Here is a 288358-nt window from a genome sequence, read left to right as displayed (position 1 = left end):
ATTTTTTGCATCTTCTTGGAGCTCCCCAAGATTGCACCACTAAATCATGGCAATTCAATTGTTTTGCTGTGTTTACTGTTACTCTCTCAGTCCTGCCCTCTCATAGACTGCAGAGTCTAATCTTGTCTTTCCAACCATAAGCCCATTTTAGTCTTTGCTAAAAAAGAAATAATCAAAAAGTAGTGTTGCCTTTGCTCCAATGCAAGCTTTCCTACCACTGCTTGTCCAGCCAGGGCAGAAAGCTTCACATAAGCTTATGGAACTACCAAGGGGTGAACTTGGTGGAACTACAAATGATACTGAGTAGAATGTTTTTTATCCATAGGCAGGATATATAGGAAGGATCCAAATATAATTGTAATACCGTTATCTGTATAAAACTTTCATTTATTCAACCCAAATAATGCTTATTTTGAAATTCTGCTACTGAAGAGGATTTATTTTTTTTAACAGTCCTCTCCTGCCTACTCCTCTTGACACTACACTGCTTTGTACTTTTCCTGATATTTCTTTGAAGTTCCAAGATTTGGTATTGCAAAGGATAGAATATGGTTTTTTTCATCTTTTACATTGCCCTCAGATTTCCCTCCCTCTCTCCATTTATAGACAGATTCATAAGTCTGTGCATCTCAAGCCATATGTCTCTGGACTCATATTGGACGAGTTTGGCTTACTGCTTAGAATTCTAGGGGAGAAGTACTCAAAGATCTTGTTCCCTGTGTGAGTTATCTTTCTTGCTGATGTAATCTCAGTGCAATCACTTCAGCCATTAAGCTGCAAACCACTATCAAATGGCATGAAGCCAAAAACATCAGCAGTAATGGAATAAATAGGCACACTTCTGCTTTTTCTCTTTCTAGCATTCTCTGCTTTGCCTGCTGAAGTACCTAATGTCCTGGATAGCAGATTTTCTATCCCTTTTTTTGCCCCAAACTTTAAGACTGTTGACAAGCAAAATAATAAACTCTCCATTCTTCATGCCAATAGCAACCATCTCGCCATCTGGACTGTAGGCAGCACATCTTGCAGCATGGCCCAAATTAACTTTATTCAGAAGTTTCTGCAGAATAGAAATGATGATATTAGGTTACAGTGATTCACATTATTTATGATTTATATTCTTTTGTTTTAGGATTAAAAGTGTTCTGACCCGGCTCCCAAACACGACAAGCCCTTTGCAGTTAATAAAACGTTCCTTTTATTAGGAGCGCCAGCAGCCGCTCTCTCACAGCAGGCTACAAAGTCTCTAAGTCCTATGGAAAGTGACGCTCACTTCCTTTCCCCCTGAAATGGCCCAACACACCAGGAGTCTCTCTCTCTCTCTCTTCCCACCCTTGTAAAGAAAGTTCTGGAAGTTGTGCTTGCTTTCTTCCAGCAGCAGAGACACAGACACACATGCTCAGAAGGTGCTGCAGATTCCAAGAAGAATTCTGATCGTTTCCAGACAGGAGTCGGAAGTGCAGGCTATAAATGGCAGACCGGCAGGGAGATGAATAGTTGTCTGCCACACCTAGTAATCTCTGCCCCCTGCCTTTTATCCCTAGAGCTAGGGTGGGGCTTCTCTAGTTCTTCTATCCCAAGGACCGGCCCATAGATTTCCACTGCTCTCTTCTCTGCCTTTTGCGCATTCGTGTGTTAGGCACTGGACCCAGCTGTTCCTCCTCTTCCTCATCAGCCACCTCCAGACCTGAGAGCTGTTGATTCTCCCTCTAAGGGCTGATGGACAGCCCAGGCTCTGCCGCTGTCTATCTCTGACAGCTCCATTCCCTCTTCCCCCTCTGAGCTCTCAGATTGCCTTGATGCTGGCCCTGATTCTCATACCTCCTCCTCATCTGATTCGGCTGCTGAAGGGGCCTGCGGCTGAGAGGCCACAACAAAAATCTCTCATAGCATTCTCTCTCTCTCACACACACACACAGAGAGGGAGAGAAAGAAGCTAAATGCAAGGAGTTTCGTTCCCTACATTTAGCTCAGAGACGCAGAGAAGATTTTAGCTCTATACTCCTCCCCAATCCTGTCTAGTGGTTTCATAAAGTTCTCAAACATTTATTAGCTTTAGTGATAAATTCAGTCTGGAATTCAGAGATGTGGCAAATGCACTGATGACACAAGTTGATTGAGTCATTGAAAATGCAGTTTGCCCAGAATGCAGCTATGTAGGCAAGCCATTTTGCTCCCAGGTTCAAACAGTTGTTGCTTACTGTTTTAAGGTACTTTCAATGGTTTATGAAGTGCTTTATAATGGTACTTTTTCATTGTTACAGAGGTGGTGGTAAGGCCCCTCCTCAAGAAGCCTTCCCTGGACCCGGCAGTATTGGCTAATTATCGTCCAGTCTCCAACCTTTGCTTCGTTGTGAAGGTTGTTGAGAGTGTGGTTGCGCGACAGCTTCCCCAGTACCTGGATGAAGCGTCGTATCTGGATCCGTTCCAGTTGGGCTTCAGGTCTGGGTACAGCATGGAAACGGCATTGGTCGCGTTGGTTGATGATCTCTGGAGGGCTCGGGACAGGGGTTGTTCCTCTGTCCTGGTCCTGTTAGATCTCTCAGCGGTTTTTGATACCATCAACCATGGTATCATGCTGCACCGGCTGGAAGGGTTGGGGGTGGGAGGCACCGTTTTACGGTGGTTCTCCTCCTTTCTCTCTGACTGGTCGCAGTCTGTGTTGACAGGGGGGCAGAGATCGACCCCGAGGCCCCTTATATGTGGGGTGCCGCAGGGATCGGTTCTCTTGCCCCTTTTGTTCAACATTTATGTGAAGCCGCTGGGCGAGATAATCCGTGGTTTCGGGGTGAAGTACCATCAGTATGCTGACGACACCCAGCTGTACATCTCCACCCCAGACCACCCCAACGATGCCCTTGAAGTGATGTCCCAGTGCCTGGAGGCCGTACGGATCTGGATGGGGAGAAACGGGCTCAGGCTCAACCCATCCAAGACCGAGTGGCTGTGGTTTCCGATGTCCCGATATAGTCAGCTGGCGCCATCGCTGGCTATTGGGGGCGAATCATTGGCCCCCACGGAAGGGCTCGTAACTTGGGCATCCTCCTGGATTCACGGCTGTCTTTAGAAGAGCACTTGACGGCTGTGACCGGGAGGATTTTTCATCAGGTTCGCCTGATTCGCCAGTTGCGTCCCTTTCTAGATCGGGACTCGCTACGCACAGTCACTCATGCCCTCGTCACCTCTCGTCTGGACTATTGTAACGCTCTCTACATAGGGCTCCCCTTGAGGTGCAGCCGGAGGCTCCAACTGGCGCAGAGTGCGGCCATGCGGGTGGTTATGGGAGCGGCGTGGAGCTCCCATGTAACACCTCTCCTGCGCGAGCTGCACTGGCTCCCGATGGTCTTCCGGGTGCGCTTCAAGGTTCTGGTTACCATCTTCAAAGTGCTCCATGGCTTAGGACCTGGTTACTTACGGGACCGCCTACTACCATCAATAGCCTCCCACCGACCAGTACGCTCCCACAGAGCGGGGCTCCTCCAGGTGCCGTCGGCCAAACAATGTCGGCTGTCGGCCCCTAGGGGGAGAGCCTTCTCTGTGGGGGCACCGACGATCTGGAACGAGCTCCCCGCAGAGATACGGAGGATTCCGGATCTGCGCACCTTCCGCCGCGAGCTGAAGACTCTTTTATTTTATCAAGCTGGCCTCGCCTAAATTTTTCTCCCTTTTAAGTGCAAATTTTAAATTTTAATGTGTTTTAAAATATGGGTATTTTAAATTATGGGTATTAATTCAGCCAAATTTATTTAATTCATTTTATTCAATTTTAAATTTTGTATATGTATGTGTTTTATTTCATGGCTGTGCACCGCCCTGAGTCCTTCGGGAGTTGGGCGGTATAGAAATTCAATAAAATAAATAAAATAAAAAATAAATATTAAATTGTAATTTTAATTTTAGATTTTGTAAGTTATCCAGAACCTATTCATGGAATAACATATAAAGTCTTTCCCCTCTAAGGTAAAATTGGATATAATGAATTTTCATAAAGAGCACATCCAATTTTCTCAATATTGAAAGCATGGTTGACAAAAGAATCATTTTTAATTGACATGTCATTAATATTAATAATGTTCAATTACATGCTTTTAATACACTATTTATAATGTGCTTGAAGTATTTTTACATATACTATGTAACTAATCATTATTAGCTGCAATAACAGATATGGAGGAACTATTTTGGATTTATACACTTAATAAATTTCACTACAAATAGAAAAACCTATGAAGTATCATGGACACTGAAGTTGAAATCCTATGCAAAATTACAGTGAACATATTCTGAGTATGCATACATAAAATTCTTCTGGGAATGTGCCAAGTGTAGCAGCAGCCAAGAATTCTGACAGATTGAAAGCTTATTCTGTATTTTGGATCAAGCACTTCTTACTTTATCACAAAGGTCCCAGATCCTTGCAGTTCCATCATTACTAGCAGATATGAAGATATCTTTGGATGGATGAGTTGCCAGGCCCCAAATTTCTCCTTCCATGTGGCTATCAATTAGAAGATTAGAAGCACCATTTTTTTCTCCAACTTCAAGGATTTCTCCATCTTTGGTCCCCACTAAAATTTTACCCTGTAGACAATTCAAAGGCATGTGGGATTAGAAAAACAACACACACACAACAAATATTATTCAATATTTATGTTGTTCAATTAAAAATGGGGAGAATAGGAAGGAAGAAGCAAAAGAATACAAGGACAGCAGTTTGGAATAGAAATTACTGTGAACTGGATTTTCTGACACAATTTACAAATGTTTTGAGTCATAATTTTTTTCCTTAAAAATATTAAAAATCATATCCCTCATTCTATGACCACGTAACATTAGGTAAATTTATCCTATATAATTCTAATGGTGTTGTATCAGTTTATCCCAAAGATGATATGAAATCTTTTCCTCAAAAATATTTTCCAGCATTCTGGAATGGGAAAGGGAATTACATTGCAATAGATGTTTCTATTATAAAGAAACATATAATAAAGATGCATAACATAATGGCCAGAGGGTTAAAAGTCTTCTAAAAATTGCTGCCAAATTTTAATATCACTGAATGGGAGAATATTAACTATAGTAAGGTGTAATGAAATTGCATATATATGTAACTATATAGAAAATTGTCTTGGTCCTGCCTGCTAATTTTTGGAGTGCTATTTTGCCCTCATTATGCCAGTCAAAAGGTGGGACTAGAAAAAGCTGTGTACCCTGCACAGAATTATTGTGATTAACAAGATTTACTGTACAAGATCTATTCAGGAGAGAGGCTTTTTTCAGGGGCTGTCCCAGCTCTATGGAACATTTTAGCACAAGGCCAAAACGATCACCATCTTGTTATTATTCTAGGAAAGAATATAAAATTACTGTATCTCTTCCACTAGGATTTTGAAGAATAGCTTGTGCAATCTGAGGGCTATTATATATTGTATTCTTTCAGTACTTGTGATTTAAGGTTGTCAGCTTTATGGTTATATCTGGAACATTAAGTTTATATGATTATGTATTTTAAATTTTTTATTGTAAGCTGCCTGGAAATTATGATTGGGATAGCATATGCATTTCGGGAAATAAACAAAAAAACCCTAATTAAATGATGGGCTTACTTCTTGTACCAAATTCCCCTGCTCCAGGAGAATGGACACAATACAAGAATACATTTTGGGGCCAATGGTTAACATATGTGGATACTGTAAGATTAATGTTCTTCTCTTGCTATTTTTCTTATATGCAACCATCTGAAGCTAACTGGGCATAAATATTCACTCTGAATTACCAGGTATTCCACCAAGACTTCAGTATATCTGGTATTGAAATAATAATATGACAACACTGGGACAGAAAATTGCAGAGATGAACCTTCACATTTTGTTTGAAATATACTTGCTTGATTGACATTTGTAAGTCTCTTTCTCGCATTTCTGCTTGTCTCTATCCACTGTAGCTATTCAGCCTCTCTTTAAGTGACCTGACTGAAATCACCTGTTCAATCTCTTTAGGTTCATTTACACTCAATATTAACATAAGACTCTGGTAAGGAGAGGAGCAGGCAATACATTTTGGGTGTTTCAAGTACCTTTCCTCGACACACTGAGCGCACACATTCCACAATCTGTCCCGTCTCAAGTTGAAAGGCTCGGCAGCGCTTCATCTCTTGATCCCATAGTTTTACAGCCCCTCCTTCTTTCGTTCTGAAAATAGAAGAAATACGTAAGAAATATTCCATTCGCCTCAAATTTTTATGATCCTGTAATACATTGACCATATGGTTTCCCTTACATCTAGATGTCTGGTACTAAGTGGTAAATAAGGAATTTACTCTAGGTTTTCAGATGGAGGTAGCAAATACAGATGACCTATGGCGGAAATGCCTGATTGTAAATAGATAACGTATACAGCATACAGCCCTTGGAAATGATAGTTTCAAATAGATGGATGCCAGCATTTTTTTAATATAAAAAATTAAACATAGCCATTTGTGAAAGGAAGCTCTCACTTCTATTCTGGCGGGCATTCAAAATAGTTCTCAGTGTGAAAAAAGAGGATGAGATATCTTCATATATCCTTCTAATCTCTATATGTTTAATATATACATAAATATATCTATTTTTATCCCAATCACTTCATTCTATTCTTCCTATCTTATTTTCATTCCCCCCCCATATGGTCAGTCTGAATGTTCATTTCAGGTATTATTCTTTTGCTTATCTAAGTTGTTGAACCTGAATCATGTGAGGTTGCCATTTTGGCTACAGAAGCATTGGCTTTTAGACAGCTGGATCATAATTAGAATCCAATACGGAACTCCCAAAACATATTCCTAGTCTGTTTTTCTCAGCCCAACTACTGTTTTTTGTAGCCCATACTTGGACTGCTCAGGAAGTGAAGCAGGGGTGAAATGCTCCTGGTTCGGACCGGATTACCTGATCCGGTAGTGATGGAGGCAAGTGGTTCGGAGAACCAGTAGCAAAAATCCCTCCCTCCCCCATTGGTCAGCTGAGCTGCGCAATCATCAGAGGCTTTTTTTTAATTTTTAAAAGCATTTTTTCTACAACCTCTTTGGCCGAATAGAATGCTTTTAAAAGTAAAAAAAAGCCTCTGATGATTGCGCAGCTCAACTGGGATCATCAGAGGCTTTTAAAAGCATTTTTTCTACAACCTCTTCGGCCGAAGAGGTTATAGAAAAAATGTTTTTAAAGGGAAAAAAAGCTTCTCCTCTGACACCCCTCCTGTGCGAGCTGCACTGGCTCCCAGTGGTCTTCCGGGTGCGATTCAAGGTGTTGGTCATCACCTATAAAGCGCTCCATGGCACAGGACCCGGGTACCTTCAAGACCGACTTCTGCCACCAATAGCCTCCCACCGGCCAGTTCGCTCCCACAGAGAGGGTCTCCTCAGGGTGCCATCAGCCAAGTTATGCCTTCTCTGTGGGAGCCCCAGCCCTGTGGAATGAACTGCCCCTGGAAATACGTAAGATCTCCGACCTCCGGGTGTTTCGCTGTGCACTGAAGACCCTGTTGTTCCGCAGGCTGGGCTATCAACATAATAATTTTAAATTGGGGTATTTTAAATTTTCAGGGTTTTAAACCGGGCGAAATCTATTTAATTATTTTAATTTTTAATTATTGTTTTGTCTTGTGTTTTTAAATTGGCTGTACACCGCCCTGAGTCCTTCGGGAGAAGGGCGGTATAGAAATAAAATTATTATTATTATTATTATTATTATTATTATTATTATTATTATTATTATTATTATTATTATTATTATTATTATTATTATTATTATTATTATTATGCCAATCAAGCAAGTCAGCTGGGATCATCAGAGGCTTTAAAAGCATTTTTTTGACAACCTCTTCAGCCGAAGAGGTTGTAGAAAAAATGGTTTTAAAAGTTAAAAAAAAAAAGTTGGCCATGCCCACTCAGTCATATTACCCCCCCCACCAAGCCACGCCCACAGAACCAGTAGTAACAAATTTTACATTTCACCACTGAAGTGAATGGTACATATAGTTTTTTTTCCCCAGTCTGCCATAAACCCTCACGCTCCTTATTCTTATTTGGACTTCCTTCTGAAGGATACTTGGTTATATAAGTAACTGCACATAGAAAAGAATTATAATTCCTTACGGTCTCTCTTTCCCTCCAGTAACTATGAGCCCATCGCGAAGAGTGGTATACATCGTAAAGACTGGGCCAGTGTGAGCTTTTGCCACAAGTCGAATTAGAAAGTGATCTTTCCATACATAAACATCTCCATTGATGGCACCAGTGAAAGTGAGATTATTCTGAAAGAAACCACAATAATTTGCTTTGTAGATGCTATGAATTATTGAGTTTTACTACCTTTTGACATAATATGAATTATTTGCTTCAGTATCCAGTTTGTAAAATAGAGATGGCTCTGCAGAACTAGCATGATTGTCATCCAAGCTTCTGTATCGAAACAGACATATTCTAGCAATAAAGACTTTGTACTGTACCTAGGATGAATACTCCCCCCCCCCATGGATACTGGTTTTGTTAGCATTATTCTGTAAAGAAAACATTGTATTATCTCTCTTTATGTTCAATTACATTTACTCAACAGTAAACATATTGACAAATAAAATCCTTTCTCATGAAACTGGTTTAAGTTTTTTCTGCACAAATCACACAAAACAAGAAGGAAGGGGATGAAGACTACTTACTGCTCCAAATGCCACTGAAAGCATGGTTTGCATTTTGGCATCATCCAACGAACCTATCACTCCTTTTTTATACAACAAAGCACTTCCAGCAAGAGTCCAGAACTTCATGTGTTTTACTCCAACAGAAACAAACTGGGTATCAGAATCTGGACGAAACTCTACAACAAAGATCCTCTCTAGGTGACCTCCTCTGCTTGCAATTTTAGCACCTATAGAAATCAGAGAAGACATTTTAATGTTTCACAAACATAAGTAGGTCACAATTGCAATCTGCCATCATTGTAGTCCTTGGGATCTCATTCTTACGGTGCATATGGCTATCGGGGGAAATTTGACTTTAAAAATGGTCCTGCCAATAGCTACTTGCCATCCCAGTTACGGTGGTTCTATATTCATTCCAGCTTCAGAAGAGTCATCTTTTCAAAATCAACTGCTGGGACGTAAGTGGGAAGGGCTTTCCACTCCTCTTATAGGCAGGTGACAAGTGCTAGAAAATACTGCTCAGTTGGAGTCTTCCTTCCCTTCCCCATCATGTCATTACCACACACATTGGCGGATGAAGAAGATTCTAGAAATTTAAAACTTTTTTTTTTGCCCTTTAGCTAAATCAAACGTAGTGTATATACTGTAGTATTTTTCTTTAAAATACTTTACATTGTTATAAGAAGTTTCAAAAATATTGTTATTCTGAAAAGTGCATAGATAAATAAATTTCTTGGGCAACTAAATGGGAAAGAATACTCGTAGGATTGTGGAATCACGGGCCTTTTATATGACCCAGCACAACTCTTATATTCTTATCTCTTTGTGATATTTCAGAAAATGTGCATAGTGATTTTATTCTTTGATAGTCAATCTTCTATGCTACAATATTTTTTTTAAATATTATGTGGGACATGGTTGTATCCTCATTGTTATGACATCCTCCTCACAGATAATTGATGATCCAAAATACTATCAATAAAGTAAAAATATATCTAGCTAGATATATATATATCAATACAATGCATTTAATCCTTAATTAATATTAGGTAGTAATAAGATAGAGGGGAAAGTACAAAAACAGAAATAAAATATTTTTTTTTTCAAATGAAAACCAAACAATTATGCTATCATGTATTTAATGTGCAATTTGGATATAAAATTAATAAGAATGAAGATTGGAAACATACCTTCATGCCATCTCCATACTGTGATTGTATGCTCTGGATCAACTCCTAGAGACACCAGAAGTTTGCCAGTTGCACTGAAGTTAACATAGTTCACTCCTTTAGAATGGAAGCAACGCAGCATAGAAAGTGTCTGCTTAGTCATTGCATCCCATATGTGAATAGACGGTGTAGTACCTGATCGTTTTTAATCAGGGGGAATTAAGAAAACATTATTTAAGTTTATAACTCTTCCAATAAAAGTACATCTTCTTAAAATAAGGCAATTATGCAGTACTGTCAGGCCCCGAAAATCAAGAAAGACAGGTAGGTTTCTTTATTGTACCATATCCCAAAGGTGCTTTTCAAAAGGCAACTGGACTTCCTTTGTTTTTCCTTGAAGACGTTTTGCTTCTCATCCAAGAAGTTTCTTCAGTTCTGACTGAATGGTGGCGAATTAAAGTATTTATATTCCTTGCAGTTATCTCATTGTTAGCACTCTCTCTGAGAGTCGCTGAGGCCACTTGGAAGTTTATCTGTTATCCTCAAGGTCACCTGAATAGTGCAAATGGGTGTGGAACCTTCTTGGAACTGCTGAACAGACTGTGTTGTAAACAGGAGACAGGTGGAGTCTTATCTATCCTTTCAGTAGTTCCAAGAAGGTTCCACACTTATTTAAGAATCTCCACAGACTTTATTGTTCCATACTTATAGACAAAATCCTCACAAACTGAAGCATCCTATTATCTACATCAAACATATATTTTGAGGGTATTGTGGAGGAGCTATCTTCACCTTCTTTCTCTCAGACTAACTATCTGAACTGAGTTGCCTCTTACTCTCTGGAATGCATCACCCTCTTGGGAATCTGGCCCACTAAATTCCAGAAATAGAAATATATACAAAACAACAAAGCTACCCCAGAACTGTAACAATAGCATGGGACCTAAGGTTAGACAGAGTTATTAGATTCCATGAAATGATAAACTCTAAGATAAAATGAAATATTTATGGAAAAATACACAAAGAAAGAGTTGATTTGTTGATGTTCACCTTGTATCTCTAAGTGACACAGATACAACAAATGAGCATGAGAATGGTAACAGTATTGACAAGAACTCAGAAAGGAGAAATCCTTACCTGGAAATTCTGCCATATTACCTGCATGATGAGGGTAATGACAAATATGGAAGCATCAGGGAAAAACAATAGCTGAAATAAGTTTAGGTTTCTAATGCTGAAGTTCTCAACATTAGCACCAGAAAAAAATATTGAAGTTTAAAAAAAACATTAGCAACAACATGAGTATGGATATAAAAACAAGCAAAAATATTGTTGAATTATGTGTCTAATATAATGCCTGTTATAGAAAAAAAAAAAACAAGGTTTGTTCTGATGTTGTATCCTATTATGCAAATAAGAAGTCCAACGGTGATACATATGGAAGTGTTTACCACTTCTATCTGCTCAAGAATTAAGGACAGAGATGGTTCCTTCCACTACCTCTTTTCTTAGCAATCAATTCCATTACTTTACTTAATCGCAATAAGAGAAAACATTGGCACTCCTCTTAATGGTGGTCATGCCAACCAGGGTTCCTATTTAACTGAAATGTTTCCTACATTGTAAGAGTTTAATGAGAACAACTATTTGAGAAAAATCTAGCACAGGAGATCTTATTAAGAGCTACCCAGAGTTTCAGATAGACATGATCACAAAGCCTTTCCTGAATAATAGCTTAGAAACAGAGCCGGCTTCTTAATATTGTCAACATTTATACCCATATTAATTATCACCGCTCAAATTAGTTAACAATTTTAGCAAAATTGCTTCCTGAAATATTAGAAAAAGGCTATATTTCAATGTAGATGCTTTTGCTTTATGTAATTTTCTTATATTGATTTATAATAAATTTGTACTTCATTTGTTTCTTGCAGAAGAAGATGTTCCATTGCCCAATTTCACATTCCAACATGCAAACAGAAAATCTGTGCAATTATTTAAAATCTTTTAGTTTAACTATGGACCTACCAATCTGGCTGGTGGCTACAATATTTTTATATTTTGGGTGTTGATTGACTGTTAGGCAGAGGATGTCATCTGTATGTTCCAGGTAGAAACTTTGACTTCCTGTGCAGTTCAAAATAAAAAAGGGATTCATTTTTAAATATCCAATAAACAGAAACTATAAAAGCAGTACATTTTCAGATCAGTCTATTTCAGAAAACCAATTTATCTAAGAGTAGTAATAGTAAATCCCATTTTTACAAAGTAGCTGAAATGTAATGTAAAGACAGTGTGAGATTCTTAAAATAAAAAAAGTGCTTGAGGTTTTGCTAATTATTTGTTCATGCCAGACACCAATACACATCCATTATTTCCTTAACAATTCAGTTCCAAAGCGAGATTGTGCTATGTATTCATGAGGATTTCAGGCAAATAACCACCAACGACTTCATAGATATTGTCACTGAGATGTGACAGTACTAAACCACAATGGATCAATAATATCATCCAACATGATAGCAGATGAAAAGGAACATATACCAATAGTCCTCAAATTACAGTCACAATTGGAACCAGAATTTCCATTACTAAGCAAGGCGGATATTAAGTGAGTTATGCCTAATTTTATGACCTATTTTTTGCCAACATTGTTAAACCAAATTGTTAAGTGAATCATACGGTCATGAAATGAATTTGGTTTCCTCCATTGACTTTGCTTGTCAGAAGCTGGTTGGGAAGGTAGCAAATGACTATCATATGACGCTGGGACATTGCCAAGTCCCCCAATTTTAATCAATTGACTGTGGGGATGCTGTGACAGACTTAAGTGTGAGGATTCATTGTAAGACACCATTTTCAGTGCTGTTGTATCTTTGAATCAGGGGTGGGTTCTAAAATTTTTTACTACTGGTTCTGTGAGCGTGGCTTATTTTGTGGGCGTGGCTTGATGGTCATGTGACTGGGTAGGCATGGCCAGCTCAATGTCACTCACGTCAAGGGGAGTCATAGTTTTTTGACCACGCCCCTTGTTCCTTCCTCTCAGGCCCAGTTTCGACTCAGTTGGCCTGAGAGAAACATCTCTAGCAGATCTGGCTTTCAGCCATTGTCTGTTCGATTATCTCAGAGTCACTGTGAGTTTTTTGACCAAACAATTCTTTAGGATTTAGCAGAGGTACTGGTCTACCAGGCTTTTAACTGCTTGCAGAGCCATACCAGTCTACCCATTTGTTTTTGGAGCGCACTTGTCTACCACCACACTGCCTTTTACCAATCAGCTGTAGGGCGGCCCTTTGAAGTGCAGGGACGAGAGTTTAAACAGTTTTTTGCCACTCTGCCACCACCGAGAGCATCGGAAACCTCTTTCAGGCAGCTTGGCCTCAATTGCCAATCTACCACCACCAAGCAGTTTACGAGAAGAGGATCGGTTCTAGCCGATCAGTTGGGAGGCTTCTTGGCTTCTCAATTTAAAACTATGGTGTCTACGGTGTCTCTTCTTTGTCAAGTGAGCCCTGATTTTTTCCTTCTAGCCGATCAGTTGGGACTCGGGAGGCAGCGAATAGATTGGGGGCAGGGCCAGGCAGAGGTGGTATTTACCAGTTCTCCGAACTACTCAAAATTTCCACTACCGGTTCGCAAGAACTGGGGAGAACCGGTAGCAACCCACCACTGCTTTGAATGGTCCCTAAGTGAAAGGTTGTAAGTTGAGAACTGCCTGTATCTCTCTTGATTTTTATTCTGATCCCATAACTGATGCCTGGTGCTTGCAGACCATTCTGTTTGGTTCCATTACAAATATATACAATGCTGAAGAAAACAGTGAAGACTATTCTTACAAATGCTTTACATATCCAAAGGAATAAACACAGTGCTTTCATTTGAACACCTTGGCATCTAGTACCTAACCTGCTTGTTTTTCCAACCAAGACAACTGTCAATTTTTTAAATTTTAATTACCTGTTGAGAGATTTTGAACTATGCATGCTGCTGCAGTATGAAAAATAATATCAGCACCATCATTGAGGTAATGAAGGTTATTGCGGCAATCAAATCCACGATATCCAAAGACATGATCTAAACACAGTTCCTGGAAATAAAAGGAAGGAAGGAAGGAAGGAAGGAAGGAAGGAAGGAAGGAAGGTTGTAAACACATTTAAGTGTACTCATTTTTGCAGATGAAGCAAGCCATTGCTTAATAAAAAAAGTTAAATTCTAAACAGTTTTGATGCAATGTGTGTGTGTGTAGAATGTGAACATGGTAATTTGAATCAGTGAACAAAGAAAGACAAAGGCTATACTTAAAAATCCAACCTAAAGATATAAAGTTTTAAAGCGTTAATTTCAAATATTCTCTTATGAAGTATATTTATATCACAATACAGGTAGTAGAATATCAGAAAATATGGATAGTTTAGATGACAATACTACATCAATTTATTACAGAATTTACCCTTCTGAAAATAAATTATTCCTTGGTTGTATCATTCTGGTTACTTCTTATATACTTATACTTATATAATTTATCTATATTTACTTTTACAATATATACCTACATTTAATCCGAAGTACCAGATATGGGATTCAATTTAATCCCATGTACGAGGCAACACAATTAACAGGCTGTGCCAATTAACAGATTTGGGTAGCTTGTTAACACACCAACATGCATTAAAACTGATAAAGTTTTAAAAACTATAAAATTGGTAAAGATTGGATCAATAAGCATCAAATGAATTATTTGTAAAAATAATAAAGCAGGATATAAATAAATAAATGAATTAAAAATAAACCCATATTAGGAGTATTAAAATATCAAAGTATTAAACCTGACCTCAACCACTTTCTTTTTTTTGTTGATATTATTCTTTTGCAGTTTCTCAGGTTGAGGAGCAGCTCTGCTGACTGGTGGCCTGAAAAATAGCATAACAAAATAATGGATAATCGCCTGTGAATGGAAAGAATTGCCTTTCATGGGCCATTCATTGTTTCTGAGTTGCTCTACCCATCCTTGAATCTGCCGGAAAATGTCCCAGCATGAAATATGTTCCTAGCATGTCCCCACTGTGGTCTCCCATCCTGCCTTAACTGATTCTTTCCTCCAGGAAATGAGAAATGTAAGATGCCTTCAGATGGTGTTAGCATAATTAGGAAAACACTATTTTAATTTAGGGCTGCTAAGGATGATTTAAACCTGTTTTACTCATGGGTTGAGAATGAGATGATGTCATGGGGACACAAGAGAAAAAGAATGCTAACACTGCAGGCTTGTGGTCAGTGTTAAATGTAAATATAAATAATTCCTAAATAGTAATTGGAGAATATTAAAAAGGTACATCCTTGGTGGCATGAGCATTTGTGCCCGTATTGTTGTTGTCAAACATTTAGCATAGAATAACAGGATCACTGAATCTGAAATAAATGTTCAAGCTATTCCAAATATTCAAAAACAGATCATGCCAGAAAAATCTTATTTCATTCTTTTACAATGTGACAAAATTAGTGGACCAGAGAAATGCTATGGATATAATTTACTTGGACTTCAGTAAGGCATTTGATAAAGTAGACCACAACCTACTGTTTTATCAGATAGAAACAAATTTTGCTTAAAAACAGGTTTCTCCATGGATTTAGTCCTAAATTTCACTTTGCTGCTACCACTTTATTTTAAAATTAAAGCCATGAAAATACTGATTAAGGATGGCAGGTCATGTCTTCTGTAGTCATCCAACAACCAGTGTGCTACTGCAACATTAAAGAGCATGAGCTTCATATCACCCCAACAGTGGCTGGATGATGCCAGAAGACATTAGAAGTCTGACCTAGGCTACTTAGAAGCAAGAGGCTTTTACTTCAGAGTGAATTTAATATATTCAGTTCAACAAAGACACCATTTTTTTCCTGACTTTGCTCGTCAGAAGCTGGTGGAGAAGGTTACTAATGGTGATCACATGACCTTGGGACAGTGCAACAGTCATAAATACCTGCCAGTTGCCAAGTGCCCAAATTTGATCATGTGATAATGGGGATGCTGCAACAGAAGTTAGTGTGAAAATCAGGTATAAGTTACTTTTTTTAGTGTCATAGTTACTTCAGTCAGTGAATGAACAATTGTAAATAGAAGACTATCTGTATATTAGTTAAACAGGTTATTGCAAATAGTATAACCCATATCAAAACTGCAACAAGCTGGGCAAGTTATGAATTCTCCTGTACCCCTTTGCTGACATTTTGAGTTGTCCAGATTTTTGCATCTGAGATCTGGCAGCCTTCATATGCTTGGCTAGGTAAATGTCATAGTTTATGGCTACAGCCTCTAGAGATAACATTTTAAAAAAATAATAAATGTGTATAGAGAAGCTAGTTTTGAAAATCCAAAACTAATGTAAACCTCAATTGTAAATAGGACAGGTAATATTTTTATGTTAGTTAATTACTAAAAGTGCAATAATAGTATACCAAAAATAATAGCAAACCAAACAATAAAAACTCGGGCAAGATAAACATATTCACTTTAAGCATTAGCAAAATACTTCAACACTGAAAGAATTACCTTGATCCCCTTGTAAGCAGCAAATAAAGCCAAGTAAGAAACTTAGTATAGTTCAGAAAAACAGAACGAGACCATTAGAGCAATTCATGCACAAGCTTCTTTTGAACTGACTGTTCATTCCTTGTAACACACAGCCATGCTGTTGAAGCATGCCAGCAAAAACTAAAACAAAAATTAAAAGAATGCACCAATCCATAAACTCAGAAAGGTCATACCCTGACATCTTGGGGCAAAGTCTGCACTAAGGATCCAATAGGGCAGGGAGAAGGAAAAAGAAAAAGGAAAGGAAAGGAAAAGGAAAAGAAAGGAAGCTTCATCAATGCTTCCCACATACTTCTAGTATATTACATAAATAATAAAGTTTATAGAAATGATTCCAAATATATCAAAATTTGCTTTCTTTTCTAAAATCATTTCACATATTAGATAGAGGGAAACCTAAACAGGCAGTAGGCAAGGTAATGAAGCAAATCATAACTCATGGAGAATATATGAAACAAGCATTTTCAAACATACATTTTCCACAACTGTTTTTGAGAAATTCAGGAGAAGCTTAAGACATTATGGCTGGATGTTAAATAAGGAATGGAAGAAATGATCTTTAAGGAATGTTAAATTCAATGCAATGGAACAGAACAGGAATATTTTTCCAATGTATTGCTTCAGGTGATGTCTATGAAGGTGTTTTTTAAAGCGAATAGTAGAAGAAAGCATATCTCCCATCATATATGGTCTCTACTGTCCATTACCTTGCATTGTTTTAAGAAATCAGTTTCATAAAACAAAGAAAATGGTGATTTATGCTCAATCCCAAAACCACCAATTCCTCATAAAATGTCATACATTGAGCAAGAGTGCTTATTCAATAAGCCTTATAGTTCCTGAAGGCTATGTTTATATTATGGTTTCATTCATAATTCCAAATGAATAAAAAATTTATTACAAGCACTTATGGCAAGGCTGTCAAACTCGCGGCCTGTGGGCTGGATGCATCCCGTGCTGGCCACGCCCATGCACGGTTTAGCGAAGGGGGAAAAAGTTGTGATACGTCACGTGATGCCACCGTGACGCCGCGAGTTTGACACCCCTGACTTATGGTTTACTGAATAAAATTCCCAGGATTATTTTTCCTTTGACCAGAAAATTGTCCTGTGTGAAAAGTGACTGAGGTCTTATAGAAGTTACTCAGATTTATGTCTGAATAAATGTGTATAGGACACTGCTGTTAACTTATTAATAGCATCAAGAAAGTCATTTTTAACTGTCATGGTGTACTGCCTTTCTCAATTCAGTGCCTTTCAGATGGTTCACACTATGTCTTTCATCCCAAAAGGATTATCCAGGATCTTTTGTCTTCAACTATAATTTTCTTCCTTCATTGACATCAGGCTCACTAACTGTACAAAATGTACTATGTTAGTGTATTCTAAGCTACTGTTCTGATATAATTCTTCTGACTTTATTCTTTTTTATTTCCCATCTTCTATTATTTCGCCCCATACATTTGTTTTCTGTGTGCAGTTAAATTTCATATGTTCCAATGGTTTTAGAATTATTGTCCTCTTGCAAATTTTATCCTACCCACTTCTTATCTCAAGTAGGGGGAAAGGAAAATGGTTCACAAGAAATATATAAATGTTAGAAGGCTTCCGTGCACATTTACAGAAGTGTGTATGAAATTATGAAAAACTAAATTTATGTTTAAAAAGAAACTTCATTTTCACAGCTAACCATGGGCGAATGCAGTCACCAGACTTCATAGTTACAGTTACTGTCACAATCTGGCTCATATTTCTTTTATCTTCATTTTGTAAAATCCACCAACTGTCTATGCTTTTAAATGCTAAACAAATTATATTCCTTTACTACCATAAAACGTCAGGTCCATTTGTCTGTTTAATTCCAATATTTTCAAAAATATTTTCACCAAAATTTAATCTTTCAAAATTACTCTGCACTTTACAAGAAGTGCTCAAGTGATTGCCTCACATAACAATCACAATCTCTGCTCCTTTTGTTACGATTGTTAAATTAAGCAAGGGGTGTCTCAGGGATTGGAGAGGGCCCTGGGAGGCCTGCTCAGCACTGGGCCTTCACTGTAGTATCTCTCCAGTTTACACATGACCTGCCCTGGGCCTCCTAGGGCTTTTCCCACCATGTGCTTTGCTCTCCGCCCCCTGGGTCCCTTCAGTCCACTTATATTTTTCGAGATCGCCTTTGGGAAACAGAAGTGGATGATCTGCCATGCATGCTTCCTATACAGAGGCTGTTTTGTGCCATCTTCCAAAGTGGCAGCTACTTCTCAGAGGGCACCATGCATCTGGATCAACTGCTTTTCTTTCCCAAAGAACAAAAGAGTACATCAGAAAATAATTTAATAATTAATATTATAGCAGATTTTTGCTCACTCAGATATGATTTATACTTACTTGACAATTCCCTGCCTCCAAAGGAAAGCAAGTTAAAACATAATAGAATTATTAATGTTTCCTTTCAGTAATGCATAAAAATGTTGGAATGTAACATGTTATTCAAAGAAAAATGAAAGCATAAAAATATTACAAATGGGATACAATGCTTTGCTTAAGCACTTCAAAAGAAAGGACATTATTGGCATAAACTTTATGCTATAGCACCACTTAATGTAAGTTAAGTCATCAACTAGAAGAACCAAATCATCTAGACTAACTAGCTGTCCCTTGATTCAACAAAGGATTGAATCAAAGCACTACACCAGTTGCTTCAGACTTAGTTTCTTACACTCCCTTCTCCCTTTCACTGTTTTTTGGAATCAGATTATATTCCTGACCTTGAACCCTGTTGCTATGGAACCTACCTGGAGTCTGATTTAACTATATACCTGACTTTGGTTCTCCTGACTTTTGTTTATTGCTCACTATCTGAACTACATTCTGATTTTTACTTGTCTCTTGTCCTTCCAAATGACACTTGGGAAGTCCTACAAGGTCACAAGATGAGACAATCAATAGCCAATGATCATGAGATCACAATGAAACTTTAATTGTAATATTTCAGATCATAGCTCTGAAAACACAAGCAAATGCACTCTTCATATAAAGCTCCTATCGTATCAATGCTTGTTGTTAACAACATCACTTGAAATCATCAATATAACTCTTTCCAGCTACAGCATTAAGCACAAATATCAGGAATGTCACTGTTTTCTGATTTGCTGCTCATACTGGCTACCTGTGTGATGATGATTTGTTATGTTCAGCTTATATTCATTTTTATTTGAACAACATTTGTGCCTCCCTATGCCTAGCATATAGAACAGGAGTGTCAAACTTGTGGCATCAGTGGCGTCACAGTGGCGTCACATGACATATGACTTTTTTCCTTCGCTAAACTGGGCGTGGCCAGCGTGTGACGCATCTGACCCGCAGGCTGTGGGTTTGACAACCCTGATATAGAAGCAGAATGGTAAAAAAAAACCTTAGCATACACACTGCTCCAGCTGAGCCAGGATCACTATAGTTCCACTCAGCTGTAAAGATGAGAGTTATCAGGATGAACACTGCAGTGATACAAATTATAAGAGAACTTTATTCCATTAATTTCTTTCAAATACTATGTGTACAAAAATACCACTCAAAATGATAAAGGATCTTCTTTAAGCTATTTCATTCTCTATATGCTAGAGATAATAATTTGTGAATAAACATCACAGGAGAAGCCAGCCTGGACCATATTACAAACCTGCCTATTTCTGCAATTTTTTTTTCTTAAAGTAGCAAACCAAATTTCTTTGGAAATTCCACAAAGGAGGACATATATTTAACAATGAGTTCCTGGTTGTTTCCCTAGCAACTAAAATTCAGATGGATGCTTGCTACTGAATCTGATACTGGAGGAAATATACTTCCTAACCATTGTAACTATGTGATTAATCTTGTTTCAAATAAGCCATCCTGGTGGCAATCATTCAATTTAACAGGAAATAAAAAGATATAATGAAATTAATGTATACTGATATTACCCTGTTTCCCCCGAAAATAAGATTCAACCGGAAAATAAGTCCTGGCATGATTTTTCAGGATGCTCATAATATAAGCCCCACCCCAAAAATAAACCCCAGTTAAGATTGTCAGCCAGATGGGTACATTTCAGTGGTGGGTTGCCAATTCGTCATGGGACAATTCACTGTGGGACAAGAGTTTCACTCTTATCAAAGAAATGGTGGAATAGAATCATTAAAGAAAGGATGCAAAAGGAGGGACAGAATGAAATATGAATGACAAAAATTAAAATATTTTATTTATTTTAAATAATTAAAATGAATCATTAAATTGTCTCATGGCGAGTTGGGCGTGGCAAGTTGACCCGTGGCAAACTGGCTGTTCCGAGTTGGCCGTGGTGAGTCGGCCATGATGAGTTGGCCGCAGCGAGTTGTCTATGGCAAGTTGTCCCATTCCACACCAGATAAAGTCCTTGTTACCCATCAGGCTCCCTGTTCCACTTGTTTTAGAGACTTTTCTAATTAAAAATAATAAATTAGTAGAAAATTTGAAAGCTGCAGACCTAAACAATACTCTGTAGTATCATATTTATTTGCAGAAATGCATTTGCAGGAATGATTGACTGCATACTTGGAACTAGCTTATATTTATTAAATCACTGTTCAGCAATTATGTCTAATATGGCAGCCATTTTGTGAATAGGCAGGTCTCTTATGGCAGTTACTCTGGAAATGTGCTTATCACATGCTCCCAAAATTCCAAACCTACTGTCAGCCAAAAATGTTGTGTTTGACATAATTTTCAAACAGTGTGGTCTGACCAGTGCAGTATTGAGTGAAACAATCACTTCCCACGAATGTTCCAAATTGTGTTATATCCAGAAAAGAAAGGAGCTGCGAAAATCTGTAACTGAGCTTGAGATGGCATCTCTCACATACTGTATGGGGATGTAGATTCAGGGTTTGCAATCAGTGAATACAGTATATAGTCTATGACTGGCATGAGGGCCTGACAAATTATTATGAGTGCAAGATGGGAAGATCATATCTCCTTATAATCTCCTAGGGGAGTGACTTTATTAGACAAGGACAGAACATGAAATAACATTCTAATCAAGTCATCTAAATAGAACCAAACCCCAAATTCTATCATCCTAATTACTGCGGACTGTGATTATTTTTCTTGTATACTACCATTTAAAATATTTTTAGGAAGATTTTAAAGAAAAGAAACATTTTTAATGGAGAAGATGCTTTCTGAATTCATCTACAAAATATGTTATTACTTAACATCTATTATCTATCATATGAATATGTCTTGCTTTTCCAGATGACAAAACAGAATGTTTGCATGTAATTTAAATATGATTCTACTGTACACTTTTCAGATTCTCCATATTGACCCAGGTTATAAAACTGCAATTAAATTAATACTTTCCTGGCTTCAGTAAAAGTATAATGGTTTTGAAAATCAATTTGATCAAACAAACTGTTCATCTGTCTGTCTCTCAATTTGACTTGTTTGCCACACATTTGTTTATCCTTTTACAATTATCTAAGAATCTACCAACTGTCCTTTAGAGATTTTGTCGTCCTTCCTGTTATGAGAAATATCCTCAGTGCTCTCAATATCTATACACTGAATGGTGAGACTGAAAGGTCTTCCTCTGCCTGGTGTTTATTCCATATGTCAAAGGGAGTGTATATTCAATGCATATAAAAATGAAGTTAAACAGACAAAAGACAAACATTCTGTGACCTGCAGCTTGATGCATCTTACTCTTTCTAGCAATAGAATGGGGAAAGTTAATATAACATGGATTCTTTTAGGGGACATGGCAGGAAAAGGCTATGCCCAAAGTTTGTACCTACAGTAGATTAAAATTCCTTTCTAGAAAGTAACAAGTGAGCAGGCCCATATTGCTGCACTGTAAATCAGGATATTCACAGAGGAAAATAGCTGGCAAATATTTGTTTTGGAGTGGAATTCTCTCTGCAGTGCAGATTCATTTCAAAAAGGGTAGACAATGTGAATATCTACAAAGTAGATTAGTCTGGAAACATGGAAAAAATAAGTTCTCCATGAAAGCATCTTCTGCATGTAGAATTCATATGCAAAAGAAACAAGTCTGCACAGTTCAGTCCATCCACAGCATTTGAGCTGTGAGGCAAAGATATATAACAGGAGCCACTCTGAGAGATCAGCCAATAAATTAGGGGTTAGGATCAGAAACAGCAGAAAAGATATCAAAAAGTGGGATAGTCCTCTTAACTTCAGGCAGCATAACAGGGTTATAATAATGTAAGGCATTGTATAGTTTCTGATGATAACATAATTACTGTGCATTTTACAAGTGAACTAAATACAGAGAATCTGGGCTGCTCCTGAAATGAAACAGGAAGATTTAGGAGCTGGCAATGGAAATATACCAATGCACTTGTGTGCTTCTCAAAATGCCTGGCTTCCTAGCACAATTGGTTAGAGGCAAAACTATGTTGCCATAGCACTGACAGTAGAGTTACATATATTCTGAGAGGTACAGATTTACGGCACACTTGCCAAAAATAAAAATTCACTGCAGTCATGCTGTTAGGGAGATGGAAGAAAACGACTTGTATTTTGCTTATAAATTCAACATTCTGTTTAAAATGATAAATTCCTTATTATATTAACTATGATACAAATCACTAATCCATTCAGTCATGCAGATCAAACAAACAGATGCTGCAAGCATAGCATATAATTCAAGTGTTAGTAAAAGACAAAATGCAGGCATCTGCAATGTTCACATTTTAATAATATGAAACAGCTATAGACACCAGAAGCATTATCACCATTCTAGCGTTCTTGGGCTAAAGGAACTGAAGTTCAGTGCAAAACACTGCTTCTCATCCAAGACCCAAATCATTCAAATTTGCCAAATATAAGATTATATGGCTTACAATTGTCCTGAATTCTCTGGGACAGTCCCACCACTGATCAAATTACCCCACAGTGTGGGAGCACTTTTCTTAGGACTCCCACACCACAAAATTGTTCCTGTGGCTCCTTTGATAAGTGCCCTGTTCCTAAATTACATGGAAAAGCAAGGGGAAGAGAACCAATAAGAACAAAAAAGAAAAAAGAAAAGAAAGGAGAAACAGAAAATATAGAGAATGGAGATACGGGCCAAAGAAAGAGGGAGAGGAAAAAGAACAACAAAGATGGGGAAAGGAGAGAAAAACAGCTGTTAATTATCTTAAATAAATGTACATTATTTAACAGCTTACAAGACTTTCAATCTGTGGTTAGATGCAGCCTGACAATATGTGTGTCATATGTATGTAATAAAGGATATAAGGAATTTTTATTGTAGGAGGACATCCTAAACAGAAAAAAGTATGAAACATTTGGATACATATTGACAAAGAAATAAGAAACCATCCAACTACACTGTGGTTTATAAGATGTGGGAATCAGACTGAAGAAAGCTGGAGTACTAGTCACAGTGCTGTATCTGAATGAAAAAATTTTGAATACAAATTTCTGCTGAACCATTATGCTTATTGAACTTTTGCCTCAGTTACAATCATTTTAGGATACACCACTTGCTTGATGTATCTTTTGAAAAAAACATTTTTATAATTCAGCTAGCATTCAGGTTGTTTGGCATACTTGATATCTCCTTTACTTCAGTCTTTCCAATCTTTGGACTTTACTTCTAGAGGAGGTAAAGTTGAAATACATTTATGCCATAAGCAACAATGATATTGTGTGGAATTAATCTGTAATCTCAGTTGGGGCACACAACAACATATCATGCAAATATGTTTAAATCAGCATGTACAGCCTGTAATAAAGTCTCAGAAATGTGTTGTTCCATGCTAAGTGTAAATGGTGTATGTTTGTGCATACCGCAAAGAGGGGGCTGCGGGGTTTTTTAAAATTGCCCTTGTTTAAACTTTTAAGGGGTTCTGGGAGGGGGGAGGGGGGTGGGATTGGAATTAGGGTTGTGGGTTTGGGGGATAACCCACTAGGGGGAGAGTTGGGCTTGGCCAGGATGTTCGGCGGGGGTGGTGGGGGATCCGGAGGGGGTCGAGCTGGTCCAGACTGTGTTTTTACCATCGGTACTGTGTGTGGGAGAGGTAGATATGGCGGGAGCAGGGGGCCATATCATGTTAAGGGAGCACGCACCCGCTGTCTTCAAGCGATAGAGTGCTCCGGCCCCCAAGGCTCCACCCGTTCTCCAGGTAGTACAGACCTTCAGGGCCCGGGCCTTCGCCTGATGTTGTGCAACGCCAGGTCTGTAGTAGATAAAGCCCCCCTCATCTGTGATCTTGTTTACGAGGGGGGAGCGGACCTGGCGGGTATTACGGAGACCTGGTTGGGCCCAGAGGGAGGGGTCCCTCTGGTAGAAATGTGCCCACCAGGTTTCCACGCATTCCATCAGCCAAGGTCACAGGGGAGGTGAGGGGGAGTAGCGGTTATTATTAGAGAAGGCCTTAAGCCGAGGGAGACCACTGTACCTCAGACAGCTGGTTGTGAGTCCCTCCTTGTGAAGTGGGGCCACGGGGTTCAGATGGGTTTGCTGATCACGTACCTGGCTCCCTGCCACATGGCGGCAGCCCTGCCCGAGCTACTCAACGTTATTGCCGCGGTGGCGGTTGATACCCCCAGACTTATGGTCATGGGGGATTTCAACCTGCCATCTGTGGGTGAGGCGTCTGAGGTGGCTCGGGAGTTCATGGCTTCCATGGAGGCCGTACGGATCTGGATGGGGAGAAACGGGCTCAGGCTCAACCCATCCAAGACCGAGTGGCTGTGGTTTCCGACGTCCCGATATAGTCAGCTGGCGCCATCGCTGGCTATTGGGGGCGAATCATTGGCCCCCACGGAAAGGGCTCGTAACTTGGGCGTCCTCCTGGACTCACGGCTGTCTTTAGAAGAGCACTTGACGGCCGTGACCGGGAGGATTTTTCATCAGGTTCGCCTGATTCGCCAGTTGTGTCCCTTTCTAGATCGGGACTCGTTACGCACAGTCACTCATGCCCTTGTCACCTCTCGTCTGGACTATTGTAATGCTCTCTACATGGGGCTCCCCTTGAGGTGCACCCGGAGGCTCCAACTGGCGCAGAGTGCGGCCGCGCGGGTGGTTATGGGAGCAACATGGAGCTCCCATGTAACACCTCTCCTGCGCGAGCTGCACTGGCTCCCGGTGGTCTTCCGGGTGCGCTTCAAGGTTCTGGTTACCTTTAAAGCGCTCCATGGCTTAGGACCTGGTTACTTACGGGACCGCCTACTACCATCAACAGCCGCCCACCGACCAGTACGCTCCCACAGAGAGGGGCTCCTCCAGGTGCCGTCGGCCAAACAATGTTGGCTGTCGGCCCCTAGGGGGAGAGCCTTCTCTGTGGGGGCACCGACGATCTGGAATGAGCTCCCCCCAGAGATACGGAGGATTCCGGATCTGTGCACTTTCCGCCGCGAGTTGAAGACGCTTTTATTTCATCAAGCTGGCCTCGCCTAAATCTTCTCCCTTTTAAGTGTAAATTTTAAATTTTTAATGTATTTTAAAATTATGGGTATTTTAAATTATGGGTATTAATTCAGCCAAATTTATTTAATTCATTTTATTCGATTTTAAATTTTGTATATCTATGTGTTTTATTTCATGGCTGTGCACCGCCCTGAGTCCTTCGGGAGTAGGGTGGTATAGAAATTCAATAAAATAAATAAATAAATAAATAAAATACATCTCCTACAACTTAGAGAGCACAAAACATTACATCAAAATTCAGAATTAAACAATTCAAATACATTTTCAATAAAAACTCAATCCATAAAAATGTGTTTTTACTTGACACTGGGATGAATGACTATTTTGCAAAAACAATCATGGAGAAAACAAAAGTCTATAAAGTATCCAGAATACAGAAAACTACAACTTCAAAATTCTGGAACTAAATATACACAGATTAGCTGTTTACATTTGACTATAAAATGACTTGGTACCCTTGCAAGGAGCTGACCGCATTTAACACTTTTGCCTTGAATGTTAATAAAATTTTGAACTCTGGACAAAGACTTTTAGTGTTTTTGACCTGAGCAAAAAACAAACAATAGTGAAGAAATTCTTCTAACAGCAGCCATATCAAATTGAATAAATTCAATTTAATTAAATATTTACCTTTGGCTTTTTTTAATCATTGTTTCTTGAGCGAGCATGCATGAAACAGCCTCTGTTTGCATATACCAGAAGTAAAATGGCTTCCTTCCTTTGCCTTGCCTTGTCTGCCTTGACAGACAATTATTGTGAAATGATGTTTATCAGGTAACAAAGAATCAAAAGAAATTGAAGAATAAATTGCTGTATTTTAATGCACTGGTAGCACCAGGTCGCCATTATTTTTGGCTGGAATGCAGATTTGGAGTTATGAGAACATGAAATGAGCACTCTTGGTAACTGTTTGCCATAATGAGTATGGCCAATCACTAAACATTTATCAGAAGGAAAACACGTCTATTGTATGATCACCTTTAGCCACATTATGCAAATACCATAAAAAGTAGGCAATAGTAAACAAAAAAATTAAAAACATGAACTAAAAAAAGAAAATATCACTAAATTTATGTAAAAATTCATCATAATTCTCTATGACTTTTGAATTTTACAAAGCATCCTTGCTTCTACATGTTTAGTAGAAGAAAGCCAGTTGTTGTAGTGGCTGTGTTGGTGGGCAGAAATCAGGTGACTGTGTATTCTAGGTTTCCCTTAAGCCTGAAAGCCATCTGGATGCCTTTGGACTAATCCCTTTTTCAGCCCAAGCCACTTTACAAGATTGTTGTTGTGGGGAAAATGGGAGTATGCTGCCTTGAGTTGACTAAAAATAAGATGGGATAAAGATCTAGTAATAAATAAATGTCCGTGTATTGCTTCATACTTCATACTTTTTCCTTTTGTTCTTTAAAATTTTCACCTATCTTTTGTTGAGGATTTCTTCAACTCCACCCCACGATGATTTTCTCGCTCTTCCTTTTCCTCCCAACCCATTTACTCTTCCTTCATATGTTTCTTTTATAATTTGATCTCTATTCACTCTCCCTATCTGACAGACCACAAGTCAACATACTTATTTTGTACCAGTCACTCACTTTTGTATTCAAGCCACCTTCATTCCACTCCCATTCTTCACTGTTCACCGTATCGCTCCTTGATGTACCACACACACTTAGAATATAGAATCACAGGGCTGGAAGAGACTCAGAGATCCAACTTCCTGCTCAAAGCAGGAGACCTTATACCATTTTGAACAAATTGTTCTCCAAGTCTATTTTTGAAAACCTCCAGTAATGAAGCACCTACAACTGAGTAGCAAGTTATTCCATAGATTAATTGTTCTGTTAAATATTTCTCTTTCTAGGTTGAATCTCTCTTTAACAAGTTTCCACTGATTACTTCTTGCCCTGCCCCCCCTGGTGTTTTGAAGAATAAGTCAATCCCCTCTTCTTAAACTATCAATTTCTAGTGTGTTTATGTTTTTCCTAAGATATGCAATTTTCACTAAATTTCCATTTAACAAAGTGGGCACTTTCCCATTTTCAGTTTTTTCAGCAAACACCCATTCTTTGTCAAGGACCACATCCTTTCTTTCTGACAGTATTTGCATATCTTAAATTTTCTTCATCCATTTCCCCATGTTTAAGAAAATATCTACCAAAGTACATAAATTCACATACTTGCTCTGTTTTCTCACCATTTATGAATGACTTGCAATTATTCATTGCATTATCATTGTCAAGCACAACTACCTTGATTTTTGATGCAATAATTTTCTGATCTCTACTCCTCATTGAAAAATACAATCTGACATTCGCTGCAAATTAATCAGGATCTAAACCAATAAATGGCATTGTCTACATAGCAAAGGATATGCATTTTAATAATTCCAAACAATATATGTATAATATTATTACAAGTATTCCTTTTACATTTGTCTATGAATACATTAAATAAGTAAGGGGACACATAAAGGTAATCCTCATTTAGCTACCATAATTAGGACTGGCAACTTAGTTATTAAGGAAAGCAATTGCTAAATGAATCTGCAACTCTGCTTACAATTTTACTTTAGCTTTCATTTGCTTTAAAGACCTAGAAAGTTGTAAATGCAAGGATTGGTTGTAAAGATATTTTTTCAGTATTATAATGCGAGCAGTCTCTAAACAAGGTGGTTGCTAAACAAGGACCGTATATCTTTGTCCTACCTCCTACTCAATATTCAATCATCTGTGAAACAATTAGTCTCACAGTAGCTTCACTTCAATCATGTATTTATTTCAGTGGTGGGTTTTGACCGGTTCGCACCAGTTTGAGTGAACCGGTAGCGGTAATTTGGCCTGTGTCACCGAACTGGTAGCGACCGGTGGCTGACCACACCGCCAAACCGGTAGCCCGGTCGCCGCTTGCTTGCCCCGCCTGCCCGCCCGCCTGTACAACTGCCAGGAAGCGGCTGGCAAAGAGGCGACGGCTGGGAGGCTTCTTGCAGATACATTGAAAAAGAAAAAGCTGCCGAAAACTACTGGAGGTTGCCAAAAAAGCCACTGCCGTCGGCACCCTGTTCTTCGCGCGGCCGTGCATGTGCATCCCATTACCTGCTACGTTGCGCTCGGACTGGCGCAACGCAGCAGGCAATGGGATGCGATGACAGCAGCTTTTTTGGTGACCTCTGGTATTTTTTGGCGGCTTTTTCTTTTTTGATGCGACTACAAAAAGCCTCCCAGCAAAATGCCACCGAAAACTACCAGAGGTCAGCTTGCCTTCCAGACTCCAGACCAGCCACCACATGAGGAAGGTAAGCAGCCCGAAGAAAGAGGCGGAAGTGGGGGAGGAAGTGGGGCTAGGGCCATGGCCACTGAAGGAAGGGAAACGGGGTGACGTGTGCGACCAGCGAAGGGAGGGTGGGGCGGCATGCAGGAGGAGACCTTTGATAGATTAGGCCAGGCTGGGCAGAAAATAAGTAGATAGCTAGAAATTCAAATTGACGGTGAGAAATGCCATGGAGAAACGCAGTGGAGATGAGCTGAGGTGACAGCACACGTGCCCAGAGAGTGCTCTGTGTGCCACCTCTGGCATGCGTGCCATAGGTTCGCCATCATGGTTATAGGGGCTAGTCTAGGCATTTGTTCAACACTGACTCAAAGTGTGTATCTTTTTCCCAAATGCACTTGTTGACTCATTCTATCCAAGGAGACATTCCCCATAACATACCTTTCTTCTACTGAAATTTCCTTTAATTGTTGGTGTGGCTTTGTGCCTTCCATCTCTCGGATGCTCACTGCATAGATTTTTGTAGTGTAATCAATTGCTTTTTCACGTGCAACATCACTGTCATAACCTTGGATACATGTGAAATAGATCATAATACTTGTTTAAGAACTTCCAATTTTTCAGTGTGGAAATTATATGCGAACCACTTAAATATAGGTTATGGTATCCGGAGTCAGTGTTTTTACAGCTTTAAAATATTATGTTTGCAGAAAAAAATGATTTCTTAAAAAAACCCTTGTTTCATAGATTTATTTTGTGTAGATTATCTATATAGTAAAAGTTAGTTTTGTATATATATATATCTTTTTTCCTTAATTTGCAGTTAGTTTCCATGATCTTATTTGCTTTTAAGATGAGATTCTTTTACTTTACATTTCCAGCATCAAGTAATATGTAAATATTTTTAAAGAAATCAGAAAATTCATTACTTATGTAAGGCAACTGAAAAATTATTTAAATTATTTTGAAATAACCTGGCATATTCCCAAATATATTGAAATTTGGAGGAAAATAATATGCTCCTTATAATAAGATCTTCTGTATTCTCCTTTGCCAACTTTGTGGTGCTGAGATAGGCAATATTTCATCTGCTGATATCACCAGAACCTCAGTTATGTTTCTTTGTACTTGCCAGCTCTCTAGATGTCACTCATTTAAAAACATGTATTTCATAAAGAAAATTCAATATGAATATCTGAAAGCATTGGTCTATAACATAATATTTATTTGTAGGAGTATCTTTGGGCTGCACAAAGGTTTTCCTAAAATAGTAGAAAAGCATGCTAATCGACTTACAAGTAAGACAATGTTTTTTGATGTCATGCACATGATGTTTGTAGCAGCCATTTATAAATAGGACTATAGCTACTACTAATCAATTACTGTTAAATGTTTGCAGATGAATATAATGTTGTTATATTCCTCATATATGAGAAAACATTAGAAAAACTGGATTCTTTCATGTGTTGTATGAATCAGTTCAAATAGTATTAATATAATTTTGCCTAAGGTACAAAAATGCCCTAGTTATTCAGCAGGCCTCCTGAATAAAATGACTTTTATAGACAAAAGCAAGGGTCTTTACCTCCGTCTTCTTCTGCATCAGTATCTGATTCCTCACTGTCAACTAGCTTGCTTTCCTGGGTTCCGACAAATTCTCGAGTCCAGATCATCAAGGCAGTGTCAGCACCACCCACTGTCAACAGCACAGAATCATTATGTAACCACCGGACATTGGTGACATGTGAACTGTGACCCACATACTTCTTAAACTTGGCATGCTGACCCTGTAACACAGGTAAATCATGTGGTCAGTGCAGGGGTGAAATGCTCCCAATTCGGACTGGATCACCCGATCTGGTAGCGATGGTTCAGAGAACCGGTAGCAAAAATCCCTGCCCCCCCCATTGCCCAGCTGAGCTGCGCAATCATCAGAGGCTTTTTATTTTATTTTTAAAAGCATTTTTTCTACAACCTCTTTGGCCAAAAAAATGCTTTTAAAAGTAAAAAAAAAAAAGCATCTGATGATCACTCGGCCGAAGAGGTTATAGAAAAAATGTTTTTAAAAGGAAAAAAAGGCACTGCTGATCAGGCAAGTCAGCTGGGATCGTCAGAGGCTTTTAAAAAAAAAGAAAGCCTCTGCCGATCAGGCAAGTCAGCTGGGATCGTCAGAAGCTTTTAAAAACATTTTTTTTCTACATTTTTCTACAACCACTTCAGCCGAAGAGGTTGTAGAAAAATGGTTTTAAAAGTAAAAAAAAAAAATTTTGGCCATGCCCACTCAGTCATATTACCTCCCCCACCAAGCCACGCCCACAGAACCGGTAGTAACAAATTTTACATTTCACCACTGGGTCAGTGGTCTCTTTTTCTTGATATGGACCATGCATTCTGTTTCTAAAAAATTTCAGAGGCTGCCGAAATCCAAGTACAGTATGTATGAAGCTGAAATCCTTCAAGAGAAGTCTTCTCAGCAGGCAGCACCAGCTTGCAGCCAAACCCTGCTGGCTTCCCTACTGACTTTCTTTCTGGGAAAGATAGCAAAGAATATTGCAAATGTTCATAATGATCATAATACACTTGTGTGAGCAGGTTGCCAAGCCTCCAGATTGTAATCACATGTCCACAGGATGGTGGCGGTGTGAAATTTTGTGACTGTCAGACATGCTTTACAGGCCACTAAGCACCCTTTCTAAAGCTGTCAGTAATTTGAAACATTAAGCAAATGGTTGTAAACTGATTACTATATATAATGCTGTAGAAATTCCTGCAAAAATCCAAATCAGTTATTTGCCTTCTTTTTAGTCTCAGCCGGCCACGCCAGTTATAGTTGGGCAACATTAAACCAAATAAATAAATATAGGCCAAACTGATTTTTTTATACTCATGGAGATCCTCTCACACATTTTTGACTATCAAATGAAGAAACAAACCCTTCACCCAACTCTTACGGAAAACATGTTACCAGAATGTTTCTGCCATTAAACTGCCTTCTCTTAAATTTTGTCTTGGAGTACTTGTACACTGACAGCTCTTCCTTACAAATACTTTAGATAAAAGCCATCAAGCTTAATTGATCAATCCCCAAATGTATACAATTCCTATTTTCTATTTTGCCTTGCTATACATAATTCTTCCATTGGCATTTTTGAAAAATATTTCAATTACCTTTACTGGATATCTGAAGAGTTTTATGAACCCAAAGTCATCTCCTGTAGCTAAGAGAGTGCTATCTTTAGTAAGGGAAGCTGCATTGATAACAGTGACATCACTATGTATTGGCCAAATTCCTTCGCAAGTAGGACCAAGAACACATGTCCAGGTATCCCATTCAATCTTTTCAATCTGCAAGCAAACATTTTTTTACATAATCCAACATTATAAACTGTAAGCACATTTTTATGGAATTATTTTTTTCAGTATCTTGTCAACTGCACAAGCTAACAGTTATGTTCTCTTTATTTCTCGAGTTAAAAAAAATAATTGGTACAGTAAAATCAAGTGTTGAACTTCAGTATGATTTTATAATAATGCCTTAGCATGCTTTCAATATTCAAGTGCACGTACCATTCCAAAATACTACCTATGCCTTGAATGATAATTACAGATTACTGCAATTATGCTTAGCAGGAAGAAAGTCATGTTGATATAAAATGAATGCATTATGGTTAAAAAAGGAAGAGTTCTTTAGCCCATCTCTACAAAACCTATACAGTATTTATGTACATATCTTGAGTTATTGCATGAAACAGAGCCTTTAGAAAGTATACCAAGCAGAAAACAAACTGCACATTAGATCACTCTTTTTCTAACAGATAGTAGTGAAATAACATATAAAATAAAGAAATTCATTTCATTTTTCCTTACCTCTGTGGATCTTATTATATGCCTCTTTCCTCTTGGAGCTTCAAAGAAGATTTGTTCTTTGGCACCAGAATTGACTTGTAGTAGCTTCCCTTGAACATGAAGAAGTTTAGAGAAATCAGACTCAACAGATTTTCTGACACAGAAGGTGAACTTTTATTTACTTTTGGCTACCAGCTATCTACTGAAGGCTTATAAAGACTGTCAGCAAGAAAGGACAATGGTAAGACCAAATGTAATATCTTTAGAACAATGGACAATGCTCCCTGCTTCATTCTACTTTTTAAAGGAAAACTGGAAGGAGAGGGAGTACTGCAAAATTTATAGCAGAAGATATATTATTTGATTTCTATAGCTGTCCATCTCAGCAAACAACTCTGATAATTGCTGTCCTGTTGAGCCCTAAAGAATCTGCTCTCCATATTTCAGAGCAATTTTTCATTTTCAAGATTTTCCTTATTAATAAGGATAAAATAATTGCCCATGTGCCATATAGTTGGAAAAAAATTATAAGCCTGATAAAACAGGGTATTCAAAAGTTGACTAATACAGTATTAACTGGCAAAGCCAAGCCGATTTCATACTTTTGGAAAATAACGAGTACACTTTTTATCTTGTATTATTTTAATAAATACACATCCATTTTTTAAATTAATTATAGGCTTTTTTTAGAATAGACAATCCAAAGAATTCTATCCTGATTACTATAAGATGAAATATAGATGAGCATTTTTACAGTTTTAGACTTTAAAACTGTCATAGAACTACTCTTTTCTATTTCTCATCACAAATCAAGGAAAATACACAACCTTCTACAATGTTTTGAAGCCTTATAAGAGCTCTTCAAAGAGACCTGTGATAAATAAAAGGTTTTGTTTTGCTCTGTTTTACCTCTCGAATCCCAATCTATGTGTGTGATATAGCTAGATGCCCCTTTGCAGATTCCAACTCTTTTGCTGGTAAGTACATTGTAAATATCTACAAAGTTATCATGGGAAGCCACCGCCAGGTATTTTCCTGAATCTGAAAAATATATTTAAATAGATTCAGATATTTGCATCAAAGCATCTCTATGGAATTGAGATCAGTTATTATGTAAAAAGCAGCAAGCAGATGGAGAGACTCCAATAGATCAGTTTAGTACCATTGAAATGGTAGAATCAGGGACACCCACATTTCTTGCTCTAGAGACTAAGCTATAAGATTCATTGCTGCTATTATGTCTTCCTTATAACATTATAACAGCTTGTAGTCTATATACTAAAGGAACCAATGAGATTTTTTTACTGTTCAAGTTTTATTATATAGCTCTCAGTTTCTCTCAGGTCTGCCAATATTTATTTACTTATGAGACAGATATGGACATTCATCTCATGTGCCATAACTCTGGGCTGTTCACAGCAGTGCTGATGAACCTACAAAGCAATAAAAACCAACATCCAAAAGAAACTACTTCTGCCCCAAAACAACCCTTTCTGATACATAGAAAAAATCACAATCACTGGGCTGCAAACTCACCCTATCCCAAAACCTGGGGGAGAGCCAGCTTTCTAAGGCCTTCTGGAAAGTTAAAAGAGGGGGGCCTCCCAGATCTCAGGTGGAGGGTCTTTATAGATAGGGGCTGGTGCAGAAAAAAGGAAATAATTCTTTTTTTTTATGTGCGGTGATGTTATGATAGAAATGTGATAAAAATCAGTGATGTTGTAGAAAGAACTTCATTTGAAGAATGGGTATGTTATTGGTGTGTAGAAAGTAGGCTTTGTGCATGGTGCTGAATTACAATTCCCAGCATCCTTCAGCCTTAGCTCTGCTGCGGTGACAAAAGATGATGTTTAACAACATCTGGAGGTCCATAAATTGCCTGAAAATAGTTTAAGAGATAGAAACAACTGCAGCAGGTCTTGTTCTTTCTTTTTCTCACTTGAGAGCTCATTTTATTTTATTTTTTCAAAAAAACCCAGTATTTTAGACCTATGGGTGATACAAGGGGCATGTTTGATACTGTTTAAACGTTCAGGTCAAGGTGAGCAGTTTCAAGTACAGAATGACTGCAGGGTTTTAACATACCTGTTTTGCCACACTATCGTGTCAGGTTGCTACATTACACTGCTACCAAATTTTGGTACTATAATCTATGGATACTTTGGGACTATGGAATAGGAGTTGATTGCCCTCATGCTAATAGACTAAGAGATGGAAGTTTAAGCTTGCTTAGTTTTTCCATTTCATGAAATAATATCTTATCATAGGTTGACATATCTTTTAAAAAGCAAATTTAACTATATATATATATATATATATATATATATATATATATATATATATATATATATATATATATATATATATATATATATATATATTCTTACTTCTTCGTAGGGTTTATGTGTGTTTTTCCTCTAGCCAGGTTTTCCTTACGTAACCAAGGTTTTTCTGCAGCCCCAGCTCAGTAGAATCACATCAGACATCAGGAGTCATAAAATAAGGGTGTGGCTAACTCAAGAGGCCTTATAAGGCCAAAATAGATCTATCTTAGTCTCCCTTAAGTCTCACAGCAGACAACACAAAATGTCTGATAAAGCCTGGAAAGTGGTGATTTGAGATGTCACCCAACTATGGCAATACAAACATCTTGATTTACGTAGGAAAAACCCTGGCTAGAACAGTAATGAACATATAAACCTACGAATAAAAGAAATATATATATATATATGTTTTTCTTTCTTTTTCATAGGTTTTATGTGTATTTCTCTCTAGCCAGGTTCCACCTACGTAAACTAAGATAGAGGTTTGGCTAGAGAGAAATATAGAGATTTGGTTAGAGAGAAATATATATATGTTTTCTGAGGTTTTCGTGGGTCTTTGTATGTAAGTCTTTGGTTATTCGGGTTTTCTCCCGTGTAAAATTGGAGGTTTCTTGGCAACGTTTCGACGAAGTCTCATTCGTCATCTTCAGGCTGGTGTCTTCGGCTTCGTGCTTCTAGGAGCAATGTGTGTGATCACAGCTGTTTCTTCCTTGATTGGGTGGGAGCTTGGCTGTGTTCTGATTGGGTGGAGGTGTGTTCTGATTGGTTGGGGGTTTGGCTGTGCTCTGATTGGATGAATGTTTATATATTATTGGATGCTGTTTATATATATAAATTATATATATGACATCCGAGATCTGAATGGATGAAATAGACTTATTAAATACTTTGTTTGTTACATACAGTAGTTTTGTGTTTCCTTTAGTTGTTTGAGCAGTGTATAAACTACTGTATGTAAATAACAAAGTATTTAATAAGGCTATTTCATTCATTCAGATCTCGGATGTCTTCTGCTTGTGTTCCCTTTATTTATATATATATTATATGTGGTATATTAATGTTTATAAATATCCCTTGCCTCTTCAACAGGATTTTAAAATAATAATAAAAAAGTTCACTTTGACCTCGAGAAAATTTGATGTCAGAGATCATTTCTTTTCTGTGATGGAAAGAAAGCATATCTTCCAAAGTATCAGCATTCACAACCAGAAAGCTTCCATCATTCAATCCAACTGCCAAGGCTTTCCCATCAGGGGAGAAGGCACAGCATCGTCCACCTAAAAAAGTTCAGAGAAAGTTTGTGCCTAAATCTTAGAGACCAGGGAATGAAATTTTGAGGCAACAAAGAGCTCCTCAATCACACAATCAAACAAATGGTGGTGGAGGTGGACTCAGAGCCAAGTTCCCATGCCAAAGAGAAGGGGGACATTTTAAAAAAAAGATAATTGTCATTAAGAATTTTAATTACAATAGTAAAAACTAATACAAACTAAATTAGAGAAAGAGAAAAAATAAAACAAGATTTAAAAGTGCAGGAGAAAAAAGAAAATAAAGAAAGAATAAAGAACAATTTTAAAAAATGATTTCCAAAGTTCATCACAAGTATAAAAAAATTAATAACTTTTCACCCCCTATAAAGTTAAACAGATATCTCTTCATCCATATCCCATTTCTTACTCATAAGCAAACCCATAAAACATCAACTTTTCAATCCTGGTGTCAACTGGTTCCGCGAGGCGGGATGAGTATAAAAAGTGATTTATATGAAAGAATTTTTTTCCATAAGGAATAATGCAGTGAGTCACAAGGTTGCCAACAAGCCAATAGCTTGTGCATTGAGTACCAAATAAACTATGAGTACTGGAACTATTTTTTTGTGTCAAAATGTGTTGAGAACCAAATTCGATGAGTTTCAAAGCAGTTGAGTACCAGAGTATCACTGTAGTGTCTAGTAGCTATACTGAAAACAGAAAAAAACAGAATAACAGAGTTGGGAGGGACCTTGGAGATCTTCTAGTCCAACCCCTGCTTAGGCAGGAAACCTTACACCACTTTAGACAAATGATTATCTAATATCTTCTTAAAAACTTCCAGTGTTGGAGCATTCACAACTTCTGGAGGCAAGTTGTTCCACTGATTAATTGTTCTAACTGTCAAGAAATTTCTCCTTAGTTGTAGGTTGCTTCTCTCCTTGATTAGTTTCCATCCATTACTTCTTGTCCTACCCTCAGGTGCTTTGGAGAATAGCTTGACTCCCTCTTCTTTGTGGCAGCCCCTGAGATATTGGAACACTGCTATCATGTCACCTTCTTTTCGTTAAACTAGACATATCCAGTTCCTGCAGCTGTTCTTCATATATTTTAGCCTTCAGTCCCCTAATCATCTTTGTTGCTCTTCTCTGCACTCTTTCTAGAGTCTCCACATCTTTTTTACATCATGGCTACCAAAACTGAATATAGTTTTGGCCTTACCAAGGCATTATAAAGTGGTATTAACACTTCACGTGATCTTAATTCTATCCCCCTGTTTATGCAGCCTAGAACTGTGTTGGCTTTTTTGGCAGCTGCTGCAAACTGCTGGCTCATATTTAAATACTTGTCCACTAGGACTAGGATCAAACTAGGATATTGTTCACAATGCAATATTCTAGTTTTCTGATTATCTCCCTTAATTTAGACAGACTCCCTTAATTTGGATTAAGATAGTCTCCCTTAATTTGGATAGTCAAGACAAACATTTGATAAGGAAAAATAGTAACTGGTGATGTAATTCAGACGTTTTATATCTGTTGGTTTCAAATACTGTAAATATTACAATTCCTATCTTTACAGTCATAAGCAATGGTCATTCATGCTGAGTATGATAGGAATTATACTTGAATACAGTGTTCAATGAGTAATTAACAATCCAGATGTATGACAGGAACATGTCTCCATCTTCACATTTTGAAGGAGATGTTTAATAACAATTAGGTTTATTACTGGTTTCAAGTGAAATCCTTCTTACTGTGATTCATACAAATTCCAGAAGTTTGCATAAATTTGAACTATTAAGCCACATATAACTTTCCAGGCATGTACAAGAATATAAATCTATACAATAAAATCAGGAGGTCAGCTATATTTCTGGTGGACATTCTAAACATGCAAATAGTTATATTTGGCTTAACTGATCAAAGATAATATATACCTGATATAAAAAATCCTTCATAAACAAGATACTAAACTACAAAAGATGGTTACCTGACTTTGTATAAAAAGAACACCGCTTGGGGAGGGAGGGGCAAAAGCCCTACTAAGCAGGTATATACAAAGGTATGAAGGTTATTGCTTAACGCATTGTAAGCTGGCCTGAGTCTCCGGAGAAGGGCGGCATATAAATCGAACCAATAAATAAATACAATAAATAAATAAAATACCTTTTTTAAGTTTTCGCACTGCCAGCATACGATGTTGGGAGGAAAGCTCCCAGATCCTTAGAGTTTTATCATCGCTCACTGTTGCACAGATAGGCAAGAGGGGATGTGCTGCTAGGCCCCAGACTTCTCCTTCCATATGGCCCTGTTTAGTCATAGGGAAAATATACTTTAAAAAAAAAACAGATACTGTGCAACTGTTTCTAATTCCAAGGTAAGACTGATTTCTAAACAGCATTTTGTTACTCTTAAAAAATCCATACACCTACAATGTGGTATCCACTGCATATATATATACTTGTATTTGTACATTCTTTAAGGGTATCATAATTCATACACCTATTTTCTATATTTCTACACTGGTTCTGATTTTCCTCTGCATTTTTGACACAGCAATTAATTAGTCCACACAGGCACCTTTATTAAACTAATTGCAATCTTGTAGTGAGTATTCATGAAGAAGCATAAACCTGATGGACTTCATAACTTAAAAGTTTGGAAATCTATTTGTCAATATATGTAAACAATATCCAATTCAATAACATCCTGAATAACTTCTTTATTAAATTAACTAAATTGCAAAAAAGTACAGAGGGCTACAGTGAAATAAAATAGGAAATGAATGAAATTACGAGCAAATGTAGAAATGCTGGTTATGCTCTTTGATATAGCTCTTGGTACATAAAATAAGCAATTATACCTGCACAAGTAGAGTCATGGGACCAGTTTTATCAATTTCAAGAATCTCTCCATTTTTTGTTCCCACCAGTATATGCCCATGTCCTAAAGTGATAGCGCGAATTGATGGATTATCTTCCAGCAGCAACCCTGAAAGAAAGAAAAATAAATAAACCTAATTTCATTTAATTTTCTTAATTTTGATAGAGCTTCCCATTTGCTAGATTTAGATTATCTCTTGTTAAACATTTTAAAATCAATTCATATAGTAACATATATACATTATATGTACATATATACATATACATTTTAATTACTGTGTATTGTATGTATTGAGGAATGTCTTCTGAATGTTCAGAAACTTCAGATAGCACAAAATATGGCAGCTGGCCTATTTATTAGAACTGGGCATTGTGATCATATTATGTTAGCATTACTTCTTACTGACTCTATTTCGTTCCAGGCTTAGTTCTAAGTCCTGTACCAATTTGTAAAACTTTCCATGGCTTGAATCTGAAGTACCTGAAGGAATACACTGCATACATTTCTACTTGAACCCTATGGTCATTTTGGGAGCTCGATTCCAGATAGTACAAAAAAATATTTGCAGGACCACTTTTCTCTGTGGGTATCTGCTTGCTATACCAAGTCCAACAGGGTGGATATGCTCCAGGTTCCTTTCCTTAAATGTTGCCGTCTAGCAAGATTGAAGTAGTGTGCCTTTTCGGTAGTGGCCCCTGCCCTTTGGAACACCCTTCCTCCTGAGATCTGGCAGGCCCCTAACTTGCTAAATTTCTGAAAAGCCTTGAAGACCACAAGTATTGGGGTAGTTTGTGGTTGGAGTTTAGAAAAGTTGCTTGTTTGATGCAAGGAATATCTTGCTTTTGGGAGGGGGGACAACCAGGATTTTTTTATGCTGGTTTCCATGTTTTTTATTGTTTATATTAGCTATATACATAAAATAAGTCAATACATTTAAAAAACAATTATTGTATTTAGAGTCCAGGTTTTCTTAGTGGTAGCTCCAGGGGACACAATAGGCTTCCCCTTATTTTATCCCCACAATAACTTATGGATTTAAATTGACCTGAAAGATATTGCCAGACTCAAAGCCATCACATAGCACCATGGTCAAATGGGAATGGTGTTTCTGTCTGTTTCAGGAGTTCATACAATGTGGAACTACATGCCTTATTTTTTCCAGGCACATTAATGTCCAACATTTAAGTTTGAGCATAAATTATCAGTAATATATTAAACTGAAGGCCTTAATATATTATACAGCAATGAATTGCCATCTGATAGTATGAATTTCTTTGATTGTATTGCTGCAATTTTTCACTACAAGTTATCCTCATGAAAGTTTACATAAAATGAATAATATATTGCATACTTACATAAATACTCATTATGCTATTGCCTTTCACGATAAGCATCAATATGAAAAGGGCGGAAAAAGGGTAAGAAATAGTAAGCCACAATATTTAAAGGGATAAGAAAGAAAAGAGAAAAGGAAATATGGCTAAATCTAATTTATACCAATATCATTCACTGTATTTCCTCATATGTTTCTAACATGCAAATTATCCTTGTTTCTACAATGTTCAGATACTGGTTTGAATACTGGGTTGTTGTTTTTTTCAACTTTTCAACAGTCTTTTTTTTTCAACATTCTTTTCAACACTCCTTAACTCCATCCAACTCCATGAGTTTTTGGTCCTCCTCTTTCTATTCATTTTTCATATATTTTTTTTTGTTATAAACAGGACAAATATACTAGTCACCACTATATTACAGAATGTTCATATCCCAAAACAATAAATCTTATATTTCAAGAAAGTGTGCTAATTACTAATTAAATAATTTTAAAAACAGTATCGTGGTCTATTGCCTTAGTCAAAAAACTAACATATAAACCAAAATCAACTGAAGAAAATAAATGAGAAAATGATTGTGTATGACATGATTTTATAAATTTTCATCCAGTCTTCCTCATCTCCTTTTGCAACCATAGAGGATCCTGAGGGAAATTGATTATCTGGACCCTTTTCAGTCAGGTTTCAGGCCTGGATACAGAACCAAAACTGCATTGGTTGCCCTTGTAGATAATCTCTGGCAGGAATAGGATGGAAGTGGTGCATCCATCCTTGGTCTTCTTGACCTCTCAGCAGATTTCCATACCATTGACCATGGTCTCCTTAGGGATATGGGGGTGGATGGCACAGTTTGGTACTGATTCACCTCTTTTCCCTAAGACAGGTCCTAATTGATGTTTATAAGGAAAGATCCAGCTCACAGCCCCTGTGTCAGGGTTCCAACAGATGCCCTAATTAAACCATGAATCTCTAGCCCTTGTGTGGTGCCACAGGGTTCAGTGTTCTTTCCTCTCCTTTTTAACATCTACATGTCACTATGGATGAGATATCACCAGTACGCTTATGATACAGAGTTATATACTATATTTCCATCCTGGTTGAAGTGTGATGCAGTAGATGGAGGCTGTGGGACATGGATAAGGAAGAACAGGCTTCAACTGAACCTTGGCAAAATGGAGTGGCTGTGGGTGGACCCCTCTGTATCCAAGAGTTTATCATCTTTGATCTTGGATGGGATGCACTACCCCAGACAGACCAAGTGCATTGGAGGTCCTCTTGGACTCATGGCTCCAACCCAAAGAGCAAGGGGCAGCTGTGGCTATGTGAAATGCTACTGTTTGTATAATTATTATATCAATGTAATAATATGGAAGGAGAAAAAAATAAACAATTGCTTTGAGATTTGATCCATATTCATTTTTTCAATGTCACCAAACCACTCAGTATACTTATTTTGTCCTAGTAGCTCACTTTTGTATGAAATTCAGGTTCAATACTCATTCAATCTTCACTCTTATCTCTTTTTGTTTCCCATCTGCATTTCTTAAATATCTCATTCTGTGTTCAATTTATTTTATGTTGATATATCTAACTCAAACTTTATATAAGTAGACAAAAACATATTTCATACACAGCAATTTTTTTTTTTGCTTTAATTTATATGCCGCCCTTCTCCGGAGACTCAGGGCGGTTTACAATGCGTTATGCAATAGCCTTCATACTTTTGTATATTTATACAAAGTCAGCTTATTGCCCCCACAATCTGGGTCCTCATTTCACCTACCTTTGAAAGGATGGAAGGCTGAGTCAACCTGAGCCTGGTGAGATTTGAACTTGCAGTAATTGCAAGCAGCAGATGTTAATAACAGTGTGCTTTAGTCCACTGTACTACAGGCTCTTTTATACTTTTAACATTTATTTTTTACATCAAACCACCTTGTACTCACTATCTTTCTACCAATAGTTATGTTTTAAATTTCCTCAATCATTTCCCCATTTTTAATAAGCCTTTACATTATTAAGTAAATAGTTAAGTACATTAATTCACCTAGTGACTGTAACTTGCAATTATTTATTCTATTTTCTATGTCAGGCAAAACAACCTTTGTCTTTGATACTTCAATTTTCAGATCTATATTTCTCGTTACCTCATCAATCTAACATTTTAAACATATTTATTTATGATTTTATCACCAAAGATAAAATACAAAAAAAAAAAGGAAAGGAAAAAAGAAAACAAACAGCCTAACAAATATTCACTAGCAACAAAAAGAAAAATCCATCTATCTAACTTTCTTTGCAAATCATGAGAACTATTTAGGTTTTCATCTAACAATGTGGAAATCATCTAAACAAAAGTCCCTACATATTGATATCTGTAACTAACACACCTCTAATGTCACTACAAACATTCCTTAAACATTTATATGTACAGTAACTACATTAAACATCACATAAACTTGTCTTAGTCCCTACTCAGTTTTGACCCATTTGCTAAGCATTGTGCTGATTCTCACACATGCTTTAGTTTAATTATATATCACTGGTATCATATATATATATACATACAAAATATTCCACAATTCCACAAAAAACCCTAACTCACTATCTTGTATACTGGTAGTCTTCTATGTATGACCATAATTGAGCCCAAAATTTCTGTTGTTAAGTGAGCTTTGCCCCATTTTACGACCCTTCTTGCCACCATTGTTAAGTGAATCACTGCAGTTGATAAGTTAGTAACCCAGTTGTTAAGTGAGTCTGGCTTCCCCATTGACTGGGCTTGTCAGAAGGTGGCATATGATCCTGGGATACTGCAACAGTCATATATATGAACCAGTTGCCAAGCATCTGAATTTTATTCACATGATCATGGGGATGCTGTAGAGGTCGTAACTGTGAAAAAATCATATTTTTCAGAGCTATTGTAACTTTGAACAATCACTAAATGAGCTGTTGTAAATCAAAGACTATCTGTATTATCTAAATCAATAAACACATAGTACATTTTCTTTCTCACATTCATATATATTTTAACACCCTGTTGAGAATCAAAAATCTGGTCATTACATCCCCAAGTTAGCTAAAATTCTTGTATCCTTTCAATCAGAATTCTGCCAAACACTGTTCCAGACAAAAAAGAAGAGATTGTTTCAAGAATAAATGAATTCTTAATAAACATTGATTGAACAAAAAATGAAAGACCATTGCAAAAATAAGTACGTTCAGGTTTTTTGATTTTATAGTGAGAATGAATGAGGACTAAATTGTAAAACAAATATATGAAAAATGAATGGTTCAAGAGGAAGAAGAAGGCTAAGAAAGTTGTTGGAAGAAGCTGATGAGGTTCTCATAATGTGTAAAGAAAATAATTCAGTATATGTATGCAGAGGAAGCAGATATATAATTTACAAGAATAGAAAGGTATGGAGAGGTATAATAGTGTTGCTATAAATTAGATTTAATTAAATTTCTTTTCTCTCACCTCCTGTCTTTGATTCCTTATTACCTCTCGCTCTTTATTTTCATGACACTACTTATGCCAAAAAGCTATAGCATAATTTCCATGAACTTCATACCTTTCAGTCTTCGCATAATTAGGTGATTATTCATAATGGCTGTGGCATAAATTATTGGTAATCACTCCCAAACTTAAGCAAATCAGCCATCTGCCAGTAACCTCCAGATTCACTTTATAGAACAATGCAGAACTGGTGGCCTTGGAAGAGGTTATTACAGATTTACTAGGATTTTGCAATGTCTCTTCATATGTTTTATTATAAGCAGTCTTTATTCCTGCCTATTGTAACTTAGTTTAGTTATACCTTTAGACCCAGGAGAGAGTGCTGCTCTTTTGATGGCATATGTCTTCAAGCACCTCTCAAATGTATCATCCCAAAGTGCCACAACGCCATCCTTCCCACCTGTCACAAAACCCTGAACAGAAACAGATTTATAGATCTGCTTAATACATTGACAATATAAAGTTAGGTGATAAAAAATTAATGTCACTGAATTACAAAATGAAATACATTCATTCATACGCTTCTGTCTCCCCAAGCTTGCTGATGTTTCCCTCTTATCTATGAATGATGCTCTTTTGGCTATGGTACTTAATCTGAACATCAAATATTGAAAGAATAATTGCAAAAAACCATAAATACACTGAGGCTACATTAATTAAGATTACTATTTTCATGTTCAAAGGAGCATTTATTTAGCTCCAAATACTGCAAAAAGTATCCCATCTATCCTTAAATTGGCTTACTGGAAACAGGGATGAGAAATTTACAGTACTTATCCAGTTCAAATACTATTCTGGGGGTATTTAAAGTCAAAATTTACCCAAACTATGTATGCATACTTAAGCTCAGTGGCACTTCAGTTTTGTAGGTAAAAATGTGCTTTAGAACATACAGAATACCTGTTGGCAATTCCTTAAACCAAATATTTTGTTTCCTGAACTAACAATGCAGTGGCTAGAAATAGCTGCATAATCCCATGAAAAGATGCAGCTGATTACAGAATTGCATGACGAGACAATTTTTACCTTATCTAAAGCATGCATAGCAAATACAGGCCCATCGTGAGCTTTTACTGTCTTAACCAACAAAACATCTTTCCAGATGTAAATATCTCCAGTTGCAGATCCAGAGAAAACGAGATCCTCTATCCGTCCATAGGAAATACTCATCATGGTTTCCTGTTTCCCAATATTTCCAAATATGCCACGTTTTGAGGTAAAACCACCACCTGAATAGTTATGATAGACCAATAAGGATTATTATAAATGACTGTATACATTTCAATTATCTATTACTAAAAACCAATAGGGGAGGACAAAAGTTATGTTGGGGGTGGAGACAAAGAAAGAAAATTCTAGCTTTTCTTGAATTGCATATCTTGAAGGAAACAATGTTATAAATTGGTAGGCAGAATACGAAGGAAACAGCCAAGTATAATTATACCATCCATTACATATTGGGTAACTTTTTGCTAGGGGGAGGCATTATTTATTTTTTTACAATGTTTTTGATTTCTGAGCTGCAGAGGATATAACAATAATATGATCACATCTTCAAAATGAAGAATGATTTATGGTTTGGGGTAACTGGATTTTTCCAAAGACAAAACAAAATAAATCTTGTTACAGTGCTCTTATTTTTTGGAGGGAAAAAAAATCTACACCACAGGCTGCCAAAATCTGATATCATGATTCCAAGGCATTTTAGGATCCATATAAAATGGGACAGGTAGATGCCTAGAATCCTTTCACTTAGTGCTAATTGCAGAGCCCAACTTTATTTTATTTATTTATTTGTTTGCTTGTTTATTTATTTATATCCCAAATTTATGATTTTTATGTATAATTCAAGGTGGCAAATATATTCAGCACAATTTCTTCCTTCTGTTTTTTTCCACAACAACTTTTTGAGGTGGGTTGGGCTGACAGAGAGTAATTGGCTCAAAGTCATCTAGCTGTCCTTCATAGCTAAAGCTGGGCTTGAACTCATGGTCTCCTGCTTTCAAGCCTGGTGTCTTGACCACTAGACCAAACTGGTTCTCCAATTCTCTGTCTGTCTGTCTGTCTGTCTGTCTGTCTGTCTGTCTGTCTGTCTGTCTGTCTGTCTGTCCATATATTAATTTAAATTATAAATAAACGTATTAATATTATTATCAAATTTATTTGCCATCCATCTCATTTCAAAGTAATTGAATGGGTTTACTAACTCTAACCCTAACTTTACCATTGGATTACCAGAATCCAGTCCTCCAATAGGAATAGAACCAAGGGCTGGCTGGCTATTTATTTTATTATTTTATTTTATTTTATTTTATTTTATTTTATTTTATTTTATTTTATTTTATTTTATTTTATTATTTTATTTTATTTTATTTTATTTTATTTTATTTTATTTTATTTTATTATTTTATTTTATTTTATTTTATTTTATTTTATTTTATTTTATTATTTATTTTATTTCTACACCGCCCTTCTCCCGAAGGACTCAGGGCGGTGTACAGCCTAATTAAAAACACAAAGACAGACAATATTTAAAAATAATTAAAATTATTAAATAGTAGGCCCAATTTATAAAACCCCGAATTTAAAAACCCAATTTAAAACCAATTAAAATCTTTATATTAATAGCCCAGCCTGGCGGAACAACATGGTTTTGAGGGCACAGCGAAATACACGGAGATCAGAGATTTTGCGAATTTCTGGGGGGAGTTCATTCCAAAGGGCAGGGGCTCCCACAGAGAAGGCCATCCCCCTGGGTGTCGCCAGCTGACATAATTTGGCTGATGGCACCCTGAGGAGACCCTCTCTGTGGGAGCGGACTGGCCGGTGGGAGGCTACTGGTGGCAGAAGACGGTCTCGAAGGTACCCAGGTCCAATGCCATGGAGCGCTTTAAAGGTGGTAACCAACACCTTGAATCGCACCCGGAAGACCACTGGGAGCCAGTGCAGCTCACGCAGGAGGGGTGTCACGTAGGCACAATGAGTTGCGCCCATAACCACCCGTGCGGCTGCATTCTGGACCAGCTGGAGCCTCCGGGTGCTTTTCAAGGGGAGCCTCATGTAGAGAGCATTGCAGTAGTCCAGTCGGGAGGTGACAAGGGTGTGAGTGACTATGCGCAAGGCATCACGGTCCAGAAAGGGCTGCAACTGGCGGATCAGGAGAACCTGATAAAAAGCCCCCCTGGCCACGGCCACATGTTCTTCTAAAGACAGCCATGCATCCAGGAGGACGCCCAGATTTTGGGCCCTCTCTGTGGGGGGTAAGGACTCACCCCCAATAGTCAGCGATGGTACCAGCTGACTATATTGCGGCGCCGGAAACCACAGCCACTCGGTCTTGGGGGGGTTGAGTCTGAGCCTATTTCTCCCCATCCAGACCCGCATGGCCTCCAGGCAGCGAGACATCACACCAAGGGCATCGTTGGAGTGGTCTGGGGTGGAGATGTACAGCTGAGTATCATCAGCGTACAGATGGACTCTCACCCCAAAACCACGGATGATCTTACCCAGCGGCTTCACATAAATGTTGAACAGAAGGGGCGAGAGGACTGACCCCTGCAGCACTCCCCATGCAAGGCACCTCGAAGTCGACCTCTGCCCCCCTGTCAACACGAACTGGGAGCGGTCGGAGAGGAAGGAGGAGAACCACTGCAAAACGGTGCCCCCTATTCCTAACCCCCTCAACCGCTGCAGCATGATACCATGGTCGATGGTATCAAAAGCCGCTGAGAGATCTAACAGGACCAGGACAGAGGAGCAGCCCCTGTCCCGAGCCCTCCAGAGATCATCCACCAACGCGACCAATGCCGTTTCTGTGCTGTACCCCTGCCTGAAGCCCGACTGGTACAGATCCAGATAGATAGCTTCATCCAGGTGCCTGGGCAATTGTCATGCCACCACACTCTCAACAACCTTCGCCACAAAACGAAGGTTGGAGACCGGATGGTAGTTGGCTAATTCAGCCGGGTCCAGGGAAGGCTTCTTGAGGAGGGGCCTCACCACCGCCTCTTTCAAGGCAGCGGGAAAGGCACCCTCACTCAGAGAAGCATTTATAATCCCCTGGAGCCAGCCTCGTGTAACCTCCCGGGAGGCCAGTACCAACCAGGAGGGACACGGGTCCAATAAACATGTGGCGGCACTAATCCTACCCAGAACCCTGTCCACATCCTCGGGAGCCACAGGATCAAACTCCTCCCAGGTAATATTCTCAAGACCTGCCCTCGTCTCCTCCCCTGGACTCACCCAGTCGGAGTCCAAGCCTTCCCGAATCCGAACGACTTTATCATGCAGGAATTGCACAAAATCCTCAGCTCGACCCTGCAAGGGATCTTCCCGCACTCCCCCCCGAAGAAGGGAGTGGGTCACCCTAAACAAAGCGGCTGGGCGGTTCTCTGCAGATGCGATAAGAGTGGAAAAATAGTTAGATTTCGCCGCTTTTATCGCCACTAGGTAGGTCTTGATATAAGACCTCACCAGTGTCCAGTCGGAATCGGATTGACTAGTCCTCCAAATGCTCTCTAGGCGTCTTTTCCGACGCTTCATCTCTCTCAGCTCCTCGGAGAACCAAGGAGCCAATTGAGGTCGGCATCGGGTCAGAGGCCACAAAGGCATGACGCGGTCCAAAGCCCCGGCGGCTGCCATCTCCCAGGCGGCCACCAGGTCTTCAGTCAAGTCGTGTGCCAAGGTCTCAGGAAATGGCCCAAGCTCCATCAGGAACCTTTTGGGATCCATCAGGCACCTGGGACGGAACCATTTAACTGGTTCCGTCTCCCTGCGGAGGGGGGAAACGGCAGGAAAGTCCAAGCGAAGAAGAGAATGATCTGTCCATGACAAGGGTTTAATGTCTAAGTCCCCTCTACCAAGATCATTCAACCACTGACCAGAGACAAAAATCAAGTCCAGTGTGTGTCCCCCTGTGTGAGTAGGGCCTTGAACTAATTGGGTCAGGTCCATGGCCGCCATGGAAGCCATGACCTCCCGAGCCACTTCTGACGCCTCACCTGCAGATGGCACCCCGGCAATAACGTCGAGCAGCTAGGGCAGGGTCGCCGCCATGTGGCAGGGAGCCAGGTATGTAGTCAGCAAACCCATCTGCCTCCCACGGCCCCACTTCACGAGGAGGGACTCACATCCGGCTATCTGAAGAACAGTGGTCTCCCTTGGACTAAGACTTTCCCGAATAATCGCCGCCACTCCCCCACCCCTCCCCTGGGCCCTTGGCTGGTAAAATGCACAGAAACCTGGTGGGCACATTTCAACGAGGGGAAGTCCATGCCTCCTCGCCTCAGCTTCTTCTCTTCACCCTCAGCAAGCTACCATTGCAGCATTCTGCGGCAGACGCCATCAGCGGCGCCAGTGCCACCCCCCCACCCCAGCACCATAAACATCTGTGTGGGGGGGCAACCAATGCCGCTAACTAGCCTCCATTGCCAGCACCGCCTTGGCTCTGTTGCTTTGAGTGTGGGGGGGGGGAGGAGGGGAAAATAAAAAATTTCCTTCATATCCCACTAATTTTTCCATCCCCCCCCCTTTTTTTGCTCCCGACAGATTCAAGCCCTCACCATAAATCAAGACATCAACAACACATATAGCTGTATATCAAGTATGTACATCCTCAAACAAGATTGGTAACAAACAGAATAGTCACAGGAAAATTTTGCTGTGTCTGTAATAGGAAACCAAATTATCTGAATCAAGTTTTTGGTGAAGAAATAAGATAAATTCTACTACCTGTTTGTTGCCAAAATTTGATGTGCTTTATTCCAACAGTCACCAGTTTATCAGCATGATGAGGGTTGCACTTTACTACAAAGAGCTTATCTTTGTGACCCCTGCAAAACATTAAAAAATAAATAATAAATGAATAGATTTTTGTACTATCGTGACAGTAACATCCTATTTTTAAAAAGAGGACGTGGCACTTTAACAGTAGTGAACATGTCTTACAGCACTATTGCTGGACAAAATAGAAGAGACATTTAGCATGTATTTTCACCTGTATATTATTTTGATACAGGAGGATTTTAAAACTCCAAATTAAAAGTTATTCTGACTAATTGTGGGGGTAAAAAAGTTCAAATGGTTCTAGCACCATTAGAACTTTTCACAAACAATAGAATTAATAGAGATTTCTCTTAATATGATCAATATAATACAGGTAGTCCTCGAGTTACAACCACAATTAATTCCAAAATTTATGTTGCTAAGTGAAACATTTGTTAAGTGAGTTTGCCCCATTTTACGACTTTTCTTGCCACTATTGTTAAGTGAATCATTGCATTTGTTAAGTTAGTAACAAGGTTGTTAAGTGAATCTGGATTCCCCATTGACTTTGCTTGTCAGAAGGTCACAAAATCGGATCACGTGACCCCAGGACACTGCAACCATCATAAACATGAACCAGTTGCCAAGCATCTGAATTTTGATCCTGTGACCATGGAGATGCTGAAAAATGGTCACAAGTCACTTTTTTCAGTGCCGTTGGACTACCTGTAAATGACATCGTATTCCTTGTTGAATCCAGTTTATACAATAAGATTCTCCTACAAACAAATCAGTTTTATTTTAATTGTAGCTTCTCACTTCCAAAATAGTTGTCTTAGTCAATAGTAAATCTCTGAAGGTATCATTCCTTAGTTAAATCTATCCAGTCTTGTTATTTTTATTTAAATAATAGAATTAGTCAATGGGAAGGTACATGGTTACATACTGATGTATTAGTAGAGATACGGTTCAGTAAAGGACTGCTCAATTGCAATTCATGCTCTCATATCCAATTAATTTTAACAAAATCTTAATCTGCATGTTGAACAGGAATTAGGAAACTAATTAGGAACTGTTTCATCAAAATTCTTTTGAATAATTTATTGCTTATTTGGGAGGAGATCCAGGGGTGAAATGCTCCCGGTTCGGACCGGATCGCCTGGCAGGTGGTTCGGAGAACCGGTAGCAAAAATCCCTACCCACCCCCCCATGCTCAGCTGAGCCGTGCAATCATCAGAGGCTTTTTTTTTAATTTTTAAAAGCATTTTTTCTACAACCTCTTCGGCTGAAAAAATGCTTTTAAAAGTAAAAAAAAAAAGCCTCGATGATCGTGCGGCTCAGCTGGGATCGTCAGAGGCTTTTAAAAGCATTTTTTTTACAACCTCTTCGGCCGAAGAAGTTGTAGAAAAAATGTTTTAAAAGAAAAAAAAGCCTCTGCCGATCAGGCAACTCAGCTAGGATCGTCAGAGGCTTTTAAAAGCGTTTTTTTTACAACCTCTTCAGCTGAAGAGGTTGTAGAAAAAATGGTTTTAAAAGTTAAAAAAAAAAAGTTGGCCACGCCTACCCAGTCACATTACCCCTCCCACCAAGCCACGCCCACAAAACCGGTACTAACAAATTTTATATTTCATTACTGAGGAGATCCAATTACATAACTCATTACATAAATTGGATTTTATAAAGATTTAATCCAGTCCATCGTAATATAATTGAAGGTATATTCAATACATTCTTATAGAAGCATCCAAACATTAGAGAAATGCATTCAAACATTAGAGAAATATAGATTCCCAAATAAGTAAAAACTTAGGGAATCCAATTTTATATAGCATACCAACAGCAGAAATCCACTAATAAATAACTTGTAAGGACAGATATACAGCAGCCCTATTTGAATAATGTCAAGACATATTATCAGAAAAGTGACATAGGTGACATTGCTTAAGAGAGCTAAATGTGTATCACTTTTAATCCATCAGGCAACAAATAAGAAACTATTACAAATTTAAGCAATCTCAGATTAAAGATAGCCTCCTACACTGCATATTAGAATAGAATAAAAAGAACAGAAACTGCCGCAGACTCATATAAAAAAGAAAAATGCTACTTCCTAAAAAGAGAACACATCCATTAGAAAACCAACGAAATACATGACCCAGTTTTTCCCTAATGCTTTGTTCATGCATGCAATTACTAAGTAAAATTATTAACCTTCCAAAAGTGAATGAAATCCAAGAATGCCAAGGAAACATTTATTCAAGATGAGGATGAAAAAAAGATAAGCCTGGGGCACAACAGTGATTTAATAGAAAGAAAAAAATGATTTGCAGATCCATTTATATCACAAAAACCGCATGGCAAATATTTTCAGAGAATAGTCTTCCCTTTTAATACAGCACTGAATTCAACAAAAGAAGAAATGTAGAATAGTTTGATTTAAATGATTTTGACTCAAGAAACAGCAAAGTAATTTTTGAATGCCACAATAATTTGGAAGCCATGTTGTAGTTGTATACTATAAGAAAGGGCACAATGATTTTTATTATGTCTCAGTTTGCATTCTCCTTGTACTGTGACTTAGATTCTTTCAAATAGTCCTCCAAACAGTGGGGGAAGATTTCAATGAGATGCATAAGGAAGGGAGCCACAGTATATCACAGATCAGTTCCATAATCACACAAAGCTTTAAACACCCTATAATTTCTGACACACTGCTATTCTGGTATTTTTCCCTTTACAATTATTGCTGAAAACCTATTAATGAATGCAGTGTTGTTAGATACTATTTATTACACAATTCAATACTCCATAGAAAATGGACAGTAAACAATTGCAAAGTTGTTCATCATTTACATTTCTAATACTGTATGTGCAAATGGTGTATGCTACCTATAGTACAGTCACTGTGGGACATCTGGGAGAATAGGTGGCCATTTCCAGTTGCTAGAATTCAAAGTGCTTTGTGATTCAGTTCAGTCTCCCAAAATCTAACCATTTGAGACTATTTTTTAAAAAATAATTGATACCTGGATGGACACGCATTTCTAATGCTATAGGTCAGTGATGGTTAACCTTTGTGCCATCGCGTGCCAAAAGTGGGGGTTGTGCGGGGGGGGGTCGCATGCATGCGTGCCCACACCCATAATTCAACATCCCCCCCGCCCCCCGCTTTTGGCACACGACGGCAAAACAGTTATCGGTGGGTCTGGTAGGCCCGTTTCTTCACCCTCCCCAGGCTCTAGAGGATTTCATGGAGCCTGGGAAGGGCGAAAACAGCTTTCCCCACCTTCCAGAGGCCCTCTGGAGGCGGGAAATGACCTGTTTCCCGACTTCCGGTGGGCCCAGAAGGCCCGAAAATCAGCTGGCCGGCACACACATGCACGCTGGAGCTGAGCTAGGGCAATGCTCGCGTGCCCACCGATATGCCTCCATGTGCCACTTGTGGCATGCATGCCATTGGTTCGCCATCACAGCTATAGGTTAAACACTGATTAAGAGTTATGGTAAATTGAAGCACAACATGGACAGTAACAGCACAGGAAAACTACAACCATTTGAAAAGTTGTCATAAATGTTTCTTGGCTATATGAACAAGTGCATTTTGTTTTCTTGACAACTGTAGAGGGTAAAGGGAATGGTTTTGAAGGATGAGAGGAAGAACTGCTATCAAGGCAATGTTCAAATGAAAATGACCTTAGCCAGGCCAGGAATGTTGTCCTTGTTCAGTGACCACAATTCAGGTAGGCAACTCTATCATTGAGTAAAGTAATTGCTAAGTCGGAAATCATATGACTGCAACAATTCTTTCCTGTTCCCCACTCCTCCATCCTTTGGAATGTTCATCTTGGAACTGAGATAATTAGCAAGAAGGAATTAATGTTTGTGTTTTATTTATTGGAGAGAAGACATTACAAGAGAGAAATCAGGCATACAATGAAGAATACACACTGAAAATAAGCCATAATCATGCTACACAAGCAGTGTAAGGAGGAGGGGAGTGATTTCTGTAGGCAATTTCTCCTGTGCTAAATCTATTTTCCTTTCTCATAGAATGGAGAGATTGGAGAATGAAGCCTTACAAGAAAGTATGCAGGCACATAATGAGGGATACAGAGGACTATTGTGTAGCATGCTTGCAGCTGCTGGCATCAGTGCTTTGCTTTTGATGTGTGCCTTGCTTCCCTTGTGTGCCTGTTTACTTTCTTGTAATCCCTTCCTCTGCAATCTTTCTGCTCTGTAAGGGGGAAAACAAGAAAGACAATAGGTCAAGCACAGGACAATGCATACTGACTGCAATAGAAATCACAAGATCAAGGATTACCTGTAATGTAAGTAAATGCCTTTTACACAAAGATAAAGGAGGGAGAGGTAAGCAAATTTAGACTTGTAAGATTCTGTTATTACAGCTTTATAATAAAAGTAATGCTGACCTGTATAGTATTGCTTTTCTAGACTGGTCTACTTTGAAGGCTGGCATTATAAATGTAGTTTTTAAAAAGCCATGAAAATTACAGGAAAATTAGAGCGAGAACAGTTTGAAGAATTAAATAAGCAGAATTCATACAGATGGGAACAGTATATTATTTTGCAATAATACATTGCAAAAATAGTTCTGTTCTTATCCTCAAAATATATGGACAGAAATTGAGTGTCTGATGCTGTTTCCTGCCGTTTCGTGTTCATCTTATATATCTGCCAGTATGTCTAGGGCCATAAATTGATGATTCCTGATACAGCATATGAATGGAGGTCTCATACAAGAATGTGGGATAATTGATGTGGTCATTATCTCTCTTTCTATATTGGTCAACATTTTTTTTTTTTTTAAAAAAACTCCTGGAACAGCAACAAAGAATACTTGTATTATATAAAATATATACAACTATGGATGCAACATGATAGTAATCTTACCTGGTCACTGCCATCTTTTCTCCTTTTTTCCAGTCCCACAGTACAATAGTATGATTGTCGTCTAATCCAATTGAAGCTAAGCATTTTCCATCAGCTGTACAAAACCAATTCATAGTTCATCATGAGATATCATGAAATGAAATGTGACAAATGTAATATTCATTGCAAATTTCTATATTATGGTGCCAGGAATAAGGAATTTGGATGTTCTACAATAATCAAACTTTCACAATGACTTAATTTGTACTTATTTCTTCCTCCTTCTCCTAACTAAAATTATTCTAGAAAAGGACTTAACAGTTCCCAAATTTTTCATAGTTCAAGAGCCAGTTTGAAACCATTATTGCTGCCATTGGCAGTTCTGCCCATTCATAAAATGGCTGTGATGGAGATATAACCAGTTTACACAGACACACACAAGGTTTAGGTAAGAAATCAAGTCAAGGAATAGTGCCCACAAATATGAAGTTAAGAACTCCACAGTAGTAAACTTGATATGTTCGAAAGTGATGGTGTTGTTATGTTTTGTGACAGAGGCTTAACCCAACTCAATAGAACTGAAAAGGCTAGCTATTGCTTGTTTGATGCTTCTATGTATGCTTCTTATAAGTGAAAATCAGGAAAAGAACCAAGAGTTTTAAACTTAAAAATGTGACCTCTGGACAGGTCCCAACAAGCCTTGTTGCATGGTTACTAGGTAGAATTTGTCTAGGAAGCTACAGTAGCTTCATGCACCTGAAGAAAAAGACGAGATTCTGCTTGGTATTCCAGAAAAAAAGTTTAACTTTGAATAGTTTGAAATGCTATCTTGGAAGAGGAGAGGAGGAGGGTATGATCTTTTACAGACAAAAATTATTTGAGTTACCATATAACTAAACAACATCATTTCCCATTCTAAAGCAGTGTTCATTACATAGCAGCTCACCTGAAAAGTCAAGTGCACATATTCCTCTTTGGTGCTGGCCTCTTAGCAGTGACAAACATCTGAGCACCTGTATATCCCAAATATGAATAGCAGGATCTCTCCCAACCTAAATAAGAGCAATTATTTTAGTTGCCATTTAATAAAAACCCAATGCAATGAATACTTTCAGTCAAAAGAGCTTTTGTTCATAAGCAGAGGTCTAAAATCATTCTGAAAAAAGGCAATTCATATCTTTTGAAATGTGGGGGGCTCTAAGAATGAAAATTAGAGTTGGAGATTTGCTGTTTAATTTCTCAACCTTAATTTCATCTAAAAAAGCAGAGAAAAAGTGCTTGACATCACCAATTCTACTGAAGGTACTATCCGAATTTTTGCCCATCTTTCTATAACCAAACAAAATTGAGTATATATATCTGGCCAGCAATGGATTTTAGGATTCTCTGAACTGCATTACTGTATTTTATTTCAAAAATTTCCTATTTTTTCATTTATTGAAACCACAGAATTTATATTTTCCCTATTATATGGTTGAATTGACTCACTATCACAAAAATATCTAAAACATTTTTAATTCATTTTAATCAGAACAGCTACTAAATAATTTGAACATTTCTTAAACATATGTCATAGCTATGTTACCTCTGACAAAACAAAGTTAGTCCTGGGGTATAAAACAGTAAGAAAATCCTAGCGCTATAGCCTAGACTAAGAAATAATGCCAAATCACACCTGCATTCTTGTTAAAAAATAAGCATAAAATCACTTGCAATTGAATGTGATTGAAAAGAACCTTTATATATTGACTCCTAAAAATTTTATGAAACCTGTTTTGAACAAGTTTAGTTTCCTCATATATTATTTTAACAACCTCACAATATTTAAATATTAATATGCTTATGACAATAGACAATAGACAATAGAAACTATAAAATCCACAGTCTATCTGGCTATGTAGAGATTCAAACTGGAAAATTTAATTGAGGCATTCTTTAGATTCAGGATGCATTCACTCCAGAGAGGAATAGGGAAGAGGGCAAAATTGGTAGCTACAAATTATCTACAACACAGCACAGCCAGAAAATAAGACAATGCAATTTGTGGATACTGTTTTATATTTCTGCATTCTGTATTTTTGGCATTCATTATTCTTCAATCTTTGTTTACAACCCATTCCAAGGTTAAGTGAATTGCTTGTAAACCACTATTAATCTAGCTAATTGAACTACAGTCCACAAAATTTGGATTGTTATAAATTTGTGCCAAACATTCCATTTCCTGGATTGTTTTTCACCTACTCACCCTCTGCTTTTTGGCAGTTGAGATGCTAGGCTTCCTTTTTATCTAATTGGTATTAATATTATAATACACTTTAACACCCCTTTGAGATGAAGAGAACATTCTATAATATTTTACTGTAGAACCATTCATAAAGCACTGAGATATATTATTCTTAAATAAGTACATTTTTTAATTTGAAAAAAAAATGCTAGAATGAATACTGTGAGAAAATCTGTAATTTTTAACATTGATTTGCCATTGATCATGTTTCTTGCATACTCACCTGTCCAGTAGCAACATAATCTTTCATAGGATGGATAGCAAGGCTGAGAATGTCATCATCATGACCAAGATATAGTCTTTGAGTGTGGTGCTGTCTATTATACACCACAGCAACAGCAGCAATATGATAGACCACTTCTCCAGTTTGTGTGTAGAATAAATTATTTCGACAATCATAGCCTCTATAACTGAAATCAATAGGGAAAAAAATCAACAGGTAAATAAGTTAACAAGACTCCTAATAGTCGAGGGAACAAATGATCATGTACCATGATCCTAGTGTTATCATTTATACTGAGTCATATTTTGCTGAAATTAATAGGGCTTATTTCTAATCAATATTTATTTATTTATCAAGAAATTAGATGGCCAAGTCACTCACGGTGACTCCAAGCAGCTTTCAGAAGTATTTCAAATACAAAAACCAATAAACCCTCATCCCCTTGGTGACCACAATCAAACAAACCACTTGATGCACTCTGTATCACCCTGGGATTCCCAGGCCTGCTGGCAAAACCATGCCTTCAGTGCCTTTCAAAAGAGTACCCCTTTTACCTTTGCAGGGATGATGCTCCATATATTAGGACTGTGATGGCGAACCTATGGCACATGTGCCCAAAGTGGCATGTGAAGCCATGTCGCCCGGCACACGTGGGCTTGCCTGTTTGTCTTCTGGGTTTCTGGTGCGCATGCGTGTGCGATGATCAGTTGTCCTTCATGTGCGCGGCTATGCCAAAAACCAGTATGTACATGTGCACCGGACAGCTGTGTCGGGTGCACATGCGTACCAGAACTTGAAAGTTTGGCTTTTCAGGAGCGTGATCCCTTTACGTACATGGCAAGGCCAAAAAACAGCCTGCGCATGTGCGCTGGCTGGCTGGACATTGGGCACGCATACATGCTAGAACCCGGAAGTTCGGCTTTTCCGGAGCACGGCCCCGATGAGTATGTGCGAACACCCGATGTTTCCGTGCAATGTTTTCGGCACTCGGGGCCGAAAAGTTTCACATCAGTGTATTAGGATATAAACTATTATATATTTTGATATTATCTCTAAGATAGCAGAATAACATACTTGGTGTTTGAATACTGATTATATATTATATATTATATTGATTTAAATATAAACTGAATTTATTTCACTTTCTATTTAAATCAATAATTCAACAAAGTTAATATGGTTTGTATTATTTGTATAAATAAATCCCAGAAATAAAATAAAAGAATAAGAGAAATAAAGAAATAGTGATCAATGACCAAAATAACAATGACTTTGTACGGAGATTAGTACCATCCTTATGCATATGGGAAATGGGAAGACTTGGAAGGATTATAATATTTAAAGACTATAATGGCAAAGATGTATAATAATTTTATTAAAATTGAGGAAGCAAATCTTAATGGGATGGGGAGAACCTGTTGTGGCCTGCCAGCGACCTGCGCGGATCGTGGCTGATCCCGACAACAAGGAGGCTGGTGTGGGGTTGCGCCAGCAACCTGCGCAGCCGGCGCTCGCATCGGACAGCGAGGAGGCTGAAGAGGATGTGGTGCCAGAGGCAGAGACTCAGCCAGGGCCTTCAGAACCTCCAGAGGCTCCTTCAAGTGGAGAGAGTGAAGTGGAGGAGCCTCTCCTCAATGCTCGAGCATGCAGGACTGCCAAAAGGCAGGAGTGGCTACTCAGGAGGAGGAGGTCTCCTTGAGAATAAGGCTTGAGGATAATTGGCCACTCCCTTAGCCTATTTAAGTCGCACGCAGTTAGTAATTTCTTGCTAGAAACAACTTGTAATTATCATCAGAGCATTTTTGGAAAAGACTTATCATATCTTGTTTTCTGGGCTGCTTGCCAACCTTTGCTGGACTTTGGTTTATTCTTGCTACTTAATAAATTTGATAAGGACCATTGGTGTGTGTCAATATCCTCGGGAATCCGGAGCTGGGGCAGAACAGAACCTCAAATATAGCTTAGTAAAAAAAAAAAGAACATTCTAAGGAAATGTAGAATATTGGGTGGCTACTGCTGGACAGTGAACAAAGAGGATTTGGAGAAAATATGTAGCTGGCTGATACCACAACAGATGAACACCTTGTTAACAGATTAACTCTGTGTTAACAGATGGCAGAGAATATGAAAAGAAAAATCAGTGTTCCTTGGTTTATAATAATCAACAAGGTTTTATACCAGGCTTAATTTATACATCTTTCTCTCAGCCCTGCATTCTCAAGCAGGCACAAAAATTAGAGAAGTAACTTTATCGTAGAGAATTAGGAAGCCATGTTCACAATGATGATTTGCATGTATCAGCATGCAGAAAACTTGCCTGATTTACAGGACTCTGTAGGTTCAAATCCTGCAACTCTTCCTCCCTCCTTTTTGAGTTAATCGATTTTTGGCTGCTCTGTTTTCAGCTCTGAAGCTCTCTGTCATCTATCCTTTGATCACTAAATAGCTTTCTCCAATGTAAGAATCAGAGTGTCTCACTTTACCCATTTCAATTCTTAATTCCATGCATAGACTTTAAATTTAAAGGCTATTTTTGTTTAAGAATGGATTATCTTTTTCTGTGATTAAAGTACTGAAAGAGTTACTGTTGAAAGTGTATTATACCCATGTATAAATTGCAGCTTTAAACTGTCATCAGGGGCTCTCTCTCTCTTAAGGAAGGGCACTGAGTGGCTTTTCTCTTTACGTTGTTGTTTCAGTTGAGGTAGATCTTCTTTGTAAACCTGCAAAAAACAAAAAAGAAAAATTTTAATTATAAACTTTTAATCAAATAATTCCAGTTGCTTCTTTTTGTTTGCTTATTGTTAGCATAAAGTATTTGGTAATTTGAAAGATCTATGTCATTGTCCTATATCATATCTTCTTCTACTCTAATGATTGAAAAGTATTAGATTACAATTTTCATAATTCTCATCCTGTATTGTGTTGTAGTCTAATATTTCTAGGGTAGAATTTCCCCAAATTGGGGAAGATTGCTATACTACTAAACAAAATCAACTTGTTTGAAAAAAATAATTCTATAATTTTATAATTGGAAATCCTTAGAATTCTAGAGAAGGGGAACTGGATCAAGAAATACTAAGACCAACAAAAGGTTTTTAGGGATGGACAGCTTTTGGGGAATAGCATCATTGTATACCAAAGAAGTCCTCTTCCAAGAGAGAACACTCTGACTTCCAAAGGGTCATAAACATGTGTTAAATTCCTATTAATATTTCCAAAACCAATTTCCAAAAGCAATTGATGTCTGAATCTATTTAATGAAACTTGTAATCAAAATGTTTAACTAAACAGAAAAAACAATAAAAAGAAGTTTGAAGTTGTTGTCATGTATTCCAAGCACTTAGATATAAACGAAGACATCTGTTTTTTTCTTACTTTTTATTTTATGCGAAACATTAAAATACAAACTCCAAAAAAGGAACAAAATGCAAAAACAAAAAAAGCTAGACAAAACTCCATACAAAAAGTGCATGAAAATAAAAAACAAAACAGATACATAAATTGTCCCCCCAGTGGAATACTGATACAAAGATAATAAGTTCTGCCCCATTGTGAAGCAGGCACACAATTTATGAATTTCTACTATCCTGTTTACCCAACCCATCTAGCCAGACATCTATCTACTGTATGGAACAGTAGATAGTTAACATGTAAAAAAAATGTTACTTATTTAGCTAAACCGCAGAAATTTTTATGGAGGTTCTCTGAATTATCAGGAAACATTCTGGGGAGGGAAGAAGTTGAAAGAAGAATATGGAAGAAAAATATTTCTTCTGAAATAGAAAGTAATTTTATACTTTTTGCTCTAAATCATGATATCCACAGCCCAACTCAGCAGCTAAAGTATATTGGGTGTGGCGATAGCTAGGGACTGAATTGGTTTACTTTAAAATTAATCAGTAGGGATAAACAGTATATATTTTCTTATATCCTTTTACATAAAATATGTAGCAAGGGATGTTCAAACAATATAGAATAGAATAGAATAGAATAGAATAGAATAGAATAGAATAGAATAGAATAGAATAGAATAGAATAGAATAGAATAGAATAGAATTCTTTCATTGGCCAAGTATGATTGGACACACAAGGAATTTGTCTTGGTGCATATGCTCTCAGTGTACATAAAAGAAAAGATACATTCGTCAAGAATCATAAGGTACAACACTTAATGATAGTCACAGGGTACAAATAAGCAATCGAATCATATTAGGAAGCAGTCAATATAAATCGTAAGGATATCAGCAACAAGGTTACAATCATACAGTCATAAGTGGGAGGAGACGAGTGATAGGAATGATATATTTCTAGTTTCACCAAATATACTGGAAAAAAAGCATTTAGAATCATTGGATCATAATTAACATTATGATCACATCTGCTTCCTTCTAGGAACTTTGTGCAAATAATTTGAGTCTTTCACTGATAATGAACCATGATTCCTATCTGATTACTTGGAATTGATGATACATGTTTGTCTTTTATTTATATTAAAAAGATGGTCCAACAATTAATTAACACAAATATGTTGCAATAGTCATTATACAAATAATTTAATTATTTAAATTACATGGACTGTATTTATTTAACATATTTCTCTGCCCATTGACAAAGCTGAACAAATGTGCACTGCAGGGAGCAGAATAAATCTGCCTTGTAACCACAGGACTAAGCAGTGTGGGTATATGTGTAAAAACGATGGAAACAAGTTGGAGGATGTAGCATTATAACCAAAGCCCTGTATTTTTTGCATGGATGATACATACATGTAAAAAGGACAAGGCCTGAGTTACAATATTGTAAATGCTATTTTGGCTATTCTATCTTCCCCACAGATGCCACTGAACCAACAAGTGTATTTTTTCCAGATATTCATTTTAAGTATGATGCAATGGTATTTCAACTGTTCCTGATCTAATGATCAGATATTGCAATGTTACTCACCTGTCGAACGTAATTGATTTGAGCTTCTTGCTCAATATCTGAATCTAATTCTGGCACATCTGATAAATCAGAATCTGATTCTTCACTGTATGAATCTATGCCACATTCTGCAGAAGGGATGGAATAATATTAATCAGTTAGTGATACTTTAAAAATAAAGTATCAGTTCCCGTGTCAGGAAAGATATGTAAAATCTCAGTTCTGACATGTTAAAACATTGGCAAAATTTCTTGGACATACTGAACATTTCTGACTTGACAGTAAAATATATAGAACTATCTAAGCCAGAAATGAAAACAAAGGATAACATTAAATAAGCATATTCTCTTTTCAGTGATCCTTTCCATAAATTTCCAAGTTGAGAATAGAGATTAAAATAAAAGGGAATGTATGTGTTAGATTTCAGTACAGGTAGTCCTCGATTTACAACAGTTCATTTAATAACTGTTCAAAGTTACAACGGCACTGAAAAAGTGACTTATGACCGTTTATCATACTTATGACCATTGCAGCACCATGTGATCAAAATTCAGACAGTTGGCAACTGATTCATATTTATGACAGTTGCTGTGCGTGCATCAGGCGCCTGCATCAGGCAATCACCATGTGTGACCTTCTGACAAGTAAAGTCAAAGGGGGAGCCAGAGTTGCTTAACAATCATGCTACTAACTTAAAAACTGCAGTGACTCACTTAACAATTGTGATAAAAAAGGTCATAAAGTGGGAAAAAACCCACTTAATAACTGTCTCACTTAGCAATACAAATTGCAGATTCAATTATGGTCGTAAGTCAAGGACTACCTGTATTCTGGAGGATTAATGATTAAAATTTACATTTAAGTCATTAGGACCTTTTAGTTCAATTGTATTTCAACCTTCTGAAAGTCTTACCAATACGGGCTGCTTCAAGGATTTCAGTTGTTACACCTTCTGGAATAAACCGCCATTGAAAAACAGAATGATCTGCACCTCCCGTACTAATTACCCATTGGAAGTCATGTGACCAGCGGACATTTGTAACGTGAGCAGAATGGCCAACATATTTTCTGAATTTTGCACCTAAAATTAAAAAAATAAAGATAATTGAAACTAAATCTAACTTAAAAGACACCATAAAGAAGCAAGACATACATGCAACACATACACAAATGTGTGTGAAAGTTATTGCAAATTTTATAAAATCACTTTTTACTGTACTCTGCATGAAATTTCAAAACATGATGCAAATGATCCATATATACAGAAATGTTCTTTATTTCCAAATGGTTAGTTTTTTTGGTCACCTTTGTTACTTAATCCTTCTTCATCTGTTGAACAATAGATTTAAAACAATACTAATTTAAAAACACTATGTGGATCATTATTACTATTCTATAGGTCCATGATGGCGAACCTATGGCACAGGTGGCACAGGTGGCACGCGTAGCCATAACAGTGGGCATGGCAGCTCAGCTCTGGCGCGCATGCGCATGCTGGCCAGCTGATTTTCGGGCCTTCTGGGCCCACCAAGTAGGGAAACAAGCTGTTTCCTGCCTCCGGAGGGCCTGGGGGGATGGGGAAGGCCCGTTTTTCTTTCTCATCTGGCTCCAGATCCTCTCTATGCATCTGGGGAGGGTGAAAACAGCCTTCCCCACTCCCTTGGAGGCCCTCCGGAGGCCTGAAATGGCCCATTTCCCAACTCCTGGTGGGACAGGAAGTGACTTTTTTGCTTTCCCCAGCCTCCAGAGATTCCTAGAGAGGCGAACCTCCACCGCCCCTCCCCTCATGGCACGTGATGGCAAAAAAGTTAGCCATCACTGCCATAGGTAGTCCTTGCTTAGCAACCACAATTGGGACTGGCCACTCTATCTCTAAGCACCATAATTGTTAAATGGAAAAATCACATGTCCATAACCTATAAGTTCTCCATTAAAGTATGCAAATGGTGATCATATCATCATGGGAGGCTGTGACAGTCGTAACTGCAAGCTTTGGTTACAAAGCTGTTCTACATTGTCATAACTTTAAATGGTTGCTACATGAGGCAGTCAGTAATCAAGGATACTTGTACTATTAATACAAAACTCTTATTTCAGCCTTGCATTTCTGGTTCATTAGATCAAGGACTTGTACAATATTTTCCTAGGATGCTATATACCAGGGATATCAAACTCAAGATCCAGGAAGCAGATTTGGCCTGCTGGGTGCTTAGATCTGGCCCACGGGGCTGCCCTGGAAACAGCAAAGGACCGGCCCTCGGTGCCTCTGCCAGCGATAACAGAGCTCGCAAGGGCTGCGTGCAGCCCTCCTGGGCTCCATTTTAGATGGCAGAGGGTTGCAGGAGGCCATCACAGCCGAAAACAGAGCTCAAGAGCCCATTTTCACTGCCAGAGTGCTCGTATCACCAAAGGCACCCCCGACATGAGTGACATCAAGTTGACTACGCCACCCTCAGACCACCACCACCCCAAGGTCAAAAAACAACCCTGATGCGGTCCTCAATGAAATTGAGTTTGACACCCCTGCTATATACCATCTTAGTATGAATATGAAAATTATATTTTCATATAAATTTCCACATCCTGTTATTTGTAAAATAATTGATTTCCTGTTCCTCAGCTGCAACTTCTATTTTTTACTGCAACAGACCCACTAAGGCATGTGGTGAACTAACCCAATGCCTAAAAAGGCAGAATTATGGTTCTTTCCCAAAAAAAGCCTCTCACTATTATCCTTTTCATAGAATTATATAACCAGTAATAACTAGTCAACATCTTTGTCATTCAAATAATGGGTCATTAAAAAGATCTGTCCAAATTATTTATTTTGATTTTTGATACTTATTACACTTGCTTCCTTTATTATTGAATATTCAATTTCATATATAGCCGTGATGGCAAACCTATGGCATGCGTGCCAGAAGTGGCATGCAAAGCCATCTCTCCGTGCATCCATTGCTCCTTCAGGTTCCAGAGCTCCAGTCAGCTGGTCTTCATGTGCATGGGAGCGCCAGAAACTGGAAGAGCAGCCGCCCGGTGCGATGTGTGTGCTGGGTGGCTGTTCTTCTGGTTTCCGGCACGTGCATGCGCACCGGCCACCTGGTCTTCCGGTTTCTGGCGTGCATGCATGTGCGAAGACCAGTTGGCTGGTGTGCATGCACGGGCTGGAAACTGGAATATCATCTTCCCAGCATGTGCATCCGCACCAGGCAGCTGCTCTTCCGGTTTCTGGCATGCACCCACACATGCACACTCCCGTTTTGGCATTCGGTGCTGAAAAGTTTCGCCAACACTGATATATAGCATTAATTTAATTACCTCAATTTTTTGCTTAGTTTTATATAGCTTGCAAGTTTTTCTACTTCACTTCTTTTTTATTTTTCTGGAATGTGCTTCTAAATATTTACTCACCTTTTTAAAATGAAAAAGAAAGATAGGTCCATTTGTCTGGTAATTTTCTGCCTGCACTTACTTGTAATATTAGAGATTGAGCATTTTTATTTGTTATCTCGTCTTCATTATTTTCATAAATAATTTAAATAGATTAAAGTAATACATCTCAGCCACTGAAAAAATATCAAATAATCCATAATACAAATAAAGGAAGACATTATATATACACGGCACAATGTCTTACCTTTTTTAAGACATGGAAATCTGAATAATTTAACTAATCCAAAATCATCTCCAGTCACTAAAATTGCATTATTATAATTCCCATCTACCGAGTTAATATCTGTAACATCACTGTACTTTGGCCAGATCCCATTTACTTCTGATCCTATCACACAGGTCCATGAGGCCCAACAAATTCCTTTGATCTCATCTTTGTTTGCCAAATGTTTTCCAGCTGAAATAAATTTAAATTAATAAGTTATTTAATTATATTGTTTTGGGAGCAGCTGAACACAAAATTTAATGCTTTTCCAACTTCTTACCTTGGGCCTTTTCCCATTGCTGAGTTGGAGTGCTATCCACTCATCTTTAAATGCACAACAAATCCACAGAAATTTGTTGAACCTATTGCTGATCCCTTTCACAAGTGATTGTTTCAAGCTACTACAAATAAAGATAATACCTGACTTCCCTCCAAGATAATCGGTGACAAGGTTAACAAATTTTATATACTTTAACACGGGGGTGAAATGCTCCCGGTTTGGACCGGATTGCCCGATCCAGTAGCAATGGCGGTGGGTGGTTCGGAGAACCGGTAGCAAAAATCCCTGCGCCCCACCACATGCCCAGCTGAGACGCGCGATCACCAGAGGCTTTTTAAAAAACTTTTAAAAGCATTTTTTCTACAACCTCTTCGGCCAAAGAGGTTGTTAAAAAAATGCTTTTAAAAGCCTCTGACAACTCAGCTGGGATCGTCAGAGGCTTTTAAAAGCATTTTTTTTTACAACCTCTTTGGCCAAAGAGATTGTAGAAAAAATGCTTTTAAAAGTAAAAAGAAAAAAAGTTGGCCACGCCCACCCAGTCACATTACCACCACCACCACCAAGCCATGCCCACAGAACCGGTAGTAACAAATTTTACATTTCACCACTGCTTTAACACCTGTACCATTGGACAATGAAAAAATAAAAGGTAGAGACAGAGTAAATGTTGAGAAAAATGAGCTGAATCATTATCTGAATAGAATAGAATAGAATAGAATAACAGAGTTGGAAGGGATCTTGGAGGTCTTCTAGTCCAACCCCCTGCTCAGGCAGGAAGCCCTGTACTATTTCACAGAAATGGTTATCCAATCTCTTCTTTTTTAAAAAAAAAATTTGTATCAAGAAGTCTGCAAGAAAGCAGATAAAAGTCCAACTACAGTGAATTGGGTCAAAGTCTCTAAGAGAGAAAAACCTCTGTCATAGCAATCATGAGACAATGAGAACTTTTTGGTAACCACTATTACTATTGTGAGAAAAAAAACCCGCTCTATCAAAAATCTTATACAAACTCTCTTTGGTATATAAATAAAACCCAGAATGGGGATTAGGTTACAATTTTGTTTTGTAGATGAGTTTTGATTTAAAAATATCTCAATGAGTCTGGAAAAGGAATTTGATCTCTAACTTCATTAGGTATTTATACATTTCATCATCAGATGAATTCTCTCCCATCTTTCCCCCTTATAGTATTTGTAACAACAAATCATTTGATTTACAATACAATAAAATTAATTTTTTACAATACATTAATTTTAATTCATTTATGTATGTTGTTTTGATGTCCAACATTTATTTTTACAGATCTTTTAAGTTTTGCCTCATAAATCCTTATTTCCCTGTCCAATAACATACAATCCATGGGGGAAAGTTTAAATATGACGGCTCTTTTCTTGACTGAAAATGATACACTTTATCATTTCTCCCTCTCCCTCCCCTCCTTCAAGGTTTGTATATATTTTTAGTTTTAAATATCTCTATTTCTAATGCTGATTTTTTCTAATTTTAAATGTGTATATACACACACATACACTGTACAATACCAGTCACCCGTAGTACCAGAGATGGGAAGTGATATAAATTTGATAAATAAATAAATACATTTTATTTGTAGTAGTTGCAGTGGTTCATCTCCTTCCTCAATGGTCAGTCCCAGTGCATGTTGACAAGAGGGAGGAGATTGCATCTACTCATGTGGAGTACCTCAGTGTTTAATGCTTTTACACACACCCTTTTTAACATCTACATGAAACTGCTGGGTGAAGTTAGTTCAGGGTTCAGTATTATTAATAATCAATTGTGCATTTCAGTCTTGGGCTCCATAAGTGAAGCTGGAGACCTGGATAGGAAGAAACACTTCAGCTAGGATCCCAAGAAGATTGAGTTGTAAGTCTGTTTGGGGCCTCTGGGCTGAGAATGTTGTCATCTTTGGACTGGGATGGGGTTGCATTTCCCCATTTAAGACTAGTGTGCAACTTGGAGGTTCTACTGGACTCACAGTTATTGTTTGAAGAGCAGATGATAGCTGTGGTCAGGAGGGTCTTGTGTGTCAGTTGTGTCCTCTTTTCACCCACGAGGTTCTTCAGATGATTGCTTATCTGCTAGTCACCTCACAATTGAACTATGACAATACATTCTACATGGGGTTGCTCTTGAATGCCATCTAGCTACAGTTGGTTTAAAAAGCAAGGGTACAGGCAGAAACAGTTACTCCTCACTATGCTCATGAGTCATTGTTGCTACACAAACTGCATTAGTTATTGGTTGACTTCTGGCTGAAATTCAAGATGCTGATCCAAATTTATAAAGTCTTTAATGGCCTAGTGCCTAGTTATTTGAGGAATTGTCTGTTTCCCATTATTCCTGCTCATCGGGCCAAGTTAGTGCACTCCGTGTCCCTTCTACAAAAATTGTCATCTTGTGCAACTGAGGAAGTGTGCCTTTTCTGTCATGGCCTTTTTTTCTCTAACACAACATCCAACCAGAGATACATGTATAACTCCATTATATCAAATGTAATTCAGATGAGGCAGTTACATTTATGTTAATTTTATCATAATTTTATGATATGCTAATTTCTCTTACTGGTGTAATGAAACATTAAGGAAAATTACAGAAATTGCCATTTGCTTAATGATATCATTGCACAACTGATAAATGGTGCTTTAAAATGAGATTTCATTGTAGTGTATTATTACATTGCATTAAAAATGTAATACTATTACTTGATATTGTTATTCTAAATTCTAATAAATTCTAATATTAGCTAATCCAGTTTTCATAGTCAAATCTATTTTCCGTTGTTATGCCCAACAGTTCCAATACATTTCAAAAACAAGGAACTCAGTAATTATTTCTAACTTTAGTAATAGTGTTATATTTCTTTACATCAACATGCAACAATGTAAACTTTAGCATAATTTTAAACATATAATTTAAAATTTTTAAATTTTAAATTTTAATTTTAAACATAATAATGTACAACTTTAAAATTAAGAAAATTCATATACAGGGGTGAAACTGATGATTTTTAGCTAATCTATTTTGGCTAATTTTTGCATTCACACACACACACACACACACACACACACACACACACACACACACACACACACTACTGTTTATCTATGGAGGTTAAAGGGATATATATGGTTTTATTTATTTATTTATTAAATTTATATACCGCCCCATTATGTTCCCCTATGCTCTGGTATAAGTTCCTTCGCTAGCTAGATAATAGATGACAGATAGATAGATGACAGATAGATGATAGTTAGATAGATGATAGATGATAGATAGATAGATAGATAGATAGATAGATAGATAGATAGATAGATAGATAGATAGATAGATAGAGGTAGAGACGAGAGAGATAGGTTAGTGGGGAATAGTGCTTATTTCAAGTAATCACACAGTCCTAACTCTGAAGTATATTGATTAAACATTTTATGTACTGCTCATTAAAATTAAATGCATGTAATGAAGAAATATTTGCTTACACGGCATCCTGTAGAAGAAGTGTGCTCCTGCACCATCATTTGTTTGCAAGAATTTACTGTCTAGAGACCAGTCAATATGAGTGATAAAACTAGAAGACTTGCTGCATTCTCCAGTTTTCTTATACCGCTGAGCAACTGCATAGATATCAACCTGACCATCGTTAGAACCCACTGCAAGATAGCAGCCATCTGGTGAAAACTTCATTTCATGAATTACTTCTTTCCGATCTTTGATATGAACAACTTCTGTCATATCTCTGCAAAGAATGTTGAAAACATTGTTAGCAGTGGGTGTGCAAATGAAAAATGATAAGATGGTGGTATGCAGTCTTATTATCTAGACATATTCTATGTTGCGCAAACATGCTCTTAAAGGGCAATCCAATACATATGTAGTTAAGAGGTCCTATTAACCTCAACAGAATTTGTTCTTCAAAAGTAGTATATAGAATAATAGCTTTGTAGCTGAATATTATCATTTAGTTTAGGTACTGCTAACAAATCGGATCTGGTTAGAAAACTATGATTTAATAAGCCAGAATTAAAGCCTCTAAGCTAGGGATGCAAAAAGATATACAGATATATAGATTAGGTCTACTCATCATGGTAGTTCGGTTTTGTTCTAATTTAAAATTAAGTTATAATTTAGAAAAATCGCATTGCCTTACCATAAACTCTAAGTGATGAATACTGGTATATAGATCACAATTACTAGTTTTATATATTGTGCTTGACCCATGTAAATTTTTTCAGAAAACTTATCCTCAAGCTTTCAAAATACATTTTATCAGACTATTGTGTCTTATTCAGGCCAACAACATATAAAACTATTCTCAAAAATTGCATTAATACATTTCAGATTTGGTCTGAATTATTTTTTTAAAGGCAGGAGTCAAGCCTACCTTACTCTCAGAACAATAAAAGAGCCATCTTTCATTCCCAGAGCCAGCTGAGATCCATCAGGGCTGAAAGAGACACTCCGTACAGCTTCTTCCATATTGCATCGGGCAATCAAAGCATGATCAGCAAGACTCCATAAGCTTCACAAGAAAGGTAAATTGAAAGAAGTCTGTTAATCGCTACAATGTGGCATTTATGTATTGCTTTTTTGGCCGGAGAGACATTACTCCAAACTTTATGACCATCTCTCCCATTCTATTTTCTGCTTATCTGGTTCACAGAACAGATTAAAGTTAAAAGGGATTGAGTAGTTTGTAGTTCAACATGCAAATGAAATGAGAAATCATCTCATCACCATGTGATTCTATTCTCCATTATTTTTATTAATAACTGGATTAATAATAAAGAGGTACAGGGAATGTTTATCAGATTTGAAAATGGCACTAAACTGTACAGGTATCTTAAATATTAATCACAGTAATATTAATCACATAATTACTGTATTTGTATTTATTTGTTGATTTATATCCCACCTTTGTTCAGGATTTCAAGGCAACATAAAGAATGCTACCTCCAATTTTCCTCACAACAGCAATTGTGTGAGGTAGGTTTGGAAGAGAAAGAGAGTGAGATAAAATAATTTTCACAGCTATCACATATTTTAACACTACTTGGGTTTTCTTTTAGCTAACACATTTATTAAAAATACTTGCACTTTAAATACCTATTCTTTGGCTAATAAACTGGAATATCAATGCTGTAATAAATAATATATAACTAAATAAATAAATAAAATATCTAGTTGAATATTGCTTAAATTTTCTTCTTCCAATTAAATGATCACCAGCATTGTGATCTTCAAAGCCATGAGGATTTCCCAACACAACTGTGGTGAAACATTAGGGATACATGCTGTTGCCTTACCGCACAGATCGATCATCACTGCCAGTAACAACTAATGGCTTTTTGGGATGGACTGCCAGAGCCCAGAGCTCGCCTTCACAGTGACCTTGCATTATAAGCATTGGCTTATCTCTTTCTCTCACAATAATTTCAAATATTTCACTGTCCTGTGTTCCTGCTAGAAGCCGATCTCCTTTCCAACACACACTTCTGATAGATAAACCTGAGAAAGGACAGAATAATCTTTGTAAACTAATGAATAATTATTTGTAGTCTGGAATCCAATTTAGCTTAAGCATTGTGAAGCCCTATTACTTTTCAATAGAAGACTTAAATATGTATGCAACTTGTCTTCTTTGGATTGCAATAGGAAATAAAATGCTTCACTTTTGGAGAATCATGTCTTTAGCAAATTTCTGTCCAATAAAAAAGAAGCAGACACCCTGTGAGCTCCTGAACTTAAAATTTTAAAATTTTAAGTTCCGGAGCTCATAAGATTGAGAGCATCTTGGCAACGTTTTGGCAGAATCTCATCTGCCAACACACCCCAGCCAGCCACAAAGATGAAGCCCTGCCACCTGGTGGAGAACAACCAATCATACACCCGAAGCCAAGCCAATAGACACAGACTGGGACTCCCAACCAATCAGGATGAAGAGGTGGGGCCATCCCAACAAAGCACGCTGCCAGCACCAGATTTGAAACAGTAACGGCTGTTGCTGCTGAAGAACCCTTGCACAGGCCTGATGATGGCAGATGAGATTCTGCCAAAACGTTGCCAAGATACTCTCAATCTTACATGGGAAAAGACCCGAATACACCAAGACTTACACACACACACACACACACACACACACACCAAAATCAATACACGAACTGGGTATCATTTCTTTGAATACAAGTGGTAGTGATAATATTAATATTATTTGTTATTTAAGTCATACTTATATAATTGTAATGTTATTATACATATTTATGCTAAAATATAGGCCTTCATTATTTAATTGTTCAACATTTTAATCCCCCATGATAATAACAATAGCAATATCATTAAGACATAGTGTCACCATCTTTCACCAGCTAATCTTTATATCTAGCTATTATTTTTAATATATTATGTAAAATATGCATAATATTATTCCCTCTATTTCTTGTGTCTGCTTCTATTCTAGCTCTTAATAATGCCAATCTTGTGTTACAAAACATTTCCTCTATCCACCATCTCTTGCCTGTTTTAATAGTTCAATTCTTATTCATTTTTTGACTTGCCTCCTAAATTCCTTCCTTGGGTCTTCTTCTCTATCTACAACTTTCCTGTTTAACTTAAGTATTTCTTCCATCTCTACTATCTTTCGCTGCCAAGCCTCCAGAGGATCTGCCCAACTTTCAAAAATATGTTTCTGTTTATCCAAAATAATTTTTGGGTCTTTTAGCATATACTTTCCCTGAATTGCTTCATTAATTTTTATTACTTTCGCCTTCTTTTCTTCTTCTTTTGTTTCTTGATTTGTCCATTTTATCTTTTCCCCTGGTCTCTCTAGTATCTCCTCTATTTCCTGGGCTTTTTGATCATTATTCATTATCCCTTGTGAAGCACTTTCTAGCTTCCCATTTATATTATTCTTTTTATATTTTATTTTATATTTTATATTATATTATGTTATTCTTCCCATTTATATTATTCTTATATATATTATATTCTTTATATTATTATATTAAATCCATTATCTCCCTGTGATTCCTTATCATAGAATCATAAATGCTTTGGAACATTACCACCAATTATTTTGCAACCCGCTTATTTCCCCCTGCTGAAACATCTTGCCTTTTTTGATAAATCCAAATATCGCTCAATAGTCTGTCAATGGTCTATCACTGCCCCATAGTCTCAATTATCTTTGCCCTCAGACAGTCGATCTGGAAACCATTTACTCAGTCCTGTTGTTGCTCCTCTGGGATTACAGTAATATAGTTTTTTGTATCCCACAGATAGTCAATTTAGCTCTTTTTAGGTAATCCAGGAAAATTTCCAAATGTCTTCTTAAATCCCTATAAATTCAATCCTAACTCCTGATATTTGAAAGTCACTTTACTTAGACGTCTTCCGTATTTTCACCATTTGAGCTCCAGTAGTCATGGAGTAGTTAAGTATAAAACAATAGATAGCACAGCAGTCCTCCAGGTGGTTGTTTCCACTTTCCCTTCTGTCTTATCAGTATTTTCCCAGGGTTAAAGGAGTATAATGTATTCCATTCACCAGTAGATGGTGCTTTCCACTTAACTTCAACATTGCATAAATTCTAACAAGTTCCATTGTGTTTATTCAAACAAATAATCCAAATTCTAACAGGTAGTTCTAGCATTTTAAAATGCCTTGTTGCCAATAAAAGTTAGTGATCCAATCTTTCTAAGTTTTTAAAGGTTTTGCGCTCTCTTCTTAATATCCTTTTCTTTCGGGTCTATGATTTTTCTCTCTGTAATTGTTCGCCACTTAAACAAACTCTTCAGAGTCCCTTTTCCAGAGTTCATTTTCTTTAGGGTTGGTTTTAGATAATAAAAAAGTTCCCTCACCCAGTTCCAGTCACTGTTCACACACCTCTCCAGCACAGTCTTTGTTTCTTCGGCTGCCCCAGCATCATGGCAGCCATAATGGCTGCCATTCCTCTTTGTTGTCAGCTGAGAGGGAATTAGCCCTGGATCAATCAGGAGAGCCGCTGCTCTCTGCGACCTGTAGGGCATCCCTTCACTCTTCATCACCCCTACAGGGTGACTTTAGCCCCTTATGGCCCCCTCCAATGAAGGGATTCGGTGCAAGTTCGCAGAGCCCCGCTCTTCGCGTCTGATAGTGTCACGACGTCAATTGGAAGTCAGAATTGTTTGTTTATTGATAGGGATTAGAAAGAACAGTGGGTCCATCTCTAGGAGCAGACAGACAGTCATGGAACAGCAGAGGCTTAATTCTAAGGACTCTTCAGAGAGAAACAGCCAGCAGATGTGAACTCTAGAATGGTCTTTTGATCATGATACTTCACTCTACAGTTTTTCAGGGAATTGATATCAGGGCAGCCAGGCATGCAGCAGTATCTACAGAGGACTGCCAAAATCTGCAAGAAGGTAGGCATATAACGTGATTTCAGTACCTTGCAATGGACCCACCATCTCACAAAATTTTGACATTCACAATGGATCCTGTTGTTCTACTTTTTGAAGCATGGGATTTTATGAAAGTTGGTAGCAGGAAGAATAGGATAGTAAACAGTCTTTCCAACTCAAGTCCTCTTGAACAACTTGTTCAAAGCAAACATTACTCATGACATGCTAACTCAAGTCCATTCTTGCTTGTTTTTTTTTTAAATTTTTATTTATTTATTTATTTAAAACAATACATCAAAAAAAAGAAATAGTCAAACAAATGATCGCGACAGGAACTTTACATGATATTTACATTTTCTACGGTATGTAGGCTTCAGTCAGATTTAACATATATTAAACATAATCCTGGTTATACTTGACTTTTTGGGCGTCTGTTGTTCAACCAAACGTACCATTTGTCCCAACATTGGAAATATACGGAGTCCTTTTGATCTCTCAATGCTTTAGTCAGTCTGTCGGCTTCTGCATAATCCAAAATTTTCTCCAAAATCAAATCTTCAGCCGGCAGGTCTTTCCCCTTCCAATGTTGGGCGAAACATATTCTTGCTGACGTGGTGATAAATACACACAGACACCATATATTTGTGCCTATGTTGTCTGGCCTGATGTTCAGTAGATAGTACTCTGGTCTCAGAATTAGGTTATAACCTGTGATTTCCATGATCCATGCCTGTATAATTTTCCAGAATTCAGTCGTCCTGGAGCAAGTCCACCACATGTGGAAATAGGTGCCAATCTCCCCACACTTCCAACAGTTTGATGAGAGATTTGAATACATTTTAGAAAGACGAGCAGGTGGAAGGTGCCATCTATACAGCATCTTGTACACATTTTCTTTGTATGATGTTGCCCACAGGAATTTCATATGTTTAAGCCAGATTTCTTCCCATTTTGTCAAATCAATTGGATAGCCAATATTTCTCCCACAGGCAATCATAGTCTTTAACTATTTCATCCCCTAACCAATAGTCTATTAAAAGTTTATATATCCTTGATAACATTTTGTTCTCTTTTCCTAGAATGATATTGTCCAGATCATGCTGATTCAAATTAATACCATCTTGTTCCCTATCTTTTTTAAATTTCGAGCAAATTTGGGCATAAGCCCACCAATCCAGTTGTCTTCCCTGCAACTCCAACTCATTTCTTGATTTCAGACTACCATGGGGGTCCAAAAGTTCCCAGTAAGAGAGATGATTTTCTTTGTTATATAGAGGCCTATACGTTATAGCTTCGAGTGGGACCAGCCAAGAGGGGATTGAAGAGTAAATTTTACCCTTAATTTTCCTCCAGGACTCAATTAGAATATTCCTCACATAATGTCCTGCAAGGCACCTGTGCTTTGGGATTCTGTTTTGCCAAAGAAAATAATGCCAACCTTGATGTAGCACCTCCCCTTCCAAGATCAACAACCTCCTTCTTCTCAACAATATCCAATCCCTGATCCAGACTAAATTTGCGGCCTGATAGTAGTATTCCCATTTTGGAACACCAAATCCTCCTCTTTCTTTAAGCTCTTGAAGCATTTTAAGTTTGATTCTGGGTTTTTTATTTTGCCAAATGAATTTAAGGACATAGTAATTTAGTTTTTTAAAAAAATTATTATCCAATCTAGCTGGTGCTATTCCATTCTTGCTTGTTTATATATGTGCATGTACTGTATTATCTTACACTTTTAAAGTCAGTAATAGAGAGATTTTGGTAACAACATTTTAAATGTAATAAATGAGTTCAGTGACTGCTGAAACAGTTACACATTTTTCTAACATTAATAATGAGGTACCCAGGAAACTATTATAACTCAGAGTAGACATGTATCATTTACTCTGACTAATAACCAATTTCCAGGTTCAAGGCTTTTCCATTAGTTGCTACTTGATCCTTTAAATCTGGGGTGTTTTATATCCAAAGCATGAATTCTGCCATGCAAATTGAATAAGATTATTTCCCCAAAGTCCAACATAATCCATCAAGTTTGTTTTTTAACACCAGACATCTATAAAATAGAAAGACTGAAGGGCTCTCAGACACTACCCAAATGGACAAAATCAAAACTATGTTTGATTTTGCGGATAACAAACTGGATAAACTGGCATAGACAATACCTAATGCTAATTTTCTGATTCAATATGATTTGCCTATTAGTATGCTTTAATATGCAGTTGTCTATACTTTTTCACAATATTTTTCAATCTCCAGTTTCTATAGCAGCAAATACTTATATACACATCAGTAACATTTTTCCCCTGAAGGACTATAACTGATTATCTCTATGTAATAGTGAAGCAGATGCTCATTTCTGTATCTTGGTTACAGTATTAACTATGTTAACAGTGCATATGGAGAAGTACTACACAACTATTAATTCTTATTGCTGGCAGGTTTGCAATCTGTTTCATCATATCAAGCTCCCTCCTAAAATATATTAAACATATGTTATATAGACATACAAAACAGGCAAAAGCTCTCAATTTTTATATCATATTTTAATAAAACTATATGTTTTTGTATTCCATGGAGAATTAGTTAGCAGTAGGAGTTAATTGTAATTTTAAGTTCAAATTCTAATAAAGACTTCTCAGAAAAAGACAGAGGACACATAAGAAAAACACAACTTGGAGCAATCCTGAAGTGTAGCTATCAATATTCTGATTCTCATAGTTGCAAATTAGATACTTCCAGAGTGGTCACAAGTGTAATAAGAGTTGGTAGTGCATTTGTTTCTTAACTTAGGCCTAAAGACAATGTTTCTGTTCCATGGATTGAGAACCAAGTGCATGTACAAGCATGGATTCATGTGTGTGCATGGGTATACATGAACACACACACACACCTTGTACCACATAAGAATATATGGACGTGTGAAAGACAGAGTACATAACACCCATTAAAATTATGCCGTAAAACCAACAGATTATGACCTAGGAGTTATCTGCTAATGCAACATATGAAAAAAATAATTCCAGAATGAAGATTTCCAAGACTCAAGAGTTGGTTCTGAAAATACAAAGTAGTTCTCAAATCAGGGATAATTCCCCTATAAACTGAAAGGGCATGGGTAATCACGTAGGGAAATATAGATGACATGAGAAGACCACCCTGGAGTTGGCCAAGCTTTGCTGAAGAGATGGAGGAGAACTGCAAAATTTTAGAGCCATAATAAAGATTGAGGTACTTTGCATAGTGGTGATCTGCCCAAATATTGAAAATGAAGGATAACAGTTAAAATTCCACTTTTACATTTAAAAGAGATCAAATAAGTTGGCTGTTTTCTATCACTGTTTTGTAAATCACTTAATATTTCTTAAATAGAATATTTTAATATTGCTATATTTTATTAATTGTTTCTGTGCTCTGGGGAATGTATTATTAAAAACAATGAAATGATGGGGAATTGAATAAGAATATTATAAATAAATCAATAAAAATCTGCCTTCGTTGATATTTCTGCACAGCACTTATAAATTACATGGTTAATGGTTTCCTTTAATTATATTACTAACAATCTAGGCCGTATGTGCAAATCATGTGAGCCATACACCAATATATCATTAATATGCTCCAGCTGGTGATGTGCTAGACATAGCTCATGTCAGTTTACAAAAGCCAAATGTTACATTTTCTGGAATTTTACAAGACGCTTGAGAGCAGTCCACCTAGCATGCCAAACAATTGTTTGGTAGTTTGTGATGCAGTACAGTGGCAGCAATGAAGCTGGCAGAGCCGGTTGTTACACATTTATCAACACACTATTGATGACTGGACATACTGGACAATTACATTACTTTTTAGGCACTAGATGGCAGACCCATACTTAGATAGAGACACCACCTAATCTGAAACATATATTTACAAGCAACAAGATACAACAGGACAATAATATTAACATATGCAATAAATCTAGATGTCTCCTTTGCCCCCACATTTATACCAACAGTACCATCATAGGCTCCAACAACTTCTCATAAAGGCACTTTCATATATTCTTCTTCTAAAGTGATATATAACATAATCTGCCTGCAACATCCCCTCTGGATTCTACATTAGACAAATGGAATAAACTTTGCACAATAAATTGACATAAGGACTCAAAAGAAGGACAAGGTAATATGGGAGCATTGCAACTTTCCAGGGCACTTCATTATGAGTACCCATTTTGGTGAAACAAGCAAACAAGCTTTGTCAGCGCAATGGAGTGAGAAGCTGCTAAATTCATAGTGTTCGTGAAAAGGCTTCAAGCTATTATAGAAGACCTCAGCAAACAGAATGGATTTTGAATATATTACAATTGTTATTTGATAATGTTCCTGTCATCTATCTCACTTGCAACCTGCATCTGCACAAAACCTTATCTTTCTCTTCCTTTCCCTCCCATCTAATTTCCAATTTAAATCCAACATTGATTTAGCCATTGATGAAGTGAGCTGTAGCTCACAAAAGCTTATATTATGGCTTTTAATAATATTGGTTAGAATGAAAAAGTGCTACCAGAATTTCAGAAAAAAATGATTTGATCTAGCAGCAGAAAAGCAGAAAAACTAGGAATATGGATTACACAATTATGTCTATGTATACACAATATATGTGTGTAGACAACTACACTTATAATCCAAAGAATATGTGGGGATGGAACAGATGAATTCAGAAGTTGGGAGGTGAAGATTTCTTCCTTCCCACTTAATTCCCTTTTTTGATACCAAAAAAAACCCAACAACAACCCACACAAAGAGTTTTAATACAATATACTCCACAAATATAATCCTGTTTAATTTGTCAATTTTAATAAATGGTTTATAGGTTTTGTATCTCCATGTTTCTTTGAATATCTGTTTTTTGGCATTCTTTATATAGAGCTGTAGCACCAATAAATGGCATTGATTTAATAAATCTCATAATAATTTCCTTTTTAAATTAACTTCCACTATCTTTAAAACAGGAATCCATTTCAGATGCCCTTTGGGAAGATATGCTATTGTACAGACACACTAGGTGTTATTGACATTCATAAATAAATGATGAAAATCTAATCTGTTTAGCTTTCTGAAGGAACAAGAAGGTATTTCTATATAACATGTCGATTTTTTCTCACTCTCCTGACCACGTCAGGATATATATAACATGAAACCCTTGCAGCATCTCTATCTCTTAATTAACAAACACATGCTGTGACTAAATTTTGATCCAGATACTGAACATTAGATACTAATCAAATATTTGTCTCAATAAAGCACATCAGAAAGCAAATGAGTGAATGTCAGATAAGCAGATACATATGTTGGTCTTTGCTGCCATGGAGCAAATACAGTAGATGGCCACATGTGATTTTTGGTGCCTTGCTGCCTCCCCAGGATACTTGGCCTGTGGAGGCGTGATTCTTTGGGTTGTTCAGATCTATATGGGAAGTCCTAAGAGTTATTTCTGAAATGGAGCTGGAGACTATTGGGCTATGCCTGGCTATTTGGGGTTGAAAGGTATTCTGTTAGTTTTCTGGTCACCACTTACAATTTGTGGGTTCTTCTTTTCTCCCTGAATGGGTATGTCTGACTGGGGTCCTGCTTGAGCCTGGGAAGATTGTATTTCCTTGGCCTTCTTCACCTTTGGAGGGGTGAGACATCCCCCATTTTGGAAAGTAAGTGAGCTATGAGGCCTGGTGTTCCTTCTCTGCAGAGACCTGCCTTCCCTAGAGTTTATGGAATACTTGGGAAAGTGTGTCCAAGAAGGTGGCAGAGTTCCTTGTGGGGTAGAGTGAATTATTGGGGCAATGGATTGAGTGTGTGGACTGAGTGTATGGGTAAGATGATTGGTTAGGTTGTACCATGGTCTGGGAGGAAGGAACAAAGGGTAGGATTGGACTGGAGAGGGGAGCAAGAGGACAGGCAGGAACATTGAGATGAGTTTAAATTAAATTGTTAGCAAAAGAAGATATGGCAAGGACTGGGGTTGCACTTGAGGATGTTATCCTTATCTCTGTAGCCTATTTTTATCTAATCTCTATATTTTTTTAAAAAAAATTCTTCAATATTTCAGAATGATCCACTGTCTTGCTTTATATTAGTATCAAAGAATATATCCAAAATATTATTGAAAATAAAGAAAACATCAGCTCTTCATTTAGCACCCTTCTTTCTACTAGCTTCCAAGTATGGTTCATTTTAAATAAGAAATCCTTCTTTTAATAATAAGACAAGCTAAAATCTTGAAGGACATTAATGGAAGGGTCTACAGCCATACTGGTGCCTACTGGCTTTGATTGAGGGCCCTCAAGACATATGGGAAAGAAACTCTTACAATCTTCTAATTCTTTGTGACAATGCAATTGCACAGAAACTCTTAAACGCTAGCTGAGAGTGTATGCTTCAGATATTTATCTTAATTCATATTACTAGCAGTCCCCTCAAATACATGTAACTTACAACAAATACCCTACGCTGCACCAATATTATCCAGTAGCCTTGCTCAGTGTTCCCTGGAAGCTTTAAAACATAAAGTTTCTTCACATCTCAGTTTTTGCAAAAATGGGGGCTACAGCCACGATTATGTTTCAATTGTCTCAAGTTGTCAGATTTTACCAAATCAAATTCTGAAAGATATGTGAATAGAAGACAACACATCCTTATGTGATAGAAAATGCAGGGGAGACTAATTTGGGATTTTTTATTTTTGTTCTTTTGGTTTTGTTAATCTTTGTTGGAATAACAAAGCCCTCTCCTCTTATTTTTATGTCTGTGTATCTATCTATATCTATCTATCTCTTGCATTATCTCATTGACAGTTCATTATTTCATTCTAAGAACACTTGAAACTTAATGGTACTCCTCCACTTGAGAAGGCACATCTATACTAATATTAGTCTCCAGAACTATTTTATTTATTTATTTATTTATTTTATTAGATTTTTATACCACCCTTCTCCCACAGGACTCAGGGCGGTGAACAGCCAAGAATAAAAACATCACATACAAAATTTAAAATTTAAAAAAGAATTAAACAAATTTTGGCCCAATAAGTGTAAAACACCCCAACTAAAATCAATTTATAATTAAAAATATCTAAGGGGGGGGTATATCTTGTATATCCAGATATGCATTCATGTTACCTCCAATTCTACAGTAGTAATATTCAACAAATAAACTGCTTTTGTAACATAATTGTAATGTAATAGCAAAGTGCCATAATACTATAGCAAATGGACAAATTGAAATCCTCATTCACTCTGGCATACTACACTCATTCAGCCATTCATCGAATAAAAGCAAAATTCCACATTCACCCAATCCACCTATCCCAGATTTAACAGATTTAACAGATTAACAGAGTTGGAAGGAACCTTATAGGTCATCTAGTCCAACCCCCCGCTCAAGCAGGAGACGCTACACCATTTCTGGCAAATGGCAGTCCAATCTTTTCTTGAAAGTCTCAAGTGATGAAGCTCCCACAACTTCTGAAGGCAAGCTGTTCCATTGGTTGATTGTTCTCACTGTCAGAAAGTTCCTCCTCATTTCTAGGTTGAATCTCTCCTTGATCAGTTTCCATTGACTGCAAGACCCCAAGATTCAAAAGAGTGGTGGAAGGAAGAAAATTGTTTGCTTTACCCAAAGAGTTCCCCTCAATTCCATCCTTGCTGGCAAAAGCGTCTTGAGACAAAAAAGAAGTTGGGCATTAAAGCTTTCCCTTTCCCCAGGAAAATGAATGATAGTATCAGGAAGTACTATTTAACACATAGTCTGAAGTTGTGCCAAGGCGGGAAGAAGTTGTGGCCTAAGGGCACAGATAGGAGGGTCAAGGTCCCTTCTATCACTGGCCCGCGATGTGCCCCTCCATCGACCAATCTCTACAAGTATTGTGAATTGCATTTAAATGAAATGGTTTCAGTGATTCCAAAACATGAATTGGTTCTGTTAATTCCTTATGGTCATAGTAACAAAATTCTGAAAGCATAAAAACATTTTTCTAAATGCTAAAATAGCATACCTATTTTATACCAAACAATTTATAAATAAAATGTTTGTACAGCAAAATCTTTATAAAAAATAGTATTACCTTTATATCCTTGCTCAGTCTCCCTGAGATCAATTTTAGTTATTGGCTTGAAATCAATATCCCACAGTCGAATGCAGCCATCTCTCCCACCAGTTGCAAAACCTTCTTCACAACCATACATACTAAAAATTCCAGCCTGCACAATAAAATAATCAAGTTTAAAATTTGTTTCATACGACAATGCTGTTTGCAAAGTGTTAAAATGTAATGCTTGTCAAACAGAATTACATCATAATGTTTTTCGTATGAGATTCCAAATATTTATATAATCAGATGATTTAGTCATTCCATCATACACAAACAAGCAAAATGAGACCAGCCTACTAGAAATATATTTTTCCTTGCCAAGAAATATTAAGCAGCAAAACCAGATTAGGCATACAGTCATTTGTGCACTACTGATTAAAAGAATAATATTGTGTGACAATTCTATAATTTGAGTTCATGTCTATCATTCTAACACTCTTAACTTGATCAGCCTATTTCTATGATGGATACACTTCATATTTTTACTTGTTGTTTCTAAGATCTAAGTCAGTTGCAACAGTTTTCATGATGGATAAGGGAATTTGGTTCTTCATGTTTCCTAAATAGTAGCTTCCTTCTTCCTATTTTGTCACACAGAGATTCTCTTGTGATATCTGTGATTCTTACAAAAACAGTTTGTAACATGATGTATAATCTATGTTTTTCCCATTTAAAAGATAAAATTGTGACTCTGTGTATGTATACATAATACATATACCTATATAGCCTAATCTTGTGTAAAGATAAAACAGACCTTGGCTTAGATATTTAGATACAATTAACATAAAGATACAAGCATATTATAGTTTATCAACAGTGTACATACGTTGAACAAATTGAATAAGCAGAATAGAATAGAATAGAATAGAATAGAATAGAATAGAATAGAATAGAATAGAATAGAATAGAATAGTTGGAAGGGATCTTGGAGGTCTTCTAGTCCAACCCCCTGCTTAGGCAGGAAATCCTACACCACTTCAGACATATGGCTATCCAACATCTTCTTAAAAACTTCCAGTATTGGGGCATTTATGATTAAAATAGTTATGGTGCTCGTTGCATAAATGAGCAACTGAATCAATTTCGCACTAACCACAGTAAACTAATTGAAGAGACAAAATAATTGCCAAGGTAATCAAGGCAATATTAAAGTCATTTCATCAGCATAGATGAAAATGAAAAAAGATTCATCTTTGGAACAAGCCATAAATATTTGTTAATCATAAAGTTCTATATTGAACATTTCCTATTACAAATGTTAGAATGCCAAATATTTACACCTTACTAAGAAATGCTCATTGCACTGTATGAATATCCTCTAACCACGTTAGTGACTGTTCAAAGTTAAAATAGTGCAAAATGAGGGGATTCACAACTACTTCTTGTATTTATACCCTTCACAGCAACCCTATAATCATGTGATCACAATTCAGGGACTTGGAAACTGGCTTACAATTGCAACAGTCACAGCATCCTGCAGTCAGCTGATCACTCTTTATGAGTTCATTGTCGGCTCCAACAGGCAAAGTCAATGGGGAAGCAAGACGAGATTGCAAATGGAGATCATGTGACCATAGATTGCTGCAGCCACGTGTGATTGACTTAACAATCGCACTGGAGCTATTGCAACTGCCATGGTAAAGACACAGGATTTTGTGCTTTATAACTGTATCGCTTAGCAAAAAGAATTGCAGGTCCCAATTATTGTAGTTAGGCAATTAGTTGTATTCATGGCATTTGCATCTTAAATAATGTAATTATGAAATTAATTGATTCAAGTATTGTTGCAGAGAGCTTATATGATATAATATGATATAGTGATAACATGAGTATCACCATGCTTATTCATGTTACCTGAACTATTTCTCATATTAAATTGTTTTAATGAAACTCACAAGTTCAACTTCCACCAAACAATAACACTAACTAAATCACATATCCTGCTTCACTAGAATTTAAGATTACAGTACAGTACAAGAATATTTTTCTGTTCACAAAATTGTTATGATAGAGCATAGTCTTGAATCAAATGAATTAAAACTTGATGAATTGTTTTTCCCCTGAATATTTTATACCTGCCAAGATGTTACTGAGATCAGCAAAATCAATAACAAAAAAATTGCTTCTGCAAATATGCCAGAGTTTATTTCGTTATTATTTATATGCCGAACAAATTTGTGTAGCTGACCAAGTCACACTTTAGGCAAGTCCAGTAATCAATCAGCATAAAAATCAATTGAGACTTGGTTGAGTGTCCAAAAGCAAAACAGGAAACATACCTGTTTTAAGAATCTAGTTTTTGTACAGTAGCATATAAGTAGTTAACTTACACCATGAGCTCCTTGGATTGTGCGGACTAGGGTGAGCCCTTTCCAGACATAGACGTCTCCATTTAAAGCACCAGAGAACGTAACATCATCTTTCGCACAAGACAAACAGAGGATAGTTTGCAAGTCTCCTGTTTTGCCAAATATTCCTCTTTTGGCTGTCAAGGCATTTCCGCACAGTGTCCAAAACTACAAAATGACAAACAAGAGTGTCTTCAGCATTTGCAATATGTGTCTGAATCATACCTTTTAAGATGTATGAAAAACCCCTAGCAGTTTACATAGTTTAGGTCCCTGTTTATGGTATCTACATCTAACTACTTAAATGAATTAACAGGATAGTTTACATTATTGAAAAATTCAAAAGCATTTAAAATGTGTAGAACAAGTACTCAGGATATATGATGATAACATAAAATCATATGGTAAAAGTGTTAAATTAAAAGTTTTTTATTCCTTTTAAAATAACTAAAAAGAAAAGTAAATAAATCAAAATAATGATTAATAATAAAAATAGTTTGTTTTTACAAGTAACAGTGAAGGTATAAATTTACACAAGACCTTAGGATATTAGTAATCCTTTATTCCTCCTGTAATCCTAGTACCGAATGAAGTCTTTCCAACTGCAATCCACAGTGCCTGAAAGGATCAATGTATTTTAATAAATCCTTTATTTGTTATAAAATCTACAGCACATGCCCTTTGATCAGAATCAGGCCCACAGCTGGAGACAAAGGATTACAAATTCTTGATTCTTCACTATACTCAGCAGTTTTAATTTGGGGTTTTAAATTTTGGCCAAAACTGTTTAATTGATTTTAATTACTTTTAATGATGATGTCTGTATATTTATGTTTTTAAATTGGCTGTACACCGCCCCGAGTCCTTCGGGAGAAGGGCGGTATATAAATAAAATTAACATTAACATTAACATTAACAGTTGATATAAACCATATATAAGGTACTTTGAGGCCAGCATACTGCATTGTAAATAACATGTAGACCCTTTCCAGTAGGCTTCTAACACTAACTACTGTCAATCTAAGAGATGTAACCTCTTTTGGGATGATCTGTCTATATCCTTATTATAAATATCCTTATTTATTATGGTTTCCCCTCTACTTCTGAGGCAGCTAACAGAAATACACAATTCATAGAGATATTTTGGAAAGCCCTATTTCAGTTATTAGATGTTAAACTCCTCTTATCCTCTATTCATCATCTGCAATTGGATGTTAAATAAAAGACAAATGCCATTCTGGAGCAATACCCTTTCATGTTATATTAAATGTGTCTATGTCAATAACTGAGATGTAAGTGTTTCAGGTCAACTACATTTACCACCCATTCCTGTAGCTACATGCTTCCCAGTTCTCCCCCATTCCAGAGGCACCCAGCATTCTCTAAAATCAAGGATTATCTGGCTCCTGCCAAGGCCTCATGCCAGCACTGTGGAGATCAAGCCCTATCTCTTTGCAGTTGAAGATATTTAGTTTTCTATCAAATCTTCCTCCTCTACATAAGCTGCCTAAAAAAATTGAACACCCAAGTTTAGTGGACCATTTTCCATAGTTGCATAGATCATCCCTTTGCTTTCATCAAGAGTTTCCAATCACAGTGAAAACAGATGTCGTTTCATTGTACCTTAATGGTCCTGGAATGTCTTCCTGGCCCTGGAATGTCTTCCTGGCCCCGGAATGTCTTCCTGGCCCCTTGCACAACTTTGTTCCACTACCTTCAGTGTCAGTGAAGTAATAATTTGAGGTTGAATATCTTTTTGGGCTCTCGGCACAGAAGAAACAGACTTAGCTCTTTGATTTGCTAATGTGGTTGCCCAAATATCAAACAGCGAGAGAAATATCAAATGATACACATATGTCTCCCCTCCTTTGACAGCACCAATTGCTCCCAAAGCCAAAGGTCACTGTGGATGATATTTAGAGACTCCTTTGATTATTTTCTGTAATTGATAAGTTAGTGGCTATAATTGCACTTGCTTTAATACTATTCTAGAATTCTAGAGTTAGAAGGCACCTTGGAAGTCTTCCAGTCCAAATCCCTACTCAAGGTACAGATCCTTATACAATCTCAAATGGCTGTCTAGCTTTTTGCTTGAAAACATCAATACATTTAGATTTAGGGTGACAAGATTTAATGTTTTAAATTTTATTAAATGATACATCAATCTCTAAAATCAGCATTGTATCATCACAATACAAACTCCATTCATTTTTAAGTGTGCAATGTCATATATACACAATAGAAAGAGCTTGTGGTGCAAAGCTTCTTTTGTGATGTACCTCTCCTGTGGACACCTCTGCTTGTATAGCTACTTTATTTTAAATAGGTAGAAATAAATTTATCACTTTTAGTTAGATGTGTCTATGGAGATTCTCAGTCATCCTGTTCATGGTTGTCCCAAACATGCTGTTTCAAAAGGCAACTGGACTTTGTTTTTCCTTGAAGATATTTCTCATCCAAGAAGCTTCTTCAGTTCTGACTGAATGGTGGAGTACGGAAGGATTTAGGGTATATTCCTTGTGGTCATCTGGTTATTAGCACTCTTTCTGAGTCATTGAGGCTACTTGGAAGTTTATCTGTGCTCTCAGGGTCACCTGAATAATGCAAGGGTATGGAACCTTCTTGGAACTGCTGAAAGGACTGTGTTGTAAACAGGAAATAGGTGGTGTGGTATTTGTCCTCCCTCTGTTGAAAGAGAACTGTTGGCCTCTTTGACCCCTTTTTCAAATCAGCAGTCCTCTCTGTCCAAGGATGAGAAGGAAAAACAAAGTCCGTATTTCTCTCTCTCTCCCTCCCTCCCTCCCTCCCTCTTTCTCTCTCTCTCTCTCCCTCCCTCCCTCCCTCCCTTCTCCCGGATAGCAATGACAAATATAGCCAATTAATATCAAACAGGGGAAAGCCAACAAGGAAACCCCTACACTAAGTTTAACTCAGTGTTCCTAAAACTAGGCAATTTTAAGATGTATGGACTGGCTGAGGAATTCTAGGAAGTGAAGTCCACACATTTTAAAGTTGCCCAGTTTGAGAAACACCGCTTTAATGTCTATTAATCTTGATAGCCAAGAAGTTAAGAAGATGCAATAATTGATTTTCCAACAATGTTTTTCAAATACCTGGAGATTTCTTACAAAATGTTCTTTTGTTAGCTTTGCTTTTCATAATTTCATTAATAAACAAAACCAGGTCTATTAAAAGGTGTTAAACTTCAGCTCAGTGTATGTTTTCAGTGATTTTACTCTGTAAAAGATTAATTTGCTAGTTTTTTGTTGTATTTTTCTGACTCAAATATTTTGCAAATGTGGAGTCCTTGGTGCTCTCTGAACTTGACTGCTTATTCTTCTACTATTTTTGCAAATCTTCCAATGAAAGCCACCTTGACCATAATTTCATTGATTTCATTTATTCAATATATTTGGCCAGTTATTAAGAGTAGCCTATATAAAAGAAATAGTGAAATTTCTTTCCCAATCTAATGAGCAAAGCCTTTCCCAACAGAAAAATAGGCATTTTTTTTCAATATTGAAAAAGGCTTGGAAATGTTTATAAGCACACAAACAAACATATATAAAGTGTTAGACATTGGCAAATTTATTGAACTTTTAAAAAATCATGTCATATATCTAGAGGTAAATATCTTCAGAACTAAAAAGAAACTGTTGAGTGAAGAGCCAACTGACAGATTTATTTATATATTTTAGTATATAACACATTCTGGATTTTTTTAACTAAATAAAAAGAATGCCAAAACTAAACAGCAGTTTTTAATTTAAATGTTCTTTAATTTAAAAATAATTTAATTTAAAAAGGAAAGTATACAGAGAACAAAATCAAATGGAAAAGGACATTTGGATGTATATATATGGGTCAGTCTTTATAAATTGTCTTCTTACGATCTTGTCATCTATTTATACCTATTTAAGATCTTATATCTCTTTATCAGTCTACATGAATATGTATGAGCATTTTATTTCTGACATGCATATTAAATACTTATTAGCAAAATAAATTTATTTTGTTACAGTTATTATAGAACTAATTATTTAATCAAGGCAATTTTCCTCATTTTAAAATGTCATTAATTCAGAAGAAGATATAAGGCTTTAGGTATCCAAAATTATGTAGTAACCAATTTAGCAACTAGCAATAACTGAACCGTATATTACATCAATATATATGCTTTGAAGTTTATTAAAAATATTTAAATGATTAAAAGTGAACAGAAAAATTTATGAAAATGTCTATAAATACCCATTAATTACATGAATGATGTGATTTTTTCAAGCTGCTCATCTCTTTTTTCTGTAATCAGATGAGTACAGAATAATTCAATAAATTAGGATCAAATTTAATTCTGAGTTAAAATGTAGCAACAAGTTGCAGTTAATGACTTGACTCACATAAATACCATTTTTTTCAACCATAATTTGTTAACAAGTTACAATTTGATTAACAAAGAATTCATAGTGGTTAGAACAGTAGTAGAATTCACACATGCTCAAATGACATTACAGTCAGAAATAAAATCCATCTGAGATTCACAAACTGTCAGGCACAAACAACCAGGTCCACATGCAAAGGGTTCAAAAGTATGGATTTACTGCTCAAGCCTATGTAAAGGAATCTTTGGGGACTAACACCAGGGTAAAACTAGCACCTGGGTAAAAATAGATAAAGATTCAAAGGCATTCAGGGGGAAAAAGTGTACTTCGTCCTCTTGTGACTACATAGAGGCTCTAAATCTCACTTAACTCCTCCAGTTTAGTCTAGTTGGAATTGGATATAGGAACACTGAGTTAGTGTGATCAAACTAAACCAAAAGAGTTTTTTTCTAAATAAGCATGCATAGAATTACACTGTTTAAATGGATGGAGGCATTGGAAACACTTTAAAATAGGTGGAAAAGACCAGAAAAATATATTAGTTTTAAAATCTTTCTTCAAAAATAAATAATTATTTAAAGTAAAAATTTTAATCTTGCATTAGAATAATTAATTAATTAATTAATTAATCCAGGGTGTCAAACTGGATTTCTTTGAGGGACAGATCAGCATTGTAATTCTCCTCCGCGGGCCAGCCAGGGGGGCAGGGAGGGGGAGGGAGATGGGATGGACACCTCCTGCAGCACCCTGCCAGCCAAAACAGTGGCCATGTGGGTGCCCCACATGGCACCCAGCGCCCCATTTTCTGCTTGGATGCCTTCCTGCAGCACTTTGCTGGCCAAAGTGGGGCGCAAGGTCCTTTGATATTTCCAGGCACCCCGTTTGGACTGGCAGAGGCACCGCGGCTCGATCCTTTGATCTTTCCAGGCAGGCCCCATGGGCCAGATCTAAACACCCCGTGGGCCGGATCTGGCCTGCAGGCCTGAGTTTGACACCCCTGTTCTTTAGTGTTTAATTATGAAAAAATAATATTGGCGCACATTTGTTATATCTTGGCATTCACTAAAATAAACTAGAGATGAGGGCTTGTCAAAAAGATGATGTATCCTGAAAGAAAATGAAATTTATTGATAGTTTATAACAACCCCTCATCTCTACTGTGGACACAAGGAAAAGTACAAGTTAGAAATATCTGGACATAAAAATATAATCCAGTTATAATACTCACAGTCTGTTACTAATTGAAATATTATGACAATGAAGTGCAGGATGAAAGAACTAAACAAGAATTCTAATAAGATATGGAACTTTTTATTTTTGTTTTTAATCCATAATGTACATATTACATTTAAGAGTCTAATTTAGGAAATCTTTATTCTAAATAAGGAGTTTATAGCTTGACACCAAATTATAATTCCCAATAGCATAGTTAGCATGTACTGTACTTCAGCAACTTTTACTTGTTTTCCTCCATTCTAAATAAATCTATTCTGATTCAAAACATGGGGGGGGGGGACCTTACATACTTGAAACTATATGTATTTGAAACTCACATCATATGTCCTTTCTACTTATCCTGATAACCTATTTTTCTCTGCAACAACTCTATGTGTTAGGAATTTGCCTACTATCTTGCACTGGCTATGTAATATTTATATCTTAAAAGAAGTTAGTAAGAGAAAATGTGTCAGGTAAATATAACATTTTTCTCCACTGATAATGCAAAGCATCAAAACCAATTTACCTTGATATGTTATGTTACCTTGATATGTTTCACTCCACAGCTAGCCACTCGGTTAGGTTGATATGGATCCCAGGAAATATCAAAAATCTGTCAAAACACATTCAAAACTGCTACACTAAATTAAAAACCAAATGCATTAAATCCTAGAAATGTCTATTTCTCTCACATAATTTCAACAAAATTCTATGGCTCTATTAGCAAGGTTGTTAATAGTTACATCATATCTCATAACTTTTTTTATAGAAAACAAGTGCATTTGAAAATTAGTCAGCAAAACAAACATCTTACAAGGTTAATTATAAATGTTTGCCCTTAATTTACAGATTTGTATATATAATAGGAATGTTTACAATTATAGGAAAAAAACTGAAACATTAATAAATACCGAATTGTAGAGACCTAAAGAAAATAGGTGTTTAGTTATTACTAAACAGTAATAACTGTTTAAAATAAACAGTTTTGTTATAAAAGATTGTATTTATTAGAACTATATATATATAATATATATATATATATATATCTTGAAAAAACTGATTTTACACTATTTTTCTTACATACCTATTACTATTTAATTGCTCTACCTAGAAAATTATGCAAATATTTGTACTCTGCATAATTTAAATCATTCAATATTGATTACAACTTTAGCCCGTAACATTCTCAAACAGTTGCTGGGGACTGCTTCAAAATTCCATTTTAATTTCCTAAAATAATCACCACAGAAAACCAAAGAGCCAATGAGATATTGGGAGTCTCATAAAAGGAATTTTTGCAAAGAGCTTCTTCAGCATTATATACAGGAAGAAACCAATAGTGACAGACAAGCTGACTTTCAGAAAATTATGAATCAGTAAATCTTTTCAAATAGGCATGCCCCTTTTGCAATAGCACAGATGCAATTACAAAAACAAGTTAAATCTCTCAAGCAGTTCAAAACTGGTAAGATTTTTGCAACCTCACCCTCATAAACCTCACACATTAATGCATAAAAACGTGTGTGATATTAAATACTCAACCCTTACAATGTATTTTTTATTTCCATTCAATCGTGATTGATTCTCATTGGCTACCCAAGTTTTTCAGAAATGGTTGGGCTTACAGAAAGTGACTGGCCCAAGATTACCCCATTGGCTTTGTATCCAAGGTTGGAATAGAATTCAGTCTCCTGGTTTCTAGCCTGTTATTTTCCCAACTACGCCAAACTAGCTCTCAAGTTTTCTCTTTCTGTTCTAAGTGACATTTTATGTGAAGTATGTTGGATATGACAACATACATCCATAAAATATACATTTTTAATCACCATTTATGGAATAGATATATTCCATGAGTAAAATTTTTCACAGCTATTTCATTATTGTTGCGATCATCCTCCAGTTCAAACAGCTACAAGGTCAAAGAAAAGGGGGAAGTTTAACTTTCTCTATTCTGTTTACTTGATACAACATTCCAAGTTTCTTTTAAGTCCATGGAGCAAAAAAGAGAAGGTAGAATCCATATATCCATATCATAGATTATATTTTTCTTCAATAGGCTGGTAACGACTTGGAAGTAAAATATATGAAACTAAAAAGTGAATCAAACTAAAATAGGATGGGACATTAACCTTTTACAATCAAATTAGTAGCCTAGCCAACTGCTTTCAATAAAATAACAGAAGCAGCAGCAGCAACAAATCACTCCCAAATTATATTTGGTTATCAGTGACACGAGCCAGGCAAAAGTCCTAATTGTTAAATTACCCCTCCATTATATGAAATAACACCATTTCCCATAAAGAATTTTACAAGCTAATTTGTATTCTTGATACAAACAAAAGATACTCTCATGCAATATTACAAGAGAAATATATGGCAAATTCATTAGCTGATTACCCTATCTGAGTGGCCAGTAGCTGATGCCAGTAGTTTTCCTTTCTTCCAATCCCAAATGCAGACTGTGTTTTTGGCATCCAACCCCACTGAAGATAAACGCTTAGGAAAAATAACACACAACAGTTTTTAAATGAAGATCAGTTCAGGAGTAATTTACTACAATACATCAATGCATAAAGGGGTTGAAAAGGGATGCTGAAAGCGTTGTATAGAGAATGATAAAAGATTCAAATGCAGTATAGGTTTCACTATTCAGCATAGTCAAATAATCCTTCCTCCCAAATAAGCTTGTAAATTGAATTTAATGTGTTTCAGAACAATCTATAGCATCTTCCTTTTGTTAATTTCATATTTTAGAAACACGTGGTAAATGCCTTAAAATAAGACATCCACCCAAGCAAACAGAATCTGGATATGAAATGTACCACAACTTTGTGAACAAAAAGCAACAACAACTGAGAGACAACTGGTTTTCCCATGCAGGAAAATAATTTCTCTTTTCTAAAAAAATGGATAATTGAATATGTCACCTGCCTCTTGGGAAAGTATTTCTGGTAGAAGATTCTTTAGCTGAATCAAACCACTGGTCTAACTAGCTCAGTAATGTTAGAATGTCAGGGCTTCAAAGAGCAAATGTGTTTTATTTCTGAAATGTGACATCAAGTAAATCACATGATTATACCCTTTGGCGCTAAGATTTACACTAATAGTATATTGGAAAAAATAAATTCATCATATTTTACATCTAATCTGTAGTACAAGCTTCTTTTTATGTTCTTAACCCCTCTTCTCAGGAAAATAATTTAAATGTAGATTACTCTAGGTTATCTTGTTGTTACTGCATAAGTTTAAGTAAGCCGTAACACAAACATTTTATAAATATTACTCTTCCCAAAGGATTATCAGGAAATTGTAACACTCTCATTTTATAAGAGGAGAATGCTTCAAAAACAGGGAAATGGATATTTTGGTTCCACTCTACTAGATCATTAAGTACAACAGAAATATAAATTCAATAAATACACACCTGGCCATCTGAATCAAAAGCCAAGCAGGCAACTCCATGGGTATGTGCATCTTTTAGGACAGAGACAGCCTGTACATTGTAGGAATCCCAGATGCAGATATAAGGATCCTTGCCAACTTGCCCTGTAGCAACAAGGGTTTTATCAGGATGCAAAGCTAGGCTGGAATAGAATCCAAAAAGTAGAGTTTGTTATCACGTTTTTTGTTATTACACAGAGCACATATTAATGTACAGATGTTCAGTGATGTTTTTACAACTATTCTGCTACTATATAAACTCATTTTCTGTTCATATGCATACAAAACATTACATTTTTTTTGTCTTCTTATGAACATGTTCCAACTGACATTTCATTGGAAAAGATTACTGTAACTTGGACTTTCTAAGTGCAAACTGGGTTCTGGTCTGGTTTGCACTCTACCTCTACTTATTTATAATAAGTGGAATATATGTCTCCACATGACTTATATGATTGAGGTATTTAATATGATCTTGTAATTCCCAAAGTTCTATTCAAGCTTCTATTTTCCATCATTTAATAATCTTTGACTGCTTCATACATGTTTTTCAAAGGATGTTTAATAACACCAAGGATGTATCTACTCTATATGGTTTTTATACAATGACATTTCTGAACTGGTATACTGTAGAAAACAAAAGTAATGTTCAGGTACACTTCCTTATATTTTTATTCTCACAATAAATTACAAAATAAAAAATGGATGTAAATGTGTGTTTATTATACATAGAAGTTCTTCAAAATGTCAAAGCTTATTGAATAATGCTACTGAATGTCATAGGTTTTGAAAATTATGCTTGTAAAGTTATGTTGAAAGTGAAATTTATGGAAATTTTAAACAATGTCTTATAGAGTAGACGCAATTGACAGCAGGAGGAAAAAAATTCAAAAGCATTTCTTATGAATAGAAATATTTGAGTCTATTAATTTTCTATTTCCTTATGTTACTTACAAAGAGCTGTATATGAAAACACAATTCATATTTCATTGAGAAAAGTAATGCTCTTTTCCTAAAAATAACATTGATCTTTTGTTTATTTTAAATGAAAAAACAACAGTAATCAATTTATCATGAATAATCTATCATTTAAAATGTCCTTCCTCAACATATATTTCCATCAAAAGGAAGGCATAATCTCACATTATATTTATTATATTCATCTGAACAACACTGAGTTGTCACCTATTAAAATAGTTATTTATTGAGAATATGTGAGACTCTAAGTATTAAAATTAAATCAATTAAATTCTTTCCCCTCAAGAGTCCAGGCTAGTTTTATGAAGGCAGCAAGAATGCAAAATTATTTTGAAATTTGATAGTTAACAATTCTATATTCCAATGTTACATAGCAAAATATGATGCTGCAATACAGGTCAATTATATTCATGCAATTTCATGTCATTTCCATACTAGTGATTGCTAGTATCTTCATAGCAACACTCAGCTATTGTTTAAGCGATATAAAATAATGGTTGGGTGACTCTAGAAGGTGATATAAATTGCCAGTGAAAAAAATCACCTCAGATTGAAACCTCATATATCCATATATCATGCATCGAGTTTATGCAATGTTCAGGAAAATGAAGATCTTTCTTTCGCTATGTCTATGAAGAAATTAAGATGAAATGAGATTGAAATTTACTATTTAATTAATAAATTAAAAATTAATGTTCGCTGCAAAGTAGAGGGGTTAATCAACTAAACTGTTACTTATATTATTAACAAAAGGAGAGATAATAGCTTTTTAGCAGTCCAAATGAAAAAAAAAAAGGTAAGGATGGTACATTAAATTAATGTACATTGATGTGGATTGTTGGGGAAAATGCATTAATTTTGGAATTCTGGGAATTGTATAAGACTGAAAGAAAATAAAAATGATAAGTGGTAACTTTGTGCTTAACGTATTATGCAAATGCCACTTTTGAGTACTGTCCCATGACAAATTTGATGAAGAACATCATGTTTACTTACTGCCTATCATGTTTACTTCTCTAAAATAGCTTACATATATTGATAATAATATAATTAATATAATGTAACATTTAAAAGCAGTATATGAGACAAAAGTTTAAATAATTATAAAGGCTATAATAATAAGCCAATAGCATGTTTATTTCTTTATTTTTTCATTCAGGCTTCTAAGCAACCAGACTTTGAGTGGATTAGTATTCCTTTTCCATCAATTAAGCTGCAAGCCTAAATCATAACAATTGTGAAATCCAGTTCTCAGATTGATAAACCTACCAGCTTTTTCTCAAACAACCAAGAGGGACAGTTTGTCCTGTTTCTGTATGGCCGGGGGTGGACTTCAAATGTTCATACATTTAACAACTCAAGTCCTGACATTGCCTAATAAACACTTAGGCTTATTTATGGTATAGTGATTTGTAAACATAATTTGCTGCTAGAGAAGTTCTTAAATTTGACTAAGGTTGCTATAAATCTGTTTGATTAGGGCCACTTTAAATCAGATTTTGATCTCTGACTTAGAGATTGTTCTTCAGATCCTTATATTCTCAAAGTTACAAACAAAACCACATATTCTTACTGACCTGGAAAAATATCCTTATCAGAACTTTCTCCATATTTTGATGGCAACAATTCAATCAGTTTTTATTACACAGTAAGTAAGCAAGTTATTTTGAAAGTATGGAAAATGTCAACCTCCTGAACTGTATTCTTCTTACCTTCTTTTGCAACTTCTAAGACTTTCAGCAATTTGTAACTTCCCAATCTCTATCAGCTATGAGGGGGTAAACTATGTCTTATTGCATCATTTAGCTAACATGACAGTTACAAGCTCACAACAGTCATTAAATGCACTTTTCTTCTTCTGCACTTCTCCTGGGTAGTACCCTTGAATGGTTTGGGAGTCTTCCCTTGGTCTCATTCATCATCCTGCAAATCCTATTTTTATAAACTGCTAATTTTCTTTTAGAATTACCAGCCAATCTTACTTTGGATATGGAATAGACAAGACAATTGGTCCTTTTTCATCACACACTGGAGCTATCTAATCCATTTTAGCCATTATAACATTTTTAGCTGCCAGCTAATGGATTTGCTAATTCTTAATTTATTTAATTACAGTCAATGGCCAACATGTGAGGACAATCTGCTTGTGACATCTGTCACCTGTATACATGAGAAAGGAGGAGGGAAAAGATGCTGTCTAGAGAATTATCACATAAAGGGAACTTGCGGCTGAATAAAGGGGAGGGAAAGAAACTTACAAAGGATCCGCCTTAACTCATCAGGCAGTAAAAAGAGACAATAAGAGATTTGTACTTTTGGACTTGCAAGATTCTAATAATATAACCCTACAATAAAGTAGAATTAGCTCATTTTGTTGTGTTTCCTGACACTCCATTGATTATTAGGATTGAGTTGCTATATCACTAGGCCATCATCCACACAGTTCTAAAAAGTATGTGTTTGGGGATTGGGTTAAAACATCCACTCCAAACTAATGCAACTCTTCCATTTTCCTATTAAAAATATTTCAGGAGTTAGACGTTTGGGGCTTAGAAAAAAGGTAGGTATAGGGAGACTTAGCACAGATATGTAAAACAACATGGAAAATATGAACTTTTTTTTCTTCCTTCACACAATGTTAGGTGGGCTGCTAGGCATAGCTGCTAATTGGTAGGTGGGCAGGAACTAGGCATAGACTAGTGCTCGTCTCATTGTGTGATGTGTGCTTGGGTCTTGAACCTGGGCTATCGGCTTTCCAGCCAAGCCCGGCATCTTAATTACTAAGCCATTGTGCGGTTATGGAAAATAGGATGTTGATTAAATCATCCTGATCCAGAAAAAGTTTTCTTACACCTTTTTAAAGCCAAGCTCAAAATGTATCTCTTCAATATAGACAGACACTTTGTTAGCATTAATCCATCATATGCTTTCAAAGTGATACAAATAAAAAGTTTTGGATATATTGCATGGACTAGAAGATTCCCCCTATGAAATAACTATATAAATGAACTCATAGTACTAGATTCCTGTTGTGCAGCACATAAGGTCATTAAAAATGTTGGATGCTTAGGTACCATCTTAAGAAGGGCAGGATATATAAATGTACCTTTCAATGTTGCATTTTTCAGAACTGGAAAATACTAATAAATTGAATTGGAGACTTTGATTTTTTACATATGAAACATGTCTAATGGAATACAGGTTGAAAAACATTCTTGATAATTTTAGACCATGCATTTTCTATTATTCTGTGAGTCCAGAAATATTTCTTTGGTTTATTTATTTGCAAAAAATTCTTTAGTTGACAGAGGTATAGGAAAGGAAGGAAGAGATTATTTATATTGGATTTAGTTCAGAATTAGTTCCGTTAGAAATAGAGTTGGTCAAAAGAGTGATAAATGATCTGCCAGCAATTTAAATCCTTTAATTAGTCTGCAACCTTAAAGGCTGAAGACAAGCATTTCCTTTCCCTGGTTTCCTTCTGATTGCCAATAAACACAAAAATACTATACTGGTGAGCATATCCACACTCAGTTCCCTCAAAGAAAGTATGATATCTAGCAAAGCCCGCTTATGAATGTTACCCATCCAGATCTGTCAAAACATGAGATATTAAGGTACATTGTTCATCATATCTGGAAGGCATCACTTTGGAGAGATCTATTTTAGGAAGTACATAAGTCAATTTGACAAGCTTGCCAGGAAGGTACACTAGATTATGAAAGGTTTAAAAGTCTCCAAAGAAAAACACAACAATGATATGATATTATTAGGTGGAAGCAACTTATGGAGCTTTGCGAAGAAAACAGAAAGGATGCAATGGAACATTATGGTGATTAATCTTCCCTTGCTAAGTAGGCAGCATTAGTTCATTGACAAAAACCTATTTATAACCATGTGCATCTGTGTTTAGTAAAATTTTCTCAGGAAAATACATGTATAATTATTTAACTTTCTATTATTGAGAAAGCTATCCATTGCAATCTATTTTACATAACAAGGTTCTATAGAAGAAAAGAACAGTCTGATGTGTAGAAACGGTATGTCCTTTTGTAAAAGCAGATGTTCTCTTTAAACCCTTTACTATTATCCAGAGCACAATATCACTCAGTGAATAAACAGATTCTAGTAGTAATTGAAAAGCAATTTTAATACCATAAAGGAATGCAAAATGAATGTAACATTATTCTACGGAAAGACAGCTGATGGGATATCTCTAAGGCCATTGAGGAGGTTTTCAAAACACATTTGGCCTACTTAAGCCCAGGGTCTTTTAGCAATATGAAACCACTTTTCATTTCCTTCTTTCCTTTTTCACATATTAAGATGGGAGCACCTACAACTGAAAGTGCTGAGGAGAATTTGTGTGAGAAAAATAAATGTCTTATATTAAATAAAGTTTTTATTTCAGATAATACCAGCTGTAAACAACCGATGCACTATTTAAACAATAGCAAAAGGATATACCTAAAATTGCATGGCAGGAAAAAACTTGAATTAAATACAATGAAAGGTGTTACAAGATGTAAAGGAAAGAGAAGCAGTGGGTCTATCTGATTTGAAATTGACAATGTGTGTGCTGAAAAAAAATGCATGTTTCCAATAAATCGATCAGGTAATAATAGCACTTGGCAGAAAGAAATATAGTTGCACAATGTTTTTAGACAGGACAGCATATATCCAGAAAACAATCTATATCACACTTGCATTGTTGCAAGAATATTATAAATTGTGAGAAACAGACACTTTAAAAAAGATAAAAGCATAATTCACAGATTTAACATCTGAAAAATTTCACTATTCATCTTTTCAAAATGTGTGCTACACCATATCTTAAAGCTATGTTTCTTCTTCAGTAATAAATTATAACTGACACAGTGACATTTGTCATGATGTCACCCTTATGTACATTCAGGAATGTCACTAGAATTCAGTTTTTATTTAATGAATGAAATAAAGTAGAAAAGACTTTGGAAAGGTGTAACTAATGGAGCAGATCACATTAACGCCCACACATTAATGGAGCACAGAAGAGTCCAATGTGAGGAAATTCACATGTACCATGTTTTAAAAATATCGTATCTCATGATGGGAACATCAGAATATTATGAAAATAATCTAAATAGTACACTGCAGAAGTCCCTTACAAAGCTGGAATGCAGGGCTGCATATATATATATATATATATATATATATATATATATATATATATATATATATATATATATATTCCTCAAGAAGCCCTCCCTGGACCCAGCTGTGTTAGCAAATTATCGTCCTGTCTCCAACCTTCGCTTTGTTGCGAAGGTTGTTGAGAGTGTGGTTGCATGACAACTGCCTCAGTACCTGGATGAATCGAATTATCTAGATCCGTTCCAGTCAGACTTCAGGCCCGGGTACAGCACAGAGACAGCATCGGTCGCATTGGTTGATGATCTCTGGAAGGCTCGGGACAGGGGTTGCTCCTCTGTCCTGGTCCTACTAGACCTCTCAGCGGCTTTTGATACCATCGATCATGATATCATGCTGCACCGGTTGGAAGGGTTGGGGGTGGGGGGCACTGTTCTACAATGGTTCTCTTCCTTTCTCTCTGACCGGTCGCAGTCTGTGTTGACAGGGGGGCAGAGGTCAACCCCGAGGCCCCTTATATGTGGGGTGCCACAAGGATCGGTCCTCTCGCCCCTTCTATTCAACATTTATGTGAAGCCGCTGGGTGAGATCATCCGTGGTTTTGGGGTGAAGTACCATCAGTACGCTGATGACACCCAGCTGTACATCTCCACCCCAGACCACCCCAATGATGCCCTCGAGGTGATGTCCCGGTGCCTGGAGGCCGTACGGATCTGGATGGGGAGGAACACACTCAGACTCAACCCATCCAAGACCGAGTGGCTGTGGTTTCCGTCGTCCCGATATAGTCAGTTGGCGCCATCTCTGACTATTGGGGGCGAGTCGTTGGCCCCCACAGATGGGGTTCGCAACTTGGGCATCCTCCTGGACTCGCGGCTGTCTTTAGAAGAGCATATGACGGCCGTGGCCAGGAGGACTTTTTATCAGGTTCGCCTGATTCGCCAATTACGTCCCTTTCTGGATCGGGACTCATTACACACGGTCACTCACGCCCTTGTCACCTCATGCCTGGATTACTGTAATGCTCTCTACATGGGGCTCCCCTTGAGAAGCACCCGGAGGCTCCAGCTGGTCCAGAATGCGGCCGCGCGGGTGGTGATGGGAGCAATGTGGCGCTCTCATGTAACCCCCCTCCTGCGCGAGCTGCACTGGCTCCCAGTGGTCTTCCGGGTGCGCTTCAAGGTTTTGGTTACTATCTTTAGAGCGCTCCATGGCTCAGGACCAGGGTACTTACGAGACCACCTCCTGCCACCAATAGCCTCTCACCGACCAGTTCGCTCCCATAGAGAGGGACTCCTCAGGGTGCCGTTGGCCAAACAATGTCGACTGACGGCCCCCAGGGGGAGAGCCTTTTCTGTGGGGGCACCTACCATCTGGAACGGGCTTCCCCCGGAGTTACGAAACATCCAAGACTTACGCATTTTCCGCCGTGCCCTGAAAACGTTTCTATTCCAACAAGCTCGTCTGGCCTAACTCTCCCTTTTTAAATTGGCTTTTAAATTGGCTTTTAAATCGGGTTTTAGACCTCTTTTAGATAAATCTGGATGTTTTAATCTTTGAGCCAAATTACTTAATCTGTTTTTTAATAGTTTTTAACTTCTATATGTATTTGTATTTATTATGGCTCTTCACCGCCCTGAGTCCTTCGGGAGTAGGGCGGTATACAAATATAAATAAATAAATAAATAAATAAATAAATAAATAAATAAATAAATAAAATATAATATTTCTAAGTATATATCATTCTAGCAGAGAGTTATGCACATTTTTGTATTTGAGGGAAGGCAAATATCATTGCATGTGGAATAATGGAAAAAGGCAACGGTGAAATGCACTTACCTTCACTACTGGTTCAGGAATGTGAGCACACGCGCGCCTCTTCTGTGCATGCACAGAGGGTCAAAAATGGGACATAATGACATTCTGGTGGGTGGGCGGAGTTTCTGAGGAATAGTAGTGATGTTATACTCTGGCAATGTATCAAAAACAATGCCAAGATTCTCATTTTGCAGTAGTGGATGAAGTATGCCTGTGAACAGACATCAGTCCCAGAGTGAAAGTTATGCGTTTCTCACAAATCTCAGTCTTTTAACTCCTTTTGGTTGTTTTATATATCTACCGGTTTGCACGAGCTGGATAGATCCGGCCGGATTTCACCACTGGAAAAAAGAGACTGTGGCATACACAGAATCGGATTTTTCTGGGTTCAGGAGGAAAGATTTGGGGAGGCAAGCTAAAGTATGTTAAGCCTATTTTAAGGATTGTACTACATCTTTATTATTTCTTTATATCCCATCTTTATTATTTTTACAAATAAGTCAAAATGACACATTCAACACATCTTTCTCCTCCTTTTTTCCCCAAAACCAAAACTCAAGTTACCAAAGAAGAAAAAACAAGAATCATCTATAATAAACTGTACAAGGTAAGGGTTATTAATAGAGACCATGTAGGATAAACAGAAGACTGGCAGACTGCATTCATGAACACCAACTGTTACTCAGAATATATGATGAAAACTCCTTACTCTCACAACCACGGACAAACTCACCCACAGTTTCAGCTGGAAAACTTAATAATTTAGGTCAAGTCAAATTCAAAAATTCTAGGGAATTTTAATAAGCTGGAAATTCAGAAAAGTCAGCCATTAATAGATAAAGACAGAGATAAAACCTACTTATACATAATTTAAAAGTTATAATCAAAAGCCCAGGAAGAAAACAAATAGCCTAGAACACATCCACTTGGCAACTAACATTCAGATAAATAAGGAACCTATTAGATAAGCAGGAAAAAAAGAAATGGTTTCTCATAATGGTTTCTCATAAAGAAACCATTGAGGAGGAAGCCACTCTCCAACCAAGACTTACAAGTTTATACATACATATATGCATACAATAGCACTTATTGTATTTGCACACTTCTCCCTTTCATATCATTCCATTCGCACTCTAGGAAAATCTGCTGTCTGGTTTCTATTCTGTGTTGGCATTGGGCCAAAAGTTCACTTTCCAACTTGACAACAATCTTAAGCACACAATCAAGACAACATAGGAGTGGCTTAGGGACAACTCTGTGAATGTCCTAGAGTGGCCCAGCCAGAGCCCTGACTTGAATCCTATCGTACATCTCTGGAGGAATCTGAAAATGGCTGTCCATTGACAGTTGCCATCCAACCTGACAGAGCTTGAGAGGATTTGCAAAGAAGAATGGCAGAAAATCCCCCAATCCAGGTGAGCAAAGCTTGTTGCATCATACCCAAAAAGACTCAAGGCTGTAATTGCTGCCAAAGGTGATTCAGCAGAGTGAAGGGTCTGAATACTCATGTCAATGTGATATTCCAGGGTTTTTCTTTTTCATAAATTTATAGACATTTCTAAAATTCTGTTTTCACTTTGTCATTATGGGGTACTGAGTGTAGATTAATGAGCAAAAAATGAATTTCAACAACTGTAGAATCAGGCAGCAGCATAAAAAATTGACAAAAGTGAAGGAGGTCTGAATACTTTCTGAATGCAACTGTACATGATAGAAAGCTAGCTAAACATCCATAGACTATACTTTCCTTCTGCATAATTTTATGGGTCTTAGCACCTGAATAGGGAGCAGACGAAAGCATATTTATTTACTTTTGAAAAGCCATTACAGGTAATTCTCAACCTATTCTGTAACTGAGTCTGCAATTACAGTCGTTAACAATTAAGTCATCATATGACTGTGTCTAATTTTATGACTTTTGTGGTGATAGTTAAGCAAATACAGCTTCATTAAGTAAACCCATCGTTCATAAAGAGTGATTTTTGCCAGAAACTGAAGGAAAATGTCATAAATCCAGCAAAAATGTCATAAATCATGGTCAAAGATGTTGCAAATGGCCGTAAATGCTGACTGGTTACCAAGTGCCCAAAATGCAATTATCTGATCATGGGGGGAGGGGGGGAAGCAATCACCTGACCATTAAACATAAATACAATTATGCACTATGAAGAAAAAGGAGTTAAAATGTACCAGTATTTTTATTTAGCCAACATGAAAAGCCATGATGCATTATTACAGAAGTAGTATAGGTAACTTCAGATTTGTGCACTACCCATTCCCTTTTGGTAAGGCACAAATAACTACTTAAGAATAAACTAATTTAGACTAATTGCAATTAGATTCCATTTTTTGGCTGAAAAAAAATCAAACCTGATGTGGCTTAACTGAATATATATATAAAACCTACATCCAAATAAATATCCTGAGGATTGAATTACAAATAATAAACATGACATATAAAGATAGGAGAAACTGTTTTTGAACAATAAAAAATATTACTCCACGGTGAGAACAAAGGCACAGAAAGTATCATTTTCCCCAATAAGATTTTCAGCATTTGAAGTTATATTTTACCAAACTTAGGTAAACCATATTAAGGAAAAAATATATGTTGCAAATAAAATCATGTCATACACATGTTTTTATGAATTAAATATTATATGATAGATTTGCAGAGAGCCTGTAACATACAGGTTTTGAAGACAGGATATTAATTTTAATCAAAAATTAAAGTAAAATTAGAACTATTTCTGGTGGACAGGAATCAATATAAAACTTAGTCAAGAAGGCACAACTGAACAATTTTCCCAAATTAAAAGTAGAAATCAGATTCCAAATTAATTACACCAATCAACCCTAGTATTCACAATTTTGGCTGCACAGAATACACCCTAGCTGAATGCGCAAGTGAATTAAAAAGAATACAGAATGATCCAAAGGACAGATCCAAATTATAATAGTATTTTCTTGGGCAAGACGCATAGAAAAGATTTACTGGATAGAACAAACAGCTACTATATAATATTTAAACATCATAAATTAGCAAATTGAGAAAGAATGATCCTGTTTTTGATATTACTTTTATAAAACACAGCAGCCAGTTTCAGAATAATTTCTATTTCAAAATAAAGGAAAAGTATCATAAAAATTGCTGTTTCAGACAGAAAACAGGTAATCTGGAAATGTCACTTTTGTGTATATTTCTTCTTTAAATAAACAAACAAGCAGGTATGTTATGCTCCTGCTGTCTGATATCGTGGCTATAATACTGTACTTTCTTGGAAGTAAATTCCACTGAACCCAATAGGATTCACTTCTCAGTCAATATGTATAGCATCACATTATAAGTTCCTCTTCCATTCAAAATGCAACTGATATCAGAATCATGAACATATAGTACATAACTGTAAACAAGTGGTACTTTGTAGCAAACATAATCAGTACAGAACATAAACACTATACCCATAGTGAAATTATAGGATCAGAGTAAAAACTGCTTTGATTGGAATACCAGATGTTACAGCTACTGTATATAATATGTAACCTACATCTTCCATACATACACCGTTTAAATTTTAACTATTACAATTGGGATGATAATGAAGATAACAATGAGCTATCTGAAAAACTGCCTTTTCAAAGAATGAGCTCCAGATATGAGATTTAGGATACAATTTCTTTCAAAATCTTGGGTCATAAATGCACAAAAATAAAAAACTAAGTAGGATCCTAGTGCATTTAGCACTCCTGTATACCCATTGACATACTCATTTTTTTAAAAAATGCAAGAGGTATGCTAAATTGTGTGAAGTTGGGGAGAGCTGTTTAATCAAACATTCCCTCCTCACTGCAGCCATTTCTTACCTGATAATGTCATCATTGTGCCCCAGGAAAAATTTCTGTGTATGCTCTCTGGTATTATAAACCACGCCGACTCCAGCCACAAAGTAAACCACTTCTTTGCCTGCTGTGTAGTACAGGTTGTTGCGACACTGATGACCCCTATACCCATATACCCACTCCAGATGGAGCTGGCATCTAGGAGCTGTCCGATCTGCCATGATAATAACCCCCCTCCCTAGAAGCACAGGAAAAAATGGAGCTATTGCCCCCAGCCCCACGTTCCTGCTTTTCCTGTTTCCTTCTTACAAATGATCTCAATTTTTGCTCAGCTGCCAAATCATTCAGCTGCCCTTCCTGATGCTGAGGATTTTTAGTGAAAATACATCCCGAGTCTTGCTCTGCTGCTGCTGGATTCCTAGTGCTGAGCCGCCACCATAATCTTCTACTGCCAAAGATGAGCAGCCGTTGCTGCTTCCCCAGTTTTGCAAGCCAGATAACTTGGAGGGGGGAGCACACGCATTGAGGCAAATTCCAAGTCAAATACAGAGGAAGGCATGAGCCTCTCTGCATCAAGGGCAGAACGCTGGTGCTGTGGATATCATTATGCCTTTTAAGTTTCTTGAAAAGAGTAAGTCACTGCCTTTCAAACATGGTTATAGTTCTTAACTGTAGAAAAAGTGCAGCTTACATGAAAAAAAAAATCTCAGTACATTCTGTGACTGGGTAATGAAGAAAGTAGTCTTCTACAGATTTGCAACTGAGTGTAAAGACAAAATATTTCTGTAAGGAAAAAGAAATATGTTTACATATATATATATATATATGATATCTACATACTTTTATATTATAGTTTACTATTTTAAAAATACTGTAGTCTGAAAGGTAACAGTTTGAACTAATTTGGTGTAATGGCTGAAATGCTGGATTAGAAACTGGGAACTGTAAATTTTAGTCTTCCCTTAGGCATGGAATTGGAAAAGATTTACCTATTGGTTGCTAGGAGTTGAAAATAACTCGTTGGCACATAATCAATCAATCATAGGCATGAAAGCTGAGACTTTTTGCCACTGAGTTTCTCTCAGACCAATGCACTTTACAGGGTTGTTGTTCTGGAGAAAATAGGAGGCAGAAGCAGTGCCTTGAATTGTACAAAATAAAGGCACTCCACCAAAGTACATAAATATAATAATAGAAAGTATTAAAGAATGATTTAAAAGCAATGAAATGGTTACTTTTCAAATAAAGGTAGTATATTAACCTTTGCAAGGTTATGCATTATAAATCAAAGCAGTATATTATTTTGCTTTTCCCATTCCCTTCACAACAGGAGGTAATTTTATTCTCTCTCCTCATTTTACTGTGCTTTCCATACATCCACTCTACCAATAAAATTATAACTCACAAACTCATTATTTGTATCAAAGGAGAAAAGGAGAGGGATATTTGGGGGGGGGGGTGAATCCAGGCAAGCATACACAATTCTGCATGGGCATCTCTGTAAGATGCGCTGCCTATTACAAATTTTCACCAACTGCGTCACTGTTGCCCTCTGCACTTTTGGTTCTCTATTCCAGTGCAAAGATAAATAATAAATAATAAATAATAATAATAAAAAAAAGGACAGCCCAGAGTGTGAATCCTACTTTTCTTTTGAAATAAGAAAAGACTTTGTTCACTTTAATATATAACTTTTAATTAATGGTCTGTAATGAATATCAAACATCTTTAACAGAGGTTAGCTATAAATTATACAACAAAGAAGCAACCAATTAAACTCCCATAGAGAAGAAACTTGAGTCACCAAATCTGAGAAACACAGGATCACTTATTTAACATTGGGCAGGCATACCAGAGTAATAGGCAGTTGGAAGAGAACCCTCTCTTAAATATTTTTTTTAACCACAGGCGGAAAAAAAAGACCTTAATAACTTCCTGCTTTTAGAGGCAAGTCAAGGTAATTTGATTGAATTTCACAGTGAAATGAACAATCCCTTTGGGAGTTTCTGAGGAATAGTAGTGATGTTATACTCTGGCAATGTATCAAAAACAATGCCAAGATTCTCATTTTGCAGTAGTGGATGAAGTATGCCTGTGAACAGACATCAGTCCCAGAGTGAAAGTTATGAGTTTCTCACAAATCTCAGTCTTTTAACTCCTTTTGGTTGTTTTATATATCTTAATGCAATGATATAAGTGCCATGAGTCAAACACATGTAGGATACATTTTTATACAAAGGATGAAAATTAGGATACTTTTTGACTTAGGTTGCAACCTATAAATGTTGGGGTAAGTTCTAGTGAGTTCAACAAGACTTCCTTTTCAGTCTTGTACACATTTTCAATAAATGTGTACAAATGCTGTTAGACAGATTTACAGGCTGAATATACATTTCAGAGAACTGCCATATAGTTCTATGATATATTTTATGTTCTGGATAATTGCAAAATAGACTACAACAATGCATAATTAAACTCAGCTCTTGGGCTCCCAAGATAAAATATAGTATAGGATTCCTCTTTAGATTGTAATAAATTGTTATAGGAGGGAGATAAACTCAACTCTTCAATAATGCAATTCAAATTTTTATTGCTTAAAGTACCTTGTCAGTCTTCCCTTTTACTGCTTGAAATCTTTCCATGTAGAAAAGTGAGACAAATTGCAACAGGAAAATACAGTGATAATGAGCAGATAGTCTGCATATGCTCAGAGGCTTTTGTCTTTATTATTGATAGTCAACACAATCCTATACTAAATAAATCAATTTGGATTAATGGGTTTTGTTTTATGAATAGGATGAAGGTCCAAGTAGCATGGTTTCCAGTAAAATTATTTGCAAAACAAAGTGTTCCATTCAAATATAATTTTAATCATGAAATTATCCAATGGCCTTAGGAGAGCAATGTTCCTTCACAGCTTTCTTTACATCAATCTAGGAAAAACAGTACTGAATGTCTTTACAAAACTGATGAAATAAATTTGATAAACTAATGCATGTGAAATAATTTTAAAGGTCTCTGAATTGTACTATGGTTTTACTGCCATAGTCTGAGGACTGAACTCTAATACTGTAATTGAAGCTTGAGAGGAATCAATAAATATTGGGTGAATTTAATGTGAAATTGTTTAGTCTGACTATATTCTAACATAACCCTGTCTAGAGGGTAAGGCTCCTGATAAGGGGGCGGGGGGACACTTAAATTTTGAGCAGAAATTCAATTTGTAAAAAAGAGGTGGGTTTTTTTCTCAATCTTTTGTCAATTCCTGAATCAACTACTTGCCCACTAAAATTGAATAAATGGCAAAACCTAGGCATCCGTGAAACTGGAATACCCACAGATAAAGATTACTCCATACTTATCCTGGTCAAATCCTTGCTCAAAATCCTTTTTTCCCCTCCTTTGTATTAAATCTAACAGAACACCACAGGCAGCATCTCTCCTCAGCTTTGCAGGGGGGGGGGAGGCTACTGGTTTCATGCTCTCCAGGAAGCCCAGAAGCAGAGCAGGAAAGCAAATAGCTCTTCCCAGCTGCAGCTCTCTAGTATCTGGTCCGATTAAAAACAAAACAAAAAAACCTTCATTATGGAGAAGAGTAATCTTCTCTGAAAGCTGTCTAAGCTAGTGACCATAATCATTTTTTTTTTCCAGTTTCACAAACTAAATGCGGTATGAAGGGGTTTTTTTTAGAATTGGTCTATGCCAGATATTATGAAAAGGAGAGAAAATGTCTGTCAAATTCCTCATTCCATACTAAGTTTTTGTATATGGATGCTCCGTCTTCCTCCCGTTATATATTTGCTGGAGAGTAAGATTCACTAAACTGAGAGGGGCTTGGGAGTCAACCTTTTGCAACCTCATGCAGAATAGCAAAGCAAATAATACCCTTCCCCCATCACTATCCGCATCACCCTTGGCTGTCAAGGAGCTAGCATCTCTCCACTTTCCCTAGCAATAAAAATAGTGATAATAAATTCATATTCCCGATGATTTGCTGACAAATACTCCCCACCCCCCATTTCTGACTCACCAAATTAGCTCCCCGGGTATGGCCACTTCTCTCCCTGTATTGAATATTTAGTTCTGAATAATCTAGAATTGCTTTTAAAACGACAGAGTAGGGAAAAGGACTTCGAGCAATTCTGTACGATTGCTGTGCAGAGCAAACCTTTATGCCGATAGTAACATGGCAGATTAATTACCCCTGCCACTATTATTAACATTATCAACCCGAGGCGGGTTCCCCCGAGCAACCACCCCCACAGACCGTGATTTGACAGTCACCTGTCAAGAGCAGGAGCAACGGCTATGAACCAGGAATCCTGAAAAGGAGGAGGGAGGGAGGCAGGCAGGCAGGCAGGCAAGCGGGCAGGCAGGCAGGCAAGCAAGCGGCTGCACCAGAAGGCGAGTGAGCCGTACTCCCACCACCTCCTCCTTCTCCTCAACTTCTCCCCAGCCCATTGCTGTTCTTCCCCGCCCTGCTCGCAGCGGCACGTCTCCTAGGCAGCCTTAGCATGAAACCGCCTCATCATTCGACGGGATGGGCGAAGAAAGCAAAGCTGCGTCATCCCTCCCCCAGCATCTGGTAAATTCCCTTGGAAACCCCGCGACTTGAAGGTCCCGCCTCCTTCAAATCGATTAGGGTAGAGGCTCATGGGAATGGTAGTTTAATTCGCTTGTTTTAAGGCGCCTCAGAGGAACTTCTTGGTCCGTCCCCCGTCCCCCGTCCCCCGTCCCCCCCCCCCGCGTGTGATGCGCGCCCAGCTGGCTCTTAGCCGCCTTCTTTCCGCTGTTGCTTCGGAGACGCTCTTTGAAGGGGGCTTCAGGCGCTTCTCGTGAGAATGACTTGGTCATCAGCGAGAGATTCGAAAGCTCAAAGATTCAAAGGCCGAGCGGATACGAGCGCACAAATCTGGACAACTATTAAATTGCAGCACGACCGGTTTCGGTATCGCTCTGCTGCCATCTAATGTTTGACCTGAATTTTGCAACCAGGTTGTCTTAACCCAGGGGTCTGCAACCTTAAGCACTCAAAGAGCCATTTGGACCCGTTCCCCACAGAAAAGAAAGCACCAGGAGCCACAAAACCTGGGTGGGTGTGGCCAACTCAACATCACTCACTTCCACCAGTTACATGACCCCCCCTAGCCACCCCTACCCAGCCGGTCATTAGGGCAGAGAACCAGTTGTTAAAAAACATTGGGAACCACAAAACCCTTTTCACATCCCTCCCCCCCTCTCTCCCCCCCTCTCTCTCTGTATCTCCCTGTCTCTCTCTCTCTCTCTCTCCCCCTCTCTCTGTATTTCTCTGTCACTGCCCCAGCCACTTCTCCATCACCCACTGTTGCCCTTACCTTCTCAGGCCAGGCAAGGAATGACTGGGAGGGGAGGGCAAGGGGCAGGGCTAGCCAGTGGTGGGATCACCTGACAGGGAGCCACAGCAGAGGGCCCAAAGAGCTGCATGTGGCTCCGGAGCTGCAGGTTGCTGACACCTGTCTTAGCCTTTAATAAAATTATAACCAGGTGTCATATAAGCTGCAAGCAAGACCACAGAACATAGAGTAACAGGGTCGAAAGGGACTTTGGAGCAGTGGTGAAATCCAATTTTTTTTACTACAGGTTCTGTGGGCGTGGCTTGGTGGGCTTGGCAGGGGAAGGATATTACAAAATCTCCATTCCCACCCCACTTTGGGGCCAGCCAGAGGTGGTATTTGCTGGTTCTCTGAACTACTCAAAATTTTCGCTACTGGTTCTCCAGAACCTATCAGAACCTGCTGGATTTCACCCCTACTTTGGAGGTCTTCTAGTCTAATCCACTGGTTGAACAGGAGACTTTATACTATTCTAGACTCTCTCTTCTTGAAAATCTCCAGTGTTGGAGCACCCACAATTTTTGGAAGCAGGTGTCTACTCAGGTGACCTGACAAACAGATAAACCTCCAGGTTGCCTTAACGACAAGCTAAAAGAATGCAGATGATCAGCTGTCTGCAAGAAGTATAAATCCTTTCATTCCTCACCATCCAGTCAGAGCTGAAGAAGCTTCTTGAATGAGAAGTGAAATGTCTTCAAAGAAAAACCAGATAGTCCAACTGCCTCTTGAAAAAGCACCTTTGGGACATACATTCTGGAGGCAAACCATTCCTCTGATTGTTCTCACTGTAAGGAAATTTCTCCTTGGTTCTAGGTTGGCTCTTTCTTTAATGATTTTCCACCCTTTTTGTCCTTCCTTCAGGTGTTTTGGAGAATAGGTTGACTGCCCTCTTCTCTGTGACACCCTCAAGTACTGGAACAATGCTATCATGTCACCCTTAGTTCTTCTCTTCATTAGACTAGACATATCTAGTTCCCTCAACCGTTCATCTCTCATTTGGGGGGAAATCTACCATCAAACTTTGCTTACATTTGTCATTTATTACTGGATTATTAATTGAATCCTTACAAAACCAATATGCATTTCCTCTGCATTTTCCCAGTTTGATAATTATAGGCAGAGATTTGCAACAAAACAAAACAAATCAAACCCACTGTCTCTCCTATTTCTTTTGTAAGCAAGAATAGTTTTCTGTTTTATATCATCTTCCTATATATGCCGCAACTAGAAACGTTTGAGTTTCCTTTACAAGAAGATATCCTTGTTTAGAGACCTGTTTTGCAGTTCTTTCTGTAAATAAAGAATTTATTTAAAGGTTCCATGGTGTTTTGTATTTAATATAGTTGTTCAGTGAAACTTACTACCAATAAATAACCTTTAGATTGCAGCAGATTTATGGTGAAATCCTACGCCTATCAATTTAACAGGCATTTAATCTCAGTTTAGTGCATACAAAACTGCAGCCTTAATTCCTGTCACTTTGTGAGTGCTTTGAGCTTGTTCAACTAAGACTTTTAGCATAGATACACAAAAATACAGTTCTTTATGTGCCCAGTGACTGATGTTTGTGCTATGTATCAGACATAAATATATTCAAATCTGAGTAAAAAGAATGCTGTTTCCGCATATAGTACCAGATATACCAAGTATGAACTTTTTTAATCCAAGAAAGATAACATATTACCAGTGACTTGGTTCTTGGGACCAAAAGTTGCCAAAAACCCTGAACTTAACTATCATAACTGCAGAAGCATTACCTTTCATGGAGACATGCTTAGGCATGTTCAGTTAATTAACTACAGATTCTTCAGGGGCAATGAACTTACAATTTGCATGGATCTTGTTTTAGAGTAAACAGATATTTGGGGTGCAATAAGTATATACACATTGTATTTCCAAGTCAACTTTTCAGTTTCAAAATCATTGTCAGTGTATTCAAAAGAAATTTAGTTGAGTTAATGAATTAACTTCAGCACAATTGTTTTCCAATGGATGCAGTTTTATATACTTGTTAGATGAGCCAATATTTTATTACTATAATGATTTGTTGTGATCTGATTTCATAAAACTTTAGACATGGATATAATAGGTTCAGAAATTAAATATATAGTACTGATGAATTTCCACATTAGCCTTCTAAATTAGGAAGTGAATCTGCCAGATTGCTGTAATGTTAGAATTAAAGGCCTGATCACTCACCCTTTCCCCGATAGTAAGATCCCAATATCTGTGTTGCAAAAATCCAAATAATGGTTAGATTGTAATTCAGAGTTGCTGTATCTTTGCTACATTTAGTGGTGATCAGGAGTTTTGCAGTCCAGGTATGGGAACCCTGTTCCATACAGATCTTATGGCAAAACCTTTTGAGATTGTTCTTAGTTGCTAAGGTTACATTTTCTATAAACAGCAACAGACCTTTTGAAGCAATGTTGCTTTGTCTTTACAATTTTTTTTTCTGTTTTGGTAATGTTCCAGAATAACAGTGGGAGATACAAAGTACAAAAAGTGTTGCTATTTATTCAGTGTTTTTTCTTAGTCAATGATTATGGGTAGGAATATGAAACAGTTACATCTTTTTTCTGTGAAAGCGATCAGTAATCTGATAAAGTTTGTTTATCTAATACTAGTTTATCTATAAAAACCAAGTAGTTCTTTTATCAGAGAATGAAGTATTTAGTCTCTGTGAGGAATATCAAGTTTGAAAAATATTTTTATGGTTCCATGAGCACTTCTTTGGGGACTTTAGGGTTTAATATTGTCATGTGCTAACAAATCTGACAGAAATTCAAGTTCTGCACTGGTATAATTTTGCTGATAGAAGGGGTGAAAATAGCTGCTGTCAAATCTGTGGTCAAGAAGACCAAAATTAATCTGAGTACCAGATTTTCCGTCACAACTCTTTGCTTCTGCACTACTGTAACTTTAAAGTCTAAATAGGAAAAAAGGCATTTCTAATAAATCTAATTAGCCATCACTTCTCCATACCCAGCAATGGAATATTACTGCAATGCAGAGTAAATTTCATCACTGCAACTAACTACCATTTCCCCCAAAATAAGACACCCCCTGATAATAAGCCCAACTGGGCTTTTGAGCACATGGCAATAAGACCAAGTGCTTATTTCAGGGTTCAAAAAAATATAAGACAGGGACATTTTCGGGGAATAAGACATTTTTGGGGAAACATGGTAATATATACATCACTGGGAAGAAATCACATTAATCATCAATAAGGGACACAGGAAAAATATTTTCCCAATGTCAGAGAAACTATATGGTATGTTAAATGTTCAGTATTTAAAATGATTTTTGGGTTAGTCAAAGATAACTGCCAAGAGGGAAGATGATGAACTAGATCAGAATCATAGTGATTGTGGAAGGATGTTTTATCTTTCTTTTCCTGCTTTTTGGTTCAGACAAATTTTATGTTCCCGCTTCCCCACTTGCAATCTGTCTCAGAAAAGAATTGTTATTGCCTCCAGTATAACACCTGTTCCTTAGAACCCCCAAGGCCAATATGATGTTTGAGAAAAATAATGGGGCATTTTTCACAAAAAGGGAGCATGATATTGAAATACTCTGTCCTATGAAGGAAAAGCAGATTGTGTCTCCTCAGGACTCTTATAGATACCTTGACTCAAGACTCCAGCCACAAGTGGCGAACAAGGGCAGTTGCAACTGGAGATAAAATTAGAGTGAAACATTCCATAGTCACTGTTGTTGGGTGGAAACCCACATTTCCAAGCACACGGCTGCAAATATTTGATCTTCCTCCACTTTATTATCAGAAATGAAAGCAGTGATTAGGTTTACACTTCAACATAAGGCATATTGTTTCTTTAACCACAAATTATTAAGTTTCAATTGCCTTTGTTTACCAAAGGCACCAAACTCCATCAGTCTACAAACTACGGTGGCTGAATTCACAGTATTACAGTAGATACTGTATACTTGGTATACTAATTTGTTTATACCTTATTTGTAGTTCAGTGTATTGCATGACCTTAATAGGCTCAGATAACTTTTGGAATATAGCAGAATTTTAGTCTAGATTGGGAAGTTGGGGAAAAAATTATTGAAAAAAGCAATGGCAAGCCACTCACTTATGTGGCTATCATGCGTTTAAGTTGATTTAAAAGTCTTCCCTTTATGTTGTGTAAATTATCTTGGCTGAGCTGTATTGATAAAAAGTTTTGATTCCTTAGCAGTTATTATTAAAGTTCTTATTTTACTAATAATAACAGTGTAAATTTAGTCTCCCATACTAAAGTTAGGCTTCTCCAGTGCAGAGTGATAGCTTTAAGCAAGTATATACTCTATTAGTGCAGCGACCCCCAACCTTTTGAGCACCAGGGACCGGTTCCGTGGAGAAAAGTTTTTCCATGGACCGGAAGGGGTGTGGTTTTGTGTGCTACTGCATCCCGTGGATGGGACTTTGTTTGTGCTGCCCGGTTCCTGGCATGTCACGGATTTGTGCCCGTCCATCGACTGGGGGGTTGGGGACCCCTGTGTTAGTGAACACCTGTCATCCTGATTTGGCCACTAATCTTGCTGGCAATAGAGGAATTCCACTGCATCTCTTACAGGGAGAAGAGTATTTTCCAATCTTTACAGTGAAATATCAAACCTAGCAGATCTCAATGTAGTAAATTCCATAGACAACAGGCTACCCTTCTGTAACATTTTACATAATTCGTGTAATGATACAAATGATTAGTCATTTGTATAATTTTTGTGTCAGTCCTATTTGTATAAATGTATAATTGCATTTGTATGATATCACACAAATGAAACAAATTGAGCAATGAGTGTTTGTTTTATGGAAATCAATTAGTCAATTAAAACAAGCTTTCACTGTACATTATCTCATCTAATTTGAGATGCAAATCCAAAATCAAGTTTGCAGGGAAAGATGCATGGGTAGCAGCACTTATTCATAATACCTGATTATCTATAATCAGAAACTAGTTTGCTGGTGATCATTGCTTATGAGTGTTTCTCCAAAACATGCAGTAGAAAGATGCTTTGGAGGTGAAAGGTACTTTCAAATGTTACTGTACTTGTACAGCATAGCCTCCAATAGTTATAGCAACCAGGAAGATCCTCCTTTCAGTTGTCACCTGTAGAACACAGGGGGACTTTGCAGCATGCCAGCAGCAGCTGTGTCCAAAGTGACTAAGGCTTTGAATCAGACATAATATACAGTTACACACATCATGGGAAGGGAATATGTTGGTTAGCAACTCAGTTATGATTAGAAGAATTTTTGTGGCGTTTTCAAGGACATGTATGGAAGCCACTTGCTGATGCTATCAATCTGCTATTGTTTTTACTGCTCTTCAATAAAACAATCACTTATTTACTATTGTTGTGTTTTAGTTGATAAGGTTTAGCAGTTAGGGATCCTTGCCTTGTAGCTGACTTCAACATTAGACTTTTCCCTGTCGGGAGGGGAAACTAGGAACCTCAATGATAGCACGATCTGTGCTATCTGTGCAACTTTTGAGACTTTGGCAACTCAAGCTGTTGGAAAGCCTAAATAAAAAATAAAATAAAATAAAATAATAATATAAAATATAAAATAAATAAGAAAGATACCAGGCATTCAGGAAAGTGGACAAGTGATTCACAAGACAGAGTAAATCAACAGCAGCTCAGGACCCTTGCAAAAGGACTAGTGCAAGCAGATATCAAAAAGTTACTTCTTCATTCTGAAGATGGTATTACTGATAGTACAATTTATTTTTCAAAGAACAAGAAAAAAACCTGCATATATCTGTTAGTTTTAAAAGCATTTAATGACATAGCATATATTTAATAGATAGGGTAAAAGTCTAGAGGTACAGTTCCATATAACCGAAAGCCAGTTCCAGTACTATCCTGTCTACAGGCCCAGTCATTGAGAATTCATTCCTATTAAATGTAATTTTTTTCGATTGTGCAGTAAGATGAAAATTCTTCATTACAATAGTTACAGGTGACAGAGAAATGCACACTATGTATCAAAGAGCAAAGGTAATGGAGCAAAATTATAACACAGTGCAGCAGCTGACAAGCAAGTTAACCATTGGAATAACATTACTTTTCCCAGTAAATGCTTTAATTCCACTTTTACACTTAGTCAATGATTTTAAAAGGTTTTTTTTTAATTATACATCTAGTCTTATACTTTTACTAGAATTATCTGAAACGTACAATATAATGTATTTCAGCAAAAAAAAATTAAAAAAAATAAAAATTACAGATTATTTAAAACCATTATCAGTATGCGAAGTCCTTCTGGTTCAACATTCTTAACTGTCATTGCCAGATGCGGGTGGGGAGGTGGGGGGGCAAGGAAGCGTCACAATCGTGTTAATAATAGCCAGATGCCTGTATACAAATGGTATTGACTGGTAAGTTAATGCCAAGCTGCACTCTAATAGGGTAAAGAGAATACACTACCATTAGATTCGCAGTGGGAAGAATCAAGGAGTGAAGACTCAGCGCAACCGTCTCAGATGGAAGTGAAAACTAAAATCAGCAAATTATCTCCAAGGGGCAAGTGAACTTTATTAGCTCTGCTGCCTTGCATACCAATAACACAAAGTTGGAGTGTTATTTTTTCTGAAGACAGCCTCAAAAAATTGAGGAACAGTTTCAATACTAAAGCCTAATCTATATTAACTTCACCTTTAAAAAAACAAAAGTGGGAAATGTGGTTCTCTTTTACTCAACAGTTGCCCAATGCACCTCAGGTATTTATAACTTTAGAATTTTTTGAATATGTTTTTTTTAAAAAAAATGCTGTATAAATTAAAAAAAATTAAATCATATTGAGGAACATTAGGCACGGAGAGTAATGTATTGGTTCTGAGTTTACATGCTGGAATTCCACTGGAACGATCAGAGAAGTGCAGCGTGGACAAATAAGCAAGGAGTTCACTTCTTTTTTCCAAAAAGGCTGAATCTCTTCTCTTTGTCTTTCTCCCGTTTGCCAGGACTGGACTCACTGGTTACTGTCACGCTGGCTGGCAAGGTCTGGGCACGGTTTGAAGCTGGGGTGCTCTGTGTGCTTGTGGACAACTCAATTTTGTCTGACGAGATGGCAGATGTGATGGCCTGGATCCATGTGTTCATTTCCTCCTTAAAATAAATGTTAAGGTTAACAGGTTTTCTAGGAATCTTAACCCAGCTTGCAGAGCGGTGGCCTTAACTGCTTCCCAGCCCCCCTAAGATCCTTGGCCTTTTTTTGTACAACCAGAAATAGCAAACACATCTTTCCTGGTAGCTCTATTGCAGAATTGCATCACTGATGTTACTATGTTGCATCCACCTTCTCCTAAATAGTTTTCCTTTTTTGCATCCTGAATCACTGCTTCTTTTCCCCACTGCCTTTTGTTCCCAGGCCAGCCTGATGGCTTCCCTCTGCGCTGCTGGCAGGGCAAACTGAAAAGCTAATTCTGCTGAGCAAAGCTCAGGCTCAGAAAGAATTCCCCATCTCAGGATCTGAGCTGCAGCCAAGACAGCTTGGTTTGGAGTTCTCCTCTGCCAAGTCAAAGGGAGCCTGGCAAACAATTGACTTTCTCTCTCAGCTGCTACATCTAACTGGCTGTAGTTTATTCTCTCAATTCCCACACTGGATTTACTGTACATGCCTCCATTGTTGGTGGAGAGGGAACTGAAGTTAACACCACTCTGAGGTAGTCTCCAGCTTGAGTACAAAGCCTCTCATAATTTCAATGCTACTAGCACAGCTGGGAGCTTGTTCAATGGAGAAACTGCAATTAACTTGATCATGGGCTTTGCCTAGGGATAATCCCCAACAGACTGCCTTCTGCAGCCATGTGGTACAGTTTTTCACACATGCTCCTTTTTCTAGCTTCTGAAAATGTCACGTCAAACAGATAGCTATAGCTATGGCTATATTTGCAACTGGGTGAACTAAAAGCCCAGAGGCAACTGCTCAAGATGGCAGAGCAGTCATCCCTAGAGGTTTGTACTTCCTTTAACTTAACTCAGGATAGCTTTTGCATTTAGCTTTGGGATGATCTGATGTATGACTTGCTTACCTTCCTGGACAAGAGCAATCCATGGCTGCTCAGTTGTCAGGTTTCGATGTCGTCTCAAATAAAATAAATTGCATTTCCAAACAAATAGTCTTTGAAGAAATCTTTCATTTTATTAAGCACAACAACCTGTCCCCGATTGTGGCGTAGCCAATACTGACTTCCTGACCCCAAACCTTCCCTTTCCGTTCCCCAATTCTCTGCGTCTCATTGGCCCTCTTCCAAATCACTCTCCCCATATCTACTACTTCAGCTCCCAGGAATGTCCCCCCTCCCATCTCATCTCCTAGGGGATATTATCTTCAGGGAAAATAAGTAGGTGAGAAGTCAAGCGTCCTCTTGCCAGCTGCCCCCTCTTCTCCTTCTTATGTCAGCACTAGAGTAAATGCAGGTTGAAGTGCTGACATCAGTTCTGTAAAAGGTCCTGGCTCTAACTTGATGAGCATTGTCCATCTCCAGGCTTCCTTAGCTAAGGTTTCCAGATTTGTCCAGGCAGAGTAGGACTTATTTCTAGCAATAATTTGGCTTTGCATGTAGGATTGTAAATTTTAAAATGCCTGCATAAGCTGAGAGGCTTGCCAATGACCCCAGACTGCTTGAAACTGGTTTGTCTGGGCACAGCAGGACTAAATTCTCACCAAATCCAGATTTCTCTAGGCTTTCCCATGACAAATTTTGTGTCTTCCTTGCCACAACGCCCAGGGGAAATGAACCTACAGTTTGAGAATACCCGCATACAGAAACAAAATATTAGCAGTATGAATGAAAGGAAAATACTTACTTCATCTTTGGCTTGGAAAAGGTACTCATTGCCATCAGTTAACCTGTAATTCAGAATAAATTCACATTTGAATCAAGCAAATGTTTGTTACCGAAGCAAAAGTTATACGAGATGTAGACCTTGTTCTTGTATCAATAAGCTAGATGACTGATGTATGTACCATCTGCAATATTCACAGTCTACACAAACATATACAATATATTCTTGCTATTGTGTGATGGAGGAACTTCCAGCATCCCGATCTGAGATATGCACACTGGATGAGTAAGATCTACTTGAGGAAAGCAACTTTACAAATATATAGTGCCAAACCATGTAGGACTTCAAAGGTTAAAACCAGGATTCACAAAATGTTCAATTCAACTTCAGATTATATAATTTCAGTTTCCTCTAAGTAGCTTCATGAAATATTAGCTACGTTAATGGTGGAAAAGTGGGAGAAATCCAAAATGCATAATTAGATAATATCTTTACTTAGGACAAACCTAGTATCACAAAGGATGTTCAAACTTTCATCTCTTCATTAGGTCAGATAATGTGGGAGGGAAGGTAACCCCTATGGACAAATTATGAGATCCTGTTTTGGAACAATGAATATCATAACATTCAGTTTAACCAAAGTGCATTAAACTTTGGAAGATAAAAGATTTTTAAACTGAATGTATGAATGTAGGCTGGAAGTTACTGCTCCACTTAATCTTTTGCCATAGAAATAAAGATTTTTACCTTAACTTGAATACGTGCTTCTTCTTCTTGTACTCTACTGCCACTTCACATACTGCTTCTTTCAGGCTCACAGGGACCTCACTGTGGTATGGAATGCCTGAGGAAGCTGCCTTTGCATCTTTGTAGAAACCCATTTCTTGGTTGTTAATAACACAGTAAACATTATGCCATGATCTTGAGACACAAAAGAAACAGCAAAGCAAGCGTTAAAGTCATTGTCACGAACAAGCCCAACTTTCCTGTGTCTTTCTATAATTAAATGCATTGAGTTATAGGTGTTTAAGCAAAGGAAAAGTAGTTTCATGCCTAGGAACTATGGGCAGCATAATTTGAACAAATAGTAATTCTACAGTTTTCCAATATTTTGGCACTCTTTGGAAAGGGATGCTTTTGGAATGCAAATTCTCATGCATCTCAGAATTTAAAACTTTGAAACATGTTTATTTGAAACACTGAATCTTGGGTTTGGTCACCCAAGTAAATGTAACAGTGCAGTTAAAAAAACCTATCCTATTGAACCTTTCAGATTTTCAGTTCAAATATCATTACTAATCACTGCTATTAAAAGAGTGATTAAAAGAGAAAGCATATCAGAGTTAAAACTCACTTATCGTAAGACACACACACACACATTTCTGCTGCTTACCAAAAAATATTATCATGTTGCTGTCTTTTCTTGCCTCATTCTGATACCTTCCCTGCATGACACATAGTGTTTATGTGTGTGTGTGTGTGTGTGTGTGTTATGCTATTTAACAATTTTGCTCACCGAAGTCATATTATTTTAGAAGAAATATCACCTGAGATATGAAGAAGAGGATCACTATAAGCTTGCGCATGTATCTTAAAAATAGTTAACCAAATGAACTCTAATAATAATTGCCTTTAATTACATTTTTATCCTCTGTTTAATCTTTTTATGTAGCCATCTCCTTTTACAGTGCAGTCTCAAATGGGTCATTCGAAGGTACAGACTTCAGTCCAACAAAAACTGGGCATCAGTTATGCTGGATTTTACATTGTATTAGCAATTTTGACTCGCAATAGTCTAGTTCAGATTTGCTACACCTTTTTAAATGTTGAAGTCAGGGATCGAAGCTGGCACCTTAGATATGAAAAGCAAGTGTCCAATGCTGCCATCTTTGAAGTAATTGCACCTGTTGATTCTTTCACATGCTTAACTAGCCAGTTATCAACTTTGTGTCAGGGAAATGCTGTTGTTTCTGTGAAGCTCATGGCAGTTTGACCAAACAGTGATCTTGAACAAGGCTGCTGGGAGGAAGACTACAAATACTTTCCTGCTATTAGAAGTGGAATGCTGACTTGGAACAGGATTCCTGGGCGAGAGAGGGAAGCCTTACAGGAAAGGAATGAATGCATCTATGTCGTGTGTGCGTATGTACGAATGTATTGTGCCCAACTCTTGTACCACACAAGATTACAGGGCCAAATAATCTACCTACATATATATCCCCATATGGAGAGCGCCTGTTTTGAGATGCTTGATCAAAATAAAATCCAAGATGTTTAAAATTTCTCTGTCAATTGCAATACAATACCTGTTTGAGGCCTTCTTGCTGTGTGATTCCCATTCATGCTTACGATTTAAAAAGCCCTCCATCTGGGCGGAAGGTATTTCTTGTGTTTTGGCTGGAAGAGTGGCAGCGGTTTGAGCCTGGAGGCTGGTCTTGGCTTTGCGATCGGCTGTCGGTGAAGGAGCTGGACTTGTCTCTTTGGAACTTGTCCTCTGGTCTGCTGCTCCGTTGACCATTTCATTGGTTTCTCTTGCTTCTCCCATCTAAGAAACAAGAGTGAGACTATAACTGCTGCTCAATAAGAAGATATCACAAAATAGTTTCTTTAAAAAAAAAAAGCCTTAAATGTTCAGTTGCAAAACTTGCACACTTGGTGTCCCAAAGCCTAGATTGCTCAATAAAACTGTTCTCACATTCAGCTGGAGCAACAAGAGGCCAAAGGAATTAGAAGGTATCAATAGATTAGTACCCAATTGGTAGAAGTGAAGCAATGAAGAATGAGGGGGAGAACCCATCTGTGAGAGTTTTACTGCACTTGGCACTACTGATCAGATCCTTTAATTTGATCCAGCAAATGCAAACTGTAATCCAACAAGGATTTCTTCACTACTGACTACAGAGAATGTTCTTTGCCATCCCACAACTGAGAGATAACTAATGAGAGATAACTGGTAAATGTGTCATTCCCTGAATTATTGCCGCTTCGTTTAATATTTTTACTTCTTTGAAACAGTAAGAATCTCACTTTTTTAAAGTTAGGAGAGAGCAGAAGAAACAGAAGCTCAAACTGATTTGCATCAGCTGTTTTTCACACATTAATAAAAGTTCTGTAGCTGAATCTGTGCAGTAACTCTTATATTAAGCCAGTGAAGTAATATAGTCAGCAATATTGATAAAAAATACCTTGATTTGGCATTGAACTCTTAGTTTCTACATATGAGCCACCCACTCTCTACCACTATTTCAGTCTTCCCCAAGACAGTATCTGCTATATATATTGGGGTCTCAACTCCCATAGGTCCCAACTATTATTTCTAATCATGTTTAGGAAATCTGGAGACCATCAGTTTAAGGAATGCTGTCCTATCCCATCCCCAAATTGCCAACATAATCAAAAAGCAACATGCAGAAATTGGGAAGAGAATAGCATGCATTTTCATTATGTCCACCATTCTAAGGAACTTGGATTTTCAAAGATAGACAAGCTTAAAGGAAGGAAGGTGGAATGCAATCAGTCAAAAGTTACAATGTTAATTTTTTTCAAAGTCACAATCGCTGGACTTTGGAATTGGGTGGATTGGGTGCTAAAGGAGCCAGAAAAAACACTACAATCACTCAACATCACACTTCTATTTACCCCCAAACAAAGACAGAACCAAGGCTGTGGCCATCACTCGCTTTGTCGGTCATGTTGCCCGTTGTGTTGCAATTGAGTTGCCTAGGAGGGGCCAGCTCTGACTGGTAACTTCTTGAGGTCTTCATCAGCCATTTCATTCCCCTAAATCATTTATACCGGAATCCTGAAAGCTTTAATCTTTCACAGTGGTGGTTTGGTTCCAGTTGGGATAAATAACATTTATTGAGGTTTAGGGATTTTCAGTTCTGTGCCACAAAAAAGCCATTGGTAGCAGCCCAAAAAGGATTACAATACTGCAATGTGGGGATAATTATTAGCAAGTTAAAGCCTAGCACTGCTCAATGCTCTAGTAGTAGATTATGAACACTCTGTGTCATTTGTATATTGGAAACAAGCAAAGAATCATAAAGGGCATAATTACTACAAACATTTTTGCTGCTTTAGCCAGGCCTGGGATAATACAGAAGCAGTGGAATCATTAGGCAGCAAGCTATACATTTGCCAGTTTAGCTACAATTGTTTGATTAGATTTTTGTAAAAGGTGGTTATCAACTTCTATAACTTGTAACTTCTATCATAGTTTACTTTCTAGTTACAAAGATTCACCTCACACAAGAATTGAATGGCTTCAATTCTTTCCTCCCAGCCTTTATCTGTACAGTAAATTTATGCTCTGTATACGGGTGTCTTAATCTATCTGATCCCCCCTACTACTGGATTAAGCAAATTAGTTGCTTTTAAAACCCTGTATTAGTACAGGTAGTCCTCAACTTAAAAACCTAATTGAGCCCATAATATATGTTTTAAGTGAAAAATTTGTTAAGTGAGTTTTGACCCATTTTACGACTTTTTTTTCCCACATTTGTTAAGTGAATCACTGCAGCAGTTAAATTAATAACACGGTTTTAAGTAAATCTGGTTTTCCCATTGACTTTGCTTGTCAGAAGAAGGTTGCAAAAGGAGATCAAATGTCTCTGGGACACTGCAACCATCATAAATGTGATTAGTTGTCAGGCATCTGAATGTAAATCACGACTTTGGGGATGCTAGAATGGTCATAAGTGTGAAATATAAGTCACCTTTTTTAAAGTTTTGTTGTAACTTCCAACAGTCACTAAATGAACTGTTGTAAATCAAGGACTACCTGTATTTCTATACTTTTGAGCCATTTGGGGAACCCTGCTTGGAATATTAATATTTATTTAAATATTGTATCTCTTTTCATCCCAATACCAACACCTACTGTTTTCAATCAGAAAACATACTGGTTCCAATACAGTTTGCAAATTATACTGGGTTGTATTACTTTAGTTTTAGAACTTGGCAACATATGTGTTCTTTTCAAAAGCCTTGAAACTTTTGAGATTAAATACAAACACAAATGATCTAATTTGAAAAGGCCAACTAGGCTCCCATCTGATTCAGCTGTGCTATCTTAGCTGTAAATTCTCTCCCTATATTTGTACATCTCACAAAGCTCCATTAGAAAGAATGGATCCTCGTTTGGAGTACACATGTATAGAATAATATAAAGTTGTGACTTTTCCAAGATAACACTCACACCCTGTTGGGATAAACACTACTGAATGACATGTTTGTTCAGGATTGCATTGTAAACCGTTTTGAAGCCTTTTACACCTAGCTTTTATCGAAGATCTTTTCTCAAAAGCTTCCAAATTCATAAATAGAACAACTTATTGGTTTTAAACAGAACCCTCAAATTCTGAAACTCAGCCAGGCTCCAATATTGAATTTTATCTCTAAAATATTAAATTTTCCCTTAAAAGAGCTTATTAGTTGTAATCCATCTACTGAAATAAACAAAAATATGGATAAATATGAATGCTTTTTAATATACGGTTACTCTCCCATATTTATGTGTATTTCTCTGAATGTGAGAAAGAGGCTTTTTTTTGAAGAATTAGGAAAACTTACTATGAATTTTCCTAGCATTAAGGAATGGAACAAATGCTCTCTTGAGAATATGAGAATATTTAATTTACTTGCTTACAGATTTCGAATAAAATTAAGTATCAATTAAATCAGAGTAGGCAATAAAAGCAGAGAAAATTATAGAAACTGTCCCAATTAGATTCCATAAAGTGGGAAAAGTTAAAATGTTTGTAAAAGAAAGAAAAGAAAATACTACTTCTTTTATCTTAGTACTGTTAGCCTCTTAACCCTTTATCTACATCACAGGCAGTGAAACTGTAAGCAAAACTGGGAGCTGTTGCATGCCTGTTAAATCAACCGCTGCTCCCCAGTTTGTGACAGTTCTGCCATTTAAATGATCATGCCTATAGATCTTACTCTTGAGCTATAGTTGCTGGCAAAGTAGCTTGATTGTCTGGGCAATCATACCCCAAGGCAGTGAAGAAATTGCCTTGGGGTAGATGAGGCTACTGCAGGAACGCCTTGAAGTCTTGAGGCACTGAAAAAACTTTCTAACTGCTTTTTGGTGATAAATATTTTTATGGTCTATTTTTTTTTTATTAAATGCTTTGAACCATAAACAGAATACCCCCCTCCCTAAACAAATAAACATGTAGGCAAAATATAGATAACAACAAAAAGGTGGAGGGTAAAGAATGGGGCTAAACAAACTTTTAATTGAAACATGCTCTGAGCATGCAAAGACAATACCATGGGTGCTAAGGGTTAACAACAGCAATGAAACAGATGGGACATAGGCATGTTATGAATACACATTTTCATCACTGGAAGGTTAATGGCAAGTCAATTTAGTGGTCAGCTTCTTCTTCAGGTTTGCAATTTCTGACTATAAGATGCAGCGGGAGGGGGAGAGTGATATCCCTCCCTGGCTTTCAAAGTGCATGAATAAATATTGCATTGTCTTTTTCTTCCAGAGCCTGTCTCATTAGATGATGAATAATGAAGAGATTTGTGGTAATGAAAGGTAACCCATACATTCTTACAATCAACATAATTTTGAATGTACTTTTTTTAAAAAAAACCAAATTATAACCCATGATTAATGGAGAGAACTGCAGCATCTCTCGCTGAGATTAAAATCAGATATATTTTGTGTTAGTTTTCTATTGAATATATAGCCAATTATTTTGAAGCTAAACGCCTCTTAGACACTTATGACTAGAATGCACTTCTAGTTACTGCATTCTTTAATGCACTTTGAGGGGCAGAGACCAAACAGTAAGTACAACAGAAGACCAAAATATTAAAAAAAAACACATCGAATTACATAAAAAATTAAGAAGCTTTATGCCGATATCCTGATAAGAGAAAAGAAGAGATGTGCATGATAATAAAAACAAAAGTGTATTAAAGTATACATCCAAGCTTTCTTGCTTTTCACAAATTCTGCCAGATATTATTTTAATTGTTCCATATGACAAAAGAAAACCAGATTTACTAACTGTAGTTTGTTAAAGATAATTGTTGGAAACTACTCTATAGTTGTAAAGTTTACAAATTAAACGTTTCCTGAAATAAAGGTGACTGAAAGGGAATACATTATGACAATGTTTCTTAATGTTCCAACTATCATCTATCTATAGAAACCATTTGTCTATTATGCCATAATCTGGTTTACAAAATGAAATATTTTAATACATTAATTGCACATTATTTAGTAAGCATTAACTATCTTTAGCTAATTTTGTTAACTGTTTCCAACCCTGTCATTAAGGATAGTGGAACAAATACCTCTGAGTAGATTTAGAAGTCATCAAAAAAATAGCAAATTGAAAATCATTCATTATTATTATTTTATTTCAATACAGTGGATGGAGAATAGAGTAATTTTTTTCAGCCTCACGTGCCAAAATAATGTGGTTGGGTTTGGCTACTATATACTTTGAATTGAGAAGGAAGTTGCTCTATCACGGGCAGCAAAATGTTTTTGACTGGCTTTCAGTAAAATCAGTTGTGTTCACTAAGAAAATGAAACACAGTTTAAACAAAATAAATAGATGAATAAAACAAATAGAATTACTTTGCATTTTCAGCATGTGTATGTAGTTTTCTGATGTTAATTTAAAGCAATAATTGGAATCCAGTGGGACCTTCTACTGCAGGTTTCACAAAGAAATGGATGGGACTACTATCAAGTCCAAGTTTCTGAAGTAGCATTATACAGCAATATAAGTCATACTGTACACATACAGTATTCCATTGCTTCTTTTTAAAATAATTTAGGGACACTTGGAGAGGTTACCTAAAATTTTTGGTTGCTGTCTAAGAACATTGCCTCACTCTCTCTAATGCTGGAGCCAGCTCCAAATTATTTTTTTCTTCCCCAATTTCACCATGGGGGTCTCACATAAATTCAATAGTATAAAATTTCATCCTCTACACATATTACTTCTTCCCTCTATTCTTCATAATAGTCTTCTTATATTTCACACTTTCTCTGTAGAGGAATATGGATTAAAGTGTCAATCTTATTCTTGTCTCTTCTCCCTTCCATAAGAATATGACCATGGATATAGCCAAGACCTCCTTCAACTAAAAACAAGTTGGGCATCAAGGATGACTATTTCATATGAACATATGAAAAGAAATGTCATGCTCCTTCCCTTGGCTTAATTTACGTGGCACAAGGAGAAATAAAAACTGAGTGCGGAAATATAAAGATATATGCAGCTAAACATTGAAAAAAGGATAATTTTAAATGTCAAATTTTTTATAGTTGCACAAAGCATCAATCTCGAAAGACCAATCGCTATACTTGTTTTCTCAGATAAAGGTCCTGCTTTCACTGAGATTTATTCCTTCATAATGTGTGCTCATGATTTCAGCTTGAAAGACCTCTTGTGGTAAGACTTGATATTTTTTGTAATAGTCACTGATCTCTTGAGTCAAAACTTTTGATTTAATCATTTCTGATATACACTAGTGTAACATGATCACCTACATTTTGAGAATGCATAAAAATTAAGGCATAAACAAAGATAGGTTTAATCACTTCCAATCCTGAGATGGTCAGAGAATGCAAACAAGATTTGTTAACCAGCTTTTAACCAGTCCTAGCTGATGAAGTTATCTAGTTTGGTATATAACATATACAAGAAAACCACCAAGCCCAGGGAACACCAAGGACACCACAAATCCTAGCCTGTACAGATGCATATAAGTATGATCTCAGGTTTAGATGTCATAAAACCTTTCTTCCTGATCTCTATATGCAGCAGGTCATTCATATGATGGTTCATTAAACTGGATGTTTGGTCTGAAAATAAAATGTGAAAGTAACCCCTGGCTGTTACGCTGTAATCTGCATGCCCATTTTTCCTTGAACATAGGCCCATATTCAAGTAATGAGAGAGAAATATTTTGTGTAATCTCACTGACTGTAATAGGACCTAGATGCTAACAGAATTTAGGATCAAGTCTGACATTTCTATACCTCCAAGCTTAATTCCATTTCTATATAAGGTGAACTGAAGCATTCGTATCTCAAGGAATCCTTGCAGAGGTAATGTGAAATCAGAATCGATTCAGTTGTTAGATAATGTGTTAATTTCAGAGCAATCTGTTATTTAACTTGTATTGTTGATTCATGATATCATTTGCTTGGAATGTCAATTGATATTAACCTATAGCCCACGGGTGTCAAACTCACGGCATCATGTTGCTCATCACGTGATTTTTTGCGATGTTTTTCCCCCTTCACGGAGCTGGGGTGGGCATGGCCTGCATGTGACGCCAGTTTGACATCCCTGCTCTACATAGTATACCCATAGCCAGGTGCTTCTACCTTGTTTAATCCCCCCTCTTGTCTCCTCTGCAGTATGTACACTCATATTGTTTGGGGACAATGCTGTTGTTTTGCCAGCATTTTGCTCTCAAACCTGTTAGTATAGCTAGAAGCATCATACCTGTCAGATTCTACTTCTTGTCTTCCATTTTGATGAGATTTCATTACATTTCAATTACTCACATAAAGAAGTGGCTTGAACTGCAAAAATTCTCAAGGCTATTAACAAAGTGAAAATCTCACAATGAGAGATAATGAAATAAAAACAATGCAACCAAATATCTGACAGTATCTAAAATATTAAATTCAAGGAATGAATGAATATATATGTATGCTTATATTCAGTATATGTGGTGGCTATTGGTTAACTAAAGCTTGGTAGCTTGAAGATGTGGAGAGAGAGGCAATGAAAGGAACTTAAAAGTAAATAAAACAAGGAGAAACAGAAGAAAAAGCAGCCAACTGTCTTTCGCAAACTGCTTTGCACCTCAGAGTCCAGATTGTGGTTGGTCACTAGTTGTCCATCTACTATTAAAGTTTTTGTACTTTTGGTAGGTTTGGGAACGGTAACTAACCCGGGGAGATTCCTGGTCTGGTGGCAAACCATTCTGGGCAACCTGTTCTCCTTTTGTGCCATCCCTATAGAAAAGATAAAGAAAGCAAGAGTGAAAGGTAATACAAAAGACAAGTTACTTTTAATTAACCAAGATATCTGCTTAAATCTGTCAAGAGCTCAAAATGTAATATAACGCACTCTGATTACCACTTTATTAAATCTTTGGAAGGTAAATTTTTACTTTGAATTATCTTTCACCTTGATCTTCCAGACAGATTTTATTTTATTCCCTTTTTCACTTTTCTTTTTCATATACTGATTTGTGCAGAATATGGAAAGCAGAATATAATATTTTCAGAGAAGAACTTGCCTTCCCAAGAACAACCATTGTGAAGACCTGAATTGTCTTTTCCTGAATGGCTGAATGCATCACATGCAAACTTCCCATTTCAATGTCTTTCATACACATAGTAGTCCTATCAAGTTTAAATTTCTAGCACCAAACATAGATACATCCAAAGGTTTTAACTTTCAATAAATGGATATTATTTCTATGCTAATGCAAGGTAATAGCTATTTACTGTTCCAATGTCCCAGTCTTCAAAAAAGACTGAGAACGAACTACATCCATACTTAAATTCACCTTAAAAAAAATGTTTCCCTTCTTTTGGGTTTGTATGGCCTACACTGAAATTAAGCCAGCATGCAAACACAAGAGAGTGTGCTTCAGTGGTGGGTTGCTACCGGTTTGCTCCAGATCGGGCGAACTGGTAGCGGCAGTGGCGGGAGGCTCCGCCCATCCGCTTCTGTGCAGAAGTGTCGAGAACACCCACGAGCAAACTGATAGCAATGGGTTTTAAAACCCGCCCCTGGTGTGCTTGCTATATCACATGTGGCTTTTAATTCTTTTTGTAGCATTCAAAAAGAATGCACTCATTGACCATAATTACTGAGAACTGATATAAGTTTACTTTTATTCTGATATGAAAAGTATATGAAAATTGTAGCGTAGATACTAAATTAGGTCTTCACTGTGGAAAATAACCCCATGGGGAGTTCCCTACTAAGATGTATGATATTGAACCATCAACTTTCTTGCCTTCAGCTCTCCTGATTACTAGGGCTCTTGGTCACTTGAAGATTGCTTAACTCAAAGTATTTTCCTAGTGATGAAACTGCATATAGCTCTAATAAATTAATAAATATTTATTAAAAATATTCACCTACAGCTGGCTATCAGAAAAAACCTTAACTGAGCTTTTATATGAGGTTTTAGGTTCACCTTTGTGTTACATCATATCCTTTTCCAGATACTCACCATTGAGACTCCTCCCCAGTTCTGGGGCTTGGCTCTGGAGAAGGAGGCTGTCTCTTCCGCTCCTCTTCTTCTTGCTGTCTACGTACTTCCAACAATTCCAACTGGAGGGGAGGGGAGGGAAGGGAATGAGATTGCAGGAGCAAAGAAGATTCAAGAAAGCAATATATTAGGGTTCTTTCATTCACAAATTTAATTTCTTATCCTATTAAGCCCAGGTAGTGGAGGGTCAGCCTCCTCATATCCCATATCAGACATACTGTAATAGCTAGGCTGCAGTAGGCTATTCCCAGTTGCAAGATAGAAAAAATTCATTGTATTCCAACTGAATAATCCAATTTCTGTAACTTTAATCCCCTAGATCAGGGCTGTCAAACTCCCGGCCCATGGGCTGGATGCGTCATGCGCTGGCCATGCCCACGCCGGGTTTAGCAAAGGGGAAAAAAGTCCCAATATGTCATGTGATGCCGCTGTGACATGAATTTGACCCCCCCGCCCTAGATACTTCAAATAGGGGAAACTATACTTCCCACAAACCATTAGACTGTATTTCCTGATATTTAAAGTGCCCTAGCTCCTTTTTTTCTCTTTTCTCCTCAGGAAAAAGTCAGTGGAAGAAATGGAATGGAATGGAAGAAGGATGAAGCACTCTGCATAGGAAGGACATCCACTGCTGTTGCTTTCACACCTCCAGCTGAGGTTTTAATCTGAGCTAAAAGAACAGTTTTAGAAACCTCATTGCTTTTTTGGCAGTGTGAGAAGAGACAAAGATTATGAGCCGTCCAAGCTTATTTACCCAATCTTTGCAATGCTCCTTGGCCCTGACAGCGCCATCATTCCAACATCAGGTTCAAGCTTATTGATTTAGCAAGACATTTTAAAATTTCAAAACTGGTTTAAATCTTAATCTCTTTAAAAAAATATGCAATTGATTTGTATTAATGATGAAGTTTCATGGTTTATAGTACTGTATTAATAATGTGTCTCAGTCTTTTCATAACTCTTATATACCATAGGATGAATTCGGATGAAGGCTATTTATTGCAGTATAAAAGATATTGTAAAAATTTACCCACAGTTGTGCTAATTTAAAATCAATGCTATTTCAGTGTTTTAATTAACATTTATAAACTTTTTAAAAAGCTGTAATTAGCAAGAATATTTTAAACAGGGTATTACTAATCTTTTACTTTCACGTAAGAAGGAATGCTTATTTTAATTTACAGGTAGTCCTTGACTTACAATAGTTCATTTAGTGACCATTCAGTTACAGCAGCATTGAAAAAAGTGACTTATGACTGTTTTTTACTTATAATAGTTGTACCATCCCCATGGTCCAGTGGTGGGTTGCCCCTGGTTTGGACCGGTTCAGAAGAACTGGAAGTAAAATTGGTGGGAGGCTCTGCCCCCCGCCCCGGATGTCGTCATTGACGATCTGCGCATGCGCAGAAGCAAGGCGCATGTGCGATCCCTTTGCGAACCAGTAGTAAAGGTAAGTAGAACCCGCCCCTGCCATAGTCATGTGATCAAAATTCAGATGCGTGGCAACGGACTCATACTTATGACAGTTGCTATGTCTCAGGGTCATGTGATCCCCTTTTGTAACCTTCTGACAAGCAAAGTCAATGGGGATGCCAGAGTCACTTAACGAAAGTGCTACTAACTTAACTGCAGTGATTCACTTAACAACTGTAGGAAGAAAAGTCATAAAATGGGGCAAAGTTCACTTAACAACTGTCTCACTTAACGACAGACATTTTGGGCTCAATTGTGGTCTTAGGTTGAGGACTACCTGCAGCCCTCAACTATAGTACTGGCAAAAATCTTAAGAGATTGCCAACTGTCAGGATCTCTTCCTTAAAACTATTATGAGCTTTCCTGCAATAACACTGCAAAAATTACACCGCCATTTTGCAAGATTCCAGCCATTTTAACTTGAATTTATATAAAGATTACAATTCTGTGGGTGCCATTTTGGGGTGATATGATTTCTGCTGCTCCTTCTAATGCAATGTAAATATATGATACTTCAAAGCACTAACTATGCTCACTTCAGACATGCTGTTTTTATTCTTCGATTAATGTAATTATGTTCAATAAATATTGCTGATCCTTGATTAACGATTCATGTGATTAATTACATAATTTAATTAGGTCAGGTAATAATCATGAAAAACATCTGATTTGGGTCTTGTTACCTACCGTGGTAAGTCTTTCAAGTGCTGAAAATCTTTCATCCCAAGTTGCGGCTGATTTTTCAAAGGCTTCGTGCCTCTTGATGAGCTTCTCCACTTCATCCACACTTTGCCCTATTTCACGACTTGATAAATACGGCTCCTGTCCCAACAGCCAGGCCTCGGCAACACTGGCATCCCTTGAAAACTGGTGTACTTCCAGAACTAAGTTAAAGTCAGAAACATACCATCTTCAGAGCTAGTACATGTTTTATAATTTATACTATACTATAGGGATGGTTATGTGCCTTGGTTATAGAGCTTTGGTAGTACAGGGGTTTAAGGCACCCTGTTATTAAGCTTATTAAGACCAGCTGCCTGCAATTACTGCAGGGTTCGAATCTCGCCAAGGCTCAAGGTTGACTCAGCCTTCCATCCTTTCTAAGGTAGGTGAAATGAGGACCCAGTTTGTGGGGGCAATAAGCTGACTTTGTATAAATATACAAAAGGATGAAGGCTATTGCTGAGCACATTGTAAGCCGCCCTGAGTCTTCGGAGAAGGGCGGCATATAAATCAAATTAAAATAAAAAATAAAAATAAAAATAAAAATGTGGTTATCTTCCACATAGTGCGGAATTATAACTCCCGGCAGTCTTGGACAACACGGCCAATCCCAAGGGCAGATTTTTAGAACTCTTGCTGTGATATGACATGTGCATATCTCTTTTCTCATTCAGGACCTTTGGTCCGACTGCCACAAAAAATAGAGCAAATATGAAAATATTTGGACAATCTTTCCTTTGTCCTATATTAATGGTTTTTAATTTTGTTTTAATATACATATTTACTTACATATACTATGAATGTTTTTCTACTGTTTATCCTGCTGAAGTAGGCTCTGGCTAACAGGAACATCTGCCACAATACTTGTTTTAATCATAAACTTTCCAACATTAATAAATATTTTTACAGGAGGGAGGAAGGAGGGATTGGAACAATCACTTGTAACCTGCAATCTGAAATACATTTCATGGAAACTACAATTCTTCAAAAAAGAGAGAGAGAGAGATCGAGAGAGATCATGCCATTATAAAAAGGCAGACATGGAATCCTTACTCAATCTCAGCCATTCCCATCTGTCTTCCCACTTGTCAATCATTTCTTTTCTTTTTTCTGTCAATTGCAGTAACTTCTCTTTTATCTAAATGAAACATTTAAAATGGGAATCAGTATCATTTACAGGCTTTGTAACTACTTATAACACAGTTCCTAACCACCATAATAAATTAGCCAGCATTACTGCCACAGCACTCTTATGATAATATTTAGAACCCAGAGCCAAGAATAATGACCAATAAAATTTAATAAATGGATAAATCAAATAATGAACCAATCTTTCTTTTAACAGTAGCAAGTGGGAAGATGGCCTTCGACATACATTAGTACATTTTGGAAATATGCTTCCATATGGAACTTCACTTACAACCTTCTAGTAATAAAACTTAAAATGTTTTACTTCACCAGGTACATTAACTCTGTGGATTGGATTATATTTAAATTCTGCTACATTTTATAACAGCAACAGGGATTGAAATTTTTGTTGCTAAGCAGTTCAATCATAAATTGTGACCACATTAACTGTTGCTATTAACTGAATCACATGGCCGTTAGGAGAGACAATTTCTTGCTGGCTTCCAACAACCAAAGTCAGTGGGGAAGCTAGCAGGAAATTGCAAGTCGTAGACTGGCAGGCAGGTATGTGGCTGTTGCCGGGTGGGGGAGGAAGCAAAGGGGTGCATGGGATGAGAGGGTCAAGGAGGTTGTGCAAGGATGTGAGAGAAGATCATGGACAGTGTATGAAGTTGCAGAGTGTGGGCAGGTACATGAGAGTATGGAATGAGTTAAGAAGGGGGTGACACACAGCACAAGTCAGAGGGAAGTGTACAGAGGTGGGAGGGTCAAGGAGAGGTTTGGCATGTGCAAGGATGCAAGGGTGTGCACTAGAAGAGTGGCGCAAGTCAGGGAGGGTACATGAGAGGTGTGGCATGGGTTGGGGAGCATCCACCAGTGGCTAGTGCAGCACAAACTTGATACACAGGTAGGGGAGGACTTGATTTTATGGGAAAACTGGGAAGAAAGGTTGCAATGGCAATCATATGATCACAGGGTACTGCAACTGGTTGTAGGTGTGACCCAACTGCCAAACACTCAGATCATGATCATATGACTGCAGAGGATGCTGGGATGGGCAGAACTCTGAGGACCAGTCTACCACTGGTAACTACCATTCATTTGGCACGGTCATAGTTTCAAATAGTCACTATAACAGGCTGAGGACTACCTGTATTCTAAAGGTATAGGGACATACTGTATTTTACTTGTACTTCAGCACTAGTTTCTAATTAAGTGTGAGCACAATTCAAACTACAGGTAATCCTTGCTTAAAGAATGCCCAGTTAAAGTTACAACAGTGCTGAAAAAGTAACTTTATAAATGGTTCTCCCACTTACGATTGCAGCATCTCTGCAGTCTGTGACTGAGATTTGGATCTTTGCAACCAGCAGGTGTTTATGATAGCTGCAGCATCCCAGTCACATGAGTGCCCTTTGCATTCTTCACAGCCAGCTTCTGATAATCAGAGTCAATAAAGAAGCTGGCAGTAAAATCGCAACGCAGTCATGAGATGTCTCACTTAATGACTGCATCGCTTAGTGATGGAGTTGCCACTCCCAGTTGTGGTTGTTAAGTAAGGGCTACTGGTACTTATGTCTGCAAGTGGGAAAGGGGAATTTAAAAATTCATCTATTGATAGATAGATAGATAGATAGATAGATAGATAGATAGATAGATAGATAGATAGATAGATAGATAGACAGACAGACAGACAGACAGACAGACAGACAGACAGACAGACGGACGGACGGATGATAGATATGGACAGATGGATGAATGGATGATAATGTCTTAGCAAGCAAAAAATATTTTACTTTGGTAAAATCTGGTTTAAAGCACCTTGTGCTGCTGCTGTTGCTGGATTGTTATGTTATTACTGGGTTTGCTATTTTAGATAGCTTTTACTGTTGAGTTTCCATTATTAGCTGAAAGTATTTTCCTTGATGGTTGGAATGAAAACCGGAAAGCTTTTTTCCATAATTTAGTTATTATTTTTAAATTTTATTCTTTGTAAACAAATTTGATAAACTCTGGGAATATGAGATATAAATTCACGGTTAGATGAATTGAGGGACAAATTCAGTACAAGCCTACATAATGTCGAAGGTGAAGGTGAATGATATAAGTAATTGGAGTTTCAATGAGCAAAGGTAGTTCTTGGGTTTGACATAGCAGTTTTTATGTGTTCTTTGCAAAGGTGTCTCTCCGTAGGCAGAAAGAAGACAGTACCTCTTCTGAAGCATAGTGTTTTCTTGCCAGCAATGATTTACCAAGCTCAATGCAGGTTGTAAAGCTATCATTTCGGGCGTCTATTTCTGCTTTGATCCCTTGGTGATTATTCATCAGCAGTTCTACAGAAGAAACATCCCTAAAATAAAATATTGATAATTTTAAATCCAAATACCAAATATGTTTAAAAACTTATAAAAAGTCTGTAGAGGAGCTAATCCACATTGGAGGCCTCATTCTTTTTTTTCAGATAACAGCAATCCATTTCTGAGTTATGCCTGCTTGGCTTTATTTAATCCTATTTTGCTTTAACAGCCATATATATTAAAAGCTAACTCTCTCATCTTAAATGTGGAATTCACTGTTGCACAATTTCGCACCCTCCCTCCACTTTAGACAACATCCATCCAGAACTGGCACAACAATCCTAATGATGTCAACAGGGACTGCCGGGATTCCTGGTGCTAAGCAACACAATCACTGACATTGTGTTCTATGACTGCATTGCTTAGCGATGAGAAATTCCGGTCCCAATTGCTGTTGTTGAGAGAGGATTACCTGCAGTCCTAACTCTGATTCTATATCCTGCAGTTAAATTGGATAAACATCTATGAAAGAACCAAAACTATTCCAGTTTGTCCAAGTCAAATAGAAAAAGATTAATTATCATTGAAGCAATAGGCAAAATTGTGAACCTAGAAATCTTGTTGGCCTCTTATAGCTGTAAAAGCACTTGTTCGTTCGTGTGAAAAAAATGTTCAATCTTTAATTTTATGGCTCACTGTTATCAAAGAGACCAACTTCATTCTGAGGTGGTATATTTTTTGTCTCAATTGTCACTTTACAAATAGAAACCTAGTGCTGTGAACCATGTTTCGGTATCTGACTCTGATCTTGACTTCTACAATATTGCTCCAGTTGAGCCTGTGGATTGTCAGTTTCAGGACTGCCCATCTCAGGAATCTTTAAACCAGAATTCATTTGAGGCTGATCAGCTACAGGCTTCTTCTCTTTATCTGGAACAATCAATGACAAAGTATGACCCCTAAGCCCCCGGTCTAGCAGGGAGCAGAACAACACTCCTCAGTGAGGCTTGTTGCTAGCCAAAGGGCATGAGTATTTGTAGTTAGTTGTCTACAAAGAGATTTAGATAGTTGCTTTGCTTTCAGTCTTTGTGATTCTTGTTCCTGCTTCTTGCTCATGACTCTATGACTCTTTGATTCGCTTACTACCTACTTTCGCATTTTGTGACTCTTGCTTAGACTGTAATTGGCATTTTTTACCCAAGCGTGTTCTGTAGGGATTTGAATTACAATCCTGACTACCTAAACTGAAGTAAATACTTCAGTTCTTTAGAACTATGTCAACATGTGCATGCCTGCAACCTTGAAACAGAACCCCTAGATCAATAAGTGCCCCATTATGTTCTTCATTAAATTTGGATTTGAATTCATCTAATTACACCTGAGTACTATAATGATTTCAGAATGCAAGATAGATGTCATCTATACTGCTCAGTCCTCTATACTGTTATGAAACACCTATAGTGTCTGCATATTAGTCCTGCTTACCTTGGCTTTTCTTGGGCTTCAATTTGACGAATTACATCTTCCATCCAAAGCATGAGGTCACGGACCATACTGAAGAAACGGAATTTGTCACCAGTATCCACCAGCCTGACCCTGCGTCCTTCGCAGGCATCTAGCAAGGTTTTCCATGCCTCCAAAACCTCATTTTCTCGCTTCTGGATATCATCAGCTTTGTCCCCAGCATAAGCAGACTGAAGGCGGGCAGCATCCTCTTGGAGTTGTCTCACCTGATGTGAAAAAATGGAAGCAAATCAGCCAAAACAATTATGTAGGCAAATACTTAGGATTATTTATACCTCTTTTATCAACATGCTTTGCCCTAATAGATTCATAACTGGGGCTTTATTTATGCTGCAACTACTGAGGACACAGGGAAGCTGGAGAATCTGATAATTAATATCTCCCTTTCTTAAAAAAAAAACCAGACTTGAATCTAAACACTAAGTTCTGTTTATATTTTGAAATTACCCAGCCACACTGGCAATATATAAATTAAAACTTGGATGGTATACTGAACTGATGATTTCTAATGACTGAGTGCAAAGTTACTTTGCACTCAGTTCCCATTCAGCAAAAATAGGTAAATCTGCTAGATTTAAACAATTTATGGAATTATATGAGTTGAGTCCCTCTGAGCAGTACAGTAATTCAATTTCCTTGACATTGTGCTTTGGGGTTTAAAGGAATGTTTCCACTATACTGTTTAATTACATACAAATAAATACATTCTGGCCCCATTTAGAAATTGACAGAGACAGAACTAAAAGTCTCCCTCTATAAGTTTTGAAATACCATCACTACTGCCACTACTACCAAACCTTGGTCCCCCATGCCAAACATGCACATGTGAATAGGGATCCAATTTTTAACTTCTTAGATATTTTAGGAAAATGTTTGGAGGTAGATATTGGAGTCCTTCTCCCCTCCTATCTATAGGTATTGTCTCTTTTTAAAAATTAAAATCCTCAACCAAAAAGCAGCTTAAAATCATATAGGGCTCTTTTGTAATTTTTGATAATCATAACGGTATGTTAAAGAAAAAAAAAGTTTTTAAAAACTCAAGGAAATTCTAGAAAATGTCTAGCCACTTTATGAAAGTTACAATTGACAATCCCCATTGAAGAATTTCATGGAATTTATTTTCTATAGAAGAGTTTTTTTCACCACCCATCAACAAATCAAGTCCTAGCATGAACTAGTTCTAGTTCTAGCATGAACATTTTCCATGTGCCAAAAAAGACAACAAATAGGTAAGTTATAAAGTTTGTTGTCATCAAAATAGGCCTAGACAAATGCATGAATTATGATTCTATCAGTGGCTGCTAGTTTTAATAGCTTTGTATTACCTGCCAAAATGTAAGTAGGATACCTTACATATTAATTGCTGGGAAGCAATGGTAGAAGTGGCCTAATAATCTTCTTATGTTTGTGAGCTTCCCAAATGCATCCATAGACCACTGAGTGATACAAAATACTTGATAATGTGGGTTTTTGCTCTAATTCACCAGGGATCCTCTTATGTACTTTAAGCCGCCCAGAGTCACTTTGGATAGAGAGATGGAAGGCATAGAAGATAAATAGATAAATAAATCTGTAATATAGTAGAAACTAATGTCTCCCCAGTGTGTTTCTTTATTAATATTTTGTAATTCTTATTGTTTCTAATTGCTTGCAAATTTCCCAGTCATTGAAGAGTGGGTAGCCTTAGGAATCAACCAAATAATATATATAAAATAGTAAAACTGAGTCTACCCAAAAGTCCATCAATTCCAAGCGTTTATAAAGGCTGTTGAAATGAATTCCTTCATGTTGCCACAGAGTTTGAAAACAACTTCTATTTCTAACTATTCCTCTTTAGTAGCTGGTATTTATTTGAATTTTCTAAATGGATCAATTTAAATATTAGGCTGATCAACCTGTCTGCTCTCTGTTACTGATCTCTTGATAATCACTGTTATATGTTTTGGCAGTGAGTTCTCTGATAATAATTATACAAAGAAACTAAGATTACTTATTATTATTAGAAGGCCTTGAAGTGCAGAAAAACACATGGAGGATGTAAAAATCAAGAGTAGAAAATAATGAAGAGAACTTTGACAAATATGAAAAACCCAAACTCTCCTTTCCTGAATCCAAAGTCATGCAAGCTACAGGATCTTCAGTTTTAAAGGAACACACTAACATGTTTATTTAACATGCATACCTGTGTTCCTAAGGCCTGAATGTCATGTTCAAATGTTGTATGCATCCTTTGCAAGGTTTCTACTGTGTTTTGATCCCGCCCTAGTTCTTCAGGAAGCTTCTTATGTTTGTCCTGTATTCGTCCAAAGATCTCCTTGGCATCATGGTAAAATTTGTGTAGTTCATAAGAGGCTGCAAGGATCTGTGTTCTTGTGTCAATGAGTTCCAAGAGATCAGCCCAGGCCTCATTGAGACCATCTTTCCATTCAGCAATAGTAGCAGCATCAGAATGTCCAGAATTAATGAGTTCATCAGCCATGCGATTGACGGTATCAACACGTTCCTGTCCAATATTTCCAGTGTCTCGGGCAAATTCACGAAATCTCTCTTGCAACATCTGGGAGAAAAAGGATGCTTATGTAAATAAGCCTTGGATCAAAATGATAAACTGGAGGAAGATATAGCATGAACACACAAAGCTTACTGCCCAACTAATAATATACTGGATAAAGTTATATTCAAAGGGAAATGGACATCAATAAAGCAAAACTGTTGGCAACGTTAAAGCTTCAAAATGGCTCGGGTCAGATCAGCTGGAACCCTGACAACTGTATCATATGTAATATATATTCTGACTCCTAAATTAATTTCTGTGGCTCAAAAATACCCAACATATTTTTCTGCTTTTCATTACATATGATATTCAAAGCAATTAACAACAATAGAATGCAAGTTGAAATATATAAATTTATCCTACATATTAGTTAACGCATTCTGTTTGCTGTATTGGGCAAGACTGCATCATGCCTAGCTAGTTCCATCTCTGATATTCATCTTGTGGAAAGCAAATATAGTCTTAGATAGGCTTTGGGCATCAGTGCTGGAAAACTGTTTCAATTATCAGAGTGCTTTTAATATTTTTACATTAGCATTTTTATTGCATTTATATTTTGATTACAATTTTGTATATATCAATTTTCCAATCTTGCACATTCCCATACAGTGAGTAAAAGAAAGGAACTAAGAATCCAGGCTACTTACTGTCACATGCTCATAATCTTGTCCCAGTTCGTGAGATCCAGCCACCACTTCCCTTTCCGCTATCCACTGCTCCAAGTCATCCACTTCACGATTCAGCTGGAATAGCCGGTGTCTCTCGTCCAACTTGCCCCTCCTCTCCTCAGAAAGATCTTTCAGGCCTGCATATAGCTTATCCACTTTCGACTGCCTCATGCTGATACGTTCACTGTGGAGACAAAAGATAAAAAAACAAACTCCATCTAGGCCTAGTTTAAATAAGTCCATATAAATATAGTCAATTATATAGTAACAACCCCCAAACTCTGCTGGATCAGAATTAAGACCAATCTAGTAATAATCTTATAGCCCAAAGCACATATTCCAGTAGAGAGAAGTTCCCTGAAGATGGATACAGCATGAGTCTGAAAGCTTGGAAGAGTAAATCTCTGGTCCCAGTGACCAAACCAGATTCAATCTTGCAAGACCAAACTAACTTAATACTCTGCTGCCACAGTGACCAACCAAATGCATAATTTTTCTTTTTTATTTAAGAAGAAATTTGCTTAGCAAAAGGAAAACACCAAAGCCTCTCTTAAAGAGACATATGTTTTGCACTGAGAATTGGGCAACAATTTAATTTAATAATTTAATTAATTAATTAATTAATTAATTTAATAATTTAATTTATTAGTGTTGTTATTGTTATTATTGTTGTTGTTGGTTGCAGTCAGCCAGACGTTAGACTGGACTTGACATTTTTATCCATCTAGCCAGTCCTTCCTAAGAATCTGGGATAGGGAGATATTGTTTAAATATGTTAAAGGTATTATTGCAGCAGGTATTACTATTATATATCAAACAATGAGCAATCACAGCTGCAGCTCTTCAACTGTTGTTATTATAATTGTTATTATTATTTCTTCCATTGCTTTTACTTGAGAAATTGAGCCAGTTTTATCTTTGACTGTTTTTGTTAAAAATCAGCACCTAAGCATTATTAGCACTTTTTAATGTTTCTGGCAATTCAGGCTGCAGCTTTGTACAAAAATAAATTAAGTAACAATTGGTATGCATGTATGTATGGATTATATACTTAATGGAATTTCTAGGCTGCCCCACTTTACCCCTACACCACACCAGCTCTCATTATTCCATCTGGGAGCGCCCAGTTCCAATCTCTGCCTCGGGAACCAAATCAGAACTGTGTGCAATTAATTAACTTATCTCATTAGCTCCAGCACAATGGGGCGACTATACTTTTAAGTTAACTTGTAATACAGCTTTTGGCTGTGGAAAAATAGTCACAAACAACACAGTCTCATAGCTTCATATTCTGTTTTGCTAAAAGACAAGTATGAGAGAGAAAGTTAAAATACATTCCAGATCTAGCAATCTAATCCTATGACTTTTCACATGACCTAGAGGAAGGATATGAACTTGGCTTAGACTGCTTGGATTTCTGCCAGTGCTGAATGCTATTGATAAACAAATGGTCCACATTAATAAAAGGCACCTCACAGCTTGTGACTTTAAAATTTCCAGAGGAAACTAATCAGATTCCATTAGTTAGCTAATTTCTTTCCCAACCAATGAACAAGAATTGGAAGCATATATAGATGGGGAATGTGCCAGAATTCAGACAGTATGAAGAATTACAGAGAAAATTAAAACTATTCTATTTCTCTACTAGATTTCTCCATTTTTCTCTGGCCTACTTGTCCTATGTGAACACTGACATGTTCTGTTAAATATATATACCCATGAATTATACAGTACACAATTTCTTTTTTTTTATTTGACCTTTCTATTATATACTTGGCATTTGATTTTCCAATTTCAATTGCCTTTTTCAGAGGGAGTAATTTTTGAATGCTGAATAATTCTGCAGTTTGAAATTCTGATTAAAAAATTGAAGGTTTTGAAAATCAAATCAGTATTTCCATCCTACACTGCTTGGGAAACTTTAAACATTTACCTGATAGGCCAGTATATAATGTCAAGAAATAATTATTTATTTTTTACATACACACATCTCCAAAAGGAGTTTAGTTGTGGTGCCGTTCAATCATAAAATGAAAGTACAATTTTAATAGCATTTAGAAAAAGACCATAAGTATTGAGCAATTTTTTTCTCTCAGCTATCAACAACAGCAGATGTTCCATCACATGAAGAGAAATGAAGAAAGCCCATTACATCAGTTCTTCTCTCTCTGATATTATGCATATAAAAAAGTAAGCAATAATTTTTAATTACATCACAGTATGATATCTATATTGCACTATTAGAGAAACTGTAGGTTAAGAATCCATGCCTGATTTTTTTTTCTTGCTTTCTTTTCTTTCCCCATTCCATCTCCCATTTATGTCATTTCTCTTTAGAACAAGATTTTTATTTCTTGTTTTTATTGGTCTCTATTCCTGGCAGCCTATCCTACTGAAGAACGTGATATTTATTTGCATGGAAGAATGAATAATTTTGCCAAAAGGAGTGATGTACTGGTAGTTCCTAACATGACTATAATTGAGCCTGGAATTATGATCACAAGTCTTATCAGTTAAACAAGTTATCATGTGATCATGACCGATTTTACGAACTTGCTTGCGGCAGTCAAGTGAAGCACCATGGTTGTTAAGCAAATGTAATATGAAATTAATACTGGTTTCTGGCAAAATGTCATAAATCACAATCACATGACTGTGGAACACTGCAAACAATTGTAAAGGTGGGATGGTTACTGAGCACCCAAAATGAGATCACATGATTGGGAAGGGATGCCACAAGCACTTTGAATCTGTTCTTAAATTAGCCCTGTGGAGGTCTTTTGTAATTTGAATGGACATTAAATTGAGGACTACATCTTAGTAGTAGTAATCTGTGCTAACTTGTTCAAAGATGGGAGTAAACAATGAGGGAAATGCAATGCAATGAAGAAACAAACAAAGTTTCCTGGCGTGTCCTAAAACTGCAGCTCAAAATTCCTTGAATACAGTTATCATGGAAAGCCATGGTTTATTTAAAACTGAAAGCACAAGCTTTTTAAGTCCCTTCTGAATCCAAAAGGGAAGGAGCGAGGAAATACTTAAGTGGAATACTTGAACAGAACAGGAAATCTGCAGTTTGTTAGATCTAAATCAGGCTATGAGTAATCATGCTGCTTGTTTTTTTACCCAGAATAATTGTAAGTTTAGAAGAGCTTAGAAACGGAAAGGATGCTAATCTTAATGAACCACTCATCAGATCCAGCACAGCAGTTCTTACAAGGCCTAAGAACAAAAGCAAATTATAAAGGCAGAACGGTAGGAGCCACCTCTCTGGATGATTATCTGCTACCAAAGTTCTGCTGGTCTTGGAAAGTTGGTGGACCGTCTCAGCATAGTCCTCTACAGCTTGTTCCAAAATCTGGTGTTTCTTCAACATAGAAACCGCACTTTGTTCATCCTAAAGTTTCAAGAGAGAACAAATCATGTTTATTAAATGGCAAATTATCCTAATTTGCAAATTTAGCAAAGCCTTTTCCCGACCGTTTGGTAAGAGTGTTGTCCACTATTTGTGTTACTTGCAATGATGTAATTCATGACTTATTTGTCATTTGTGTAATTGTGTCATTATGCAAATTAAGCAAATTATATAATTTGTGGCAATTTTGACATGCATTTTATAATTTGTACAACTTGTATAATAACTTTATTACTCAAATTATGTGAGTCATTATGAATTATATAAAATAAATGTAATTGTCTTCCCCACATTACTTGCACTAGACTTGCCTATTATATGAGGATGATGTCAGGACATCTAGAAATATACTTCTAAAGTCTGCTAAATGGAAAATTGTTAACTCAAGGTTAACAGTTCCCAATGCTGTTACTGCTACCTATGGAAAATCAACCTACATCAAAAGTGCTGGATTATAGAGGACAGAGAATACATTCTCTAGTCCTGTTCACATCATTCAGTGTTGTTTAGCTATGAGAAAACTGACTAATTATCTGTTTTGTAAATGACACAAATGACTTAAAAAACAGCTGTAGTACACCACAGCATTTCTAATGAAAGTAAGTTAACTGAATGATCTAACAATAATGATGGTCCCAATATGACATAGACATGATGGGGCATAAACTACAATCCCAGTGACATGCCACAATAGGATGTATGTCAGGCCTGTTGCTTTTTCCCCTGTGCTGCTTTTTGATTTCTAGTTCAATGATTTTAAAATATTTTTATTGCTTTAAACTGGGTTATTCAAATCCAAATTACAAGAATCCTATCCCAAGTTTATGAAATCTGAAACAGAATAGGTCAGCTTTTCTAGAAACATATATGTGTCCATCAAAAAAGAAATAAACACAGTGAACTGAACTAAAGTCAAAAGTTAGCAAGGTCAGGACTTCGACCTACCTGTCTTTAATTCTATATTTAACATCCATACAGTCTTTAGGAACAAAAGTAAGGTGTTTATACATTATATGCATGATAGTTTTAATATCATGCTGGTTGGGGAATTCTGGGAGCTGAAATCCACACATCTTAAACTTGCTGAGGTGAAAAAACATTGATTTAGCTCAGTGATTGCAGATGAGCTCAGCTTCCTGTATAGCAGGAAGCTGCCTTACCTTGGCCTTCTCTTCTGACATCATGTAGAGCTCCTGTTCACTCATCCAGGCTTCAGCTTCTGCAGCATCAAAATAATATTGTTGGGCTTTGTGGGATTCCTCAAGGCGCTTGTGGCGTTTCTCTGTCTCCTCAATCAGGAGGTTCCACAGCTGCTGCAAATCTGCGAGCCGCTGCTGGATTGCTTCGGCATTAAGGCTGCTGTCTGTAAGGATGTTTTGGCTCCTCTCAAAAATGTCATCAATACGAGGCTGGTGTCCATGGATTTCTTTCTGAAGTGTCTAAAGGGGATAGGGGGAATTTAATACTCATACTAGGAATAGTTTAACAAATGCTTAAAAGAAAAGATAATGAGAAGTCCGTTTTTAGGCCAGCATTCTAACCATTACACAAAACTGCTCTCATCTTGAGAACAAGAGATTGGGTAAAGAGTAATTCATTGGATTAGTCAACATATATTTATGATTTAAACAAGTAATGCCCAAAGCACCTACATCTGATATCCATGTCAGAAGATTTTGTTGCAGAAAATCATGATGTGTGCAAAATGGGAGAGTCAATCAGACTTAAGAAATAAACCAGCTCACTGTGGTAAGTGGAGTAGATTCAAATAACTGAGCCATTTATTATCTCTGCAGTGGTCATAAAATAGCCTTAAGTTTCTATCACAGAAACTAAGATAGATTAGTTTTTATCAGTTGCATATAAAATCTAGGAGCCCCTTAAACTTACATAGATGATTAGAATACCATTGTGTGAATGATGCTTTTCATTCACCAAAAAGTTAATGTAAAAAGTATGCCAGTGGAAAACAGGGGGGGGGGAGAGGAAGAGGAGCATTTATCCACAAACTTCACCCAAGATATTCGTTAAGGAAAGAATCTAAATTTTGAATATTTTGCCTATCTGAAGGTTGCTAACAGGCTCTAGTCTCTTACCTGATTTTTCTTAATTAACAATTGAACAGTCTGAAGATTGTGTCCATGATCTGTGGATGTGGCAATAGGCATCCTCTCTCCAACCCACAACTAGAGAGATAAAATATACTGATCAATATGGAATACAGACATGGGAAGGACGTATAACAAGAATTGAGAGACTGGATAATAGCATTGTGTGCTATCCAGAAAATTCATAAAATAAGTCAAGCTGTAACTGAGAATAACTTTTAAACTCACAATTTCATCCTCCACATCCCGGTTGAACTGATGAATCTCCTTAGAGGCCAGTAGGTGAGCCTTCCTTTCATTCAAGGGCTCCAGCAATTCCGTGAATTTCTTCTCCACCGTGTAGCGTTTACCATCAACTTCATCAGTACTCTTGCCTTCCTGACTCAATGCCTGGGCTTGACTTTGCAGCTCCTCAACCTCTTTCTTACGGACATCCATTTGATTCTCAAGCATCTATAATGCAAATGAAAATGTAGATATTCATCCATTGCTAAAGTGGTATTATCGTCTAAGGAACATTAGCGAGACCACAAAACAAAAAGGTTCAGTCACTAATTTCTATTTATTTTTATATTATCCAATGAGATTAAAGCTCACTTCTATTTGGATCATTTCAATGGTTTCTAAACAGCTTCCTTTTTTATATAAGGAATATATACAGTCCGTTTTTCCATTGCTGTGCATTCTCAAATTTTAGTCTCCCAAAGCTGTATTATTGGAAGGGTTTGTCTTTCCCAATGTTGTGTTACATTGGTTCTTGCTACTGTCAGTCATCTCTTAATAAATTGTGGTGCTTTTCATTTATATCCTTTGGGGTCCTGCCCAATACAAATATTTGCAGTTTAAATTCAAGTTTTATTTTCAGAATTTTCTGGATGTCCTGTGTAATTCTTTCCAGTACTTTTTAGACTTTTTGCAAAGGTTCAACCTTTCTGTGACATAGTTTTCTGTGATTTATAGCAATGTATGAGAGGAGAAATTCATCAATAACTTGGATGTTCATTTTGTCAAGCTCTTTTAGTCAAATCATTCAAAACACAATTTTGCAAACAAAAAGAAAAGACTGCACAAGTTTATCAAGGTTAAATATGTACTAGTGCCTATTTCAACTCTTGTTCTGAAAATCAATTCCAATTAACATCTTACATATTTGACAGACAAATCTCTAGAATATGGAGGAAACCTATAGCAATGAATCAGCCAAGGACAACAGTGCTATTTCTGTCGTCATCAAATGGATATGGTGTACCAAAGATATTTTATAGACTTTTAGAGACTGTCATGAACTGTTGAAAAATGAGCCCTCAGATATTTTTTTCCCCTTGCTTTAGATGGCAGGTGAAGAGATTTGTATTCAAATAATGGAACACTGTAGTCAGCTTGAACTCTATCCAACTGGAAAGGCATTCAGATAATTTTTTATCATTAAAAATAAACTCATATATATTTCACCATTTTCCCCCCTCTTTCTGTCCATTACCAAAGTGGCTAAGCTTACTATTCCAATGGCTTTACCTGTTGTTTTTTCAGCAAAATGTTAACACTTGTGAGGTCTTTGCCATAATCATCTGATTGTATCTGGCTCTCCAGGCCATTCAGCCATTTATCTAAGTCAGCACAGCTTTGGGTGAACAGCTCAGCCTTATTGGCATCAAAAAGCCGCTGAGCTTTTGTTTGGGTGGTGCTTTCCAGTTCTTGCCACATTTGGTGTAGGCTTGTCAACTTCTCTTTCACAATTGCTTCCGTTTCAGGCTTTTCGGCAATCAGCTGCATCCCTTCCTAAAATTAAACAAAATGATCAACCAAGAACAGTTAACTCAGTTTGCCGTAACCTGGTAATTCCACATGCGTAGGATTAATTCACATGATAATATGCTAGCATGTTCCTGAAGAGACATGACAAATAAACCCAAATGCCTTTCCCAGAGCACCATTCCTGTGCCCCATACCTTTTGGATTTTGTCAAGCCACTCTTTGTTGGAGCCAAGCTCAGCCATGAAAGCTTGGTGTTTCAGCCACTTGCTGTGAAGGTTCCGTGCTTCATCATAAGACATATCTTGTGCTGTAAGCATCTTCTCGTTAATCCAGAGAGATAGCTGAAAAATTATGGAAATGTTTAACTTTAGAGTGTGTCCGCAGTCATAAAAAACTTTCTGACAATTTCAATCAGCTGATTAAGTCCAGATGTTGGTACTCGCATAATGGAAATACTGGTCTCCAATAGGATCTTTTCTAAACTAGCTCCAGGACTACAGGACATTATTCTGAGGAAAGCTTATATGTCTCATTTCTTATTATAAACAGATAAACTCCTACTATTCTGAAATGTCTCTAAGAGTTGACTGTATCCCATCATGCTTTTCTTAACTATTTTAATAGCTTTGTAATGATTATATTTTAGGGGTTTTTTATACTGATCATAATAAAAACTGTAAACTATTTTGAAAATTGAAATTATACCATATGCTTTGCAAAAGAAATAATTCTGTAAAATCCCTTAAATCATAAAATTCTTAATTCTAGGACTGGAAGGTAAGGAAGAAAGCAAAAGACATTGGTTATGAAAATTTCTAAAGTTACGATATTTAAAGTACCAGTTCAACATTAACTTACAGAGATCCATATTTTCAAACACCAATGTGGTCTTGGTTTCAACAGGAAAGCAGAACTGCTTGCTGCTTTCTCCTGCCAAAATTTCTCCCTCAGGCCGTTTCACTTATGTATACCTTTATTTCATAACTCATGAAAAATAGTAAGGGGAAGATTTCCAAAAGGCAAGATGGAAATGGGAGTGAATTTAGGTCTCCCATTTGTTACTTCTCAGCATGAAGTTACCCTCAGCTACTTTGCAGCTGGCTGGACTCTCTCATATCTAAAGCTGTGCTGGTGCCACAATGTCTAGCTTAGCCTAAAAGCACATTTATAAGATTGAAATACAGTCACACATGGATTAAAAAAAGTCACAGACAGTGTCAGCAACAGAAAAATCCTTGAAGGCCCTATGCAAATTATTCAGAAATAATTCTGGTGGAACAATGTAGCTCAGTGACAGAGTACACCCTTTTATATCAAAAATCACAATCTAAAGTCCTGATATACAGTATGTGTGCGTGCACGTGCGCATGCTTACACACACAGAGTTTAAAAGACCTTATGTCAACCTGACTAGAAAAAAAACTTTTGCAGAAATCTTTGTTATGCAGAATTGTGGGGAGGATTGTAATGAGAATGGAACTCTTGCTTAGGCAATGGTTGGACAAAAGAGTATGACATAAAGCCCTTCCTACTGAAATTCCCACCATTAATAACCTGCTTTTCATATGGACATCATTGTCAGAAGAGACAACATTGGATGGAGTACAGTGGCCTGTGCAAATTCAATTGTCAACACAGTGCCCTTATGCTAGCTGGACTTTAGAATGTTAACAGTGGCACAGCTTTTTTCTCTGCCTGAGACTATAATCAAAGGCTTCATCTAATAACACTATGGGAATGGAATTCTGTAAATTCCGTACAACAGGAAGTTGCCTTGCCTTCTCCTTCTTTCTGAATTCTCTAAACTTCTGGAACAAATTTGGGAATATGTGTAAAGGAGACCTATCACTTCTCTTCTACAGGCAAACAAAGAGGATTAGTTCAACCTCATGTTATTAACAAGAGACTTCTCCCAAGTAACCATATCCAAATCTTGCTAACTCTTTTTCTGTAAGGTTAAGAAAATGTAGTACATTTTGAAGCTGCACATTCTGCATTTTTTCAGCCAACCACCCCCAAGAGGAAAGTATGTCAACAGATCTGATTCATAGCTTGCAACAAACCTCTCCCACATATAAAGTCTTATCCAAGCAAAGGGAGCGGAGCAGAATGGGACAGCTAGGCCAGCCACCCTCTATTTTTGGTTGACAAAGACCATTTTTCATTCATTCATGAACATTTCCAAAGGTCACTTCATAAAAGGCTCGTTAAAGATGGAAATAAAAGGAAAATCTGCAATTGCGGGAATTAGAAGAATCTGCCTTTCAGAGGGAGATAACAAAGAGGTCGTTCATGGCTTTGGGAAGGATTCTTTTTGAGCCTTCGACTGGACAATAGCTGGTCTGCTTGCAAAGCAGCACCAAGTTCACTTTGAAGCTATATTATCCTGACTTACAGAAAGAGATGTTCTCAGGCTCCAGGAGTGGCAAAACATAGGATGAGATGTGGGGGGAAGAGGTGTCAATTCTATTTATGAGCAAAACTTTTGTAGCAAAGGAAGAGCCAGGAAGGTAGACAGAATGGTTCCTGCTATAGGCTAGTCATATTATGAGAAGCTAGGCTTTGCTGTGCTTGGTGCAAGAGTTGTTTGCTTCAACCTCACACACAGACAATCAAAACACAGAGATATGAAACACTTCTTTTATGTCCATCCCTTGTGACTGTTAAGTTCCATTTTTATCAATAGTTGTTGATCATGAATAATACTCTTGAGTTTTGATTAGCATGCTCTCTGCCTCAAGTCCTTGGTTCTCAGAAGCTGGAATCTACAGATTTCATTTAACTCATTTATCTCTCTAACATCTAAGCTGAATAAGAGTGCACAAAATTCCCTTAAATCTTATCAAGCCACAAGTCCAGCAGTCCAGAACTATTTATCTTGACTTGTAGCAGCTCTCCAATGTCCCAAAAAAATTATAAGAGTTTTTCTTATAAGAGATTAATGTGTGGAGAGAATGGGTTCTCTTTTAGAGGGCTGCCTTCTTTTAATTTTCATTATTATTTCTCTCCAGGAAAAATATGATGGTTGTATCTGACTGCAAAATGTATGTAATTGTTAAGCAATGGAGACAAGAAGAATCTAGGAACTTATGATTATGCATTTTAGATTAAATTATGTATGTATGTATGTATGTATGTATGTATGTATGTATGTATGTATGTATGTATGTATCTATCTATCTATCTATCTATCTATCTATCTATCTATCTATCTATCTATCAATCAAACTTTTTAACCACCCATTTCCCTTCACAGAGGGACTCTAGAGGAAGGAAAACAATGTTGTTACATTAGAACAGACCTTTGTAGAAGGCTTTTGGTTTTTTAAATAAAATGGTACCCTGTTGCTGGTTTAGCAAAACAAAAACAGGAATAATGAAAGCTATTAAGGACTGTCTGCCATTAGAGGTTAATCAATTGGTCTAGAGGTGATAGTTATCATCTGTTATTAATTAATGTATCGGATCTAAAAGACAAACTGAGACACACACAAACAGAAGTACCTTCTGTTGAAGGGGAACGGAGGAATCATTTTCTCAATGGGTTAAGAAAACATACCTCTTGGCAATCTTGAAGAAACTTTTGAAGATCTCGGTTGTCTTTTAATCTCATCAGAAGTTCACTGGCTACTTCACGATTCTTTTTATGTCTGTATAAACACAAAGAAGACATTTTTCAGTGCTGGAACTTTGAGTAAATTGAACACAGTCAGAATAGAAACGGCATTTTTTGTTATTTTCTAATGTTTAGATGCTAGACTTTTTCTAAACAAGCACAAAACCCCTTGAAATAAGGGACACAATGGCAAGCCTTAAAATTTCCCTACACACAAAAGAGTAACATGAAACACCTTCACAACCATTTGTACAATCATGATGATGCTGGGCATTTAAACAGAGAATGCTGCTCATTTAAAGAGAATGCTGACTGAATTATATAAAAATATATTAAGTATTTGTTTTTCTTTCTTTTTCATAGGTTTTAATGTGTATGTCTCTTTAGTATATTGTACCTTTACAGGGAGGATACATGAGATGAGGGTGTGGCTAACTGATGAGGCCTTATAAGGCCGAAATAGATCTATCTTAGTCTCCCAATGGGCAGCAAAGGGTCTGTTGGCTGCCAGAAAAAAAAGAAAAAAAAAAAAAAAAGAGCCCAGAAACTAGTGAATTGTGATTTCACTGAACTAGGGCTGCATAATATCTTGGTTTACGTAGGTAGGACCTGGCTAAAGAGACATACATATATTAAGTAGTTTCATTTCAAGCACATAGCTATGTATATTTTGTTTGAGAATAAACTCAGTTTTAGCAACTAAAGAGAAGAAAATTAGGAAATATGAATAACTTATGAATATTTATGAATAATAAACTGCCCATCTAAGATGAGTGGCTTAAAAATATGAAATCTAAACAAACAAACAAATAAATGTATGAATTAATTCAGATATACTGTTGGATCGCAGTTCCCATTATGGGGCTAATCTCACCCAAAGGGCCAGTGCCACAGCAGAAAAGGTTTGCCTTCTGGTTCTGTCAGATGGAACTCCTTAGCTGATGGGACCTATAACAAGCGTCTACCGCTGGACTTGATGGGATGGAGAGAGATGGTGTTTCAGATAATCTGACCTCATGCCATATAGGGCTTTAAAGGTAAAATCCAGCATCTTGAATTGGATCCAGAATCAAAATGGTGCAAACTGTGCAGCATATGGAGCAGAGGTGTAACCTGTCTCCTTCTAAGGGCACACATAAATTATCCATGCCGCTACATTTTGCACCAGGTGAAGCTACCAGACACCTGTCAAGGACAGGCTATGTGGAGTATGTTACAGTGGCACATTCGAGCTGACCAGAAGAGGTGGACAGTTCAAGAAACCCTGATGAACTACATGTGAATTAGTTTGAAAAATTAATTTTGTATTACACAATTTCTAAAGCATGAGTTTGAATGCACAGGAATACAGATGTTTTACAGAAATTTTATAAAAGTTAAATGTTTTTTCTGTTTTCACTGGCTTCATAATATTTATTTCATAACAAATTAATATTATGAATATTAATCATTTTTAATTTAGATCTTCCTCCCCCTCCCCATCTCCCCCATACATATCAAACAGGCAAGGAGAAGGTGGCTCATTAAAATCATCTTTTGAATTCAAAAACACTGGGGGGGGGGATTGAACCAGGCACATTATGTGTTTTAGCTGATTATTGTAGCAAGTGTATAACATCAATATATAACATCAACTAGGAAAGGAAAAAATATCTTGCCAAAGACTCTTAATGAGGAAGAACCAACTGAAAAGCTATCCAATCTGGATGGCAAAATTCCATTAGGGGTCAGCAAACAAAGAAAACTACTGCTTTCTAGTGATTATCCAGATTTTTGCAGTGCAAATAATGGTATAGTTAGTTTTATGATGTTCCCTGAATAGAGGAGAAATGAAAAAAATATTTAAAATAAAATTCCCATAGTAGCCTTTGTTCTTTAAAAATAAAATATTTTTGTGGTGGTAGCTCTTAATAGCTCAAAACTCATACAGAATGTCAATTTAAAATGATACTGGTTACAGATAATAGCATTTTTATTTCCTGTAAAAATTAGTAACAGAAACTGGACCAATTTTTTTTTTCACTCAGCAATAAGAATTTCTTTGTCACTATAAAGGGCAAAACTTGTCCACTTTTCCCCAAAAAACTGCATGAAAATTAAAATGCTTTGGCAAAATGTTCTGTTAATAATTCAACTGCATATTACGAATTTTTCTCACGCAAGGCATAGTTCCTCAAGAGCTCTTTAATAAGCCTTGACTTTGAGTCAGTATTCTATAAACCAACTCTTACCAAATCAAGCTGGTGGTTTTCATAATCCTTAATTAAAGTAACAGACTTAAGATAACTTTGCAAGTGATCGTACCTATGTATTCAAGAAAAAGGAAGTTGTGGTATGTACTTTTAAGGGTTCCCTAATTACAAGCAAATTTTGTTTTTGAAAGAGATGATTGCAGAATTAAACAAAAACAATTCAGATTGCTGAACATTAAAACAAATAACGAAGGCATCAAATATCAGTGATTCTTTAAGGCTGTACTGGATTTAGACTTAAAAGAAAATGAGAAACAGCAACTCAGTTTTTAAAAGGTTTGATTATTACATCTTGGTTCAATAAATTGAAATATGAACAATTTTTTTAAAGCCATAAACACAATCTCTTCATGGTGAACAAGAAAATAAATCAGAACATCTTCACTATGTTTTCTCTATCATGCAAAGTGGGAAACTACTACTAAGTTCCTTAACTGTGCTACAAAAATTATGTCTTTTCTATGTCACCCTTTGCTTGTCTGGATTTAGTCATTAGGTTCTATTATTATGTGCAAATTATGGAAACTATAACTATGTAGCAACCCAAGATTCAAAAAAGTGTGGATCCAGGCTACAGTTAATACCTTTAAAACATCTAAGATTAAATGGGGGTTGGTCTTAATGTTCCATTTCCCCCCTAAAACTCTATACATTCACACATACATACATATCCATACATACACATAGACACATACTGTTGTTTAGTAATAGCTATTCTTAAATAGCTGAAAGTTTCTAACTGGAGATACAACTGAACCTGGGATTGTCTATATTTAAACTATGTCCTATTTTTACCCAGCTATAAGCATTGACAGTTAGCTAGAACCTGGAAAAGCACATTGCCTCAGCCAAAGTGCCAGTACAAAATCTTCAATCTGATGTGCCACTCACTCAGCAGAGTTAACAGTTAGTGAAGTGGCTGGGTGAGTATACATGTAAGTTATAGCTGGCACTTAAGTCTAGACAGACTTGGCAAGGAAGTTGATACAAGAAATGTGTTAGGTACCTTTACAAGCTGGTGCTGATAGAGGATGTCATCACTTTCCTTTATTATTAACAACCTTAAAGCCATATATGAGCTGGGAAGGTCTACTGAAGTTGGAATTGTGTGACAGCCCCTCTATAGCTACTCTTCTGGAAGTCCATGCAAAGAATTTTTACAGCCCTGGCACTGGAGAAGAGATGATGCCATCATCCTAGTGCCTAAATCCCACTACTGAAGTCTATCCTGGATCCCCCTTTCAACTTATTGTTCTAACTTGATGCTTGCTTCTAATGTAGAACATTATTCTACATCATTGAGGGCAAATAGAAATGTAATTTTGTTGTGGTATTACAGCCTGGTAAGCCCAACATAGGAAACCAAAAAAAGAAATACCAGCCAGCAAAGTACTAAAGTTAGAGCCAGCCTAGACTGGCATAACTTAAAGTCAAAGTAAATTTACAGGAGATCCATGTTCAATACAGAGCAAGAACAATACATTCCGACATTCAACTTACTTTGTTCTGAATACTGATCAAGTCATAAAAAATGACAGAAAACAACTTTGACATGTGAACATTCTCACTTGGAACAATGGGCATTTTATGCTCTAATGCCACCTTCCCTAACCTCAACAGGTGTGTTCGACAAGTAATTAGGAACCATCAACCAGGATATTCAGCTCTCAGAAATCCCAGCTACACATCACTTCTACTCTGGTAGCTTCATGGTACAATTTATAAACCTGGGCAACTTATGGAAAATGCTTAGATGGATAGAGTAGACCTGGTACATTAATTCACATGGCCCTCATAGCATGATTCTAGTCATATGAGGGATCATAGTGCTTGAACTGAATTGTTTTTTTTTTCCTTGTGTATTATTTATTAAAAATATTTGTATGAATCTAGTAGCTTACAATAGTCCTACATTAAAACATCCATATAATCACCCTCAGCTTAAAACATTAAATAATTCTCCTTGCTGTCCTCAATTAACATCTTACTCAATGAATATTCTGCTAGAGCATCTACATGCCAAATTTATTTGACTGTAGCTGAATGTATTGTGTGAATCCAGTCAACTGTAATTTATTCATGATATTGTGCAATTGGCAAGCACACGGCTCTCCCAAATATTATTAATGAATGTACCTGTCATCAATGGAGTCCACTTTCTCTTGGATTTTGTCTGAGTTGATATTGCCATCACTAACCAGTCTTCTTCCCGTCTCTACGACTGCATTGATCTTCTCCTCGTTGGCATCCATTGTGGTCATGAAATCCTCCTGTTTTTTGATAGCAGCTTCTGCTCCTTCCAAAGTGGTGGGCATTTCAGTATGTGCCAAAACATATTCCTGTAATTAAAAAAGAGTTAGAGTAAGATATAACTTATTCTACAACTTATGGCTGTTTAGTCTACGATTAACATTATCTATGTTAACATAATACATTCAACCAGAGCAGTAGACTGATTTGCGTATCTCCAGTGCAAATGACCTCTTTTGACCCAAACATAATCCCTGTGAATTTTTAAAAATGTTTCCATATCTAAACAAACTGAATCTTGTTGAGCCAAAAGCGAATCTTCACAAAGGTAGATCTGTTGGACCTTTTGCAAGACCATGTCACCTTCAATAGATATAGATATAGATCCCAACATCATGCTTTGGAGGACTGTGAATGAATGGCAAGCTCAACCAAATGACTTCCTGATTTCTCTTCAACTGTGGCTTGAAGCATTCTTCCAATACAGGATTATAAAGGTTTGGGAGAACCAGAAAGTCTTTTATTCAGGTACCCAATAAATGAGAAGAAAAAAAAAACCAGGGCAAGATATGCAAGATGAACATGAGCTTGTCACTCCTTCTTGATCCATCAGGTATGTGTTACCTGATTACAGTCAATATATCAGCTTGGGTAGCTTATCATAGCTTCCGTATACGAACACTTTTTCAAAACACTTTTTGTCCGTTCAGAAAATGGTTTCTTGAGAATAAGGATCCCTACCCCACAGGCAAATATCTCAAATTAATTTTCTATCAATACAAAAATGTGCTTCCTTTTTCATGTGGCTGGCTAAAATTTAGTCAGTTTAGTCAGTTCAGTAGAAGTGGGAAAATGCTACCAATGTGTCTCAGAAGTTATCCTCCAAAAAGACTGTCAGTTTAATATCACTATTTTGGCATTTTAAAGCAAGAATGGGCATTGTGTGATTCCTCCCCCCCCCCCCCAGATGTTCTCGAACTCCAGTTCAACAGAGAGGGATGCTATTCATAACATTTGGAGAATCACAAGTTGCTTGAACCTTCTTTCTGAGAATTAAAGCATCCTTCTCATGATAACTGCTCACCTGGTTGTTAAGAAATGCCTCTGCTTGCTTTGTGTCTCTAAGGAATAACTGGTAGGCATGGGACTGGGAAAGAAGATTCTGCCGATTTTCCCACATTTTGTGAAGCTCATTCCATCCAGTGTCCAAGGCCTGCAGACGCTGGTGTAAGAACATGTACTGAGCATCAGTCTGACCCTGGGTCACCATCTCACCAATATCTCTCATTTTCTGATAGTCTTCCTCATAATTATTAATTTCATTCTTAATGTTTTCATGCTGTGTAAGCAGCTTTTCTGCTTCCATCAATGTATTGGGCATGTCTTCTGAGGCAATGGCTGTTTGGGTCCGGGAAAGCCAGGACTGGAAATCATCTAAGTCACGCAAAAACTGCTGCAGTTTGCTTGCCTCTCCCAAGGACTCTTCACGGTTCTTCAGAGTTGTTTTCATTTCTTCCCAAACATCATTGATTTCAGCAAGCCTAGACAAAATGGCTCGAGCTTGGTCAGGATGCTCCGATTCTAACTTTTCAGCCTCTTTCTGGAGATCAGTGAGCTTGGCTTCAATAGCTACCAAGTCACGTTCCATTCCAGTTAGCTTCCTCTGAAGAGCTATAACGCCAGCCAAGTCATTGCCAAGCTCTTGGGTGGATTCAATAACTTTAGTCTTCTCCCTGATCCAAGATTTGGTTTCATTACATTCAAGATGATAGTTCTGGATACTGAGAGCTGAGATAAGAGCATCTTTCTTTATGTCCACCAGTTCCCTGAATTGGCTCCACCTAAAGCAAAGATGCAGACAGGGGAAAAAACAGTGAACTTCACATTTTCATCCTTGCTTCTCTATTCCACGTTTCAAAATGTAATATGCTTTTTGCCTCTTTATTTGTAGTTCTCAATATAATACTTTAAATTTAACAACTATATTACTCTATTACATTCTAAAATACTTGAACATTCCAAAAGATCTAGAAGAAGCAGGTGCAAATAACATCATTTTTAAAATGAATGTTGGCAAATAATTAGAAACTCTGAATAAATTAGGCAAACCTAACTGGGGTAGGAAGGGCAGTTTGGCTGACAAAAATAAATGCCAATTGATTATTATTATTATTATTTTTCAGGAGCAAATGCATCTATTCTATTTTGAATGGACAACATGGACTATAAATAATTAATGATACAATATCTGTCTGGCCCTAGATAAAAGATGCATTTAAAGCTTAAAAAATGAGACAAAATGAGACCAGAAGCAAATACATTACCTTGTATTGAGCTTATCTTGCTGTGCCTTGATCTCTTTTTCATTTGGATGGCCATTGTGTATCAGCTGTCTAGCTATCTGATTGACCACAGCAACACGTGATGCTTGACTATTCATTTCTGGTTCTAAACTTTCAAATCTAGAAAAGGGAAAAAGAAAAAAAGACCCAACAGGCATTAATGATTAAGCCCGGAGCTCAATGAATGTAGAATTGAAAAAAGCTACAAGACCTCTTACCTGTGCTGTATCACTTCTAGATCTTCCAGTTTCTCAGGTATCTCCATGTTATTCAGCCATTGTTCCTTCTCATCAATCCAAAGTTCACAAGCATCTGCTTCACTAAACATCTTATACAAAGCCAAAGTGTCTTGCAATGCCTGCTTACGAAGCCGGGTGAGTTCTGCAACCTCTTTGTACCTTTCCTCTATTCCAGACAATCTGCTCTGTACATCTATGGACTCTGCATACTCCTCTGGTAAGGCTTTAGCTTGTTCGTGGAGAGAATCGATTATTGACCTGTAGCTCGCAATCTCTTCAGCCACATCTTTGTGTTTCTTAACCAAGGATTGAGTTGAATATTCATCATGGCCAACATCATTGCTTGAGACAATTTTGAGGATATCCAACATCCATGTGTCAATGTCATCAGCATCAGCCTGAAACTGGTGAAGTAGGGAAGCTTCTTCCAGTCGTTTCTTCCGTATGGAAGAGAGCTGCTCCAAATTAGCCCACTGATTCTGGATATCTGAAATCCTCTCTCTGATCTTCTCAGACCCAAAATGATTCTCAGCTATCATATCTTCCCCTTCTTTGACTGCTTGTTGGAAGTGACCACTCCGGCCACTCATCTCATCTTCAAATGCCTTGTGTTTGCTAAGAAGCCGGACAATGCTGGTTAAGTCTTTTCCGTAATCATCTGATGACAAGATCTGTTCCTTTTCTCTTATCCATCCCTCCTCTTCAGCCATTTCCCAGAAGAATTTCCAAAGACGTCGTGACTCTTCCAAGCGAGCACGACGTAGGGCTGACAGCTGACATAGCTCTTGGTAACAGAATTCCATGTGAGCCACACGGTCCCGAATAACTTGTGGATCGCAGGGTTTGTAACCTTTCCACAGGCAGAAAGAAGACATGAAAAATTAATCGCAGGAGAATATTACATTACATACACCAACAGACATAGAGAATGCTAGTTCCTTAAAATATGGTCATAGATTTTTCAATCTAAATGATTTCAATTTAATACATGCAAACTTCAGAGACATCTCCTAGCACAAGTTAAAGCAACTCTCTGGTGGAACTTCAGACATCACTCTTCATTCCTCCACTACCACTTTCCAAGATACAAACAGACAGCCCAAGTTCTATGCATCCAAAATCTTTGCAATACAGGGAGCAAAATAATCTGTTCTTCTAAAAGGTCCTTTAAAATTTCCTTCTGTGGATGAAATAACATCAGCAAACTGTAGGAAATTCTGAAGAAACCCCAGGTAGAGTACATAATTATCCTCAACAGATTTTTCTTATATAAACCCATCACATCCTGTGACCAGATTTGGCTGGCTTTTTGTTTTTAACATCTGGAATAATGGCTACATTAAGCCAGAAAGAAGGAATGGAAAGGAAAATTCGTGAAAAATGCTGGAACTGGGGCTGGGTCACCGTAATTATTAAATCTGTACACTTCTTATCTACATGTGTTGTTTCTACAAATGAACATCTTATTTAAATATTGTGCTCGAAGCACAGGTATATGATGGAATAGGCATGTCCAGAGAATCTGGGTGTGTACATGTTCCCTTCCACTTGACAGTTTACTTTTATGTACTCACTGGTCTAATTTATGTGGCTCACAAAAGGTGACTTTGAGTGGTTACAATAAACTAATAATTAGTATCTTCTATCTCTTTGAACACCTAACATACATGGGGTTACAACTGGCATCTACCAACAGGTCAAGCACACATCTAAGAGTGAACTCAAGTATCTTACCTTCCCCATCTGTAGCAAATTTCTGGGCAGATGCATTGACCCCTCTCACTCGCTCAGCCTGTATGGCAATGTCAGCTTCCACAAGAGCATGTTTCTGCAACAGGTCTTCTACCCCCAAGAGATGTTTGCCATAATCTTGAGACACTAGCAACACCTGTTTGTATATAATCAATTGGGGAAAGGATAAATTCCTAATGGTTCATTTTTTAAAAAATTGAATGATATTTTTCTGACTACTGTTTCATAAATATCCCTTCTTTGATCTTTTGCACTTGCCCAGCATGTTCTATAAAATACAAATACTTTTGCAAATACAGAACTCAGCACTTGTTGCTCACCTGTCTGATTTTATACACTAATTCATACTTCACAATCGACTAAGTGTCTATTTTGTACTATTCTGTAAAAGGAAAGTGGGAATAAGTTCTTAACACAATGGACAGCACATCACTTTAAAAAAAAAAAACCTGAGCAGGCACTGGCAACAGCTTGGTTCTCAAAAGATCCACAGCAACAAAATTATTACAATTTGATATACAGCTAGTCCTTGACTCACAACTATTTGCTTAATGACCATTCATGGTGATGAAAGTGCTAAAAATGACTTATGACCAGGTTGTAAAATAGGGAACAAGTCACTTGACAATTTCACTGCTTAGCAATAATAGTTTCGATCCCAACTGAGTTCAAAAATCAAGGATTAGCTTTAGGCCCAAAGATTTAATCCAAATCTACTCTATTTTTTCAGGATATATTCTAGCCTCCTCGTTAACTCAGAGTTGAAACAAGTCATAATGGGAACAGTTATAACCATAAAATCTGCATATCCTTTGGGTATACTTTTATCTCATTGGAAAATGTGAGCAGCTGCCTAATAAATGTATAATGAAAGCTTGCTTATTTTTCTGAATACAGTTGGCATACAGTTCTGCCATTTACCTTCATCTCATCCATCCAATCCATAATATAGAGCATTTCTTGGAAGATCTTTTGCAGACCAAGGTTCATCTCTAGTCGTTGCCTGCGTGCCCTTAGTAACTCCAGGAGATATTCCCATAGGCGAATCACATTATCCTTCCTCGCAGTAATGCGTTTAATATCATGATAGTTCTCTGCTTCAAGTTCTCTGGCAACAGCAACCACTGCCTGGACTCTTTCTTCATAGGCTGCAATATCGGTCTCAATAGCTTCATGTTTCTTTGTTGCAGCCTCTACAGCTGGAAGATCAAATCCAAAGTTGTCCTACAAGAGGAAGCATTAAGTAGATTAGTACAATGGTATTGAGATTGTTTACCATAAAGCCTCTTATTAATTATTAATTTATTTATTTTATCAAATTTATATGCCGCCCTTCTCCCGTAGGACTCGGGGTGGCTCACAGAATAAAAACAACATAACAATAAAATAATGCTAAAACAAGCCAGTTTAAAATTCCCAAACAATTAAAACCTTGCAGCAGATCAGGGAATTTGCTGAAAAAGCCATGTCTTCAGGTCGGCGCGGAAAGTGCGGAGGTCGGGGGCCATCCAGAGCCCAGTAGGTAACCCATTCCGGAGGGTTGGTGCGACCACAGAGAATGCCCTCATCCTGGGGGCCGCCAGCCGACATTGTCTGGCCGACGGCACTCAGAGGAGGGCAGTCCTATGTGAGCGCACTTATTACACTTCTGCAGTTGTCATAGGTCTACCACTGGCTTAGGATAAGTGGCCCTGGGAGGTAAAACCTGACCAGCAACTTGTTTAAAAGATTTGGTTGACCTGTGATGTTTCCCCCATCTTGCTCCTCCAATTCTCCAATTGTGGCTTATTCAATGAAGCCTTGGTGAGCAAACATGGCTTAGCCATAGTATGAACCCAGTCAGTGCTATGCCTGTATTCTTGATAGGCCAATTGACTAATCAATAAAGTTATACCACTATGTTATACCATATTTTGCATTTGAAAAATGCAAACACACATATCCTGATCATGTGGAACAGCGGACTTGCACTCATTTTGACTAGTAAACTTTAGTCCAGTTTCTTACTTAGTCATAATTTCCTGCCCTTTACTGCAAGGCTATTAACATTTCTGACATGATGATGCCACCGTAGGGTTGTCTCTCTAAATGGTCTACAATGAAGAGTTAGAATTCAGTAAGGATTGCCATTTCTGATAGAATCTTGCATCAACATAATTTTAGAAATTAAAAAAAAAAGTTTGCAATAAACCTGAACATGACTTAATTTTCTGCAGACAAACTGCATTCTCTGATTAATAGATACTAGTGCAAGGAAGTCATTCATAAGTAATTCAGTGTAGGTTTGTTCACAATCCTGAAGGAAATGCAGAGAAACGTGTCCGTCTCCCTAATGCAAGTGGGAATTATCCTCGGGTTAGAGATTACAGCTTTATTTGCCTAAATGCTTTAAAAGTGTCACCTGAGAAACCAGCCGTTGATTTTCACTTAGCCAAGTCTCCCGCATAGCTGCCTTACGGTCGAATCTGCGAGCAAGTTGTTCCAGTTTCTCCTGTCGGATGAGCTCATTACGCAATGCCAGTTCTCTTTCATGTTCAGCTTTTTCCAGTCTTTCCCAGGCCTGAGTAAGTAATTAAAAAATGTGCAGTTTACACAAAGAAAAAAATTGGGAAATGTAAATGTTTATTTCAACACTGCATCAATATTACATAATAATTTAATAAGACAGTTTTGGATTGCTTGGATTATTTAGGAAACCTAAGAGGCAAAGCCCTTAATGAGTGACATTCAGGGCTGATCAAAGCATTAGAACTATCAGTATTTACGCTCCTATAAAATAGAATAAAATTGTATTGTTTTACCTGGGAGTTTTCCTCTCTGTGGTTCATTTGAAGGGTTCTAGATTCTGCATAGCAATAGTCAGATGCTGAATGACAAAACCTTATGGCTGACTCAGAAAAGATAGGTTTCACTTTATAAAAGGAAACCTTTCAAGGACTCATGGCTACAGTGAAAAATCTGAAAAACTGCTAAGGGGGAAAAAATTGGAGAGGACTTCCTTTAGTCAGGATGCTATTCTTATCTTAGCAACATATGTACTTTCCCAAGAAATGAAGAAATGCATCCTGAAAACTTTGCAAACACAATTAAAGCAGCAAAAGCCATCATAGCAATATTGCAATAAAGCAAACTGATCCAGCAGGGAAAAACAGCACATGACATCCCAAGTTCCCTGTGCAATTAATGCTCAGCACCCTTTAATCCAAAACGTTGGGTCAGATGTCTGTTTGAAAGAAAGGTCATATAATATTGCCTGTTTTAACCGAATGCAAACAAGGGAGCCAGTCCGTTTATCGGATCTTCCTTATAAAAAAAATAAACAATTCTCAATTCCTAATCAGCCATCTTGTATTCAATCTTCAGATGTCCTGCTGTTTGGAACCTAAGGATATTTAAGAACTTACAAGCAATTTCACACATGAGGAATTTACTGCTGCAATTACGCATGAAAGCAACAGCTGCCCTGAGAATTCCAACCAGGATGAAAAGGAAATTATAAAGTGTTATCCTTCTAAAAGTACATTATCTCTTCTAGATCTTGTCAAACTAGTTGCTGTTCATCTGGTTGAACCAGTAAAGCGATTAATTGTCTTCTTTTCTAGCATCTTTGTTGCAGGGCAATAAGTTTCAGTAGTTTCATTATACACTTCTCTCCCTTTAAACATCCTCTCTCTTGTTCCTACTTGAATGGGGAGTTTGCCTGGGCAAGGGAAGTCATGTAGCAGCATATTCTTTCTATTCATCCCAACACTCTTTTTCTATAACAGCCTTCCTGAAAACTATTCTCCATAGCAGGCCTATTTTTATTTTTAGATTATAAATGGCTTCATTTTGGTAAAGCTAAATGTGTGTAGACTCAAGGAAACCAAACAATAATTTTAAAATAATGCATATTCAATGTCCTGCTCTTTATAGACTAGAGTACACTACAATATCCAGAAACAAGCCCAGGACAAGTCACAGAAACACTCCTATAGTGCACAAAAAATGACTTGCATTTTGTGGTTAAGTTCTTGCATTCTGCATAAAAATCTAAATCAGAAATTTACTTCCTAGTGGCCTGTGTACCACATACTGTACATCTTCTAGGGCAGCATTTTGCAATCTCAGCTGCTTTAAGATGTGTGGACTTCAACTCCTAGAATAGCAATAGCACTTAGACTTGTATACTGCTTTACAGTGCTTTACAGCCCTCTCTAAGAGGTTTAGAGTCAGCATATTGCCCTCAACAATCTGGGTCCTCATTTTACCCACCTCAGAAGCATGGAAGGCTGAGTCAACCTTGAGCTTGGTGAGATTTGAACTGCCAAATTGCAGGCAGCTGGCAGTCAGCAGAAGTAGCCTGAAGTACTGCACTCTAGCCACTGCGGTACAGTGGCTCAATTCCCCAGATAGCATGAGGAATTCTGGGAGTTGAAGTCCACACATCTTAAAGCTGCTCAGGTTGAGACACACTGTTCTAGGGACTACCTTTTCTTTCTTCCACATTTAGTAAGAACACTGGGAAACTCAGTAGGGAGGAATGTGTGAAGAAGCAGAAATGAATCAGGACAGCTAATCCTGATAGTGGTTGCTAGAAAAGTCACTTTGAAAAGAAGAGGCCAGGGTTGTGCTATCTCCTTATATTGATCCCCCAAAAATGTGGAATGAGAACCGAGAATTTCATGATACCACTCCTCTATTTATGGTTTTGCTCGCCTACCATTATGTCTGGCTCCATTTTGTCTCAGAAAAAAAAATCCTTTCAGCATGCACTTACGCTTGGCTTTGCATTATTAAAAAAAAAAAAAAAAAAAAAGAAGAGACTGCCTTTGCAATTGAATATATATATATATATATATATATATATATATATATATATATATATATATATATATATATATATATATATATATATATATATATATATATATATAATTTATATTTTGCTGATAAAGAAATAAAGGGAGACTAGTATAGATCTATTTCAAGCAAGGTACACTGCGGATGTGGTGAACTAATTCCTATCGTAATTTAAAAAAAAAATTATTTTAGATTTTTAAAAATTGATTTATTTATTCATATCCCACCTTTATTATTTTTCTAAATAATTCAGGGCAGCAAACATACTAATATTCCTCCTATTTTCCCAAAACAGCCACCACCATGGAAGATGAGTTGGGCTGAGAGTGTGACTGACCCTCAGTCACGCACAGCTGGCTTTCATTCAAAGGCAAGACTAGAACTCACAATCTCACTGTTTGCAGCCTGGTCCTTAGACCAAACTGGCTTAATTAATTAATTAATAGACAAGAATTAAGTAGACTGTGCTATCTAAGGGTTTTTGATAGTTTCAGTCCAAACTATTTGGAAGTCACAGTGTTGTTGCATTATATACTAGAAATCCTATCCAAGACTATTGTTAGGCTTCAAAATCCTGATCATCCCAGAGTTCAGTTAGTAGCATTGGGTGAACAAATCAATTAGAAATTTATATAGGTATTTACCTTGTTGATATCTGAGATGAGTTTTCCTTCTCTGGGCATGTACACTTTTTGATTGTTAGCCCTCATTTTACTCTGGATGGTGAAAAGCAGTACTTCCAGATTTCCCTTTTCTGTGAATCTGAAAAGAAAGCAGTGTGGGTAAAATCCAGAGGCAAATATTAACTCTGCAAAGGAACAATAGGGTATTTGCATCTATATATGTGGATGCTTTAGATGAACACAGTCATTGTAGCCATATTAATCTATGCAGGCAAAATAAATAAACAAGGAATCTGGTAACAAGACACATGATGCATACTAATAGCTAGTTTAAACGACACTTCACACATTTAGCTACCTACTCTTGAAAGAAGCAAACCAAATTCTTTTTATATTTACTTGCAACACAGCAATTTTAAATATTTTTTCTCTTGGTTTGTACAGAATCAGATACTTTAAGGAATTCAAAAGTGCATAATAGATTATTGATGGCTACAGAGTTTATAAACTATTATTTTTCAAAGAAAATGTTCAGCATCAAGAGAAATATATTGCCAAGATGATTTATTGCTACTGTATGAATTATTTTGGATTAGACACAATAATACATTTTTATATTCCTTTCTACAATTGGCAGTTGCTTTTGGTTGTACATCTGCTTGCAGCCTGTGTTGCTTATATATTACAATAAAGGCAAACACCCTTATTTCTAAGATAAAATCATGCATGCTCATGGCTCAGACCACTTACAGCCCTGGGGTCTTATCTGCAGTCATACTAAGTGGATAGAGAAGGACTTTTACACTTAGCTAACCAGAAAATGAGCAAAATACTTAGTTTAATGTAATTCTTCCAAAAAGAAAACAAAAAAAGACAGTGGTACAGGGTTAAGGTATTGGATTAGAAACAGAGAGACTTAGTTCACCCTTTGCTATGGAAACTCACTGGGTGAATTTGGCCCAAGTCACTCTCTCTCAGCCCAATCCCACTCAAGGGGGTTGCTGCTGTGGGAAAAATAGGAGGGAGCACCAAGTATATCACCTTGAGTTCCTGGATGAACAGTATAAATTTAGTATTTCACCAGGAAAACATCACTAGATTCTAATCATCTAAGATTAACACATGCAAATTGCCAGATGATTCCTGTTGTTTATTACACTGGAATTAATTCTTCTCTCCCAACCCAAAAGATAATGATATGGTGAATAAATCGTACTTGGGCGGTTTTTCCACCGTGCGGTAGGTATTGAATGCTTGTAGCTGTTGCTGCACACCAATCAGTGAGTTAGCAAACTTGCGATTGTTCAGAATGATAATGGTTTGTTCAATCCACTCAAGGAGATCAGAGGCAAGAGACTCATATTTCTCAATCATCTTCTCGGTTTCAATTGCATTGTCAAGCACCTGAAACAAGCAGTTGAAGGCAAAGAGATAAGGATCAGACTTCTTCAGATAAAAATTGTGGCAATGTGAAGATGGTGTTCATGTCTACAAGTTTGTATGTTCATGCAATGTATTTCAATGGCAACCCAAAACAAGTGGGAAAATGAAATTAAAAAATTGGGACTGCTGAGATAATGGATAAAAAAAATGCACATGCCCAAATAAAATGTTAGCATTCCTAAGAATATTTAAAAGGGAATTACTAAATTGTGAATTAATTCACCCTTAATAGTTCATGCCAAATCCATATTGAGATAAAAAAGTGTTATTGCAGTGGCATTAAAATTTGCATATGATAAAACTGAGTAAGTCTGCAAGAAAAAGAGATAAGCATGCTACATTCCATATTTAAACCTTTAAGCTGGGTACCTTTCCAATTCGCTTTCCTTCAACAGCTAAGGCTTTCATCTTAGAAAAATAGTGGTAATATGTCACCACATAGGTGATAATAGACTTTTCATCTGGATGGTCAACACTTATATCTGAAAAGCAAACAAGAACTGTTTTAATGCAGAGCTGGATAATCATAGAATCGTGTTGAAGATTCACTGAAGCAAGGATCAAGAATTCAATCAGACAAGGCACTGGGAGTAAGTCAATACAGAGTTTCATACAACCCATTTTCATATTGCAATGTCACAAAGTTTAGAATTGATCATATACTGATAGTCCAGCCTTTGCTCCCATGGTTTTCTCACTCATATTTTATATTGACAAGCATATAAGGTTGGCGAAACAGAAAAAGTGAGAAGATTCATGATTTGGAATACGAATACTACACTTCCCAATCCAGATTCTAAAACCTAAGCACCATTAAGTGTGCTTTCGTGCCCTTCTCCAAAGTATTAATTGCAGAAGATAAATGTAGAGAAACACAAATTACAGTGTTATCATATTTTTTACAGGTATGGGCTGAGGGTCTGAGTTAAACTTAAACCACTGACTTTGGCAGGTGCAACATGTTTGGTATAATGTTCTGTTTTAGCTTTCATTAGAGTGCTGGAATGGAGAATTTAAAATTAAATCCAGACTGATTCCCTGGTTTGCTATTTACTTGGACTCTATGATTTGCCTGAAAAAGCAGTTGATCATCTTACACACAGATAACAGAATAAAAGGCAGAGACTTCCATTAGGATGTAGGTAATCCCCAATCACAACCTTTCAGTTAACAGTCAAAATTATAACACCATGGAAAAAGTGAATCATGATCTGTACTCATATTATCACACCATTTCTGATCTCACATAATCTCAATTCAGGTGCTTGGCAACCAGTTTGCATTTAGGACTGGTTCAAATGTCCTATGGTCACAGGATCACTACTTGCTGCTTTCCAGCAAAAATATGACACTAGGGAAGTTAGATTTGCTTAACAATCACATGATTAGCTTAATGACTATGGTGATTCACTTAACAACTACCATAAAAATTGTTATATAATAAGATTCCATTCAATATCATGATCACAATGATTTACAGTGAAAATCCTGGTCCCAGTTGTGGTTATAAGGATTACTCATAAGGCAATCTGTGTAACTGAGTGAATATAACAGAAAAATGAATTTGCTATCTGCCTCTAAAAATTATATTATCTTCCAATGAGCCCTCCCTCTGAGTTTTGTCACCTTTTGTTTAACACATTGGTTTAGAGATTAAAGAATTTGGAAAGGAGGTTTTGGCTGGCTACAAATGAGGCAGTAGATATAGGAAAACTAACAGAAGAAGAGAAATTGGTGTTACTGTCAAGAGTTCTTACCTTCAGGATCCAGGAGTTTAGTAAGGCCAAGGTGTTGCTCTGCCAGGTTAAAAGCATTCTGCAGATTGTAGTGTGCATTTGATTTCTTCAGCTTATCAAAATCAATTAAATCAGGCCTAAGAATGTAAAATATATTTACCTAAATTTGTCCTGTATTATGCAGGAATATTAGCAAAGGAATCAGACAGATAAAGAATGAAAGTCAGTAAGAAATGAGACATGGAATACACTTTTAAACAGAGGCAGACTCATCTATATCAACTCTGTGGCAGAGAAAAGTACCCCAATACGTACTAATCAAGGAGAATAATTCCACAAATGGAGAGGGTGGGGGATATGATACTGTGACATGAGAGAAAAATGACTCGTGAAAGATAAAATGCATGCATGTACGGGCTGGAGCATGCAACTGAAGCAAACGAGCAAGAATGAAGTCTAAAATCAATCATTTGCCTCTGAACTGTCTTGGGAGCCAACAGCAAAAGGGTTTTATATGTGCAATTTCCCAGCCCAGTTACTGATTGCAGTCTTTTAGCGTTATTTCAATCATATTGTTTTTGTTTTTATTTTTAAATAATTACCTTATTATACAGACCAAAACTGAACACAGCAAATAAGATATGACGATGTACGGACTGCTATTACATGAGAATCAAAAGCACCAAAAGGGCACCCCTCCAAATGCAGTAGATCCTTGAGATGGGCTCTGACTCTTTTATGCTTGCATGAACATGTGATCATAAGAGTATCAATCAACTGCTATTACTATTAATATTTTCTGAATGTGTTTCTTTTTGTTGTGATGCTACTTGATAAAAATCAGTATTCAAAGAATTTTTAAAATTATTTCTTATATATGGAACCGGGTAGGAGTTCTTTATTGTTCCAACCACTATTTGCCTAAAAGAGACAAATTTCTCTCCAAATAGAATAGTAACTTTTTTCTCAGCAGAAGAAACTGCTATTAGGGACAATAAATGATGTCCTAGACCTAGGCTGATGCATACATCATTGTAATCTTGCTCAAGCTGTTGCAAGGTTGAAGATCTGGGATCTGGGTGTACGAAGGATAGCTCTGCCTGTTTTTGGGGTAGCAGACTGCTAATTACTGGTGCATCACCTGTTTTCCAGGACAGAATTGCAGCTATTACAGAATTGCTGGTATGTGGAAAAAGGATTCACACTCCCACAACCCATGTTGTTTTTACTGATAAATTCTGGTAAGAGAGACAGATTGAAAAAAGTCTATAGCCATCTCCTGGTAAAGCACATGTCTATGGGAATTTTTGCTTCTTCCCTTTTGAGAGAGAGAGAGATCAACCTCACAATTAGATAAATAACATCTAATTTCATTCTTTTAAAAAGAGAAAAATATATTTTTAAAAATTAGCTTTATGTCATCATAAGGTAAACTTTCAATGATAAAGATTTGAAAATATAATGGTCCAAATCTCAAACAGCATCTTAAAAGGCAATCTCCTATGGAAAAAAGTAAAGGAAAATATAAGCCACTGGAGCAGGGGTCCTCAAACTATGGCCCGCCAAAGCCATTAATCCGGCCTGCGTGGGACTATGAGGCTGCCCCGCCCATATCACCTCACCTACCCGCCAGCCCCCACCCGCCTTCTGGAGGCCGAGGCCAAAAACGGTACGCATGGAGGCCTTGGGAGGCCAAAAACGGACCTGTTTTTGGGCAACAGAGTTGTACTGGAGACCGAGAAGGCCAAAAACAGGATGCGCTGAGGCCTCAGGAGCCAAAAACAGGATGCGCGGAGGCCTTGGGAGGCCAAAAATGGGCCCCTTTTGGCCTCCAGAGAGTGTGAGGGAGAATGGGGGGGACAGGGAGAGGGAGGGAGGGAGAGAGAGAGAGAGAGGGAGGGAGAGAAAGAGAGAGAGCGCGAGAACACAAACACACACAAACAGGAGTCCCTCACACACATACCCTAGGCAGCCACATCCCTTCACTAGCCGGCTTTCCATCCCCAGGAGCATAACAAATTAAAGTTTAATTTGTGTGTATTGTTTAATGGACTGCTAAATTGGCCATGCCCACCCAGTCACATGACCATCTAGCCATGCCACCCAGTTGGTCCAGCCCAACAGACTGAGGGACTGTGAATTGGCCCCCTGTTTAAAAAGTTTGAGAACCCCTGCTCTGGAGTAAATGTTGGTCCGCTAGTAATTTAGAGGCAACTTTGCTCTAATTAGGTTTCAAGTTGCAGAAAACAAACAATTCTTGGGCATTTACAGAGAAAATAAATACCAGGACAGAATATTCAACTTTAAGCATACTGGACAAAGAGAAAATAAAAATTAATTTTATGAATTATTTTTAGCTAAGGGGTTTTTATCTAAGCTTTCAATGATGGCAATTTTCCTGAAAAAGATTTTCCTCTATCTCAATTAGTCCTGAAGTTCTTTTTCAACTCCTTGAGGAGTCAACAACTAATTCTTATCCTGTTTTCAATTTCTGCCTTTCTTTTTTAAAATAGAAATCGTTTTTCTCTTCAGCAGAAAGGGAGGGGTGTGTGTGTGTGTGCATGTGTGTGTGTGAATTTCTCTGTATATGTGATCTCTAGCCCTGACTCATTCAGACTTCAGTATGCTTAAAGGCATATCAATACTCAGGAACTGCTGGCTATCAAAGAATGTAAGGTGGACACTTGCTTGCCCATACAATACATACTGATTTCATATGTTTTACAGAGTAGCTTGATCAAAAACGCACAGTGCATCTTCAAACATGACCAAGGGAAAAGGACAGAAGTGCCAAATTGCAGTAGATACAGTAGGATACAGATCTGCAATCCAATCCTAAGCACCTGAAAGTAAGCCTGACTAAATGTAGGATTTATTTCCATGTTTTCATGCACAAGATGTGGCTGTTAGCATTTGTTCCAGGGTAAGAAAAATTACAGAATTAAGTTAAAGGTTTCACAGAAGAAGTGGTCTGGAGTGAAGTCTGAAGAGGCAGACAAGAGATGGAGAAATGCAGATGTCTCAGAAAGGAGATCTAGAACTTTCAGTTTACATAAAATAGAATTCTGTATTCATTGGTTCAGTGCTTAAAACTCTCGCAAAATTTCATCAAATGCCCACCTGTGTTTATGGATTAGTGCGTTGAAAGCCATGCCGTCCCTCCAGCTGGTGGTGAAGTTGTGAATGTTGACGTTGGGATAGCTGACACAAAAAAGGACCAAAGGAAAAACAAAAGAAAACTCAATCAATTTAGTTTTAATGCTTGGAGACATGAAAAATGATAATAACCAGCTGCTTAAGGTACCAAATGTTCTGCTCAAGCACCCCCAAAGTATCTGCAGTTATTTTCAAGCCAAGTCCTAATAATTTGTCCTCCCGATAATGTCCAAGCCATCCTGATTAAAATATATCAATTAAAAGATAGGGAGGATTCTGTTGCTGAATTTATTATGAACTTATTGACCACAAAGAAAATTGGATTATCATGAACCAGGAAATCCTCTGAAGCCCTGATAGTTGTATATGAAAAGAGGATGAGTAAAGGTTTATTGAAGCTTGCAGGAGCATGAGGAGCCATGTGAGAAAGGAGGCCCCACAGATAGGGATGCAAGCAAATGCCAGGACCAACACCATAAGTCTTTAGTGAGCTGCCAACTTGTGCAGCCTAGCCAAGATGACTGATTCATGCCAAACTAGAAGCAAGAAGCTGGAACAAGTTTCTAGAAGAAAACCAAGAGAAGTGAGTGCAGTAACTTTTCCTAAAGCTGCCCATGTAGTGATCATATGGAAACAAAGGTCATCCCCTGTCCCATGGTTACCATACTGCAAGCATTGGTATAATTGGTCCCAACTGCCTTTAATATTGGCCATATTAAAGGCAATTGGAACTACAGAAGACAGGCCTCATTCCAATCAGTGTACCAAGCCCCTCATAAGAAACCTGTGCTTCCAAAATGTGACAGGCTGAGGGATATATATAATGTGCAGCTATCTAAATTGTGTACCTCATAATTGTTGTTTGAGCAAAAGCAGTACCATTAACCACAGTACCTACAAAATATCGTGGGTTAGTTCATATTGCTGGCAAAACATCACAAGACATGACATTGGATCATAATGTATTATTATAAAAATATTAGCGCATCTTTTACTTTTAAGTGGAGTGCTCTCCTTAATCAGGTCACTCTTTTCCAGAAAAGATATATGCACATACCTGCAAACACACATTCACTCACTCACATACACACTCCTCCATTACTACAGAATGCTGTATGGAAAATCTAGATGATCATTCAGTTCAAACTCACCCAGCTGTCTTCATCTGGCACCACAGGAGTAGGGCATCTTTAGCAGATTTCTTTTCTTTGTTATCTTCTGTTTCAACACTGATGTCCTGAATCTGGAAAGTCACAGGACAGTGATGACAGTGATGAAAAAGTAATTTTGCAATAACCAATCTCCACAGGTCTTTAAAGAAAAGTAAAGCTGAATTATGACCACAAGCACAGTTGCAGTTTCATTTAATGATCATATCACTTAATAACAAGTTGCCTGTCCCAACTATGGTAGATGAGGACTACCTGTAGGGGGCAACAAGATATATCTTCTTGCAAGCAAGAGCTATGAAATATTAAACGCCATGTCTTTATGTTGTTTGGAGTGACATGACAAACTGAGATTTGTCAAAAACTGAAACAAAAGTTTCTGAATTCTTCCTCACAGTTGCTGAAGGGAAGGAGTGTAACACAAGAAGGTAGATAACATTAGCTCATTTTCATCGCAACTGAAGCAATATTTCATCCAAAGACTTTTGAGACTTTTGACTGAGAATGATTCAGTTACCATGGAAATACCATTGATTTTCATGTGGTCTCATTTGATTTAAGATGCTGAATTTTGTTTGGGTGGTACCAATGCATTTCCAACAGGTTTAATCCCATAACTCTGAAGTAAAATGGCAAGAATAAGCATGCCTGAACTTAATCCAAAAGGAGGGGAGAAAAATGTTCAAAACAGAAAGATAAATAACTAAATATAAACACTGTACATTGAAAAAAGTGATACATCAGAGGTTTCTCTGCATGTGAAGAAGTAGTTGGAAAACAACACAGCTAGAAACATAAGCCAAATGCCATTACAATATAGATGATTCTGCATTTACCTGGAATCTCAATATAATTGTCCAAATAAGTCCAAGGGTTAGCCTGTGATTTCCATCCACAATATCATGAGATCCCATGTTTTCAAGATGCACTCGCTGTTCTTTCAGAAACTGGAGAGCTTTGTCAACGTTTTCCAAGCAATGGATTCGCATTCTTCCCTTTGTTGGTTTGGGCTACATGGGGCATTTTTAAAAATGAGGAAAAGAAACAATAATGAAAAGGTAGTAAAGGCTTCATTATTTTAAGGAGATGTTATTATCAACTCTATCTCCCAGTGATTGTCAGACTTGGCAATTTTAAGATGTATGAACTTCAATTAACAGAATTCCTCAACCAGCACGCTATGATGTAGCAGGCTTCCCTATTCACTATTACAGATAGAACCATTTCAGGGGTAGGTTCTACTTACCTTTACTACCGGTTCGCAACGGGATCGCACACACGTGCTTCGCTCCCGCATGCGCCTTGCTTCTGTGCATGTACAGAAGCTTCTGCACATGCGCAGATCGCTTCTCATGATGTCAGGGTCAGTGGGCGGAGCCTCCCGGCGGTTTTACTACCAGTTCTATAGAACCGGTCTGAATCGGGGGCAACCCACCACTGAACTATTTAGTTGCTAGTCACCAAAACAAGGGCTTTCTCAGTATTGGCATCCCTGCTGGGAACACCCTTCCTGAAGAGGCTAACCTGGAATATAATTTTCAGCAGCAGGTGAAGCATTGTTCATTCTACCAGTTAATGTATGCAGTTCAAAAATTGTTCTGAAACAATTACAAAGAATCGGTAAAAATTTCAGTGTTATTATTGCTAATTTTATTCAACTATTTAGCTGGCTGTGCCGGATAGAGAATAAAATAGTTCATTCAAGGGGTCATGTTTTATTATATTAAATTTTGTTAAATGACTAAATCATAATGTCGAATAGATAAAACTTCAGCTCCCAAAAAGATAAATAATGCCAAATCAAACTTTTTGTTCTGTGGGCTCACCAAACACTGAATGGGTGCATATGATGCTGGTTACGTTTAAGGGAAACATCCTGTTTTTATGTTTCTGTACTCACATTCCTTGCAGTGGTGAGAAAGTGCTAAACAAGCAAATAGAGCTTTGCATGCATGCGGTAATGAGAACTGGTAAGAGTCCAAGGAACACTGTCTGCCAAAATGTAAACTCTTTTTAAAAAGGCCAATCAGAGCTGCTGCCATGACTGATTGAGGAGACCTCAGGATTAAGAAACTTTACAACTTTTTTTGGAGTCTTTATAAAAATAAGACAGATGTTAGGAAGAAGAAATTAGTTCCAGCTCACTTCCATAAAGGAACACAAAGGAGCAAGCAATGCTCCAGGAAGATATTGAAGAGAAAATGTAAATTGTACACAACCACCTTAAGAACATATGTCAAGTTGTTGCATTAAGAGGCTCTTATGTAGCTCATAAAAAGAAAAGGGGGATGATTCACTTACATGCAGTAAAAACTACAATTCACAATACTGCAGTTAATTAAAATGACTATCAAGAGTTTATCTAGAACAGGGGTGTCAAACTCACAGCCCGCAGGCCAGATGCATCATGCGCTGGCCACACTCACACCCAGTTTAGCAAAGGGGGGAAGTCATGATAAGTCATGTGACATATGCCGTGACGACATGAGTTTGACACTCCTGATCTAGAACAACTCTTCAAATGAGGCAGGATTATTTCTAGCCACTCCTTTCCTTTATACAGACAGACAGGCCAACAGTTCTCAATTCTTCTGCTAGATGAGAGCATGGAAAGGTGATTGAAAACCAAAAGCTTCTCAACTGTTTGAGAGACAGCAGACTATTTGGATCAATTTCAAACTGACTTAAATCTGATGGAGCCAAGATTAGCTTGGTTGGCCTGGTAAATCAATCCTCTGTCTGTAGTGTTGGTTTTTGATGGCTCAGTTGCTTTCAACAACTTCAAACATGGCATCTTCTGCATCCACAGTGTCCTTTTGAGAGATATGGGAATAAAATGGTACCTCGGTACTCGTTAATTGGTTCCGGGAAGGCACAACAAGTAATAAAAATGGGATAAAGCGATAAAAAGATGAAACAGAAACCCAACAAGACAAGAGATGCTCATTGTGAGGGAGTATAATTCCAGAAAGGCAATACATTTTCCTATTCTGAATGAGGTAACACTCTCCTAGAAGGATCATATATATTTCTAAATCCAAATGTTTCCCTTGTTTCTCAAATCATATAAACAGCCAAGAATACTTATGCCAATTGTTCCTGTTTCTGGAAAATAATGCCTTTAAGACTATAGTATACATACACTGACAACCTACATGCTTAACCACAATAACGTGCTCTATTTGGATCTATCTCTGTGTCTACTCCAGAATTTTCAACTGGTACAAACTCAGCAGCCAGTTTAGTTTTATAAAGAATAAAAAGATATTGTATTACAACTCTATTTACAGTACTGTGCTGGCTACACATTTCCAGGCAAAATAGGAAGTGCTGGTCATTACCACTGAAGCCCAGGCTATTGGAGAGAATAGCTTAGTAACAAAACTCTTAACTGAAGAGCTTTGCACAGTTACAGGTTCATTTAAATTGCCATCACAGCTTTATGGAACATACTTTGGACAGAGATGACATCTTTATTAGCTTTTAAAAAAACCCTTAAAAACACAACCTTTTGCTCAGGCTTTTACACTGGATAAATTTTCTAAGTTTCAAGTTTAATTATACTGTATGTGCAACTTGTTTTGTTTAACTTATATTACAACTGTTCTTGTAACCGTACAAGAACTGTAACTGTACAAATGTTTTTATTTTACATTTGTTTTTAGTGTAAATTATTGGGAAACTAATTGTGATTTATCAATTTATAGATCCCTATCTGCTCAGTCCTACTTACTCTGAGGGCTGAAAAGGGGCTGGGGAGGGCTGCTGAATGCCTACCATTCTTTTTAAGAGAACATCTTTGTCCATGTGAAGTGAGAACATTACCAAGTAAGATTAGCCAGCATTTAGTATAAAATAATTGTATCCAAAATGCAGAGCTACTGAGCAAAAACCTTAAGATAGACAATTAAAATAAGCTATTGACAAAGACACATCCAATAATTCTTCAAGGCACAGGGAATTAGTGTAGGTGAACGAACAAAGCAAGGAGACAGAGAAAGGTTTTGGTGCTCAGTGTTGTCTACTACTCACTTAGTAAACTAGAATAGAATAGAATAGAATAGAATAGAATAGAATAGAATAGAATAGAATAGAATAGAATAGAATAGAATAGAATTTTTTATTGGCCAAGTGTGATTGGACACACAAGGAATTTGACTTGGTGCATTCGCTCTCAGTGTACATAAAAGAAAAGATAAAAGAATTAGTGGATTAAAAAAAAGGTCTAATACTTGTGGGGCTATTTATGTAAGAACACATGAAATTACTTTGTATCTATAATATCTGATCCAAGATTTTTGTCTTTAGCAATAAAATGAAAGATTTTTGGTAGCAGTTTGATTATGGGTATATTATGCATTCATGTAGAACGGAGTGACGCTATTAGTCTGGTGGAAAGATAGGATGACCCTGGACTTGGAAAAGTAACATTCAATTCCTAGTCCAGAAAAATAGTCAGGCAAGTAATAATAAATACTTTCAATCCCTGAAGTCAGATTATGAAACCAGTAACCTGGGATAAGGAAGCTGGGTGGCAAGGAATGAAAACTCCTTCTTGATCCACTGTTTTTATGTTTGTTTAAGATTTTCAGTTAGAAACTGGGCACACATAAGCAAGGCAACTAAATGCTTTTTAATCTCCACCCCACACACATACTCTTCACGCTGTAAAGGGCAAAATTCATCAAAGAGATTCTGTTTGTGTGAGCTGACCTTTGGGCTCACACAAATTATAAAGCAATTATTGTTAAAGGTTCAGTCATTTTTATGCAACAGCTCATTGTGTGTTGGTGTATGTGGTTGGAAAGGAAAATGCTGTAGTCATTTTACATTCACAGAGTATTTTTACATTTTATATTCATTTCTTTTTCAGATTTGTCTTTTGATCCAATGACTTTATGAGCTAGATTTCTAATTTAAAATGTGCTTATTTCCGCAATTCATCCTTCCCTCTCCAGGCCTCCCCAGCTGCACTGAGGTAATGATATTGGCCTGGCTGTCTGGAAATTCTTGAAAGTATAATCCTAACTGATCTGAATGACACTAGTTTGGGGAAGGCTGGCCCAATGTCTTTATTAGTTATTTTATTAAGTGAAAATAATATATCTCATTTTTCTCTGCTCTCTTAAAATACTCTGGATTGCAAAATAAAGGTATGCAAAATAACGGAGTTGGGAAGGGATCTTGGAGGTCTTCTAGTCCAACCCCCTGGTCAAGCAGGAAATCCTATACCATCCATTTCAGACAAATGGTGGTCTAATCTCTTCTTAAAACCTCCAGTACTGGAGAACCCACAACTTCTGAAGGCAAGTTGTTCTATGCCATGAAATGCCTTACAGGAATAATAATATTTATCCAAACATTTAAAAAGTAACAGATCTAAGACAAATGAAATTAAATGGAACACGTAGATGAACACTTTACTTGGGAATCTATTTGCCCTTAAATATAATTAATTAAAATAGAGAACATAAGGGATGTTAGGGTATAATGGTTAAGTTGAAATGAAATTTTAGACATATGTAATTTATTTATTGGATATGCTACCACATCTGACCAAACTCCTGGAAATGAACAATAGTAATCATCCTGATTATAAAATGATCACATAATAAAAAATAAAAATCTGCATAACAAAAAAGTAATAATTATCACTGCACTGTTCAACAATGACATAAAAATGATGGTACAACTTGCTGAGCACCAGACAACTAGACTTTGAACCAACTTCAATTTTTGGGTGGGCTTCAAAATCAGCTCCATGTAGAAGCATTGCATAATCTAACTGTGTGATGAGTAGAGTATGAGTCTGTCTATTAAGGTCTCCTATGCTCCAGGTAGGTCCACAAGTGGTGTACCAGTTGCAGGCAGTCAAAGGACCTTCTGGATATGGTCCCCACCTATAACCTGAGAACTAGTCTTGAGACTAGGAGAGCACCAAGTCACGGACCTACTTCCTCAGGGATTGTGCTTTGCCTTCAAGGACGTACACTGGAACCAATAGGGGGCTATGATGGATAAAAAACGCCATCTTGTTAGGGTTCAATTTTAGTCTGCTTTGTTCCATCCAAATCCCAGTGACTTTTAGAATTTACCCTCAAAATGGATGAGTTATATTTGCATTCATTTATTCCAGTATTCTGAAGCCTTGAGACATATTTCCAAAAAAGCAAGGAAGGAGATGCAATATTGAAAATAATTCTTAGTGATAGTTTATCTAAATTCTAGATTGCAAAATGGAGAAGCCCTTAGTTACAAACATGCTTATATGTGCTATTGCCTGGTATACGCAATACAAAATAAATATTAGCATAAGGAAAAAAATAAGCAGAAAAGTTTCACAAACTGAGTTTTGAAACAGAGAAATGTTAGCAAACTGCCTTATTTTGATGTTTATTTGTAGTTGAAGGTATGTCATATTTTAAAAGAATGGATTACTTAGGAAATTGTGCTGAAAAAGACTTCCTGTATAAATTGTTACGTTGATTCTAAAGAGATTTGCTCTTTTCATCCGTAAATGAAAATATGCTCACATTTTATCAGAGGGTTGTTATTTTAATGTACATCTGTGCTATTTGGTATTGATGTTTGGTTAGTTAATTGTAGACTTTTAAAATGTTTATCATGAATGTTTTAGGATGAAGTGCTTTATAAACTACTTAGAGTCGGTTGACAGTAATATAAACAACACACGATTAAATCAATAATAAGCTAGACTGCATGCAGTATGTATTTATTTGAGTCATACCCCACCAAAATGGTTATCAATAAATAAAAAAACCAATGCAAAAACAGGAAATTTGGATGATAATCAGTGTTAAAAATTATTAACAGCTGGTAAATGCATTCCATAGCCTGGGAACAATGCAGAAGTCTTCATATGAGCCCAGGAAACAGGTATCTAAGAACAGAGGTATTTTCCTATTTTATTTTATTGCAATTTGGCTATTTTTTTAAAGTTCAATATCCTAAATCTTCTGATGAAAGGTAGCTTATAAATATTTACATAAGTATGTAAGTTATTCAGCACAGTAAAAGCCATATAAGTAAGCAAATAGCTGAAAACATTACTAAGTACAATCAAAATCATCACCATAAAATAAAATTGTTGCAAGTTGAGAAAACAATGTGCCTTATCAACAAATTAAAGATTCTTGGTTCACATCACACAAAAAAAATGTTGTTTTATTACATTCAATTCTTGGAGACTATCTAGACAAGTCCCTGCAATTTTTTAAAAGTGGTTTGTCATTCTTAGGGCTGAGAGAAAGTGAGTGGCCCAAGGTGGCTTTATGCCTAAAGCAGGACTAGAATTTAGTCTCCCAGTTTCTAGCATGATGCCTTAAGCATTACATCAAACTGGTTTTCAAGAAAGGACTTAATCTGGAATAAAAGAATGTTTAATTGGTTTTTTGCCTTGAATATGGGGTAGCTCCAAGGCAAAAACAGATTTCTCATTATGTAGCTACCATTTTATTCCATGTTGCAAAATGGCTGTTACTGAGTTTTTGTGGCTGTGAGTTCGGCCACCTCTGTTGTGAGCCCTGATTGATTAAGGCATATGGCTGCGTTCAAGTGATGGTTAATGCCTCTTTGCATGACAGGGTGGTACACTCTTCTAAGAGGCCATCCTTGGATCTAACCAAGTTAGAAAATTTTTGTTCAATCTCTTCTTCTGGAGGAAGGTTAAGGTGGAGGTTGGCATTCAGAGGACCCTGGATGAAGTGGATTATTTAGATCCTTTTTAGCATTTAACATTTAAGACTTATATACTGCTTTACAGTGCTTTACAGCCCTCTCTCTAAGCAGTTTACAGAGTCAGCATAGTGCCTCCAACAATTTGGGTCCTCGTTTGACCGACCTCGGAAGGATGGAAGGCTGAGTCAACCTTGAGCCTGGTGAGATTTAAACTGCCAAATTGCAGGCTGCCAGCAGAAGTAGCCTGCAGTACTGCATTCTATTGCACTCTAACCACTGCGCCACTGTGGCTCAGTGGTTAGACTCAGTGGCTTTTAATCTAGGTTCAGGTCATAGTACTGAGATGTCCATGATGATGACTTTTGGACAGTTTGGTATGTGATGCTACAACTATCCTGGGTCTCTCAATGGCTTTCAGTACTATCATCCACTGTATCTCACTGGACTAGTTTAGGGGGTTGGGACTGAGAGGCACAGTTTTGGAGAGGTTTTCCTCCTTTTTCCATTGCTGTTTCCAATCAATATATGGGGAGGGGGGGGAGAAATCAGTGCAGGGAAAAGAGAAAGAGGTAAAAGAAATTTACAGAAGGAATATATAATGTTCCTCTTTTTCTTCACAATAACCACCTGTGAAGCAGGTTGGGCTGGAAAATAATGTCTGGCTCCAGGGGCTAAGGGTGGGTTGGTTCTTGGCTCTCCCCTCTTCTAGTCCAACAACTTAACACTACCCTACAGTGGCTCTTCCACAATAGATTGAAAATATAGAGAGCTGCACATGCATTATGACAAGTTTAGGAGTTGATTTTTGCCTAAAACAAATCTATTATTTTATTTCTTGATGTAGATATTTTTCTCAGATGCTGATGACAAAGGATAGGAAAGAATGCACTTTCTCTTGGCAAATATATAAAATAGTTTGGCAGTTTTGAAGATTTTCAACATACCTGTTGTTATGCCACTTTTTATTATACTTCTGGAATAAATAGCAAGAAGCTCCCTCTAAACATATTTTATTAGGATTTTAAAAACGGGAAATGCATTTACTACACCATGAAGAAGGTAGGTTATGAGAAATTACTCAAGATTCAAAGAACTTTCTTCAATTTTGCATAATTCCATAACCTCTTATTTCTAGTATGGGGCCCATGTTATGAAACATTCTATTGAGATGAAACTAGTCTCCCTAAGAAAAGTTTGAAAGGGGCTCAAGGATATTTATTCATCCAGCTATTTTAGCATTCAAATGTTTTAATGTTTAAAGTTTCAGGTTTTTATTCTTATTTCAATTGCAGTTTTATGCTTATGACTGATGGGATTTACACAGGTCGTCCAGAACTGTTAACTCTTTTTTCTAAAGAAATCTATAAATAAATAGAGGCTCCCTTAAAAACATCATAGGCCACTAAACATGGCTTAGAAAATATGAAAATAGTGTCAAATATTTCAACCAGTTATAAGTAGTGTAATAAAAACTTTTAAAAGGAGTGATCTACAGATGTAAATTAGCCCATAAAATATATTTAGTAAAATATTTCAATTTTGTACTTTGATTTATAAAAGGAAATTGCAAAACGCTTAAGAGAACCAAGAGTTGGCATTGTAATATCTAGAACCGAAACTTACAAGTCTCTCGCCTGAAAGAACTTCCAATAGTTTGATAAGCATTCGTCCATCACGAAGATCCGTGTACAAGTCTGTAATTCTACAGGATACACGTGCCAAGTGAGAGTTAACCCACTTAGTGAATGTCTTTTTCTGTACTGCCTCTCGCTCATCTAGTGAAGAAGAAAATATATGGTAAGGCTTAGTCATAAGAAACTATATTTGAAACACAAACAGCATCTGGACAAGACATGTCTCATCATATTTCATACTGAGTTATGCTACTCATTCAGGTAGCTCAGTACCTTCAATTCCAACTGGAAGCAATTATCCAAGAGTGCTTCCAGGTTCTGATTCCTAAATTGTGATTTAGTTAAAGATATAATGGTTTGACCTTTGTTGATCTATATTCATGTGTTGCCACTTATCCGTTAACCTATAATTCTTAAACAAATTTCCAGGCTCCAGAGGCAAAGATTTATCACAGATCCTGATAAAAGCACCAAGACGAGTACAGTACGTGGTTCATCTCTCTCCTACAACCCAAAATTAACCTCATGTATTGTTAAAACCTTCTCCAATTTGCTGCCCTCAAGATGTGCTGGGTAAGGATTGGGAAGGGGGTAAACTTTGATCTAGTTACTTTCTCTCAGTCCAAATGATTTAAACCCAACAGTCATAGCATCCCTGTGGCCGCATTACTGTGATCTGGGTGCTTGGTAGCCCCTGTGCATTTATGACAGTCACATGATCACATGTGACTTTCCAGCTAGCTCTTGACAAGCAAAGTCAATGGGGAAGTAGCAGGGAGGTTTGCCAGTCATGGCCATGTGATGTCTTGCTTAACAACTGTGGCAAAAAGGTCATAAAATTGAATACAATCAAGTGATGCCATATTTAATAACTGCACTACTTAGTAATAAATTTTCTGTTCCCGATTGTGGTTATAAGCAAAGCAGTACCTATAAAGATCCTATTGTCAACCCTATAATTTATACCAGACTAAGAAACAAATGCCATATGTGTACTGCACATAATTATTTTAATTAGTACTGCTATAGTAAGAGAATCTTGCAGATTTGAATGTATCTCTCTCTTCCATCACTATCTTTATGTGAATTAGTGAGGGACCTGTCTGGGGCATTTTCTTAAGGTTGTTTCTTTGAATGGGCTTAGAATAGAATAGAATAGAATAGAATAGAATAGAATAGAATAGAATAGAATAGAATAGAATAGAATAGAATAGAATAGAATAGAATAGAATAGAATAGAATAGAATAGGATTTTTATTGGCCAAGTATGATTAGACACACAAGGAATTTGTCTTGGTGCATATGCTCTCAGTGTACATAAAATAAAAGATACGTTGTCTAATCCAAGATGGTGCCACTGAAGGCTGCCTCGGTGAAATGCTCTCTAATGATTTCTTTATTTTTAATTATTCTCTGCAAATGGGCTTAGTGGGCTCTGATTGTTGCTTTAGTCATTGATTTTCCCACTGTCCATCAAGGCAGTGGGTCTATGCCCTCTACACCATTTTTCAATCTCAGCAACTTCAAGATATGTGGACTTCATATCTCAGAATTCCCTAGCCAGCCAGCATACTAATCCTTACCCTTCAACTCCTAGTACCCCACAAATATAATTCAGGATGAGCCAAGAATCACTTCCAGACTTCTTCCCAGGCCTTCTAGTCCATGCTCAAAAATGAAACTGGTTGAGTAGAATTTGCTGAGCAGGAACTCATAAGGCAGGAGAAAATGCTATAGCAGCCAGAAGTCTCAGCTTCATAACAATCAGTCCCTTGACCTGACTCCACTCCCAATTCCCAGTCCTTTCCAACTGCATCACAGGTTTCTGTTTTAATAGCTTTTCACTTGAGAAGTGACGCAGCTTGTCTGCCAGAGAGCTCATTGACATTGGTTACCTGCAAATTATTACTGAATAGTTTCTGTGCTGTTTATTTTAACCTATTTTATAATTTGCTACTTCTTTTATATATTTACATGATTTTACATTTCCCTTCATGCTACTTTGAATTATAAGCTGTATGAATAAACAGGGCTGGAGAACATCAAATACCAGTACTGATGGTGTCTTCCATCTTCTATGGACTGTTTGTAACTCTTATGTTGACCAAAACACAGTTCAGGTTTTTATCTTAACAGATATTCTATTTGAATTCAGACAGATTCTGAACAAAACAGATTCAGACAAAAGCAAGTAGGCTTGCTTTTCAAAAGAAAGCTGGCAAGCAATTTTACCCCATAGTTAGTCCAGTTAAACAACAACAACAAAAAATGCCAGTAAATCGGTATAAGATAACTACCGTACCAATAACACTTGAAAGAATTTTGCCTTTTGCAGATTTAGCTCAAAAAAGCTAAAAGGGGTAAAAGAAAACTAAGCAATGGGTGTGAATTGTTTCCAAAACCCAGACCTTGAAATTAATCAAATTTAACAGAAAGCCAAAAACAAGCAGAATCCACTTAATTTTCAGGAATATTTTCATGACTGCTTGCTCAGCCAACGTAACAATTATAATTGAGCTCCAACACCAGACAGGTCCATCATCTGATCATTTAATGTCTTTTATTTTACACACACAATGACATACATTGTACATGGTGATAAAAGTATTTTGAAGTAGCTTCTAGGAAGGATTTGAAATTATGTTCTCTGTGAGCCCTTTTTCAGGTATATTTAATACCCTTTCAGAGCTTTTTATTACACTGTCATTATATCTGGAGGGAACTGTTTTGAAGGCACAGTTACCTTGTGGCAAGAGGCAGAGTGATTAAATTTCTAATCTCTTTGTTCTTTCCAGTTTAAATATTTAATTGCTCTCATCTAATGCAGATTGCTGCAACATCTTGGGCAGGTAACAGTCTAGGTCAAAGAAATGTAACCTGTGGCACTCCAAGTATTACAAAATTACAATACCTGCACTCCCAAGGAGCATTCTGATGGGAAAATGATACTCAGAATTTTACTTCAGCAATATTTGGAGGGCCACAGGGTAGTGTGTCCCTCTAATCAACATAATGCCTCCAGGTAAATCAGGGTACCAATTCCTGACACAACTATAAGCCACAGGGAAAGGATAACTACTAACTTCTTTTTCTTCACATTCTCCATAACCTTTATAGGTGGAAGCCGATTCTATATGTTACCTTCCGTATATAGATATTCTCTCTTATTTCCCAATGTTTTAAAATCTTGGGGATCAGACCAGGATAAATGTTCCTCTGCAAACAGTCATTGTTCACACCATAAGGTGATGTTGCTGAAGCTGATATAATTCACAGGCTGAAGAAGGAAGTACTTCATTACCAACTGGAAACCACATTGCTAGCACTACCTTATTGAGAAATACACATGAACTGATTCATGAAAATTGAGCTGCTCTTCACTAAATACAGTATAATTCCGTAACACTGGAAAATAGGAACAAATCCTTTTTCTACATTTACATAAAATAGACTTATATTTCACTACTGGAAAATATTAATAGATATCTTCCTATACATAGTGACTTAATAATTATAACTCTGTTTGGTGGCTAGTAACAAATCAACATCAACAAATCAATAGATATACTTTATAAATAGATTATGCTAAGTATTATGATGTTATATTGTGAGCTGCCCCAAATCGTTTGGAGTCAGGAAGGACCTAAATTGAATAAATAAATACATCAAAAACATTATTTTTTAACTGCTCAGTAGTTATTCTACCATATTGCAGAAATCTAAAAAATACTGCATAGGAAAGTCTACATTATTTAATATATTTATAGCCCACCTGGATACCTCTAAGTTAAAGAACATCTAAACCTGTTTAACTTCAGCAAAATGGTTACATCAGACACTGGCATACAGTACAAGTAATCATGATGTCACTATACAAATGATGCAAATTACATAACTTGCATCATTTGGATAAAGATATCCTGGCATATTATTATTTCCCTTTGCTTTCCTTGCATATCTTTATAATGTTAGAGCATGTTCTGCCATCAACAGAACTTCCAATATCCATAGATTCATAATCTGGCGCCCTTTATCAATTGGGATTATAACATCCAATATTATATTATGTATTTTCCCATTTCTTTTGCAAAATATTAACTGTATGGTTTTTTTCAATATGACCATCTTCATACAGTATGGTTTATTTCTCTGTCACCTGATCTTAATTTCTGGAGAATATTCCATGAACTTTCCCAAGAACTGTTCCATGCATGTGCAGCGTGTCCCAATTTAGTCCAATAAAATGGAGACTCCCGTGGCTCCCGTATATATCATATCCTAAGGTGTAGAACTAGCATGGCAGAAACATTTGCCCATTTTGAAAGCAGGCACTCTGAGAATTGTTAATTGCAAAAATTATTTTTAAAATAGCTGTTTTGGCTTGCTGTCTAAGAAAACACCTGTTGATCATTTCAGTTAGGCATTTTATAACCAACCCTCAGCTTCTTTATACATGGCTTTCTTGCCATTTTTAACTTGAAAATGAAACTTTTCCCCTTCTAGCTACTAAGATTTAAAGCTATACCAAGACTAACTAAATGTGGCAGTCTTCTTAGATTGTTGCTTTAATTAATTAATTAATTAATTAATTAATTAATTAATTAAAGCAACAATCTAAGAAGACTGCCACATTTAATCAATCAATCAATTAATTAATTGAGAATGCTGTTCTTTCAAAGCCACATTTTTTGGCAACATGAAAGATGACACACACCGGCATTTCTTCCTTGCTTTGTCCAGCTGGAAAGAAGATTATCCCAGTTTAAAGACACCATGAACGGACAAAATAGCTGTAAAGTCTTTGGTCAGAGAAAAGCTATATATATGTAGGTTTTCTTTTGTGACAGGTTAATTTTGAGATCTCTCTGCAATCAGGGTGAATTGATGCACTTGTACTGGAAATCTGATCATCTCACAACCATGCAAGCTGATTGAAAGTGAACAAGGACAGTATGATGAATTATTTTAAGAGGCAGTGATTGGCTAGGCATATTGACCTTTGATTGGAGAGGCATATTGAATTGTTCAATGCCTAAATTTCCTCATTTTTTTCATTCCTCCTCTTTTTTCTTTCTTCAATGTGTCTTTTAGGTTGGGCAAGAATAGAGATTTGTTTTAGTTATGTAAGCCATTCTGGAAGTATGCTAGCCATTCAAGATAACCAATGATAATAACCGATGTGAGATCACTGCACAAATGGACAAAAGAATCATACGGAATAGGCATGGCAGAAGACTATAAATGAGAATTTCTGAAGATTTCTAATTAAAGCCACAGGATATGGGTGGTGCAGCAAATATCTAGTACTTTGTAATAACATTTATCTCCCTGAATGCGCACATATTGTGCAGGGAAAGAAAAGGGAAGGAGACAATATGTGCATCATGCAAAGCGCACACAGCAGGAAAAGGGAAGTAGCTCTCAAAAGTTTACACTGATAACACAAACTTATCTCCAAGCAACACTAAGGACAGACATTTCCGCTGGACGGAAACCCCAAAGGACACAATGTTGTCCAAATAAAGGATTGGTACTTGAGATTTCTGGTCAAGGCTTGAAGAATGGAGGGAGAGGTCTCTCTAATGGAAGTTTGATAACAAGTATTCCATATCTAAACCAATTGAGATCCAATACAGTGTAGACCAGTGGTGTAAAGTCTGGCTGTGGGAATTCTGGTAGTTGAAGTCCATAAGTCTTAAAAGTCACTTATGTTGGACACCCCTAGTCCAGTTTATAAGCTAGTAGAAGGTTTTTGACTGCTATACTTTTGTACAAGTAAAACTGAAAATAGGAAAGCAAACAAGAAAAGTCTCTAAGCTTTAGTATTCATCATCTGTAAAATAGGAGTGTTGGCTGTACTTGAAAAGATATTTGACAGGTTCTACTTAAAATTTTAAGACAGACTTCGCATAGTACACTAAAATATGGATTGCTAATTAACTAAATTAGGACATACTTAGAATTATGAGAATTTTTGTGTTCTCTCACAAAATTGTTTCTGGTTGTTGTGCCCATTCACAACATAACCTCCAATTCCCCTCCCCCTTTCCTCATTGCAGGACACTTTCTATTGCCCCAGTTTATTTTGTATTTCTTTATATTTTCTAGGTAGGTAGCATCTTTGGGGAAGGTACTGTTTACACAGCTTAAAAAGAGTGCCACTTTAAGGCCACATGGTCTTCTCAATGGTGGTTCCTGTTCAATGAAATTATCTTCCATGTGGAATATGCCATGCTCCACTGCTGCTGTGCTCAGACATATTTTAAAAGTCCAGGTTCTATGATCAGTTGTCCCTGGATGTTAATACGTTTTAATGGATTATCCCTAATATGTTTTAATGGGTTATTTTTATTCTGGCTTCCAATTTGAAATATTATTTCATAATAAAAGAAATTACAGGATTGTTTATACTGTCGAATGATATTGAAATATTCAGTGCTATTGATTTTGAAGAATATATTGTTATACCTCTGTGCTGGGATGAGCATGCCTCCCACACTGGCTGCAGAAAAATAATACTTCAGAGGGATCTCTCTCTGCCTCTTATTTGGGAGCAGTTGGCTAATGTGAGAAACACAAAGCTGGACTAAGACAGGCCCTGGGCTGATCTAGTGGACTGTTCTGAATGTGTGTTTTGTGCTGGGATGTAAAAAGTGAGCCAAATTTTAATGAGTTGTGGATAATTAAATGCTTGCAGCTGTTGGTGGACTTCAGTCCCATTTTATTTGTGTATTGTAATTTCCATCTGTTATCAAGAAAGGGCTTATACTTTAACCTGCTTTGAAACATCTTCTAAAATAATTGAATTGGCACAGAAAATACAATTATTGTATCATAGTGACTCCAGCCAACACATTTCCCAACTATTCAATTATCAGTTACCTGGCATTTTTATTAAGTTTTATGACTCCTTCTCTTATGTTCCCATAACCACAATAGGGTGAAGGTCACACTTTTATTCTAGCGGTAATGGATGATGCCAGCACTGACTTGCTCATATCTGTTCAATGATCTCAGAGCTGAGGGAGAAGTTGAGCTGAAGTCCTAATCTGCTTCTCTGGTGAAATTTATGTACTCATATTACAGATTAATACACACACAAGTCCTTGCATATGCAATTTCTTCTCAATACATCTTGGTAAGACCAGAGACAATTGATTGAAACCATATTTTGAAGCTGAATTACAACCCTGAATTGTTCAGAAACTAAGAATCATAACTTCCTGATTTAAATTTAAAAAGGACACCAATTGATTGACAGCATACAGAGTATTTGGGCAGATGAGAGAAAGATCTACATATATTCAATTGACATGTTTTACAGGCCTCTATTTCTTAAGATAGTCCTTGCTAGCCAAGTCTAAAAGCAGGTTTCTGAAATCTTACTTTGTGGGAAAGGTTTGAATTAAATCATCTTATGTTTGCATAAATCAAACCTTCATCCTGGCCATCAAAGAGAGCAGGATTACATCAATGAGTACTGTAGCCACTGACTCACCCTGGCCACCTGATAAAAACTGAGGTCATCATTGTAAGAGAAGAACGAACATAGGATAAGCTACTAATTAGTTTTGAAGAAGCAGAATATTCCTTGGAGGTGTCGTTTTCTCTCAAGAAGTGGAAATATGCCTTCCATAAATTCCAGCAATTCCTGAAACTTTTCTTTACAAGAAGGCTGTTCTGCAAGGGTCAACAGCTTCTGTTGCACCTTTTCAAGTGGCTATGAAACAACTATACCATATAAAGTTTTTATATGAAAACCAGTGTAACTGCTGGCTGACCAATATTTAGCTAGCACATAGTCCCACTATTTATAAAACCCAAAGTAAGCCAAAGTTACTGTATTTTTTTTATTATTAGGAAAATCCAGCTTTAAAAATAAAGGGAACACTCTGAACAGCTATGATTCAAGCATCATTATACATAGCGTTTACATAGTGTATATATACATGTGGTTTGTTATAGTTTGGTAAACACAATAGGTGAATCAGACTCTGTGGTTTAAAAAAACCCCATAGTTTATGCTTAAATAAATTTTGTATAATTGGCCCAAAAGGAATTATTCAATAAATTTTGGTTAAGTAATTAGTATAATTACCAAATTTGATTATTGATATCTCAAAATGTGGCATTACGCATATCAGGAGCAGACAACTTTTCTATAACTAGTTGCTTGTTGTTATGTTCAGTATTATTATTTTGCATTGAGGGCTATAGACATCATTATGATATGAAGTAGGCAGTATCAGCAGTGCAGGAATTTTCCATTTATTTTGCTTTTTTGCATATAACCTTTCCCATTGCTACATTTGATTCTAATTTATACTGTGGCAAATTGCCATCAATTTTAATGGAAAACCGTCAAATGTGGTGGAACCATCAGAAGATCTGTGAGCTTGCAGAAACAGTCTGGAGTCCATATATAATCAATGCAATGTGGACTACCCACTTTTGGTTCCATTCTGAGATGTGAGAAATTAACTTTTCCACCCTATCTTCCCAATTCCATCCTATTTTCCCAATTCCCAATCCCAAGTTTTACATCACATAAGATATTTTGCCCTTGATCTCCAGTTTTTCTAAAATTTCCTAGATTAATTTCCCCCCTACATTAAGAATTTCAGGACTGCAATCCAAACTGATTTGATTCAAGGAAGTCCTCTACTAGCTTGTTCTGCTGATACTTCAAAATAACTTATGGTTACTACTCATCAATTGGAAAACAAAATGCAGCTGAAAGCAAAATTGAGAACTAAAAATTTACTAAACTAAACCAAACTTCCCCAACATAATGAGCTTTCAATGACTACTATTCTCATAATCTCCATCCACAGTTTCACCAAGGCTGATTGAGGATTATTGTGGTTAAATTCAATGCATTTCCAAACTGTTTGGAAGATTGTTTGGTCTGATCTAGACATCAGAGTATTTATAGTACAAGCCATGTACCACCCTTCCTGAATGCTCTCTCCACAAAGGATACATGGATTAATGCCACCCATATTGCATGGCCAAGAGAGGGGAAGTTTGCCAACTTTGTTTATTCATAAAACACAACACAAAATCAAACTTTAGTCTGGGAGCATCATCACAAGAAAACAACACACAATGATTTGCCTTGAGCTACAATCTGGGGAATGCTAAATTACAGGGTAGATTTTCAAAGGGAAGCAGTATACTTATGGATACCCATATGTTAACAACAGCTATAAAATAGAGTCTTTTAATAACTGGTAATATATGTGATTTAAAACCATAGTTTATATTGTCCCTGTTCTCCACAGGGATAGCCAGACCCAAGTTCTGTGCCTATGACAAATGAACTGAAATAATTACAGAACACTTTTGTAAAATGTTTTGGAAATGGCTGAATATTCAAATATTCAATAATATTTTTAAAGTAACTGTGATTGATTCATGCACAGACCTGAGCCCTGACGTGAGCAGAAATATAAGAATGCCCCAGAGCTACTTCCTTGAACATTACTGTCTCTAAAATCATGATTGCAGAATTACAGGACACACATTTGTATTAAAATCCATTTTTTAATTTGTGTATGTGGAGAAACAATGGGGGGGGGGGGGAAATGTTTCCTCCAGATTAATTTATTGAGACAAACAGAGGAGTTTGCATAGACCAGTGGTTCCCAACGGTTTTTTGGCCATGCCCCACCTAAGCATCTCTAAAATCCTGATCCCTCCCCCTCCAGGGGTGAAATCCAGCAGGTTCTGACAGGTTCTGGAGAACCGGTAGCGAAAATTTTGAGTTCAGAGAACTGATAGCGGAAATTTTGAGCAGTTCGGAGAACCGGCAAATACCACCGCTGGCTAGCGCCAGAGTAGAGTGGGAATGGAGTTTTTGCAATATTCTTCCCCCAGGAGTGGGGAGGGAATGGGGATTTTGCAATATCCTTCCCCTGCCACGCCCACCAAGCCACATCATGTCCACCAAGCCATACCCACAGAACCAGTAGTAAAAAATTTGAATTTCACCACTGCCCCACTCGTGACATATAATTCTTATTATTCAAAAAATGAACTCCTACTCACATGGAGGAAGCCTAAAAAGCCATTAACTTGGTTTAAACAAGATTCCAATTGTCCCCATTAAAAATCAAATTGCCCCCGTGGGGCATGGGCTCCACGTTGGGAACCACTGCCATAGACCTTTTGGTCCTGACCAAACTGGCCCTTAAAGAGAAATTTTAAAATTTAATCAGGGCATAAAACAATTGGGTTATAGGTAATATTCAAATAATTGGGACTGGAATTTCCATTGCAAGTCCGTTATGAATAAACTACCTATATTTTCGTTCTGATTCCTCTAAAACTTTATATAGCAATGATAAAAACATTAGTAGTGGCTCATACTTTTTTTTCTTTTAGAAAAGAATCACTTTTTTCTGCCGAGGGCTAATTAATGCTGTAATACAGGAGATTGGGCATGAGAAAATCACTCATCTGGGAAAGACACTGAGGCCCTCACATATCAGTACGCAAAACAAAAAAGGCATATGTCCTAACGTAAGAGATAAAAATATTGCAGCATTTTAATTTTTTTAAAGAAAGGGGATACATCAGATTTCTAAGCAGCGGAATACCAAAATTTATTTTTAAGAGTCTCTTCATACTTTTAAATTGTTGAATAAGATCATTAAAAGTTTAATTGTGTTACAGTGGCAAGCAATGCTGCACAAGAGGTTATTCACCCCATGTTAGCAAGCATAGGAAATCACGAAAATTAATTGTGCAGGGTGTAAATTCTTCTTCTCAATGGTGAGAGCAGTTTGATAGCAGAACCAATTCCTTGGGGAAGTGGTTGTCTCATGATTGTTTGATGTGTTCAAATAGAGGCAAGACATGTATTTACCAGCAATAAATTTTGATTCCTATTAAAAAACAAGGAAATGGAGCCCAATCTTATACATGTTATTTATAAGTAATTCAATAGAATTTCAATCTTTTGATAAGGCCACAATCTAGTGTGTTTGCTTTCCTGGGAGTATGATTGTGCTTTGCAAAATTTATTTCTCTGGAAAAATGCCAGGATTTCATTACAATTGAAATAACTGAAAATGTTGCTTGATTCTACTTTCATTATTTGCAGTAGGAATGATTCTATGTGATGAGATATGTCAAGTATGCCCCCACAAATTGACCTGGGATAGACTGTACCACTTTCTCACTTGAGTTTTAGTAGTACTACCTTGGAAGAAATAAATTCTTTTCCATGTTTCATTTTCTCCATACAACAAATTAAACACATATTTTGTCGTATCTGTTTATATCTTTATCTTAAAATGTTCTTCATTACCTGGGGTTAATGCCACAAATCAAGAGGAATAAATGGAAAACATCACTGCAACTGCCATGAATTGCAAAAATGTCTGCTTTCTGCCAAAAGGAGAGATCATAAGGTTGCCTCCTTGCACTCCGGACAACTATTCCTTTTAAGCAGATTGCAGGAACTGAGGTTTTTGCAAGTGGCTAATACGTTGGGTGGTTGGGAGTTGAGAATTTTCAACCAAGCTCAAAGTCATAACTGCAGCCTATTATAAGGACACAAAGTTCAGCCAAATCTCATTTCTTAATCATTTTTTGATATAATTAATTTAAAGCTAAAGAGAGATTTTCTAAGCAGCAGAATAAAATTCCACCTGATGAGTTGTAATTCTTTTTGGATTACAGGTAGTCCTCAATTTATCACCATTTGTTATAATAGCACTGAAAAAAGTGACTTATGACCATTTTTCACACATGACTATTGTGGCATCCCCATGGTCATGTGATCAAAATTCATATGCTTGGCAAATGGCATGTATTTATGACAAGTGTAGTGTCCTGAGGTCATGTGATCACCTTTACGAACTTCTGATAAGCAAAGTCAATAGGGAAGCCAGATTCACTAAACAACTGTGTTACTAACTTAACTAATGCAGTAATTCACTTAATAACTGTGGCAAAAATGTCGTAAAATGAGGCAAGAAACTCATTTAACAACTGTCTTGCTTAGCAACAGAAATTTTGGGCTCAATGTGCTTGTAAATTGAGGACTACCTGTACAAAGGAAAAAAGATAGCTGTTTCGAAGATTTAGAAATTTAGGGCAAAAAGCTTAACAATGAGCCAAGTTTAAAATGAATAAAGGGGGCAGTTATTTTGAATTATTTTTGGTGAAAGCACTTTTAAATAAATTGGAATTAATTTAAACAAATTAACCAGTTCTTAGTGGGAATGGTTTTTTTTTTTATTTACTAATAAAGAGTGCAGACAATTGATAGATTTTATAAAACAAAAGTATACCAGAAGTTGATTTCTTTTCATTTTTTCTTTGTGTCCTCTTAGGAAGAGCTTCAATAATTTAACACAGCTTTTACCACAGCTTTTACCACAGCTAGTGTGTTATCTGTCCCTCTTTTGTATTTAATTCATTTTTATAGTGGAAGACAGTCTTGAATGCAATTTCTGAGTACTTAGTTTAATTTCTTCTATAGTCAAATGATATTGCTCCATTATATTAACAGATCTCTTCTCCTTTAATTTTAATCCTTAGTTATTTTCAGGTTACCTCTAGTCAACCTTCAAAGTCCTCTCTTATCATGTTTATTTTCCAACCAGCAAAACTTTCCCATGGGAGGATTTCTTAGTTAGTTTCAAAATATTCACATATACTTTTATAACTTTTTAAATGATCACAGAAAATATTCTTTCAAGTCCATTTGTTACCTTAACTTTTCAAAATCTACTTTCTGGTTTTCCATTTGCCGTTTTCCAAAAATTAAAATTTTGCTTTTTAATCCTTAAATTTATATGAAATTTCTTTCATCCAGGGTAGAAGGAAACTCTCCCTGTGTGCTGAAACTTGCTCTTCAAAAAGTTCTTAACATCCAAAAATCAGTAACAAGCAATTTTTGTTTTTTCCTAAAAAAACAGAACTTGTATAGACTGATGAGTATGGTAGATTTAGATGGACATTAATTTCCATGGAACTAAAACTTTGAAAGAATCAGACAATATGGTTAAGGCCTCAGTCTAGAAATTGAGATACTGAGTTCTAGTATTGCCTTAATAAAGCCAGTCACTTTCTCTCAGCCCTAAGAAGGAGGCAATGGCAAACCAAGAAAACTCAAGAGACCTGTGCAGACAGTGTCCAAGAATCAGACACAATCAAACGGGTGGGAGGGGGAGGAGGGGGGAGGAATTTTGATAGTGGGAATTTATGTCTCCAATGAGGACAAGTATGCTTTATAAATGACTTGTGGAAAAACTAATGTTATTTTTAATGAAAACTGGTGGTTGATGAGATGGAGAGATCCCCTATAACTGGCTAGATCTCCAGGGAGAAAAAATTAGAATCATTCAAGGTAAATTACCAAGAGTTCAAGGGTTTTTTTTTTTATCAGAGGGACAATTTAGGGCTACTTGAAATATGAAGATAGACAATTTATAATTAGAGATTATACTTTTTTTTAAAAGATACAGATCTTTTTCAAGAATACATATGATTTGGATTTCAAAGAATTTGGCCACTAATGTTTCTAAAGTAGAAATATTTCCAAAGACTTTTTCAGATCATAATACTGTGAGTTTGATTTATAAAAGAAATATAATTGTTTCAGATAGAGACTGAATGAAATACTGCTACAGAAAAAAGCCAGTGCCGAGGATTGTAAACAGAAATTAAAGAATGTTTTAAAAATAAGCACTGATTTAAAAATGGTTTGGGATGCAAATAAAGCTTTTATTCGAGTTCATTTTATACACTATTAGTGAATTTATAAAGAGTTAAGAGAAAACAAACTATAAGGAAGATAAATGTTTCTCAACAAGTTGAGTTTCTGTAATAGCAATTATCAATGTTAACAGGAAGAAAAATGGAAATTAAAAATAAGTTATGAAAACAAAAAAAAATAGTTTGCAAATAAACCAAGAAAGTGGCTAGAATACAAAATACAAAAAACTCAAAAGAAAATTATATTGAAATTACAAGAGGAAGATAGTTATTAATAGGCAGTAAGGCAATACAAAAAGCATTCCATTATTACTATCTATATCTATATATCCACACAAAGTGACATTTCATTAGAGAAAATTGATGAATATATAAAGAAACAAAACTTATTGAGTATTAACGAAGGAGCAGAGACAGATTATGAACTGATCTATAACAATTAGGGAGGTTTCCAAAACTATAAAAATATTAAACTAGAAAAGCTGCCTGGATAAGATGAATCATCAGGTTCTTTATTATAAATGCTATAAAGATTAACTTTTGCAACCTCTACAAAATACCATGAATTGTCTCTTACAGGGAGAAAAGATGCTAGAGAGTTGGAACAAGGCCAGTATAGCATAAATACCTAAAAATTTGACTTTAACAGGAAATTTATCAGCCAATATCATAATTGAATAATGATTACAAGTTGTTTATGATTATTTTAGCTGACAGACTGAAAATAAATTTGCAAGGAGTTATTCATGTGGATCAGTGTGTTTTTTACTTAAAATACAGTTAAAAGATAATGTTAGAAACGTGTTGGATATTTTGGAATATTTTGAGCAACATAATGAAAAACAAGCTGCATCAATTTAAATATGTAGAAAAAGGCCTTTGACTGTTTGAACTGGGCTTTTCTTGTTTAAGTTTCTAGAAGATATAAATTTGACAGAATTTCATAAAATATAAACATTTTTTTTTTGCATTTCACAGAAAGCACCAATAATTGTTAATGGAAATACAACAAAATCCTGTGAGATAAAGGGGTCCCCACTGTCAGTTTTCTTGCTTTCTTAAAATACTGAATACAGATATGAGACAAGATGAGAGGATTGTGGGAATAAAGATTTTAAAAATGACTAAATTAAGGGCATTTGATGATGACTTAGTATTGGTCCTGGAAGATCCTTTAAAGGGAAATGAAATATTAACAGACAAATTTAAGCAATTTCATGCATTAGAAGGTTTCAAGATCAATAAACAAGACAAAGATGTCAACAAAAATATGAAAATAGAAAATCAAACCAAACTGATGGGTTTTAAGATTGGGAAGAAGGTAAAATATTTGGATATCTGTCTGACAAATATGAATTGTATATTATTTCAAAACAACCATCTTAAGCTATGGAGTGAAGTTTGAGAAGATATGTTAAGATACAAGAAACTACAACTGTAATTGCTGAGAATTGCTGTGATTAAAAACAAATGTCTTATCTAGAATGGTTTTCTTTCAGTCAATACCCTGTTCTAACAACTGATGCGCTATTTAAATAGTGGCAGAAATATATCTACATTTGTATGGCAGTGCAAAACACAATGAATTAAATATAAGGTGCTACAAGATGCAAAGGAAACAGGATTAGGTTTATCCAATTTGAAAATGTACTTTGAAGTTTGCTGTTTGGATGAAAGAGTGGATGCTGCTGAGAAGCAGAAAGCTTCATGAGTTAAAAGGGGATGACATGGATACTGTACAATGGCATCACATCAGTCACACTACGTCTGGAAGACCAGACAAAGTAGACCATTTTAAGTCCCAACATTGACTGGGAAAGAGGTAACTGAACACCTTCCTGCTGAAACAGACCTCTCCTATTTTTTTTACCAGAGTTTCCTCCTTATATAAAGATTACTTTCAGACTGGATTTAATATGTTTGTGCAAAACACAGTTGGATGATTTGACATACAATGTGCTATACAAACCCAGTATGGGTTCATAGTTCTTTGTACGCACAACCCTAAAAACATCAGAGGTAATTGCTTAAACTGTGAGTTAGCATACTGGGAGGGTAATGCTTAGTTTTACAGGACTAAATATAGCCTGGAGTAATTTGGGAATCTTGGAATAGGAGAAACCAAGAGGAGGGCTAAGAATCAGTCGGAATCGAAACATAATAATAGTTGCATACTTGCTATACAAGAAAGGTTCAGTGTACATCATGCCCACAAGAAGAATCCAATGATGACCTTGATTCCAAGTCAGAACAAGCTTGGAAGAAATTCACTGAGAAATTGTTGCGCAGTTCAGTGCTTCATCACATGGAACAGTTACAGTTCCACCAATTTATGATACAGTTGTTGGATCAGGCAGATTAAGAAATGGTTTAACTAGGATAGAGATGAAAAGAAGACTATAAAAAATAATTCAACTTTTTCATCCCGTTTTTCATGAGGGAATCAGTACAACTTACTTGCTTATTTATATTAAATTTATGTGCAACTCCTCTCACCGATAACATGACTCTGGGCAGCTGTTATGTTGTTACATGTGGCTGCACTCTATATTCAATGCTACATTAACAGACAAAAGGCTTTATTATGGTCTTACAACAGTACCAATTGAACAATAAAAACGATGGACCTATTTCTCCCCAAGTTGGAGTTAAATGGTGCTAAAAATGCCAGGCCTATATGTCCAACCATGAGCTAAAACACAAATAATAGAAAACATCCAGAAATGGGTAATCTATAACAGTAAAAAAGGAATGAGGCTAAAATTAATATAGTAACGTAAGAAAGACGTAAGCAACAAATCAATACATTTAAGTAGTGTTATGTTCAGTATATGCCTGCTGAATTTTGCAAGCAGGTATGCAGAACCCTGCAACCCCAGGAATGATCAACCTCTAATACAAATTGAACCCAGGTGTATGAAGGTATCTCCAATAAAGGCAAAAATAAGTTTAGACCTTATAGAACAGACAATTTAGGATGACATTCCTGAGTTTCTATTTCTCCCGTGTCATGAGGACAAAATCTTTCAGGCACTGGATCCTTTTTATACTCGCCCTCCAGTACAACAGAGGGTAGTCCTTGACCACTTTCCAGGGTAAAAGCATTTCTGTGGCTTGGTGTTTCTGTGAGAGGAATCCTGCAGGAGCCACAAAGAATTTGACCCTAACAAACTTAATACCTTCCCGTATTTTATTGATATTCTATAAGAAGGATTTGTTGTTTAATGACTAGCCCTGTTGTGATCCACCACTAGGAGAAGGCCAGGAGACTTAATTCACCAAATAAAGGACATTATTCATGTATGTACACCAGCAAAAATACCATAGTTGTTGATGAGTAAAAGCTCAATTTCATTCCTAATTGCATCATTTCAAAGTTTTGTTGTTTAATTTTATTTTTGCAGTAATGCTAGTAGTATTGCAAGACCTCTCACATGCCATATTCACTATATGCTTATTGTAAAAGACCTTGAAGTCTTTTAATTCAGCATTATCTTTTTAAAAAATCTCTTTTAAGAGTGAGGGAGAACAGTAGTGTATTCAGCGTGTCTGTAGAGAGAGACTGTTTAGTATTACTTTAGCTACAGTAATTTTCTTTCATAAAGAATGCTCTCAACGTGGGGCTGTTCTTATGTTGGGGACTGGACAAGGCCCTTTGTGCTATCATAGTCCACTATTATGACTTTAGTTTCTACTTCAAAAATCAGAAGCATGAGCAATAAGCATCCACAAAGGAGCAAACAAGGGGAAAAAAGAGCATTTTGCATTGCCTTTTTTGGCAGAAGTGATAAGGATATTTCTAAAATATTTCTTGATTTATAGATATCTTAAAATCTTCTTCCCAGCTTTTTCTCGCAGGTCCATGGTCCATTTTTTCAGGTCAACGAATGCCATTTCATAAAGTCAAACACAGCAATTGGGCCCAACTGGATAATCTTCATGTTCATGTCAATTGTGTCACGTCAGCTTTGCTTTTGTCTTCTGTATGGGTTAAAGTGGTAGCAGTGCAGGTGCTGTGGAATGCTGCTCATATGACCTTAGGTATTTCTCATGCATTTTCTCTGTTATAAATGCAACCATCTTTAGAGTGTTCAAAGTATTTTCAATTTTAGTGAATGTTAATAGGTCTTTTTAATTTTCCAAGGACTCCAGAAGACCAACCAAAAATGTTTCTAAATGAATTTTACTTCTGAACTTTTATAAAAGTTAGGGAGGTAAGCACAGCAAAATATATGCACTGATTTATCTCCATCTTTTTGTGTCTAATTCTGCAGAAAGCAAGATCAGCATATCAAGAAATCACTGGCCCTGTATAAGATGCTCACACAAAGAGTTGGGCCTATTGACAAATCTGGGTTACATTGAAAACTGCAGGTTGTACAACTGAAGTAATCCATTTTACGCCCTCCAGAATATAGTTTACCATTCCAGTAAGTCCCATTTATATATCCAGAGGTCAGAGATAAAGATTATATTGCGCTATAGATCAATTTTTGCAGAGCAGCACACACACTCACAGCTTTTGACTCCTCACTTTCTCCTTTGTATATACACGGAACAGCCAATATCAAATACTCAGTCCTTTAAATATGGACACAGACAACAAAGACACACACTGGGCACAAAGCACCTGCTGCTCAGGTAAGCAGTATCTGTGAGTAAGCCTTCCAACATCCAAATCAAGGCGTACATCTTGTGTTGATGAATACTGTAATGCTTTTTTTCCGACACCTTGACAGCTGTGCAATAAAAGAGTATATTTTCTCTACACCTAGAGCTAGAAAAAGTAATGAATGCTTTTGTATTCGATTAACCACAATTTACCATGGCATGAATCTTAAAACTGGCCATCTTAATTATGTACAATTAAAATAAGACAATGTCAATAAATAAGACTGAATTTGTTCTACTAATAACAGATAACATTAACCAAAGCTTGGTTGAGTTCACTTCAAACTCTACAGTATGGTACTGTTAATCAAAAATGAAATTACATCTTTGAATAGCTACACATTCATATATTGGAGAATGTGAGTACATACATGAGACAGACTCATCTAATTGTAGTTTAGAGTTATGCCTGAACTAGCACAATATGAAAAAAAGAAAACTAAGTGGGAGAGAAAAGGCTTGGCTACTACACAAATGCCTGTTTCTTATTCTGCTCACTAATGGCTAACATCAACCTTGATTTAATACATATCCATGAACAGGAAGATAATTTTTCTCCTTTTGAGATCCAGGTTATCTTTTGGAGTTAATAAACCAGTTTATTGTTTGTGATGTTTTACCATAGATTTTTAGGCTTCCCTAGTGCATTGTTCAATGTTGCTTCTTGAGTTAAAACACACCTTCTTTGTACTTCTCTTCCTGGTTTCATTTCACTTCTGTGTCTTCGCTACCTGGAATTATCCCCATCCTCCACTTTACACTTAACCAATACAGAATCTTTGTTTTCACCTGGCACAAACTGCTTTAGTACAGATGCATTATCAGAGTTGGATCCAGGCCTACTGTAAAAGTAGGAATTCTTGAACTCAAGGATATGATTCTTGAGATTAATTAAGACTAAGAGCAAAATGTTACGGGCGAGGGAGGGACAAGTGGGTGCTTAACAATATAGCATAGCATGTTCCTATTCTACTTTGTAGCTACAATTTTCAACTGGGAATAAATTATAAACTGAATCTCCCACTTTTCGTTTGGCCATATCTATTTCACACTTGCTGATCTTTCTACATCTCCAAAGTCATCAGATCACATTTGCTCTCAACATTTTGGCTTGATTGTATGTGAGTATTGTGCTAAGGCATGTTGCTAAATCTGTTTCATCTGACTCCTCCCACCAAAACCAGGAACAAACCAGACCATAGAAGCTCCTTCTATGTTTTGATTTATATCATGCCCATCTAGGGTTTGTATCCCCCAAACAAATCAGCATGAGAAAAATTAATACAGGCTTTGGGCTCATTAAGAAAACTAGATAGAGCTCCTTATTTGGAGATCAGGATTAAAAACAAACCAGTAAGCAAACCAAAGAAAGAGTTCCAGGATTTGTTTATATGCTCTTGTAGGGAAAGTTTGTTTGACAAGAAGATTTGTTTGATAAGAAGAGAGAGAAAATTTGTGTAACGGTTAAAGCATCATGCTAAAGGTGACTCTGGTTTCTAGCTCCGCCTTAGGCATTAAGGCTGCTGGGTGACTTGGGCTCATTTTCTCTCCGCCCTGGGAAGGAGGCAAACCACTTCTGAAAAAACCTTGCCAATAAAAACTGCAGGGAATTATCCAAGAATCGTACATGATTGAACAGGAAAAAAAGAAGCACCAACGAAGAGAATTTGTGAAGGGCACATCCTGCCGCTCATTCATGATCCTAAACGTACACATTTTGATTTAATACGATATAAAGTTCTCTGCTATTTTTATTGGTTACAGAGAGGTCTATTAACAGAAGTTTATACTCAGTAGAATAACAACAGTGTAAACCTCAGTCCCTGCACTTTCCCTCTGGAACCGCATTTCAAAAACTGCATGGTTCCACCCGTGCCTGCCTCCAACAAAGCGTTGAGGATTTGGCTTGAGTAGGCAACTGTAGAATTAAAAAGCAATTATTTAATTTACAAGCAAGCAAGCTTTTATGATGCTGCTGATTATTGTTGTTAAGTTTTCCCTTTTCAAATTCAAACTTGCTGTACACTTGCCAAGAAATTTAGTATCTCAAACTCCTATTGACATAAAAGGGCTTCAGGTACATAGTTAAGCTTTAAAAACTCCCTAATCAATATGAATTATTTTTTTACTAGGAAGAAAATGGGATTGTTCCTTTAGTTCAAAATTAGTTCACAATTTGCTTTGAACTTGTTAAAATACCTTGATCTTTGTCTCAATGCATAGGCACTCTGCAACCAGTTTACTTTTATAATCAATTCTTAACCAAAGTTGTCAGTGGACTATTTAAAAGATTCTGGTTCTGCTCCAATGAACGTACTATCAATTTTAAAATCATAATTTACAGCATCTTGAAACTCCTTTTTTATAAAATGGAGCAACTGTATGGGACAAGGAAGACTATGATGGAAGATGTGCCAGTTTTTAACTCTGCTGTGTCATGATGAAAATTTAAAGGGTTACATTATTGTCTCCTTTTTATTCTAATTTTAATTCATCAATGTTTCCTTTCCTTTTCTCCTCGAAGTAGTTCCAATAAAAGGGATGTTAATACACCAGTACAAAAATGACATCTTTTTCATCAAATTTAATACCATTTTCTCATCATTGTAGCATTTTATGTTATGTGTTATTTTTTACATTAATATTCTTTATTTCAGTTTGATTTCATCTTTAACTTCTAACATGTGTTAACAATTGTATTTCCTTTGCCTCTGTAACACAGAAGCTTGGAGTTACAGATGTGGGGTGCAAAAGTCCAGACATGGAAGGCGGCAGAAGAGAGATCAGTAAACCCAAACATACTGATATGATGAGATACCAAGCATGAGATACAGCAAATATAATTTTGCAATACTGGAAAACTCATTTACAGTTGAACTGATAGCGTGTGTTCACAGTGTGCCTCTGAACAAGCTACCGTTATAAGAAAAAAAGTATATTGCAACATATTTATAAACAGGGGTGTTATATATATATATAATGTTGGGGGAGGTCCTCATTTTTTTAACTGTCTGACTTTTTCTGTTTATTGTTATTGTTATTGTTTTTGATAAATCAAAACAAGTTAACTAACTCCTTGCTCCCAAGTAGGAGCTGTCTGGATTTTTACAGATGAAATCATACAGCCCTCTGCAACTTTTTGGAGAAGCTCCTTCTATCAGCTTCCAGTGATAAAGAGAGCAAGCTGGGGGTTTTATCTTTGCTTCTCCCTTACCCCATTTTAATACCTTTCTTTGTTTTTTATTTGCTCAATTGAAAGAGTGAACATTTCTAGGGCATATCACTCTTCCTCACCAATGGCACTAGAAATGAGAAATTATGGCACTTATGTCATAATCCCTAAATAATAGCAAACTTTGTAGCTTTTGAGCTGAAAGTAGCATTGAGAAGACACATCCTGACTGGCACAACCCCTAGGTGGCCATTACCACTACTTTCTTCTTCCTTCCCTCCCTTCCATGCTGGAAGGGAGGAAGGGAGGGAAGGAAGAGAGGTCTGGAAATAACTGAAACGGTGGCAGAATTATCAAAAGCAACTTCCTTCTCCTCTTCATGATTGACAACGTGACAGCCAATTGTTAATAACTGAATCTATGAAAGATGGGGTGATGGCCTCAGGATGAAGTCAGAAAATATCATTGGGAAATATGGCAAGAGCAGTGATGGATGCCACCAAAAATCAGCCGCAGGAAAAAGAGGATTGCAACCACTACGAAGATTTCAGTTAAGATCAAGGGACAAAGTGTACAGTACTTATCTGTGATACAACTTGTAGTAGTGAGGATATAAGAGGAAACTGTTGTTTTTATAAGAATGATTCTGGTCAGAACTCTGAGATTTCTACAGTGAATGTCCAGGATTTAAGACCAGAGTGTTTTCCAACTCTTCCAGGAGATACTGAACCTCAGATCAGTAGAGAGTTTGAGAGTTTGCACAAAACTCTCTCTTGCTCTCTCCTGCTAAGCTACACCGCCCCCCCCATACCTTTTCTATTGTATCATAAAAATCAAAATTCTGAAATAATTATGTTGATGTTTTCATATAAAGGAAAAGCTATCTGAAATGAATTTACTCTAGTAAATAGCTTTAATTTCCCCTTTCTTTATTCAGCACAGTGGGATTTTCTGATACATTAAAAGCAAAAACATTATTTTAACTGTTTTGTATGCTTAAGGAGGGAAAGGTTAGAGATAGGCAAAGAAGCTCCTATTCTTTTTAAGCCAACTTTTTAGAGCAATATTAAGATGACTGGGCTCCTTTATTTTGCTAGAACTGTGTTAACATCCTATGCTGAAACTGAATAACAGACATTTAATCCGTTCCAATTCAATTTTAAATGGGAACCAAAGGGTGATGGAGATGGAAACAAAAGGCTTTTGAAGGAAGTACAGTAATTAAATACCTATGCCAGAATCTTGTTCAGATTTGGCTGAGGGCAACAGCAGGACAAAGGTATACCATGAATACATTTGCAGATTCAGGCCACAGTATCTGGGCAAAGGAATACACGAGTAAATCTAATAAACTGGCCAATGTCAAAAAAGCAAACTAGATAGGAAAGGAAGGAGTTTAATCCATAATTTTTTTCTGCAACATTACACTTTTCTGTTTTATAACACCTCTTCAGTATGTTCAATTGGGATATCTTTTAAAGGTGATCACAATATAAATCCCAGGGTTAAACAATGGCTAATAATAAAAATGATATACACACATACAAGGTTTATAAGATAAACCTTTCAACATAATTTGTGCAAAGCTACTGAAAGATTTGGAATGCTATTAAAAAATCAGGTTGACTGAAAGATGCACATAGCTTTAAAGGTTATAGATACTAGCACTTTTTTGGAATACTTTCATAATATGCTACACCAAGTGTAGACCAATCCTGTGTATGCTGTACTTTAGAGGTGATAAACTATAACTTCCATTATTCATGAACAGCATGGAAATTATGCTGGAATATATTTGTAAGGATAATCTTGGAAAACTTGGTAGAGAATAATAGCCAGGTTCCAGCCAGTTTTTGCAGAGCAATTTATCAATAAATGGAAGTTATATGGAAATGATTCATATATTTGGACTGCTAAGAAGTTACATATGTGCTGTTTCTCCATTTACAACAAGACTGATCTCCTTCTAACTAACTTAGGAAAGATCTTCATAGAACTCCATATCTTGAAGTATGTTAAATGAACATGTGCCACAAGCATTTGTAAAATAATTATTGTATGCTTCATCTCAGTCCACCAAAAACCATTACTGTACGTGTCAGACTGTGCAAATCTTTTTTCAAAATATTCATCAGGGTGAATATGTTCTGTTACTTCATTGCAAACAGAATTACTTTATTATTTATTTATAGTTGTATACTCCCAAGTGTTGGTCCCTATGTTCCCATCTTTGCATTAGAAAAAAAAGTTGGTTAAAAGTTCTAGGAAACCTATGACCCTTCTGAAGTAACGAAGTAGAACAACGATTTTTGGAATTTGGAAAAGAAACAGGCAAAAGGCCAAAACAAACCATGAACATGTGAAGACACTGGTTGGCAAACTGGAATGAGGAAATCGATTAAAAATGGAGTAGAGAAATGGAAGGGAATGCTTGGAATATTGAACTGGAATAAGTCCTGTTGTTGGTCCTATTTCTTTCTTATAGTCTGTTTTCTTTTTGTCAAGAAACATTTAAGCAACTTCACGACACGGTACCATTATACATAATAATAGTATCAAAAGGTAATTAACCTGAAATAAAAACATGTAAAAAATTCAGATGAAGCAACAAACCAATAATTCAGAGAATTTCAACAGACAATTACTGTGTTTTGTGGAACTGTGTTTCTTTTACAAAACAGAAACAAAACTTAACTGTTTTTCTGAAACTCCCAAGCAGCTATTTCTTGCTGAAAATTTGACCTTAAAAGCCCCAGTACATTCTGGAAGAACCAACCATATTACAGGAATTCTAACAGGATTGGGGCTCCCCTGTTCTAAAGGTAGGCACAGCTGCAGAATCAAGAATCTGATTGCTCAAGGACTCCTCATAAAGGTCTTAGTACCCAAGGGGTGATCTGGAAGAATGCAAATCCTGAAGTACTCTAGTCAGAATGTAAGATACGAGACACCATTTCCACTAAAATATTTTAGGCTCCTAAGGCAGTTCAGGATCACTTTGTACTTACACTTCTTCCTATGGCAGTCAGATGTTGCTATGAAGCCAATAAGAGGCGATATGATGCTCAGCTAGAGTCAGCATTTGCCTTTTCTCAGTCATTTGAAATAAAGGAAACCCAATGAGTTCTGCTTTCAAAATTAGATGTAATTATGAGCTCTGATGCTCATACAATACAGTGGTCCTCGACTTACAACAGTTCATTTAGTGACCGTTCAGTTACAATGCACTGAAAAAAGTGACTTATGACCATTTTGCACACTTACAACCTTTGCAGCAGCCACATGATCATGTGATCAAACTTCAGATGCTTGGCAATTGGTCCATACTTATGACCATTGCTGTGTCCGGCAGTCATGTGATCACCTTTTGCAACCTTTTGGCAAGCAAAAATCAATGAGGAAGCCAGATTCACTTAACAACCACGTTACAAACTTATCAACTGCAGTGATTCACTTAACAACTGTGGGAAGCAAAATCATAAAATGCAGCAAACATAACAAATGTGTCACTTAACAACAGAAATTTTGGGTTTAATTATGGTTATAAATTGAAGACTACCTGTAAATGGACTACATCATTTTCTCAGAATTAAATATCCAAATTAGATTCCTGCAGCAAATGTCTTTCTTTCAAACGTGACTTCTTTAAATGAGTTGCTGTGTTGATATTGTAAAGCACCATTTTATATAATATTTCCAGTAATTTTCAACCTTTCTACCTTCTAGGAGAGACATGTTCAAGGTAAAGTATTCCATACTGAAATCTGTCAACACCCATCTATATTTTCTTGTAATCACCTATTATCTACCTACAGCTTTCCATATATATGACACTTTACAGAGAATCATAAGGTAAAGAAGAAATGTGGTTGACTAATTATTATATAGATAAAACGTAACAGGACAAAACCAGTTTTTAAGTGTTCCATGTATTCCAAGGAAAAAGTAGCAAATGAAAATTTCCGAGTGATAAAATCCAAGATGATAAAAGAATATATTGTGGGTTTACTCAGTAATATATACTTTTCATAAATATGATATTTAGTGAAGCATGGTATTTTCCCCAACTATGCTAACTATCAATTTTTGCCTATTTATCTGATGATGAAAATAAATTGAAATGTATTTATTTTCAACTCCCACAATTTAATGGCTTCATCTTGGAGTCAGATGCTTCTTTCCAAAAGAGAAACAGAAAGGCACACCTAGCCAGCAAACCTACTCATCTGTTTCACAAAGCCGAGCATAAGAATCCTGATCATTCAAATTTATGAGAAAACACTTATCACCGAGAGTAACTCGTGGGTATTGACTTTTCATGGAATATATCAAATTTCCAAAAAACTCCCAACCTCTACTCCTCTTCAACCAAACCAAGATCATGGCAAATGGCTTTTCAAATAAATGTCAAATGGTCTCCTCCAAAAAAGCCCCAGAGAATAATAATTTTTATAAATGAGGAAAGAGACAGAAATGAAAACTGAAATCTTTGCAACCAGGAAAAGAAAGTACTGGCCAGTGAAAAAGTACTGGTGTGAAGAAAACAACTTGACCATATGGAAGATGTTTTTAAAAAGGAACTGCGTTTCAAAGAAATTTTAACAAATCATGTGTTCATGAGTACACAGTATGCATGTATCTCAACTGAAGAATATCATGAGACTACATACTGCCTTCACATTGCTAGGAAAATTCCTCTTGATTGCACATGATATTGCAAAACATTGCTATTGAGAAACAAATTGTATACTTTAAGATGTTTTATACATATGCTCTCAAAACAGTTTCAAATTCAATGCTTTCCACAAAATATTATGAAATATGATGCAGACATCAACATTTATAGGGTGCTTCTAATGTTAAGGTTTTAGTATGGGGAGTTGGTTATTTCATGTTTTGTTAGGTTCTTTTATGCAAGCCATTTTAAAAAGCTTTCTTAGGGCTGCAAAATCAATATAAATAGGGTTGTATGAATAAAAGTCAGATACATATTCAAGTTTTTTTAAGTCAAACAGTTTGTTATTTTACCTTCACTTCACAATAAAGGTTAGTGAGTGTTTGGTAGGGAGTTAATTGGAGCTTTCTGCTAAGAATTGGAGTTGCTAAGGAAACAACTAGCAGCTAAGACATGTCTTATAATTACTTGATAGAGGTTGCCTTTTTTCAGGGCCATCAAACCTTGAAATTAGCAGAATGTATTTAAGTGAATGGACTCACTTAAGAAAACAACAGCCTTCAGATCCTGGGAGATCTGGGGTACATGTTGGGATGAGTTTTCAAAACATCTTTTTGAAATTATGCACAAAATTAAGTTGATGGAGGGGGGGAAGGGCTTCAACTCTTCCTTCAGATAGATACAGTTAGTATGCAGTGTGTTGGGGCAGTCATTCCCTCAACATAACATATTCATAGGAATATATGAATTTGAAAATACAGTTGAAATCCCCCACCCCCACTGCCACTTCCAGCATAGGCTTTCTTACAAAGATTAGTACAAATGTTTTGTAAAGTACATAAATCATTTGCCCACCTACATTAGTCTATTACCTAGGAATAAGGGGAAAAAAACTGGAAAGGTTCAAATTAGTAACAGTTTAGCCTTCATGCTGCTCCAGAGCACTAACATACAGGTGGTTTTCCACTAAATGGGGGCTGAGAGTTTAAAAAGAAAAAAAGCAAGCATATTCCCACTTCCTGAGATCTAAAAGTTCAGGATAAGAATTTAAACGAGGGGTCCCCAACCCCCGTGGACCAGCACCCGTCCATGGCATGCCAGAAATTAGATCGTGCAAACAAGCAAAGCCCCAGCTGTGGGATGCAGGCAGCACATGAAACCATGCCCTCTCTGGTCCACAGAAAAACTCTCTCCACAGAACCGGTCCCTGGTGCCCAAAAGGTTGGGGGCAGCTGATTTAAACTAAAGAGGATTCTTTTCCTCAAAATTCATTAAATTGTGAAAGGGAGACATCTCCTAATTCTCCCCAATTTATCCAAATTAATGGAACAAATTGTTCTTCAGATGTTTGGAAGCGAAGCAATACTCATTTCCAAATTCTTTGTACATCCAAGGGAAAAAAAAGAATATATCATTGCTTTTCACTTTAATTATTATCAGATATTACAGAGAGTCAACAGCAGAAATATAATTAAATAATTGGTTGGGAAGCTAAAATGTAGCTCTACTCTAAGAATAGTTCTATTCAGTCATGAAGTTCAGTGATGCTGCTAAGAAAATAATTTTATTATTGTCCTAACGTATAGGATAGTTGTTACAGTAACAGGGAACTGGAACAATCTGAAAAAAAATAAACGTGAGGGCTATAAATGAAATAAACCTGTTCAAGCAATGTTATATACGATTAGCAGAACATAAATTGAAGTTTAAAAGTGTAATCTAGTACCGTAAATTAAATTTATAATCAGAAACTAGGATCTTAGTGCAGTTATCAATTTGTTCATAGATGAAGAACCATAGAGTTTAGCTGTAGGACTAGTTTTCCATTTTTCAGTTGAAGGATATTATTTTCTGTTTTTATACAAAATAAATGACTAGAGGAAGTGTTCTCCTTTCTGAGCAATTTATTCAATTAAACAAGCTCCAAACAATGTACTGTAGACTTTGGAAAGCTTGGTAGTTGTCAGCTGTGACTTTGCAAAAGTATACTATAATTTATTTTAATCTTTGGTATGATGTGCATTTTTCAAAGATTTCCTGCATTTAAATCCTACCCCAAACATAATCTTTCAGCACCATTCCCCCCACATTCCAAAATCCTCCACTGAAGTATGAAGAAACAATGATTAACCCTTCTTTTCCCTACCAAATTGTATTGGATTTGCAGATGAAATAACCTTCAATACTTTTCACAAATCAAGAATTTGCAGTTTAATTTTGCTAGATAAACTGATACTCAGGAGTATAATTTAAATACATGTGTAATCAACTCCTTATTAAAAACACAAATCACACATTTTTGAACCACAACATACCACATGAAAATAGATAAATCTGATTTTAGGACCACTTAGGAAGTGATTTTTTTAAAGCCAGATTTTTCACTGTGTCTGTTGGTCCCGATTAGCCAAATCTCTATCACTTCTAGCCAGCAAAGCTAATAAAATATTAAGGAACTAAAATCCAAAATTCTTGGAGAGCAGTAATTGGGGAAGGCTGCCTTATGTCAAAATTTCAGTACTCCTTTCAGTATCAGGTTCAAAGTCATAGTACAAGTTAGTGAGAAATTAGAACAAGTTCCATGTGGTTGTGGATGTGGTTCATTTTCTAAACAGTCTTTCCCCTTCCCCTCCCCCTCCAACAGCCTCAATATGACAGGCAGCCCAGTTTTCTAATTGGATGAACTTTCAAAACTTGAGTTGTGGTCTGGAATGGAAGACTTTTCCTACAAAGCCTGGAGAAGGGGAGTAGAGGGGGAGGGATGACCTTGGGATTGCCACAAATCTTAATAAGCAGTTATTTCAACTCTTGTCATTTCTTGGTATTTCAATTTTTCAAGCAGAAACAGGAATCCTAAATACCAGAAAGAGAAAATCTGCTTCACTTCACTGAATATGGGACTCTCCTATTTCTTCACCTAACACGCTAACGATTGGAGAGTTTACGCAACATACCAAATGTCATTTCTGAATTAAGATGTTCTGGTTCCATTCAAATGCACTGAATCATTGATTCTGTAATGAATCTAGTACTGTAGAATAGGGTTATATCACAAAAAACTAGCCTGATTACAACTGACCATCCTTAGCATGTTGCAGAAATGCAGCCCATAGGTCTTGAATTCCTAAATATGTTGTGGGGAAGCCAGTCATACATCATTAAAATATGGAAAACCACTCTTGTTTTATACTGGGTCAGGCAGCTTTTTTTAAAACATCCAACGGCTGCTTATGTTGCTGGTTAGACAGCAATATTTTGAAGGGACTGGAGAGAAGGAAGGTACATTTTCCCCACTTGATCTTGTTGGGGAAGGAGGCTACATTTAAAGATCTATAGAGATTACTTAACTGTATCAGCTTCATTTCTCAAAATTGTGGAAAATCATACCACCATCTAGTATTTTGCAACAAATTTCAGAAGCTTTGGAGATGACATGAGAAATGCTATACACATACGTACAGTACAAACTGCACCTCCATATAGTAACAATCCACTTCATTTTCCAGATAGGGATCCTTTGGTAGCCAAAAGGCACCATTGTTGCACATTTTCAAAATAACCTCACTGAGTATGGGTTGAACTAAGACATAAATTTAAAAAGCTTATGTTCCATGATCATAGAATACAGCACTAACTGATTAGCAGAGAGAAAATAAAAAATGAGGGGCAGGAAAGAATTGATGTATCTCAGCACAAAACAATATTTTGTTGCAGATATACTTGTATTTATTGAATTCCTACATCATAAAATTTGAAACCAAGCTTTTTTACATTTATCTCAATCTCCACTTCTTTTATAATATTTAACTTTCAAACAATTTTATCAATTTGCATCTGGTGTTGCAATTATTTTTACAAACCGTTGCACAAGGATCAACTCAATACAGCGAATAAGAAAACTAAAAGAAACACCAATATAGAATCATAACAATGTAATTCTATAACAAACCCAGAGTTGGGTTCTTTTTTAGTTCCTTTCCGTTTCTGAAGGAAACCGCAGTTCCCTGTCTGTGGGATGGTAGAGATTAAAAATAAGAAATATATTCTGTGTGGTTTGAACTTTTGACTTCCTTGGATAGATTTGTGATTCCAGAAACAATGAGTGTATCTGTGAAGGAGCTACTGTCATTTGGAGCTAAGTCAGATCTTACATTAAGTTGAGATTCCATCAAGGGCTGGTTTCATTGGTAACTAGAATTCTCCCTCCACCCCCTACCATATTAACACAGAAACCAGACTCCATTGCTTCCAGTGTACTAAGGATTCAACTGTAAAATGATCAAAAACACTCTAATCAATCATGTAGAATTCCATTCCAGAACAGCAAAATTTCTTCCTGTCACTGTGTCACTTTGAATGGGGAAAAATTAATGAGCACTGGGAAAGATCCTTTCCTGCTCTGGCTCCAAGACATAAGCTTTAATCCAAATAGATGTGTTGTTGACTGCAACTCCCAATGCTCCTAATCAGGATGGGTCAGTTTTAGGAGCTGCCCCGGAACTGGAGGGCACTCGATTGAGGAAGACTGCCACAATCAATGGAATGCTAAGAATGGGATTACCCAAGTAGGATGAAGATGTCTTGGAATCTGCATAAATGGATCCCAATGGTATTTTGAGGGCTTAGAAGGATAGATACAGATAGGCATACATATTATCTAAGCGGAATCAGAAAGGAATCTTCTGATTAGTACCTGAAGGCTGTGAATCGCCAGAAGGGATTCAGACAAAAAGACCACTCCCTCTTCCCCATTTCCCTTGTCCTATTGTTCTAGATGGCAAGGTCCGAGTTAGCCCTTATCATGTTTCGAAGGTTGAACCAAGAGAAGCTTACAATACCAGAAGTCAGGAGAACAGGGAAATCAGCTTCAATTTAAAGAAATACAACCCAATATATATTATTTTGCAACCGATGGTTCTTCCGTCTTATCAGCCTTCATACTAAGGAGCATCAAAAATCACCTCATCGTGTTATTGAGCTACATTTCATAGCAACGCCCCTTACGAGAGAGAGAGAGAGAGAGAGAGAGAGATGGCGCTTACCTTGCAACTGCTTGAATCTTCCTTCTAATTGATTATAATTATATGGCACTGAAGCAGTGTAACCAGGGGACATGGATCCGGGCATGCTAGCTGGGTTCTGTAATTCCATTTAGAAGGGACGTGGTAGGATATTAAAATTCCAGCATACAAATAAATAACCTTTGGTGCTTGTTAAAAATCGGGTAGCCAACCCTCACTGGATGCTTTAACACAAAACCTAAGCCGATCCCAGATTTTTTTAAAAAAATGTTTTATTTGTCCAGCTTGGAATATCACATTCAAATTAAAAGCAATCCACGAACAGATGGTTTATCAAGGCATGCAGTTTCAAACGAGCACGGTGTTCGGATTGCAGTCTCGCCACCCGCAATCTTAAGGCTTCAAACTGACTTCGCTTGCCAACCTTAATGAAATTAACATTTTTTTAAAAAAGCCAAACAAAAACATCCAGGTCTCCCCTTCCTAGTTTCCAAATCGGAATGAAAGCCAACGCAGAGGTAGCATGGAGCCATCGGCGGCCCTTCCTCCCTCCTGCCTGCTTGCCTGCCTAACGCTTCCAGTAGCTCACACACACCTCAAACCTTCCTGCTCGTTTGTAATTTCTAGTAGCCACTCACTGTGTATTTAGTGATGATGTCACGCATTAGCATAAAGCATTGTAGAGGAAAGGAAACCAAGACTGTACCAAAGACTGAAGGCGGTGGGTGGAGAACTGGGCGGGATTATTAAGGAGGCACAAAGTTCCTGGAAACCAAAACCTCGCTGCAAAAGGGACGCGTTCCCACGTCCACCCCGGAGGCTAGGAGCTTGGAATGAGCACGCCCTTCCTGGCCAATCTGAAGACTTGGGGAAAAAATTGAATCACCTATGAAAGTGTACACGGTAAAGAGGCAATGGTAGCTCCCCACACAACGCTGGTGGAATTACATCTTTTGTTAACAGTTTATTGTAACGGAAAAGTCTCAGATTACTATCGCTTGGAAAAGAGGACGCGGTTCCTCCCCTGCACTAGAAGGAAAGGGAAATAGAACACAAAATAGCTAATTCTTTGGAATGCTGTTCAGTATTTAGCATCATGCACGAGAAGAGAAAGAACTGCTAGAAATGTAGACGTTGCAAGACTTCAATGGCATTTTGGGGGAAAGAAGAAAATGAGTCTTCTTCACCTTGACCTGTAGCTTTGATTTAATTGAGGATGCTAAATGTTTTGACATTTGGAAACAGGAGATGTATCTTTCTGTGCAGTTGCATGCATGCATGCATTTTCATTAGAAAAGCAAAGCTTTGACAAAATGAATTTGGAATATAATAGTGTTTGTCCTGGTGTATTTATCAGGATGGCAACTTCCAAGATTCCTGGCTGCCAAAAAAAAATCCTGATACATTCAGAGGGGAAGAGAGGGAGGGAAGGAAGGAAGGAGCTAAAAAAATTGTCAATATAGGGCAGGAGTTTCTTGTCAGAGTTCTTATTTCTTTTAAATGCATGTTCTAATTAGCAGAATTGATTTTATTAATTTGTATTTTGATCCTGCATTTTCAACATTTAAGAGTTAGCTTACAGTATTAGACTATAAAGATTTCAAATTATCTTGTAACTATGTTGCTTGTGTATGTGGATAATAAAGTACTGCCATTGGGGAAAATGCATTCCTGAGCTGAGCAGCAGAATATAGCAGCAGTTTATAGTTTTTTCACCTGCAGAGATAGGGATGGGGAGGTGGAATAATAATATATTTGGATATTGTAAAAAAAAAAAAAAAAAGTGGGAGAAACCTTTCTTTCCTGAAGACTAAACCAATATGGCAAAATGTCTTATGTTCCAATATTGGAGAGAGACAGAGCCAAATATGGACGAGGTAGAACCAAAATTTTCATAGTAATTTTCCAAGATTAATGTATAACATTATACATTATACATTAATGTATAATATATATAATATATTTAGAACTAAAGACAATAATTATTTTATCTTGGATTACTTCCTGTGCACAAATATCCAGGCTTAAATTTGCGTCTTCTCACAAAGTTTGCATGTACTGTTTTCACCAAGCATACATTTTTGCGAACCCAAATTGCTTTTGTTTTAATCAAGACTGTTGCCTAGACTCAGCCTTTTTCCTATGCATGCAAAATATTGTCTTTGTTTCCTGCAATGCTACCGTTTTTAAATAATACATTAAATGTGTAACTGCTTTGACAGATTGGCATGCAACATTGGGCACTTGGAATCAGGAGTACTGTACTTAATTGGCTTAAAAAATGGAGCAAAGCCCATCATAAGCATTTTTTTCTGAGAAAATAGGCAGATCCATATGTTGTGTCAAGCCATAAACTGATGTATTTTTGGATTAGCATGTTATGATTTATACAACATATTATGAAGCTCAAAATGTTGTGCCAACCTAACAAATTGTAATTATGTACATTTTCTAATGGTCATGGGCATCTGTTAGGAATGAGGGCTGGGTGAGGGGGGATGTAAATTGCATGCCTCTTTGTTAGGAGAGGGGTAATTTCCTTACCAGATTCCTCAATGCTTTCAACAATGGCAGAACTTCTAATATACTTCCTGCACTGGAAAAGTTCTTAAAAATCCAGGAAGATATTCAAAAATATACCTGTCTTGAAACAGCCCATGTTGAACTGTATAGCACATTCAAACATAAGGAGTTGACCACAGGAAATGTTTTATGACATTTTGTATTATGTCACAAAATGCTTTATTGTGATTTTTATATCATAAAATGTTTTATAAAATTCGCCAAATTTCAATTCCACTGAAGTCATGGATTTTGGATTTTAAATGCATTCTGTAAGATAGCCCATTTTAGGTACATTGGCTGAAAAACCCAAAGGTGCTTTTTCAAAAGGCAACTTTGGGACAACCATGACCCTGGATGATTGAGAAGCTCCAAAGGCATTTGGTTGAAAAAGTGTTGCCCTATGATATACAGTTTCATTCAGTTAAAGGTTGCAGACATGAGAGTTTTAGTAGTGTATAGGTGACAGTTTGATCTGGGGAGAGGGGTAATCCAAGTCTTTGATAGTCATTGGAGGGACTTGCATAAAAGACTGAAAACCATTGCTTCAAGCTATAGTTTAGTATCATGAGAATAAGCCACAGCAAACATCCAGGTAGCAGCTACCAGTAGGAAAATCCAATTTTTTAAAACTACCGGTTCTGTGGGCGTGGCTTGGTGGGTGTGGCGTGGCTTGGTGAGTGTGGCTTGGTGGGCATGGCAGGGGAGGATACTGCAAAATCTCCATTCCCTCCCCACTCTGGGACCAGCCAGAGGTGGTATTTGCTGGTTCTCCAAGCTCAAGATTTCTGCTACCGATTCTCCAGAACCTGCTGGATTTCACCCCTGGCACCTACCCATTGCCTTTTTGATTCTCCAATGAAGCTGCGAGGAGGATTTCAATTGGCAGAGCCTGGAGCTTTTTCTAAACCCTAAATGTAGTTAATGTTAATACGATTTGTATAGTACAAGCCAGTTTCATAAACCAGGGCATGAAATTGTTTGTCTAATGTAAGAAATGATGAATCTAAACTGAGAGCAAAAATCTCTCTCCTATGGCCAAAGTGGAAAATGTCTGTCGTGTGGTTGCTGTTTCAGTGTTCAGATGAGCCTTTCATTTTATCAAAGCTAACAGCCATGAACAGAGCTCTCATCCATGAATTTGGGCTGTTTTAAAGCCATTGTCACATCTTGAGGCAGTGAATTTCACAGATGGCTTCTGCGTTGGGTAAGAAAATACATTCCTTGGTGTTCTGGATTTACAACCCATTTTATTCTTCTATGGTAAGAGAGCCTAGGTTTCTCCTGTAGTGTTTCTCTCTCGTCCTCCTTATCTAGATGGATTATTATTATTATTATTATTTTGCATTGTGGTTTAAGCAGAATGTCTGGAAAATCTAGCTAGCACATGCAATGATACTTTTGCCAGACTTGAAATTGTAGTGGAAATAACTGGTTCTTTTGATCATCTCTGTATATCTGTATTACCAGGCAGTTCAGTTGTAGTAGCTGCACCTTTTTTTTATACTATACTCAATCGACATTTCTACAGGACCCAGCAGCACATAACACCTGCAGGTATATTCAATGAAATGCCACTGCCCCACCCTTCACAAACAGGTGTTGCTATGAACCTGCGAACCGCAAAACACTAAGTGCCAGTGAATGCGCAGAGAGATGAATTAGACTTAGACTTCTATCAGGACTCAAATTGCTGTTCTTTAATGCCCTTGGCTAGATGCATAAAATAAATATCTGAAAGATTTGCTTAGAAAGAAGTTGGGTAATAGTTTAAAATAAGGAGAACAGGTTGGAAAGTGGTTGAGTTCCAGATTCTCTTCACATATTGTTATAACAAGGCAGGAAAAGACCTCCAACACTTGAAAAGTTCTGTTAACAAAACTGCCAGAGATGGGCAGATGGTTTGCTCAGCTTCAGATGACAACTTGATATGAGAGCAAAAAAAGAGTTCTTCAATGCTTGATAGACACAACTACACTGCTATCTTGGTAAAAGTGCAGTAGTGGATTGCCATTATCTTCTTCCAGAATTTCTTTCCAATCTGGAGATGGCCAATGAAATAAGAAGTATATACTGTCTTTGGCATTTTCAAGATCAATCGGGAATGGTTAGGTACTGTCACCTCTGATGTGATATAAGAGGTAGCACAGGCAGTCTGCATGCTGTATCTATGCCACATAAATGAGTTATTGCATGGCAACCAGGCAGACCTATGTAGAAGGAAAGCATGAAACCATGATATGAACTTAATTCACAACTGAAAACTTTGCCAACTTACATTCAGAGGAAGGATCCAAAGGGTTGATGGGGAAACATGTTCCAGCAAAGTTCATTCAGTTCAAAATTTCTGTAATACACAATTGTACATACACACACAAACACATGCATTCTTTTTCAGGAATGCCTTGAAATAATCATGAGATGCTCATGTGGCCTAGGTTTTTCTTTTTCTTGGACTTGTCTGAAAAACAGCTGCAATTAGGTTAATTGATAACTTATATTTCCTCAATTTAAAAAACCTCTTAGCATAATATTAGGCCTTGAGAGTTCTAGAAATAGCACACATGGTTCCCCCTACTCCCATTTTATTATATCTTCACAAGAAAGCTGTTAAGTAACTAAACTGAAAGACTGGGAGAGATCTACTAAATCATCTACTAAGCTCAGTGCTTGAATGAATTGGGATTTGAAATTGGAACTCCAGTAGGCTACCCATCGGCGTCACATATAGGCTCACTCAGAGTGGAAGAGTTGAAAGGGACTCTATAGATCACCTAGTTCGCTTCCCAACCAAGTCCATAATGCCATGTTAACTATTCTCTAAAAAGAACCAGTATTAATTCATAGTGTAGGTGAAAGGACTTGTGGTATTATAATCTAGTTTACTAAAGTTGGGAGAATCTATTTTTCTGAATTCTAAAGAGTACATAAACATTCAAAAGGAGACTACTGATTTCACATGGACTCATCATGAAAATAGAAAAAAAGAGGAGGTGATTAATATAAGCAGCTGATAATGTCCAAATCAGCCATTTATGGTGGTATAACAGTGCAACCATATTGTGGCTTCAGATTGCTTTCCAGTAATATTTCAAGTTCTCAAAATAAATTATAGGTAGTCCTTGAGCCCCACAGTTGAGCCCCAAATTTTTATTGTTAAGTGAGAAAATTGTTAAGAGCCTTGCTGGTTTAATGCACCCTGTTATTAACACAGCTGCCTGCAATTTCTGCAGGTTCAAATCTTACCAGGCTCAAGGTTGACTCAGCCTTCCATCCTTTCTAAGGTAGGTTAAATGAGGACCCAGTTTATGGGGGCAATAAGATGACTTTGTATAAATATACAAAAGTATGAAGGCTATTGCTTAACACATTGTAAGCCGCCCTGAGTCTCCAGAGAAGGGCGGCATATAAATCAAATTAAAAAAAAAAAAAAGTGAATTTTGCCCGATTTTATGACCTTTCTTGCCAAGTTATTAACTGAATAACTGCAGTTGTTAAGTTAATAACACAGGTGTTAAGTGAATCTGGCTTCCCCATTGACTTTGCTTGTCAGAAGGTCACAAAAGGGGATCACATGACCCTGGGACATGGCAACCGTCATAAATTGTGAAGTGTCCGAATTTTGATCATGTGATTGAGGAGATGATGCAATGGTTGTAAGTGTAAAAAATGGTCATAAGTCATAATGCCGTTGTAACTTTGAGTGGTCACTAAAAGAACTGTTGAAGTGGAGGACTACTTGTATTTGTTAATATATTTTCAACAACAATTTATCACTGAGATATTATAACACTTTCTGAGAATGTTATGAAAAAGTTCATCAGCAGAGCACTCCACTAAGAGTCCCGAGAAAAAAATAGAACCCAGCTTTCTGTTGGAAGTCAAAACTGCTAAGATTGGAAATTATACCATAAATCTGCAACAACATGGCACTTAATGCTGGTGAACAAAGAGACCAATTAAAAGAAAGAATAATCTGATGTATTTGAACATTTATAATCCCAAATGTAATACATTCCCTTCTGAAACAAATAAAACATGTATTTCCTAAATATTTCAATCCGCTCACATAATTTTATATATTTGCATTTGGGGTATTGTCTGTAATGTAAGTATAATGCTGAGATATTTGATGAAATATGACACACACATTGTACAAATTGAAGAGCTGGAAAAAATCCCAGGTAAACTTAGCTAGAGACAGAAATATTTTAGCATAGCTTCCTCCCCCCAATTTCTTTGTATTTTTCACACAGGAGAATATGATTTCATCTTTTAAAAAGGCAGAATATTGCCCAGTACTGGGACATCAAATTATTATTTTTATAGCAGTACTGGTGTAAAAAATGAGGCCACTTTAAGCAATGTATAAATATGAATGATACACAATTTGAAGACCTTGTTTTATACATCCAATAAATGAAGTTCAGATAGGCAACCTTCTAAAAGGAGAATACATTTCTGTTTTGAAGTAATATTCTTTTTCCAACCATATTAAGGATTGGAGGCGAAACAAATAAGGATTGTGAGACCATCTAGTAGACTCAATGGTAGGATTAAACCCTTGCTTCACAGCTTTATTTTCCCCACCATTTCCACAACATCAGTTAATCTCATATAAAAAAGCAGGTTTGGAAGAAAAAGGAAGCACTTTTCTAATTTGAGTTTGGAACAAGCTCAGCTACCAATTACACTCTTTTGATACAGTATCCAAGCAACAGGCAAGAGATTGAGAGGAAGTGGAATTCAAAGAACAACTTTTTGCTCAATAAAAACAAAAGATAAAACACACGGAAAAAAGTTGTAGGACAATCCCTTTTGTAAATATGTCCATTGCATATTTCACTTATGTAAAAATGTCTGAAAAAGCTGTCCACTGGCAATAACATAAAAAGGGTAATTTGGCCTTTAAATAAAACCTGGCAAAGGCAAGGAAAAGCAACTTTTTAAATGATAAAGTGAAAGGGCATTTTCCCCTAAGAAAGCGATTCTTGAATTTTTGTTTTATAATACCATAGATCCTCTCATCCTTGTTTGCTTTTCATTGGCATCCAATTGATCACTTTAGGAGGGCTAGATCAGATGGGGCAATGATCTGCTCCAGCAGGCTCTATCTATATATGAGTGTGCATTAACTGTTTCAAGAAAGTAAGTTAACAAAAAGCCTCCTTAAGCTACTTACTCATCCGCTATAAAAGTGCCCAGTGAAGTATTTGCTAAACTAAATGTCATTTTTCACATTTTCCATTATCTATTGAAGAACACACTTATATCAAAACAGTAGTTTAGCTTATTGTGCTCACTGGTATTCATGTCTTCCAATCATATAGCTGAGGTGAGTATAGTGAATCTCAAAATCAGAATAATACATATGCACTCCAGCTTAGATAAGCAAATTGAGAAGCTCAAGCAGAACTACAGAATATAATCAGCAGTTGTACAATTAGTAATATTTGTATATTTTAGCTGATTCTGATTGTTTAAAATTGCCTCCTCAGACCAAATCAGCCAAATATTCATTGATTACTAATAAAGCTGAAGAATATTTGCATCTTAAATAGGCCTCAAGAGTTTAAAAGATCCCCCTTTGCCTTCTCCGAATGAAAATCCTTTCTCCAGCCCTCAGATCTCCATAGTTGCTAATAACCCATTTCAAAGATAAGCACGCCTGCTCTTATATCACCACTATAGTAAGTGCTTTTCCTCTCTCCTGAGCAGCAGAGCTGGGCTAAGGTTAATGGTCTCCTTTTGAAGCAGACACTGCTTTTGTCCTGTTCAGCTGGTGTTCAAGCAGATATAAAATGTCCCAGTCACTCAGTTTGGCAAATATCAACCAACCTATTAATACCATACACTACTCTCTTCAAATGCCAAGGGACGCACAGATGTAGATTTAAATAATATGCATCAGACTGATGGCTCTTGTAGCCCTGGCTTTCCTCTTTCCCTTGATAAAAAGCTTCACTAATGCAAGAAAGGTGTGTGGGGGGGGGGGAGTCTAGTTGTTTGCAGTTGCATCAGCTTTTGTGATTTCAAAATAGGCACGTGGATAAAATTAATAGTGATGTTTTGAGTTCCCTCCTCCCCTATTCAAAATTTAGTTTCATCTTGAGGTCATTTTATTTCATATTTTCATAGTTTTGCCAACTGCAATTTATGATATGAGATTAAAAACATTAGAATAAAACTTTAATTGTACTAGAAATGCAAAATAGTACAGCCTGGGACTGCTTATATGTATTTTGTCAGTATTTGTGTTATATGTCTGGCCAAAAATATGGCCTCTAATTTGCTTTTTTTTTTTCTTCCTGGATGTCTTTATATGGCTTACTGGGGTTGTAAGATTATGAGTGCTTAAGGTATTATTTTCACAACATAAAATCCCTTCCCAAAATCCCAAAGGTGCCTTTCAAAAGGCAACTGGACTGTTTTTGTTTTTTCCTTGAAGATATTTCACTTCTCGTCCAAGAAGCTTCTTCAAATACATGTCATGATACACTGAATTATAAAGATCAACATTCAACTGAAACCACAATTTTTCTTGATGGGATTAATGCACAGGTGTCAAACTCAATCGTGTCACATGACATATGATGTATCACGACATTTTTTGCCTTTGCGGAACTGGACTGGGCATGGCCCGCATGTGATGCATCCGGCCCACAGGCCGCCAGTTTGATACTCCTGGATCATTGATTAATAATCAATTAGAAAAGAGCCAAGGAAGGTTGTTTTTTATACTGCTCCAAGACTATTACTATGTATGCGAAGAAAGGGACATACACAAATAACCACATTGGAGAATTGGTTGGTGAAGATAACAAAACTATTAGAAATGAACTTGTTTGATTAGACAAAAATTCAATAGCTACATTTATTAGTGACTGGAAACCCCTTATGGAATTTTGCTGAAAAAAAGAAAAATTAATTTGTAATTTATGGGTTTGAAGATTAGAAAGGATAGTTTATGGAAAGAAATAATGATATAAACTTAGAGACACAGAGTAAAATGTAAATGTATTTGTCAAGATCAGAACCTGTTTCTTTAGTATCTTTTTATTTTCTTCTATTTCTTTTTCATTTTTATTATTTGTCTTTATTCTTCCTTAATTCAAAATGTATACTGTGTTTAACTTCAATAAAAATTATTTTAAAAAAGAAAGCAGCATGTTTATTATCCAATAATGGAGCAAGAGAGAAATAATTCATTTTCCAAACTAGGAATTCCCAATAATGATTTTAAAAAAAGGAGGTGGAGAAATGTAACCCTTTTATTATTGGCAACGTCTTCTGTATTGTCATGGTTCTCTCACTTGTAACGCATTCACTTTGTTCCTACCAATCTTAAGCAAGCCAAAACATAAAGAATAGTTCTTTAACGCTTCCAAAGTTAATAGCCAGCTACATCATATTTCATTTGAATGAATTCAAGTATCTATCCTCCTAATTCCGTTCATCAAATCCTGGGCAAATGATGTATATGCTTCTGCTTAGTTATTTGCTCAGTAATCAATCAGCTCTTTTTCATGCATTCTTTTTTTTTTTACATCTTTCTCCATTCAAATAGGCATTCTGAAAGCTGAACAAGCTGGTAAATGTAGCTCTCTTCTCGTACACGTGCATTTCACTTGCACACATACAAACCAATCACTATATCTTATTAGATGGCAGGTAAGTTAGCATGTACCGTGGCGCTTAAAAGTTTGTGAATCCTTTTGAATTGTCAATACTTCTGCATAAATATGACCTATGTGATCTGTTCTCCACATGTCATAAAATTAGATAAAGACAATCCATTTAAGCAAATGAATTAAAAACATTACACTTGTTTGTGTATTTATTAAAAATGCTCCAAAATCAATTCCCCCAGGATCCTTTCCTTCCGCCTTTCCTTTCTTTTCTCAACTTCCTAGCTCCCTTCATCCTAGCTATTTGTTCCTTTCAGACACTTTTTTAAAAGGTTTTGGCTACAGTACTCATTTCTGTATCTGTTTTCTTCTGTTTATTCTTATTCTAAAATCTACCCTTTTACCATGAGATCATCTGTAACGGTCGTGAGATAAATGTAAAATGTATTCCCAAACTCCTCTTGTCTTTGTTAGATTCATGCTAAATACTCAAGCACTAAGGTAAATGTTATTTACTAAGGTTAGAGACCATTTTATCAGAGCCCCAGTTCATTTACTAATCTATTGAGGGTTTTTTTCTTTTCTTTAGAAGGAATTGTTCCAATTGGATAATGAACCTATTTTCCTCTATTAAATCTTGGAAATATGGATTGTTGTGTGTGGTGTAATGCTGGCAAGTGACTGGGAGTAAAAAAAAAAAATAGAACCGGCCATTTTTCAAATTCCTCTAAGCCAACTGGTGGAATTTCCACAAAACTCAGAAATTTAGGCCAGTTTCAAGAGTAAAGCTCAAGAGTAAAATGGAATTTCTTGACTAACAAAAAGCAGCTATGATTATATGCAGTCAAACTTCATTTGGATACATATTCAGACTTGTCAAACAAAATCCCAGAACCACAATAAATGTAAATATTCACATGTGTAGTTATTATTATTTTTTTCACCTGGATTTTACTATGAACTCAAAACTACTCCAGGTTATCTGGAGAGATTTTTTAAATGTTTTTTTTTTATGCCTTCTGATCAAAATGGCTTTAATATAGTTTCACCTTGAAGAGGCCAGATGTCCCTAGGATACCAGCCCTCGATTAAACAAGAGAAAATCTCAAACAGGCACTTTTCATTTTATGTTTCCATCTGCTACTAAGCAATTCCTTCAAATGCCCTTTGCATAACTTAACCTCTGGTTGTCTCTACTGCCTCTGCAGTCTTCTAAACTTTTATAGTACAAAAATTACCAGTATTTAATTTAGCCTTGCAGATGTTTCACAACATTTATATAAGAAATCGCTGAACAACATGCTATAAAATGGGAAGGAAATTATAGCATAGTAAAACACTAAGGCTTTGCTGGCAGAAGGCTCAAATTTCAAACTTAACTCTTGATCCAAAAGATAGGCAAAATGATTTTTGTCAGACCATCATATAGTTCAGTCCAATATTTGAAGCGAAAGATCCAAAATGGTATCTTCTGATACTTGGATACAATCAGGGACATCCCATATGATTTAAATGGAAGCTATATCAGTGATCCGGCTGCCTGAAGGACAGAGAATCTAACCTCAATTCAATAATGATTACTAAAATTCTTAACTACTAATAATGCACCTCTCTTCATTGGACATTCTCAAGCAGAGGCTGAACACAGATTCTTAATTTTGATTTCTATGCTAAGCATGGGATTGAACTCGCTAGTCCAAATATTTCTTTCTGAATTAGGATTCTATTATTCTATCTTGGAAAATACAAATGATCATAAAGTAGGATACAAGCTTCAATTAAATTGAAGTTGATATGTTGGAAGTCAAGTTCCTTTCAAATGCGCATCACAAAACATTACCTCTTCATTCCAAGATAGGAAGCAAACAGGAGACAAAGCATAAAGTTCCTTTTTATTCCCTTTTCAATGAGCCCCAGTCTAAGTAGAAGGTGACGGCATTCATAACTGCTAATCACATATAAGGCTGTTAATGGAAGCAGTCCTATATTTACAGTAAAAGCAGGAGAGTTCTTTTGTTGCTAAGATCAGCTGTCCTGTCGGAATATGTAGGAACTCCAAATGAAACGTGGAAGATGTGTACAGGTAGTCCTTGACTTACAGCAGTTCATTAGTGATCGCTCGAAGTTGCAATGGTACTGAAAAAAGTGACTTATGACTGTTGCAACATCCCTAGGGTCACATGATCAAAATTTAGATGATTGGCAATTGCCTCGTGTCCCAAGATCATCTGATCCCCTTTTGTGACATTGTGACAAGCAAAGTCAGGGGGGAAGCCAGATTCTCTTAACAATCATGTTATTAACTTAACAACTGTAGTGATTCACTTAACAACTATGGCAAGAAAGGTTGTAAAATGGGGCAAAACTGACTTAACAACTGTCTTGCTTAGCAACAGAAATTTTGCGCTCAACTGTGGTCATAACTCAAGGACCACCTGAATTTCCAATCTCTTTAGTTTCAGGATTTCTCTGAATAATAAAGAAGAGTATTTATCATATGTGAATGATAAATACGTCCCCAATACGTCCCCAATATGGGTAAAAACCAAGTAGTCACTTTGTCCAGAAGTGAGCATCTCCATTCTTTGGACATATGGAAAAGGAAATGCTTTCAGCTTCTCCTCCTAGTTTTTAGGAACATTTATCAAGGAAGACCCAGGTATTATAAAAGGTAAAACCTTACATGACCTACATACCGTGTTTCTCTGAAAATATAACCTACTGAGAAAGTAAGCCCTAGCTTGATTTTTACATGTGCGCCCAATATAAGCCTTACCACCAAAATAATGCTTCACCAATCTCTCTCTCTCTCCCTCCCTCCCTCTCTCCCTCCTTCCCTCCCTCCCTCCCTCTCACAGAGGGAGGGGAGGGGGAGGGAGAAAAAAATAACTTGGAGATTATGGCTGGCCATTTTGTGTTGCAAGCACGCAAGAAAAAATTCCAGCATCTTCCTAACTGGCATGGCCCCACCTTGCAGTATGTCTCATGCTGCTGAGGCATTTTGTTCAGAGGTCAGGAATGTTGGCAAGCTACTATGGATTTAGGAAATCATTTACAGAGTGTGTTGAAATGACTATGCAGGGCATTGCCCCAAAAAGTCAGAGGAACCTCACGTCACAATGACCCAGTACTCTTCACATATTCCAATCTGTACAACTATACAAAAACCCTTGGATCATGTGTGGACTCTCCCAGATCAGATGACTTAATATATCAAGGGCAGCAATTTGTATGGAAGTGACAACCAGTTTAGAGCACTACAGACTTCTTGACATTTAGAAAGCAACCCTGAAAGCTTGAGATTTTAGTTTCTATTTTCTTTCTTTGAGAGCTGAGTAATAATCACCAAGATAAAAGATTAGTATAGAGGGGACATTATACTGCCCTCTAGCTTTAGTAGGATTCACAACTACTATTATTGGCACTGTAATTAGATACCTATATCCAAATGATACAAAATGACTGGACTGTTGTAGATATTGGTTCTAGCATGCGATAGTTGATTTATGCACCTGAAGAAGTGTTCTAAGTGTACATCTATATACAGGTCAAATCAGTATTTAAGTTCAAGCCAGTGTGTTTACCAATACACTGAGATTTTCAATTGTTACAAAATGTCTGTAAGTGTCGATTCTTCTAGGATTATACTCTCTGGACCAAATTAGAATTTTCTTATCTCCCACTTTTTTATGAATATGGTTTTCTGCAATCCTTATGTACATTACATTTAAGACAAATCCGTTTTTTGCCCGCTGAAAGTGAGAATGTCTCCTGTTCTTTTGAACAGCTATATGTTTCAAAGAGAGGGTTTAGGCAACTGTTTTTCAGTTTAATACAAATATTCCCAATAGCTTCATTCTTCTCTTTTGACAAGCCAGAATAAACCAGGAGCTCTTCAATTATCTATGATTTCCTACTGGTTCTGGAATAAGGCAAAATGTTAAACTTAGATTTTGCCCCCTTCCCCCCATCTTCAGAGGCAGTAATGTGTCATTCATGCATTCCTTCGTCCCTGCCAAGGTCCCTACCTAAACAATTATTTAAAGGTTCTTTTAATTAAGAAAATGAAAGAGAAGTTAGTATGATACAAAGCAAAGACCATGTTCCAAGGTCTCCTATAGATCTAAAGGCATTAATAAAAATCAAGAGTTGGTTGCTACTCAGTTCTTTTCCTTTTGACTACAGCAACCATTTTGTGAGAGTATGTATATTTCACTCTCAATACTTCTTACTGACCTCAAAAAATTAAGGAGCCCAACCTACATTTCTCTTAAACTGAAACCATATAACTGCAAAGTGTAGCTGTAAATAGGTAAAAGATAATCCTGACCATCTTCTGCTTTATTCTGATTCTATGCTTGATCATAGCTGTTCAATACCTGAAAAGCAGTTGCTGAAATCAACAGGTTGGATACAGGCAATGAAAATCATGTATAGTAATGTTCATGTCAGAGACTTTATAATAATAAGAGTTTTACTGGGAGAAGCAGGATTAACTATATCATTTATTAGGTGAAAGAAATAGCAGCTTCAAGCACTGTAATGGAATGGAATATAAATCGGAGCCAAACCAACGAAAGAACCTTTGTAGTGCAGTGGTTTAAGTATTGGGTTAGAATCTGGGAGAACCGGGTTCATGTCCAGCCTTAAACATGAACATTCACTAAGAGTCTTGAGTTAGCCACTGACTCTCAATTCAACTCAATTCAACAAAGTTGCTTCTTGTAAGGACAACATAATGGGAGCCTCATATTGCATCTTTCAAGAAAAGATGGGATCTAAATCCCATTTACTTCCTTTGTTCATGTTTATGTTCATACCTATACTTGTTATCTTGTACATGTTTGACAAACAAATAAAATAAAAATAAATAAATAAATAAATTTAACAATCATTTGTCTTTTTTTTTTTCTTTCATTCACTTGTGTCCAATTCTCAGAGACTGCCTGACAAATCCCTGCAATTTTCTTGGGAAGGTTTTTCAGAAGTGGTTTGCCATTGCTTCCTTCCTAGGACTGAGAGAGATTAGTCTAAGATCACCCAACTGGCTTTGTGCCTAAGGCAGGACCAGAACTCATGATCTCCCAGTTTCTAGCTTGATGCCTTAACTGCTACATCATACTGGCTCATATAACATATAATATTCATATAATCACTCACTATCCATGCCATTTGCTGACAGCATTATAATGTCTTTAAGTTATTCCCAGTGATGTTTATAGAGTGACCAGCAATTGGCTATTGAGTGACCAGCAATTGGCTACTGAGTGACCAGCAATTGGCTATTGAGTGAGTAAGGTTGTGATTTTGCCTCTAAGGAGGAGATCCATATAAAGATCAGCTGTGGGAAAGGCAGCTGAAATAGTGTATCTTTCTCTCATCTCAGTCAGCAGGTTATTAAGCTACCGTGGTTGGGAAAAAAGCTTTAATCTCCATTTAATTATTTGAAAATAGATTACATCTCCTAAAGAGTTCAAGGTTATCTCTTCTGTATTCAAATTGATCTTTATCTCCTTTGTTGAAGCATGGCAGCAGTGAGGTTAGCTGGTATAAGGATATAATTGCTGCTGATATCAGAATTATGTCCATTTATTCTTTTGTACAGTTTTTCCAGTGCAAATTGCCATAAGGGACAACAGACACAGGTTCGCATTACATGGGAAGATGGGCAGGTATATATATCCTTGATGTGGAGGTCATTGTTCCCATTAAAGTCACTCACAGCATCAGGAATTAATATTTCTAAAATTTTTGCTGCATGATGACTCTTTCCCCCTAATGTTACAAATGCCTGAATGTGCAAAGTGAGAATAGTACTTTACCTTGAGATGTGGCTGTTTCAGCATCCCTCAAATATTCAAGTAATCAAAGGTAGGAAATTGCCTTATCCAAGTCACACTGTTAGTTCTCTTAGTTCGCTACTTTCAACACCAATTGATAGTAATTCTCTAGATCAGTGGTCTCCAATCTTTTGGGCGCCAACGACCAGTTCCGTGGAGAGAGGTTTTTCCACAGTCCGGAGGGGGCATGGTTTCACATGCTGCCTGTATCCACGGATGGGGCTTCACTTGTTTGTGCAGCCTGGTTTCTGGCCTGCCGCGGACTGGGGCTGGTCCACGGACCGGGGGTTGGGGACCTCTGCTCTAGATTTGAAGCAAGGTTGTATTCCAGGACTGAATTAAAGACTTTCTATATGTAAAGTTGATGTTTTATCACAGATACAAGATAAAGTCTCTGAAATTAGCATTTCATTATTCTTTCTGGATTGAAATGTGTAAGGAATGTATTGCAGTACAAATACTTACACTTTGTCTTCCTGTTATTTATAAATTGCACAGCACACTAAATTATATCCTGCTATATACATTATAATTATTTAATTCAGTTTTCCCCAGCAGCATTCAAATTCATTAAAGTAGCTTAAAATTAAGTATCTCTAATTGCATTATTTTTTTTCATTTGGTTTTAACACCAAATCACATTGCAGGTTACAAGGCATCAGGCTTTCAGGTCATGATTTGGACCCTAAAACAAAACCAGTTCATTAAACCAGGATATTTAAACCATGGTTTAAGTCATAAGGGACAGATTCAAACATTGCCCCAGGCCAAGTGCAAACAAGCAGGCCACTTGGTGTTTATTTCATAAACTAAGACCGTATAAACCTAAAAATGAAGTCTTTTCAAAAGATCATTCTTGATCAAGAGTATTTGATCCACTTCCAGAAAGTTGTCCTTGAGTTTGAAATGTGCAATAATCAAACATTATCTATTTATAATCAACCTCAGGCTGCACAATTAACCCACTGCAGCAATAGCAATCAGAGCAAAATTCCTACCTGCTAAGGCTTTAATGCGAGACCTCTCAAACAGCCGAGCAGAACTATTCTCATTGTCCCACTCATCCACATCCCAGCGGTTATTAACATCGCTATATTGCTGTTGGATTTCAATGTTGTCATAGTCTGTTGCTACTGTTGTTGTCATCTTGAATCTTCTCAAGCTGGTCTCAGCATCAGCTACTCCTTAGGAAATCTGCAATAAGGAAACAGGAGTGTGAGGGTAAATAATTATTGAGATCATTTGGAAGCCTTTAAAAAGAGATAAATGCTTCATAAATAACATCAGCACTATCACTGTACAGTAAAAGATCAGAATCCTCAGCCTTCGTGGCTGTGCATTTCCAAAGCAGCATTTGGCTGGGGCAGTTCGCTGCTATGTTCCCAAATAGAGTGTGCAACATGGAGCTTTGACTTCTAGTGGTAATTCCCTAGCTGCAAGTTTGGAGGCAAGCAGCTGCAAGTTTGGAGGCAAGCAGCTGGTTTTCACATCCTTAGTATTGAAGATGAGCCAATATTGGTTTTCTCTTCTCCCTTTACAGTATCAATGCCAGATAATAGTTATAAAGAATTCAGTAACATTAAGGATTGATATCTGAATTTATTTCCCTCTTGCTTCCCTATCCTTAAGGAAGCATAAAGAAGAGGAAGAGCAGCAAAGCAATTAAGGTTGTGGACTGAACAGGGCGATTCTAAAATTCTTTATTAATTCCACATAGCTTGATGAGACTTAGTCATTGCATACAGCCTCCATAAAAGTAGGGTTTGGGCCTGTGCAAGTGAGAAGACGAGAGACACAAGTGGTAGGGAGAAAAAGGCAACCTAATGTGTCCTGAGCAGAACACTTATAAACACTGCTGACAGATTAAAGAGTTGGAAGGGATCTTATAGGTAATCTAATCCAACCCCCCACTCAAGCAGGAGACCCTATACCATTTCTGACAAATGGCAGTCCAATCTTTTCTTGAAAGTCTCAAGTGATGAAGCTCCCACAACTTCCGAAGGCAAGCTGTTCCATTGGCTGACACAAGATGACACAGCAAATGAAAGTGGTAAAGTAGAATGGTGGCAAGAATGGATGGGCGAGTGCATTCCAAGTTCTCCCCCATCCCACAAAAACCATACAAATCCCTGCAGAACTCTAAGAGTTCTATGCAACCCAGTTTGAAAACCCCCAGTATAGAGATTATTAGGATCACTGTGATTTTGGCAGGCAAAATCAGTCACTCCTATCTCAGCTTTCATTCACTACACTTATACAATAGGCTCCATTTTTATCATCCATTTTTAAATTGATCTTTCAAAATGCTAAGAACTCTTAAGAGTTTTCTGCATCTTTTATTTTTAGTGATCATCCAGATTTTTGCAATCCTCATTTTCATCTTCATACCGCAGGTGCTTGCATTCTCTGTATTACTTTTACAGCCATATTAGCAGGGGGAGTAACTTAGGATCACCTATCATTCTTAGCCACTTCTTTTTGACTGAGAAATGTCCCCACAGCATTAGTAATTTGGTCAAAACTTCGTTCCTATAATTCTACTTTCAGTCTGCAGGCCTAAAAGCTTATGTAGCCAACATTTCCCCACAGCCAACATTTCTCATGAGATGTTGCATCTGTTCTCATGCAGATGTTCTCTGCATGAAAAATATCAGCAAATGTAGAAAAACACCAAAGGTTGCAGTTGTACAAACATCACCATGTTCTGTAGCTACAGAATAGCAACTATTTATGCAGATTAACACACAACTAGATGAAGGAATGAAGTTCCTTGCATAAGGGCATGGCTCATGACTGACAGTTCAAAGTATTTAACAGAAACTTTCTATGATGCAAGTCTTTATTGCAAGTATCATGTTTTTCATACTAAGATTGTTATATAATTTGAGGACCATTCAATTTTCTGATGGTACTTTAAATGTACATTAGAATAAATTGTTCATGCAGCAAACAGAAAAGAAAGCCTTTAGATTTCTTCTTTTTCACTAATTAAGTATTTTCCTTTAGGGAAAAGGCCCAAATCAAAATGCAGTCAACTGCAAAACAAGAGTATTTCAAGATATTTTAAAGAAGCAAGTCCACTCAAGAAATGTACATTAGGAACATGTTAGGTTTAGGGTTTTGTTTTGTTTTGGCAAGGTGAGATAGGAATTTTCTTGATAATTTCAGATTGAGATTTCATTTTCAAATGCATATCTTGTGTAAGAGGGGAAAAAATCCAAAAAACTAGAGGAATAAACAAAACTCAGCTCTCCGTTAGTAGCAGAAAGAATAGATTTTTCCCCAATGCAAGAATTTTCTACTTATAAATATAATATATATAAATATAATAAATATAATTTTATTTCTCCATAAGGGAGCACTATAAAAATGTTATATGGATTTGGTTTAAAGTTTTGCAATACTTTAATTGGAAATAAGAACTTCAAAACACAAATTCAGAATGCAAAAACCATACCTGCTGCAATTTGTTAATACAGTCATATGATTTTTCAAGATTGTAGAGCTGCTATGAGCACTGAATCCTGAAAATAGATGCAGCTATTTTAATGAGTTCCAGGCAGTACTGAGTTTATACCCTCCTGATCTTCAAATCATTTCCCCGCAAATAATCTGAAGTATTGTACTGCTCACTGTCCTTTCTAGCACCTTATTTTGTCCTATTTATAGAAGCAGGGTATTTGGTTACTTTTCCTTTCTGTTTCCTGAAATGGTTAACATATATCAGGAAAATTAGGAAAACCTTCATTGTCTGGAGTGCAATAGTGAAATATTGACCATAAAAACAACAAAACCAAACTGCTGTTGAGTAATCCAGTTGTGAAGTATAAACAGCTGTAGCCAACATTATTCTGAATTACCAAATGTCCTTTCTTTTCCTGACACCATCAAAAATATTGTTTCCTGACTAAAAAGCTCTCTCTCTTTTTAAATGAGCAGGGAGTTTTGAGGCTTTATGACCTTGGAGAGAGAGAAAAAATTCTAAATATAGGGTACTCCTGTCTCTTGCCCTTTGCTGCAGAGAGCACTTCTCTTTCTAAATTAAAGCAGTGCTTGACAGTTCACTCATTTTAGTTTTATCAAGTTACTCCAACTCAGTGCTGCACCTCCATTAAATCATCCCCAGAGATTATCCCAAAGGTGCTTTTTCAAAAGCAACTGGACTTTCTTCATTTTGTTTGAAGATATTTTGCTTCTCATCCAAGTACTCCTTCTCCTTCCCCCCCTCCTCCAGAACTGAAGATGATTTTGTGGATGAGAAGCAAAATGTCTTCAAGCAAAACAAAGATAGTCCACTTGCCTTTTGAAATAGCACCTTTGGGACAACCATGACCTGGATGACTGAGAAACTCTCTAGACCAGGGGTGTCAAACTTGCATCGTCACGGCAACTTCACATGACATATCGGGACTTTTCCCCCTTCGCTAAACTGGGCAGGGGCAGGGCCAGAACATGACGCATCCGTCCCGTGTGCCACATGTTTGACACCCTTGCTCTAGACATTACCAGTGATATTTCATTCTGAATCAGGCATGTTCAGTGGCAGGTCCCTTCCAACTATGGTACTGTCTCTCTAGAATTCTCTTCCCACCAGTGATCTCCTTTTAGCACAAACTAAATATGTTTTTGATTTTTTAAGACCTTTTATGACCTTGTGCCATAATATTCCCAAGCAACAACTGTGGGGGATTCTGGGACTTTCAGTTCTAACATTCCAGCAGTCTACCAGGTTCAGGAAGGTTAGAGCATTCTGTTCTGCTCTGATTTGTTTGATTTGATTTTATTGTTTCATCTGATTGATACTCCAGAGAGCTTTGGCAGCAAAAAAGCAATTCAAGCAATACCATGTCAATAGGTAACCTTTTATTTTAATACCGCACTTGCTTGTTCAGAACATTCAAGATTTGTCATGAGTGCTGCAATGTGCAAGCTGGCAAATCTAAACTCTTTCTTTTTTTGCTCTAGCTAACTGATGCCATCTACTGACAACTGGATTATGTCACACCAGAAAGCAGGTACAATTTGCCTAGGGAAAAAACCCTTATGGAAGATCAAGTGAGGTGAAGGTGCCATTGGATCAAGAAATATTCCTAGATTTTACTGAATTTTTATGCAGAAGAAAAATGTTAATTGCTACTCTATCTTATCTTTTACTTTCTGCTGTTGCTATTTTATATCTCAAGTAATAAATAAGAAGGAAAAGATCATTCTCAGTTCATTTGCTTGCCAGATTTTTTTTTTTTTTGCTTGCATTCATTTATGATGCAAACTCTTACCTAGCATAACATTCTTCAGGAAATAGCAATGTCTAGCTAAACTAGGCCAACATGCAAAGCCAGGTCTGGTATAGTTACCATTTGGATAGAATGGAATACCTATCCTGGGTTGTAGGTCAGACTGGGAAGTTGAAAAAAAATAGTTTCTGTTGTTACCAAGAAAATCTCATGGACACATTTGTGTATTCACTAGGAATTGAATTTTATAATCTGGAAGGTAAAAATGCTTAAAATTCCTTGTACTGTATTCCAGTTTTATCTGATCTGGAAATTTCTAATGAAGCACCTTGTTCTTTCCTCTGAAATGCATATTTGCTTTAAACTGCAATTTTACACTACAGGATTGAAATTTCCCACAGAAAATACTTCACTGTCAGTGTCTTCAGCCTGTATGTTGTTCTTTGGCTGGGAAAGAGAAGGCAACAATGGGAGAGGATTATGTAATTGCGATTAAGCCACCTGATAAGAAGGTTGCTGAGCAACCCTGGCGATTCAAATGTTTGCCTAGGGCCTTATGCAAAGCCGATTGCATCAGCGGCACTTCCTTGGACTGCACTGAATCTCCAGCAAGGAATTTCATGAATTAAAAACAAAACTCAAAGTGACTGTCTTTGACCTGTTACTCAGACAATGTTACTTGTATAATATGAATAAAAGCCGTACCATGGTTTAACTCAAATGAACAGTTAGCTGCATCAGTTTAACACATTCTTATCAAACTGCACATCTCACAGTGTTCACTATGGTATTCTCAGGACCAATCCTTACCTCACAATATTAAATATTCAGTTTCTGCCCTGGCCTTCTCATACAACGCTCAAGAAGGACAGAAGGCACATTTGCCAACATTCCACGTTGGCATCGTTTGAATTTCACATTGCCTAGTAACCAGCTTGTCCTACCGTTAGATGGCATGAGACAGTTGTCTCAAGCAGCTGTGACTTGGAAATAACTGGCAGGGAGCAGCTAATTCCCCTATGCAAATTTACTACTCTCCAGTAGGGTGGAAAAAGCTTTTCCATCCCCATACCATAATTCAACTGTTAGTCTGATTTCAAAGCAGGCCAGATCTTCTTGGCACTCTTCCAGATGGGTAGGGAACACAGCTCTCAGGAATGTAAACCAAAAACTCCTTGTGTTGGCCGAGAGTGTGGTCTCAGGACATCTAGAGGGCTGCAGGAGAAGGTCATTTTGTATGATTGAAAATAAAGCAATTTGCTATGCAACAATTTACCAGTTGTTCATTAAAAAAAGGCAGTGTGGGAGGGTTCCAAGGGTTAACTGCATGTCAGTCATATCTAGTTTGTTATCCAAATGAGATAAACCCAAGGAGTTCTATAGAAGTATTTTTCCCCCAAGTCAACCATAATTTTATTTCTCTTGCAGTTTTTATAGCCTACCCAACTCAGAAAACTACATGCCATAAGAAATTACATTTGGTTGGGGGAGGGACATTGAAAGAAGGGAAAAACAGTGTCCTTTAAAAAAAAAAAGTAAACCAACCATTTCAGAATATTTTGTTCAGATAAATATTATATATATTTCTCTTGAGGAATGGTTTCACTGTATGTCTAGCTTTCACAGCAGACATAGTGGCAAACCCATTTCAGCACTGTTAGTATAACAATATAGACTTATATCACTTACGTAACTGTTTCTGCACCTAAAAGAATCCATGCGCAGAGAATAGCAAATAGCAAGAAGGAAATGGTTTGTCCAGACTGCTATCTGAAATGCTGAATTCTCCATCTACTATCATTCACTGGACTATTTTTCAATGGAAAAGGAAGTGTATTTTAAATAAATAGCAATTTGGAATCCTGAAGCACCACCAAATAGCAAACATATTCTTTTGGAAGCAGACTGATTAGGTACTGTAGGTGAGTCTGTATAGGTGAGATATGTTTTTCCTACTCAACCAGGTTCCTCACCATCAATAATTGCCTTCTTCAGAACAGATTCCATAGCACTGAGTGTGTGTGTGTAAGTACATTTTAATATCTGTAGTTTCTCTAATCAGTACTATGTATTTCAAAGATAGAGGCAGTGATTTAAAGTTGCTTGCTTTAAAAACATCTTTTGTCTGACATTTGTTTTCTGTTGGATGATTTTATTCTCATTCAGTGGGTGCTGTGTTTGCATATAACAACAGGAATTTGGCAGACCCTGGAATGCTACATAAAGGCATGGAATTGTGCATGCAGTTCATTTGGGCTTGCTTTACTCTTTCCTTCACATTAGAAAAACAAAACAAACAAAGCAGGATCATAAACCAGAAATATACCAGGGATGATCATTGGTTTATATATGGGGTTTACAATCAAACTAAATGAATTAAATGAATTTAGTTTGTAGTTTAGTTAGTAAACAGAGAGATGGGCATTATATAAATTTAATAAATACATAAATAATAAATAATTTTGCAATCTTTGTGACTGCCTAATACTTATTCAATGTCCTACATTTAATTCATTTATTTGGACTCATATTATTTACAGATAGAGAGCTGTTTAGGGAATTCTACTGATTCTGAATTAGAAATGAAACTATTTTCACTTATTTTTTTAATAAAACCATCTCGTTAATAGCAATATTATAACAGTACTGGGCAGATAAATTTTCTGTGGAATGCTACACTTCTTTTGCAAGATAATTAAATTCTCTATCCTTGGGAGACTCATCCATTTCTTCCATTCAGACAAATTTCAGAGATGGAGGGGTTATCGATCTTATCACATGGTTTTCAAGTCCACTTGGCTAAAATGTGATGGCATTTTAAAAGCAAATATAACATTCAGCTTATCTAGAACCTTAACAGACATCCACAGCTTTTTACACTTGGTGTTTACGCAACTGGGCCTGCTAAGTAGTGCAATAAACTAGAGAAAAACTAAAACAACCTATGCCTTCCTCCATGGAAATCTTGTCCAGCATTTACTGCTGTTTTTATAAGGTTACTAGGTGTTCCTCTTACACTTTCAAACTTTCCAATATAAGGACTAGATAATTACTTTTTCTAAAAGAATATGAAAATAATTGTGATAAAGGAATGGATGAGCCATTAAGGGTGGAAAAATGAAAACAGAGACCTGGGAAAGAAGAAAGTGTAATAAAGAAACTCAAAATAACCCTGCCTTGATTCTATTTGGTGTGAGATGGGACAGAAGAAACTCTGAAAAGCTTTCAAGATTAATATCAGCTCTTTAAGATAGGCTAGGTCAGGAGACAGACACCATAAGGATTTTAGGAAGGCTACCTTATGATTGTGGGGTATAACAACAGAATTTTGGATGACCCGTCCATTCCTTTATCAAGGTATTAATCCCCTAAATTTGAATTACAGGGGCTGAATTTAATTCATTACATACTTCATTAGTGTGCTTTCACAAAAACAAAGGCATACATATAAAGATTTTCCTTGATATGAACACAGACAGTAGTATGGGCATACGGAAGCAATGGACCATTGGCACCAAGTCCATGTCTTAGTTGTTTATTTAGTTGTTCAGTGCCAACCTGCTGATTTCAGCAAGTGCTTTGTAGTAACTGGTCAGCTCTGATCAAACATAGCATTAGAATAAAGCAGAAGGCAGGCTGAATTACCCCTTATCTACCTAGAGATGCACTTTCCAGATATGTTAAGAGGACCTATTTCTGGGGAAAAAAAGGCTTTAACTGCACTATGTGGTAAACATTTTTTCCTGCATTTACACCAGGTTATATACAGTAAATATGGAAACCATTACTTTATTTCCTTTCTAGGTGTTCATTATTACCCCCATTTTACAGTGACAGGATGGAGTGAAGCACACAGACTCATTCATATACCTGAGGTACCTAGTAACCCACTGGCAGAAGCCTACAGCTTCAGAGGCATTTATTTTTAGCCTGATTAGCCTGAGAGGATTTAAAATCCCACCTAACTGTCAAGTAGATATTACAGTTGTAATGGGCCTGTCACCAAAAGCAGCATCTTTATGTCAAGCAAACTCCATAAGAGGCTCTGTAGCTGCAAGCTTTTACTGTGTGACCAATTTCCTTCTGTTGTAGGCCTCTGAGACCATGATAGCAGCCATGGGATAGGAATTCTGGAGAAAGATCATTCCAGAGTAAGAAAGGTTTGTCAGTTAATACCAGCTGTGGTATTCAAGATAATTTTTTCCCCAATGATGACACAACACTGTGGATCACTTTCTCCTAAATCTGCTCTAGGCCTCCTCATATATAAAGTTTAGATGCCTCCTGGAGTCTTACATTAGTTCTGTGATTATACTGCATTAATTTACTGTGTCCAGATTATTATTTATTTCTTCAGTTTTAATCTGCTGCCATTTTATGCTTAAAATTGTTTCCAGTGTTTCCTCTGATACATCATCATCTTCTTCTTTTTTAAAGGCTTACAGGTCTTCTATCAACAATATTCTCTTCCTCAGTCTCCTGAGTCCAGTGGATACTGATTTAAGAGAGGTAACTGAGAGAACAGGAAACATTCCTTTACAGACACCTTCCTGATTTGTATTTTTTTAAATATACACATAATTATCACAAATGCTGATTTATAGTTTTCAGATCTGAAAATAGTAATTTTACATCTTCCAGAAGAGTATAATGGAATAGGAATGTCTGCAGGTGTGGTTAAAAAAAATTAATTTGGTGGCCATGATGGTGATGAAAGCTCCAGCCATATTTATATGTTACACATAAAAATGGGTGGAGCTTTGATTGCACAATTAGAGTTGCCATTGCCATCTTGATTCTGTAGATACACCTGCATTGGATGGTGTGCAGATGCCTGAAATCGAGCCTGAAGGCTTTGAATAAATAGCATTGATCATAATTAATATACCAATTCATTCCTATTCTCAGCCTCAGCTGGTCTTGTCTGTGTAATGCTAGGCTTGTAAGTACAGCATTAACTGTGATGACATGGAAAGAAGCTATAGAATGGGAATCCCATAGCATTATATTCACCAGAGATGTTTAACAAAGGCATATATTCATGCTGAGATTGTCACTGAATTGTAATTTTTAAAGTGACAGGATAAATTTCTGAAACATGTGAGGGCAATTATCAGTTTACTAATATTAACGTTAGTAATATAATATGAATATTAATTAAGAAGTTATTTTATTTTATTTTTGTCCAGGTTCTACCAACTTTTTGGAGTGTGGCTCTCAGCATGCCATTCAAAGACAGATTGTGGTCCTTATCTTGAAAACAATGGTGTACAATGACCTGAAAGATTTCCACTTGGGTGTCTATCCAGGCATGGGTAAAGCTGTAGTTAAACAAAAGTAATGACCTGTTACAAAATAATAAATAAAACAAATCAGTAATGAAATGGTTCCATTTCTTTGCTTCTGCCATAATCATCATTGGCTAAATGCTGCACTTTGAGATACTTTGTGACACAAGAAGAGAAAGTTCATGAGAAAGACATATCTAAACCCGTATACTTCAAAGTCTGTGTCAAATAATGAAACAGCCTCCTTTCTCTTGGCATCTCCTCAAAACAAAATGAAAGAGAGAATAAATAAATTGTAAGAAGTGATTGAGAGCAATGCTTTTTTCACACAGCTTTCAAAGGCTGGGACGTGGGTGGGACGTGTATTTTCTTCCACAAATAAGCCAAACTTTAGTGAATTTTATCTGATAAGAAAATAAGCAATTTAATCTAAACCATCTGAGAATATGTTGAAGAAAAACATACACATGTATACTCAAAACTTTCACTGGATAACTTTGGTGAATCAAGCAGCTGATGTTTCAAAAGAAAAAGGTTATAGTTGCCGTAATCCAGTCTCAACCACATCTGGATTTATTTCACAATGCTCATACTAGCTGGGATTATCAGTGTTGAAGGAGACAATGGGGCAGCCAAGTAGATGCTGAGTATCAAAACTAAAAGACTTGAGTTCTATGTAAATTATCTGTTTCTTAATGAATCTTCCACTCAGCCAATTGCACTTTCTTGAGTTGTGGAATAGATAACATACAGACAACAGAGGACAAAGGAGCTTCCATCTAACTACAAACAGCTACAGTTTAAAAAAGAGCAAAGGATAGCTGCATTCTAAATTAAAGACATAACTGTAATATTATCCATTGTCCAGTGTTATCCACTGGAATTAATTGGTGTTGCCCCAGAGGAAACAACCAAAATCAATAGCTCTCTACCCAAGATGGTAGGTTCAGCAAAATATTAGGTAGATATCATGATCATACAAGCTGTTAGCTAGTGAAGCAGGCTGCACACGAAGAGGTGACTTTTCCTTTGGAAAAGTCACCTCTGGAAATCTTCAGGGTTTACACAGAGATGACAAGGATCTTTTCCTGGGCGCGAGAAAGTTGGACTAGATCACTTCTATCATCTCTGTGATTCTATGACCAGCTGTAGTAGTCTATCTTCTAAGTATTATGTAAATTTATGAGGATTTACCTTACTTAGTAGGAAAATGTTGTTAACCTATAACTTGTTATTAGGCAAACTAAAAATCTTTCCTGAAATGTATTCTACAAATATGTTGAGGTTTAAATTCCTGTGATCTAATTCCAATTAGGAAAGTTGAAGTCTGAATAGATCTGGAGGGGAGGCATGCTAGGTTTGCAAAAGGTTGGTTAGAGAAACTGATTTTTATAAATTAAGAAAAAAATAAGTATGTGCTGGAGTATAAGGAACTTGCTAAATTCCATTCTGCTGCGATTCCTCAAGTCTCTGAAACTCTCCTGAAGAACTGGAAGAAACCTCAGAAACTGAGAAGGAAATGAAACTGGAAGATTCAGGAAGATTCAGAGGGAAGAGAATGGCCTATGTGTTGCTAGGAGTCAACACCAAATGGCTTATAATCATTCAATTTTGAGGTAGCAACAAATAAATAAAAAAAGGAATAGATAATACAATAGTATTAATTATTTAAGAAGTGGAGGGAAAGAAATTAAAAGAAGATAAGGCTAACTGACAATAATAATAGCAATTAAAAATGTCCTAGGATGAGATTAGTTGATCTTAAGAATTTCTGATCTGCTAAATATTACCTCCTTCCTGTAGTGAGACTGCCAAACAAACAGGCCAAGAATGTGTATACTTCTAATGAATCTGGCTCCCACTCTTAAATTCTCACTCTTTTTCCAGCCTAATCTTGTTAGGAGGTTTTCTTCCAAATTCTTCTTTAATAGTTAGAAATAATGGGCAGCAGCTGTGTTCCTGAAGTTGTAATGAGAAATGGAAATACAGAATGAAGATGCTATCTATATAAAAAGCAAATTTGCTACAAATTGAGAATTCTGTTAGTCTGCAATATTACAGTAAGTAATCTGCGAAATGATAAAGAGATTTTAGTAATATAAAATTTTCTCCCCCAGAAATAATGCGAATACAGCTTTAGGGAAATAAAATAGCCTTCCCAAGCTATTGCTCCCAGTCCCTGATCTTCTTTAATGCCCTTCTGTAAACATGTTCCGATTTCCTTGAATCTGTTTTAAGTGTTCCAAGAGCTAGACCTGGTGTTCTAGGTAAGATCTGACCAAAGCAGAATGGATTGGAACAATTACTTCTGATGATTTGGAAGTATATTCCTGTTGGTGCCTAAAGTGGTATTGGCTTTTTTTTGCAGCCCCATCACAGTGCTGGTTCATACTCAGTTTGTAATTAAAATTATTCCAAGAAATATTTCTTTATGGAAATGAGCCACTTTATTATATTTTATAACTTTCTATTACATTTTATTTCCTAAATAAATATTATTACTGATTCATGTATGGATTGGTCCTACCCTTCTACATCTGACTTGTGTTGCCTTAGATCTTCATCTTTCTTAAATTTATTTTGGTTACTTATAGCTCATTTTCCAGCTTATCAAGATCATTTTGTCTTCTAAGACATTAATTATGGCACAATTTTATATTATCTGCAAATCTGAAAAGCATTACCTCAACCTCCCAGGTAACAGTCTCAGATTGGTCTGCAGTTTGTTGGATTTTCTTTCCTCCCATTTTTGAATATACATAATTTTGTCCTCTTCTAGTCATCTGGCATTTCACCAGTTTTGCAGGATTTTTAAAAGATATTAGGTAACAGTTCAGCGAGCCTATCATCTAGTTCCATGGGAACCCTAAATAATCTGGTCCTGGAAATTCAATCTTATTCAAAGTAATACTGCAACAATCTCAATTTTGCTCCTTCGTTATGCCTTTCACAATTTCCTACTATGTGTAGGAAATATATAGTAAGAAATACCATGCATATATATCTCCTCTTCCCTGCCCCCACCTACATGCATCACATTTCTTTCCAGCCAGCTCCCATAAAAATTATTAACAACCTCTCTCCACCTTCCACTTTCCCTTGGAGGCAAAGATATTGCAGGCTATACCAGTTAAAGAAATACCATTCACAAATTTCACATTCTATAATGCCACCATCTTTCTTACTAGATGGCTTGCTATTATGGCTCAGGGTCTAGCTATTTAAGGGACTGTTTATGTCCTATAACATCTGCCTGGCCAATTCAATCCTGTAGAGTTGGCAGGCTCTGGGTTCATTCAGTTAAGCAATGTCATCTATTGGGATATGGAAGTGTACCTTTTCAGCCTGCCTTCTACAACAAGCCACCCTCCCCCCAACCCGATCCAGTTGACCCTCGCTCTTCTGTGAAGACCTGGCTCCTCACCCAGACTTTTGGCAAGGAAGAGTGAAATTCTTCCCTTCATTGTACTTGCCATCTTATCTTTTGTTTTAATGATTTTATTGTAATTTCTTTGATTGTCATGAGCCACTCAGAACTGTTGAGGATAGGGGAGCATAAAAACCTAAAGTATAAGAATACATCTAAGGCAAGTCAGCATGTAGTAATTCTGTACCTAATCTGACAAAACTCAAAGGGGCTGACTTCTAATCATTTAAAAACTACAAGTCAAATACCAAAGGGCTGCAAAGAACTAAAGAACAATCCTGTTGGATCAAGGCAAGGCCCATCACAGCCTAGCATTTTGTTTCTCATAGTGGCCACCCAGATGCTCTGGGCTGTTTACAAGCAGGAGATAGACAAGCCATTCTTCTGCCATTGTTGCATTGCAACTATATTTGGAGATTTGCTGGCCTTAATCGAGAGGTTCAAGATTAATAACCCTTGATAGATCTGTCCTCCATGAACACACCTGTTTCCCATTTAAAGATCATGTAATGAATACCACAGCTTAACTGTTCACCATCTTAAATACATGTCTATGGAAATTCTCAATCATCCAGGTCATGGTTGTCCCAAAGATGCTTTTTCCAAAAGGCAATTGAGCTTCCTCAGTGTTTTCTTTGAAAACGTTTCACTTCTCATCTAAAAAACTTCTTCAATTCTTCAAGGAAATTCAGATGCCTTTTGGAAACAGCACCTTTGTGATACAGTACTTAAATACAGTACTTGCTTTTGCTTGTTCTAAATCTTCGAATCAGCTTCACTGGATGGCAAAGCCCTACTTTTTTTTTTTTTTTTTGAGAAATGGAAGAAAATGATTTCCTGTCCACTTTTTCCATGTAGAATTTTATGCAGAATTTTATGTCCCTTGATCTTATCCTCCTTCAGTGGCCTTTTTACCAGGTCCTTGACACCCTAACATTTTGAGGTAAGAAATGCATTATTTTCTCCATAACAATTCTGGCTGTACCACCCTGCACATGGTTGACCTTATACTTGTTACCACTCTGCCAGTGATGTTAAATTTGAACCTATACTTCTGATAGTGTGATTTATTGTTACCATAATGATTGGAAATTTAATGAAAGTGAAGTTGCTGAGATACTAGTGAACTTCATCTGGATCACACTTCACTAGAATTGGAAGTTCTCAGCAGGTTGCAATGCCTGATGCCTAAAAGGCAAATAAAGTTAGTCTTGCTTAATGCTTGGATGAAAGATTAGCAGGGTATATTAGGGCCATAGCTAGACTGAGAAGTCAACAAAGATCCTGGAAGAAAACAAGGGTAAACCACTTCCATATTGTTGGAAGTGCAGTCATCTGAAGTTAATTAAAATTTGAAGCAGACATTTACTTTACGACTGGAAGAAAAAAATTAACCAATCCAAATTTCTATTCCAATTTATCAGTTTTCAACTTCTACACATATCTAGGAACTGGAATGAATTTTTATGAAAATATCTGCACTTTGCAGAATATTGTGGCGCAATTTGCAACTTAAAGAATGGGCACAAAAATGTATTGTTTATGTCTCGAGGCACAAACAATACACTTAGTGTGAATTGAAATGAACAGATGCATTTCTGAGATGCAAAATATCTGCTTATTTCTGACTTAAAGAAAGGATATTTGGGGGGTGAGCAATGATATCCTTTATTGGAGGGTATCCAATTCAACAGCTGCATTACTTTGTGTCTTCTACAAACATGCTTGGAGTTAGCCAAAATGTCTATTTATGCTGGCTGACATCCAAGGTTTTATTATTATGTACTCTTAGTTCATAGTGAGAAATGTGAGCCAAGAAGAAAAATACACCCACTGAAGTTTCATAATTGGGGACATATGTTATGGTTTCTGTAGCTTTATCCACCAGCCAGGTTATCACATATCATTTCAATCACCTGTTTGCATTTCAAGGGCTTTTTCCCCCTTTAATAACTGAGCTATGTCAGCTATGCTCTGCAAACATAGACTGTCTCATTCAATAGATAAAGCAACAACTTATTTTCCCTCCACAGGCCTGATTGCCCATTAGATTCAGACTGACAACTCTAATAAAAGCCCCCTTTCCCAGCTAAATGGTCAGCTAAAACAGTGAAGAAATGCTCATCAGAAAATAGTTTAGGTCAGAACTACTTCAGAAAATGTTCTTTCTCCATTGTAAAGTGGATAAGAGGGGGAAGAGTACAGGTTAACTCTTGAAACAATATCTACTAAATAAATTTTCATGGAATCTCTTTTTAATGATATCTGGATAGACCCAGAAAAATAGATCAAGGTTCAGCACTTGATTTTTATATTTTTTGGGGGGGAGGATAACAGACTTGGGTGCTAGTTTCAGCACTGCTTCAAAAAGCTGGAAACATCTTTTTTTTCATGAAGAACACAGCTATAAAAGAACACTGTAGGATGACAATGTATTATTAAAGAACCTAACGCAAAAGGGGCTCTCAATATCAATTGCTGAAGGAATAAAAGTAGGAGGTAGAAATTACGCTCATTTATTGCTTACTTACTTCCCATGGACATCTGTGGCGACAAAGTGCTGCAGGAAATATATGTTTAGTATTATACAGTCTGGCTCTTATGTTATCTTAATAGCAATATCACTAGATGGACAACCAGCACATACTTATACAGTAAAACAATGCAACAGCCTCTCGTATTGAGTAACATTAATGAAAGCAACTACCAATACATAATATAAAATATCCCCAAACCTGCAGCTCCAGAATCTCTAATTCCCAAGAGCCCAATGGGACAAGACCATTTTATTACCTTCCTAACTCAGTAGGGAGAAATTGATAAAGTGTCTTGCTTTTTACTTACAGTACTTTTCTTACAATTACAATTACTAAAAATTGTAGTTCAACTTTTTTTCTTTCCTCCCTCCTCCCAATTTGATCAGAAATATAACTGGATCAGAAAAGCTTTAACATCTTTTCCCTGTGTCAAATCCACATGCATATTCTTTAGCTTTTAAATGGGTTTTCTGCAACTGCCAACGGCAACCCCTCTAGTATGGTTAGCCTCTTAGTGTTCCATGTTGTGTTACAATGACATAATGAAAACCTCATTTCCTTAAAACAAGGTTACTTAACAATGGAGGTTCAAACATATGCACAGTACCTATAGTAAATATTTCTATTTATGTGACAATCAGTTCCTTCTGCATTTGTTCAATTACAAATAGGAATTTGATTAATAGAAAACCAGGCATCAGAGACTTTGCTATGGGTACAGTCCTGGAAAATCTTGAAGATGCAGATTACTCTGCACGAGGACAAAAAAAAAAAACAATTTCCGAATATTTCAACAGAGTTGGAAGGTGCAATTCTGAACTATTTTCCAGCAGATTCCAATTAGCTTCAATGCACTTTCACATTTCTGTCAGGGGCTCCTCCCTTCCTCCTACACACACCACTCCCAGAAAGTTGTCAGGATGAAAGAAAAAAAAAAAAACTCAGGGGAATGAATGTTGTATTGGCAGCCTTTTTTAGGATTTGAGTTTTATATTGATTTCCTGGATCAACACCCCCGCACTCCCAAAAAGAGTAATGGAAATATCAAATAAGCCAGAGCTGTCCAAGCCCCACAGCTCTCTGACCCCAAGATCAACTTCCTTCCTCTGGTCACACTCAAATGCAAAGTCAGAAACAGATTGAGAGATATAAGCCAATTTCACAAAGTCAGGCCTTCACCTGTGACCTCCAAATCAACAGACCTCCAGTGTCAGGATTTATGCTTTATTTACCTGCGAATCATACTGTACACTTGAACATGCATACTTACCCATCATGATATGCTCATTTGTTATGCAAAACACTAAAAAGCAGCATGAAATTGTAAGAAATTAAATATTAAATATTCAAAGATAAGAAAAAGAAAAGGACAAGCGATTTGTGCATTTCTCCATACCTTCCTTATTATGCAAACTATCCTTACCTCCATCACATCCAACTGCCATTTCATAATTTCCCTTTTGTTTTTTACATTTCTCACTCCTCTCTTTTTTCAGGATCTAATCAATTCTACCCTACCCAAACTTTCTCAGTCTTCTTAACGATGTAATATGCCATAGTGTTAAACGATATTCTACTGTAATGAAAACACCTATACAATACAAAATCAAAATCACTTTTCATTTGTATATTTGTTTTGCAATTCAATCCTCATTCATTCTCACCATATGATCAAGCCACCGCATACTATTTCCATACTCTTGACTCACTTTTATATTCAATCCCCATTCATTTATCATCTAGGTCTTCACTCTTTTTCTTCTTGTTTTAATGCACATTCTTCTTCCTGATGTAATTTGATTGACTTTGGGTTTTCTTGACATATCCCAGTCTTACTTCTATTTAACAAAATAGCTAGAAGTATATTCTTACACAGTCATCTTTATTTCTTTCAAAATTCATTCAAACCTTACAATAAAATAGGCCACATGCTAGCCACCTTCTTACAAACATTTATATACCTTAAAACTTCTCTATCCATTTTCCTATCTGTAGTAAATATTCTACCAAATTGATCTAGTTGGAGTGTGTCAGAGAATTTATTATTTCTTTTTCATCAATTTCTTATTGGAAATTAACATTTAAAGTATTCATTCCAATTTAATTTCTTAAAATACCACTATACTTCCCACCCAAATCTCTAAAATATTCCTTCAAACATTTTAGTTTCATCTCAAATGATTTCCTCAGTCAAACTGCATTAGATTCTTTTTTAATCCTTTTCACCCACTTGCAAAATATTTGATGTTTATCAAAAATGCTGCCTCTTTTAACTTTAACTGTCTTTCTTAACAATTTAATTCCTTGTATCTGTCTTTTTCTCTACATTATGCAATATTTTTCATCATTTGTAAAACATTCCATCTCTCATATGCTTGTCTCCCCCAGACCTTTTTCATTTCAACATTTCACCAACCATCCTTTTTATATTACCCCAACCCAGAGGTGGGTTTCAGCAGGTTCTGACCAGTTCTGGAGAACCAGTAGTGGAAATTTTGAGTAGTTAGGAGAACCGGTAGTAAAAAATCTGACTATCACCTATTCTCTGCCTCCCAAGTCCCAGCTGATCAGGAAGAAATGGGGATTTTACAGTAACCTTCCTCTGGAGTGGGGGGGGAATGGAGATTTTACAGTATCCTTCTCCTGGGGTGGGGTGGGAATGGAGATTTTACAGTATCCTTCCCCTGCCACACCCACGATGCCATGCCCACCAAGCCATGCCAAGCCCACCAAGCCACATCTACAGAACTGGTAGTAAAAATTTTTGAAACACACTACTGCCCCAACCACACTCATTAATCTATGCAAGCCAAGCTCTCTTAACTGGATATTGCCTTGCAAACCAACAAACTCTTGCCCATATTGCACAAACCATGAGATATGTACACAATATAGTGCTATATACTTAGGATGCAAATAATTTAATATGACTGCTAATTCCCAATATTTTATTACAGTACTGTGTGGCTGGATGTACATACGTTAATTATGTTAATTATGGTTTCTTGACTAATAGCAATGGCCTGGTTTACAATCGTCTCAGCCATAAACTATGCTTTGAAACCACAATAGCACTATTCACACAGCATACTAACCAAAACCAGAGAAATCACATAATGGTTTAATATGTTGTGTGAAACAGACAGACTCTCTATGGCCGTGATGGCAAACCTATGGCACGTGTGCCACAGGTGGCACGCGGGGCCATTTCTGCGGGCACACGAGCCGTTGCGCTAAATCAGCTCTACCGCGCATGCACGTGCGCTTCCCGCCGGCCAGCTGATTTTCGGATCTCTGCCTTGCATGTGGGAGACGTGCGTGCATACCCATGCTGCCCCTCCCAGAAGTCTCCACGCAGCCCATTTTGGATGCCAGGTACAGGGCTCACGTGGAGCCTCTGGGAGGGCGAAAAATGGGTCTATTGGAAATCCAGAAATGGGCAGTTTCTGGTCTCCAGAAGCTTTAGGGAGGCCTGCTAGGCCCAAAATCGGGTGCGGGGGGGGGTCATATGCACCTGCACAGGGGGGTGGGGCAGGGCAGGGGGGATTGTGCGTGCAAGTGGGCGGGGGGCATTGCATTATGGGTGTGGGCACACACATGCACGTCATTGCGGGCATGCGCGCACTTTTGGCACCCGAGGAAAAAAAGGTTAGCCATCATTGCTCTATGGTGATTAGAATATAGGAAAAAGAAAGTTGTATACTTTATTACCAAATTTCAATCCCAGTGCATTTTGAACAACAACAAAAACTTCAGGAAACAGTGAAAACAATATTAAAAACAGAGTTTTTTTTCCCCTTAAAATGAGGCACAATAGAAATTGGATAATAAAATATATGTTTATTATACAACTGACTTTTTCATTTTCTTGATGTGTGTTCTTCTGTTATCTCCCGTTTTAGATACAATACAAAAAGTTTCCCCTCCTAAGGAAATACTGACCTATGAGCATCAACAAGAACAAACAAAATGCTAAATTAAGGTCAAAGTCATATTTAATTTCAAACTCTGTTCTTATACTGGACAGTTTGATGACTTCAAAAAGCCCACAGGCAGGACATGAGCATAAACACATCCCACTCAAGAATCCAAGCACCTCTTTTAGTTGCATGATTCCAGAATACCATGATTACTCATATTGATAATCATGCCATTCATATATTTGTTTAATTTTCATTTAAGTCATCCTAGTGGACATTCTTTGCTGCATTTTACCATTGCAAATTCTACAGATCTATCTATCTACAGGAAGTCCTTATGACCACGATTGAGCCCAAAATTTCTGTGCTAAGCAAAAGAATTCACAACTCACTGTCAAGTGAATTTTGCTCCATTGTATGAGTAAACACAGTTGCCACAGTTTTTAAGTGAATCACCACAGTTGTTAAGTTAGTAACACAGTTGTTAAATGAATCTGGCTTCCCCATTGAATTTGCTTGTCAGAAAGTCGCAAAAGGAGAGCACATGACCCAGGACACTGCAACCATCATAAATGCATGCCAGTTGCCAAGCATCCTAATTTTGACCATGTGGCTGCGGGAATGCTGTAACAGCTGTAAGTGTCAAAAACAGTCATAAATCACTTTTTTCCAATTCTGCTGCAACTTTATGATCTGGTTGAAAAGAATCTGTATCTATTTCTCCATATCCAGGCCCTAGCAGTCTACAGGCAAGGAGTCAGGATTTCTATTACCTCCCCTACTTGGTCCAAAATGGGCACCATATGCATATTGATATTTCACTTTGAATAATCAGGGATATATTGTGGGTGGGACAGCTTTAATTGTATGTAGTCATAGAGTCATAGAGTATATTTCCTCCCCCCACAAAATAAATTGGTTCTATTTATTCTTATGGACCAAAAAAAATCTTCTTTAGAACTTTGCACGAAAGTCAAATCCATTGGTAGAACTTCAACGCAATTTGTACCTGTCAAAATAGATGTGAACATTAAAGTGCCAACCTGTCTACAGCTTCCAAGAGACCATTTAAGGTAAGAGAACAAGCATTCAGGAAGATCCACCTCCAATTCTATATATGCTAATCAATACTATACAGCATCAGTACAACTGAACCAAGACCATTTGGCAACGTATCAGGAATAAAAAGGCTGTCTACCAAAACTCTGTAGATAAGTGCACTACTTTAAAATCAATAATCAAAACATAGCATCGTGATTTATCATCCACAACCTCATAAATGACCTGAGAGTCACAGAGGCATATACAAGACCAGCATATCTTGATATGAAGATGAATGTCCAACTTTTATACCCATGTTTATATTATACATTATGATGTACATTCTATTTGGCATGATAGTGCTAATTCCATTTCCATTTCGCTCTGCTTCTTTCAGCACATCTGCATTTAGTCACATACAAACACAGAACAGTCTGACTAAAGCTAGGTTGTCACGGTTTCTTAGACAACCTCTTGTCTAATGACAAATAAATTGTATATAACTCTCCCAAATGTAAGTTCAATTCCTGATTCATTGTACTAAACTAAGGTTTGTTGCTTTGGCAACAATAATTCAGCAAGGGAATTTAAAAAAAATAAAATTATTTTAAAAATGAGCTATTCCTTTTGTTGTCCTCCAGAACTGTATTACTTTACAACGTAAATGGGACTTCACAGAACTAAGTCCTCTTGCCTGTAAAAACAAACCATGGCATGTACAGTATACAAAGGCAAAACCTGTATTTCAGAAATAAGAAAATAGTAATGAAGGCTGGAACTTCACAAATGAAGAAGGGTTTATGTCCGCACCACCTAATAAAGTGAATATTCCATTTGGATATGTGATTATCCATCACTGAATAAAAAACATGTTTGAAAAATCTTTGAAAGGTTTTATTTCTGGTAATTTCTACATATTTGTTCATCTTTCCCAAGGTTCAAGACATGTGAACTTCAACTTCCAGAATTCTCAGTAACGGACAAGCTGAGTGAAGAATTCTGGAAGTTCTGGAGGACCCCCAGGTTGGTGAACTCTAAAATACAAGATTGCAGGCTATGATTGCTTCCAGTTGAGAATCACCTGCACTAGCAATAAAAACTGTATTTTTCTTTCCTTAATATATTTTTTCTGAAAAGAAAAAAGTGGAAGACATGGTGAGAAAAGACAAGAAAATAACAAAAGGGGATGGTGTCTGAATCCCATTAAAGTTCTGGAACAAGGCAGGGGCTTCATAATACAGCCTCATCTGGAAGGACCTTATGTTAATTAATTCACAGCAATATTAGTAACTGTCATCTCAAGAAATGTTCTTCAGCCTCTGTCACGTAGCAAAGCATGTCTCTTCTCCAAAGGTCTTGGTGGAACTTTTAGACACATTAAATTGTTGGGCTAGTTTAACAAGGGGCATCTTTTTAATCTATTGTGATTTTTGAAAATAAAGCTAACTGATCAACTGTCACAGCTCTGATCATACCCATCCAATTTAATGGCATTACTCTAGTTCAGAATTAGATTACTCTATTGAAAAAAATAGGGTTGTGCTTATTTTAGACTATAAGATACACATGTATGGATTTGCCCCCACCCCAAGGGTCATATCCAGCTGCAGAATCACCTCAACCCCTGCGGATGTAAGGAAAATGATTAAGGCTTGGCTATTTCAGGAAGCCTTTGAGGTACAAATGCAGATAGCCCCTGTTACAGGGGTACTTTGGACCTATGGAAGCCCTGGCCTAGCTGAGCCAAAGAGAATCTATATTTGAGTGGAATGTAACCTCTTTGGAGACTTGGCCAGCAAATGATCTTTTTTAGTGATCATGATGGATACTGAACTTAATGAACGATACGATGAATACTCAGACTAAAGAAGTATATGTAGTCCACCTGAACACACAGATGCATGTAACAGCATGCTAGGGTGAACTAAAACAATGAACTGCCAAGGTCCAGGAGAAGATCAAAGTATGACTGATGGATAAAACAGTCAGGACATGAACTTCTATGATCATTAACTTCTCAAGAACAACTAGTCTCTTCCCAAACTGACTTCTAAGATTGAAACAATATTCTATGATACGATTGAAGAAAACCAACTTCAGTTTATGAAATAGGAAATGAAGAGGACCTTAAGAGGGTAATGTGGGAGAAGCATGTAGAACTGTGAGTAATTTGTAAACACTTTTTCAATCAATAACTTGCTGATTTATATGCTGTTTTTTGTCTGTTGCTTCTTGTTGCTGCTTTCTTCATACTGGGAAATCTCGCTGAAATCTATTAGCTACAAAACAACTTTTGTTAATTAACTAATTAATAATTTAGACAGCCTCTCTGCTTACATTAAATGGGAAAATTGTGTTGATCAGTGATCTGCACTTCTCATTAGTTGTGCTAGAACTGAGAAATTAAAAGGACTACTGTATTCAAACTTCGGTTCAATAAACCAATGCAGTCACTGTTGCCTTTTGTGGTGATTATGCCCACTGTTGACAAAGATCCTGAGAGGGGATGAAATAAATTCTCTTCCCCAACCCTTCCCAAGAGCCCTCTACTGGTGAGAGTTTTCTTGTTACATCAAGATGTGGACTATTTACATTAACATGAAATTTATCACTTAAAGTTGGCTATGATTTAAGCATACTACATGCATAAATAGTTACTTTTATTTTGTACCAGCAATATTGTATGTTGATTTCTATTATGATTGGTTTGTTTCCATAGTTTGGAGATGAAAGATTTAGGATTTCCTCGTTATCTCTGCCTTTAAAAAAAATTATTGTTCTGCAAAGTTTCTCCAATGTTCAGGAAAGCATGCATGCATACAGCTAAAAGAAGCTGTTTGGAGCTAAAGATAACATATTATTTCAATATGGGTTTCTAAAGAGTTACACAATTGATAGAAATCCCAGGCACAGATATAAGGATTTACAGGTTACAGAAAGAACAACAGAAAAGAAGCTTCAGGAAATATCTGGATTTCTACAGCTCTTTTCAATCTATTGTCTCAATTATGCTGACAAGTTTTTTTTCCCCCACTGTCCATTGCCCTGTTTCACCCAGCACTAGGCTCATTGTTGCAAAAGAGCTGCAAGAAAGCAGTTAAAAAAACTTTGACTTCCAACAGATGTTGAAGTCAAAAGAAATGTATGTGTTAGACAATTTTCTGACAACGAAATGGGGAGAGAAATCAAGACCTTTAAAACCGTCCAGCTTGATCCACCCAAAAAACCCTTGCCAAGAAAAAATGGAATGGTAGGAAATAAACAATATTCTAGAAATGAAATATAGTTCATACACAGATGTTTCACTGGCATGGAGTTCCTGCGTAAGAAGACACAAGGCAAATCTTCTCCATGAATCACAGCATTATTTCTTTAAATCATCCAGAGTTATACTAAATATAAAAATAATACAAAACTTAATGCCATGCTATGTTTATTTGCGTAAGAGAGTTGAAGTAAAAAGTGAACTAGAAAATATGGAATAGCTCCAGGGCAGAGAAATCCTGACGGTTTTGCACAGGAGTGATCTAATTTGTGAAGAGGAAATTTAAATGGATTGGAGATCTTTATTCATTTAAGAGTAAGAAACTAATAGGGAAGAGGATCACAGTTACAATAAAAGTAAGAAAACATGCATGAGGAAAAAGGGAATGCAGACAGATAGGACTGAGGGGTATGAGAGCCAAAATGATAGTTGGAGTTTAAAATTATTGAGAGTTGAATACTGTACAGCTGTAGTACATTTGGGGTGAAACTACAAGGATAACTAAAGAAGGCAGTAGAATCTACAGTTGATACCAGAGACTTTCCTTTTCGGGTTAATGGAAAAACAGATAGAAGGATCTTACAGAACTTCATTTTTGCACATAATAGCAAGACTCTTATATGGACAAAAGTGAAAGCATTCACAAATACCTACAATGGAAGAATGGATGGTGAAGCTGATGGAATTGGAGGAAAGGTGAAATTGACAGCTTAAGTTAAAGACTTTGACTAATTTTATTTCTACCTGGAAACCATCTTGGACTTTTTGTGAGAAATAAAATAAATGAAATTATTTTGGGATTTGATGATAAGAATTACATGGGATTATAGAAATAATGTGAGCTTTAGTTAATTTTAGAATAAGAGTTTGATGTATTTTTTTATCTATATCAGTACCAAAGAAAGTCAAAAGTCATTCTTTTTATTTAGCTTCCTTGACTTTTTTTTTCTCTTTGCTTGTCTATTTTTCAACCTTGTTTTTAAAAAAATAAAGAAGCCAGTAGAGAGAATGCTATGTACCAAGTGACACAATAGAGTGTGGGTGGTTGATTAATAGCAATATTTGACCGCATTGAGCATATTTATGTTCTTCAGTTTCAGATGATTTCAAGTCATAGATTACTAATTTCCCATTAAAATCAAAAAGAATAAAGACCTTTTCAACTTTAACTTACACTTTTTAGATTTTTTTGTTGGAATGTAATGTTGGGTTCTATTGCCAATGAATAAGGACACTTCAGTATTTTTTAACTGATGGGATATCTAGAATATTGAGTAGGTCTCAAGCACTCACATAAATAGTTCCTTAATGGTCATGCCAAACGTTTAGATCTGTCATTTACTGCTTTAACAGTAGTAATTGTGACTGGGTTACAATTTGACTAATGGAAAGAGATGGTTGGAAGGCATTGGCCATATCTATTTATATACTCTTTGAATTCCCAAAGAACATATGATTTTTTCCAACCTTTTTGAAGCATAGAGTGCTATTAAAAGAAGAATGGAGAATTAACAAACCTGGGTTTTTATTTTCTTCCATTCCTTGATGGCATCAGTTTTTCCAAACAATTGCTAGTGACTACTACCTCTGAAACATTTAGCTTAAAGAATGAAAGGTTTTGTACACCTTTCTCCCATCACCATTCTTAGAGATCAGATGGAAAGGGACAGGAAAAAATAGAATAGAGAGAAATAGAAGAAAAGTCTAAATTAAAGAAAGATAAAGAAGGGGGAGAGGAGCTGGAAAGTAAGGGTTCAAAGTTACTCTGAGGATCCAGAGAAAGCACAATTTGAGTTACAAAGGGTGACTACTTGTACTTTTAAAAAAAACTCACGGCTACACACTCATGATGAGTGATTTTCAGCTAATGATAGTTCTAACCACCTAATATCTCTCAAGATAGATACTGGGAGCATTCTTTCTCTTCTACACCACCTAGGGTCGACAGATTCTACTCAAAGCAGATGGCCCCATAGGTAACAACAGTCCAAGCCATAAAGGATTATATTGGTAACATGTTTCCCCAAAAATAAGACTTTTCTTTTGACACCCCCCCCAAATAAGGGCTTGGCCTTATTTTCGGGGAAGTGTTATTATTTTTGAGGTGCAGGAGGCAGCAAGCCCACCGGCCCCACCCCCTCTGTCCACCACCTGCTTGTCTGCAGCCGCAATGACCCAAATTCTCCGCACGAACTAGAAATTCAGACCTTCCAACTTCCCGCCAAAAAAAAAAAGATCTCGCGAAGTTGGAAGTAGTCCCACAGACTATTTTTCTTGCCCTGCACGTGGCAGTGGAGAATGGAGCAGGAAAGCAGATTAGTGGAGGGATGTGTCTGCCTTGGGAGGGGGGTAGGGATCTCTCTCTCACACACACTGTCTTTTCCTTCAGAATATGATGAGAGGCAGGAAAATCCCTCTTCCCCATTTTCAAGCCGTTCGCAAAAACGGCTTGAAAATGGGGAGGGGGGATTTTGCCTCTTATTCTGTTCTGTCTGTGCTGAGCTTCAGAACAGGGTGAGAGCAGTGGTGAAATGTAAAATTTGTTACTACTGGTTCTGTGGGCATGGCTTGGTGGGTAGGAGGTAATATGTCTGAGTGGGCGTGGCCAGTTTTCTTTTTTCTTTTTACTTTTAAAACCATTTTTTCTACAACCTCTTCGACTGAAGAGGTTGTAAAAAAAATACTTTTAAAGCCTCTGACAATCCAAGCTGACTTGCCTGATCGGCATAGGCTTTTTTTCCCTTTAAAAACATTTTTTCTATAACCTCTTCAGCCAAAGAGGTTGTAGAAAAAATGCTTTTAAAAGCCACTGATGATCCCAGCTGAGCCGTGCAATCATCAGAGGCTTTTTTTTTTAACTTTTAAAAGCATTTTTTCGGCCAAAGAGGTTGTAGAAAAAATGCTTTTAAAATTAAAAAAAAAACCTCTGATGATTGTGCGGCTCAGCTTGGCAATGGGGGGGGGGCGCGCAGGGATTTTTGCTACCGTTCTCCAAACCATCCACCTCCATCACTACTGGATCGGGTGATCCGGTCCAAATCGGGAGCATTTCACCCCTGGGTGAGAGGCAGGAAAATCCCCCCTCCCCATTTTCAAGCCTTTTGAAAAAACTCCCCATTCCGAGCCTTCAATGTGAATATGCAGGTGCGAAGCAACCTCCCATAAAGGCATGGAAATCCATACACCTGGGACACTGGAAGAAGCCCTGTGAGGAGACGCGCTGCCGATGTGCAGGAAATGTGCAGGAGATTTCCTGCACATTGGCAGTGGCATCTCCTCGCAGGGCTTCTTCCGATGTCTCAGGTGTATGGATTTCCATGCCTTCCTTTCCTGTTCCATGGATGGGATTGCCTGCTGTGACTGTCACCGTTAGTTAAGGAGGGCGCGAGGAGTGTGGGGTGCGTTGCTTGACGTCCGGCTTCTTTTGCAGCCGCAATTGGCAGCAAAGCTGTGCTTGCTGGAGGCAGGAGCCTGAGCAGCACCTGCAAATCAGCTGTTTCTTGAATGGCGGCTGGAGCGCCTCAGCTGATCCCATTAAGGGGCCAAGAAGCTCTGAGATGATGGGGGAAGGGAAGGGTTGTCTCCTGTGCTGGCCATGCCCACCCCTTCCCTAGGGCTTATTTTCAGGGGAGGGAGTATATTTACGCCCACCCCAAAAATCAGGCTTGGCCTTATTTTCGGGACATGTCATATTTTCGGGGAAACACGGTAATCACCAGGACCTTGAACTGGGCACAGAAACCCATTGGCAACTTCTACAAAATAGCACTTGGTCCCAGAAACGGCATACCTATTTGATTTGTTCAACAGATAGACATCACTAGCTAGTAGGTAACAACAGATGGATACCAATGTTTAGTGATGGATATGAGTTTCAATGCAGCCAGACACTGGTCTGGTCATGACACAAGTTATTAACTTCAGATCAGATACTGTTTCCAAATGAAAACCACATCCAATGGTTACTTGGGAGAAATCTATGGTTGTCACAGCAGCCAAGAATTCCCAAGCTCTCCTGGTCCCCACCTCCAAGATATAGAAGTTGAAATATTCCAGCTCACAAATTACTATACCAACTGGCTCTTTTCCAATTATGGAATTGGTGTCACACGTCTGGAAAGCATTAAATTTGGGGAGGCTAGGCTAAAAAGTCTGGATTTTCTCTCCATTATAGTCATTCTCTGAAACTATTTGTCACAAAATATTTGTATAACTGCATTGCTTTCTTTCTGCACTGGATTTCATGGCTTGAAAGCACAAATATTCCAGCTTTTTAGCACAGCAGTAACTCATTATTGTCCTTCAAAAGAAAAACTTTGAACATTTCAAATATAACATTATACTTCATATACAGTACAATGTAAAGTATAAGGCCAGGCTTTGCAAATAAAACTGCTGAAATCCTCACAATGAATGCCACAAGCCCCTCCATTTGTAAACTCTGTTTTATTTAAGACTTAAAGTAGAAGCAGCTGCACGAAGCAATGCAGGAAAAAATTGCTGGCCAGTTGGATGAAGTACAAGTCTAGGTCAAGTGTTGGCATCAGACCACCTGGAGAGATAGAACTGAGTCCTCTAGCAAGGAGTGCCAACGTATGTCATATTAAGCTAGGATTTAAACCTTGGTTGAATAAGCCATGGAATCTACTTTGCATATAACATCATGCCATAGTTGCTAGGACACATTTCATGCTGAACTAAAAACAATCAAATGATTTATCACCATGCATGAACCCATCCATTGAACCCATTGCTAAACAAATGGGAGCATCCCCCTTAAGGATCATGTTACAGATGTAACATTTCCAAATCTCTTGGAGTAAATAGGGAAAAGCATTTGTCCTTTGTTTTGTAGAAAAATATATATTAAGAGGGCGGAACGTACTTCTTCTTAGAATCCTTTGTTGACATAAGATCAATTTGTTATTTCATAATGTATATTACATGTAATTTGTTTTACTCCTAAAATAATGTTGGTAATATCAACTTGAAATATTAATTTACTGAGATAATAATTAAACTAAGTTACTAAATTGCTGTTATTGCAAATGGACTTGAAGCTGCTGAGGTTTAAGCACTGACGTTTCTCTTCATTTTTCCTACTTTTGGGGGGATTCTTTGTATCAACCATTTCCATTTCTTCTGATTCTTTAATATATTCATCTTTATGAACTTGTAATTGTTGCTCTGCCCTTTCACATGTTATTTTTGATATGTGAATTTGTTGATATAAATCAATTTCTTATGTATTTTTACAATTCTGCATATCATTTAAAAATATGTTTCAAAATCTATCTTTTGTTTTACTTTTCTATGAAACAAACAAATGAGTGAAGGATTATTATTTTTTTTCTCATTCTTTTCTAGGACCTTCTTCTTCAGATCATGCAATATTTCCCTAGACTCTTCTTGAAAATAAATTGCTCATGCAGAGCTCATCCATGATAAACCATTGTTATCATCAGTGATGATAACCAACCAAAAATAGGGGTAACCTGTTAAATGTCAACTATGTTATTGACTTAATTTGAGCAAAAATGTTATGTTAGTAAGCAATGCTATAGTAAAAGAAGAATGGATGAAATTACAATTAAAACAAGACAGCAGTAGAAATAATACTTATGTTACTATTAATTGGTATTCTGAAAAGAAAAAAGTGAACATAGCCAGGTGGTTTGATTTGGCAGCTCGTTGTATATTGCTCAGTAATGGGGAATAATAGTCTTTATTACTGTTAGGTGGGTAGACAGACCAGCTTGATCTTCGACTCCACCCAAATGAATTACAATCCAGCTAAATCAGAGGTCTTCAAACTTGGCAGCTTTAAGGCTTGTGGACTTCAACTCCCAGAATTCTCCAGCTGGCTGGAGAATTCTGGGAGTTGAATCCACAAGCCTTAAAGCTGCCAAGTTTGAAGACCTCTGGGCTAAATAGTTGGTTCCTAACCCATTTGAAAGTACTGTCACCAAATTTTAATTTTATCTGGAAAAAAAGGACTTCTCTTTCCTCCCTCTTTACTTTTTGTTATATTTCATAAGCAGTATTTTTTTAAAAAAATGTAGTGGTCACAGCCCAGATGTGAAAAGGCCTTAGACTTTCTGAAAGCATCTGGCTAACTCTGACAGAAGCAAATGCTTGTCTCAAAGACAAAACCACGTGTGCTAAGTACACACAGCCGTTATAGAGAAACTGCAAGAGACATATATGTTTCCTTTTCCAGATATCTTTATAAATTCCGTGCACTCTCCAGATTACAAGGAGTTGAATGTAGTTCCACTATGTTTTGCTTGGATTTCTGTCTGGGCACCATGCCACAATAATATTTTGAAAACGAAATTCTGTTCTGCATCAGAAAAGCCTTGGACTGAGGTAATAAGGAGAGTTGTTAGAGTTGCCAGGTGTCCACTATTTGAGCGGACAGTCCACTTTTTTCACATTATGTTCACTATTTTTTTTCACAAAATAGTGGACATTTTTTTTATTCAAAAGCTTTATGATGAAATGGTACGTAATCTAAAGCTGTACAGTCTAAGAGAATAAGGATAGGAGAATCACGTTTTGTCTTTTTTTTCATAAATTAGAATGAGACAAAGATCGAATATCCATTGAACTCAATTCTCCGAAAAAAATAGTGATGAGATTAAAATAAAAATATATTATAAAATTATGTACAGTTCACATTTTTAAAATGTATTGTAGCTTGTGTCGACTGACCTAAAATGGCGTCGAGTGATGAGAGTGACAGCAGCGAGATTTCGAATTCTTTAAAACGAAAGAGAGGAGTGTGCAAATACACCAAAGTTTATGTTCATCTGCAGGGCGATTCATCCCTTGATAAGTGGATGTACTTTTTCAAGAAAGACCAAGCTCCGAGTTTACTGAAACTGTTCCAGTATTGTGCATCAATTCCGGTATCAAATGCAAACGTTGAACGAATTTTCAGCGCCATGGGAAATTTGTGTACTGACGAACGTAACCAACTGCTTGTAGCATCAGTTCGAAATGAACTTTGTATATTTTTTAATATTTCTCAACGTTGTACTGAAATTAAAGAATTATTCCTTAAACACAAAGAATTGATCAAAGCTGCACAGTCAAATAAAAAATACACACGACAGCAAAGTAAAATGTAATTTAATATTTTACATATTATTATAATATATTTGATGTTTTGAATTTTAAGTAAAGTTTTGAAGTGATTATTTTAATACGTGTTAAAATGTTTGTAAGAAACTATATAATTTAATTGTAATTTTTTTTTATTTTTTTACTACTTAACACCCCCCACCAGCTTGTCCGCTATTTTTGGGAAGCAGACCTGGCAACCCTAAGAGTTGTGAAAATCAAATCTCTGTTGTACATCAGAAAAACTCTGCTTTGCACAAATGACCCTCTTTTGGAAATACAGTCCTGTCAACATCTCTGTACTAAAGTACAACTGGGGCATTTTCAGGGATGGGAAGTGGCATCCATTATGCAGTGTTTTTCCATGCTTAAAAAAAATGCAGTAACCCAGAAGCATGGTACACAAACTCTTTCATGGGCTACTTTTCTTCTTGCAGGCCACCTGCAGTCTGAAGTAAGACAGTGCACTGTTGCAGCATGACATTTATTGTAACCAATTCATTGTGCCGCATTAAGTAGAATGGCCTAAAAAGTGGAAAAATGGTTGCAAAAGAGCAACTGGTTGCTAGGTGAGATCTAGTCTTAAAATGATGGGAATGAATGTGAATATACACTCCTGTTCCCATCCCACTTGTCAGGTTTACTTTAGTCTAAGCCAGGGCTTTACTGAAAATGAACCTGTTGATCAGTCAGGCAACCCATCAGGAAATACCACAACTGTGAACAATATACTCTATCTGGATTCTTCCCCTTTGCAAAATGACCTCAGGAAGAGACCATCTGCAGTGCAAAATGCAGGGGGGAAGGGAGAGAGGAAAAATTCCTATTTCACCCTTTCCTCTCCAGATGGTTTTCCCTATTCAATTCTTAAACTAGGCAAAGGAGGTAAACCTAAATCCAAAGCAGTGTGTTGAGTTTCAGAGAAAAATTGCTGGTGGGGGGAAAGGTTTAAGATCCATCCTCATCCTTTTTAGATGTGAACAGCCCAATTCTAAAAGTCCTTTTTAAGATTGGGGAGAACCCAATTAAATTACACAGATAGCAGCAATTTGCCCAGTATGCTTGAAAAGGATTTCTCCAACAGACTATGCTGGCCCTTTTCAATCTTATTTCCTATGTATGTGTTGGCCTATAACCCCCACCATCTCCAGTCAAGAGCTGTAAGTCCTACATGGCATAATAGCATACAGTGAGGCAAGGGTGCACTACATATTATCATACAACAGCATCATAGAACAAGAAAACACTTCAACTACAGTCTGGCTAACCTCACTGGATCAGGGTGTGGATTACGGAAAGTGAAGGAAATCCAAAAGTCGGAGGAAATTACTTAGTAACATAAATATGCATAAGAATTCCTTTACAAAGAACTGCCAAGCAACACTGCAATTGTCTATTATGTCCAATAGGTTAGATAATGGGAACTAAGCTTGTAAAACTACTAGAGATAATGTGACTTGTCCTTTTCCACTTTATTTTGTCCATTTATACATCAAATTTATATAGTCGTCCATCTTACAAAAAGTGACTCTGGGCAGCATTCATACACACAGACATGTCAAAAGCAGTCAAATAATTTTTTTTTTTAAAAAAGCATAAAACACACAAGAAATTGGATCAGCAAGGGAGCCACTTCAAGATTTCAATAATTCCCTGAAACTCCCAGGCCAGAAGATATAGCCAGTTCTTGAGGGACTTCCAGAAAATAAGTGGGATGAAGATGATCTCACTTTGGGGGGGTGGGAATGTTCCATAGGCCACAGCAGAGAAGTCCAGCTTCCTGGGGCCCACCTAGGTCCCTAACAGATGGAATCTATAGCATGCCTCTTTTGCCAGATCTGATGGGACAGGCAGATGTAATCAGGGACAGGCCGTCCCACAAATAACTTTTAGGGATTTATCTCCAAGAAAGTCTTGGATGACATTTAAGCTGCCTAAAGGGAAAGGCATTAAGTTGTTCAAAGCAAAAAACCAAAAAAAGAAGAACTCAATGTGACTTATTTACAAAGTTACACCTTCTCTCTTCCTTACAAACCAATTAGAGTAGACTCACTTGCCAATTTTATTTATACTGCAAAATAATTTCTTTTGAAGACATCTTATTGTGGAATCTGTGAGAAACTGGGGCTCCAGGAAAAATCAGACATTTAAGCTCATGAACCAAAACCAAGTGAGCAACATGTATGTTTTTATTTTTTTTTTACTAAAACCTCTCATTTCATTGGTTTGATACTTTTCTGCAGGCTACTCAATCAGATCCAAAGATGAAAACAAGGACAGTGAATGTCCATATTCCTTTAGTAAGATAAAATGGCTAGTTTTTGTGCAATTAGGTACCTTTTTCATGCCCTTTACCTAGAACTCTTCTTCCCCACACTATCATTTTTCCTCCTTGCTCAAATATTAAAGTCAGCAGAAAAGACAGAAAATGGAGTGGAAAAATAAGTGAGAATTGTCTCTTCATAACTCTTTATATCCCTTCTTTTGATGAAGAGAGTAGCCTGCACCAGGGGTGGGATTCTACCAGTTCGCTAGAACCTGTTGTTAAGTAGTTAAGCAGTTCAGAGAACTGGTTGTTAGAAGAAATCTCCTTTTGTTTTTTTCCACTTTATAGGGTTAATCCTGTAAGGAATTACAACATTCTGGTGTTGTTTCTAGCCTAATCTTTATTGCCCTGCTTACAGAAACTGCCTCTCCATTAACCCTTATTACATTCTTGACAGTACGCCCAGACTTAGTGTCGCCTTTGGAGCATCTCCTGAGGTTTTTTTTTCTTTGCTTGACTTTCTTAAAGGGGAAGGGTTGTTTTAAGCTTTTTACACTGCTTTTTGGAAGAAATACTCCCCTGTTGGAGTTCTTCCAGCCGGGATGCAATGATCAGCACTTTGAAGAAATAATTGAATAATGAAGCAGAGCTGCCAGAAAGAAGCTTTTAATGACAAGGAGTGATATTCAGCAAGGCTTCTTGGCTAGCTAGAAAGATTGACATTCAAGTGTGAGTTTACATACCCTGTCTGCCTTTTGGTCTAAAACTGGTTTTTGGTGAAGTTTAATTCTGTGCTTGGTGATGTTTAATCCTGTGTTTATTGATGGGATCATTCTCCCTGTTCAGCTTTGTTTGGAAGGAAATATGTTAATCTCTATTCCTGAAAAGAAGCAGCCTCAGAAATCTGGCTAGTTTCTGTGTCTATTTGTTCTGGTAATTGGTTTAACAGCTACTGGGTTTGCTCCTTTGCTTCATTCTAGTGTAATTGCTTTCTTTGTAGTTAGGCTTATCTCAAGTGCTTTTTCTATCTGGGGAGGGGATCTTCCTTCACTACTTTAGTGGTTTAAGGGCACTGTCCTTTTGGGGTGTACTTCCAAGAGGCAGGATGCAAGTTTGGCACTAATTTTTTTACTGCCTTTCTGGGGGGCATGTGATCTTTCCTTAAATCTGATTTATAACTCCAGCTTGTAGGTATTTCTAATCTAATGATTGGTACTTAGGGCAACTTTTTGCAAGCAAAGAAGCTTTTTGGATTTTTGTACAGGTAATCCTTGACTAACAACAGTTATAATGGCACTGAAAAAAGTGACTTATGACCATTTTTCACACTTACAACCATTGCAGCAAACTGTCATTAGGGCAAAGAAGTGATGTCAACTTGGCCATGCCCACCTGGTCACATGAAGCACCGCAGTTGTGAAATGTGTGGCACGGTTGTTAAGAATCTGCACAGAGACTACTCAGAGGGCTGAAAAAGTTATTTTTGACAGGTCCTTGCACTTTTCACCGATCCTCACACTTATAACTGTCCTCACATTTTACGTTTTGAACCCTATCTGGTCACCTTGGTGAAGAGCACAGCAGTTGTGAAATGAGTGATCCAGTTGTTAAGAATGCTGCAATGGGCATAAATATGAGGATGGTCGTAAGTGCAAGGACTGGTCAAAAGTGCGAGGACCGGTCAGAAATCACTTTTTTCAGCCCTCTTGAGTAGTCCCTATACACGTAGCCATGCCCACCTGGCCACATGACCAGCTAGCCACGCCCACCCAGTCACATGACCATCAAGCCCCCCTCCAAGCCACGCCCACAGAACCAGTTGTTAAAAAATCTGAATCCCGCCACTGGCCTGCACCTTATTCATTATCCACAGGAACTGGGGGAAGCATGGATTAAAAAAACCTGACTGCTGTCATCACACATAGCTTGATTCTCAAATATCTCACATTTTTTTAGCTGGAGCACATTTCATAATGAATAGGTTTGAGAATCTAAGTGTTGATGAACGAAGATATCACCTCTTACCCCTGAAAAGAAATGTGAAAATCCTCATAAGAAATATTATTCTATTAAACATTTGACACAAGAGTCTTTAAGAAATTTTCTTTTAAAAACCCTGAGTTAGAGATACTTGTTCTTATGAAGTTCAGCTGTAATACCAATTCCAACATTAGCTTCTAGCCAATTTAAGAAAAAATGAAAATCAACAACAGCAATTTTTATATATTTTTAAAAGTCCAAAGTCTATACCGAAGTAGTATATTTGTTAGGAAAATTGAACTTGCAAGCTTTTAAATTCCATTCACTTTTCATCTTTTGGTCTCATCCAGTTATCCATTTCAACTGAAGTGAAATAGTTACAATAACACATTGTTAGTGATATAAAACAAGCTGTGTCTGAACCTATAGATTTAATGAGACCTTTCAAGCATCCTTTTTGTGTATATTTGTGTACCATACCACAGGTGCTTTATTTCTGCTTGGGCAGCATGACATCATCCAAGTAGGAAACAGTCAATGTGGTGTCTGTACTGGAGTGTAGTATGTAATATTTCCTATCAAAACAGGAAGCATATGTTACATTGCAATTTCTTTTTCTTCTGTCTAAAAAAGTCTTAAAATCCGATTCATTTATCCTATGTCGTTATATAAATCAAAGTGGCTAATAGCAAAGGACAATGGAACAACATGATCATTAAAATTCCCAAATGGTATAGAAATATAATATTCCAAGGCAGAAGTGAGTGGAACTTACTTTAATGGACCAACCTAGCTTATTTTTAACTAGATCTACCAAAAGAATCACTTGGAGAATACAAGCAGGATACAAACAAGAGAGGACAATCGCTTAAAAATTAGAGAAAACATACTTTCCTTAAAACAATACTCTTAGGCAGGGGTGTCAAACTCGTGGCCCACGGGCCGGATGCGTCACATGCTAGCCCCGCCCCCGCCTGGTTTAGTGAAGGGAGAAAAAAGTCCCAAGACGTCACGTGACACTGCCGTGATAACACGAGTTTGACACTCCTGCTCTTAGGGATTAATACCTGTATAGAAGGGGTAATCTCACACACACACAAACACACAATACACACACACACAAGGTAATGGCAATACTATTGCCAAGAAAAATGCATGGAGATATTGATAAAGTCACCAAAAATCAAGTATATACCAAAGGAAACTATTTTTTATTTTCATATTACACTAGAATCATTGAACATCAGGACTGAATGGAGATCATCCACTACTTTAGTATTTTTGACTGATGACTATTCTGATTATGCATCTGCAGTCAGTATGGGAATAGCAGGCTGCCTATTTTTTACAAGTTATTAAAATAAAGAAAGATCAATCTAGCAATATTTGGGAGCTGATTAGCAAAGCCAAAGCAGAATCCAGATCATATTATATAGACTCACAGAAAAACTCACACTATAAGATTCCTATATTAATACAGGAATAAAGCACTAAAATACTATTTTATTATATTGCTCTTTTAATCTAATATAGAAATTTTAGCATTTACCCCACTTAAATGTTTAAGGTTAATACCTATTGGTTTTATCAAATTCTTCATTACGATTATAAGTCAACACTACTAAATTCACTAATATAATAAAAATTCAAAATACCTTTATCTAAGTTGGATGATCCTTTGGGATCTCAGTGCTTGGCATGTTTTTAGCCAGAATTTTGTTCCTTGTCATGTAAATTTTGAGTATTTACATACATACCACGCGCAACATTCAGAATGATTTGCATCAAGGGGACTAGTAAGTGTGGCAAGCATCTGTGTACTGGTGACAGCCAGAAGAACCTGGGCAAGCATTTTCTCATTCTCCATCCTGGCAAGTGAAAAGTATTTTCCTTTCTTCTACCTGCAGTCAGCAGTTGCTGATGGGAAGGTATCAAAGTGGGCAACAAAAAGTCTCCAATACTTCGGGCGAACAAGTTGTTTAAGATAATGTGTGGTTTGCGGGTGAGCACTAAGTTGCTAGCAATTACCTTTGCAGAAATTCTGCTTTGATCTTTCTGTCTGCTCATTTCAATTATTCTCCATTTCAGAGTATCTTGATGTGGTCACATCTGATTCCCAAGAACCCAAATCATGCCATTTTCTGCTCTATCCTATCATCCAAGTGTACATGGTAAAAGTCTGTCAACATCAGCAGGGCCCAGCCTTTTGGCAGAAATTTCAACCTTAGCCAGCATTACATATCTTTACTCAAGCTCTGGTAGCATCTTTTCAATAAACTTTATCAATGTAACCTATTATTTTTAAAACGGTAATATTACCAAGATGGTAATAATATATCACATATGCATTTTCCCATCCTTTACATTTTACAACACATTTTTTAATCTTTTCATGATAAGCATTACTCTATTGTAAATTAAATTATAATCTTAAGTAATAATTTCATGGCTTATTTAAACCACTAGCGAAGAAACTTATAATTTAAAATATTTCTAACTCTTTTACTATTAAAATAAGAGTCATTTTTAATCTGTATGATATCTACAGTCAGCGCTGAATTTAATAACCTTTTAAATCTAAATTAATAAAATCCCTAATGACAGCTTCTTAATACTATTAATTATGCAAGTTTTAAGATCTGATGGGCTTGTAGCAAAGGTAAAACAGTACATTTTAGCACCTTGTCATCACTATGTAATGAAAATAATATCTGCAGTTTAGTTTTATATATTTTAATTAAATTAAGTAATTATGCAATTCAAATTAAAATTCCAAAGGCCCCAAACATTTTTACAGTGTTGAAAACAAGGTATTCCTTGGTATATTTGTGTAAAATTACTTTCTACCCCAAATTCCGTCTCTGACCCTGGGACTGACTTTCTCTCTCTTCTGAAAGTTTTAAATGTGTAACAGTTATATGACCTTGAATACTTGAATAACATGGAAGAAAAGAAAAACATGGTTCCTCCTCCAAATTGCCCACTGGGTGACAAGCAAGGAAACTTGAGACTACTGTATCTGCATTTACTTATTATGTGTTGATGAAAGTGCCATTCCCTTTCATTTATATTTGGTCTGATAGGGTAATGTACCTCCAAGCGAGTTGCCTCGTGGGTTGGCCAAGGAATATAAGAAACCTTTGTGGTAACACCCTGACAAAAGTTGCCTGTAGTTACACAAGAACAGCTGAAGGAACAGGAAAAGTGTGGGAGAAACATCTTTGATAAATTCAGGGAGTGGGTTTCTAAAACCAAAGAATGGAGGGTGAAAGTAGGATGATTCATCTTCTGCAATTCCAAGAATGCATATTCAGTTTCAAGACACTCTAATTTCTTATTGTGAGTCCTTGTGCATGTCTGTGTGTAGACCTACCCACCCCAACATTCCAGTCTTCATGGTCTCAAGTATATCTTTCAAAGCATGCAATAAATGCCTTTCAAAGTTTCTGATTTTAGCTAGTTTTGCCCATGCTAAAAAAAGATAGGCAGTGTCAAAACTGGATAGGAGACCAACAAGAAATTCCATGACTATGGATTAGGCTGGGCAAATGAAACAGAAACATTAATCACTATTTTAAAGATGAACTGCAAAAAATAAGAACAGTAAAAAACCCTATATAAAAGTACTTATTGTATCATGTTCATCCTCCAATTACAATTATTGAATAAATCATAACCAGTTCACACAATACACTAAGCCATAAAACCTGATTTACAAAGGAAGTGGGTCAATCACCAATAACTGAGTTTAAACATGCTTGGGATAAACACATGTCCATCATCCGACAAAAATAAAAAATACATAAATTAAAAAGAAAATAAAAAACAAAATCTCAAAGGGCAGGCTCGGTCTTTTTCTGCCATCAGTTTTCTACGTTTCTATTTATTAGCTAATCCGGTAGTGATCTTCCTTGTTTTCAGTTTTTTCCCAACACTAGTACTTCCACTACACATGGAAGCCATTTATACACAAGATTCAGGCTCTTAAATAAGCACCAATAGAATGTGCAATTGGCTATGGACAAGAACTAGAATTAATTGGATAATTGATGTAATTAATATAGACATAGTTTTTAAAAATTCACACAGTTGTGCAATGATGTGCTAAATGTCTGTTTTAGGAATAATTACACAACACACATTTCTGCCTATAATTTTATAACTCTCTATCTGGAGTCATTGGTGCTCTCTGGGCTGGGTTGTTTGCTGCAGATATTTCTTTAGATGTTTCATTACTTGACTAGATAACATCATCAGTGCTGATGATGTTACCTAGGTAGATAATGAAACATCTGCAAGCAATCAAGCTCAGAGATAATCTTTTTTATTGGAATAACTATTCCAATGACTAATGTTTTTTCCTATCAAGTGAAAAAATATTATCTTTAACAAGGTGCAATATTCACAAGGGCTGGAAAAGAGGCTAAACACATTTATGACACTTGTTAAAATGGCCTAAAACAGGCATTTGCAACTAGTACAGGACAGAAAAACAGCTTCAGGCCATCTAATCGCTTGTCAAAAAATAATCTGTGCTAGAAGAAAGACAATTGTCCAATTATTTTGCCAACCTGACAAGTCACTATTTTAAGACAAAGCAGCAGTGCATTGGTGTCCTTCTCTAAGGCTCCTAGAGAAAATATGGCACATTTCAGTTAGTCATTAATGCATAGTTTTGGGGGATTAGGTCCCACAGATTACCAAGATTCGCATGCGCACACGCACATGCGCACACACAAACACATACAGTGGTTTTCTCACATTAGAAAGTGGCTCACCTTTCCATAACATAAGATCATAGTGTAGAAATCCCTACTTAAAAGTAAGAAAAACATTTGGAACCTGCTCCCTTGAGAATACAGGTCACAAAGAGAGCAATTAAGTAAATTCACATCAAATAAATAAACAATTCCCATTATTAGTGCCAAGGCAAGAAAAAATGATGGGCTGCTTTTTGAACTGGCATAAATCAGTAAGCCCTTTCTTTATCAGCACTACTGAGGTTATGAGACTTCATAAATAAGAGGGAAAATAACAGGGTATAGGTTGCCATGGTAGACTCAGAAGATTTGTTTTCAACTTATCTTTGCCAATTAAATTTAGCATCCCTGGAATTGAGGCAGATGTTCATGTCAAAAGAACCAATCCACCAAAAAAGTCAAATGAGAGAACAGTCAAGTCCTTTTTAAAGAGGTTCCCTCCCCAAGTCATTTTTGAAAAATCTTTCTATTTGCCCTACCCATACCCCTCTAACCTTTCATTAGAGCACGAGGTTGGAAACTCTTTTACCTGTAAAGAAAATAATCATGATTCAACTTTGTATTCTTAACTTGTTAGCTATACATACAATCTGAAGCCCCAAGGCCACAAAACCTTGAAAATGGCCCCTATAAAACTCCCGAGATGTAAAGAATAATAGTTTTATTTATGTGGCTGTATCCAATCAAAATATTAGGGCACATTTTACTAGCAATTGCTTGTAGGCGAAACATTTCAATTATTTGAAGTTTGAAAAACTCTAAAAAAAAAAAAACCTATTTAAATTTTGTAGCAGTAATTTTGATCATTCCAGAAGTGTTCCAAACTCCAAACACTACTTCCCTGAGTTTGAAATATCTGTTTTGAATTTGAAACAGGGTTGTTTCAAGCTGACTGGAACATCTCCTGGAACATCAGAACACTCCATTTTGATCACAACTGTTTTTAAGTTTCTACTGCTATAATTTGAAATGTTTTGCATATCCCTAATAAAGATTATATTATGCAAAAACAAATACACGGGCATTCCCTTCCATGCATCAAAAAATAAGTCCAGTTAGATCTGAAAATGCTCGACGAGCAATGAATGTTGAGTGCAGGAGAGAAAGAAGTGGACAGGTGACAGGAGAATGGCTTTCTAGAGAAGGTCAATATTTCACAGAGCAGGTGCCTTATCTGCAGGCTCTTATTAAAGTATAAAATGACATTAAAATATTTTGTTGCCACTCTTGCCAGCAAGATCTATCATTAGATCAACTTAATGAACCTGGGGAGATGGGCTAGCATTCCTAGAACTGGGATTTACTGTTCTCTCTCCAGTTTTGGGGAGAGGGGCTTGTGCTTGGTGTTCATCCAGGAATATAAAATGTTGAAACAGCAGTTGCCTCTGCAAACCCTAAAGACAGGTACAATGTCAGTGGAGATGTTATGGTAAGAAGTACCATACCAGTGAGAACGATTTGGTGGGCTGGAAGTAAGCAACTGATGAAGTGACGAGCCTTATTTTCCATTAAACGGATTCCTTCATTGGAGAAGCTTGCAGCTTACTACAGAAAGAAAGGCAAAGGTAAAGACGCCCTTCAAACCTCAGGGTGATCATTAGATTTCAAGGACATCTTCTGTTCTTGTTGCACAAAGAAGCCAGCCCTCCTAAATTCAGGCTGCATTCCACTGGCACTATAAATGCAGTGCTTAATTAGAAGGGTTGATTCCTGTCCACTCCACATAGTTACTCTGAATTCCTTCTGCCAAGAATGGCAACCAATCCTCTTCAAATGCTTTAATTAGATAGCTATGTATTGGCAAAAAAAAGTCAAGAAAAAGTGGGCAGAGGGAGAAGGGGGGTGCCACAGTAAGTGTTCATTTTTAAGATTCCATGAAGACAGTAGCTCAACAATCACTGGGTTCACTCACTAAGTGTTAATCTAAATTGATTTAAATTTATTGTGCCAGCTACTCTGGTTTGTAAATCCTGGTTTAAATTACTGAATTCAATCAGTGATTTATTTCTGAACAATTAACAAAAGTTACATCTTTAACTTTGTTAAACCCAACCTCTTTGTTATTAAAGAAGGGGAGGGCTTCTTTGGCACTGTATTAGTGGCAAAATTCATACAATATCTGTCTAGTATTAATGTAATATTTTGCAGCTAAAAAAAAGAACCATTCATTCAATTATATTTCTCATCCTGTGTTAATGGCTGGCCCAAAGTGTCCAGTCAACTTGTGTCTCTTTGTATATACAGTATGGAATGAATATATTCTTATTCATCCTTTCACCTGAAGGATTCAAGGTGACATCTGGAGTTTTCTTCAAAACATGTCACCTGCACCCAGTGCTACTTCTTCTGTCAAAGATCTCCTAGCACCAGAGGTTAGGGAAGACAAGATAGATAACTCTTTTGCCTTCATTTCATACATTCAGGCAGTGTTTCTCAACCTTGACAGAGTAGACTTCAACTCCCAGAATTCCCCAGCCACACATCTTCAAGCTGCCAAGATTGAGATACAGGTTTCTTAGGGACATCTGCCTGCCAAGTGTGGAAAATACTGTGCTGGCCCATATAAGCTAACCCAGCAGGAATCTTCTCCTATTGGCAAAAACTGACTTTAAGTATACAAAGATAACATGGCATATCTCAAATTAATAAACCAGGACACACCTGCTTAAATACGACTAACAGGAATTTGTGGGATTTATATCAATGAAGATATAGATGAGATTATCAGTAACTCACTTTCCTTATTATGTCAACAGGAATTGACACTTGATTAAGTCTGTTACTTTAATTGCTCTAAAACAAACTACTTCTCCTATTGCTACTGCTAGCAGCAGAAGCAACTCTTCTACTTCTGGCAGTTAATATAGAAAAGTTGGGGTTGCTTAATTAGTAACAAGCTGCGGGGACAATTCTATTTATTGGTGATAAAATTTAAAGATATACTTACTATATCTCTATTCTTCAATGCATTATAATTGCTAATGAAAAAGCTATTTAAAGCCAGACCAGTTTAAGACGTTTACACAGTAACCACATAAAAACTTAAAATTTTCTAAATAGTGAAAAGTTTCACCTGCCAATTTCTGTACAAGTTGCTACAAAAACTGAAAAAAACAAAAGGAAAACCCAAACCATTGACTCATTTTCTCATTGTTCCTATCTCCCTCTTTATAGGGTTAACTTTGCAAGAAACAAAATTCAATTTGGTATTTAATCCCAGCGCATAAAGGCTAAACAACATGCTTACAAAAATGTTTCATAAATGTAATAGCTATGAAACTACAATGCATTCTTCATCTTCTCTATTGCAAAATAAATAAATCAAAGTATATTTTTTAAAAATAAAAAATGGTAACTATGCTAAATGTTAAGATGTTGCATACTATTTTGAAATATTTAAAGAAATTTGCAAATTAGTATTTCAAGTTTGTATTGCCATGTATAAATGAATTAATTACAATCAACCTAAGCATGCTTATTTAGAAGCAAGTACCTCTGTATTTATGACTACCCATATTGTATAAAGTTATTATTTTCTTAACTATGGTTATGCAATAAATCATATTGGCTAGATCTGTACAACTTACTAAGCCAATAAACCACAAATAACACACCACACTGGCCAGATCGCAACTGAGCCTTACAGCTTGAATTAACTATTAGAAACCAGATCTGTTAAATTATGTAATCTTTTGAAAAAAATAAATGGCTGACAGCTCTTCAATTTGTTTGTTATATTAGTGGAACTGGCTAGTCAGTCAAATGAGAATTTAACATACTAGCAATATTAGTCATCAAACACATCTGGATGTTCTTCACAATAAGTGAACATCAGTGGTTTCTAAAGAAATTGTAAAGGATATAATCTGCATCCATTAAAAAGCTCCACTGAGGATTCTGTCTTGCCTCCCTCAAGCACGTCCTCTGTTTAGTTTCTTGGTTCTTTCCCCTCATACCTAACCAAAATCTATTTACTACAGTTTAAGATGTTTTCTCCCCAGTTTTACAGCAGTATTTTTATACTGCCGCCAAACCACTTTCTATTGTATTTTTAATAAATGAATTTCTTCATACATACAATTATAATCACATTATAAACAATGCCATGGAATTTTAGTCAGAAGACCACGAAGGCACAAACATTCTGACTCTACCTTTTTTTTATGCCAAAACCAAATATAATGCATTGGAACATTGGAACACAAAGAATTGAGTAAATTCTAATGTAATGTAGCTTCAATTGTATTTTAAGGCATCTTGACTTATCTTTAATAAACTTGGTTTTCCGTATGAATGTCTGGAAGAAATTATGTCATTGAAAAGAATACAATATTCTTCTTGTTTGGAAAATCAAGTGCACCGATTAAAAAAACAGATGTTGTTTTTTGGAAAGGAATAGATAATAGATCCTAGGGAGTGCAGAAAGCAGCCCTCTCTGACTTTGCTATGGTTTGTGTATTTTACAATAGGACGGATTCATAAAACACACCATACCATAAACCATGGTTTACAAATCCTCCAGAAGATATCAGAAAATGTCTAATTTGCCCTAAGAGGTTTTAAGGAATTCATCAAGAAATAAGTTGTGAAAGACTTCTAAAACTGGGGAACTCTGAATGAAAGCCTTTAATTATTTTTAATAAATGTTGGTCTGCCTACTCACCAGAATCCACTATAGCAGGAATAGATCAGACATTCAGCCCTTGCTTATCAATGCAGACTGAGTGGAGCAAGTGGCTAGTTTTAAGTTTCTGGGTATTATCATAAAAGAGGATCTGACCTGGGGCACTCACATTGCAGCACTGGTCAAAATGGCCCAGTAGAAATTATACTACCTGAGACTTCTCAGGAAACAACAACTGAATGAAAAACTGCTAGTGACCTTCTACTGCTGCACCATAGAGAGTATTTTAACTTACTGCATCTGTGTATGGTTTACCAATTGCACAGTGGCAGATAGGACAGCACTCCAGAGGGTTAACGTCATTGCCCAGAGGATCATTGGTTGCCCTCTCCCCTCTTTATAGCTCCCACTGCCTTAAGAAAATTCAAAACATTCTTAAAGATCCATCTCATCCTGGGCATCCTTTTTTTGAACTATTACCATCTGGCAGACGGTACAGGATAATAAAAACAAGGACAAATAGGCTGAAAAACAGCTTCTATCCCAGGGCAGTAACTATATTGAATTCTACTGTATAGTGCAATACTAATGCAATATTGGGTTTTCAATTCAATTGTAGAGAATGTGAAGGATGTGTGTTTGTGTTTTATTTTTATAGTTATAATGCATACTGAAGATGGCATTTAATTTCGTTGTACGAATTCAATGACAATAAAGTAAACTTAACTTATAATGGACTGAAGTTGAATATAAGAAAACAGAATAGATGAATTTTTTCTCCAGGAGCATTTCATGTTAAACAGGTGCAGTCATTGCCCTAAGGAACATCAGTGACTGAAGCAAGCTTGTTAAAGTAGGACACCGATATTGTTTTCTGACAATCCTAAATTTCTCTCTTCTGGTTCTCTCAAAGGTGCTTTTTTTTTCAAAAGGCAACCGGACTGGTTTTTTGAGGAAGTAGTAGTAGTTTCATTTTTTATCCAAGAAGCTTCATCTCTTCTGGTTTATATACAGTACTAAGCCATGGTGATATATATTCTCAAATATTACACAAAGCCTAAAGTAAGCATTATGATTTAGGGATTTTTTTTTCTTTCATAATAATGCCTTGCCTATTTAAGATAGCTTTCATTTTCCAGGATTTCTATGGTAACTTACATAAATAAAAAGAAAATTGGAGACTATTATAACAACAAACTCAAAGATAATGACACAAAACTAACGGAATATTTTCAAACGTGCAATGTAGCATATTCTCAGGCAGTGAATTAAGATAGATCTAATAAAAAATAAGGTCTACTGATTTATGTAATTTATTTAATAAATATTCAATAAAATCTGTTAAACGGTTGGATAAATGAACTGGGGGAGACCAAGCCATTTTCACAAAACAATTTTTCCTGGATCATTTAGACTGGATCACTTTCAGGATTTTTTTCTTCAAATTGAACCACTTTTTCTGTGCAGCATTAGTAACTGCTGATCATGACAGCTATTTATAACCTCTAAGATAAAGGCAGCCCTCCTCTAAATACTTCTTGTTGAAACAATAATAGGAAATGCTTTCTGATTTGTAGGACTTTCCATAGGCATTTGTTGGGTCATTCACAATGAAATAAATCAAAATTCTGGGAACTGAAGTACATACATCTTCAAGTTGTCCAGGTTTAGAAACACTGAATTAAACAAATCTTTGCTCTAATCCAAACGAGTCTTCTTTAAATACATAAGAATATTGATTTGCCCAGGTCCCAGTTTGTTACATTGTACATTGTAACATTCAGGCAATAGCTTTGTGTAATTTAAGAGCCCATGGCTCAAAAATGCCTCCAACCTTAGTTTGCCCTTGGGAAGACTGAGTTGTAATTGCCTAGGCTACAACTGGCTAGCACTAATTTTTTCATAATTAAAACTCAAAATATGAGTCAGTTCCTTTATCACCAGTCAGAACTCTCACAATTTCCAACATGGTTCCCCCCTCTAAGCTTTACACAAATGAATTATGTCGTTCTTGTCCTATTCAAGATTGAACTCCTGATTTACAGCACACAGATGCTTACCTTAACGGGTAGGCCTTTCAGGAAACCAGCAAACACAGCTGCTGGAAGACCTGCTGTTGTACAGGAGGTTATTCCACGCTCCAGAAGCACCACTACAAGATCTCTCCACCTTGACCAACTTAGCTTCTAATGACTGCATGTAAAACTATACAATGACCTTGGGCTTTCTAGCTGCCAAAGAGGCTCGATGTGGAGCCACTTCAGGTAGCAGCGCTTTGCTCACCTGGTCCAAACTTAGAAGGTAGGCAGTCTTGGTGTTAGCTCTGGGATGGGAAGTCACCCAAGAAAGCCAGAGTTGTGGGCTAGAATGAAAAATTTCAAAAAATTCCAGAAGTGAGTGGTAAAATGGTTCCATATTCCTGCCAAGAAAATTGTATAGATATAGCCATGAAATCATCAAAACATAAACTTGTATCAGAGGAGATTTTACATTACATTTGTTCAGAAAGGGCATTATGCAATTACTCAACCAATTCAAGACTGAACTCCTGATTTACAGCACACAGATTCTTACCTTAAGGGGTAGGCCTTTCAGGAAACCAGCAAACATTTCCAGCTGCTGGAAGACCTGCTGTTGTACAGTTGGTTATTTCACACTACAGAAGCACCACTGAAAAATCTCTCTACCTTGACCAATTTAACTTCTAATGACTGCATGTAAAACTGTTCAATGACCTTGGCATGTAGTTTCCAAACTATAATAATTTCAGATCTAAGTGGAAATTAGGTAAGAAATGCTTCAAATTCCATTATCAACAGGTGATTTGGAGTTTGTGAGAACATGCATGTAACATGTAGCATATAGCATGTAGCATGCATGTCTAATGCTAGGTCAGGCAGCAGTATATTTTCCTGGAATCATATGGCAAACCCTGGAAAAGAGATGGATGCTTTAAAAGTTACAAAGGAATGATACTGTTTCTTCTCTCATATGCTCCAAAGCATGTTTTTGGAATCGAATCAAATCAAATCAAATCACTGAACAGCCTTATTGATAAATGGATAGATCTCTGTTCCTGTCATTAAATTTAATGAGACTGAAAATAAAAGGACATGTGGGCATGCTAAGGCATTCTCCAAGTTCCTCAAAAATACTTTGAAGTTAATTTAAATGCATATATCCCAGTGACATCAACTGCATTTTAGTTTCTCTAGAAATTTGATTTTTCACTAAAAATGCTGACTTTATTTCTGAGACCTAGTTAAGTACACCATCCTATAAGGCAGCCTTGGCTTAGGAATTTTGGGAGTTGAGATTCACAGATTGCAACTATTGCATAGTTCCTCGCCCCTGTGATAAGGGCTGGAGTTAAATTACTAGCGTTATATAAAATCAATAGGGATGCAAATAAAATATATTAAGTAAAATATTTTAAATATTTGTTACATTTAAAAAAATAAAATAAAAATACTTTTAAATATTGGTTACAATCTACTGGCCAGCAAGGTTTTTGAAACTCACATATGGGTTCTGTAAGGCTTGGGGGAGGGGGGTCATTTGTGAGAAATAATGTATATAGTAGGCCCCTTGTTATTTTACTATTTCAAAATTAAAAATACATTTCCATTGGCTATTTTGCAGCAAAAGTGGAATGAAGATTGGCCGATCACACCCTACAGCCCTGAGGACGTTCTCAGAAGGAAAACTGATTGAGAAATATTGTTCTGCCCTGAGCTGTCTTGTGGAATGACTTTCATGTGCATCTAGCTCACTGAATTGCTATGCCAGTGAGTTGTGGGACATATTGTAAAGCACAGAACACTCATGAATAACCTGCAGTTTGTAGTATAGAGTAGCTGATTGAAGCGCTGTTATTATATATCCACACTGTAATTTCACTATCACAAACAAATGTTTTGCAGGTTTTATATAAAGAATATGATGTAAACAGAGTTTGGGTAGTCTTGAATTAACTTTTAAGAAAGAGTAAGCTACAAATGTGGCTCTCCTAAAGTAAGCGGAAGTATTTTTGATAGCTTGGCTTAGTGGTATATTCTTTGTGGGGCTGCCTGAGATTTCTGTTAATCAAACCTCTGGCATCTTCAGGGAACAAGTGATGGGAAGTTCTCTGCCCAAGTCTCCAGAGAATCTACTGTGTATCAGCATAGATTTGCTTTGTCTAAAACCATGATCTAGATCAGTATTTCTCAATCTTAGCAATTTTAAGATACCATGGACCAATTTGTAGCCAGCAGAAGTTGAAGTTCACACATCTTAAAATTCTTGAGGTTAAGAAAGACAGACCAAGGTGTTATAGTCCCATACATCTACGAAGATGATCAAATAAGAAAAATGTCATAAGACAACTTGCTGGGTTCTATTAGGTTGTAGATGTATGTAGATAAAATTAGGTGGTTAAATTAAGAGCAAAAAAAATTCCTATTTCATCCCAAAACTATTATTTTCCTTCCCATTTCAAGCGATTTTGAAACTTTTATTATGATATGAAAAAATTGTCTTTCATTTGTTTCAGGGTGCCATATTCTGATTGCCTTTGCCTATACCATTGCCTTTGAAAATGGAAATTCAGCTAATTTAACTAATAGCACCTGGGACTGCCATAAAATCTTCTGTGGAATTATGTAACAAGGATATTCTAGCTTTCACAATATCACTTGATATGCTGGATTAAGTGTCATATTCAAACCCAGATTAAATTTCATTTTGGCAAACTGCATCATTTCCTGACCTATGAATGTGAATAAGAGTTATTCAAGAGCAAGCATTCTGCCTGTACAGAATATTACACAGAAATAAGTAAGAGAAGAAGGAATTTAGGACCGTGGAGCAAATCAGTGGTTCCCTAACCTGCTTCTTGATATAACCTTAAGGTTTCTAAACGTTTCCATTGATGACTTTGGGTCAGTCACTCTCTCTCTCAGCCCAACCCGCCTCAGAGGATTGTTATTGAAGGGAAAATAAGAGGAAGAAGTAATATTGGATATGTTCATCCCTTGAGTTATTTGTAAAAATAATAAAGAGGGCATACAAATAATTGAAATATCCCATATTTTATCAATGAATTCTTTAAGGAATTCTATTCCATAGGGAGGCATATGGTACGGTAGATGCAGAAAAAAGTCTTTGTAGATCAACTTTCCCCATCCTAGTGCAATCCATATTAATTGGGGTTACAGAATTCTGAAAGTTGAAGTCTCAGTAGTTGCAGATATGGATGTTGAAATACACCACATGGCAATCTTGGATTATGGATTATTTTGATATTAATTTTTTCTGATTAGAACTGGGGGGGGGTTCAACAATTTTGTCACTTCAAACAAATCCTTCTACAATAAGAATAGAGAATTTAAGCTCTAAAGAATCATTAGGTTATTCCTCCTAAAAGCGCAAAGGCTGGTCCCCAAGGAGGGGTAGATATTTGAATGAATGTCTGTGTTTTAAATCTTAATTCTTCTCTATGCCTCTGGGAAAGAGAATGAGATAAAGTATGTACGCTGTGTCACTCATGGGTCTTCCGCTGAATTTTCCATAACCTCATTAAGTGATTTTCCAAACAAATCAACAAGGGAAAGTGGCTTTCTCATAAGGTTCCCAGAAGAAAACAGCCAATGATTACCTAATCCTCCTGATCCTGAAATCACAGTATCATTTGCAGATCATATGAACATTCAGTTTACTGGTTGCAATCAAACAGTAAATGAAGTTGGAGACTTTTGTTGAACACAACGTTGATTTTCACTAGCTGGAGGTTGTGCCTTTTCACAGGGTAGTTTGGGGCAGAAGGCTACAGTGAGTGAATTCATTCCATCAAAACATTTGAATGTATTTAAAATGTAATTTTTTTAAAATTCAAATTTTCAAAGTACCAAAAAGTATTGAAATGATTAGATCTGTATCCTAAAAGTAGATGGGACCAGGATTTTCTGTTTTCCCAAGTTGTTTATTTATTTTCTTCTGTGGGAGACTAGGTTAGTTTTTATATTTAAAGTCTTTTCTTTATGATAATCACCCAAAGGGACAAAAAATTGTGCAGCCAATCTTCAGCATAATGCTAAATTTCAACAGGGTAGCCATAAAATAAAGCTATTTTAAAATTGTACATGGTCTGCAGGTTTGTCCAACATAGTTCAGTATTTTAATTTCATACATTCACCAAGAAAAGAAAAACTTAAAATACACATTCCCAGCTACTACCAAAAATAAATGAAAATAATTTGCACATTTTAATAAATGCATAAAAGTTTAGAGGCATTTGCAAAGCTGTGTCTATTATAGGGATTATGACAACAAGCTCTATATTACGATGTTCCCCCTTCAAAACTTCCTTGCTGTTAACAAGGCTGTCACCGATTCAGTAGTTGTCATTTTAAATTTCTCTAACACTTCGGAACGTGCTCTCCTGTAGCACGGTAGGCAATTAAAATGGTCTACTTGCCATTGCAAATCCCGACGATGTAGGATCCAGTGAAGTCTGGAGAGGAAACAAATCAGGTAGCCCTCTAGTGCCAGATAGCAATCCTATGGGAAAGCAAGCTTGCACTTGGAATGATGGTTAAATCTTTCTGCATTGCAGAAAGGCATTAAAAAGGCTGATTTGCTTTACAGGGTGGTTGTAAAAATGATTGGGATAAGATGTGTGAAATGACAGTGCTTCATTCCCCAAACTTAGAAAAATTATTTCTCTGAACATGAACTCCAAACAGAGTTATTATACTAGATTCAGATCCCAAAGTTAGAAGAATATGTGATCAACTCAAAATTATGCCATTTCATCAAGAAGGTGCCCAAGATTGCAGATTTGCAAGCTGAATGTCATCTATTCTTATCACAAAGACCATTTTTGCAGTCTTGGCCCTCAGCTCCTAATTGTTCCGTTGATGTTGGACCCAGTGAATACATGCAACCCAATTAAGCAAAATTAAATAATGTAAGTTTCTTGGCTCATACTACTTTAAGCCAGCTAATAACACAGGAATAAAAGGGTGAGGCTTCAACTGCACAGTTGCAGTCACCATCCTGACTTCCTTTACACTCCCTTGTGGATGCCTTTTTGTGTGTGCATTTATTTATTTGTTTGAAACAAATATATCAGAAATTAGTTCAAATCAGCTTTTCTTCTGCTTATAGCACAACAAAGCTTGCAAAACGCAGTTTCTCCATCTGAAATGGAACAGCACAGGAAAAGCTTTGTGACTATGTTCTGCTCTACTTATTAATTCTCCAATCTTTTTTTTTTCTTAAGGCAAACACTGACAGTCCTTGGTAACTGCTACTGACACCACAGGCTTGGCTCTCTCACCCTTGAGGCATCACAGTAGATACAAGTGTTTTTCTCAGGTGGGAATTTGCACCTGGTTTCTTAAACAAAATGTTTGATATAGCCAACGACAGTCATGCTGAAGCCATTCCTTAAATTAAAATCACACAACACATCTCAACCTAAGCCATTTTTAAATCTATGTAGCCTTTATTTCCAACATCCATATGAGATCACATGATATACTATGCTAACAAAAAACTAATTAAGACCACCAGAACTGCAAATCAATGTTTTGTATCAACTTTTAATAGAGAAACTATGACCACTGCATATCAAGAAAGGACTGCCACACTGAGCAAGATAACAAATCAATACAGCACAGTGTTTTATTTACCGCAGTGACCAAAAGCCCTTCCAAAGTTCAGGGAAAAGACATAATGGAGATAGGTCACTTCTTCCTGCTTCAGGAAATAGGTAACTCCTCAGACTCATTGATTCCAGCAATCACAGCATTCAATCAATGATAGCCATTACTACCTCTCAGTCTTTTAAGGATTATCTATGTCAAATATCTAAAAAAAAATCGTAAGAGGCTACTCTTTATTTTTCCCATTTTCTGAACTATCTTGTGCATTCATTATTTATGATACTGAACAATCTCACAATAAAAACATGCATGTTTAATTCACAAACATACAGGAGTCATTTGAGTACATTGCAAACAATCAAATTTAAGAGTGTATTTTTTCCATCTACAATATATCTAAACCTGGTGTCATTTACTTGTATTTCAGTTCCCATAACTTCCATCCAGTATTGATCATAATGTCTGGAATTGATGATAATGTATGTAGAAACAGAGTTAAGCTGAAGAAGAGCTGAAAAGGCAAACTCACTAGCTCTTCGAATAAGGGAAATTTTAAATAAGGATGAGGAAATTCTGGGAGTTAATTTCTAACTTATTTGAAAAGCATCAATTTGGAAGGCTAAATTCAATGACTATTTCAGTTATATAGAATTTTTTCCTCTCCCTAGTCCACAGAAAGGCTATGAAAAATGATAGACTAAGTCATTCCTCCAATGATAAACAAGTCATATATTTTAAATGCTGAAATGCATTGTGTATTTTTTTTCATAAGTTTTGATCCTTATTTAATGTGAAGGTATCATATACATGTAAAAAAATGCAAAACATATCATTGTAGGTTTAAAAGGAACTGTCATCACAAACTATTTACAAATAATAAACTGAAAAAAATACAAGGAAGCAGGTGGAAATATTTATGCAAGATATTATAATGACCATCAAGTTGGAATTTTTCAACAAGTAGAAAATTAATGCTGGACAAGGCAAAAGATGGTTGCATATTGAATGGGTTCCCACTCTGTGCGAAGTCATAACATAACATTGGGTTTGGCATAACATCATGTACAAATCCAGCCATTGCAGTTTGTAACCCATGGTTTATGATTTAGCTTGATAACCCAACTGTGACTTATTCAACAAACTATGATTAAAACAAGCTTAGTTTAGGACGATATCAGAGGTAATATGCCAGCTGTTAAGGTACATGAGCCAGAGAGTTACTGCCCTTATATTGTGATTGTGGTGAGTTATTTAGGCAACTGAAAAGCAAAATGAGGATCTAGATGGGCTTTTAGCTGGTCCAGCAAAACTCTTTTTGGTCATATTTATGAAAATGTCATTTAAAAATCATAAAGCCATCCACCATTTGGAGTTTTCTATTGAAAGAAACAGCACTGTGACAAGTAAATAACAGAGCAAAGTTAATCAGACACCTCCTTTCCAATATAGAAGACTTTTACCCATGACAACCAGCTTTAATTTTATTTCTCCTTCAACTTTGGATCCAGCAGGCTAGAGAACCACCCAGTCCACTTGAAACGTGTGGTACCATTTCTCACCATCTCTCCCTACTATCCTTACAGGAACTCCTCCCAATGCCCACTACTTTTGTAGTTATCTGATTAATGTGTTCCCGCTGTAGTCTGGACTCCACCTAACTGCATTAGAGCTGCAGAACTGCAATCCCATTATTCCCCTCTGCCAAGGGGTGTGTGTGAAATATAGGAAACCGAGGGAGGGGGAAAAGTGAACATTCCAAGGGTCCCTATAGAGATATCTGCATGAATTGGGGAGGGGTGTTGGAAGAGGTTTCCAATAATAAAGCACTGCTCAGCCTGTCCTTGCTGGCCAGGAAAAGAGGGAGGAAAAATTGGACAGGCTTCCTTAGGGTGGGGCTGTGATAAAGCGCAAGGGACACCGATTCATGCAAAATGTATTCTGGAAAGCAAAGCAAAGAGTTATCAATGCTTCCTGCATTGTGCTGCATCATTTTCCCCTGGACAGAAAGGGAGGGTGGGTGGATGGATGAAAAAAATAACATGAAAACAGTAAAATAATTTCCAGCCCCACTGATTCCCACATAACATATTCTCCCCTTCCTGATGCACCCTCATGCTTCTGAGAATAACAAACCGTCTCCAAAGGGAGAAGAAGCCAACAATGAAGAAGGTGGGGGAGAGTATCTTCAAATATTATGTCGCCGTAGAATTAAATAAATCCAATTATTGAATGAGAAGAGGGTCTGGAAAGGTGACTGTACAATGTTTATGATTATTACAGCTGTCTGTCACTATATTATTCTCACCATAACCAAAAGGAACCAAGGGGGTTGATATTAATCTCTTTTCAAATAGAGCATTTCCATTTACAGAAACCTGTTGATGTATTATTAGGAAGGGGGGGGAGTAGACAGGAGGAGAGAGAATGTCTCCTCCAAAGCACTTGATGCGAAGAGATGGAGGGCAGCAGAGAGGTTGGAAAGGGGGAGACCGGTGAAGACTGACCACGCCTGTTTTTGCAACCCACCCGACGTTTAGAAAACCAGCAACCTGATTTGAGCCCCTCCAGGTTACTTGTAGTTGCCATTTCACGTCATTTTATTTCTTGCTTAATATCAGCCAGCCAGCCACCCGCCCGCCCGCCCAGCCGATCCTCATAGGAGTTCAGTCAGGAACCCTTTAGAAAACAAGATTTCAGTATCAATGATCGCGGCGTGGGGGACGGGGGAGGGATGACGACACGGGACGGGCAATCCTCATCTTGCAGCTATGAGATGGTGGAACCGCTTTCTTTGTAGAGAGAAAATTCCCCAGCACGATGGCACTGGCTAAGGGAGGGCAAGCTCCCGGATCTCTGCTCTCGGGTCCCTGCAGAAAAGAATCCATCTATTTACTAACGCCGCAGTGCCGCCACTACCAGCCCCTCGGGCCAATTCTCCTCTCCCGCAGCAGCTCCATCAAACCCTGGCACAAGCAACAACGCCAAGCGCCTCGTTCCCTGATCTCTGGCGCCCGTTTCCTCCCCCCCCCCACACCTCCCCGAAGGGATCAGGTCGAGACGAAATCCCCAGGCGCCCCCTCCGCACCGCCCGCGCCCCCACCCCAGACAAACGATCCTCCGATCTCTCTCCCCCCCCCCACTCCCCCGAAGCGAAATAGCTACCTCGTCTGAAGTGATGGCGGGGGTGGGTGGAGTGGAGGATCCGCTCTCCTTCGTCCTTGTATGCAATGCGGTGCGCTCCCTTTCTCAGCAGTGACGGAGGAAGAGGAGGAGGAGGTGGGGATGGGTGCGTGACGATGCAGCAACAGAAGCGGCGGTAATCTCGGTAGCTGCAGCGGGGAAACGGAGCGGCGGGGGGGGGGGGAGGCGGACCGACCGAGTTAGAGGAGAAGCAGCTGTACTGGCGGTGGGGACGGGGAGCAGCTCCGCAGCAGACGAGAGCAGGCAGGGGATGGAAACGGAGACAGGGAGTGGACCTCGGCGAGCCGCAGCCAGTCAGCCGGCCTGCCCCCTCCGATAACCGCCCGCACAGCAACAGCTGCACTGAGGGAGGGGAGGGGGGGTGGGAGGAGGAGAGAGCGAGGAGGGCGGGGATAGAGCGTTCGTACACACACGCGCGCGCCCGCCCGCCCGCGCGGACCCCTCGCAGACACAAACACGCACGCCAAGAGCGCGCGCGGACGTGCGCGGGTGGCCGCTGCTATACAGCGCAAGGGCCCTCGAGGGCAGTCCAGCGCAGGGAAGGCAGGGAGGGAGAAAGGAAAGCGGGTTGGCTGGAGGCGTCCGCGATGGCAGCAGATTATCCTCCGCCGTTTTTCTGATCTGTCCTCTGCATCGGACAGAGACCCACCCCAAATCGTGACATCCGGGTGACTTGGGCCTGCATCAACAGCCAGTCGCCCAAAAAGCCCACCGGATGGTTCTCTCTCACGCATATACATAGTTGCCCTTTTCTCCTACCTGCCCTATCTAAACGGAACAGATTTGCGGTGATAAGATGGACGTTTTTGAACTTGAGGGTTGGTAAAAGGTTCCTGAGAATA

General features: G+C 37.0%; 2 protein-coding genes and 1 long non-coding RNA gene across 15 annotated transcripts in view; 1 reads left to right on the top strand and 2 right to left on the bottom strand.

Moving 5' to 3' along the window:
- Positions 1 to 110646, bottom strand: part of EML6 (EMAP like 6) — a 122503-nt gene extending 11857 nt beyond the window's left edge. Inside the window, exons 1-38 of one of the 3 annotated variants that reach the window (XM_087888489.1) lie at positions 110318 to 110646; positions 106058 to 106816; positions 94251 to 94410; positions 93224 to 93322; positions 91353 to 91439; positions 85212 to 85397; positions 82855 to 82990; positions 71683 to 71884; positions 70761 to 70898; positions 69859 to 70115; positions 66061 to 66273; positions 63337 to 63504; positions 62445 to 62551; positions 60102 to 60220; positions 57498 to 57684; positions 55937 to 56042; positions 55012 to 55105; positions 50068 to 50168; positions 45364 to 45566; positions 44639 to 44750; positions 39461 to 39588; positions 38764 to 38905; positions 36470 to 36622; positions 33931 to 34062; positions 33043 to 33131; positions 32344 to 32520; positions 30761 to 30962; positions 29617 to 29743; positions 14671 to 14749; positions 13797 to 13926; positions 11868 to 11966; positions 10977 to 10997; positions 9861 to 10034; positions 8689 to 8897; positions 8129 to 8286; positions 6077 to 6191; positions 4393 to 4581; positions 888 to 1060 (exon numbers count right to left, since the gene is read on the bottom strand). In XM_087888489.1, the coding sequence (XP_087744615.1) occupies positions 888 to 1060; positions 4393 to 4581; positions 6077 to 6191; positions 8129 to 8286; positions 8689 to 8897; positions 9861 to 10034; positions 10977 to 10997; positions 11868 to 11966; positions 13797 to 13926; positions 14671 to 14749; positions 29617 to 29743; positions 30761 to 30962; positions 32344 to 32520; positions 33043 to 33131; positions 33931 to 34062; positions 36470 to 36622; positions 38764 to 38905; positions 39461 to 39588; positions 44639 to 44750; positions 45364 to 45566; positions 50068 to 50168; positions 55012 to 55105; positions 55937 to 56042; positions 57498 to 57684; positions 60102 to 60220; positions 62445 to 62551; positions 63337 to 63504; positions 66061 to 66273; positions 69859 to 70115; positions 70761 to 70898; positions 71683 to 71884; positions 82855 to 82975 (4625 nt within the window). In that variant the 5' untranslated portion in view covers positions 82976 to 82990; positions 85212 to 85397; positions 91353 to 91439; ... (2 more) ...; positions 106058 to 106816; positions 110318 to 110646. The remainder of the gene's footprint in view (positions 1 to 887; positions 1061 to 4392; positions 4582 to 6076; positions 6192 to 8128; positions 8287 to 8688; positions 8898 to 9860; positions 10035 to 10976; positions 10998 to 11867; positions 11967 to 13796; positions 13927 to 14670; positions 14750 to 29616; positions 29744 to 30760; positions 30963 to 32343; positions 32521 to 33042; positions 33132 to 33930; positions 34063 to 36469; positions 36623 to 38763; positions 38906 to 39460; positions 39589 to 44638; positions 44751 to 45363; positions 45567 to 50067; positions 50169 to 55011; positions 55106 to 55936; positions 56043 to 57497; positions 57685 to 60101; positions 60221 to 62444; positions 62552 to 63336; positions 63505 to 66060; positions 66274 to 69858; positions 70116 to 70760; positions 70899 to 71682; positions 71885 to 82854; positions 82991 to 85211; positions 85398 to 91352; positions 91440 to 93223; positions 93323 to 94250; positions 94411 to 106057; positions 106817 to 110317) is intronic. The other 2 variants (XM_034427364.3, XM_087888480.1) reach the window with 2 other exon arrangements.
- A 6538-nt stretch (positions 110647 to 117184) lies between these two features.
- On the bottom strand, positions 117185 to 288026 carry SPTBN1 (spectrin beta, non-erythrocytic 1). 3 transcript variants are annotated; one of them, XM_034427371.3, is made up of 36 exons: positions 287478 to 288026; positions 232198 to 232393; positions 183889 to 184040; positions 175404 to 175577; positions 174550 to 174641; positions 173363 to 173443; positions 170264 to 170379; positions 168876 to 168988; positions 168280 to 168467; positions 167085 to 167202; positions 164000 to 164158; positions 162520 to 162822; positions 161581 to 161734; positions 159826 to 160696; positions 159590 to 159727; positions 158350 to 159106; positions 157152 to 157354; positions 152707 to 152797; positions 149342 to 149488; positions 148908 to 149171; positions 147621 to 147845; positions 147381 to 147470; positions 146445 to 146723; positions 145136 to 145266; positions 141849 to 142053; positions 140830 to 141204; positions 138609 to 138853; positions 137038 to 137176; positions 134752 to 134836; positions 133663 to 133859; positions 131464 to 131564; positions 130165 to 130228; positions 122520 to 122758; positions 120961 to 121134; positions 120235 to 120277; positions 117185 to 118530 (listed from the first exon to the last, which is right to left on the bottom strand). In XM_034427371.3, the coding sequence occupies exons 2-36, from the start codon at positions 232343 to 232345 to the stop codon at positions 118327 to 118329; spliced, it is 7065 nt and encodes a 2354-aa protein (XP_034283262.1). In that variant the 5' UTR covers positions 232346 to 232393; positions 287478 to 288026; the 3' UTR covers positions 117185 to 118326. The 3 variants fall into 3 exon arrangements, with proteins under 3 accessions (XP_034283262.1, XP_087744559.1, XP_034283263.1); XM_087888433.1 differs by lacking the exon at positions 287478 to 288026 and adding an exon at positions 237244 to 237328; XM_034427372.3 differs by lacking the exons at positions 232198 to 232393; positions 287478 to 288026 and adding an exon at positions 215191 to 215876.
- LOC117671507 (uncharacterized) lies at positions 215984 to 241817 on the top strand. 9 transcript variants are annotated; one of them, XR_015732770.1, is made up of 5 exons: positions 215984 to 216072; positions 236165 to 236214; positions 240238 to 240308; positions 240871 to 240942; positions 241623 to 241817. It is a non-coding gene; the product is annotated as an uncharacterized LOC117671507 (long non-coding RNA). The 9 variants fall into 9 exon arrangements; XR_015732774.1 differs by lacking the exons at positions 215984 to 216072; positions 236165 to 236214 and adding exons at positions 237400 to 237568; positions 238398 to 238458; XR_015732782.1 differs by lacking the exons at positions 215984 to 216072; positions 236165 to 236214 and adding exons at positions 237572 to 237660; positions 238398 to 238458.
- Positions 288027 to 288358: the final 332 nt, after the last annotated feature.

This window comes from Pantherophis guttatus, chromosome 1, assembly GCF_059756535.1.
Source record: "Pantherophis guttatus breed Tessera chromosome 1, ASM5975653v1, whole genome shotgun sequence".
Lineage (NCBI taxonomy): Eukaryota > Metazoa > Chordata > Lepidosauria > Squamata > Colubridae > Pantherophis > Pantherophis guttatus.
This window is presented reverse-complemented; position numbering and strand designations above follow the sequence as displayed.

Coding starts and splice junctions, on each gene's coding strand:
- SPTBN1 (XM_034427371.3), bottom strand. CDS start 232,345: ATGACAACAACAGTAGCAACAGACTATGACAACATTGAAATCCAACAG. Junction 131,565..133,662: donor CACTTGAAAGACTTACCACG/GTAGGTAACAAG, acceptor CCTCCCCTCCAG/TTGGAATTGTTGGAAGTACG. Junction 122,759..130,164: donor CAGACCAGGAATCTCCCCGG/GTTAGTTACCGT, acceptor CTTGTTTCTTAG/ATGGGAGAAGCAAGAGAAAC.